The sequence below is a fragment of the Chiloscyllium punctatum genome, chromosome 2 (assembly GCF_047496795.1).
Source record: "Chiloscyllium punctatum isolate Juve2018m chromosome 2, sChiPun1.3, whole genome shotgun sequence".
In the NCBI taxonomy this organism is placed as follows: Eukaryota; Metazoa; Chordata; class Chondrichthyes; order Orectolobiformes; family Hemiscylliidae; genus Chiloscyllium; species Chiloscyllium punctatum.
The window spans coordinates 130395654-130684011 of NC_092740.1; the positions used below are offsets into that span (position 1 = coordinate 130395654).

The following is a 288358-nucleotide window of genomic DNA, read 5'->3' on the forward strand; positions in this document are numbered from 1 at the left end:
AAACTCCACAAGCATGACTGATGTTGGAAATATCAATAATGACACTGGTACATTCTGTTATACTGACTTTGTAATTAGGAAATTACATTCTTTATGCAATGCAGCAGCAAAGTTATCAGATTTGTTTTTTGGGCAAAAGTTAGTTGAATAAAAATGGCTGTGAAAATCAATAATTTTGTTTATATTTCAACAGCTATTTAATTTTCCAATGTTAAAGCAGTTTGAACATTGAGTATAGTTTCTTTAGCTTCCTACCTTCCTGAAAGCACCATTGGTGTCTTCCTGTAACTTGGTTAATTCAGTAGTTCCATATGGATACATGTGGTGGTTGGTGGATGGCTACTTGATCTGAAATTGCGATATAACTGAACATGGTCGTTTGATACTAAATTTCCCTGCATCAAAATTATGTAAGGGATCATTGTCTAATGCAGAGCTGTGGCTATATTTTCCTTTCTAACTCTTCAGGCCAAGTATAGCAGCCCTATCTCTATTGCAGGTGCATTTAAGCTAACTCAACATGGACTAAGAACTTTGTGAGCATAGCACAGCTCACTAAACCTGCAACAATAATTTTTAATCTTGGTTATTTTGGAGCTTTTGAAAAGAAGCTTTTGAAGTTTGTATTTTTAGTCACTTCTGTAATATTAAAATGTGTGTGATTAATGAATAGGACTATGTAAATAGCAGCTTCTATAATAGTGAGTCAGGTGGACACAAAACTGAGATGAGAGTCAATTGTTATGGCCTCAACAAAATGATAACTCATTATATATGTAGTTGATTGATATATAATAAACTACTTGTTTGAACGTCCAGTGACTTCATTATTACTGCAAAGTTAAACTAACCAACAAACAGTAAAATCAACAAAGGCACCTGTAAGGATAAGATAAAAAGATGCTCAGCTTTTGACCACTGCTGCTCTGAACCTGCATCATGATGAGGCTGTTTTTGACAATTTGCACCAGTCACTCCATGGGTATAGCATAGCGTACCATGAAATATTGCTTGTTGTCTTTCTGTCAGAAATTTCATGAAGTACTGTGTTGCACCATAATTTCTCTTGATACTTGTCAAAAACATAGACATCTGACGTAAAATGCTGTAGTACCTGAGCCATTTGTTTGATTCATGGTGTTATTTTGTCTAGCCACAGTTGGAATTCGCATTGCTGCACCCTGTATCTTTTCCGAAAAGATTGTGTCTAATGTACTTTTGACAGTTGAGTTATCTGGAGATGATGTTAACCTGGAAACTGAAAAACATCCATTCCTCTTTATAAAAGCTTCTTCAATAGTGTGGAATTGCATATCTTCAGGGGCTTCACATGTTGTGATGTTCACATTACCTGCGGTTGAAATAAGATTTTACTTTGCAAACACACAATTCTTAAGTTCCTGTTTGTCATACTTATTTCCTGTTCAAATAATTTACTTTGATAATTTTGTTTTTATTCACTCATTGGACATGGTCATCATTGCCCGTCCCTACAGCTTTAGATTCCCGTCAGTAATTTTTAAAAAAATCACTGCAGTAATCTTACTAACTATAAACTTTATAAAGAAACTTGCCATTTCCTAGCAACATTAATCATTCATGAATATCGTTACAATAAGAAATTTATGCAAACCTATCAGTTTGGGAGATGAACTCACCTAAGTGTACTTGTGACTCATTAAGCCACCTCTGGAAACCAAGAAAGCCACAACTACAGTTCCATTGATTTCCATATAGAGTTAAACATGATAAATTCAGAGGTTGCAGAACATCCCTGTCAACATGCGTGAGGCAGTTATTGTGTAGTTCCAGTATAGCCAACTTTTTAAAATTATTGAACGCTCCTGAAATTAAATTGCAGATGAGATTGTATCCAAGATACAGTTCTTTAAGCTGGGTTAAATTTGAAAGAATTTGAATATCATGAGGAGTTAAAGAAATCTTGTTGTTCATTAGCTTCAGTTTTGTTGTGTTTGCAGGCAGATCATGCGGAATCGATGACAAATTCTTTCCACTGTAATCACACTGCAGAAAAATAAGAAGTGATTCAGGTGATTGTTCACATTTAGCTGAAGGAAAGAAAGGGCAATATTGCAATAGAACCTCTCTCAACTGAATGTCTAGAAACACTTTGCACTTGTTTTTGAAGTGTCATCGTTGTTGTAAGATAGGAAATACAACAATTGATATATGCACAAAAACCACCAACAAACAGCAATAAAGACCAGAAAGTCTGTTTCTTGTAAGATTAATTAAGGGATAAATATTGGTCGGGACACCTGCTCTTCTTCAAAACTGTGTCAGTGGATCTCTCACGTCTGCCTGATGAGAGGCTTCATTTAGTGTTTTGCCCAAAATGATGACAGCTTGAACAGTGCAATACTCTGCCAGGGCAACACTGGATTTTGTGCTCAATCTTTGGAATGAAATTGCACCCAAAAAATACCAAATCTTATTGCTGATATCTAACTTCAAAACTGCTTTATTTTCATCAAATTTTAAGATGTTTTTAGAATAAGATGTATTCCTCAAATATAGTGAAATGAGCAATTTGTAGATATTCTGAAATAAAATTTGGCACCAAGTTGCATATTGTGATATTTGTATTAATTTCCAAAATCTTGACCGAAGTTCTAAGGACCTTTTTGAAGGTGTAGAGTTTAATATAGAGATGGAGAAATTCAAGGAGGGAATTTGAGAGCTTGGGGACTAAGTAGCTGAAGGCATAATTACAGTGTTGGAGTGATTAAAATCAGTAGTCATTAGGTACTCGAAATAACCTGTGAGGGTGCTTGAATATTTTGGGGAGCATAATTTCAATTCCAAGCCATTTTACTTCTTATGGGTCTATCCATGGTGGGCACATTGTTTATTGACAGCATAATGAAACAATATTTCAAATTTCAAACAATATTGCTAAGCGTTGATAGCAAGCTAAAAGCCTAAAAATTGTACTTTTGTGCTTTTTTGAATGTAATTCATTCAGTGAAACTTTGTTTAAAAAATGTACTCCTGATTTGCTTACTATGGTGATTGGAAAGAGGTTGGCCGTATGAACCTCATAGAATGAGTTCCTTGATTGGGGTTGTTGATCTGATGTAATTAAGGAGCCCTGTCTTGACAGATAAAAACAGAAGTGTTGGACGTCCTTTTCATTCTGAAAGTCTGCTCTGAGGGAGCTGGTCAGTGTCAATGACAATCCACATATAAATAAAGGCTGACTTGGTGATAAGGATACTGGCCTCTGTGGAGTTGGTTCAGTGGTGATGAGAGAAAAGCACGTTCCTGAATAAATTCACTCACAGCAGTTGTTTTTGAGTTGGGATAAACATTTCTGACAATTTGCTGTTATTTGGGAAGCTTGGCTTATTCAATCCTGCTGTCGAAGACTGGCCCAGTATGTGGAAAGTATGCATTATTCTTTTCCAAGCAATGTTATTGGAGTAGATGAAAAGCAATGAGTAATCTCCTGACTGCTTGTGGACCTGCAGCTTTTTTTTAGTTATTAGGAGCCTAACTATCCCTGAGACACCAGGTACTAAAACCTTTCAACATTTGATGTGTTTAGTTATTACAACTCCAAGCATCCTCTAATTCTGAGATGCTTTCGGTTTTACTCGGCAATTCAAGAACCAGGGAATCTGTATCGGGATTTTGACTAGAGTGAGATGACTGGCAGAGTCATGTAATTTTGGTTTAACCCTTAATGAGATGTTAATAGATCATTTTGCATGTGGGATTAATGGTGTAACCTTGCAAAAATGCATACTACCTAAAGCCCAACTGGACTCAAGCAGGCATTACAACTGGCTTTATCCTGGAAAATGCAGCAAATGGAGCATATGAGTTGCAGCGTGCGTATTCTGATGGAATTGGACATTCTCGCCAATCCGACTGAGCTTGGGAAACACCACTTGAGTGGAGGCAACTGTTTAGCCTCACTCAGGACATTGAGAGGGACTCAAGGTCATCCCACAGCAAAACCCCAGAACAAAATCAAGCATCAGCCAAGCAATTAAAAATTTATTCAAGATTTGGGCCAGCAACATTGTAGTTGCTGCAGGTATGCAGGCTTGAGACAGCAACAGAGTTCCCCCAGACCTGAATTAAAGAAAGAGAACTCATAGGCTGGTATCCAGGAGAATGCAGGAAAGTCCACTACATCTAGTTTGGAACAGTTAAATTACGTAACAACATCCAAATCAGAAACAATCAAAATAAACATCTGGTTGAATGGTCAACGACTTCTAATGGAGGCCAATACGAGCAAGGCGGTTTCAGTGATTGCAGATACAGTCTTCAACAAAATTTGCTCTGGACACCCACACTTAAGTTTTACCAAGACCTCGGCTAGACTGAGAACCTTTACAGATTGAGGGTACAACTTCTGAGAAGCTGCTGGTTCAGTTACCACTGATTGTAGTAAAAGGCACAGGCCAAGCTTGATGGGACAAAATTAATTGAGAAAATTCAACTTGATTGTGTTCAACATGTATCAATTAGTAAATGGCTGCCTGAGTGAAGTCCTTATTAAATACTCCAAGGTTTATTTTAGGAAGGTCTAGGTACTATCAAAGGAGCTAAGGTCCCCTTGCATGTTGATCAGGAAGCAATTTCACAATTCTACAAGGCCTGACCAGTGACATTTGCCTTACAACAAAAGTACAGACAGAAACCAGAAGGCTGGAAAGCGAAGAAATCGGCTATTGGTTTGCTCGCCAAGCTGGTAGATGGTCATGCAGATATTTTCACCGCCGTGCTAGGTAACCTCATCAGTGTGTTACCATTTCCAATTTTTCTCTGTAGTGGTTTGTGTATGGGGTCTATTTCTACATGCTTGTTGATGGCCTTCTGGGTTAAAAACCAGGCCTCTACAATTTTCTGTGCATGTCTCTGGTTAGCTTGTTCTAGAATGGTTGCGTTATCCCAGTCAAATTGGTGGCCTTCAAGCGTCTACATGTATTGAGTTGAGGGAGGTTATGCAGTGCGCTCTAATACTAAGTGCACATGATTACAAGTTGGAACACTCTCTGGGCCAAGTAGCAAATGCAGATGCATTGAACCATTTCCCGCTGGCGTTGGTGGTTCCATCACTGGAAGAGTCTGTAATGGTTTTACATTTTCTGGACACATTTTCAGTCACAGTTGACTATCAGACTTTGGACGCAGGAAGATCCAGTCCTGACAAAACTAAAATAGTTGGTGGTGATGGGAAAAACCAAAAGGCCTTCACAACCAGAATTAAAACATTTCGGACACTGAGAGACCAGATCACAATATGGGCTGTATATCATGGGAGCAACAGTGATTGTCCCAAGCAAAGGTCGCCACCCGATACTGGCTGAACTCCACCAGGATCTAGATTAGAGTGGTGCTGGAAAGGCCCAGCAGGTCAGGCAGAACCAAGGAGCAGAAAATTGATGTTTCGGGCAAAAGCCCTTCATCAGGAATAGAGGCAGGATGCCTGCAGAGTGGAGAGATAAATGAGAGGGGGGTGGGGGTGGGGAGAAAGTAGCAAAGAGTACAAAAGGTGAATGGGGGTGGGGATGGAGGTGATAGGTCAGAGAGGAGGATGGAGTGAATAGATGGAAAGGAAGATAGGCAGGTAGGACAGGGCATGAGGGCGGTGCTGAGCTGGAAGGTTGGAACTGGGGTGAGGTGGGGGAAAGGGAAATGAAAAAACTGGTGAAATCCACATTGATGCCATGAGGTTGAAGTGTTCCGAGGCAGAAGATGAAGCGTTCTTCCTCCAGGTGTCAGGTGGTGAGGGAGCGGCGGTGGAGGAGATCCAGGGCCTGCATGTTCTCGGCAGAGTGGGAGGGGGAGTTGAAATGTTGGGCCATAGGGCGGTGGGGTTGACTGGGGAGATGTTCCCTAAAGCCCTCTGCTAGGAGGCATCCAGTCTCCCCAATGTAGAGGAGACCGCATTGGGAGCAACGGATACAATAAATGATATTGGTGGATATGCAGGTGAACTTTGATGGATGTGGAAGGCACCTTTGGGGCCTTGGATGGAGGTGAGGAAGGAGGTGTGGATGTAGGTTTTGCAATTTCTGCGGTGGCAGAGGAGGGTGCCAGGAAGGGAAGATGGGTTGTTGGGTGGTGTGGACTTGACCACGTAGTCACTGAGAGAACTGTCTTTGCGGAAAGCGGAAATGGATGGGGAGGGAAATATATCCCTTATGGTGGGGTCCGTTTGGAGGTGGTGGAAATGTCGTCGGATGATGTTGTTTATGCGAAGGTTGGTAGGGTGGAAGGTGAGCCCCGGGGGGTTCTGTCCTTGTTACGGTTGGAGGGATGGGGTTTGAGGGCGGAGGAGTGGGATGTGGATGAGATGCGTTGGAGGGCATCTTTAACCACATGGGAAGAGAAATTGCGGTCCCTAAAGAAGGAGGCCATCTGGTGTGTTCTGTGGTGGAACCGGTCCTCCTGGGAGCAGATATGGTGGAGGCAGAGGAATTGGGAATATGGGATGGCATTTTTGCAGGAGGTAGGGTGGCCAGGATTGGGTGCAGACATAGCAGTGTTGTTCGGTTGTGCCCAGTGTGCCAACAAGGACAAGAATTACCGCCAACAGTTCCCCACATTCGTGGGAATGGCTTGGTAAACTCTTGACTTGGTTACACTTTGGCTACGCAGGTCCTTTCATGGGCTTAATGTTCTTAGTCATTGTGGATGCCCACTCAGTGTGGCTAGACATGAAGAGAGTTCATTCACTAAACACGGGGTGGGGGGGGGGGGAGGGGGGGGGAGGTGGGGTGATGATAGGAAAACCGGCACACCTCTTTTGTAGAACACAGAATTACCGCAAGTGTTGGTCACAGATAACAACATGGTTTCTAAGCAAGAGTTTTAAGTATTTCCTAAAATTGCATAGTATAGACAACTCCAAACTTTGAAGGCAGTTTTAAAGGAACAGCCTACATTTTCATTCTATTTCAGACTGTCCTGGTTTCTTTGATTATAGGATCAGCCCTCATGAGCTACAGAGATAGCTCCAGTAAATTGCTAATGAGAAGTCTCCGCACCAGGTTAAATCTGATCTACCCAGATCTGGAAGGTTGGGTGAAACGGCATCAGGAATGCCAATGCTGGACGGGAGTCCACTAAGTGAGGGAAACAGTTTACTTCAGGGGACAAAGTTTTGGTGTAGGAACCATGGGAATGAGCTGCATGGGTAAGAGGCGTGGTCGATGCAAGGTCAGGTACAGTTACGGAAAAGGTTTGGCAAAATGCAACAGTCTTGAACAAGAACGTGGACCATATGAAAGTTGCAATCTCAAAAACAATGTAGGAGTAAAATGTGCCTGGTTCCTTTCCAACTGTTCATGAACCTGTGGGTTCAAGTGTTGAAGATACCTCCAGGTGCATCAGGCAAGCTACTGTGCATTACATGCCACTCGTAGCAGAGGCTGGGTTGGAGGAACCTGACCCAGGGTTAACATGCCCCAGGAGGAGCTACAAAAAAAAAGAATTGGCCTGTGTCCTCAGATGCAAAGGGAAAGGAATATAGTGACAGTAACCAGATCAGCTACATGGACCTCAGAGAATATGGATTCCCTGATGGGGCCTGTTGATCTGGTCCAAGCAAGGAGCCCTTGCTGACAGATAAGAACAGGGCTGTTAGACATCCTGTTCACACTGAGAGCTGGCCCTGAGGGAACTGGATCAATGCCATGACTTGCCACATGTAAATAAAGATTGACTTGGTCACAGGATGCCAGCCTCTGTGGAGTTATTTCACTTACAATGTTTGGTTTGTAGATTGTTTTTTTTTCAGTGAATAGCTAGTGAGTGACTGATTAGTTCCTTTGATTAGCTCAAATGTTAATGGGAGGTAATCGAGCCCCTCAAATATAACCAAAAAAAAGTCAAATTTGTAGCAAGATTGATGTTCAAGTGAGAAATGTCAGTTTAAATGCGAAGAGCTATAAAGCCTATTGCAAAGAAATGTGAAAATGTTGCCATATTTATATGCCTATTCATGTGTACTTGTAAGGAAATAGCTAGTAGAGGAGGCATGAAAGGACCACAATGCCATTTGAAGCTGATTCACATTCATGGTCCTTGCAGTGTTCCATCCAAAGTTGCCCAGAATTCCAGTTAAACCCTGCACCTCACTTGATCATACTACAGGCAAATAAGAAAGAATACTGACTTACCTATCTAAAACAATGCAATATGGAGCTACATTGTGTCATCTCAGGCTGAGAACATACATACAAAATAGAGTAAAAGAAAGTTTTGCTCTAACTGTGATTTGTAAGTTGCATATTCATAGAACATTGAAAAATACAGTGCAGTACAGGCCCTTTGGCCCTCGATGTTGCGCCGATCCAAGCCCACCTAACCTACACTAGCCCACTATCCTCCATATGCCTATCCAATGCCCGTTTAAATGCCCATAAAGAGGGAGAGTCCACCACTGCTACTGGCAGGGCATTCCATGAACTCACGACTCGCTGAGTAAAGAATCTACCCCTAACATCTGTACTATACCTACCACCGCTTAATTTGTCATTAGTTGGAATATAGCAGGAGCCCAGTCAGGAGTTCACTAAAGAAAGCAGTAGATGTTATTTAATTAACTAAGTATGAAAACATTAATTACTTAAACCTTCAAGGAAATTATTGAATTTTGGCATTACTTGAGCTACACCTAAAATCAATACCTGCTACATGTTGTTTTTGCGCTGTTACCTTCTGGTGACCATAGAGATGATCAGAAAGATCCATCTGGTTTACTAGAGAATAGAATCTTTCATTTCTACCTTATTCAGCCTTCATGTAATTGATTATTAACTGCCCTCTGGGCAATTAGGAATAAGCAATAAATACTCAACCAGGTAGTGACACCAAAATTCCAGTATTTTTATGACTGGTGCAGTTCCATTTCTCATCAATGGTAACCCTCAGGATGTTAGTGAAGTAATCTCTGGTGGTGATGCCATTGAATATCAGGAGGATGTTGTTAAACTATCTGAGATAGTCATTGCCTTGCACTTGTATAACACATATGGCACTTGGCCAAGCTTGAATCTTGTCCCTGTACACCCAGATTGTTTCAGTATCTGAGGAATCACAAAAGGTGCTGAACATTTTGCAATCACCAGTGGACATCTCCACTCCTAGACTTATGATGGAGGGAAGATCATTGATGGTTAATATTGGGCACTAATGTTTGGAATTCCTGTAATGATATACTGGGACTGAGAGCTTAACTGAAATGTTCACTCTATTGATATATTTGACCTTGTTCATTCATGGAGTCATAGAGATGTACAGCACATAAACAGACCCTTTGGTCGAACTTGTCCATGCTGACCAGATAACCCAAACTAGTGCCACCTGCCAGCACCCGGCCCATATCCCTCCAAACCTTTCCTATTCATATACCCATCCAGAAGACTTTTAAATGTTGCAATTGTACCACCCTCCGCCACTTCCTCTGGTAGGTCATTCCATACACATACCACCCATTGCGTGAAAAAGTTGGCTCTTGGGTCTCTTTTATATCTTTCCTCTCTCACCCTAAAACTATGTCCTCAAGTTCTGGACTCCCCCACCTCAGGGAAGAGACTCTGTCTATTTATCATATCCATGCCCTCATGATTTTATAAGCCTCTACAAGGTCACCCTCAGCCTCCGACACTCCAGGGAAAACAGGCCCAGCCTATTCAACCTCTCCCTTATAGCTCAAATCCTCCAACCCTGGCAACATCCTCTAAATCTTTTCTGAACCTTTTCAAGTTTCACAACATCCTTCTGATAGGAAGGAGACCAGAATTGTACACAATATTCCTAACCAATGTCCTGTACAGCTGCACATGACCTCCCAACTCCTGTACTCAGTACTCTGGCCAATAAAGGAAAGCATACCAAACACTGCCTTCATTATCGTATCTACTTGCAACTCCACTTTCAAGGAGCTATGAACCTGTACTCCAAGGTCTCTTTGTTCAGCAACACTCTCTATGACTTTACCATTAAGTGTATAAGTCCTGCTAAGATTTGCTTTCCCAAAATGCAGCACCTCACATTTATCTAAATTTAACTCTATCTGATCAAGAGCCCAATGTAAACTGAGATAACCTTCTTTGCTGTCCAGTACACCTCCAATTTTAGTGTCATCTGCAAACTTACTAACTATACCTCCTGCTCACATCCAAAACATTTATATAAATGATGAAAAGTAGTGGACCCAGCACCAATCCTTGTGGCACTCTACTGGTCACAGGCATCCAGTCTGAAATACAACCCTCCTCCACCACCCTCTGTCTTCTACCTTTGTGCCAGTTCTATATCCATATGGCTAATTCTCCTTATATACATCTAACCTTGCTAACCAGTCTCCCATGGGGAACCTTGTCAAATGCTTTACTGAAGTCTATCTAGATCAAATCCACCACTCTGCCCTCATCAATCCTCTTTGTTTCTTCTTCAAAAAACTCAATCAAGTTTGTGAGACATGATGTCCCACGCATAAAGTCATGTTGACTATGCCTAATCAGTCCTTGTCTTTCCAAATACTATACATCCCGTCCCTCAGGATTCCCTCCGACAACTTGCCCACCACCGACGTCAAGCTCACTGTTGTATAGTTCCTTAGTCCCCTTAAACAGTGATACCACGCTACCCAACCTCCAGTCATTCGCCACCTCACCTGTAACTATCGATGATGCAAATATCTCAGTAAGAGGCCCAGCAATCACTTCCCTAGCTTCCCACAGAGTTCTAAGGTACACTTGATCAGGTCCTGGGGATTTATCTACTTTCATGCGTTTCAAGACATCCAGCACTTCCTCCTCTGTAATATGGACATTTTTCAAGATGTCACCATCTATTTCCCTGTATTCTATATCTGCCATGTCCTTTCCACAGTAAACACTGATGCAGAATACTCATTTAGTATCTGCCCCATCTGCTGCAGCTCCACACAAAGGCAGCCTTGCTGATCTTTGAGGGGCCCTATTCTCTCCCTAGTTGTTCTTTTGTCCTTAATGTATATGTAAAAACCCTTTGGATTCTCTTTAACTCTATTTGCCAAAGCTATCTCATGTCATCTTTTTGCCCTCCTAATTTTCCTATTAAGTATACTCCTACTGCCTTTATACTCTTCTGAGGATTCATTTGATCTATCTTGTCTGTACCTAACATATGTTTACTTCTTTTTCTTAACCAAACCTTCAGTTTATTTAGTCATCCAGTATTCCCTACAGCTACCAACCTTCCCTTTCACCCTTACAGGAATATGCCATCTCTGGACTCTCGTTATCTGTCCTCAAAGATGCCTTTTTAAATTGCTGACTGGATGATACTGTAGTCTGAGGAGAAAGCCGGCAACTCCATAATATTGTGTTGACCTCTTATAGTGCAAAAATAGCAAGGCAAATGTCCTGAGTAAATAAGGCACCCTTGGCTTTTTTATTTTTTCATCAGACTTGGGACATCGCTTGCTAATCCAGCATTTATTGTCCATCCCAGAGGGTAGTTAAGAGTCAACCACAGTAGTGTGAGGCTGGGGTGCCATAGGCTATGCTAGGTAAGGACAGCAGTTTCCTTCCTTAAAGGACATTAGTGAACCAGATGGGTTTATTTCTGACAATTGACAATGGTTTCATGGTCATCGTTAAACCCTTAATTCCAGATTTTTAAAAATTGAATTCAAATTCCACCATCTGCCCTGTGAGATTTGAACCCAAGCCCCCAGAACATTACCTAAATCTTTTAATTAACCGTCTACTGATAATACAACTATGCGATCACCTACCTACCTATCTATGGACAACGAAGTGGCTAACACACTGTGGCGTTAGCCTCAGGAACCTGCTGCACAAAAAAAATGCCAGTATTGAGCTGATATTACATGTTGTGCCAAAGTTGCTTCAAGGATGTGGCATTCTTTGTGAATGTCTGGTACAGCATTCCTGACATTAAAAAAAAAGACTTCCTGCTCTTGCTGATCCTTTCCCATCAAGTATAGTGCTAGTGAAACACTGAATTCAACCTTCTTCATGTGCAAAAAACACAGGAGTGAGAAGAAACTTAGCACCAGCTTACATTTAAATTAGAACTTCTGTTTTCTCACTGCAGCCATTCCACTGATACTGGTTTTGTTTGTACAAAGTAAATCCAAACAAACAGCATACTATTTCTGTACTACTGTGTTCTTTGCTTCTGAGTGATCAACAGCACAACGGTATAGATTGAGGGCACCGACACATGGTATTTATTCAGTAATTTGATTATTGTTGAGAAACAGGCAATAAACACTTTGTGATGCCTTTGTCTATCACTGTAGCCAGCACTGACTTAAATTAGACCAATAACGATGTGTAAATCGAAGTCCTACATCAATCCATTTTCAAACTACAGATTTTACAATCTGTTATATTTACTGTGATGCATGTTTAAATTGACACCAAGTCAAAATATAAAAATATAATGTTCAGATATTTTACTATAGATCTATTTACTGATGCTAACAGATTACAAAATTTTTGAGAATTAACGAACAGTTCTGAGTTGTAAATAGAAATTAGTCATGGCTATACATCAAGAGGGATTCTACTTAAAATTTCTATTTTTATATTGCCTGTGACTACCATATTGAAAACATAAAACATGGTGTTGGGGTTGGGGGATTGGAGTGTGGGAAGAAAAAAGTATCATATATGCATCACCCATATGCGTTGATATTTCGAATAAAATGGTACTGCAAGTATACAGATTCCTTTTAGGATATGTTGATATCATTCATTAAGCTGTTACCATACTTACTGTTGTGTCACTGAAATTACATGGAGATAAAGCTATAGCAGCTGTTGTTAAAATAAAATTTCCAGTCCAAAGTTCAAACCAATGTGTTGTCATGATCCCAGCTCCTCTGCAAAATAGATACTTTTTAGTTACTTCCAGTTAACCAAGAAGTCAGATTTTTTTTGTCATTATGCTTTGAAAATGAATAGTAAACAATATGTAATACTAAACAATGGTTTGTTAAACTAGAAACTGACTTTCAATAAGTGGAAGGCAAACTAGATTAAAAGGGTCTGGATTAGTGAAACATGAAGAAAAATCATTAAGGTAATGCTATCTTCAAGAAGAAATTACAATCTTTATGTCTCAATTTTAGAATACTATTGGGCTGCTTCTGTCCACTGATTCCCTATTCCAATGAAATGCTGTAGGGTGGCATGGTAGCACAGTGGTTAGCACTACTGCCTCACACCGCCAGAGACCTGGGTTCAATTCCCACCTCAGGCAACCATCTGTGTGGAGTTTGCACATTCTCCCAGTGTCTGCATGGGTTTCCTCCCACAGTCCAAACAAAATGTGCAGATTAGGTGAATTGGCTATGCTAAATTGCCCGTAGTGTTAAGTGAAGGGGGGAATGGGTCTGGGTGGGATGCTGTTTGGAGGGTCGGTATGGACTTGTTGGGCCGAAGGGCCTGTTTCCACACTAAATAATCTATAAGTTTGTGGGCGGCATGGTGGCACAGTGGTTAGCACTGCTGCCTCACAGCGCCAGAGACCCGGGTTCAATTCCCGCCTCAGGCTGACTGTGTGGAGTTTGCACGTTCTCCTCGTGTCTGCGTGGGTTTCCTCCGGGTGCTCCGGTTTCCTCCCACAGTCCAAAGATGTGCAGGTCAGGTGAATTGGCTATGCTAAATTGCCTGTAGTGTGAGGTAAGGGGTAAATGTAGGGTTATGGATGGGTTGTGCTTCGGCGGGGCGGTGTGGACTTGTTGGGCTGAAGGGCCTGTTTCCACACTGTAAGTAATCTAATCATATTGTAATCTGTCTGTAAACCTCCCCTGTGGGAATTTCGGTAGTAAAATGCCAATGTGCATGGCACCAGATGGTGGTCTTTATCAGAACTAAACCGTTAAATGTACAAACATCCATGTAGGATTGTCATACCACTAGATGGCATTATCATATCAATCTCACACAATTTATTCAAAATACTTTCTGGAACATCTTTTGTGCCGACAACAAGGGATTGTTATGTGATTGAATTTACCACATTTTAACTTTTCTTTTTGTCTTTTAATAAAGTCACATAATCTTTCCAGACTGTAGAGCTGCTCTCATTAGAGAGACAACTGGTATTGGTTTAACCTAAGGTTCTTCATGTTCATCAGGTAGAGGTTAAGAAGGACAGTCCTTCATGGTAACCTCAGCCAGTGCAGGAGTTGAATCCATGCTGTTGGTGTCACTGCATCCAAACTAGCCATACAGCTAACTGATCTAACTAGGAGTCCTTTTGGAAGGAGACATTGGACTTAGAGGGAATATAGTGTAGGTTTATGAGAATTATACCAGACCGAAGTCTTACGTTGCTGGGAGAATACAACTTAGGCCTGTTGTTCTGTAGAATTTAGAAGGCTGAGTCAGTGGTGATCAGATTGTAGTCTTCAAGAGACTGCATGGTGGTTAGCACTGCTGCCTCACAGCACCGGTGGCCCAAGTTCAATTCTAACTTCATACAACTGTCTGTATGGAATTTGCACATTCTCCCCATGTCTGCATGGGTTTCTGCTGGCAGCTCCGGTTTCTTTCCCCCATTCCAAAGATGTCCAGGTTAGCTGGACTGGCCATGGTAAGTGGAGGGTGTTGGGGATGGATGGAGTGGGTCTGGGTGGAATGCTGTTCAGAGGGTGAATATATACTGTATAGAGATTCTATGATACTGTATTAACAGGAAAAGACAATATATAAAGTTAAACTATTGTCACTGGTTGGGAATTCTAGAACTAGGGAGCATAGTCTGAGAATTAGGACCAGACCATTCAGGAGAGATGTTAGGAAGCACTTCCATACATAGAACATTACAGCGCAGTACAGGCCCTTCGGCCCTCGATGTTGCGCCGATCAAAGCACCCCTAACCTACACTAAGCCACTATCCTGCATATACCTATCCAATGCCCGCTTAAATACCCATAAAGAGGGAGAGTCCACTACTGCTACTGGCAGGGCATTCCATGAACTTACAACTCGCTGAGTGAAGAACCTACCCCTAACATCAGTCCTATATCTACCCCCCCTTAATTTAAAGCTATGCCCCCTTGTAATAGCTGACTCCATACGTGGAAAAAGGTTCTCACTGTCAACCCGATCTAACCCCCTAATCATCTTGTACACCTCTATCAAATCACCCCTAAACCTTCTTTTCTCCAATGAAAACAACCCCAAGTGCCTCAGCCTTTCCTCATAGGATTTTCCTACCATACCAGGCAACATCCTGGTAAACTTCCTCTGCACCCGTTCCAGTGCCTCCACATCCTTCCTATAGTATGGCGACCAAAACTGCACACAATATTCCAGATGCGGCCGCACCAGAGTCTTATACAACTGCAGCATGACCTCAGGACTCCGGAACTCAATTCCTCTACCAATAAAAGCCAGTACGCCATATGCCTTCTTCACTGCACTATTTACCTGGGTGGCAACTTTCAGAGATCTGTGTACATGGACACCAAGATCCCTCTGCTCTTCCACACTACCAAGTAGTCTACCATTAGCCCAGTAATCCATCTTTTTATTACTCTTACCAAAGTGAATCACTTCACACTTAGCTACATTGAACTCCATTTGCCACCTTTCTGCCCAGCTCTGCAGCTTCTCTATATCCCGCTGTAACCTGCCATATCCTTCCTCACTGTCTACAACTCCTCCGACTTTCGTATCATCCGCAAACTTGCTCACCCAACCTTCTAACCCTTCCTCCAGGTCATTTATAAAAATGACAAACAGCAATGGTCCCAAAACAGATCCTTGCGGAACACCGCTAGTGACGGCACTCCAAGATGAACCTTTGCCATCAACTACCACCCTCTGTCTTCTTCCAGAGAGCCAATTCCTAATCCAAACCTCCAACTCACCTTCAATGCCATATCTCTGTATTTTCTGCAGTAGCCTACCATGGGGGACCTTATCAAACGCCTTACTAAAATCCATATATACCACATCTACCGCTTTCCCCTCATCTACCTCCTTAGTCACCTTCTCAAAGAATTCAATAAGGTTTGTGAGGCACGACCTGCCCTTCACAAAACCATGCTGACTATCCTTGATCACATCACTCTTATCCAGATGTGCATAAATCCTATCCCTTACAATTCTCTCTAAGACTTTGCCCACAACAGAAGTGAGACTCACTGGCCTATAGTTACTATATACTATATACAAAAAGGGTAGTAAATGTTTGGAACTCTTCCATAAACAGCAGTAGATGCTGGATCAGTTGTTAATTTTAAATCTGAAGGAATCTTTTTTTGAAGCAGAAGTATTGAGGGATATAGGCCAAAGGCAAGTACATGGAGTTAGACCACATATCTGTCATTGAATATATTGGACAGGCTTGAGGGGCTGAATGACCCACTGCTGTTCCTATGTACTGTGCTCTCCCATTTTCACATTCCTCTCTCTCACTTTGGATCTAAACACGACAGTATCAAATACTTTTGAAATTAATAATCTTTTTTTAAAATGGAATGCCAAAGAGATAGGGGTTGTGCAGCTGCAAGGATTATCAAATGTTATAAATAGGTGCAGAAAATAATTACAGGCTAATGGGATCCTGACTTTTTATACCTAGAAGACTAGAAAGCAATAGAGTAGAAGTTATGCTTCACCTATCCAGACCTTGTTCAGAGTATGGTATGAAACACATTCTACACATTACATCTTAGAATATATTAACTTTGTGAGCAGCTCAGTATAATTTGCAGAATAGCACGTGGATTCTAAAGGCCAAACTATGAAGAGAGACTGCACAAACTAGAATTTTAGAAGTTTATTAGCATTAGTTTGAAAATGTTTTTAATATCTTAACAGAAGCAAGTGGGTGAGGTAGAGAGAAATTATTTCTGTTGGTTGGAGGGGTACAGTACCGGAGGACAAATTCAAAAATTTTAGAGCTGGACTTTTCTAGAGTGTATTCAGGAACTACCTGGTTGGCAGAGTTCTGAACTTATTTCTGAAAATGACAGTTGATACAAAATCAATTGTGCGTTTTAAATCTCAGATCAATAAATTATTGTTAACCAAATACGCTAAGAGAAACAGGATAAATGAGGACCTACTGTGTTAGGCCACAGATCATCCACAGGCCACTTTGAATTGGACAGGCTTGAGGATGAATAGTTTTCTCCTGTCCTCATACTAGACAGTGCTTACCTAACCTGTTTGTGCAAAGTGGTCAGCCAGTCTGTATTTGGTTTTACCAATGTAAAGCAGACCACATTGAGCAATGAATACAGGAGGCTAGATTGAAAGAAGTACAAATAAAACATAATTTTCCAGTCCCTTTCAGTTCTAAAGAAGAGTTATAATTGACTCAAAATGATACACGTTTCTCTCTCCATAGAAGCTGTCCAGCCTGTTGAGTTCCTCCAGCAATTTTTGTTTTTATTTCAGATTTCCAGAATCTTCGATATTTTGCTTTTCCCACAGGTTTACTTGCCTGGCAACAAATAAATGTCTCAATCTCGCTGACTGCAGCTGAGAAACAAACTTCAAAAATGGCTGTCAGGTACTGCTGTTCAATTCCCTCAGTACCTCCCTGTAAAGATCTTGAAATAAGTTTGCAGTATTTGAAGAATAAGTCAGTGGATTCATGTTCTGAAGAGGTTTTGGGTATCAAGACCTCTTGGTGCTCAAACAAACCTTGAAGAGGAGTCCTCGCATAATGGACAGGGAGATTTCAGGATCTGGGAGCACTGACAGGAAATATGATCTGGGGATTTTCAGCATGAAAATTATGTCCTGTAATTTACCCTTAGCTTGGGAGGGGGGGGGGTGTTAGGGTGATGAAAGTTATTTCAAGAGCGTCTGGAAATTTTGGGAAATGGGGAGATCAGGCTCAGTATCAGAGGAAGGGTGGGAAGCCTTGGGAGATTGTTCCTGGAGATCATTACAATCTTGCTTCTCCGTCTCTTTTCTCTACAGCATAAAAAACACAATTTTCCAACCCATTTCTGTTCTAAAGAAGTCATTTGGTCATGAAATGTTACGCCTGTTTCTCTCACCACAGATGCTGCATGACCTGCTGAGTTTCTCCACTTTTTGTTTTTGTACAAGTTGACCTATAGCCCCAGTCTATAGCCAGGAAGCAAAGCAGAGAAAGGAAGGGAGGGATTATTGATGATTGAGCATCAAGAAGAAAGATTGTCAGGTGGACAACAGGGAAAGCTTTTCTGTTGCTCTTCCTGACCATCTCGCAATGCTGGGAAATTACTTAACTGTTTTAACGCAACTGTCATTGCTTCCCCCTCAGTCCTAGTATAGCGGGCTGAGTTTGGATTTGTAATTTTTGTTTTTCTTTTTGCCTAACACACATCCACAAGTATTTTTCCTAAATTTGTCTTTTTTCCCCCCAATCCATTTGCAAGTGTTATCTGATGATGTGAACATAAACTCTCCCCCCACCACATTTATTCAGAAACTTACACCCAGCCCCCAATCGTCCTACAATACTTAATATCTAATCCCAAATCTTTTCTTCTCCATTGCTGTCGCATTCAAAGACAGTTTTCAGTGTACCCAACAAAGCTAAATGTCCCACTTGATCATTATGTTTGAAGAACTCTGATACACCGTGCCTCTGAATTTCATCCTTTCCAATATGTCCATCCCTTACTATTGCCATTCCAGTGGTTGCAAACTCAAGCACCACTTCACCGATATTCTTCTAGCCTACACCTCACAGATTCCCCTGACTTTAGGGTCAGATTATGGCATCAAGAGCAGGTTAAATCTTGGGAATTCTGTAGCAAATAACTCATCTCCCAATTCCTTAAAGCCTGACCACAATCTACAAGATATACATCTGGTTTGCGATCTCTGCTTGCCGAGGTGAATGAGTCCCCAACAATAATCTAAAATTTCAATATCATCCAGAACTGAGAAACTTGTTTAATATTCCATCCACCACCTTAAATACTTTGATCCACTGATGCACAGTGAAAGCAATATGTGCCATCCATAAAATGCATTGAAACAAGTCACCATGACTCCATTGACAACACCTTCCAGAAGCATAGACCACTTGCAAGTTCCTTTCAAAGCCATACACCATCTTGACTTTAAAGTATATATTGCTATTCTTTGACACTAGGACACTCCCTTCCAAATAATACTGTGTGTATCTCGTTAAAAATCTCACAACACCAGGTTGTAGTCCAACAGGTTTAATTGGAAGCACACTAGCTTTCGGAGCGACGCTCCTAAGTCACTTAGACTACAGTTCCTGCAGTTGTCTCATTATTGCCTTAAGTGCAATTAAGAATGGTAAATAAATATGGACTCAGCTGGTATTGCCACAGTTTACTGAAAAAACTCAAACATTCATGTGTTATGATCAAACACTACATTACAATTTTGGTGCTTTGATCAAATTTAATTGCCTGTATGCAAAGATCAGAAAATAAGTTGAGGATTTTTCCTTAAACTGGTATTACAATTTCAGTCTAATTTTAAATTTTCCTGCCCTTGTTTTGTATGTCTTTGTTAATTTATGTATTATAAAAAATAATTTGTCACATCTTTCACATTTCCTTACTTTCTTACCAACTTTCTTTGCCTGTGTTCTCCGTTTTCTTTTAAGGTGTAGATTCCTTGTTAGGATTATTTGCACAGACACTGGCCACCTTCTATTGTTGTCACAAGTAACTCTTGATTGTTGAAGGATATTCAGATTTTCAAGTTACAAAATAGTCTATTGTAACTGAACCCAATTCAGTCTTAACAGCATTCAGTACTTATGGCAGGAATAGCTGCTGAGTAGCAAGAGAGAATCATAGCTGATTTGCCTCAGTGGTATTTTTGGGTGAGATGGGTTATTTGATGACAGATTAGGAATTGAACTTAGTCCCTTCTTGATTTGCATAACTCACTTATTGAACCATTCAGGAAGATTCTCCACATTTTCAAAATTAAACACAGAAAAGTGGCAATTCTGTTTAATAAAATGTAGAAATCTTAATAGCAAAATGTGACTTCATACCACCAAAAATGATAATTTTAATAACTAGTAGGCAGAGGTTGCTTGTTCATTTACTGTGAGTTGTTTTGTGGTGACCTTTGTCCTGAAGAATGCATGTGATTTGAATTGCTAGTTAAACATACATTTCGGTTAATTATCTACCATGGCGTTATATTCAGTTGGTTAAATGTTGCATTTGAAAGTATCACAACACAGTATTTTGTCTTGTTAGAATTAAGTCTTATTTGATGCAAATATTGACGTTACTCAGTTTTTAATACAATTGTGTTTAAATGGTGCTCAGTTATTTTGTGTAATTTTTCATTTGTTAGTTTGATGGTAGCTATGTAGGAATCATGTGACCTATTTTAGGCCTTTTTAACTACCAAAGGGTGTACTCCAACACTCCAGGCTAACTTCAATTGGCTGACAGCTAACTGAGTAATTTCCATTGATTGATTCTAATAAATAAATGTAATCTGTTGCATTGGTGCTGAGCAAATATTTGCAGTGTGTGGTAAAAGGTAATTGCTTTCACTTTGTACATTTATTTTTCCATTTAATAGACTACAACCAATAATACTCATTGATATCTCAATGACTTTCGTTGTTAGCTCTTCGAATAGTCAACGTTACATTTCAATATTACAAAACCTGAGTAATAAAATTATTTCATATAGTATGTTTAACCATGAAGATCAATGTAAGCCCATGTTAGTGAAATGAAAGCCTCCTTTCTTCTAACCTTGACTTTGGATATTAGACAGGTATGTTAAGAGAGTTGGACCATGCCTCAGAATTTCTCAAAATTTGTTGTTAAATTATTAATGTTTAAGGATAGTCAGTTGGGTTTGGAGAGTTAATCTTATTTGTTAACGATGTTTTCTTCTGTGGATCATAGTAAGTTGTTGATATATTTTTGAGGGAATTTATGGCAGTTATCTGTGGGTGCAGCATCTGCACAACACACCCAGAGTGTCGATGAACCAGATTGAGGTGCTGTTTAAATTAACAGCTGGTTGAAGTTTGAATTAAAGTGCATGCATTGTTTGAATTAGGGAAACTTTAAACAATGGACACGTAAGATTTAGAGGTGAGAAAGAGCATTAGATGACCATGGATAGATAGGCACAGTGGAAAGATGTCTTCAAAGCAGCCATTTTGAAAGTCTTCAAGAAACTTTGTTAAATAGATTCTGTCTGAATGTTTAAAGTTCTTTCACAAACCTTTATTGTGCCTTCTGGAAAAGACTGACTTGTCTGGCTTCAAATTCCTGGACTTCAGTTGGGCCAGTGCACTGAGGAGTGGCAGATGGAGTTTAGATAAATGTGAGGTATTGTGTTTTGGTAAAATAAACAAGGACAGGACTCATACAATTAATGGTAGGACCCTGGGTAGTGTTGTAGAACAGAGACCCAGGAGTTGAGGTACATAATTCTTTGAAATTTGTGATGCAGGTAGACAGGGCGGTTAAGAAGGCGTTTAGCATGCTTGCCTTCATTGTTCAGATCTTTAAATAAAGTAATTGGGATATCATGTTGAAGTTGTACAGGACGTTGGTGAGGCCTCCTGTGGAGTACCCTGTTATAGGAAGGTTATTAAATTGGAGAGTGTTCAGAAAAGGTTTACTAGGATGTTGCCATGACTGAAGGGTTTTAGTTATAAGGAGAGGCTGGAGGGGCTGGGACTTCTTTCACTAGAGCATATGAGGTTGAGGGGTTACCTTTGTAGAGGTTTTTAAAATCATGAGGAGCTTATTTAAGGTGAATAGCAAGGGTGTTTTCCCTAGGGTGGGGAGTTAAAAACCAGGGGTAATTTTTAAGTTGAGCGGAGAAAGTTTTAAAAAGGACATGAGGGTCAACTTTTTACAGTGTGTGGTTTTTATGTGGAATGAATTGCCAGAGGAAGTGATAGATGCAGGTACAGTTACAACATTTAAAAGACATTTGGAGAGGTACATGAATAAGAAAAGGTTGGAGGGATATGGGCTTAATGTAGGAAGGTGTGTCAAATGTAGTTTGGAAACATTGCATGAACTAGATAAACCAAATGTTCTGTTTCCATGCTGTATGACTCTGACTTCTCTGATGATCCAGACCATGTTTTTGTACTGGACTGCTTTGGGTAAAAGAAAAGTGAGTTGATATTGCTGGACTAAGAAAAGTTGATTTTTTTTTTAATGCGCACTTCCAGGAAAGCATCTGGAACATTTTGGATCTCCATCATCTTTCAAGCTTGCTTTCAAATTTATGGACTCCTTTCAACATCAAGCAGCCTTATTATTCCTCCTTGGGAATGTGGATGTTATTGGCAAGGCCAGCATTTATTGCCCATTCCTACTGGCCCTTGAACTGAGTGGCTTGCCATGCCATTTCTGAGGATAGTTAAGAGTCAGCCACGTCACGGTGGGTTTAAAATTGTACACAGGCGGGGCAGGCAAAGACAATAACATTTCTTTCTTTAAAGAATATTTAGTGAACCACGTTTTTACAACAATGATAGTTTCTTGGTCACCGTTTCTGAGAGTAGCTTTCGACTCCAAGTTTCACTGATTGAATTGAAATTCTGCTAGCTGCCTTCATGGGATTTCTACTCCTATTTATAGATGATTAGCCTGTGCTTCGTGTGTTGCTAGTCAAGTGGCATCACTGCACTCTCATTGCCCCTAAGATTCAACAAGATTGTGCCATCGCACCAATCTGCTTCTCAATTTTCCTCTCTGCAGTATTGCACCTTACCTTTAGGAAATTACCCATGGGCATAGACTTCGACAGAGCAGATGGAAAATTGGTCAAACTGAATGACTTTCAATCTAAATCAACGCAGCCTTTTTTAGATGAAGGCCTTGTTGACTCCTTCTCCACAAATTTAGAAAGTGAGCCTTTCACATAACACCTGGAAAATGAGGGTCCTTTTCCAACCAACTCCAACAGCTTCTATTGATTAAGGTCAATAGTTAGATCCTGGAAAATTCAGAGCCATTTCTCAAACAAGGCATATAGTCAGCAAAATTTATTGTTGCCCCCCACTGTGCCAGCTCAGTCTTTGATTGAGTCATAAATCACATGACACCAGGTTATAGTCCAACAGCTTTATTTGAGCTGTCAAGCTTTCGGAGCACTACCCCTTCATCATGTTGAAGCACAACCTGGTGTCATGTGATTTCTGACTTTGTCCACCCCAATTCAACACTGCCACCACCTTTGAGTAAAAGAACATTTGAGAACCAAGATCTTAAGCTGATTGCTCAGAATCTGCCAGGTATTTGTGGGTCTCAAGTGGATCATTTAGTAAAAGGATAGAAGGACTACAGATTTCTCTTAGATTGTCATATGATTTTGGGTTAACTAAAAATAGCATTCATTGCATATTTGTAGATAGCCACAAATGAGCACACACAATAAATGCAGATGCTGGCCAAATTTGCTCCTGAAAGTCCCCAAAAGCCTAACAAAGTTAAATTCTAAGAGTGACAAATTAGAGAAAAAGCACCCCAATTTGTGAAATAATTGAATCTGAGGAACTTTCCTTCCAATTACTTGTTTCCATACTGTAATTGCTGATGAGTCTTATTAGTAGACCTACCAGCAAACATAGGAGAGGAACAGCCTGCAGTTCCTCAATAATGAGGAGATGGTAAAAGCAGAGCAGGTCAGGCAGCATCAGAAGAGCGGGAAAGTCAAAGTTTCAGGCAGGACTGTGCTTTTTCCAGCTCCACGTTTTATTGACTCTGACTTTCCAGCATCTGCAGTCCTCACTATCTCAATAGTGAGAGCCAATAAGTAGCCAAATGGTTGTGAGGAACTGGGGCTGGGTAAGGAGAAATTTCGGTCTCAATTCTGAACTGCAATGCTACTTTTGAGGCTTCATCAGTCTGAGTGGCTGAGGCAGAGAAGCAAGAGCTGTGAGAGTGGTAAGGGGGAGGCTGCAAGGGGAGATACCACTTTTAAACTTGAAATCGCTGAAATAATGAATTCCTTGCAAATGATTGTGGAACCTGTAGCTAAAGGCTGTACGTATTTATGTGTTCCTTCTAACTGCAAATAGTATAGGGGATGCTGTTGTCATGAGCACTCCCAATTCTTATGTTTAAATCTGAAATGCAGGAAATATGCTATAACTGGTTAAAAATTTCTAGCATTGTGCATAAGTAATGGAAGCACATAAGCTTTGACTTCACAAGCTTGTGGAAGATGTTTTTATGCATAGATGTGTGATCCTGTTGTTTTCTGTTAATTTAAGTACTGTTATGCCTAAGAAATTAATGCTTTCACTGTGCATGATAGCTTTAGGTTTAATGGAGATTTGATTATTATTGAATATGTTGATGAATTCTACCAATTGTTATGACTGTTTTCCCAATCATCTGCTTCTTTGTTAGACTTAGAATTTTTAAAAAATCTCATAAATACTAAATTTAGTGATGCTTTATAACCACAAATTATTCCACAATGATGCAATATTGCAATATGAAAATGTAAGTGTTTACCTCTCAAAATAACCCCAAACATATATACAAAAGGTTACACCTATTCACACCATGGAAAAGGATTTTTAAAGAAGCTTTCTCTCTGCAGAGATTCACTTTGAGAAAGAAAAGCTTATGGCCATTAGCTCTTGGCTCTTGAAAGCAAAAATATGAGTGAAATAACCACACAGACGGTGGTATCCCATCACCAAGTCACCCTTTATTTGCTTGTGCATAATACACTGGCTGTGGCCAGCCAGCTCAGAGTCAGTCCCTGAATTGAGATTATCTCCTGGTTATTCTTTTTATCTTTTCTTTTATCTCTTTTTTTCTTTTTTTTACTTTTTCCTTACCCCACACCACCGCCTAACTGCAGTAATGCTTATATTTTCCCCATGTCATGTGTGTGCAGGTGTTGGACACAGTGAAGAACAACAGGTGTACAAATCTTTATTCATTTTCCACCACCAGGAAGAATGGAAACATCCAGGTGGCCAGTGACAAGCAATGCCCTTCTTATCAAAGGGCAATCTCCTGGTTATTTTTTGTGTGTGTGTACAGGTATGAGACACAGTGAGAGACACAAGGTGTACAAATCTTTATTCAATTTCCACCACCAGGAAGAAAGGAAAACACCCGAGTGGCCAGTGACAAGCAGTGCCCTTCTTATCAAAGGGCGTTCTCCTGGTTATATATTTTTTCTTTCTTTTCTTTTTTTTAAAGCTGTGTGATAATTCCCTGTTTTTTTTTCCATTTTTAAAAAATTTAACCCTCACACTGCTGCCTAACTGCGGTAGTGCTTATTTTTTCCCCAGCACCCATGGTGTGTGTGTGCAGGTGTGAGACACAGTGAGAGACACAAGGTGCATGAATCTTTATTCAGTTTCCACCACCAGGAAGAAAGGAAAACGCCCGAGTGGTCAGTGATAAGCAGTGCCCTTCTTATCAAAGGGCAATCTCCTGGTTATATTTTTTTTGATTTAGGGAGAGTCCTTGACACGGGTCCAGCTCCCACAAGAGCCAGCTCTCAGAGTGAACAGAAGCTCTAACACTCCTGTTTTTTTTTTCTTTTTCTCCCCCACACTACCACCTAACTGCCGTAGTGCTTATTTGGTTCCTGTGTTTATTTCTTTTTACCCCCACACTACCGCCTAACTGCGGTAGTGCTTATTTTTTTCCCCAGCACCCATGGTGTGTGTGTGTGTGCAGGTGTGAGACACAGTGAAAGACACAAAGTGCACGAGTCTTTATTCAATTTCCACCACCAGGAAGCTAGGAAAACGCCCGAGTGGTCAGTGACAAGCAGTGCCCTTCTTATCAAAGGGCAATCTCCTGGTTATATATTTTTTTTCTTTTCTTTTTTCTTGTTGAATTTCCCATTTAGCCTTTTTACCCCCCACATTACCGCCTAACTGCGGTAGTGCTTATATCTCCTGGTTATATTCGTCAGCTAGGGCTTTCCTGATTGGCCCAGATTAACAACCCCAATCAAGGATCTCGTAGTCAACAAGATCAATCTGGTTCCAATCACTACAAAGAGTATATTGTAGAAAGTTAAGATGACTGGGATTCTAACATGCATGTACTTGTATCGCCAACATAGGCAGGTGCCTCTTTGGTCTTTACAAATACTGTTAGCTCAGAAACATAGCAGGCAATGCTACCTCTTAAGTGGACAATCAGATTTCACACTGAATTCACTACAAAGATGCTTCAGAAACAAGAGACACAAGCTGAGCAGCTCCTTTCTTTGAACAAGCTTATCATCTGAAAATCCCAAACTATTTCCAAACTTGCAAAACACATCACACAGTAAAATCATAAAACCTAATCATTGAAACAGTCAGATATTTTCAGACATATTTTCAAGCAACCAGGACCAAGAATTATCCTGAACTGCATGGTTTCTTAAAAAAAATGCTGTTGAAAAGAATTTCCACTATTCTTTCAGTAAAGTCTTTTTAAAAATCCAAATATCAACTTTTCTTCAAACTAAAATGTACAAAATTACTTATACAGCAAAGTAAATGTGGAGAGGATTTTTTTTATGGACAAGTCTAGACCTATGTCCTTCTTTTTGAAAAGCATAGGTTAGCCATTTAAAACAGAGATGAAGTGACATTTTCTTTCTTTAAGAAGGTCATTAGAACTGCCTGTTGAACAGGTGATGGAAGTAGAGTCCTTGAATATTTTTAAGGCAGAGATAGATAGATTGTTGTTAAGCAAGGGATAAAAGATTATTTGGTAGGCAGGAATGTGATTTGAGGTTATACTTGAATCAGCCATGATCTTACTGAGTGTCAGAGCAGGCTCGAAGGGTTGAATGAATGACTTGTTGGTATGTTCATATTTCATATAGGAACTATCTGCATCGGGAATATTTCTGCTTGTGTCAGAGTTCAAAACTCCTGTATGTTAACACAAATGATGAAGGTATCATAATTGCATGACTACATCTAACAAGTGAGTTAGTAAGAAATTAAAAAGGTCGTCCCCAAAAATCAATAAGTATCCCTCAAGAAAAGTCTTTGGGATGGGGGTTACTGGGTACGCAGTGGGGGGAGGAACATTATTTTCTTTCCTGTCAAAGCCACACTATCTTACTTCCACAATGTGAAGCAACTAGAAATATATTTTAAACGTTCACACAATCTACAAAAGTGTGCATTATCTGTTATCATTTTAGGGTTTGATTTTCTTTTGCAAGTCAGGATTCCATTTTATGATTTAAGCCACAATGGAATGTTGAACTTTTGGCGAATTCCTCTTGCTTGCAGGAAAGAAGACCTCATTCGTGTCAACGATGAAGAAATTGAACGAGAAAAACAAGCTGCAGATACAATCATCAAAAACATGACTGAAGACAAACAAGCCAAATATATGAAAATGAAATCAATTAATGAGCATTTATTACAGGTTGGTACTATTTCTGAAGCAAGTGATGACTTTGAATACAGAATCTGAGAAAATTTGAAACTTTTGACTAAGATGCGTGGAGATCACATCTCATCAGTGGGAGAGAACTGCCTTACATGATTGTGAATTTGATGCAAATGTCATTGAGCTTCCTGTACTATATTCACATTGTAATTGTACAGCCATTTTGTACCAACAAGGAAAATGAGAAGGAAGTGGGACTCTTGCAATAAAATACAGCATTAGTTAGGCTTTCATTTATTGCATTCTTAAAGGAGATCTAACTGTACGCACTCTGATACAAATTCGGTGAATGTCCAAACGCACATCGGCTCAAATGTTGACCTTTGTTTCTGACAGAATAATTGTTCTCTTTCTGAATAAAATGTGAAGATAATTCTGATACTTTACTTAAATGGAAACATAGCAGCCCTTGCATTTCGGCAAGTTTTGTACATACTTTCCTTTGATGCTGTTGCACTGCTGTTTCTTTCCTAACTTAATGCAGATCCTTTCTGACCTATTGCTTCTAACAATTTTATTTTATATTTTTCCTTTTAAGCACAGTGACAATTGCAACATAATATGCACTAGCATGATGACCCCAGAAACTCCACTTTTTGAATTGTATTATTATTTTTGGGCTACTTTGTGAAACGTTATTCTACCATCACCTGTTTCCTCAAACTTGATTGCTAATGGGTTTCTAAATGTTCTGGATCCTGAAGTCCCATTTTGCTATGTCACAGAACAGCAGTCACTTCCTTGTTTTATTTTCGAAGTGCCTTTTGTTCCTTTCACCAGAGAACTCTGTTATGCATTTAATTCAGCTACAACATGTACAAGAATTCTGGAAACCTGTAAAATCTGTGCAGTGAAATTCAAAAGAAAAGTATGAATGGAAATCACTATCAACAAATTATTTTAACTATTTTCTTATGAGTTTTAACCATTTTCATGAGAGCTTTCCCAGGCAGACTTTATTTAGTATTGTTTATCAGTTTACTTCATGTCAAATTTTGTTGACTACACTATTTTCTCAAATGTCGGTTCATAGTTAAAGAATACAGTGTATAAAAGTAACTGAAAGGCTTCATTATTTACATTCACTTGAATCCTGCTGGTAACAGTATTTTTTGTTGGTCAGACAATCATAAAACTGTTTCTTAGTTTCTGATTAGTACACTCCAAAGGGATATCTGGACAGCCTTTACAGGATGGAGTTTCAGTAATGTTTTCCTGTTTCGTTTGTAATAAACCTTTCCTGTTTAGCTAGGTTATGAAAGTGTTCCAAATTTTGGAGCTTTAATATGTAATATAGAATTCAGCATCTGTAAATTAAAGTTTCAACCAGAATAAAGAATACTATATTATATTCTGAAGTTAAAGACAAAATTGTAATAATACAATAAGCTTTAAGTAAATACCTATTTTGTGTGTTCAGAAGTGCACATTATATCTTAGGCCTTTGAACATGCACACAGTTTAAACATGCATTTGAATTGTAGGACCATTTTAAGCGTGATAACCTCTTTGAACCTTCTTCGCCTTTCCTTATTCTTATTGTTTTACTCACTGTTATATTTTCATGAAGATAGAATTCTATGCATCTTCACAGCTCCATTCACTTACTGTGATCACTTTATTGTTAAAGAATTATGTTGGTTCCAGACTGTTAAGGGATTTGAGCTTTTGGTTAAGTTACGACCCTTTTAAAGATGATTGTACCTGAAGTGGGGTATCTTTCCTCAACCCAATGAGCATAAAAGGAAAGTGTCAAGAGAAGTAGGAATGAATGCATTTAGAGAAATTAAAAAGTTATGTGGTGCGGTGTGGATTTTTCACATGCGCATTTAATAAAATTAGAGATGAACTTGAATTTGATATGGAAGATTAATGAAGTGGAACCTGTAAAACAGTAGGGGCCTGTTACATATGGCATCTGAAACAGTATCTTCATGTGTAAGAGAGAAAGGAAGAGACCATTGCTGATGGAGTCAATCTTAGAGAACTGGCGCAGACCATGTAAAGTCTGAAAAAGACCCACAGGGTAGTGCAAGACTGGATCACAGACCCAGCTGGAGATTTTACAACTGTGAGCCAGATCACCTAAATTTAGGTTGAGATTGCCTGAATTGAGATTATAGCAAGACTAAATAAAAGGTCCAGAATGCCCTTTCCATCCTTTCCAAGCCGATCTGGTGCTGTAGAAAATGATTCCACTGGACAGCACAAAGATACATTGAGCCAGAGAGAGGGCATTGAATTATAGGCTGGCATTGTACTGCCTTTCATTGTGGACAGTGCTCAGAATTTCTATTATGTCCTGGAGCACAGTAGACTATCTATAGTTGAAAGCAAAGATCCTTGCCAGATCACCTTAACAGTGAGTGTTCTAAAGTGTGAACTGAATGGGAGGCAAAGCACTTCACGTTCAAATGTTTGGCCCAGTATAACCATATGGTCATAATCCAGCCAGGTCGTAGGCTTGCTGATAATGGACTGTAATCTACAGTCCTTCCATCTCAGATCATGAAGGGGTAAAGCTGCAGTGACCCAGTCAATCCATCAGAGTTGTTTATGCTCCTGGAAGGACAACTCTCAGCCGAAGATCCACAGCTTTCTTCAAACCATTCGACAAATCCTGAATTATTACTGACAGAACTAGTGGGTTTAGGAAGTGTGAACAGAGCTGAAGAGGTTGATGTGGCCTACGCATCTGCAAACTGGGAGATAAACAAAAAATGTACTGTTTTTATTGAAATTGAGTGGAACCATGTAGCAATACACTGCTGAAGCCAGGAAGAACCTATTCAATGTAACCCTAAAGGCAGTTGGGGATTCCAGCAAAGAATACCTGAATTGGATATTGCACATTGTGAGATATATGGAGGCTTCTCACCCTTTTCTAGAAACAACAAAGGTGAATGGAAAACGGTTGAACATAGAACGGAAGTTCAGAGGTAGATGGTTGGAAAGACACTGGAAATTAGAAAACTGAGTGAAGTATTTTGCGCTCTGGCTTTGTAGTATGTGCATTTAAAATAGAAAGTGTTTGGAAATCTTTTTGTAGATGCTGTTAGTTTCATGCAAGTGTCCTACAATTTCAATACATGGAAAAGGACTGCAAATCACAATGCAGGATAATTTTATTCTGACACAAATGTTATCGTGTTCCTCAATGTTGTACAAAAGCTTTTAAATGTTTACCTAGTGTTTTGCTTAATGTTTGATGATGAAATTACTATTTAAGCTGCTCACTTAAAATCTTCCTTTCATCTTCTCAGGAGTTGGATGCTCGGCAGCAAGAGCTAGACATATTGAACACAAAAAAGGAAACACTGGTGACTGTAAGAGTTTTGAGTATTTTCATTTCCATTTGTACTTTATTTGACAATTCAATAACCAAACTCCTGAAAAAAAACCAATTTGCATTGTTGCTTTGAATATTTTAATTTTAAATTTGAGGTTAATTGGCTGCATGGAATTTGTTCTCATTTCCGTGAATAAGATGTGCCTGGGTAATTTTCCACGTTGGGTAGATGCCAATGCTACAGCAGTACTGGAACAGCTTGGCTAGAAGTATGTCAAGTTCTGGATTACAAGTCTTCAGTACATTTGCCAGAATGTTATCAAAGCCTATAATATTTGCAGTGTCCAATGCATTCAACTATTGATTGATATCATGAGAAGTGAACAAAATCGGTTAAAGACAATTTGAGATGTTATGAATCACCAGAGTAGGAGACTGAAATGAATCATCCAATAATGCTAAGAGTTATTGCACCTGCTTCAGTCTTATCTTTTCCAGTGATCAGCTGGCCTCCCCCACCATTGAGGATTGATATATTTGTGAAGTGTACTCTTTCAGTTAGTTGATTAATTGTTCACCACTGTTATGGACCAGACCAAACACCCTCAAAATGTGTCAAGGAAATAGCCTGGACAGTAAATGTTTATTTTATTTAAAGGCCACTGTAAAACACTGTGTTCCACATTAGATTTGATTGGCTTTAATCAAAACACATGCTATTCTACACACAGTTAAAATACAAACAAAAGAAGAAAATTGGCATAACTTTAACAATTGTAATATGTAATAAAATAATATATTACTTACCTACTAAACACCAATTATTCCAATCTAGTAGCAAGCCACAGACACACCCTTGGCAAAGACAAATTCAGCAAAATACATTTTCCTCACCTGCTATCTCCTTTCCAGTACAAGAAAAAGGAACACTGAAAGAAACAATCTTGCAGCAGAGGTCGAACTCGAGCTTTTTGCTACAACAGATGGAATTGTATCTAGCAGCTTCTACAGTCAATTTCAAACCACAATTGAAAGCAAAACTAAAACCCTGGGTCCTTTTAAGCCTGACTTTAAAAAAAAATTCAGGAGCTCAAAGTTGGTCCTGAAGCAGAACATTCCAGTATCAGTATAGCAACACCTCTCTGCAAGAGAAACAGCATAGAACAAATCACTCTTAAAGGCACAATACCATCACACCATTAATCACAACTTGTAGTGATTAGATTAGATTAGATTCCCTACAGTGTGGAAACAGGCCCAACCAGTCCACACCGACCCTCCGAAGAGTAACCCACCCTGACCCATTTCCCTTTGACTAATGCACCTAACACTATGGGCAATTTAGCATGGCTAATCCACCTGACGTGCACATTTTTGGACTGTGGGAGGAAACCAGAACACCCGGAGGAAACCCATGCTGACACTGGGAGAATGTGCAAACTCCACACAAACAGTTGCCCGAGGCAAGAATCGAACCTGGGACCCTGGTCTGTGAGGCAGCAGTGCTAACCACTGAGCCAAAATAAATTAATATCAATATAGTCAACTTCATTTTCTACATAATAGTTTTATAGAACATAGAACATTACAGCACAGTACAGGCCCTTCGGTCCTCTATTTAGAAGGAAAACGCTATTTTAATTGTTATCCTTAGCTTTGGTTCAGATTTGATCATTTGTCATTGCCATCAGATATGTTAATGATTATATTCGGGCCCAAGGTATATGACATTTACTTCTTCAAAATTCAGTGCCAACCAAGTGTTTGTCAATGGCCTCATCATACTGTACTAAGTCATCAGTTCCTTCTGACCAGCTTCCAGGAATGTCAATTGCCTGTAACATCTGTTGAGTAGCTCCTTGCTAAAGTTTAGACAAAGTTGCAATCATTTCAGAATCTGGGAATTACAATAACCACAACAACTAATTTATTTAGTGCTTTCAATATATTGAACCATCCCAATAATGTAATGACCCAGTGCATTTCACAGGAATATTATAAAGCAGGAGGATTTGAATCCAAGCCAAGCAATATATGAAGTCACTTAGTCAAAAGATTCATCCTGGTGTTAATTTTTAGGAAACAGCATAAAATTGAAAACCAAGCTGAAGAGAGAGAAGTGTCAGAAGAGAGATCTCCTGAGCTTGTGGCCTCAGCAATTGAATGTACAACTACCAATGTTGGTGCGCTTAAAATTTTGAATACTCAAGAGGCAAGGTATCTTGGAGGCTTGTGAGGCTAGAACACATTAGAGATGAGGAAGGATGATAGAGAAGGATGAGGCCATGGAAAAACTTAACTTCAAAACTGTTATTCTTGTTTTTATGTTGTTTAACCAGGAGACTGATAAATGTAGACAAGGGTGATGAGTGAACTTAGTGCACAAACATGAGCATCAGAGTTTGAATGAATGACCTCAGTGAAAAGAAAACTAATGCCAAATGTAATCTTTTGTGGCAATTTTAAAATTTAATTCATCAACATGCAATTCTGGTCTCCTTCCTCTTGGAAAAATGTTGATACTTGAAAGAGTTCAGAAAAGATTTGCAAGGATGTTGCCACAGTTGGAAGATTTGAGCTATAGGGAGAGTTTGAACAAGCTGGGGCTGGTTTTCCCTGGAGTGTCAGAGGCTAAGGGGTGACCTTATAGAGGTTTATTAAATCATGAGGAGCATGGATACGAAGTCTCTTCCTTGGAATGGGGGAGTCCAGAACTAGAGGGCATAGGTTTAGGGTGAGAGGGAAAAGATTTAAAAGGGACTTAAGGGGCAACTTTTTCACGCTGCGGGTGGTGTGTGTATGGAATGAGCTGTCATTGGAAGTGGTGGAGGCTAGTACAATTGCAACATTAAAAAGGTATCTGGATGGGTATATGAATAGGAAGAGTTTGGAGGGATATGAGCCGGGTGCTGGCAGTTGGGAATAGATTGGGTTGGGATATTTGGTTGGCATGGATAAGTTGGATCGAAGGGTCTGTTTCCGCACTGTACATCCCTATGACTCTTAAGTTTGATTATTTGCTCTTCAATGGTTCCACCCTGATCTGATCTGTTGTGAAGAGTTTGATGAACTGATCAAATATAAAGCAAACACCTATTAGGGTAGATCTGCCCAGACTTATCTGACTATTATGGCCTCAAATAGATGGTAAATTTCAGGGCTGAGTCAAATGTGTTTGACGTTTTAAAGTATCAGCTGCGGCATAACAAGTCGTCATTCAGGTTTAAATCTTTGTTACTAAATATGTTTTGCTGTTAAATTTAATGTACTTCAATCATTACATTGGAGTTTTGTGATTTTTAAAGTTTCTGATACATACAGATGTTCAGTTTTAAAACAAAACAAATATGATTATAGCACACTACCGAAATGTATCTATTTTATTTGTCCTTCAGGTATTTCAGTTACATAGCAATGAATAAACAATGTACAATTGCAATAATTTTATTATTGATGTTTAATAACACTTTATTTTATTTCCCATTTCCATTAATCAAAAGCCCCACTACCTGATATAGAAAAAGTAATTCTGATTCTTGATCATTCAGCAAGTTTAAATGTAAAGAGAAAATGTAGAATTCATCAAGTCAAATGGGCCTGGGAGAGAAAAGGGTAATTTTAAACTTGTAAATGATGTGGTACAGCATCTTTTAAACTGCAAAGTTACAATATATTTATAGCGCAGAAACAGTAAATTCAACCTAAAGGCCTATACTGGTGTTTATGCTTCTTATTCACCTCATCTCTACTAACATATCCTTCTCTTTATTTCTCCCTCATGTTTATCTAGTTTCCCCTGAAATGCATTTATGCTATCACCTGTGGTATTAGTTTTACATTCTAAACACATCGCATTAAGAAGCCTTTCCTGAATTCTTTTTTAGGTTTATTGTTATCTATTTCATTTATATATCCTATAGTGATGTAGCTTTCGTGGCTATACTTCCCTTATATGTACAACTCTTGATGTCAACTATGCTGTCCTGAAAGTGTAATATGAAGGTGGTCTGTTAGTGTTAGTTCAGAGCATTTGCACACTTTCTAGTGGTTTACATTAGTAAAGCTTAGTTAAGACAGTACCTGTTCACTTGCAAGATAGTGTGTAGCATTGACTCACTAACAGAGTAAAATGATCAGAAAGAATATCCTATCCCCATTGTAATGCATTGATATTAAATTTAATGTACTTCATTCATGATGTTGGAGTTTTGTGATTTTAAAAGTTCCTCACGCATTTGGATGGTCAGTTTTAAAGCCAAACAAGTATAACAGAGTAGAATGATCAGAAAGATTATCCTATCCCCTGTGTCATATTGATCGAGTACTGAAGGAGGCCATTCAGCCCACTCTGTTTTTACTGGGATGCAGTTTTCACCATAAAGTGAAATTGTTTCAAGTGATCTATCACTTCAAATTCAATCTGGCAACTTTAACTGCCTTATCAATCGATAGAGGCAAATTTAAACAGCTTATGAATATTAGCAGAGCCTAGATTAAAGGCTGTCATTCAGATCCACTGAATACTTACGACAGCATTCGAAATTTAAGCATCATAAAATGTTTCTGCCATGCAATATACAATAAAGGTGAATTAACACCATAATTTAGCAGGAAATTGCCATGTTTAATCTGCAAAGAGGATATATCACATTGTAAGTGTTTGTGGCACTGTAAGCTCAATTTTTAACAAATCAACTTTATTGTTATCAAGAAATGATCCAGGTCTCAAATATCATGGTGACCGAACATGACTTTAATTCTAATACCACATTTATTGCCATCGTTAGAAATAGTGGTTAGGAAGTATAATAGAATGAGTCATGTAAGATATTGTATAAGATTCATGTTGCATTTCACAGGAGATAGCTCACTCCCAGGTGAAGCAAGAAGCTGTGGTATTGTATGAGAAACTCCATGAGCTTGAATCTCATCGAAGTCAAATGATTGCAGAGGATAAGAGTATGGGATCACCACAGGAGGAGAGAGAGCGACTACTGAAGCAGGTGAGGAAATCTGACTTTGAACTGCCTCCTCAGTGAGCAAGCTAATTGTAATTCTTTTAAACTGCTACAAAGGAAAGCCATGAATCGAATAGAAGGTCCGCTAACATCTTCTCAGGGCACCTTGCAATGGGCAATCTTGTCGCAGGCATTCATGAATGAAAATAAAACTATTAGAAAATGCTTCTAAACTGCATTGAACCAAAAATGCTGATTGCATTCAATTTGGAAGTTTCCACAGAACTGGATAACAATTATTGTTTGATTCAGTATGCTTTCTAATTTTCTGCACCTTTTAGCTGATGTTATGAGCTATTGCTCCACAATGACATCTCTCACTCATTACTGACATCTGTGCATATATTGTATGCCTCAAGGGGGGGTTATCTCCAGTGAGTGAGATGAAGTTAGTGAGAGCTGTTAAATGACCATGATACTTGCAGTGTGAGGGTTGTAGTTTGTGAGTCTTCTTTTAGAGAGGTGTGTGCAGTGGCAGGGTCAGAGTGAGTGGTGATCCTGTGAATGGGGTTTCAGAGAAAGTGTAGTGGCACCTAACCTTGTAAAATGCAGCAGAAAATAACTTTCTTTCTGCACTGTTATGTGTCGCATTTCACCCAGAAGCCTACACTGACCTAGCTCACTACTTCAATCCAGGGTGGTTGAGTCTGGTGTCATGGTCACCATTGTTGGTCTGCAGGATACAGCATTGCCTGCCCTTCCATCATCACATTCACCAGCATCTCCAGGTCACTGTAAGTGACCTGAAATGCCAAATTGTCTTTATGGGCCTTTTACTTTGAGCTAGTGGTGCTGGACCAAGTATGAAGGGCAATTTCTGACTTTGCAATGTTTGAAATGGTGTACAACTGGTGTTTTAGTATGGGGCCAAGGTATTAACATCACAAAGCCCTAGCAGCAGCAGCAAGTAATATCGCCTGTCTAGCTGCATGATTACATAAGATGGGCACTAAAGAGGCTACTTATGTAAATTGAAGTGTTTATTTAAATCCATACAAAATCCTTGGGCTCACCCATAAATTTGATTTTTGATTCTTATTGTTAGTGTACTCAAGTACAAAAGTACAAGAGTACATTGAAAAGTATATAATTTCACCACACAATGCGCCATCTTAGGTACAGGAACCTAGGTACCGAATCTTAAGAACAAGGTAGAACGAAAGAACAAAGTTAAAAATTGCAGTAAGTATGGTACAGGGTAAAACATAGGAAATAAGGTTAAAAGTTACTCATTGCAGACTTTCTTAGTTTAAATACAAAAAAGAATTAAAGGTGAACATTCAAACATTACAGTTTTTAAGTGCTGAACCACGGTGGGGCCACACATAGAGGAATCACCTAGAGTTCGGAAGTCCATGCTGACGCCATGCCAGGCCTAAAGACCATATGTACTCCTGAAAGGCCTTGATGCCAGACCAGGAGGCCGCAATGCCAGGAGGCCACTTCGTTGGATCTGTGCTGAGTCTGAGGCTGGGAGTCTGTGGCAGGAGAAGAAAGAAGAGAGGAGGAGGAAAAGAAAGCAAAGAGAAGAAAGAAAACAGAAAAGGAAATGGATGAAGTAGATGAGCTCCACCTGAAGCGACCAACTCACTGCCACCTTACAAATTTAATGAGATAAAGAGTGGAAGACTGCATTGGAAAAATGACTTTAGTGGACAGGATGCCTATTAATTTCCTTACTGGTACAGCAGCCGAAGATTTTAGAGCATGTCATGAAAGGAACTGAATTTTAGTCTTAGCCTTGACTGTCATTTGAACCCTATTGTGCTCATTAATTTTTGTTGGCTTTGCTAGTAGGCAAAACACCTTGCAATCCCACAACATTGCATCTTTTAAGGGTGGGTAGGAAATATCCAAGTCAGTCACACCCTGTTAAAGCACATTTCCTTTTGGTCAATGATAGTTCAAACTGTCTAAACCATTGAGCTGAAAGAAGAAACATTATACTGCTCAAAGTAGTAAATATCGAATGGAAAGAGTTGAATTTAAGTAGCTCTTTTCACAGCTGTGGAATGTGTCAATGTGCTTTACAGCCAATTAAGTTATTTTAAAATGTATGATAATCGTAATATAGGAATTCCTGCCAATTACATACAGTGAAGTCCCACAAATAGCAGTGGGATAATAATTAAATAATTTGTGATAATAACGTGTACTAAGGGATAAATGTTGACCAGGACACCAAGTGGAATGAAGGAGAACAGGATAAAAAAGTATGCATCAAATATATAAACTTTTGTCTGACAATGTACAATTCAGGGATTCCCTAGTTATTGAGTGCGTGTGTTTGGGGTAGTGATTGATACCAGCATTTCTGAATATAAAACTGCTGTATTTTAGAGACTTTAAAGCTAAGTTCACTATATATGCTTATCAGAAAAATTCCATTTGTTCTCCTTTCACTATCCATTGTACTAGCTTTTGGAAGATTGAGTAACTGATATGTGCTCAGAGAGTACAATCTAAACCACATTAAGACCGTATAGTTATGACTAAGAAAATTAAGGAAACACAAGTCCTTCAAGAGTGCCAGCTGTTGCACTTCTACATTCTTTGAATGATTTGTCAAATGCTGTGTCAAATATTCATCATCTTTTCTCTTCCTAAGGCATAATTTTCCATCTGTAACTTCCCTGCTAAAGTATTTTATAAGCACCCTGTTCAGACGTGTTACAACACACATGTTGTAACATTATAGATAGGACCCTGAACCTGGAAATTCTAGCCCAGAGATAGGGACCCTCCCACTTTATAATAAGACCCCAGTTGTAAATACCAACAAGGATTGAACCTGCTTATTTTTCAAAATCAGATGTTTTGAACTGGTAACCTGTAGGCATAAATTCACACGTACGTGGACATTTTTAGTACAGAGTTAACGATCACTTGCAAGAGCATACCTTGATTTTGACTCTTCATGTTCTCTTAATTATTCTTATTGTAATATCTGGCAACACCATCTTTGTGTATTGTAATACTTCAATTATATGGTTAAAGTTCTGTAAGCATGCTTTTAATTATGTGTTTTAAATAAGAATGAATCAAAATGTCTTGTTATGAAGCTGTTTCAATTAGGAAGTTCCTACATTAATTAAACCATGCTTCTTTTAACAGGTTAAAGAAGATAACCAAGAAATAGCAAGCATTGAAAGACAGTAGGAAATCATCTTTACAAAAAACTTATTTGAAATAATAAATGATGAGTTTCTGTACTTAATTTGTGTTCATTTATTTCCATGCAGAAATATTTGACAGTTTTCTGAAAGTATCCTGCTTTTTAGAAAAAAAAGTATGAAATTATATGCGGAAAACTTAAAGGGGAAGAGGAAATTGATAGTGGTTAATCAATTATCACATTTTATTTCACTTTATGTAGTTTTTCAGGCATACAACACTTTATCTTCAGTAATACGTTGTCATTGATATGTAATGGAATCCCTTTTATCTAAAAATGACACCAAATATTTGTTTGTAGACTTACTGAGATGAAGGAGAAAATTAACCAGGTAACGGAAGAGATTCGACATCTTGACATGGATTTGGAAGAGCATCAAGGTCAGTTTCCATTGTTCAACACTGGTTATAGCACACTATAGATTTGCAGATTGCTATTTTCAGCAGTTTAGTGGGTTTTTGCTCATCTCTTTGAGAGTCACTTGGAAACATAATGCTAATGCAAGTATTTTTAAAATTTTTTAAAAAGAAAATTTTTTAAAAATTAGTTAATTCTTTCTCACATCTCTGTTACCCTATATTCAAGTAATTTGCTTTAATAATGAATGATATTAGTTTATTCCATAGCATTTTTTAAAAACAAACCTTTTGGCAATCAGTAGCAGCGAATTGTGTTGTCAAAATTGAGGGATGGTTGTCATATCAATATGAAGTTTGGCTCAAATTGACCTCCTATTTGAATATTATTTTCATATAATCAATTTTCCTGTTGTAAATTTTGTATAATTTCAGCATTTTTTTTTCTACAATGCACTGGTCCATCAGTAAAAATGCAATTTCAATTTTAAAAACTCTTTAATTAGGAGATTTGAATAAGCAGTAAGGCAGGAAATCTAAAGATGTACCAATCAACTTACCAATCAAATCTAAAGATGTACCTAATCAACCTGTTAATTATAATGAATTAGTTTGCCATTAAATGTATTATTTAATCTTGTTTGCCCTTTATCTATGTTAGGATCTTGCTTGTGAGTTTTGACGTAAAATCTTCTTGGATTGTTCTCTTTATGATGATTATCCTTAATTTCCTGCCTTCAAAGGTTTGTTAATGTTTCTCTTCTAAAAAAGGGCAGTTTTAAACTGAAGCAATTTTCACTCCGTTGCCAGCAGTATCTATAGTTCTTTAATGAAAATCCCATTCCCCCCCAAAAAAGTATAACTTCACTGCTTTGTAACTATCTTTTTAGTATTTGAATACATTCAGCATTTCTTTCACATTTATAATTGGGTATTTTCGGGACACTGGGTGTAGTCTTTGATGCCAAGGTTTAAGTAGTTCTGTTTGTTTTTCCTTTCAAAATCTTTTCTCGTTTTGCTGCTTAAACATGATCTTTTCTGATTGCCAGTGTCATTAGTATTAAAATCTTGTCACAGCCTACTTGGGTGAGATATTTCCTTTATAATAAAAAAATTAATGTCCATCTTTTAAAAGCAGATGGTCAGTTTTGTCCCAGGATTTCAGAATATAACCATAACTGAGATGTTTTCTTTGAAGAAAGATTTCATATTCACTATTCCGCTCTGTTGCCATGAATGTGTCATACAGTTTGGAATAAAATGACCATCTTCATGACACCACACTCAGTCATGGTAGTGCATATTGACTCAGTGTAATTCTCACTAGATAACTTGCTAATTCAGTATTTTCACAGGAGGCACAGCAACTCCCAAAACTTAAAACTGACAAAATGGTCAATATAATGTCCAGTTTAGAGAAGTTAGGCTTGTATTAGCTATAACAATATTGTTAAGATATCAAAAACTTTCACCTAGACTAGTGAGAAATTAGCACATTTCATAGGTGACTACTAGGGTACTGACAATCTCAAGGTGTCCATTTATGTGGTGTCAGGGCAAGGCTCAAGTTACAGAGACTTAAAAATGTTTTTCCCTCCATTTCTACAATTGGCCTTGACTGGTAACTTGGTTTTGTCTTCAGCAAAACATTTTCAGAACAATTTGAGCCTGTCCATTATTTTAGCATTGCGCATTTCTTGCTCAACAGCTATGTTAAGATTTTCGCATAGTGAACAACCAATTAGTATTTACTGTGTATTGACATTGAAAAACAACTAAATACTACATCTAGAATAGATAATCTGCCACATAAGACCATAAGACCATAAGACATAGGAGTGGAAGTAAGGCCATTCGGCCCATCGAGTCCACTCCGCCATTCAATCATGGCTGATGCGCATTTCAGCTCCACTTGCCAGCATTCTCCCCGTAGCCCTTAATTCCTCTAGACAACAAGAACCTATCAATCTCGGCCTTGAAGACATTTAGCGTCCCGGCTTCCACTGCACTCCGTGGCAATGAATTCCACAGGCCCACCACTCTCTGGCTGAAGAAATGTCTCCGCATTTCCGTTCTGAAATGACCCCCTCTAATTCTAAGGCTGTGTCCACGGGTCCTAGTCTCCTCGCCTAACAGAAACAATTTTCTAGCATCCACCTTTTCAAAGCCATGTATTATTTTGTACGTCTCTATTAGATCTCCCCTTAATCTTCTAAACTCCAACGAATACAATCCCAGTATCCTCAGCCGTTCCTCATATGCTAGACCTGTCATTCCAGGGATCATCCGTGTGAATCTCCGCTGGACACGTTCCAGTGCCAGTATGTCCTTCCTGAGGTGTGGGGACCAAAACTGGACACAGTACTCCAAATGGGGCCTAACCAGAGCTTTATAAAGTCTTAGTAGTACATCTCTGCTTTTATATTCCAACCCTCTTGAGATAAGAGACAACATTGCATTCGCTTTCTTAATCACAGACTCAACCTGCATGTTTACCTTTAGAGAATCCTCGACTAGCACTCCCAGATCCCTTTGTGCTTTGGCTTTATTAAGTTTCTCACCATTTAGAAAGTAGTCCATTCCTATATTCTTTTTGCCAAAGTGCAAGACCTCGCACTTGCTCACGTTAAATTCCATCAGCCATTTCCTGGACCACTCTCCCAACCTGTCTAGATCCTTCTGTAGCCTCCCCACTTCCTCAGTACTACCTGCCTGTCTACCTAACTTTGTATTATCGGCAAACTTCGCTAGAATGCCCCCGGTTCCCTCATCCAAATCATTAATATATAATGCGAACAGCTGTGGCCCCAGCACCGAACCCTGCGGGACACCGCTCGTCACCGGCTGCCATTCTGAAAAAGAACCTTTTATCCCAACTCTCTGCCTTCTGTTAGATAGCCAATCCTCAATCCATCCCAGCAGCTCACCTCGAACACCATGGGCCCTCACCTTGCTCAGCAGTCTCCCGTGTGGCACCTTATCAAAGGCCTTTTGAAAGTCCAGATAGACCACATCCACTGGGTTCCCCTGGTCTAACCTACTTGTTACCTCTTCAAAAAATTCCAACAGGTTTGTCAGGCATGACCTCCCTTTACTAAATCCATGTTGACTTGTTCTAATCAGACTCTGCTCTTCCAAGAATTTAGAAACCTCATCCTTAATGATGGATTCTAGAATTTTACCAACAACCGAGGTTAAGCTGATTGGCCTATAATTTTCCATCTTTTGCCTTGATCCTTTCTTGAACAAGGGGGTTACTACAGCCATCTTCCAATCGTCCGGGACCTTTCCTGACTCCAGTGACTCTTGAAAGATCTCAACCAATGCCTCTGCTATTTCCTCAGCAACCTCTCTCAGAACTCTAGGGTGTATCCCATCGGGGCCAGGAGATTTATCAATTTTAAGACTTTTTAACTTTTCTAGCACTATCTCTTTCGTAATGGCAACCATACTCAACTCAGCCCCGTGACACCCTTTAATTTTTGGGATATTACTCCTGTCTTCCACTGTGAAAACTGACGCAAAGTACTTGTTAAGTTCTCCTGCTATTTCCTTATCTCCCATCACTAGGCTCCCTGCATCAGTTTGAAGTGGCCCAATGTCTACTTTTGCCTGTCGTTTGTTTCTTATGTACTGAAAGAAACTTTTACTATTATTTCTAATATTACTGGCTAGCCTACCTTCATATTTGATCCTCTCATTTCTTATTACACTCTTTGTTATCCTCTGTTGGCTTTTGTATCCTTCCCAATCTTCTGATTTCCCACTGTTCTTAGCCACTTTATAGGATCTCTCTTTTTCTTTAATACATTTCCTGACTTCCTTTGTCAGCCAAGGTTGTCTAATCCCTCCCCGGTTAATCTTTCTTTTCTTGGGAATGAACCTCTGTACAGTGTCCTCAATTATACCTACAAACTCCTGCCATTTTTGCTCTAGTGTCTTCCCGGTTAGCCTCTGCTTCCAGTCTATTTTAGTCAGTTCCTCTCTCATGCCCTCATAATTACCTTTATTCAACTGTAACACCATTACATCAGATTTCGCCTTCTCCCTTTCAAACTCCAGACTGAACTCTACCATATTATGGTCGCTACTTCCTAAGGGTTCCCTTACTTTAAGATCTTTTATAGAGTCTGGTTCATTGCAAAGCACTAGGTCCAGAATAGCCTGCTCTCTTGTGGGCTCCATGACTAGCTGTTCCAAAAAGCCATCCTGTAAGCATTCCATGAATTCCCTTTCTTTAGATCCACTAGCAACATTATTTACCCAGTCCACCTGCATATTGAAGTCACCCATGATCAATGTAACCTTGCCTTTCTGACATGCCTTCTCTATTTCCCGGTACATGTTGCGTCCCTGGTCCTGACCACTGTTAGGAGGTCTGTACACAACTCCAATTATGGTTTTTTTGCCTTTGTGGTTCCTCAATTCCACCCACACAGACTCCACATCATCCGACGCTATGTCATTCAATACCATAGATTTAATTTTGTTCTTAACTAACAAGGCAACTCCACCCCCTCTGCCCACCTCTCTGTCTTTTCGATAAGTCGAAAAACCATGGAGGTTTAACTGCCAGTCCTGACCCCCCTGTAACCAAGTCTCTGTGATGCCTACTACATCATAATCATTCACTATTATCTGTGCCATTAATTCATCGGCTTTGTTATGAATGCTACGAGCATTCAGGTAAAGTGCCTTAATGCTAACTTCCTTATTAGAGATGTTGTAAGTCATATGTCCTAAGTTATCCTTGCTTTTTTCTGCATTCTCAGTCTGCCTCAATTTTAAATCCGCCTGGAAACATGCTATCCTGCTGCTTATCTTTCCATTTACCTCCATACTCCCTGTTGCTTTCACTTTCCCTTCCCCCCAACTCAGAAGTTTAAAGTCCTACTGACCACCCTATTTATCCTCTTCGACAGAACATTGGTACCTGATCGGTTCAGGTGGAGACCGTCCCAACGGTACAGATCCCCCCTGTTCCAAAACTGATGCCAGTGCCCCATGAAGTGGAATCCCTCTTTCCCACACCAATCCCTTAGCCACGTGTTTACTTGCCTAATTTTACTTGCCACATTGTGCTTGATCATAGCTTTCTGAAATTTGTGTTTAATAGTATACTTTAGATCAATGAATCTTAGGTTTTCTTTGAAGGACGCTTTTTCAAATGAGTTAATTAATCATGGGCCACAGTTCAGTCTAAATAATTATACTCATATTACAAAATAGTTGCATGGTAAAGACTATTTTAATAATGCCTTTAAAGAAATGGGAAGTAAACTCTATGTGATATTTACTTGGATATCTCTGGCACATGCCTGGGCTCCTTCTGTGATGTAAAAATTCTCTGATATTACTGAAATGTATAGTAATCTTTTTGCTGCTCTATTTTACGATGCATGTTTCCTTCCCAGACAAAGCATCCACTGTGCTCCCAATACGCTCACCTCTGACTACCCACATTGTTCTGCCGTTGGGTTAGACTTGCCCAATCCACATTATTTTGCAGACTCTGTTTAAGAGCTACTGGTCTACACTTTTCTCTAGTGCAACACAATGCACTGAAATTGAATAATTGCATGTAAATTTTCCTTTGCAGTTTCTTAGACAACGAACTCTAAGGCAGATGAGCCGTCTAGGAAGGAACACAGCCAGATGTTTCCCCCAAAGGAAGTAACAGAATCCTAAGGATTAACCTCTAATAGCTTGTGTTTATTCCTTGGCTTTTAACTATTAAGAATGCCTTTGTGAAAGACTGGGAACAGCTTACCTTACCTTTGAAAGGGAATGCTACAAAGCATAATCTAAATAAAAACACATTTAAGATTGGATTTCTTTTTCAGCAAATTGACCTTTTGAATAGGGGTGTCCTTGGGTTATATTTTCATAACTGAGTCTTGGAACTCTAGCCATTGCTGCCCCTCTAATGCCACATATAAAGTGAAGAGAAAAATTTGGAAATAATTGCTACTTAATATGCTAACAAAGTTATTGAGTTAGGGGTTTTATTATGACTGTTAATTATTGTTGCATTTTATGGGAATGGATTATGTCCCTTGAAGCATCATCTCTAGCAGCTGCAGGACATTATTCTGGAGGGAAGGTGATCAGCAAAGGTAATGATCCACATTGATGTCAATGACATAGCAAGGAAATAGTATGTGGTCCTGCAGTCAGAATTTAGGGAACGAGGTAAAAAAGTTAGAAACCACAACCTCAAAAGTAATGATCTCAAGATTGCTTCCAGTGCCACACTTAAGTGGGTACAAAATTAAGAGGATAAGACAGATGAATGGGTGTCTGGACAAATTATGAAGGAAGGAGAGCTTGGGACACTGGGACTGCCTTTGGGGGAGGTAGCACCTGAACAAATCAGATAGTTTCCACCTGAATAGATCTGGGAAAAGGTTCCTCAAATGGCATTTTGTAAATGCTGTTGGAGAGTCATAAAGATCTACAGCACAGAAGAAGGTCGTTCGCCCATTGAATCTGTGCAGGTCAAAAACAATTACCTAACTATTCTAACTGCATTTTCCACCACTTATCCTACTCCCTTCCTCACAGTTCGTTTAAAGCTCACGCCTGTCACCTTAAATCTGTGCCCTTGGTCATTGATCCCTCCCTCCAGCAAGGAGAAAAGTTTATTTCTGTGTCCTATCTATGTTTCTCATAATTTTATACAACTCGATCATGACCTCCCTCAGTTTTTTCTGCTTCAAGGAAAACAACCTAGTCTACTCGATCTTTCTTCATAACTTAACCTCTCCTGCCCAGGCAACATCCTGGTAATTTTCTCTGCATCCTCTTCCATGCAGTCACATCCCTTCTATAATATGGATTCCAGAACTGCATGCAATGCTCTGGCTGTGGTCTAACCAACATTTTATACTGTTCCAATATAACTTAGCTGCTCCGATGCCAGTACATCTTTCCTTAGTTAAGGAACTGTTCAGTGTTCCATCTATGGTCTGACTAGTGCCTTATATAGTTTTAGTAAAAGCTCCCTACTTTAAACTCCATTTCCTTTGAAATAAAGCCAAATTCTATCTGCCTTCCCTGTTACCTGCTGAATTTAAGATGCTAACTTTTTGTAATGCATGTATGGGGACTCCTAGATCCTTTTGTTCTGTAGTATCTTACCATTTAAATATTGTTCAAGTCCTCTCCTCTTCCTGCCAAAGTGCATAACCTTACATTGTCCCACATCATATTACATCTGCTCAATTTTTGCCCACTCACTTAACCTGACATTGTCTCTCTGTATCATCCTCACCAGTTGCCTTCCCACCTATTTTGGGATCATCTGTAAACTTAACAATAGTATATTCACTTCTGTCATCAAATAATTAATATACATTGCAAATAATTATGGCCATAGCACTGATTCCTGTGGCATTCCATTAGCAACAGGTCACAAACCTGAAGTGCTGTCCTTATATCAATTCTATCTTCTATTATTTAGCCAATCCTTTATCCATGCTGAAACAATATGTCGAACACCATGGGCCCACAATTATTAGGTAACTTAATGTGTGATACCTTATCAAATGCCTTCTGAAAATTCAAATATGTCATAGCCACAGGTTCCCCTTTGTCTATCCTGCCTCAAAGAATTCTTCTAAATCTATCAGGCTGATTTCCCCTTTGTAGAGCCATGATGACTCTGCTTGATCATGTTATGTATTTCTAAATATTATGTTATTATATCCGCTATGACTCATAGATGTCAACATTCTCCAAAAAACAGACATTAAGCTGACTGGCTATTGCCTTCTTTCTTTTATCCCTTAATTATTTAGTAATTTGGGAATGCTGTTAGTGCTTTCTGCTGTGAAGACTAATGCAAAGAATTTACTCAACTGCTCTGCCATTCCTGGTTACCCATTTTCATTTCCCCAGCTTTGTTCTCTGAGAGGACTATGCTCACGTTAACCCTTCTCTTCATCCTTATCTATTCTGAGAAACTCTTGCTGTCCATCTTGATTTCATTGGCAGTGACTGGTTTTTAATGCAGAGTGATGCCAGTGGAGTGGGTTCAATTTCTGCACTGGCTAATGTTACAATGAAGAACACTCCTTCTCAACCTTTTCTTTCACCAGAGGCTTGTTGACACTCAGGTTAAACTACCGTCAATTGTCTCTCTCTAATGAGGAAGCAACCCTATGGTCTGAGAAGACTGTGGCAATTTTACCTTTTCAACCCTTAGATTTTATCTTCCTCCCTTTACTATTTTATTGTCATCTTTTGTCGGTTTTTAAAATTTTCCAAGTCCTCTGGCTTACCACTAATTTTTGCCACATTGAAGTTTGCTGCTATCCTGAACTTTCCTGATTAACCATGGTTGGCTTATCCCCTTCCTAGAATCCTCCTCCTTCTTCTGGGACATTTCTTTGTTGTGAGCCATGAACAATTTTCTTAGACACTTGCCTTGACTTCTAAATGATGGTTGATTTAGTATCACGCAACTGACTTCCAAACCAAGTTAAAGCTCTTGGAATAAAAAAAAAACAACATTAACAAAATGAATATAAAATTGGCTAAGTGATGGGGAACAAATTAATGGTTAATGAATATTTTTTGAGTTAGAAGAATGTTTGTAATAGAGTTCCTGAGGGGATCAGTATTGTGACCCTTACTTTTTCAAATGTGTCAAAAATGTTAAATTTGGTGCAGCAAAGACAGTTTCAGAGTTCACAGATGATACAAGACATGGAAGCATTGTAAACTATAACCAGGCAGTGTACAACTGCAGAAGAATATTGACAACTTGATAGACATGAATAAAAAGTAGGTCCTTCAAGCCTGCTCTACTACTCAAAAAGAGATGTCTGTGTTCCAGATTCCACTTTTCAATCTACTTTTGATAACTTTTAGTTCCTTTACTAATAAGAATCTATCTACCACCACCTTAAAATTTTCTAATAATCCTACTTCTCAACCACATGTTGATGTAGAGTTAAAAGCTAAACACCCTGTGAGGAAAAAAATCTCCTTGTCTTTGTTCTGAAAGGGTCACCTTAATCTTAAAGTGCGATTTTTGAACTCACCCACAAGAATAAACTTTCTTTATATGTCAACCTTGTCAAGACCATTCAGACTGTTCAATCAAATTGCCCTTCGCTCTTCTACATTCCAGTGAAAACAAGTCCAGCGAGTCCAACCTTTCATCATAATTTCAGCCACACAGTTCAGGTGTTAATATAGCAAACCTCTTGATTCATTTCCACTGCATTTATATTCCTTCTTAATGAAAGAGACCTAAATTGCACACAACATTTGAGATCTGATCTTATCAATACCCTGTATATTTAAAGCCTATCCTCCTTCCTTTGATGTTCAGTTCCTCCCATAATAAACGGTATCATTCCTTTAGCCATCTGAATCATTTGCTGTATCTGCATGCTAGTTTTGTGATTTATACAGTGCAGCACCGAGGTCCATCTTTAGAATTCTGCAGTTGTTCTCCATTTAAGTCATCTTCTTTCTTTAATTAATCCTGCTGTAGTGAACAGCTTCACGTTTCCCCACATTATACTCCTCTGCCAGATTTTTGCCAACTCACTATGGTTTTGCATCATATATTATTTTTATACATGATTTTCCATGTATTTGTATCAACAAGGGTTTTGGTCGCCTTGTCTACATCATTGATATAACCTAAAGGCTCAGTACAGACATCTGTGGGGCCCCAGTTATCGTATCCAGCCAATCTGAAGAAGACCCATTTCTGCATCGTCACTGTTTTCTGCCAGCCAACCAATCTTCTGTCCATGTTAAAATGTTAGTTTCTACACCATGAGCTGTTACATTGTGCAATAACATTTTATGTGGAACCTTGTAACATGCCTTCTGGAAATCTCAGCACAATACAACAGACTCTCCTTTATCTACACTGCATATTATCCGTTTAAAGAGTTCCAACAAATCTGTTAAACAAAACACAAGCTGACACTTCAAAATTGCCTTGAGTTTTACCAAGTGCCCAGTTATACCTCCTCAGTGATGGATTCTAACACCTCCTCAACAGACATCAAGCTAACAGGCCTACAGCTTCCTGTTTTCTAAATGGCAAAGTTATATTTGCAACTATACTTTGCTCCTTCCAGTCTGACGGAACCTTTTCGAAAGCTAGCAACCTTTGGGAAAATTAACACTAACATGTCTGCTACCTCATTAGCCATCTCTTTTAAGACCCTAGGATTTGATTAGATTCCCTACAGTATAGAAACAGGCCCTTCGGCCCAATAAATCCACACCACCGACGCTCCACAGAGTAATCCACCCAGGTCCATTCCCCATATTTACCCTTGACTAATGCACCTAACACGGTGGGCAGTTTAGCATGGCCAATTCACCTAACCTGCACGTTTTTGGATTGTGGGAAGAAGCTGGAGCACCCGGAGGAAACCCACGAGACACAGGGAGAATGTGCAACCTCCACACAGATCTTCGCCCGAGGTAGGAATCGAACCCGGGTTCCTGGCGCTGTGAGGCAGCTGTGCTAACTACCGAGCCACCGTGCTACCCCAAAATGTTACGTTTCAACACCTGGCCACCATCCCTGTTCAATTCCAGTTTTAAATTCCACCAACTGGCATTGTAGGATTTGAACCCAGGTGCCTCCAAGCATTAGCCAAGATTTACAACTCCAGTGACATTCCCATTATACTATTGTGTCCATCAAAGGATGAAGTCCATCAGTACCAAGAGGACAGATAGTTGGCAAATTAAAGCCAATGCAAGAAATATGAGGTCATATGTTTTGTAGAAAGAATGTGGAGACACAGAATAAAATGAAGACTGCTACTTTAATTGCATGCAAGAACAGAGAAACTGAGGTTGACTGCATAGGCTGAATGGCCTCATCCTGCACTGTAATGATTCTGTAGTGTATATATGTGCATAAGACATTAAAGGTAGCCAGATATGTAAGCAGTACAGTTAATTAAGTAGTCCGTATCCTAAGATTTATTGAAAGTGCATAGAATGCACAATAAGGAGGTTATGTTAAAAATTTGTAAGACATTAGTTAGACCTCGATTGGTATATTATGTATAGTTCTCAGCATTATGCTTTCAGAATGTACTTTGGAGAGATTGCAGAAGAGGTTTATAAGAATGCTTCCGTGGATGATGATTAATTGGTGAAGTTAGAACTGCTTTCTTTGGAAGGAAGGTGAAGATGAGATTTGTTGGAAGGTTTCAAAACTATGAGGTCTGGATGGGCTAGATGGGGAGAAACTGTTCTCACAAAGGATGAAGAATAAGAGGGAGCAGTTTAAAATAATTTGCAAAAGATCAAATACAATGTGAGGAAAGGAATTTCACTCTGAATAGTTAGGATCTGGGTCAAGCTCTGCCTGGGAGATTGGTGGGTGTAGGTTCAGTGGAGACATTGAAGAGGTTGTTGGATAATTATTTGAGTGGAAATGATGTGCAGTTTTATAGAGGAAAAGCAGGAGAATGACTCTAAATCATAGTGTTCATTCAGAGAATTGATGCAGACATGATAGGCTGAATGGCTCCTTCTACACTATCACTGTTTTGTGATTCCATCCCACTTTGGTGTTATATGTCGTACATTTCACCTTAGTGAGAGCAGGTTTCTTGTGCAAAGTCTAGATCCCATTGAGAACTTGTGCAGCTTGCAGTTAACCTCACTCCAAGGTCATGGGCCTTGGCTACAGTCTGACAGGCAAAAGAATAGCTCAACCACTAGAGAAAAACTCAAACCTTAAAATCTAAAGCAGCCCTGTGTTGTTTAGTGAAGAGGGGCAAGCTATTGATTCATATAAATTCCATTAAGTTTTCACCAGTTTTACATGACTGATTTGTGGTAATTCCTTATGCTGAAGGAAGGAACCAGCATTATAATAGAACTAAGTTTCACTGCGATTTAAAAGTCCTGGCAAGGGATAGAAATAATCTTAGTAAATGCATGGTTATAAATCATTGCAGATGAAATGTGGTAAATGAAGAAAATATGTTTTAAATATGTAGCTGCTGCTAATTGTTCTAAGCAAACACTGCAGAATTATATGGGAGAGTTGCCAAAGGTTGACTTCCCACTGAGTGTTTTAAGATGTGTTGATCTTACCATTCTGGTCAAATCATTAAACTTGGTGTTTTTATCATAATTTTCTAATCTGTGTTTTTAAATAAATATACTTGCACTTTTAATGAGTTGTCAAAGGAGCACCATTCCTGTCCTTTTGCAAATGTGAAGTGCTTATTGTTTCACTTCTTCAATTTCCTTCTTCTCATGACTTACATTAATTGTTTTTTAGTTATTGCTATCAAGGGATGTGGAACCAACGCATGTTGAAAAAGCAGAATTTTACTTTTTCACAAAGATTAGCAAATTATTGATGTTAATAGCAGTGCATGGGACAGGGTGGTATATCTGAGCACAATAGCCAGAGCCCAATGCTCTAAACAGGCTCACAATGCTTGAATTGATGGTTAGGGTCAGATGCGTAGACCAGGAGAAGCACCAGTCTGCTTGATTTTTTTGTCTCTGCCCCTGGCAGAAATGGCGTTGTAGTGATTTAATAAGAATAGTAGGTTAAGTAGGGATGAGATGCAAAATAGCCGTCATCTATTTAAATGGCGCATAGGCTTAAGGAGCTGGGCTGACTGACCTTGGTTGCAGAACAAGGCAATGTGCCACAAGGCTCAGCTTGAATTTGATAAGCAGGCAGGAGTTAGATGAGCTATAAACAACTACAGGAAATGCAATATTTCAAACTCACTTGGAGAGAGAACCTAAAAAGTTTGCATTTGAAAGACATCTTTCACAACCTGAAGACTCCAAATCTAATTCACAGACATTTAATTACTTTGTTGAAGAATCCTCAATGCTGTAGAACTTGGTAGCCTATTGTATGCACAACAAGGAATCACAAATGACAAAAGGCTAAATAACTAAGTAAGCTTTATTACTTAAGTTGAGAGATGATTACAGAAAAAATGTGAAACAGGATGCCAGAGTGATTCCCTTCTACTTTGATTTTTAAAAATTCTTTCATGGGATGTCTGTGTTGCTGATGAGGCTCCTACTTATTTCCCATCTTTAATTGCCTTTGTGAAGATAATGCTAAGTTGCTGTTTTGGGTAATGGTAGTCCTTCAAGTGTGCAGGCACCAATAGTGCTATTAGAAAGAAAGTTCCAGGACTTTGACCCAGAGCTTGTGAAAGAATATGCTCCCAAGTCAGGGTGGTATGTGGTTTCGAGTGATCTTGCAGGTAGTGTTTTTCCTATCTGTCCTTGTCCTTGTCCTTCAAGGTGGTATAATTTATTGGTTTGGAAGTTGCTGTGAAAGGAGTCTGAGTGATTTACTGCACAATGCATTTTGGTTAATGGCATGCATGCTGCCATGATGAGTGATGAAGAGGGTGAATGTTGAATGTAGTGAGTAGAGTGACAGTCAATTGGGCTGCTTTGTCCTGGGTGGTGTTGTGCTTTATTTGTTCAGTTCTACAATTGCTGGAACTGTACCTATCTAGGCAAGTGGAGAGTATTTCATCACAGTCCTGACATCTGCATTGTAAATTATGAGTAGCCATCAGAGAGACAGAAGGTGACCACTAGCTGTGAAATTACTAGTCTCTGACCTGCTCTTGTAGACATGGTATTTAAATGAATAATCCAGTTCAGTTCCTGGTCAATAATAATCTCCAGGATATTGACAGGAGATTCAGTGCTGGAATGCCATTGAACATCAAAGGGAGGTAGTAGATTATTTCTAGGAGACTATCATTGCCTGGCACTTATATGATGCAATTTTTTTTGCCACTTATCAATCTTTACTTGGATGATGTCCAAGTCTTACAGCGTATGGGCGTGGCTGCTTCAGTACATGAGGAACCACAGATGTTACTGAACCTTGGCAAACATCTTCACTTGGAACCGTTGAATTTAAGAGCAGGGAGTAGGACATTCAGCCCTCCTGCGCCATTCAGTATGATCCTTGCTGATCATCCACATCAATGCCATGTTAGCACTTTCTCCTCATATCTTTTGATCCCTTTATTCCTAAGAACTATGTCTACATCTTTCTTGAATTTATGACCTCATGATGGAGGAAAGTGTCATTTATGAAGTAACTGAAGATGGTTGGGTTAAGAATTCAGAGATGTCTGCAGAGCTGATCTTGGACTATGTTGATTGATATTCAAAAACTACCAGCCACCTTCTTTTCTGCAGGATATGACTCCAGCTAACAGAGTTTTTCCCCTTATTTCCACTGACTCCAGTTTTGCTAATGTTCCTTGATTCCATAATTGGTTAAATGCTGTCTAGATGTCACTCTAACGTTAACGCAACAGTCAAGAAAGCACAATGACGCCTTTACTTCCTCAAGAGGCTAAGGAAAATCAGCATGTTTACAAAGACACATCAATTATCATAGATGCATCACATAAAGCATCCTATATAGATGCATCACAGCATAGAATGGCAACTGTTCTTCCTAAAACCGTAAGAAACTACAGTGAGTCATGAATATAATCTAGTCCATCACAAACTAGCCTTCCACCCATTGAGTCCATCTATACTTCCCGCTGCCTTGGGAAAGCAACCAACATAATCAAAAGCCCCTCCCATCCTAAGTTTGAATACACATACAAACCTCTTAAAGAACAGCTTTTTCCATGCATTAACGGACCTCTCAAATTTTGAGAAGATTTGTAGCTCAGGTTGAGGTTCTGGATGTAGGTTTGCTCCCTGAGCTGGAAGGTTCATTTCCAGACATTTTGTAACCATACTAGGTAACATCTTCAATGGGCCTCTGGGCAAAACACTGCTGATAATTCCTGCTTTCTATTTGTATGTCTGGGTTTCGTTGGGTCGGTGATGTCATTTCCTCTTTTTCTCAGGGGGTGGTAGATGGGGTCTAACTCGATGTGTTTGTTGATAGAGTTTCTGTTGGAATGCCATACTTCTAGGAATTCTCGTGCATTTCTCTTGTTTGCTTGTCCTAGGATGGATGTGCTGTCCCAGTCGAAGTCGTGTCCTTCCTTATCTGTATGTAAGGATACTAGTGAGAGAGGGTCATGTCATTTTGTGGCTAGTTGATGTTCATGTACCCTGGTGGCTAGTTTTCTGCCTATTTGTCCAATGTAGTGTTTGTTACAGTTCTTGTATTTTGTAAATGACATTAGTTTTACTTGTTGTCTGTACAGGGTCTTCTAGGAGAAAGTGAGAACTACAGATGCTGGAGATCAGAGCTAAAAGTGTGTTGCTGAAAAAGCGCAGTAGGTCAGGCAGCATCCAAGGAGCAGGAGAATCGACATTTCGGGCATGAGCCCTTCTTCAGGAATGAAGACATCTAGAGGGCTCATGCCCAAAACGTCGATTCTCCTGCTCCTTGGATGCTGCCTGACCTGCTGCGTTTTTCCAGCAACACATTTTCAGGTCTGTACAGGGTCTTTCAAGTTCATTAGCTGCTGTTTTAGTGTGTTGGTGAGTTTGTGGGCTATCATGATGCCAAGGGGTCTGAGTAGTCTGGCAGTCATTTCTGAGATGCCTTTGATGTAGGGGAGTGGGGCTAGGGTTTCTGGACGTGTTTTGTCTGCTTGTTTGTGGATGTTGGGATGTCACAGTCTAGATGTCACATCTAGATGTCACAGTAGATCAAACAGCCAATGGGGAACTTCAAACCAATATCTACAGGAAAATAACACATATGGAACAAATATTGAACTGCAGAAGCAATCATCCCAACATCCACAAACGAAGCTGCATCAGAACATTATTTCAACGAGCCAACACACACTGCAGCACAAAGGAACTACGAAGATCCGAGGAAAATCACTGATACAGTGTATTCAAAAAGAATGGGTACCCAATGAACACAGTCCACCAATTTCTGAGCAACAAACCCAAACAAGCAGACAAAACACGTCCAGAAACCCCTACATCAAAGACATCTTGGAAATGACTGCCTGACTACTCAGACTCCTTGGTATCATGGTAGCCCAGAAACCCACCAACACACTAAAACAGCAGCTAATGAACTTGAAAGACCCTATACAGACAAGTAAAACTAATGTCATTTACAAGAACTGTAACAAACATTACATTGGACAATCAGGCAGAAAACTAGCCATCAGGATACATGAACATCAACTAGCCCACAAAACGACATGACCCTCTCTCACCAGTATCCTTACATACAGTTAAGGAAGGACACGACTTTGACTGGGACAACACATCTATCCTAGGACAAGCCAAACAGAGACATGCACAAGAATTCCTAGAAGCTTGGCATTCCAACAGGAACTCTATCAACAAACACATTGAGTTACACCCTATCTACCACTCCCTGAGAAAAAGGACAGGAAATGACATCACCAACCCAAAGAAACCCAGACATATAAATAGAAAGCAGGAATTATCTGCAGTGCTTCGCCTGGAGGCCAACTGATGATGTACCTAATATGGTGACGAAATGTCTGCAAATGAGCCTTCCAACTCAGCGAGCAAACCTACATCCAGATCTCTCAAATGTTAATGTTGATCTCTCTCTGCACCTTCATTGTGGCTGTAATACTATATTCTGCACTCTGTTCTGCTACCCTGATGTACCTACATAAAACACCATGGATGCAGGTTTGCTCGCTGAGCTGGAAGGTTCATTTCCAGACGTTTCGTATTTGTATCCTTACATACAGGTAAGGAAGGGCACCACTTCGACTAGGACAACACATCCATCCTAGGACAAGCCAAACAAGAGAAATGCACGAGAATTCCCAGAAGCATGGCATTCCAATTGGAACTTTATCAACAAACACATTGAGTTAGACCCCATCTACCACCCTCTGAGAAAAAGAATAGGAAATGACATCACCAACCCAAAAAAACCCAAATATATAAATGGAAAGCAGGAATTATCAGCAGTGCTTCGCCCAGATGCCCACTGGTGATGAAACGTCTGGTAATGAACCTTCCAGCTCAGCAAGCAAACCTCCACCCAGAACCTCAACATGAACTATAAATTTTCTGAAATCTTAACAAAACACAATTTTTCACTGTATCTCGGTACCTGTGAAAATAATAAATCTAGCTCAAAATCAAACTCTCATTTCTGGAGTTCAATTGTTTTGTCCATGTTTGGATTAAGACTGTAACTAATTCAGAAGCTGAATGACCCTAGCAGAACCCAAACTGAGTGTCATTGAGCATGTTATTTCTTTATAGATATTGTTTGATAGCACTGTTGATAATCCCACCCCATTTAGACTGACAGGGAAGTAATTAGCTGAGTTGAATGTGACATGAAATGAACATTTTCACACAAAGATTGGTTCAGTCTGGGATGCACTGTCTGGCAGTGTAGCTGTGTCAGGTTCAATTGAAACATTCAAGAGGGAATTAGAGGATTATTTAAACAGTAACAATGTGTAAGAATTGAGGAAAAGGGAAGAGAATAATGCTAAGTCATGGTGCACATCTGGAGACCAGGTACAAACATGATGGGCTGAATAGCCTCCTGTACCATATCCCTTCTGTGATTTGTCTCATTTTTGTGAACAGGATGTACCTGGGCAATTTTCCACATGTACTGTTGATGCCAGCATTGCCAGGGATGGCATTCCAGGATTTTGACCTGCAATAGTGAAGACATGATTATAGTTCCAAATTAGGAAGGTGTGTAGCTTAAAGTGAAACTTGTACATGATGGAGTTCCAGCATATCTATTATCCTTGTCCTTTTAATTAGTGTAGGTTACTAGTTTGAAAGGTGTTATTAAGGGCACATTTGTAGTAGTGGTAGATGTAGATGTGGGTGTCAGTTCAAATGAGCCTTTCTGTCCTAGATGGTTGTGCCATTTGTCTCCCAAGAGGACAGTATTACATCACATTCCTGACTTATGCCTTGAGGTGGTGGACAGACATTAAGGAGCTGGGAGGTCAGTTGCCACAGGATCTTAAAGATTCCAAGAGGCACATGAGGTCATTGATTTGTGGGTGAGCTGCAAAATGCCCTCAGTACTGCTCTGGTGTTTCAGGCAAGATTGCATATTTAGGTTTTGGTATAATCCCATGATGTATGATTAGATGAGGGTGCTAACTTTTGTTGAAAAACAGTGTTGACCACTTATTTTTTTCTTTTGTATAGAGCGATACAAAATTCTTTTTGTCAAATCTTTTTACTTCAGAAATTAACTTATCTGTGATCCAGCTATGTAAATACTCAAGATTTCCAGTTCGCGGCTTTGTTTCTTTTCACTTTTTTCCATTTCTCTTTCTCCTATTTGTCCACTGGCTTAATTAATTGGAAACATCTCAGAAGGTAAGGATTAACTTTCTCCTCTGGCTTTACACTCCACTCAGTACTTGTGAGCCAACAAAGCTATCTTGAAAGTACATTCATTTGTAAATTTACAAGTAACATAAATCACTAAGCTGAATGTACCTTGGACTTATGAATAGCTTGAAGAACAACCAAAGTTTCAAAAAAGAATGCTGAGTGTTTATTTTCTATAAGTTCTATTCTGAGTTATTCCTCTTCAGACTTTTGTTCTATGTATAATCACAATTTAGGGGTCAGATAACATTTCTGCTTTTCTCATCCTTTACACTGTAGGAAGTCAATGTATCCTGACTCTTTGACACTTTCTCTCCTAGTTCATTTTTAAAATGCACCACCTATTAAAGTTTGGAGCTGAAAAAAATAAGGAAGGCCCATATTTGATCCTCAGTGTGTGCTTAGATAATTGATCTCAGTGCAGAACATATGAGAAAATTACAATTATTTCTTGTTTTTCTGGGCTAAGAAGGGAAAAAAATCATTATAAATTCTGAAATCTGATTGTGATCCAGCAATTTTCATTAGAAAGTGTGCATGTGTTGACCTCAAATGGAGGTAGGTTCAGTTTCAACTGAGAGACCACCCAGGTGGAAAAAAATCATTGGCACTCGTTGAGTCTTTTTCTTATGTAAAGTGGTCACTGGGTGAAGTAATAACAAATTAGCATTAAACCAAACCTGAGTATGTGGCAATGCATTGAAGAGAGAATTTATTTAACCCTTAGGTCCCCATATAAACTCTGTGTTTCCAAAATACTGCACTGACTGTTTGTACGTGTTCACAAACTAGTCGATTTTTTCTTAAATCAGTTAGCGTACTTCTGTTTCATAAGTAAGAAAGGCCATTAAACTCAGCATTATTTGTAATCTCCTCCAGTCCTATTAATCCCACTCCCGAAACTGTTTAATTCTCTGACCACTTTTGTATCTCTCCATCCTTACAATCCATCTTTGGTTATAATTTAACTCTTTTAAGCCCTAAATTGTTAACTTTTCTGCGTCTCCCATCTCTTTGTTCAAGCTAGTGTCTTTCTTTCTGGTTCAGTATCCATTAAGGTTTGATTGCATTTCTGTTATTGCACTTTCTGAGTTAAAGATTCTTTACAAATTTAACTGGTTATTTGTTTGCATGCAGATAGATAATTTCAAACAAAAATCAGTTAATCTACTCTAATTTGATATTGTACTTCTAACTTTTGTAATTTTTTTTGTTTCTGTATATTACTGCCTTAAATAAGTCTAAACAAGTAGTATAACAGCTCTACATTGTTTTGGTGCACTATTTTGTATCTTCACAAGTTGCTAGAGAATATGGTATGCATCCCATGTGTTTTCCAGAATGTGGGTAAAATAACTCAACAGAGGCCGGTATCCCATCATCAAGACACCCTTTCTTAACAAGTATGTGGACTCTGACCAGCGAGCTCAGAGCCAGTCGCAAGCGTGAGGAGACTCTTTGAGACTCCTGTTTATATCTGTCAGCCAGGACTCCCTGTTCGGCCAAGGTTAAACCCCAATCAGTGTACTCATACTCAACAAGATCCACCTGACCTACTTCATTCCAATCACTACAGTGGGTTATCATGATGAAATTCTAGTCATGAAAATTAAGCAGGTTATTGGGTATAAAGAGTTAGAGATTAGGTTTGCTCATCGATGCCAATACTCAGCTGTGAGTACAAAAGCAAGTACTGGCAAATAAAAAAACTGAGCCTTCATAATCTTGACCAAGGCGTTTTCTCACTTCAGGAATGATGATAGATAATGCAGCACCTTCTCCAAACGTGTGTGCATTTGCTTTAGTCAAAGTGACATTATATAACTAGAGATTCCAAATAACTTTAGGCCTGGTATTATACAAAGGAAGCGCACAGAGTACTTTGGTAGGTAGCCCTTTGCGCCTTCTCAGGGATTTGCTGTATTATTTTGGACACTATGCCATACTCATTTGAAAATGTTGAACTTGTTATTTGGCACGAGAGAAAAACCGATGCACAGAAGTGAGTTTCTTCTCTGGTTTCCTTTGAATACTTAATTGTAGAGGGTCCTACTTAAAAATTTTGTATTTTCAAAGTAATCCTGAGCAGAGGTGTAATTTTAAAGACCTGACATACGAACATTTCCTGTACCTATAAATGGATGCTTTACATTGTCCTGCATTGTGTTCCTACTTGCATCTGAATCTTCATGTGAATGGAATCTAGAATGGTGCTCATTCACAACTTGGAGACTGCCTTATTCTGCTTACAGCATTAAGAAAAAGCAATGTATTCAAACTTATGCAATTTCATCTGCCTCTAAGGATCTGTTTAGCCTAAATCTGAGTATTGCTGAAGAAAGACATACTTTGTCAAAACTTTTCATCATGGGAACATTTCACAAGATTGTGGCTTCAAGGGAAACAAACCAACATTTATGCTGTATAAGAGCAGAGTGCTGATGGCAAGTGGACTTGATTGGTAGATGCATAGCCATGAAGAATGCACCACTTAATGCCAGTTAACAGCCAGATTTTGTTTAAATTTTAAAGCAAACAAGTTGATCCTGTTTGGTCTGGCATTTCCCTGAGAAATGAACCAGAAAATGGCTGTCACTCATTTTGTTGAGTTGAAACAGTGCAGTGCATAATTCTGGGCATGTGATGCCTTTTCTATCGCCCAAGGAGTGGCCACTATAATTTGGTGTCCTGCCGCCAGCAGATGCTCACAGATTACAAAATCTCCTTTATAAACTTCCATAACCCATCCCTCAAAATCAACATTTATTGCTCATGTTTGTGGTCCTTGAGAAGGCAAGTGAACCACTTCGAGCAGGTCCATGCGCTGATGATGCATACTGGTTAAGTGGAGAATCCCATTATTTTAACCTCTCAACAGTAAGGGAACACTATATCTTACTGAAATTTGAATTATTGTAAAAGGCCAAAACCACAAATGGCTGAATGACACTAAGAAGTTTGTATATCATATTGAATCATGAAGAAACCTGTAATTGTGCTTTTTTTTTAGGTGAAAGGAATCAGAAGTATAAAGAGCTAAAGAAAAGAGAAGAAACAATGGATGGTGAGTTTATGCTTATCTGGACTAGTTTTCCTCAACTGTGCTTCATTATGACCACATGTAAATTGTCACTGTTAAGTTTCAAACATGCTGTATCAGACCTCTGAAAGTGCAACTGGTTTGAAAAAAGGTTATAACATATCATTCTGATTTTCTGATGTTCATATGCAATCAGTGAAATGTGCATTCTGATGCTCTGTTTTACGCCTTTATATACTTGCTAATTGATTATCTTATTCGGCTAGGTATTGAAGGCACTATTGTGATTATTCCCGTTTCCTCAACAATTGAACAAATTTTATCTGTGATAAGTATCTTAATTTTTGATCAACTGTATTGTAGCTATTCCACATTTATGGGGTCATGATTTAGAATAGAATAGCAGTTTATTTTCACATGTATTTTTACAAAAAGAAGTGAAACGTTTCATAAGTCGCTATACCATGGCACCTAAATTAATGACAGAAGCCATAAATAAGAAGAGAAAAGAAGCAAAAGTTCATCAGAGTTCAATGAACGACTTCTGAGTTCAGGGTATGCTGGACAGCCAGGCTGAAAGTGACACGCAGAGCTGGGTCAAGACTGCCACGCTGAGACAAGTCCTCCACCCCAAGACTAGAACTCCACGCTGCGCTTTTGGAAGACCAGAAAACCACCCCCCAAAGCAAGGATGAAACCTCCGCACCAGGACTAGACCTTCACAACAGGCTGCTGGAATACCCAGAAGCCACCGAAGAAGACCTGTATGACAGAATGAGACCTCCATACTGGGACAAGTACGCCACTTCAGGTCGGGACCATCCCTCCTGGACAAAACCACTACACCAGTTGACCATCCTGTCAGGCCTACACCTCTATTCCAGGCTGTTAGAAGCCACCTTGTCACTGGGCCTGGGCCAGAAGAAGATTCCTTCCACTGAAGTCTTTCCAATGGGTCTCAGCTCTCTCAATGGTTTCTCACACTCCCTCTCTCCCATGAGGGACTGACCCTGCTCTTGGTGTTTGCTTCAGCCTGCTGCTCCGTCCAGATGGCAGAAGGTAAAGCAGAGCATTTCCAGCACCTGAGAGTTCTTCAGTATGCAGGTGATGGAATGAATAGCCATAATTGTGAACTTGCATGAACGTCTTTTTCCACTCTCCAGCTAAAGCGACGTTAACATTAAAACAGTGCCCCACCTTTTCCAAAGCATTAATTTATATGAAAATCATAAGGCCCCCTTGAGCATCAGTGTGACCATTAGATTTATTTCCTGCGATTTTCTGCATAATGGAAATAATTTCTGTTAATGTAATTCAATAAAAGTACAACATTCTCTGCAGTGGTAGTACTGAATAGCTCGATGCCTTTGACTTACAGAAGTCAGAATGGGCGTTCCATGGATTTGGATTAGTGTTTGCTGGAAGTTCCTCACAAACTGATTCTTTTGTTCATAGGGTATGAGTGACATGAGCGTGGCTCCATCTGTTGATCATCCCAAGTTGGTCTGAGATACTGATAGAGAACTTTCTCCTTGAACCTCATGAAGGCTTACAGTTGCATTAGGTAGTGAGGTGGTTCAAAGAACAAGTCAAGCATACTTTGTCCATTTTAGTAAAGCCTTACATTTATGACCATTAGACATCCCACCATGCTTCACAGCCAGGGAAATATTTCTGATATATAGTTTCTATAGTCCTGTAGGAAATTTGACAGCCGATTTGCGCATAACAAACTCCCATGAACTGCAACATGACAATGACTGGGTAATCTGTTTTAATAATGTTTTTTGAGGAATAAATAATTAACAAATGGTGCTAGTTGCTCCCTCCTCCTTCAAACGTGCCAGGGGATTTTTACACTTACCTGAGAGGTCAGATAGTATTGGTTTAACAGCTTATCTAAAAGACAGCTTCTCTGACAGTACAGCACTCCCCCAATACCACAATACAATGCCAGCCCAAATTGTTCTGCTCAAATTCTAGCATGGGTCTTGAATTCTCAAGCTTCTTACTTCGAGCAAGAATGCTACCAATTGAGCCACAAAATGTTGCAAATTTTATATCATTATTATGATTTTTATAAACATTAATAAACTGCAATTTAATCAATTAACAAAATTCTTGGCTGCTGTATTTCAGAACACTGACATTTTTGATTTATGTGTTAAATGTGCAAAAATTTAATGTCAGTAGTAAAATCAAATCAGCTGAACATTTCCTTTCACAGACCGCACCCTGCTCTTAAAGTACAAGATATTTTGAGTAAATGAACTCACAAAAGATTAAAAAATTACTGCATCGGTCAGTCTTGTTTTTATTTTATTCCCCAAGCTGTGCTAGAAACCAGGGAAGTAGGATTTATGTTGCAGTGTTGTCAGACAATAGGGCCTTTAAAAATGCTCATGTTGTGAATTCTCAGGTCTCATTTACGCATCTGTAAGAAATGTTGAGTGACTTCAGAAGGAACTGTTAATTTGCAAACTTTTTTGACCATTTCTGTTGATCTTGTATCCTGCAAGAGCCATTTTATACAAAGAATGATTTTGACTTCTGAAAAGAGCTCAGATTTTACACAACCAAAAAACTAAGAGTGAGATGCAGCTGTAGACCAAAGGTTGGACGTTTTAAGTTTTTGTGACATAAGTTCTGCTTTCAATATTGAATGTATTACACATACTAGAACATAGAACAATACAGCACAGAACAGGCCCTTCAGCCCACAATGTTGTGCCAAACATTTGTCCTAGCTTAAGCACCTATCCATGTACCTATCCAATTGCCGCTTAAAGGTCACCAATGATTCTGACTCTGCCACTCCCACAGGCAGCGCATTCCATGCCCCCACCACTCTCTGGGTAAAGAACCTACCCCTGACATTCCCCCCCTATACCTTCCACCCTTCATCTTAAATTTATGTCCCCTTGTAACACTCTGTTGTACCCGGGGAAAAAGTCTCTGACAGTCTACTCTATCTATTTCCCTGATCATCTTATAAACCTCTATCAAGTCACCCCTCATTCTTCCAATGAGAAAAGGCCTAGCACACTCAACCTATCTTCGTACGACCTATTCTCCATTCCAGGCAACATCCTGGTAAATCTCCTCTGCACTCTCTCCAAAGCTTCCACATCTTTCCTAAAATGAGGCGACCAGAACTGCACACAGTACTCCAAATGTGGCCTTACCAAGGTCCTATACAGCTGCAACATCACCTCACGACTCTTGAATTCAATCCCTTTGCTAGTGAACGCTAATACACCATAGGCCTTCTTACAAGCTCTATCCACCTTTGAAAGCAACTTTCAAAGATCTATGAACATAGACCCCAAGATCCCTCTGCTCCTCCACCTTACTAAGAACCCTACCGTTAACCCTGTATTCCGCATTCTTATTTGTCCTTCCAAAATGGACAACCTCACACTTGACAGGGTTAAACTCCGTCTGCTACTCCTCAGCCCAGCTCTGCATCATATCTAAGTCCTTTTGCAGCCGACAACAGCCCTCCTCACTATCCACAACTCCACCAATCTTCGTATCGTCTGCAAATTTACTGACCCACCCTTCGACTTCCTCTTCCAAGTCATTAATAAAAATTACAAACAGCAGAGGACCCAGAACTGATCCCTGTAGAACTCCACTTGTAACTGGGCTCCAGGCTGAATATTTACCATCTACCACCACTCCCTGACTTCGACCGGTTAGCCAGTTCTCTATCCAACTGGAGGAGAAAGTGAGGACTGCAGATGCTGGAGATCTGAGCTGAAAATGTGTTGCTGGAAAAGCGCAGCAGGTCAGGCAGCATCCAAGGAACAGGAGAATCGACGTTTCGGGCATAAGCCCTTCTTCAGGAATTCCTGAAGAAGGGCTTATGCCCGAAACGTCAATTCTCCTGTTCCTTGGATGCTGCCTGACCTGCTGCGCTTTTCCAGCAACACATTTTCAACTCTATCCAACTGGCCAAACTTCCCACTATCCTATGCCTCCTGACTTTCTGCATAAGCCTACCATTGGGAACCTTATCAAATGCCTTACTAAAATCCACGTACGCTACATCCACTGCTCTCCCCTCATCCATGCTTGGTCACCTCCTCAAAGAATTCAATAAGACTTGTAAGGCAAGACCTACCCCTCACAAATCCATGCTGGCTGTCCCTAATCGAGCAGTGTCATTCCAGTTACTCATAAATCCTATTCCTCAGTACCCTTTCTATTACTTTGCCTACCACCGAAGTAAGACGAACTGGCCTATAATTCCCGGGGTTATCCCTATTCCCTTTTTTGAACAGGGGCACAACATTCACCACTCTCCAGTCCCCTGGCACCACCCCCATTGACAGTGAAGACGAAAAGTTCATTGCCAATGGTTCTGCAATTTCCTCTCTTGCTTCCCACATAATCCTAGGATATATCCCGTCAGTCCCGGGGGACTTGTCTATCCTCAATTTTTTCAAAATGCTCAACACATCTTTCTTCCTAACAAGTACCTCCTCTAGCTTACCAGTCCATTTCATACTTTCCTCTTCAACAATACGGTCCCTCTCACTTGTAAATACTGAAGAAAAGTACTCATTCAAGATCTCTCCTATCTCTTCCGACTCAATACACAGTCTCCCACTACTGTCCTTGATCGGACCTACCCTCGTTCTCTTCATTCTCATGTTTCTCACATACGCATAAAAGGCCTTGCGGTTATCCTTGACCCTACCCGCCAAAGATTTTTCATGCCCTCTCTTAGCTCTCCTAATCCCTTTCTTCAGCTCCCTCCTGTCTATCCTGTATCCCTCCAATGCTCTGTCTGAACCTTGTTTCCTCAACCTTATGTAAGCCTCCTCCTTCCTCCTTACAAGACATTTCAACACATTCCACCCTGACCTTAAATTTACTTGGACCATCTCTGACACCTCGCTCCCCTTCCTGGACCTCTCCATCTCCATTAGTGACGACCGACTTGACACTGACATTTTTTACAAACCCACCGACTCCCACAGCTACCTGGATTACACCTCTTCCCACCCTATCTCAGATTAGATTAGATTAGATTAGATTAGATTACTTACAGTGTGGAAACAGGCCCTTCGGCCCAACAAGTCCACACCGCCCTGCCGAAGCGTAACCCACCCATACCCCTACATCTACATCTACCCCTTACCTAACACTACGGGCAATTTTAGCATGGCCAATTCACCTGACCTGCACATCTTTGGACTGTGGGAGGAAACCGGAGCACCCGGAGGAAACCCACGCAGACACGGAGAGAACGTGCAAACTCCACACAGTCAGTCGCCTGAGGCGGGAAATGAACCCGGGTCTCTGGCGCTGTGAGGCAGCAGTGCTAACCACTGTGCCACCGTGCCGCCTATCTCTTGCAAAAGTGCCATCCCGTATTCCCAATTTCTCCGCCTCCGCCGTATCTGCTCCCAGGAGGACCAGTTCCACCATAGAACACACCAGATAGCCTCCTTCTTTAGAGACCGCAATTTCCCTTCCCACGTGGTTAAAGATGCCCTCCACCGCATCTCGTCCACATCCCGCACCTCCGCCCTCAGACCCCACCCCTCCAACCGTAACAAGGAGAGAACGCCCCGGTGCTCACCTTCCACCCTACAAACCTTCGCATAAACCAAATCATCCGCCGACATTTCCGCCACCTCCAAAAAGACCCCACCACCAGGGATATATTTCCCTCCCCACTCCTTTCCGCCTTCCGCAAAGACCGTTCCCTCCGTGACTCCCTGGTCAGGTCCACACCCCCCTACGACCCACCCTCCCATTCTGGCACTTTCCCCTGCCACCGCAGGAACTGTAAAACCTGTGCCCACACCTCCTCCCTCACCTCTATCCAAGGCCCTAAAGGAGCCTTCCACATCCATCAAAGTTTTACCTGCATATCCACCAATATCATTTATTGTATCCGTTGCTCCCGATGTGGTCTCCTCTACATTGGGGAGACTGGGCGCCTCCTAGCAGAGCGCTTTAGGGAACATCTCCGAGATACCCGCACCAATCAACCAAACCGCCCTGTGGCCCAACATTTCAACTCCCCCTCCCATTCTGCCGAGGACATGGAGGTCCTGGGCCTCCTTCACTGCCGCTCCCTCACCACCAGACGCCTGGAGGAAGAACGCCTCATCTTCCGCCTCGGAACACTTCAACCCCAGGGCATCAATGTGGACTTCAACAGCTTCCTCATTTCCCCTTCCCCCACCTCATCGTAGTTTCAAACTTCCAGCTCAGCACTGTCTCCTTGACTTGTCCGGACTTGTCCGACCTGCCTATCTTCTTTTCCACCTATCCACTCCACCCTCTCCTCCTTGATCTATCACCTTCATCTCCTCCCCCACTCACCCATTGTACTCTATGCTACTCTCTCCCCACCCCACCCTCCTCTAGCTTATCTCTCCACGCTTCAGGCTCACTGCCTTTATTCCTGATGAAGGGCTTTTGCCCGAAACGTCGATTTTATTGCTCCTTGGATGCTGCCTGAACTGCAGTGCTCTTCCAGCACCACTAATCCAGTATTCAACCTCCCTCGTCAACCAAGGTTCCCTCACACGACCATCTCTTTCCTGCCTGACAGGTACATACATATCAAGGTCACGTCGTATCTGTTCCTTGAAAAAGTTCCACATTTCAACGACATCCTTCCCTGACAGCCTGTGCTCTCAATTTATGCTCCTCAGATCCTGTCTTGCAGCATCGTATTTACCCTTCCCCCAATTGTAAAACCTGCCCTGTTGCACATACCTATCTCTCTCCATAACCAAGGTGAAAGTCACAGAATTGTGGTCACCATCACCAAAATGCTCACCCATTAACAAGCCCATCACTTGTCCCGGTTCGTTACAAGTACCAAATCCAATATGGCCTCCCCTCTGGTCGGACAATCTACATACTGAGTTAGAAAAGCTTCCAGGACACACTGCACAAACATCGCCCCGTCCAATCTACTTGATCTAAAGAGCTTCCAATCAATATTTGGGAAGTTGAAATCGCCCATGACTACTACCCTGTGGCTTCTGCAGCTTTCCAAAATCTGTTTCCCAATCTGTTTCTCTACATCTCTGCTGCTACTAGAACACTTGCTCAACTGATTTAGCACATTATTCCACGAATCACAAAATCCAATAAAGGTACGATTCTTTAAGAGCTGCAATTTGCTTTAAAAAAGGATTCTTTTTATAGTGACAGAAAATTTGTTTCCTCATGCCATTGTGAAGACTTCAAAAGATAGCATTGTTCCTATAGAATCATGGAATAGTTACAATTGTTGGAATTTGACATTTGTGTACATTTTGTACTGTCTTTGAATTTAGATTAAAATGAAAGGAGCAATATGAATATTCCAAACTCTGTCTGAATAAGAAACCGAAAGATGGATGCTGGAAATCAAACAACAAAACAGAAATGGCTAGAAAATCCCAGCAGGTCTGGCACCATTACAGTTCTGAAGAATGGTCACTGAACCCAAACCATTAACTCTGATTTCTTTCAATAGATGCTCCCAGACCTGCTGAGTTTTTCCAACAATTTCTGTGTCTGTTTCTGTCTGAATAAATCTGGCCACATCAAGAGACCTGCTGAGCAAGATGTGGTCCTACCCTGAAAATGTAGGGCAGTTGTACAATCTGTAAATGAACTTGTCATCTCCAGGCTTTTGAGCAGAAAACAGAGAAAGAGAGAGAAAAAGTCCAGAATATTATTGTCGGAACTCTTCAGGATAGTGTCCTAAGCCCAACCAAAAATGTGAGCGTATCCACTTCTGTAGCAAAAACAGGGAGGCAGATTATAATCTGAAGGGTGATAGATTTGGAAAGCGGGAGGTACAACAAGACCTAGTTATCTTTGTACCTAGACCACAAAAGTAAGCATGCAGGTGCAGCAAGCACTGAAGAAGGCAAATGAAGAAGGTTGGCCTTTACAGTGAGAAATTTGAGACTAGGAGAGGAGATATCTTGCTGCCATTGTACAGGGCCTTGGTGAGCTGATACTTGGAGTAGTGTATGCAGTTTTGACCTCCTTATTTGAAGAAGAAGGATGTTCTGGTTATGGGTGGAAAGCAACAGAGATTTACTAGACTGATTTTTGGGATAGCAGGACTGACATATAAAGAGAGATTGCATTGGTTAGTACTATATTCTATAAATTGACAAGACTGAAGGGCAATCTCTCAGAAACCAATAAAATTTTAACAAGTCTAGACAGTGTAAACACAAGAAGGTTCCCAATTATCATAGAGTCCAGACCCAGAGTAACAGTTTAAGGATTTGGAGTAGGCTATTTAGGGCTGAATTAAGGAGAACTTTCTTCACCCAGAGAATGCTAAGCCTGCAGAATTCTCAACCACAGAAGACACTTGAGGCCAAAGCATTGAATATTTTCAAGAATAATTAGATATTGTTTTTGGACCTAAAAGGATTAAAAGGTTTGGGAAGAAAGTGTGAACAGGGAACTGAGTTGGATGATCAGCCATATGTAACCATCTTCAGTTGTTTCATGGATAACTTTCCATCTGTTGTCAGGTCAGGAGTGAAGATGTTGATAATTGTACAATTTTCTGTACCATTCGCAATTCCTCTGACTCAATCCACGTCCACATGCAGCAAGACTTGGACAATGTTCAGGCTTGAGCTGATAAGTGACAAATAACATATGTAACACATAGGTAACAGGCTATGACCATCTGCAATAATAAAAGCTTAACTATTTCCCATGAACAATCAGTAGCATTGCAGTCACCGAATTTCTCACGATCAACATCCTGGGAGTTGTCATTCACCAGACAGTGAACCTAACCAACCATATAAATACTGTAGCTATAATAATAAGTCAGATGCTGGGAATTCTGCAAGCAAGACTTATTGCTAACTTCCCAAAACTTGACAACCACCTACAGGCAGAAGTCAAGTCATAAGCACCTGCCTGGATGAATGCAGCACTAATAATACTCAAGGAGCTTGACAGATCCAGGATAGAGTAGCTGCTTGATTGGCACCCCACCCACCATCATTTTCAGCATTCATTCATTCACCAATGTGCAATGGTGGTAGTGTGTACTACGTACAAAATGCAACAATTCACAAAGTCTCCTTCAATAGCACTTTTCAAACCTTTACTTCTGCCATCTAGGAGGTCAAGGGCAGCAGACACATGGACCACCACCACCTCAAAGTTCTATTTCAAGCTGCACCCCATCCTGATTTTTAATTATATCACCATTGCTATGCTGTTGCTATTTCAAACATTGGAATTCCCTGACAGCACAGGTATATTTATGCCTCATGGACTGCATCAATTCAAGAATTGCCTTCTCGAGGGCAATTGGAAATTAGCAAAATATTCCAAGCTTTCCAATGGCACCCACATTTCATGAAAGAAACAAAAAAAGAGGGCAGTCAATTGTGTAAGTTAGCAGAGTGTGATCAATATAAATGTAGAACATGAGTTGCCGACAAAATAATCTTTATGTAATGTTTTTAGTCATTTGTGACAGACAGCATCTTAAACATGAATACTTGTTGCACCATGCTGTTCATTCATTTACTAAAAGTTCACATTTCATTTTAAATGTTATCTGACTGTATGGGGATAAAAACACAACACAGAAGGTCATTCACCCTAATAAGTCTGAATTTGCTCTTCTTTGCTAAAGTGCCAGAGGTCTGACTGCAGCTGGTTCCCCCAAATAATTGGTGATTAATTGGAGCTAAACGTTATCCGCCATTGAAAGTATAGGTGCCACAGTTGGCCACATAATGCAATTACTGTTCCCTCATACCTAGCCAAAATTGACAAATAACTGTGCAAGGTAAAGAAAACTGTATTCTCCCAGATCTATATAAATTTCTTGTCAAGTTCATAAATTTTTTCCATTTTAAATTGGCAACTCTGGAAATCAAATCAAACCCTCAGCATCATTATTTAGTAATAGCATTTGCTACTCAGTCAAAAATTCCCAATTCAGAGATTTCAGCATGTAATCTCGATGGACACTTTGACACTAGGGCTGTTGCATGGTTGGCAGTGACATTAAATTTGAAGCCCTTATCCTTTCTTGAAAGTGGTGTAAAAGATCTCATAGCACATTTTGCAGTAAAGAGAAAATGTTTCCTGATTGACATTTATCCCTCAAGCAACATGAATAAAACATATTAATCTGATTCCTGTTTATGAATTTTGCTTTGTCTAGCTTGTCAAGCAATTGTCTAGCTTGTAGAAATATTTCATTTGCAGTTAAGCACTTTGGTGGTTTGCCTCTTCATTGGGTTTTATATGCTGTATCAAAGCCTAACTTTGGTGCAGCAAGACCCCTTCAGAAAATCAGATTTAGAAGACTTTTTTGAGCACACGATTAATTTACCAATTAATGTGACCTTTGGCAATTTTGGCAGGATGCGAGCATTTGAAGTTATATCTTCCTTAAAATAAGGGTATACTGTGATCAAAATAGTAAATGTATAGAAAATGATTATTTTGGCATTATTTGTTTTTCAAGCATTCCTAGATACCTATGAAGAAATCAAAAACCAAGAGTTGGAGCGAAAGGCTCAACTTGAAGCTAGTATTGTAGCACTTCTTGAACACACAAGCCGGGTAAGTGTATCTAGAAAAAGTGGGCCTAACCCTCTTACCTCCCACATTTTTTTTAACTAAACTCTGGAAACAGATTGATAACAATTTGCAATATGGTCGACTGTATCCCTGCTGCTTTCCTGAGGCAAATTGAATTCAGCCATAAGTAGACAGCAGGCACATTGGGGAACCTTTCTCCACAGTGATTTTCACCACATGCATTTTTGGAACACTGAGTCTCTCTGTTGAGAGATCTTTGTGGAGTGTCCACATTCTCTTGCCACACCAGTAATTGATGAGTGTCTATTGGAAGCTATGACTGTGCAAATACAACCTGTTCATGAAATTAGAAAATTTAAACTGATCGCTCTTCTCAGCAAACAGTTCCTAGTTACTTGTTTGTGTCTCTTCCTGCAATATGTTTCTGGGTCCTGCACTGCCATGATTTAGCAACAAATGACAGGAGTCTGTATGTAAATGACCTGGGAGTCGGAAATTAGTCAGGAAAAAAACAATATTACCTCAAGCAAAGAGATCAAAGTTCATCCCTACTACAAATACACCCGGTGAAGTAAAACTGTAAAAAGACTAAATAATAGACTCCAGTGTTTATTAAGTGTTAAGTATATTTGTATAAAAGTGAATTATAATGCTCTATCGTCATTCATAGCAATTCAATGTGATAAAACAGCATGAAATAGTATGTGAAAACTGAAAGAATTACCGAATCTGTAAATCAGAAACCAAAACAGCAGTTGCTTTAAAAGCTCAGCATGTCTGGCAGCGTCTGTGAAGAGGAATCAGAATTAATGTTTGAGTCCAGTTCTGAGGAAGAGTCATCTGACCTGAAATATTAACTCTGATTTTTCTTCACAGATGCTGCCAGATATGCTGAGCTTTTCCAGCAACTTATGCTTTTGTTTATGATATACTTTATACTGCATTGTGTCCTTAGTGTTTAAATTTACTGGTATCGTACAAGTTTTTTAAAATCTCTAATGAGTGTCTCTGGCTGACCAGCATTTACTACCTGTCCCTAGTTGCTTTGGGAAGATGAGCTGCTTCTTCCACCATTGCAGTTCCTGTACTGCAGACAGACTCTCAATGGTGTTAGGGAGGGAGTTCCAGGATTTTGACCCAGAGACACTGAAGGAAATATTTCCAAGTCAGGATTGTGAGTGGCTTAGAGGGAAAATTGCAGGTGGTGGTATTTCCATGTTTATGCTGCCATTATCTTTCTAGAGGGAAGTAGGATTGGAAGGTGCTGTCTAAGGATATTTGGTGAATATCTGCCGTATTTCTTGTGGATAGTACATGCTGCTGCTACAGAGCATCAATGGTGGAGGAAGTGGATGCTTATGGATGTGGTGACAAACAAGTGGGCTGCTTTGTCCTGGATTTTAAAAAATTCATTCACTGGATGTGGGTGTGTCTAGCTATGCCAGCAATTATTGTCCATTCCTAATTATCCAGTTAAGAACCACATGCAGGCCAGATCAGGTAAGAATGGCAGTTTCCTTTTCTCAAAGGCATTAGTGAACCAGATAGGTTTTTCCGACACTCAACAATGGTTTCATGGTCATCATTAGACTCTTAATTCCAGATTCTTGATTGAATTCAAATTCCATCATCTGCTATGGTGGGATTTGAACCCAGGTCTCCAGAATGTTAACTCAGTTTCTGGATTAATAGTCTAGTGATAATACCACTCGGCCATTGCCTCCCCCATATCAAGCGTCTTGAGTGTTGTTGGAGCTGCAATAATCCAAGCAAATAGGATGTTTTCCATCACGTTCCTGACTTAATGATCAGACTTCAGATTGTCAAGAGATGAGTTACTTACTGCAGTATTCCTAGCCTCTGACCTGCTGTTGTAGCCAGATCAGTGTTTATCTGGCGAGTCCAGTTGATTTTCTGCTCAGGGTGTTAGTGGGGTATTGAGTGATGGCAACACCATTGAATGTCAAGGGCTGGTGGTTAGAATATCTCTTATCGGTGATGGTCTTTGTCTGGCATTTATGTGGCACAAATGTTACCTACCATTTGTTAGCCCAAGACTGGAATTGTCCAGGTCTTGTTACATTTGAATGTAGACTGCCATACCTATCTGAGCAGGAAGAAATGGTGCTGACCCCATTGTATAATCATGAGTGAGCATCCTCACCTCTTACAATGGAGTAGAGGTCATTGATGAAGCAAATCAAGATGGTTGCGCCTAGTACATTATGCTGAGGACCTCCTGCAGAAATGTCCAGGGGCTGAGGTGACTGACTTCCCAACAACCATAACCGTCTAGCAATGTTTCAGGTGTGACTCCAGCCTCCAGAGAGTTTGCTCCTTAATTCCAACAGATTCCAGTTTTGTTTAGGATCCGTTACGCCACAGTGTCAAGCCTGGCGTTGCTGTCAAGGGCTGTCATGCTCACTACACTTTTGGAATTCAGCTTTTTTGTCTGTGTTTGAACCAAAGCTGAAATGTGGTCAGGGGTTTAGTGGCCCCAGCAGACCCCAAACTGGGCAACACTGAGCAGGTTATTACTAGCGGGTGCTGCTTGAAAGCACTATTGATGACTCCTGCTATCACCCAGGATTCAAGATGGTGTCAACATAGGGTGACTCTTTACGAGCTCTCTACAGCCAATCTTATTCTCATATTTCTTATAATCATTCTGCACTTTTAAACGTCCTTCTTTGCAGCTGTAAAATTGTATTCCTCACTCTGTTTGATCGCCCTATGATCTTTGTATGTTATGATCTGCCTGTACTGCAGATCATACATTTTTTGCTATACCTAGGTACATGTGACAATACCAAATCAAATCATTTTCCTGATGATCGCGGATGGACTGGTGAGATCGTAATTGGCAAACTTAATGTATCATAAGCAAAATTCTGCGCAGCCTTTCTGTTGATGGCTTTCTGTGTAGTATATGAAAGAAACACTGTGTATTGTTGGGAAATGCAGGATTTTTATGGCTGGAATATTAATTTTAGGAAGTTGAGCATTCCAACTTTCTGCATATTGACTAGAGGACATTCTTGTAACAATGGGGAAATTATTAAAACAAATACTCTTTACTTGTGAACCATAAATTATTTTATAACTTTTGAAACAATAGAAACAGAATAATTGCACAGTATTTGTAATCTCCAGTGCTTTGTAATATACTCAAACAAAACACAATGGGTCAATGAAATGCCAGTTGAGTTATACAGTCCTTGGTTTCAAAATCCCACCTGAATATTATTTGTTTATATGCATAAATATTGGTTTTTTTTGTTGTTTCTCTAGCCACTTGATCTTACTGGGGCACTTTTTTTTGCATCAAGCAACTCATTGTACTTTATAACAGTTCATTGGGTGGTGTGTGCAAAATGTGTGGCCCAGATTTTCCGATGGTCAAAGAGTCGTTATTCCAGCATATATGGGAATGTTTTGACAAAATAACTGAATGCTGTAAATCAAACAAAAGCAGCAATTACTGGAAAAGCTTAGTAGGGTTTGGCAGTATCTGTGGAGAGAAATTGGAGTTAAAGTTTTGAGTGAAAATTTTGCATGGTTACTCTGTGGAATCCCATCATCATAGACTCCAAAAGAATTGCGTAGGAAGTTGAAGATTGCATTGGGCAATTCATGGAGGAACCTTTAGAAAGTCTCCATTTAAATGAGGTAATTTAAATGAAATTAAGTAAACAGCCACTCAGAAAATGCACAGTGTAACTCCTGAGAAGCCAAGCAGGGATTGGTACAGGCTCCGTTGTTGTTTGTCATTTATATAAATGATTTAGATGAGAATTTCGGAGGAATGGTTAGTAAGTTTGTGGATGACAACAAGCTTGGTGGTATAGTTGACAGTGAAAAAGGTTATATAAGATTACAGAGTGATCTTAATCGATTGGGCCAATGAGCTGTGGAGTGCCAGGTGGAGTTTAATTTGAATAAATATGCAGTATTGTATTTTGATAAAGTGAAGAAGGGCAGGACTTATACAGTTAATGGTAGGGCCCAGGGTAGTGTACTCGAACAGAGACCTAGGGGTTCAGGTACATAGCTCTTTGAAAGTTGTGTCACGTAGACAGGGCAGTTAAAAAGCTGTTTAGCATGCTTGCCTTCAAAACTCAGACCATTGAGTATAGGAATTGGGATGTCATTTTAAGGTTGCACAGAAAGTTGCTGAGGCCACTTTTGGAATACTGTGTGCTGTTATGGTCGCCTTGCTATAGCAAGGATATTATTAAATTGGCGAGGGTTCAGAACAGATTTACCAGGATTTTGCCGGGACTGAAAGATTTGAGTTATAAGGAGAGGCTAGTTAGGCTGGAATGTTTTTCACTGGAGCATATGATGAGGAGTAACCTTTATAGGGGTTAATAAAATTATGAGGGGCAAAAATAAGGTGTGTAGCAAAAGTCTTTTCCCTTTGGTGAGGGAGTTCAGAAGTAGGGGGCACATTTTTAAGGTGAGTGGAAAATGACTGAAAAGGGACTTGAAGGGCAACTTGTTCGCACACAGGTTGGTTTGTATGTGGAATGAACTTCCAGAGGAAGTGGTCAGTGTTGGTACAGTTACAACATTTAAAAGACTTTCGGATAGGTACATTAAAAGGAAAGGCTTAGGGGATATGGGCCAAATGCAGGCAATTGGGACTAGTTTAGTTTGGGAAACTTGGTTGGCATGAATGAAGGGCCTGTTTCTGTGCTGTATGACTCTATAATACTGACCCCAAAATTAGCTCACATACCCCTAAGTACACCTCTTCCAATACCTTACACTCATACATACACACACCTTCGTCCTACTCCTGATCAATTTCCTTCTCCAGTCCACTCCACGTCACTCAAACCACTCTTCAGACGCACCCACTCTGGACTTCACACGCAAACCCACATCCACACCTTTGGATCTGACACCTCCCCCCCCGCCCCCCCCCCACTTTGGACTTCGTCAACCTTGCCCTCCTCTGCTGCACAACCCCATTCACTGCCACTGGACTAAACCCTCCTTCATTCCTCAAGAGTGGACTCCCCAGCATTCTGAACCCAACCTGTTTCAGCCCCCATTGCTGATCCCTAAAATCCACACCCCCTCAACTGCATGCCTTCTCTAGCACTCTCCCTAGACTTGACATTAGCAGTTCCTGCCAGACTGCGTTTCCTCCACCCAACCCAAACTACCCTGAAAACTGCATCAGTTAGCTGGCTCCTTACCATCCTTTTACCTTGGCAGCCTATGTATCTGATGCTCTTTGCCCTGCTCACTTGGCATACAATCCAACTGAAGTCTTACTTATCTGGCACCCAGACCTCACGCATCCCTTATGTGCTCACTGTTTGATAGCTGCTGTCTACATGGCTGTCTGTGGTTCAGGGCCTTAAAATTCCACAATATTGTTGTTGATTGCTATGAAAAGAGGGTGTGTTTTGACTTCACTTGGAAGTTCTGCAAGGGTTCTGTCAGAAAGCAATAAAAACAAAATACAGTGGATGTATGCTGGAATTATGAAACAAGCACACAGAGTGCTGGAGAAAAGAAGAATCATATGGACTCAAAACGTTTACTTTGTTTTTCTCTCTCCGCCGATGCTGCCAGACTTGCTTAGTCTCTTCACCATTCTCTGTGTTTGTCAGAAAGGAAGCATGGTTCTGCCTTTCTGAAGGAACCCTGATTGGAATTCCTTGTTCAACACATGAACATAGAACATTGAACATTACAGCGCATTACAGGCCCTTCGGCCCTCAATGTTGCACCGCCTTGTCATACTAATCTGAAGCCCATCCCACCTACACTATTCCATGTACATCCATATGCCTGTTCAATGACGACTTAAATGCACTTAAAGTTGGCGAATCTACCACCGTTGCAGGCAAAGCATTCCATACCCTTACTACTCTCTGAGTAAAGAAACTACCTCTGACACCTGTCTTATACCTATCTCCCCTCACTTTAAAGTTGTGTCCCCTAGTGTTTGCCGTTTCCATACTTGGAAGAAGCTTCTCCCTGTCCATCCTATCTAACCTTCTGATTATCTTTTATGTCTCTATTAAGTCACCTCTCAAACTTCTTCTCTCTAACGAGAACAGCCTCAAGGCTCTCAGCCTTTCCTCGTAAGACATTCTTTCCATACCAGACCTGAAAAATGTGTTGCTGGAAAAGCGCAGCAGGTCAGCAACATCCAAGGAGCAGGAGAATCAACGTTTCGGGCATAAGCCCTTCTTCAGGAATGAGGAGGGTGTGCCAAGCAGGCTAAGATAAAAGGTAGGGAGGAGGGACTTTGAGGAGGGGTGTTGGAAATGCGATAGGTGGAAGGAGGTTAACGTGAGGGTGATAGGCCGGAGAGGGGGTGGGGGCGGAGAAGTTGGGAAGAAGATTGCAGGTCAAGAAGGCGGTGCTGAGTCTGAGGGTTGGGACTGAGATAAGGGGGGGTGGGGGGGGGGAGGTGGGGGGGAGCGGAATGAGGAAGCTCGAGAAGTCTGCATTCATCCCTTGTGGTTGGAGGGCTCCTAGGCAGAAGATGAGGCGCTCTTCTTCCAGGCGTCGTGTTGCCATGGTCTGGCGATGGAGGAGGCCAAGGACCTGCATGTCCTTGGTGGAGTAGGAGGGGGAGTTAAAGTGTTCAGCCACAGGGCGGTTGGGTTGGTTGGTGCGGGTCTCCCAGAGGTGCTCTCTGAAACGTTCCACAATTAGGTGGCCTGTCTCCCCAATGCAGAGGAGGCCACATCGGGTGCAGTGGATGCAATAAATGATGTGTGTGGAGGTGCAGGTGAATTTGTGACGGATATGGAAGGATCCCTTGGGGCCTTGGAGGGAAGTGAAGGGGGAGGTGTGGGCGCAAGTTTTGCATTTCTTGCGGTTGCAGGGGAAGGTGCCGGGAGTGGAGGTTGGGTTGGTGGGGGGTGTGGACCTGACGAGGGAGTCGCGGAGGGAGTGGTCTTTCCGGAACGCTGACAGGGGAGGGGAGGGAAATATATCCTTGGTGGTGGGGTCTGTTTGGAGGTGGTGGAAATGACGAAGGATGATACGATGTATCTGGAGGTTGGTGGGGTGATAGGTGAGGACCAGTGGGGTTCTGTCCTGGTGGCGATTGGAGGGGCGGGGTTCAAGGGCGGAGGAGCGGGAAGTGTAGGAGATGTGGTGGAGAGCATCGTCAACCACGTCTGAGGGGAAACTACAGTCTTTGAAGAAGGACGCCATCTGGGTTGTTCGGTTTTGGAATTGATCCTCCTGGGAACAGATGTGGCGGAGGCAAAGGAATTGGGAATATGGGATTGCGTTTATACAGGGGCAGGGTGGGAAGAGGTGTAATCTAGATAGCTGTGGGAGTCGGTCGGTTTATAGTAAATGTCCGTGTTGAGTCGGTCACCTGAGATAGAAATGGAGAGGTCTAGGAAGGGGAGGAAGGAGTCTGAGATGGTCCAGATAAATTTGAGGTCGGGGTGGAAGGTGTTAGTAAAATGGATGAACTGTTCAACCTCCTCGTGGGAGCACGAGGTAGCGCCGATACAGTCATCGATATAGCAAAGGAAAAGATGGGGGGTGGTGCCAGTGTAGCTGCGGAAGATGGACTGTTCCACATATCCAACGAAGAGGCAGGCATAGCTGGAGCCCATGTGGGTGCCCATGGCTACTCCTTTGGTTTGGAGGAAGTGGGAGGATTGGAAAGAGAAGTTGTTCAGAGTGAGGACCAGTTCAGTCAGTTGAAGGAGGGTGTCATTGGAAGGGTACTGATTGGGTCGGCGGGAAAGGAAGAAGCAGAGGGCTTTGAGGCCTTTGTGATGGGGGACGGAGGTGTACAGGGACTGGATGTCCATGGTGAAGATAAAGCTTTGGGGGCCGGGGAAGTGAAAATCATGGAGGAGGTGGAGGGCGTGGGTGGTGTCCCGAATGTAGGTGGGGAGTTCTTGGACTAAGGGGGACAGGACCATGTCGAGGTATGCAGAGATGAGTTCGGTGGGGCAGGAGCAGGCTGAGACAATGGGTCGGCCGGAGCAGTCAGGTTTGTGGATTTTGGGCAGGAGGTAGAAACGGGTGGTGCGGGGTTGTGGGACGATGAGGTTGGAGGCAGTGGATGGGAGATCCCCTGATGTGATGAGGTTATGGATGGTCTGGGAGGTGATGATTTGTTGGTGGGAGGTGGGGTCATGGTCAAGGGGGCAGTAGGAGGAGGTATCCGCGAGCTGGTGTTTAGCCTCAGCAATGTAAAGATCGGTGCACCAAACTACCACCGCGCCTCCAATGTTTGCCGGTTTGATAGTGAGGTTGGGGTTGGAGCGGAGGGAGTGGAGGGCTGTACGTTGCGAGGGCGAGATGTTGGAGTGGGTAAGAGGGGTCGACAGGTTGAGGTGGTTAATGTCACGGCGGTGGAAACTTGCGCCCACACCTCCCCCCTCACTTCCCACCAAAGCCCCAAGGGATCCTTCCATATCCGTCACAAATTCACTTGCACCTCCACACACATCACTTACTGCATCTGCTGCACCCGATATGGCCTCCTCTACATTGGGGAGACAGGCCGCCTACTTGAGGAACGTTTCAGAGAGCACCTTTGGGAGACCCGCACCAACCAACCCAACCGCCCTGTGGCTGAACACTTTAACTCCCCCTCCCATTCCACCAAGGACATGCAGGTCCTTGGCCTCCTCCATCACCAGACCATGGCAACACGACGCCTGGAGGAAGAGTGCCTCATCTTCCACGTAGGAACCCTCCAACCACAAGGGATGAATGCAGATTTCTCCAGCTTCCTCATTTCCCCTCCCCCCACCTTTTTTCCATCCCAACCCTTGGACTCAGCACCGCCTTCTTGACCTGCAATCTTCTTCCCGACCTCTCCGCCCCCACCCCCTCTCCGGCCTATCACCCTCACCTTAACCTCCTTCCACCAATCGCATTTCCAACACCCCTCCCCTAAGTCCCTCCTCCTTACCTTTTATCTTAGCCTGCTTGGCACACCCTCCTCATTCCTGAAGAAGGGCTTATACCCAAAACGTCGATTCTCCTGCTCCTTGGATGCTGCCTGACCTGCTGCACTTTTCCTGCAACACATTTTTCAGCTCTGATCTCTAGTATCTGCAGTCCTCACTTTCTCCTAGTTGATTCCTTCCATACCAGGCAACATCCTAGTAAATCTCCTCTGCAGCCTTTCCAAAGCTTCCACATCCTTCTTATAATGCGGTGACCAGAACTGTACACAATACTCCAAGTGTGGCCGCACCAGAGCTTTGTACAGCTGCAGCATAACCTCCTGGTTCCGGAACTCAATCCCTCTATTAATAAAGGCCAAAACACTGTATGGCTTCTTAACAACCCTGTCAGTCTGGGTCGCAACTTTCAGGGATCTGTGCACATGGACACCGAGATCTTTCTGCTCATCTGCACTCCCAAGAATCTTACCATTAGACCAGTACTTTGTATTCCGATTACTCCGTCCAAAGTGTATCACCTCACACCTGTCGACATTAAACTCCATTTGCCACCTCTCAGCCCAGCTCTGCATCCTATCTATGAAGCTGTCTCACTTCATTAAAAAAAAAGGAACTGTGTGACAATCTGCATGAGATCCTGCTCAATGTGTTTTAGAAATGTTTAATTTATTACTTTTGATCTTGCAATGCAGAATATGAATCGAATGAGGCAGATCTCCTCGATAACAGCTCATGAACTGAAATCCATGCAGGAGGATCTGAGTTTCAAGGAAACCGAAATGCAGAAATCCCAGACAACTGCCAAGGGCTTGACTGATGGTATAAAATATTGAAATATATCTCCGCATATCTATGATTTCTGATATTTGAAGTAAGATTCATCTCAATGAATGTTTGACCATGCAATTTTTCTGTCAGATTATTGCCCACAGCATCAAAATAGTCAAGTAAAAAATAAATGAATATTATTCTCTGTGACTGCAAGCACAGACTGCACAAAAAGAGTGTATGGGAAAGCATTTGTGGGCGGATTGAAAGAAAACCTGAAGAGATTTTTTTTAATATAAAAAGTGCAAGAGAATAACTAGGACAGCCTGCTCGGGACTATAGTGGTAATCTGTGATTGGAGCCGGAAAATATGAGCATGCATCTTAATGAATACTTTGCATCAATCTTCATAATGGAAAAATACATTAAGGTAAAGCCAAGCACCTGGGTCATGTACTGTGAAGCCTTAGAAGAAGGGGGCGACATAGTGGCTCAGTGGTTAGCACTGCCACCTCACAGCGACAGGGACCCGGGTTCGATTCCAGCCTCTGGCAACTGTCTGTGTGGAGTTTGCACATTCTCCCCGTGTCTGCGTGGGTTTCCTCTGGGTTCTCCAGTTTCATCCCACAATCCAAAGAGGTTAGGTGAATTGGCTGTGCTAAATTGCCCATAATGTTCAGGGATGCGTAGGTTAGGTGCATTAGTCAGGCGTAAATATAGGGTGGGGGAAATTGGTCGGGGTCGGTTAATCTTCAGAGGGGCGAAATGGACTTGTTGGGCTGAAGGACCTGTTTCCACATTGTAGAAATTCTCCTTGAGATGTATCCCAAGCTGTTGGGAAAGGCAAGGGAGGAGATATCAGGAGCCCTGGTAGTAATTTTCATTTCTCTCTGGACAGCGGTGAGATGTCAGGGAACTAAAGGACTGCTAACATTGTCCCATTATTAAAAAAGAGAAGAAGACCTAGAACAGGAAATTACAAATTAATAAATCTAATCTTGGTGATGGTAAAGTTAAAAGAAAAAATTTTGGAGACAGCATATATGTGTGCTTGGAGAGTAATGGATTAATCTGGTATAATCAGCATGGATTAGTGAAGATAATGTTGTATTTGACAAACTTCAGCAAATGTTTTGAGGAGGCAACCCAGCATGTTGTTCAGGGAGTAAGGGTATCAAAGGTTATGGGGAGAAGTCAGGAGAATGTGGCTGAGAAACTATCGGCCATAATGGCAGAACAGACTCAATGGGCCTAATTTTACTCATATCTTATAAGTAATGCAAGGCTTTTGATATGGTCCCTCATGGCAGACTGATTTTAAATAAAAAGCCCATGGGATCCAAGGCAAAATGACATGTTAGATTTAAAATTAGCTGAGAAGCAGAAAGCAGAAGGTGATGATAGAGGGATGTTTCTATGGCTAGAAGTGTATTTCCAATGGGTTCCACAGGCTCAATTCTGGTGTGCTTGCTGTTTGTGGTGTGCATTAATGATATGGTCTCAAATGTAGGGTGAATTACATAGAACATAGAAAAATACAGCGCAGTACAGGCCCTTTGGCCCTCGATGTTGCGCCGATCCAAACCCACCTAACCTACACTAACCCACTATCCTCCATATGGTAATACTGGATTAGTGGTGCTGGAAGAGCACAGCAGTTCAGGCAGCATCCAACGAGCAGCGAAATCGACGTTTCGGGCAAAAGCCCTTCATCAGGAATAAAGGCAGTGAGCCTGAAGCGTGGAGAGACAAGCTAGAGGAGGGTGGGGGTGGGGAGAGAGTATCATATAGTACACTGGGTGAGTGGGGGAGGAGATGAAGGTGATAGGTCAAGGAGAGGGTGGAGTGGATAGGTGGAAAAGAAGATAGGCAGGTCGGACAAGTCCAGACAAGTCAAGGAGACAGTTACTGAGCTGGAAGTTTGAAACTAGGATGAGGTGGGGGAAGGGGAAATGAGGAAGCTGTTGAAGTCCACATTGATGCCCTGGGGTTGAAGTGTTCCGAGGCGGAAGATGAGGCATTCTTCCTCCAGGCGTCTGGTGGTGAGGGAGCGGCGGTGAAGGAGGCCCAGGACCACCATGTCCTCGGCAGAGTGGGAGGGGGAGTTGAAATGTTGGGCCACAGGGCGGTTTGGTTGATTGGTGCGGGTGTCTCGGAGATGTTCCCTAAAGCGCTCTGCTAGGAGGCGCCCAGTCTCCCCAATGTAGAGGAGACCACATCGGGAGCAACGGATACAATAAACGATATTGGTGGATGTGCAGGTGAAACTTTGATGGATGTGGAAGGCTCCTTTAGGGCCTTGGATAGAGGTGAGGGAGGAGGTGTGGGCACAGGTTTTACAGTTCCTGTGGTGGCAGGGGAAAGTGCCAGAATGGGAGGGTGGGTCGAAGGGGGCTGTGGACCTGACCAGGGAGTCACAGAGGGAACGGTCTTTGCGGAAGGGGGAAAAGGGGTGGGGAGGGAAATATATCCCTGGTGGTGGGGTCTTTTTGGAGGTGGCGGAAATGTCGGCGGATGATTTGGTTTATGCGAAGGTTTGTAGGGTGGAAGGTGAGCACCGGGGCGTTCTGTCCTTGTTACGGTTGGAGGGGTGGGGTCTGAGGGCGGAGGTGCGGGATGTGGACGAGATGCGGTGGAGGGCATCTTTAACCACGTGGGAAGGGAAATTGCGGTCTCTAAAGAAGGGGGCCATCTGGTGTATGCTATGGTGGAACTGGTCCTCCTGGGAGCAGATACGGTGAAGGCGGGGAAATTGGGAATACGGGATGGCATTTTTGCAAGAGATAGGGTGGGAAGAGGTGTAATCCAGGTAGCTATGGGAGTCGGTGGGTTTGTAAAAAATGTCAGTGTCAAGTCGGTCGTCACTAATGGAGATGGAGAGGTCCAGGAAGGGGAGCGAGGTGTCAGAGATAGTCCAGGTAAATTTAAGGTCAGGGTGGAATGTGTTGGTGAAGTTGATGAATTGCTCAACCTCCTCGCGGGAGCACAAGGTGGCGCCAATGCAGTCATCAATGTAGCGGAGGAAGAGGTGGGGAGTGGTGCCAGTGTAATTACGGAAGATCAACTTTTCTACATAGCCAACAAAGAGACAGGCATAGCTGGGGCCCATACATGTGCCCATGGCTACGCCTTTGGTCTGGAGGAAGTGGGAGGATTCAAAGGAGAAATTGTTAAGGGTGAGGACCAGTTCGGCCAAACGAATGAGAGTGTCAGTGGAAGGGTACTGTTGGGGACGTCTGGAGAGGAAAAAACGGAGGGCTTGGAGGCCCTGGTAATGGCGAATGGAGGTGTAGAGGGATTGGAATTCCATGGTGAAGATAAGGCGTTGGGGGCCGGGGAAACAGAAGTCTTGGAGGAGGTGGAGGGCGTGGGTGGTGTCTCGAACGTATGTGGGGAGTTCCTGGACTAGGGGGGATAGGACAGTGTCAAGGTAGGTAGAGATGAGTTCAGTGGGGCAGGAGCATGCTGAGACAATGGGTCGGCCAGGGTGGTCAGGCTTTTATGCCTATCCAATGCCCATTTAAATGCCCATAAAGAGGGAGAGTCCACCACTGCTACTGGCAGGGCATTCCATGAACTCACGACTCGCTGAGTAAAAAATCTACCCCTAACATCTGTCCTATACCTACCACCCCTTAATTTAAAGCTATAGGACAACTAAGGTATATTACAGGATTATTAAAGGATTACAGCTGTAATTATTGGTGTTTTTAAACAGAACATTAGTTGGACAAATCAAATGAAATCAGTAACCATACCATAGAGGAGAAATTCCTGGAGTATGTATGGGATGGTTTTCTGAACTAAGATATGGAGGAGCCAGTGTTGGACTGGGGTGGACAAAGATAAAAATCACACAACACCAGGTTATCAGGTAGCAGCACTCCAAAAGCTAGTGCTTCCAAATAAACCTGTTGAACAATGATAACCTGGTGTTGTGATTTTTCACTTTCTGAATTAATACATTGAGGAATCAACCAGAGAATGATCCATCCTTGGCTGAGTATTGCATAATGAGAAAGAAATCTAGCTGTGCATGGTCCCTTGGGAAAGAGTGACCCATAATATGATAAGAGGGAGAGTGACATCATTGATTCTGACACTAGAGCCCTGAATCTAAATAAAAGAAACTACAATGGCATGAGATGTGAGCTGACTGTGATAAAATGGGAAATGTTACTAAAGGTAAATAGGCAAAGGCAAACATTTAAAGAGTGCATGGCCGAACTTCAACCATCATGCATTCTTGTCTGGCACAAAAATAAAATGGGGAAGGTGGCCCGACCATGGCTAACAGGGGAAATCAGGAATAGTATGCGGTACAATGAGGGGACATCCAAATTAGCCCCAAAAAATAAGCAGAACTGTAGATTGGGAGAAATTTACATTTCAACAAAGGAGGATAAAGAGATTGATTAAAAGGGGAAAGTCGAGTAGCGGAAGTAATCTTCGAAGTAACATTCAAACTGATTATGAAAACTTTTATAGGTATTTGATGAGAAAATGATTGATGAAGACAAATGCAGTTCTCATCCTGTCAGAAGCAGTGGAAGTTACAAAGGGAAGCATAGACTTGGCAGACCAATTGAATACATATTTTGGTTCTGTTCTCATAAAGGAAGACAAAAATAACATTCCAACAATGTTAGGGAACCTAGACTCTCGTAATTTGAAGGAACTGAAGAATATGAGTATTAGCAGAAAAATGGAATTGGTGAAATTGATGGGATTAAAGGCTGATAAATCCCAAGGACCTTATATTCTACCTCCTAGAGCGTTTATGGAAGTAACCCGGAAAGAGTGGATGCATTGGTGGTCATATTTCAAAATTTTATAGACTATGCAACAGTTCCCATGAATTGAATGGTGTCTAATGTCAGTCCACTATTTAACAGATCCGGTGGAGAGAAAACAAGAAATTATAGACCGGTTAGCCTGGCATTAGAAGTGGAGAAAATGCTAAAATTCATTATAAAAGATTTAAAAGCAGAACACTTGAAAAAAGTGACAGGCTGGACACAGTCATTGTGGCCTTACGAAAGGGTGCTTGACATGTTTGGCAAATCTCCTGGAATGTTCTGAAAATGCAAATTGTAGAGCTAATAAGAGGGGGCTAGTGGATGTGGTTTACTTGGAGTTTTAGAAGGTTTTGATTAACATCCCACATAAGAAGTTAAGCATGTTAAAGCACATGGGATAGGAAGTAGTGTGCCATCATTGTTAGAGAACAGGCCAGCAAAGTAGAAATATTTTTCTCTTAACAGGCAGTAAGTAACAAGTAGAGTACTGCAGGGATCAGTACTTGGACCCCAGCTAATCACACTATGTATTCAATACTTCAATAAGGGAACTAAATGTTATATCTCCTAGTTTGCAAACAAAGCTAGGTGATAGTGGAAAGCAAAGATGCTTCAGTGTAATTCAGACAAATTGAATGAGTGGGCAAATACACGGCAGATGAATTATAATGTGGATAAATGTGTGGTTATTCATTTTGGTAGCAGAAACACAAAGAAATATTACTATCTGGCAAAAGGCTAGGAAAGGGGGAAGTGCCATTGCACCGAGACCAGGGTGTTCTTGTACTGAAATCAAGTATGCAGATGCCACAGACAGTGAAGAAGTCAAATGGTGCATCAGCCTTCATGGTGAGAGATTCAAATACAGGAGCAGGGATATCTTGCTGTGATTGTACAGAGCCTTGATGAGACCACACCTGGAGTATTGTGTGCAGCTTTGTTCTCCTTCCTGAGGAAAGATCTCCAGCTATGGAGGGAATGCACTGACGAAAGGATTTAATGTTCTGATAAATCAGAAGGTTTACTTGAACTAGTGCATCTTTGCCAATAACTGTTTCTGATGTTTTAGAGACACAGGTTCAAGATTATACATTGCACTGTCCAAATTCAGTTTAAAAAAAAGTGTGATTGAAGGTTAACATGAATCTCAAATTGTTGTAGTAACCCAATTGGTTCACAATGTTCTTTTGGAAAGAAAGAATGCTATTCTTCTATAACCTGGTCTATTTGTGACTCTGACCCAAAACCAAAATTGTTAATTCTTAACTGCCGTCTAAAGTAGCCTAGTAAACCACATAGTTGTAAAAAGTAAGTAAATGCCAATCTAGCAAGCAATGTTAGCATCTGACAATGGTTTTGTTACAATCCTTGTATTTGAATCTCTCTACCATCTTCTACCTTCCTATTTCTGTAACCTTCTCTCGCACTGCCATCTCTCCACACCCTCACTTCCTTTGACTTTGACCTTTTCAGCAGCCATCCTTCGCTGAAATTCTTTCTCTATATTACTTCCCTCGGTTCTTTAATGACACCAATTTCACTTTGACCAAGCTTCAATTCCTCCCAGTATTTCCTCCTATGGTCTCATGTTGTTTTTTCCCCTTGCTCTCTATGAAGCATTTTGAGACTGACTTTTATTTTCAGGATGGTGTACAAATGCAAGTTATTGCTTTTCAAATAGCTTGCATTCAGTAACTCAGGATCAAATTGTTTTACTGTTGCAAAATATGATAAGATCAGAATATTGATAAGACCATCAGCTGAACAAATGGTGCAGAAAATTCCAGTGCCTGTGTTAAACAACTTTTTCTTGATGGGTGTAGTTTCTTATAAGCATTTAGTGACTCCACTGACACTTGTATTGTTGTTCAGGATTTCCTTCTTGAGCCTGGCCTTAATAATCTGTTAAAATTACTGTAGGTCAGACCTAACTTTCATATACAGACTATTTTGCAAATGTAACAACAAGTTTGTCTTCATTACTTGGATTGTATTTGTACAATACTTTGATGTAGAACAATGTTAGCAAATTAAAAAAGAAAGTCGTTTCTTGTTGGGAAAGCTAAAAAGTACTGTTAGGGGTTTTCTGATGTGAGTTTTGTATGGTCTAGTATCTGACATTTAACTAAGATTATTGAAGCATGTTTTAAAATGCTTTATCTTCTTTTTAACAAAATGTTATATATTTTTGTATTAAAAGAAAAAACCTGAAGTGGATAAAAGCTAGATGGAAAGTTTTCCACAAGATAGTCAAGTTAATACATTACTCTAAAGAGTACAGGCTGATGGGTTTGACCCCTAATGTCCTCTCAGAAAGGACTGAACTATGTCCTCTTCCCACCTCTTCTTTTAACCATATTTTGTCGACCAAAGTCTGCTTAATGAAATTTGTTACCAAGTAAAGAGAAACATGGTAAGTTTTTCTTACTTTTGCTTCCTGTTTGTCCAGACATGAGGGATGTGTTTTGTTTTTGACATTTAGGATACTGGATAAGGAATACTGAACTTGCTGAGTCTTTGATTCTCCTAATTAACATTTATGGAATAATTATGAAGACTGTCCAATATTTTATTCCTCAGTACTAACTTAAAGTATCAGTAAGTCATTTCATGCATCTTTGAGAGCCTTGAAGTAATACTTTTGAAAGAACAGATAGAAAAATTGAGAAGTTTCAGAATATACTGCAATGTAGAAGGCTTGCATTGGAAACAAAAATATAAATTGCTGGAAATCCTTCTGGAAGGGCCTCTCGACTCGAAACATTAATCTGATTTTTTCTCCACAGATGCTGCCAGACCTGCTGAGCTTTTTCCAGCAATTTCTATTTTTGTTTCTGATTTACAACAATCGTAGTTCTTTCAGTTTTTATTTAATTCCATTGGAACTATTTGTTCTTATTGATTCATGAAGGCAAATATGGCCATATTCATCGTCTAAGCTAATTGGGAGGGTTCAGAAGGGTTTTTGAGAGTCTGTTAAGGCTAATCTGCACCTGAAAGGTTTTGCTTCAAATAAACAATATGGCAGACAAATTAGGTTTGGTCAGTTAGCGACCTTGGGAATTCCTCTTCATGCATTTTCTCTGCTTCTGATAAGTAGTCACTTTTGAATTACACGACACATTGCTCCTTATTTGGTTGCACAAGGTGCAGTGATACTGGGATCTCTGAGTGCGAAGTCAATATTAAAGGCTTAATTTGGGAGTTTCAGAGTATGCTTGCAGTCCTTTATTTAACTGCTGTGAAAACATAACCCAAACTCAAATTCTTCATAAAAAGATTCACTTTGACAAGATGAGTGCCAGGTATTCTAGATACATGCCCACTCCATTTTTTTGTGACTGTCTCAAAATGATGTGGATGCTGAGTATGCCAGGTCAGGAGAGCACTTCAAGTGTTGTATTTTTTCCTGCCACCTGATCTTCAGAAGCTTCTGAAGGCAGCTCAAGGGAAAGTGATTGATTTTATTGACATGCTGCTGCTACACACTCCAAATCTTACATGTGTAGAGCAGAGTGGGCAGGACTATTTCTGTATAGACTTTCAGCATGTGAGGCAAACTAACTGTTATCAGTTCCTAATCTGACATTTGAAATCTACCAAAAGCTAACATATGAGGAACATTTGAGGATTCTATACTCAATGGAGTTTAGAATGATTGGGGAAGGGGGGATCTAATTGAAACATACAGAATACTGAATGGCCTGGATGGAGTAGATGTTGGGAAGATGTTTCCATTGGTAGGAGAGACTAGGACCTGAGGGCATAGCCTTAGACTAAAGAGAAGATCTTTAAGAGCAGAGATAAGGAGAGACATCTTCAGCCAAAGAGTGGTGAATCTATGGAATTCATTGCCACAGAAGGCTGGGGAGGCCAGGTCATTGAATATATTTAAGACTGCGATAGATAGGTTCTTAAGTGTCAAGGGGATCAAGGGTTAGGGGGAGAAAGCAGGAGAATGGGGTTGAGAAATTTATCAGCCATGATGGAATGGTAGAGCAGACTCGATGGGCTGAATGGCCTAATTTCTGCTCATATGTCTTGTGGTCTTACACTTACTTTGGCAATCCTTGCACATATCTTGTCATCAACAGCTTTAGTTAGTGTGCTGCTGAAATGAGCTACCTTATCTAATGCTGATTCTAGTCATGGACTGAAACACCAGACACTCTTGGGCCTTCTTGGGAGTGACTGGTATTCTTTATGCTGATTGTACGTTCAAAATGATCATATGCACTGGAGAAGAAGTCTGTACTACATTGCAGTTCAGCTGTGAACTGGCAATCAGTACACCATCATCGGCAAATTCTGAAATATTTCAGAAAATTCTGAAAATATCCTTGGCAATCTTAGGCTTTGCCTGGAGCCATCTTAAATTGAGCAGCTTCTGGTCCGTGCAATATCTACTTTTGATGGCAAGATCTCCATTGTGAAAGCCTTTGGAGAGCAAAGTAGATGAAAGCGTGCTGCGGATAGTTGACACTATCATGCAGTCATGCTTAACACCATCAGTGTCTAGGAATGGGTCAGAAAATTTCCCATCATCCAAAATGCAGGTGAACATGCATCATAGACCTGTGGAACCATTGCAATGAATTTCTCCAACTAAGTTTCTTCACTTTCCAAAAGATAAACGTATTACCAAGCAATTGATTTTAATTCACTCGACACTAATGCTGAAATTTTTTAACTTGACTATATTTGTATTTTAGAAATTTAACTTTGTCCTAATTTTAACATGATAGAAAAATGCAGTTTTCTATCAGCAGAACCTTACCCAATGTTTACACGTGATGAAAGGGAGTAGCGTTCCAGTGGTTAAACAGTTGTACATTATCTGAGATCTTCAGAATCAAATAGTAAATTCAAGGTTTAACCCAGTCACTTCTCAAAGCAGGACACATTATTGTCAGACATCCTTCAAGCAAAAGGTTTATAATAATACAGAAGTAATGGAATAAAGCTGACCACCAGAGAAAGGCACCATAATCAACTTGCATATTATTTCAAAATTGCAGTTTCTATAGTCTGAATCCTTTTTACAAATATTAAATGAAACTTTAAATCATCCTTTGCAGTACAGATGTGGTTTACCCTGTAAGTTGGCTGGACAGCTAGTTTGCAATGTAGAGTGATGCTAATGCCAAGGGTTCAGTTCTCCCACTGGCTGACATTAGAATGAAGGAGTCTCCTTCTCAACCTCTCCTCTCACCTATCGCATGGTGATGCTCAGGTTAAACCCTCATTGGTCATCTCTCTCTCTTTAAGAGAACAGCCCCATGGTCTGGTTACACTGTGGTGATTTAACTTTTAACTTTACTGTGTACATCAGAAATACTGAAGAGGAAGGTTAAAAGAAATGCCAGGTTTGTAACTCTTTCTGTTGTGGCTTGCCAATCAGGCAAGAAACTGAAAGTATTCCTGTGGATTGGTCAAACATTTTAAATTGAAAAACAATTCAGAAAAACGAAATATTTCATACTGTGAGACTAAGCAATAATTACTCTGTAGCTTACGCAGATGGCTGTTACTTTCAGCTTAAGCAATGTTCAGTGAGCATTCTTGCCTAATGAAGGAATATGTCACATTATCCTCCACATTGACCTCGTAAAATACATTATGCTGTATGTTATCTCATGTATTTTTGTTGGCTGCTGTAATTTTGTATATGTTTCTGATTTGTCTAGATGTACAAGAGAAAGTTTGTCTACAGATTGATTTAAATTACCTTTTCTCCATCCATCCAGAGAGCCAACGGCTGCAACAGGACCTTCAGAAGGTTGAACAACTGGAAAGCAAGATTGGTGCAGAATTAAGTTCTTTAAAGGAAAAGATTCAGCACATTACAGATGCTCTGGAAACCTATAATGACTTGGAGGGACTAAAGGCTGCTGGCGAGGAGAAAAAGAAGGTAATAGAAATTGCCCACAATGGATTGATTGGATGTACTTTCACATTGGAGTGGGAAGTCTTGTATGAATGTTCTTTTAAATAAATGAATTAAGATCAGGAAATAAGCCATTCGGCCCCTTGAGCCTGCTTCAGAATTTGATAAAATCATGTCTGATTTGATTGTGCCCCCCCCCCCCCCAACTCCACTTTATTCCCTACCCCATATCTTTTGTTTCCCTTGTTGATTCAGAATGTATCTAACTCAGCTTAAAAAATGTTCAATGACCATGCCTCAGTTGTCTGGCGAAGAAAATTCCACAACCTTAATGACATCAATGAGAGAAATAAAATCTCTTCATCTCTGTTTAGATGGAAGACCCTTTGTTTTTAACCATAAAGTGGTTCTTGTCTCTCCTATAAGGGGCAATATCCCCTCAGTATCCATACTGTCGAGACTCCATTTGTATATTTCACTAAGAATATATGTTTAGATTATTATAATTTTGAAATTCTGTGAGCCAAGGTTCCTTGAATGAACTATACAATATGGGTGTTAATGTTATATATCTCTTAGGCTCACTTTCCCATTTCATGAAATTCCAACTGAGGTTAGAACCATGAAAAATTATCATTTTATACCAAATAAGTGAAATAGTCTTCAATAATTCTTTGGTGCCTTTTGTGTGTTCAGTTGCTGCATTCACATTTCTAATATTTTTTTTTCTGAATCAATGTCACTATTAGTGCAAGGAGAGATTTTATTTTTAATTCATTCATGGGATATGGCAAAGCCAACATTTATTGACCTCGTGAAGGTAGTAGTGAGCTATCACCTTGAATCATTGCAGTCCTTGGGCTATAGGTACACAATTAGTCTGTTAGAGAGGGATTTTGACCCAATGACAATGAAGAGAGGCAATATAATTCCAAGTCAGGACAGTATGTGGCTTGGAGGTGAATATATATGTGATGGTGTACCCATATTTTTGCTGCCCTTGACCTGCTAGGTAGTAGAGGCCTTGGATTTGTAAGGTACTGTCAGAGTAGCCTGGATAAGTTGCTGTAAGTGCTTATTGTAGATTGGACAAACCACTGCCTCTGGTACCTGTATGGAATGAGCTGCCAGCGGAAGTGGTAGAGGCTGGTACAAATACAAAATTTAAAAGCCATCTGGATGGGTATATGAATTGTAAGTGTTTAGAGGGATATGAGCAATATCTTCATGGCTGGTCTATGGTAACCCTGGGATATTGATAATGGAGAGTTCAATGATGGTAATGTTATTGAATATCAAGAGGCAATGGTTAGTTTCTGTTTTGGCAAATGGGACTAATTAGCTTAGATTATCTGGTCAGCGTGACGAGTTGAACCAAAGGGTCTGTTTCCATATGAAACATCTTTGTGACTCTATGACTCTATGATGGTGGGTGAAGGAAGTGAAGATTGAGGTTCTTGCTGGTGGGTCAATCATGAGGGTGACTTTTCCCTTGATACTATTGAGCTTGTTGATTCTTGTTGGAATTGTCCCTTTCAGGCATGTGGAGAATATTCCATCATACTCCTGACTTGTATGGGGAGACAATTACTCTCCTCATAATCCTTAGCCTCTGACTTGTTCTTTGTGGCCGCAATATCTTCATGGCTGGTCTATGGTAACCCTGGGATATTGATAATGGGAGAGTTCAATGATGGTAATGTCATTGAATATCAAGGGGCAATGGTTAGTTTCTGTTTTGTCATTGCCTGCACCTGTGTCTCATTCTTGTCCTTTTATCAGATTTATTTCTACACTTCTGCACTATCTTATCTCCAATTTCTGTAATTCATTATGAAATATGCATAAGCATAGCTTTATTGAAAAATAAATAATCAACTGCTCACCTCCTGTTCTGCCATGAGCCACTCATGCAGTCCTTTTGCAAAAGCTAGCACTTATAGTTTGGATAAGTCAACTTTTCATTCACTTACTATCTCTGACATTCTGATGTACATCTGCTGACAATCTGAAAGATAAAACATAGCATTTAAGCTGACTTATCTGTGTCAGATATATTACTAAACTTAGTAAAGAGCTTTGTTCCATCACCTTATTCTGTTGAATGATCAACATCTAATTGATCCCCCATCCTGTCTGTCACACTACCTTTCTCTGGAAAAGATTTCTATTCCTGATCTCAAATGGTATATCACTTTTAAATTCTGGTCTAATGCATGTTTTTTGGTATAATTTTCTTTGTGGCCATTTTGATAGGATCCTTTTTCCTTATATGATGCAGTTCTGCTCTCAAATCTTTTATTGATTTGGCAGGAATGATGAACATACCATTTTTGTTCCACCTGTTACACAGAAACTTCAGGAGGAGAAAGTGACACTGACACAACGCAGAAACATCTTTAAGAAGATAATGCAGCAAGTCTCAAAGGAGTATGATACACTCAAGATTCAGCTACAGGAAAATGAGACCCATGCACAGGTTAGACTACTTCTTACTTCTTGAGTATGAAACGCTACGCTTTATGAATAGATTGTAAATAACTTCTTTTAACTGTTAGGGGTTGCAATTTGACTTGCAAATCTCCTTTTTCATCTTTAAATTTAGCTTAAAGTTAGCTCTTTTGATAAAACAATAACAAACATTGTTTTGCCTGACAGATCGTTTTCACTGCATTGTGGTTTTCAAACTTTTTTGCAATGTTGTCGGCTGCAAATATTGATACAATCCCTGGAACTCCCTGCAAATATTTCTTTCCAATACACAGTGTCAGCAATTCAAAGGGAAGTAACCATCTTGCATTGTAGAAAGTATGTATTCAGTTATACAGCAACTGAAATAATATGCTATTAAGTCAATTAAACACAGAACAGTGCAGAAATCTGCTGACTGGCAGAAATATGATGATCAAGCAGACTCCTCAGGGTTAGGAAGCCAAGGTTGAAAACCTCTGTATTACATTGATCAGTTTATCCAAATAGCTGTCATCTGGGGTTTGAAACAGAGAAGAATTCCATGCACAACTTTAAGCTCATTTTACTGTTTTTCAAGGAATAATGTTATATCCAAATTAAGTTGATATCACTTATCTTAAAGGGATAATGGACACCATTCCTGTTAGGTGTGCAAGCAGATAGTCATACAGCACCCTGGAATGTGCTACAAATTGCACTAAATAAGCTGTGCAGAATTGACATTCCCTGGCTAAAGTGTGCACAATCTCTCAGTAACTCTAATGTTTTGCACTGTGCATAGAACAAAAAAATTAGAGGGTATATTTTTGATATCGGTAACTAGTTGGCATAATGTGCCTGATGTCAGGATTTGATGACAGCATGCCAAGCACCTGTAATAAACAAATTCATCAATACTTGACTAAAGTCTAATTTGCCCATTTGATGCAAACTGTTCACTTTGCCTGACTTAAATTGCGCAGGAACAATCCATTTCAAAAAAAGTCTGTGGGCATGTTTTGAAGAATTACTTCACTTTGCTTAACTATTAATTACCACAGAGGGATGGGACAAGATAAAAGCTAGCCATGCTAGGCACTCCTTTTCTTTTGGTCAGCAAAACATTATCCCTCATTCAACCTTGACCAGCCTTGGTGTGTTTGGTTCCAGTCTTTAAATGAAAGCAGATGCTAGCTATGAAAGCGCGTTTATCTTAACTATAGAGCCTTTTAAGTACCTATGGATTTTAACTCTTTAGATTGTCAGACCCCAGCAGAAATAATGAAGAGTGAATTTTAAGAGCATTCTTTCAGCATTTATTATTTCTTACACATTACTGTGGTATAACCTTTCAATGTGGTGGCATTGTTACTGCATCAGGCATACTTTCTCTTTGCTGGTTCTTGTCTGTAGATAAGCCTTCAGCAAAGGTGCATTTTAGTGATAACATTCTTGCTGAAGTGGAGAGAGAGAGAAAGCAGGTTTCTTCAGACATCCCCCCAGACTTAATCTGGGTTAGACTACACAGGCCCTGGGCTGACTGCAAATAGGCACCAAATGCTCGAGTTGGCTGCCTCAGCTGAAAGTCAATTCCTTCCTTCCAAATCCAGGGCAGCTGTTGTCAAGCTTAGTTGAATGATCATGCTGTGCAGTGTATTATAGCTGAAGTTGACAATTTACTGCTGTTGCGCTAACTATGAGCCAAATATTTAAATTGCTGAAGAACAGCACAGAGCCACAAATATCATAACTTTCATACTTACGCAGGAATTTTAGTAAGAAAATTCAACAGCAGAACAAACTCGAATGTCTAATTTTAACTTAAAGTTTTGCAATTCTGCAGCTGACAATACAACAGAAACCTCTCTGCAACCATCATAAATGGATGTTCATTGACAAATTGTACTGCAGCAAACCATAGGTTATTTGTCATAGAATCAAATCCATTAATTTTAGGAGTGGTAATATTTATAGTAGTATTTTAAATGAAATCCCATATTTTACTGTAGAAGTTGAAGTTTAATGCCAAGTGCAATCAAGCTTTCTTGCCCAATTCTGAGGTACTCATATGTTGCAAATGGATGATTGTGTTTTGTACAGTTAAGTCAAGTGTCTACCTGATAGATTAGGCTGGATTTTCTGAGGCGTGGCAATGTGACAATCTCATGCAGATTGCCACATTTCCCCTTTTTTATGAATAGGAAGAGTTCCACATATCTGATTAGAGATCGCAGTCAGGGCTCCTTCAGAAATGTGGAGCCATACTTCCATTCTGACAGTTGTCTCGTAATTCAGAGGAAGGCAAATGACTTCTTACAGCAGTCAGCTGTTGCATTCTGAAATTTAAAGGTCCAGAATCTACGACACTGACAGCTGCTGTCAAACAGTAAATAAGTATGAAATTAGTAGGGCATGTACCAAGTCAGTAAGATGCCAGGCTGCCAGGGGTAAGCTGACAAATGGATAGGAGGTAGTTTACTAGGTAGCACGGGGAGGATGGGAAAAGTCAAGTTGGGCAAGGCATTGTAATTTATATGGGGATGGAGGGAAGAGGAGAAGAGAAAGGGAAGATAAGGTTGGGTCCATCAATGAAATAAGCGGACAAATCTGTCCTGTGGTTGGGTAGTTGAAGCAGACCCGAACTTGGGAAGGGAAGGATATGGATCTGTGGGGAGGAAGGGGGATTGGGTCCAGTCACAATGGAACTATGCCATCAGTGAAATTGTTATTCAGAGGTTAGATTAATAATTTAATAGTCTAACTTTTCCCAAGTAACTGTTTACTTAATTTAATCAGAACTCTGTACATGTAGTTTGCTCGCTGAGCTGGAAGGTTCATTTTCAGACATTTTATCACCATACTAGGTAACATCTTCAGTGAACCTCCGAATGAAGCACTGGTGGTGTAGCCAGCTTTCTATTTATATGTTTGGGTTTCCTTGGGTTGGTGGTGTCATTTCCGGTGGTGACATAATTTCCTATGGTGATGTCATTTCCTGTTCATTTTCTCAGTGGGTGGTAAATGGGATCGAGTCAGTGTGTTTGTTGATAGAGTTCCAGTTGGAATGCCATGCTTCTAGGAATTCTCATGCATGTCTGTGTTTGGCTTGTCCTAGGATGTATGTGTTGTCCCAGTCGAAGTGGTGTCCTTCTTCATCCGTATGTGACAAATGCAAAAAATGAGAAACTAGACCTGTAGAGAAAATCTAGACAAATTTACACAAAATAACAGCACTGACAACATAGAAGCATGGATAAAAAACTTATCTGACACTCTCTTATCAGACACTGAAAAAGCCGTCTTAGTTAGAGGATTAAATTACAACTTCCAGGATGCGGACGAGAAAGATTTCTTAACAGCATTAGAAACAACACTGAAAGACAACCAACTCACAGAAGAAACCCAGCAAACCATCAGACAGGCAGTCGCACCAACATTAAGTAGGAAATTGGAACAAAACATACTCAATGCACAAGAAAAGAATGCACTAAAAAGACTAAAAAAACATTGTTATCCTACCTGCAGACAAAGGATGCTTGACAAAGAACAAAGAAAATTTACAGCCCAGGAACAGGCCCTTCAGCCCTCCAAGCCTGAGCTGATCCAAATGTACTGTCCAAACCTGTCGGTCAATTCCTAAGCATTTGTATCCCTCTGCTCCCCACCTATTCATGCGTCTATCTAGATGCATCTTAAATTAATCTACCGTGCCTGCCTTTACCACCTCTGCTGGCAACATGTTCCAAACGCCCACCACCCTCTGCGTGAAGTACTTACCGCGTGTATCCCCCTTAAACTTTCCACCTCTCACTTTGAAAGCATGACCTCTTGTTATTGAATCCTTCACCCTGGAAAAAAGCTTGTCTCTATCCACCCTGTCTATACCCTTCATGATTTTGTAAACCTCAATCAGGTCCCCCTCAATCTCCTTTTTTCTAGTGAAAATAAACTTAATCTACTCAACCTCTCTTCATAGCTAGCACCTTCCATACCAGGCAACATCCTCATCAACCTTCTCTGCAACCTCTCCAAAGCGTCCACATCCTTTTGGTAATGTGGTGCCCAGAACTATATATAGTACTCTAAATGCAGCCAAACTAATGTCTTGTATATGACTTGCCAGCTCTTATACTCAATACCCCGTCCAATGAAGGCAAGCATACTATATGCCTTCTTGACCACTCTATCCACCTGTGCAGCAACCTTCAGGGTACAATGGACCTGCACTCCCAGATCTCTCTGCCCATCAACTTTCCCCAAGGCTCTTCCATTCATTGTATAATTCGCTGTAGAATTAGACCCACCTAAATGCATCACCTCACATTTGTCTGGATTGAAAGCCATCTGCCACTTTTCCGCCCAACTCTCCAGTCTACCTCTATCCTTCTGTATTCTCTGACAGTCCCTTATGCTTTCTGCTACTCCACCAATCTTTGTGTCACCTTGACAGTCACCTTAAATCAAAGAGACGACATTGACAAAGGGAATGCACTATCTGTAGATACCAATACTTACCAAAAGGTGGCGATAGACCCGACCCCACACCTAGAGAACCGAATCACAGCCCTACTCAAACAAACTTGAGAAATCTGGAGAAATAAATAAGATCAACTTCCAAAAAATGAAACCAGATGGATCTACAGATTCCCCAAAATTCACAAATCAGGAGACCCCCTCAGACCCATGGTCTCACTACCTGGAACACCAACTTACAGATTGGCCAAGGAGCTACACTAGAGACTAAAACACTCAGTAGAAGACGCACTCCACTCCACCGAAGAATTCCTGAAGACCATCAAAGACAACAAGGTAGAAGAGGATGAAATAAAGGTCTCCTTTGACGTAACAGCCCTGTTCATATCCATCAACATCAACCTGGCCAAGGAAACATTGACTGCATTATTAGAAGAACCAAAGAGACATACACCAAACACCAACAGCTTCATCAGCAAGGGCAATATCGTCAAGCTAGTGGACCTATGCCTTACCACCCACTTCACCTTCAACAACAAAACCTACAGACAAACCAATGGAACACCCATGGGATCTCTGATATCAGGGTTCCTAGCAGAGACAATAATGCCAAAACTCGAACAAACAGCTCTGCCAACCATCCAACCCAAACTTTGGGTCTGCTACGTGGATGTCACCTTTGTCATCACCAAATGAAACAAATTAGAGGAAGCCTTCAAAACCACCAATAATACCATTACTGGCATAAAATCCACTAACAAGGAGGAAAAGAACAACAAACTGCCATTCCTAGATGTCGCAGTAGAGCGAACAGCTAAAGGGGAATTTCTAACCAGCGTCTATACGAAAACAACACATGAACCAAATATTGAACTACAAAAGCAATCATCCCAACATCTACAAAGGAAGCTGCATTAGAACATTATATCAACAAGCCACTACACACTGCTGCACAGAGGAACTACGCAGAGCAGAGGAAAATCACCTATACAGGGTATTCAAAAAGAATGGGTACCCAACAAACACAATCCACCAATTTCTGAGCAACAAACTCAAACAAGCAGACAAAGCACGTCCAGAAACCCTCGCCACTCTCCCCTACATTAAAGACATCTCAGAAATGACTGCCAGACTACTCAGACTCCTTGGCATCATGGTAGTCCACAAACCCACCAACACACTAAAACAGCAGCTAATGGACTTGAACGACCCTATACAGACAACAAGCAAAACTAATGTCTTTTACAAAATACTTTGCAAGAACTGTGACAAACGGGCAGAAAACTAGCCACCAGGGTATTTGAATATCAACTAGCCACAAAACAACATGACCCACTCTCACTAGTATCCTTACATACAGATGACGAAGGACACCACTTCAACTGGGACAACACATCCATATTAGGACAAGCCAAACAGAGACACGCATGAGAATTCCTAGAAGCGAGGCATTCCAACCGGATGTCTTATCAACAAACACATTGACTTGGATCCCATTTACCACCCACTGAGAAAAAGAACAGGAAATGACATCACCATAGGAAATTATGTCACCATAGGAAATGACATCGCCAACCCAAGGAAACCCAAACATATAAATAGAAAGTGGGCTACAGCACCAGTGCTTCATTCGGAGGCTCACCTAGTATGGTGACAAAACATCTGAAAACGAACCTTCCAGCTCAGCGAGCAAACCTACATCCAGAAACTCAACCTGAGCTACAGTCTTCTCAAAACTCGCTAGGACTCTCTGCATTCTACAGTTTAATTTAAGACTTTCAGTGTAGGTTGAGGAATTGTCGAATGGAATTATCAATTTCCCAAGCAATTCTTTTGGAGTCTGCTACAGTGGGGATTCGCAATGCCCACCTATTCCAGAAAAGTGATCATCTGGCCATTGTAATACCTGGGCCTTTCTGCTGCTATTCAGTCAAACAAAAAGCAGATTGAACTAGCAGATCTGCTCTATAATGCATCATCAGTCTTCTCCATATATCTACAGTCAGCATATTGACTGAGACCTGGAAAAAGCTATTGAAACTGAACTTGACTTTAATTGGCAGTTTCATTCTTGTGGTGAAATCTGGTGACTGGGCTCCTAAGTAAATGGATCAACTCTCCAAATATCAACTTCTGAAGTCCAAATCTTGTTGTGGCAATTTGCTCTCAGTCGACTCTACAAATCTATACTTGTACCTGCTGGTAGAACTAATGGCATTATAATGGAAATAGGCAGTCTATCCCAGATTCTCTTCCAGGTATTCCACCTTTGTACTTTGTCATGCTATTGTTTGGAATCCTGGCATTGTACCTTTTAGAAGATATTGAATTCATGTCAATGTGGGCGGCACAGTGGTACAGTGGTTAGCACTGCTGCCTCACAGTGCCAGAGATCCGGGTTCAATTCCCGCCTCAGGCGACTGACTGTGTGGAGTTTGCACGTTCTCCCCGTGTATGCATGGGTTTCCTCCGGGTGCTCCGGTTTCCTCCCACAGTACAAAGATGTGCAGGTCAGGTAAATTGGCCATGCTAAATTGCCCGTAGTGATAGGTAAGGGGTAAATGTAGGGGTATGGGTGGGTCAGTGTGGACTTGTTGGGCCGAAGGGCCTGTGTCCACGCTGTAATGAGTGGGAGAGTTGGGATTAAATTCTTTACTTTTTCATGTATTTCTTCCCATTGCCAATAACCTGGCTAGTTTTTATTCTGTGTGAGAATGAGCAATACCAGTATGGAACTGTTTAAGAGATTTTAAGCAGTGGGTACTTCTTGCTGTAAAATGGGACCTTTGCAAACACTTTTCTGGCCTCTATGAATCCAAGTTCTGCTTCTAGCCCACTATGTGAAACTTTGGATTTACCTTCTAGGAAACAAACATCATCATGATAACCACTTGAGCTTCCTGTTGATGTTTTGAATTATGAAGCATAGCCATTGTTAATACTGTTGTCCCATAATCTTCACACTACAGCTTATAGTTATTATAGATAATTGGCACTAACAGGAAACTAGGCTGTGGAAGTAACAACACTTTGTGTGTATGTATGTATGTGTCAATGATAATGAGTCAGCCAATTCAGACAACACAAATGTTTTCCATTTGTGGAGAGAAAAGACTGACTCAACATTTAGCAGGTTTCTTTGCAACAAATTCTAATGTGGTATTAATATCAGTTAATGAGATCAGGTTTTTTTTGCTTTCTTTCATGTGATCTTTTTCACAATTTTATATTGATTAGAAGAGGAAAGTTATGCTTCTCCAGTTGTGTCAAAAATGAACTGTAGATGAAATCTATACCTCACTAACTTCACAAACAAGCTGTTGTGTAACTGTTTTCATTTTTTGAAAGTAAGAGGTTGGTTGATTCCTGGAATTTCAAGCACAGAACAAAACGAAATAACTTGTTTTCCCTCTCTCAGCTATTCTTCTGTTCCCGTCATTACTTATCAGTCATCACACATATTGGAATTCTGACCCTTCCAGCATTGTAATTTATACATGTTCTGCCCTTAAGTACAGATTTTAAAACAACAGAGTAAGCTGAATTAGTTTTATTTGCAAAAAAAGTTAGGTAATTGTTATCAAATCAGAAATTTTAATGCTTATATCTGAAATAATAACAGAATAAGCATCTGAACTTGCAGACTTTTATAGTTTAAAATGTTCCATAGACTGGATACCAATTTAAAAATCTGTGTTCCAGACTATGGGGTGTGAACTTTGTGCAGCCACAAATCAATGTAAAGCTTTATTAAATCTTTTTTTAACTAAAACCTGTAAATTTGTTAATGTCTAGTCTTCAAAGATAATCCAAATAAAATTTGTCACATTGATCTATTTACACAAAAAGATGAGCATTCCAGGGAATAGCATTATCAACGATTTTGTAAATTTATTCATTTTGCTATACAGAAAAAACTTCCTGGTCAAAGAGAGAGGTTGTAAGAAGTACCTTTAAAAGAAGAGAATGAGACTCAGAGGTTAAGGAGAGGAACTCCTGCTTAAGCCAGCAGGGCATGCAACAACTAAAAGTGGAACATTGAACATTGGAAATGCTGAATGGGCCAAGAGTGTTGGTGCACAGAAATGTAGGAACGTGTAGGGCTAAAGAGCAGTATAAACATTGGAAAAGACAATGAATTAGATTGGAAACAAGAATGAGAATTGTAAAATTAAGGTGTGATTTAACCAAAGGTTAGTGAGCACAGAGTTAAATAGGCCATTCATGTGTCAAGCATTTACCAATAAGGCTGAGGGAATGCTTCCAGGAAGTCTGTAAATCTCCCTGAAGAAAATGCTATATCTTCACTCATGGGAAGCTTTGGTCCAACTTAACTGAAGAAGAAACATCTCTGAAAATGCCAACGATTTGAAAGTCTGTAACAAGTCCATATGGTGGACAAGAGCAAATAGCAGAAGAAGTGTGCACAAATGCAATCATCTCACCAACCCATCTTGTCAAACAAAAACTACCCTACCTGTGCCGGGGTTTGCAAATCCAGTATTGGACTATTTAGTCAGTATTTAGGATCCACAACACCAGAGTGGAAGAAAGTCACCTTTAATTCTGGGAGACAGTCAAAGCGAAAAGAGAACAGACACTGCAGGGATGAGAAATCTATGTCACTTGGCAGAATTATGACGTTTGAAAAACCACATGTGTTGCCCTCTTTATTTTCGTTCTGCCCTCCATCTAGCCTGAAAGGACTGTCATTCAGCTCCTATCTTTTGAATCCATAGCCACTGTATTTGCATCTCTGCGATAGAGAGTAGCAGAACCTGCATCCATGGTGCCTGCTGCTCCCACACAGAGCCTGCAAGAGAGTTTCATTCTAACTCACCAGTCTGGTGCTGCCCCTACTATGGAGCAGTCAATGTCACTGAACTGGGTCATGAGCAATGGCAGAGGTTGGGGAAAATAGCAGAACTGAATCTTGTCACGCTCAGGGTTTTGGAGTTTGGAGCATTGGAGCACAGGTCTTGACTGGTTAAATCAACACCAGTGTTCAGTCTCAATAGCCTGGTTTTATAAATTTGTACCTTTATGTTTTATCAAAATTTCTATCGCATTCTATATGTTTCTCAATCCAACAAATAAAAGTTTCAAAAGTAAACTGTTCTCACTAGAGACAACAGTGATCACAAAACATTTTATCCCTATAAACACAGGCCCAACTGAGGAGTTTGTCATTCATAACGAAATCGGTTCTGATGCAAACGGATTTAATTTTTCTATGGGCTCTTTTACAAGTCATTTTATTAGGAACCCTTTTGAACTGTGAAGTCTCTCAGTGAAGGATAGAATCAAAAAGCAAAAGAAAATGACAGAAGATAAGATGTATGGGAATGGAGGTTTGCAAATTATGCCAAGTGGATTTCCCCATTTTGTACTTGATAGGATTTCCCTGGAGTATCCAGAAATTACAGGTGTATCTCTGTTGCAAGCAAGGAGAAGAATTGTAGAGGTTTTTGTGAGAATTGTATTCTTCATTTACTTTGTTTATTAGTTTTGAAAGTATTGGAGATGCGGTTGGCCAAAGCCTGTTTGACTGACAGTCCAGGATCATCTAATCCAGTTAGGAAGAATCTATTTATTTACCAATTGGACTTAAGGAGGTGGCACACCCATGTAGTACCACCATGAGTCTTGTAAGGCTGTTGAAAAGATCATGCTGTTAAAGGAATGTTAGGAAGCTTACTGAGAAGACGGGCTTGCTCGAGTCAGAGTTTCACTGGCAAAGCCAAATTTTTGTTACCTTTCCTAATTGCCCTTGAAGGTGATGAATTAATATAAGCCACATTGGAAATAGTTTGCATATCATTTCAATAAATCTTGGTTCACTTCTCATTCTTATGTAATCTATCAAAATAATGTTCTGTTGTTAGTATGAAATAAATGCTGAAATGCAGAGGTTGCCTTAGTGATTTCATGTAAATGGTTTGGTCTTGATGGTAATGCAAAAAAAAACTTCTACTGGTTTAGAACATAGGGTATTGTTAAGTTATTCATGTTTGCCTTCAGAACAAAAACAACCATAATATTTATTAAAAGGTGTGAAACTTTTGATGTTGAAATTCATAGACATGAGTGTGCTCATGGAAGAAGTGCTGTGAGTTAGCATGCAAGTGCTGCAAACAAATGGCTTTAGTGCAGGCCTTTATTGCAAATGGATTAGAGTACAGGAATAAAGGAGCCTTATTACAGGGCTTTGGTCTGGTGTACTTCTGTAATTGTGGTCTCAACATTTAAAAAAAGGTGTATTTACATTGAAGTTGGTACAACAAATATTGACAGTGTTGGTCCTTGTGATGAGGGAGTTGTTCTACCATGGAAGGCTGAACAAAATGAATCTATGTTTTAAAGCATTTGAGAGAATAAGAAGTAACCCATATTGAAATAATGCAAGATTCTGAAGTTGCTTGATGGAGTAGATGCAGAGAGATTGTTACTGCTGGTCAGGCATCTAAAATGAAAGAGCACAGTCTCAGGATGAGAGGATGCTGATAATACTGTGATGTGGAGAAATTGCTTTATTCAAAGAATGTCAAATCTTTGGAATTCACTATCTCAAAGGATTATGGATGCTCCATGATTGAATACTTCTGACATTGGGGTAAGCAAATTTTTGATGTGTCAAGGAATCAAAGGATATGTGAGGTCTGCAGGAAAGTGGAGTTAACCCAAGGTCACATTTAATCATGGTGCAGGCTCGACAGGCCAGATGGTCTACTATTTGTTGTATTCTTGTGAAGTCTGTAATGATTGTAGTGAAAATGGACCATCAATGTTCAAATTTCATCATTTGACTTTAAAATGTAACTTTTCATTGACTAAAGGTTGTTTTACGAAGGACACTATTGATGTAAAATGATGGCTGTGATCACCTGAGAAGCCCAAGAAATTGACATAAAATGTACCAAGTTTACAGTGTCAGAATTGCCATTTTAATCAAAGTACACTGAAACTCAACTATCAAGAAAGTCTCCTGCTTTACTCACTTTTGCAGAATAAATTCGCATTAGAAGATGAAAAGTCACTTGCGGAGTGTTCAGTTTGAAAAAGATATCGAATTAGATTTGAAACGTAGAAAATAACTTTATTTCAGTAGCTTGTTTGAGCAATGGACTGAAAAAAGAAATGATAGTGTAAGCACTTCTTTCTCTGTCACTGTCGGAAACCAACTTAGGTGAAACATTAAATGGAAAAGCCAACATTCACTGACAAATGAAAGTTATTTGCAAATCTCGCCACTTCTAAGGATACTGGATATTAGCTCGAACATTAGGACTTGAGTTTTACTCTCAAAACTCAATGATTCCTTTTAAAAAAGAATTTAAACTGCACCTTTCTATCTGTTTAAACACCACGCTCCCCACCGTCCTTTTTAAGCCTAATATCTATCTTGTGTATATATGTTAGATGTTGCATTTACTTATTAAGTTGAGAAAAATAGGTAATAAAATTCCATTCTCTTCCACTCAAGAAAACCATAGAATTTGCTGCCCTTCATATTTGATGTAATTAATTGAGCTAAATTGAATGCAATAGCTACTTTCCAACCAGCTAAAAGGTGTTTAACAAAGTGGGGAGCCATCATACTTCCTCACCTGGTCACGACAAGTCTAATAATTCCATCTATTTGAAGTAGCCTAAAAGCATTTGCATTTCCCAACAGATCGTAAGTACTGTAATGACATGATCCGTGTCACAATTTTCAGACCTTTTTGTCCTTGGCTGCTCTCATCCCTGGTACTGGGTTTGACTTCTATTTTGCTACCAGCTGGGTCTTTTTTATATGCTACTGTCTTATTATTATTGTTATTCTTCAGGTAAGTTTTTTTTATTGTGTCATAAAGGTTAAATTGCTTCATTTTCTAACATTTTATTGTGTTTTTTTAATCAAAAAGAATTTATTTAATTGATTGTGTTAGGCCTGCTTTCTTTTTGATCTGCAAAATGCTTTACTTTATTACACTAGCTTATATATTTAGTGGGGTTTACAAATACTATATTATGATGTATCATTGCACTCATGATATCAGTTTCTAATTTAATAAGTTCTGTATATTTACTGAGTTTTGTGGTTAATGAAGTCTGGATAGTCATACGCCATAGAAAATTAACAGAAGTGCCATTGCTTTGTTTCCAAATTGTTATTTAAGAAGATGAAAGGCTTTTTTGTGTTGGTCCTTGATTGAAGGATATGATACTTTAAGAAATTTTACATGACAGAAGCAACTACATTCACTATACCAAGTTGGTAGTTTGATTAGTGAATTTAAGTAAAAATGTATATGGATGTAAATAACAATACATTTCAATTGAGATTTTTTTAAAAAGGACATGAAGTTGCCGTTTGCAAATTAGAAAGATTTTCTCCTTTCCTATTGGACATTGAGAAATGTATCTTTATATAGTCATGTGTGAGGATGAGGAAATTTACTGGGCACAAGATATTGCAAGACCATAAGGCCAATTTATGAGAAATATACCATTTCACTGCATCTCCAAGGAAATGGAGACAGCAATATAACCTGGTGTCTGGGAAGACCTGTGGAATTCCAACTAAAATATGTTAAAAATTTATTTCTGAAATTAAACTTAAATACTAGAACTACAACTTACCTCTAAATATTTTCTTTTCAGCTAATGAATCTGGAGCGTAAATGGCAGCATCATGAACAGAACAACTTTGTTATGAAAGAATGTATCCTTCAACAGTTAAGTTTGCAGTTTAAAAAGTGCTTAAATTAAAGTTCTTTGCATATGGAAGGTTTTGTTTGAGTTTGAGGAAAAAATGTTATCCAGGACATCAGTAAGAACTGTCTTGTTACTTTTCAAATAATACGAAGGGATCTGGCACATTTATCTATTGCGAGAGGTAGAGCCTTCGCTTAACTGATTGAAAGTGCAACACCTGCAGTACTGCCTCAGAACTGTTCTAGTGTTGGCCTGGAATGTATAAATCTGCAGCCTTCTGATTTGAAGGCAAAGGTTGCATACACTAAATCATAACTGACCTTTTTTCTTACAAAGTTAAACCTGCTCTCTGTTCCTAATTCTCTTTTATTACCATTCAGCCTTACTTCAACCATCCTGGTGCATTTGCTGCTACTATATTGAGAAATTGTTAAAAATATTTATCACTCTACGTGAAGAGCCCAAGCTGTTTTTAAGGCTGATTGTCAGAGCTAAAAGGCTGATCTACAGCAGCCACCTGGTCAGGTTTTATATTTCATATTCAACAGAAAAAAAGTTTATTAAGCAAATATATCACCCAAAGCTTCCTTAAATTCCAGTGTTGACATGTAATTTGGAGCTCAACTTTAGTTGTCACTATAATTTGTGTAACTATTTCCTGTTAGTGTTTTAGTCAAAAATTTACACAATTGTCTCCTAATATGACCAAACATTTGGGAAGGTATTCATTACACTCTGCTCCATATCATCCTTTGGAGACTTCCAAAAAGCATACAAAAATATCTCGAGTATATTGGCTAAATAAGATATTATAAACCACCATCTTTTAGTAAGAGATGATCTTATTCAAACATGTAAGATCCTGAGGGGAATTGACTGTTTCCCTTGTGGGTGAAACTAAAATAAGGCAGATTAAAATAATATCTCCCATTTATTCCTGATATGAGAATTATTTTCTCAACAGTTCATTGGTCTATTTTCTTTTCTTCAGAATAGAGGGAGCAGGATCATCAAATATTTTAAAGCTGTTGGATTTTGATTGATAGCAATCAAAAGGTATAGAGGATAGACAGGAAAGCAAAATGGAGGTCACAATCAGATCAACCGTGATCTTATTGAATTGGCAGTGCAGATTCAAGGGGCCAAATGACCTGCTTGTACTCCTAAACTGTATGGTTTGGAAGTTATGTGGCATCCCAATAACAGCAGAAACAAAGCTATAAATAACCAGAAATCACTTAAACACCAGCCAATGAGCAATAAGTACAATAAAATTAACAATAAACTTATTTCAAGGAATGTCAAACTTTTTAGGACCTATTTTGTTTTTACACAGATTCCTACATCCCTGAAAATTTATGAAATAAGCATGCATTTTTAAAAATCGCAAAGTTCATTTTTTTTGTTGCACATTACTGTTTGTTTTTCTATAAATAAAGCCATTGTTTGCTTGTAGCATGCAATGGTATCAATGGATTTGTTGCATTCATGCTGCTTGATATTACACTTAGTTTTACTGCTTGTCCTTTTCAATTGCAGTTTGTGTATTAATCAGTATTCTCCAGCTTCTTCTTGATGGTCTATTTTTATTGCCGTCAATAAATCTGCATTTAACTGTTTGATGATCTATCATTGTATTCATCAATCCTGTGATTGTTTCCTTTGTTAAGCATTTACCATTCCAATGTTTTTGGGTAAGCCTATTTAAGTCTCTTTTTCTTGTTTACTGAACATTTTTTTTTTCCTTGGCCTATTTGAAAGCATCAGTCAAAAACGTTTACTACTTCATTTGATGTTACTAATACTGATCAGAAAGTGAGGACTATTGCACCATAGGAGGCACATTTTGATTCAAAAGTTGGTCATGTGATTGAGGATGAAAGCTATAGACTACAGGAATGTATTAAAATGATGTATTCAGATGTGCAGGAAATTGCAAATGGATATCAGTATGGAGAAGTGCCAAGGTAATGATTTCAGGAAAGGTAAATAATGCAAGGGAATACATAAGTGTAGAGAAACAAAGAAATCTGGGAGTGTACACCCAGAATTACCTAAACATGGTGGGCTAGGTAGATAAGGTGGTTAAAATTATATTTAGTATAATTTTCTTTATTAGCCAAGGTTGGGGTGGGTTATGCGAGAACTGCGCGAAAACATTTGTTACACTGCAACAAACTTCTGGGGAAAGAAAAGGTACAGATGAAATGTCTCAGAATATTACTAATACTGGAGAATTATATTTACAAGAGGAGATATACTGACATTGTTTTCTTTGGAAGAGAAGGATCTAAGGGGAAATTTAATTGAGAGGTATAAAATTATGAGGGACTTAAGAGTTGATTGGAAAGAACTATCCCCTTGACCACAGAACATGGTAGAAGGCTAGAGATGATTTGAAGGTAAAGGTTTTCACTCACCAGCTAATGGGATATTTGGATCTCACTAACTATAAGTGTAGAAAATGCAGAAACCCTCATCATATTTAAAAAATACTTTGGTAATTACTTCAAATGCCGTAAGCTATAGGATTGAGGACTGAGATCTGTAAAATGGGACTACACTAGATAACTTTCAGCTGATACTGGCATGCCAAATTCCTGCATTCGGGGACATGAATTAAAATGATTCTCTAACATTTTTAGATTACATCACTGAATACGTTAACTGTAGGTGTCTCATAATTCTAACTCACTTCTGTAAACTGTAAGTTACAATTATGTTATTTCCTTAACTCTATTTAACAGTCATTGCTACAAAGGGTATAGAGAGTGACTACCAGCCAGTGGTGAAGAATGTGGCTAAACAACTTGCAGAGTTCAACAAAATGCTTCAAGAGGCTCTTCAAAACAGCAGAAATTGACCTAAACTTCTTCCTGACTAATCTGGAAGGACATTAAAGAATTTTTTTTTTCAATTGAGAAATTTTCAGAAGAGGAAAAGCTGATACTTTATAGTTGTATAATCATTTCTTAAAGCACAGTTGTATTTTTTTCCATTTTATTTTGCCCAGTATTTGATCTTTTATTGAAAGTATTTATTGCACGTAGGTTCTCAGCACCAACAATAAAACATTGTTCTAGTATATTTTGTTTTATATAGGTTTTGAACCTGAACTCCATGAGCTTCTAGATCCTGGGGAAATAGAATGCAAGATTGTAAGGTGTATGATCAAGCTTAAAAACAAGAAACAAGACCAACACTTTCCGTATTAATCAAATAATTAGACAGGCTCATGTTTTTGAAATACTTGGAAACAAAATAGTTAAGCTAGCAGTACAATAAGAGGAAGCCATTAGCTGAATTCCGTCTCGTGGTTACTTTGAGCCAATGATATAAGTGCTTCATAAAAACTATTTACTGCCTTGGAAGGTAGTTGATGATATGGTTAAGACTGCTTCTGTGTTGCACTTTGCATGCACCTGTCTTTGTATTAAGGAATTTGAGAAGGGACTTGTTGGACAACAGAAACTACTCTTTTTCATGTAATAGAGGATTTTGTCTCATCAGTTCTTTAATTTCCAATTAAATGTATCAAACAGCATTTGAGTTGCATATGTATTCAACATCTCTGAATTTGTTGATGACTGCAATTTACTTTTGTGAATTTTTTTATTGTGCACTGACAATTTAAACCTATTCTTGTGCTATTTAAGAAGTCCAGTGAAAATAATTGGAACAATTATGGATTTATTTTGTGAAGTGCTTTTTTTAAAAAACACATTTCATCACTTTATCTTTTCCAAAAAATAATAATGCTGTCAGCCATCAACCAGAGGTTTCAAGGGTGATAGTGGTGAAGTAAAGATGAATATCAGCAATGTGCATATGGAAACTGACTACCTATCAATGGATTGTCAGTAAGGGGTAGCATGAAGAGGAGGGAGTCTATGACAGCATTTTGGGTGCTTCAGAGCTAATGATGCAGAGAAAATCAGCCATCACTGGAGGTTCTTTGATTTTGATCATGTGGATAGGGATAGAACACGAGCAGGTCCACTAATCGAACAAAGGAGAAGTTGTGATGCAGAATGGTGTGGTCAACTGTATCAAAGACAACAAATAGGTCAAGCAAGATGGGAGATAATGCACTATATGAAAGATATATACTAGTAATCTTAAACATTACTGAGCTCTTCAGGAAATCAGGATCACAGCAAGAAAAGTGGGGTGTAAATTCACATTTTCTTCAATGATATGAAATGAAGAAGCCAATATCATAATTTATTTTCTACTGACATCAAAATGTCAATATTCATGTATCATTAATCAGAAGAAAAACAATTCATCAAACACTCATGGTTAGGACTGTTAAAAGGATGATGAGATGCCTCTGGTCCTTTGTACACCAGAGCTAATTACTTGCTTAGTACAGACCATGTAGATGATGGGTGGCATTCAGCAATGTAATATTTGCAGAACTGTTGTTCAGGTTACTTTTGTACGATAGTATTTCTTGAAGATAAGTTATAAAACCATACATAGAAGCAGATGTAGGCCCATTGAATCTGCTCTACCACATATTCATGGCTGATTTGATAACCTTCAATTCTGTTAGCCTGCCATTTCCCCAAAACTCTTGATACCGTTACTGATTTAAAATCTATCTCAGCCTTGAATATACTTAATGACCTGGTCTTGGCAATCCTCCTTCGTAAAAGATTCTACAGATTGACCACCCTCAAGAAGAAAATGTGTGACCCCTTACTCTGATATTGTGACTTTAGATCTAGACTATCCCACAAATGGAAGCAGTTTTCTGCATCTACTCTGTCAAGCCCCTTAATAAGGTTTCCTCTCAATCTTCAAAAGCCCAATCTGCTCAGCCTGTCCTCTCCAAAATCCTTCTATACCTGGAATCAATCTAATGAACCTTTTTGAACCTCCCTTCAATCGCCGAATATTTTTCCTTCATAAAAGGACCTGAATCATTCACAGTATTCGTGTAGTCTGATGCCAATGTCTTGTTTAGCAAGACCTTTTTTATACTCCACTGCCTTTTAAATAGATCAAAAGTCCATATGGTAGTAAAGACAGGAAGACATTATTATTTCCTTGCATACACAGGAAGGCAGGTTATTACCTGAGTGGCTATAAATTGAGGGAAGGACCCATACATTGAGACCTGGATGTCCTCGTCCCCCACTTGCTGAAGTTATGCATGCACATGCAGCTGTTGGCAAATGACATGTTCACCTTCACAGTGAGAGGGTTCATGTGTAGAAGCAGGGATGTGTCGCTGCAATTATGTAGAGCCTTGGTGAGACTATACCTGGAAAATTGTATGCAGTTTTGGCTTTCTTATCTGAGGAATGATTAGCTTGCTCTAGAGGGAGTGCAGCATAGGTTTGCCAGACCGATTCCTGAAATGATGGGGACCGAGTTTGAGGAGAGGTTGAATCAATTAGGATTATATTGACTGGAGTTCATATGAATGTGGAGGTATCTCACTGAAACCTATAAAATTCTAAAATAGGACTAGACAAGGTAGATGCAGGAAGTGTGGTTCCCCAAAGGATGAGGGCAAAGAGGTGGGGAGCCCAGAACCAGGAGACACACTCCAAGGATAGGGGTAAACCATTTACAACTAACATGTGTAATTCACTCCCAAAGAAAGCAGTCAACTGTAAAACATTTTATGATTTCAAGGAGTTGGATAAAGCACATGGACTATGGGATTAAAATGTATGAGAAAAGCAGGAACTGGAAATTGAATTGGATAATCTGTCATGATTGTAATGAGTGACAGATTAGGCTTGAAGGATTAAATACCCTACTGTTTATTCCCTATTACCTACTGAACTTGGATGCTAGCTTTTTGTGATTTATGCACAGGGATCCCCAAGTCCCTCTGTAAAGCAACATTCTGCAGTCTTTGTCAATTTACATAATATTCAGGACTTCTGTCCTTTCTGCCAAAGTACATAACCTCACAGTTTCCCATCCGTGAATCCAGCTACTACATTTTGCTCATTCACTTAACCTCACTATGTCCCTTTGTAGACTATTTGTGTTATCCTCACTACTTGTCTTCCCACTTATTTTTGTCATCCATAAATTTGGCAACAGGACATTCACTTGGTCTTCCGGTGTGGCGCTCCGCTAGCTACAGGTTATCATTTGAAAATGACATCCTTATCACAAATATTGGTCTTCTATTAGTTAGCCAATCCTGTATCCATGTTAATATATTATCTACAACACCATGAACTGTCATCTTATTAAATAGTATTTATCAAATGCCTTTGGAAGTCCAAATATATTACATCAACTAGTTCTCCCTTATCTATTGTTCTTGTCTTACCTCCTGAAAGAAGTTGAATAAATTTGTCAGGTATGTATCATCAAGCCATTCTAACTCTGCTTGATTTTATTATGTATTTCTAAATGCTTTGTTGTTACATCCTGTATACTATATTCTGGTATTTTTGAATGGGAGACATTAAGCTAATGGGCCTATAGTTACCTTTTTTTTATCTCCCTCCTTTCTTGAATATGGATATTACATTGGCAGTTTCCTATTCTAAGATTTCTTGGAACATTGTTATCAGACATCCACTATCTCTGCAGTTGACATTAGCTGAATTCTAGCTAAACAAATGCTACACTCAGTATGATTATTTGTGCTCTGAAGCCTTCAGATGGCAGCACCATTCAACTAATGGCTTAGCAGGAAGAGATAAAAGAAGCTTCTCAAAAATTGCTTCCTCTTTTAATAAATGTAACTAGTGATATCTAGTCAAAAATGCTTGATTACTCTTTGGTTTTGAATGAAAATAATTCCAACTTCCTCTTTTTTTTTATTCATGCATAGAATGTGGCCATCACTGCCTAGACCAGCATTTATTGCCCATTCTTAATTGCACTTGAGAAGCTGGTGTGAGCTTCCTTCTTGAACTGCTGCAGTCCATTTTGTTTAAGAAGACCCACACGACTTTACAAAGAGAGTTCCAGGAACTCGACCTAGCGACACTAAACAAACAGCAATTAAATTCCAAGTCAGGATGGTGAATGGCTTGGATGGGTATGCAGGTTGTTGTGTTCCCGTGTATCTGCTGCACTTCTAGATGGTAGTGGTCATCAGTTTAGAAGATGTTATCCAAGGATCCTTAGTGAAAATCTGCAATGAATTTTGTAGATGGCTCCTACAGAGCCTTGGTAGTGGAGGGATTAAATGTTTGTTGATATGGTGCCAATCAAATGGGATGTTTTGGTCTGGATGGTGTCAAGTTTCCTGAGTGTTGTTGGAACTGCACTCAACCAGACAAGTGGAAATATTCCATCACACTTATGACATGTGCTTTTCACATCAGGCTTTGAGGAATCAGGAGGTGAGTCACTTGCTGCAGGATTCCTAGCCTTGCACTTGTAGCCATTGTATTTATCTGGCTCGTCCAGTTCAGCTTCTGATTTTGTTTATTATTGTCACATGTATTGAGATACGGTGAAAAGTATTGTTACATCCTATCCAGGCAAATCATACCCTACACAAATAAACCAGGGTAATAGAACAGAATGCAGAATATAGTGTTATTACTATAGATAAAGTGCAGAGAAAGAACAACTCAAATATATTAGATGTCCATTCAAAAGATTGAAAGCAGTATTTTTGAATCTGTTGGCACACATTTTCAAACTTTGCATCTTCTGCCCAATGGAAAAGGGTTTAAAAGTGTATTGCTGAGGTGGGAGGGATCTTTGATTATGTTGTCTGCTTTTCTCAGGCAGTGGGAAGTATAGACAGATTCGATTGATGGACGGCTGGTTTGCATGATGGAATGGGCTGAATTCAAAACATTCTGTAATTTCCACCCCTGGTGGTTCAGTGGTTAGCACTGCTGCCTCCCAGCACCAGAGAACTGGGTTCAATTCCATTGTGCAACTGTGTGGAGTTTGTACATTCTCCTCATGTCTGCATGTTTCCTCTGAGTGGTCTGGTTTTCTCCACAATCTAAAGATTTGCAGATTAGGTAAGTTACCCATGCTAAATTGCCTCTCGTGTTCAGGGATGTGTAAGTTAGATATATTAGTCAGGGGTAAAAGTTGAGTAACAGGGTGGGATACTCCTCGGAGGGTTGGTGTGGACTTGTTGGGCTGAAGGGCCTGTTAGCAAGTTTTGAGAAGATTTGTAGCTCAGGTTGAGGTTCTGGATATAGGTTTGCTCACTGAATTGGAAGGTTTGTTTCATCACCATACCAGGTTACATCTTCAGTGAGCCTCCGGACAAAGCACTGCTTATGATTCCTGCTTTCTGTTAATATGTTTGGGTTTCTTTGGGTTGGTGATGTCATTTCCAGGATACATGAACATCAACTAGCCACAAAACAACATGACCCTCTCTCATTAGTATCCTTACATACAAATAAGGAAGCACACCATTTTGACTGGGACAACACATCCATCCTAGGACAAGCCAAACAGAGAGACACACAAGAATTCCTAGAGGCATGGCATTCCAACCAGAACTCTTATCAACAAACACATTGACTTGGACCCCATTTACCACCTCTGAGAAAAAGAGGAAATGACATCACCACAGGAAATGACATAAGAAACCCAAACATATAAATAGAAAGCATGAATCATTAGCAGGGCTTCATTCAGAGCCTCACTGAAGATGTTACCTAGTATGATGTGAAACATCTGAAAATGAACCTTTCAACTCAGTGAGCAAACCTACATGAAGGGCCTGTTTCCACAATGTAGGGAATTCTATAATTGCAAATATAGTAAGGGGCTGTGTATGCAGCCTTGTGGAGCACCAGTGTTGAGGATTATCATGGAGAAGATATTGTAGCCAATCCTTACAGAGTGCTATCTGTGGGTCAGGAGGTCGAGGATCCAGCTGCAAAGGAGAAAGCAGAATCCTAGGTGTCTAGTTTGAAGATGAGTTTGGTCAGAATTATAGTGTTGAAGGTGGAGCTAAAATCAATAATTAGGAGTCTGACTTAGGTGTCCTTGTTATCCAGGTGTTCCAGGGATGAGTATAGGGCTAGGGAGATGGCATCTGCTCTGAACCTGTTGTGATGGTAGACAAATTGTAGTGAATTAGGGCAATCTCGGAGGCTGGTGTTGATGTGTGTCATTACTGACCTCTCGAAGCCCTTCGTAATGATGGATTACCAGATGGTAGTCATTAAGGCATGCTACATGATTTTTTTTGGCACCAGGTTGATGGTAATCATCTTGAAGCATGTGGAAACTCACATCAGAGTAAGGAGAGCTTAAAGATGTCAGCAAATACTTCCACCAACTGGCCTATGTAGAATCTGAGTGCACAGCCAGTTGAGAAACACTCAGATTAACTTCTTTGGTATGCTCTCCTGTACACCCTTACTAATGAAGTCTGATGGTAATGGCAAACTCATTTACATTGGCTGCTGAGTTCTCTAATATGGAAAAGTCCACTGATTCCAAGCAGGTATTTCAGAGGTCATCCATTACCTCAGATCAGCACTGTATGACTTTCTGTACCAGATCCTCATGCTTCAATTTCTGCTTGTAAGCTGGGAGAAGGAATGCAGTCTTATGGTCTGATTTGCCAAAGTTCAGGCAGGGAATGGAGCAGTAAGCATCTTTGATGGTTGTGTAGCAATGGTCCAGGGTGTTTGGGCCTCTAGTATGACAGCAAATGTGTTGATGGTATCTTGGTAGCACACTCTTTTAGGTTGACCTGGTTGATGTCATCAACTATGATAAATAAGGCCTTGGGCTATTCCATCTCAAGGCTACCTGTGATGGGGTATATCTTATCAAGTGCACTCTTCACTTTTACATAGGGTGGGATGCAAACTGCTGTCAGGAAAGGTCATACCTGTGGCAGAGAGTAGGGACAGTCCCTTACCGTTAGATATTCTAGGAGTAGCAGTGACTCACCAGGGTCATCATGTCTCAGCACCAAGAGGTGTTAGGAGGCAGACACCTCCACACTTTACCTTGCCCGAGGATGCCTGGTAGTCTGCCCAGTTAATTGAGAAACCCTCAGCTTGTAAAGTACAGTCAGGTGAACCTTGTCTGTATAAAACAGTGCACACAGCAGGTTGTCAATTTTCTTTGATAGGTGAATCTATCTTTAGGTCTGCCCAGCTGATTTTCGGTGATTTTTACATTTTCCATTAATATGCTGAGTAAAGGGGCCTTGAAACCATGTTGTTTGAGTCTCACCCGAAGACCTGTGCATCTCCCATGTTTCCAGGGTAAGCGGCTGCTTCTAGTCAGGCCCAGGAGTTCAGTGTGAGTAGTCTGCTGTTCAATGGTAATCCCCAAAATGTTGGTAGAGGAATCAATGATGGTAACGCTACTGAATATCAAGGTTGATAGTTAGCTTATCTCTTGTTGGAGATGGTCATTGCCTAGCACTTGTTCAGCTCAAATGTTAGTTTTCACTTAGCCCCAAACTGGACATTGACCAGGTTTGCCCGAAACATCAATTTTCCTGCTCCTTGGATGCTGCCTGACCTGCTGTGCTTTTCCAGCACCACTCTAATCTTGACACTGACCAGGTCTTGCTTAATTTGGTATAAACAACTTGCCTACAAGAACACTTTTTTTATTTCTCAATTTAAATGGTCATTTATGTGATAATAGTTGGAAGAGGCAACTAGAAATTACTCCCAAACGTTTGCAAAGAAAATCTGTTCTTTTTTACAGTGCAGATAAGGATGCCAGCTGGTATAGTTATCAGCAAGTTTACATTTCGACTTGCATCAGCAACTTGCAATGGGCTGCGTCTGAACTAAAAATGATTACATGATTCGAAATGTCTTTCTTTACTTGAGAAAAGCGAAGAACAATTGAATAGATCCGTTTGTTGAACAAGATTGACCAGAATCAAATACAACGTGGTCAAGATTCTTACTGGTGTTTTTTGCCTTACTTAAATTCTTTTGCTTCTCCCATCCATGTATCCCATTCACGCTTGAGTACAAAAAGGGTGGTGGTTTGGAAGTTGCAAGGGCAGCACGATGACCGAACATGCAACATACTTTCATTTTAAAAGTTTTGGTCAAGCTCTTGTCCGGCCAAAGTAAAGCATCCGTGAAAGTTTTTTGTTGTTTGAAAACCGAACAGTATTTTCAAGTTAAAACTACATTCAATCGTTTTTGTGAATGGGCGATGTTTCGAGTATTTCTCATTTTTTTCACTCTTGAAGGAGAAGCCACTGTTTTAATGAAACCTGGATGATCCTTTGGTTTTGTTTTAAATAATACACCTCCTGTCTAAAGTTTCGTAGAGCAGTATTTACAAATTTTATCGATAGTCTTCCTGGTCGCTGTTGATAGTTCTCCTGTCAGAGTATATGTATGTGTGTGTGAGCTGCAACTCCTGCCTCTTGCACTCCGATTCCCACAGGAAACAGGAAAAAGGAACAGCCATCGACTCCCTGGCATTGAGTAACCCCGAATCCGCCTTATTTGAACTGGATTTGGGAATAATCAGCGAGACTTTTGATCCCCTCGATCGCAATATTTAAATTGTTCGTTAACAGCTGTCAACGAGGACTCCGCCACACGGAGAGCAAGTGATCTAAATCGTTCAGTTTTAGGAGTAACGGAAGAAGAAAAGACAGCGATGTGAAGGTGATTGGGAGCTCCGGGAATCCAGTCATGGATTTATTAGCAATATTGATAATTCAGCTTTACTATTTGTCAAATTCAGGTAAGACCGGTTTACATTTTTTTAGGATTGAGCCGATGAAAACACATCCAAAATCCTACTTCTTAAAGATGAAGGTGAATTTGCTAAAGATATATTCCGTTGAGAGTGATTCAAGAAGTGCGTTTCAATTGTTAAAGAACATGCAGTGAATATTTCACAAACACTTGAAAAGAGGCGGAGGGCCCGTTAATGTAAAAGAGATTCTGTTGAAAAAAGTATGTATGTTCGAAGGAAATTCCTTTCAGTCTTTTTTAAAGGTTAATTTAACTCCAGGACGTTCTGTTCGTGTATAAATTGGGAAGCGAGTCATATTGGTTACAAATTTGGAGTAAACGCTTTGATAGTACGCCTTTCTCTGCAATTTAAAAGGTGCCTAATTTTGTAAGGTGAAACTTTACACCGACTTTTAGCTCGACATGCAATATTGACAAAAGAATATGTTTTACAGTAACGTTTTAATGGAATTGCAATCAATCTCCTCGTTTTAGCAAATCTCAACAGGCGAATCGTGGCACTATTATCACGGTTTAGTGTTGCTTTTGTTTATTAAATATACATTTGACTGGGTCGCTTACTAACTATCTAGTGTTCATTATCAGGACCAATATTTCAAAAAAATCGATTATCTGACATTATTGTTTCATTTTTTAAAAATCGGTTCTTAATTACAACATACAATACAGTTTTAGACAATGCGTGCAGTTTCCCAATGCGGTCATTAGTTAGCTGTAGTTTATGCTCCCTAAATAGTCAGATCACTTGCAACTTACATTGTTTCCTTGTTCGATAAACCTGCTATCGACGTAAGACAATTCAACTTGTGTGCTTTTTTTTAAACGATTGAGTACAACTACAACTTTTTAAAGTACGTTATTGGCTAAAAAGTGCTTTGGGATATTCTAAGGATGTGGATGATGCCTTAAAAAGAAAATTCCTTCTTCTCTCACACAAACATTTCTGCTTAAATATTTTGCATATTGGGCTTTAAGGTCTTTTGAAAGGTCTTTCGCAACAGGTTAAGTTTAAAATCATATTTAATGTTTGCGGGTGATGCTTATAAAACCATATTTTTACTGCCATCAATAAAGTGCCCTGAAATTGTGTACTCCTTGATCCAGGGCACTTTCTAATACTGACAAGGCACTTGTAATAATGTTAGGTAATTCTAGCTGAGCATTTTAATGTTGAAGAACCATCAAGTGATAAATGGTTTGGAGATGAAAGTGTTCCATTGATCTTGCTAATCTTGTCCTTTGTGATGGTCGAGGTCATAGACTGGGAGGTGCTGTCAAAGGTAGCTATAATATTGATGATACAGAATGGATGTTAGAGTGGATGTTGAGTGTTGGTGTTGCACCAATTGGTTTCTGACAATCATAATTAACATCCTTTATGGCATATTCCAACCATTGGTGACTTTGATATACATCAAGGAATAATCTTAGTATTGCTTATTCTTTGTCATAGTTGGCCAAATGTTTCTTCAAAGTTGAAAGCAACTCCTATCTGACACTGGACTTTTATATCTTTGTGTAGATCATGGTTGTAGCAAAATTTACAGCAATTCACTCGTCAGTTTATATTCTAAAATTGATTTTAATTTATTTATTGTCACATGTATTTTGTTACAAAATACAGTGAAAAGTATTGTATACTGTCACCTCTCTCTGTTGCCATCTCAAAGCACAGAAAAATAAACTAAAACATAGAATATAATGGCTGAAGAATAAAGAAATAAAGAAAAAATGTTCAACTTTACAATCCTCCTTGTTAAGTGCTTCGCAATGGGTCAGGGGCCTGGTGGCCAGGCATGAATCCCTTCTCTGCATTGCCACCACTGGAAGGAAAGTCACCACTCTTCAGTGCCATCTCGTCTCCACCAACACCCTTCCCACTCTGAGTCCTCACCGGATCTCACCAATACAGACACCACCAATGCTGCACTGGCACAAGCTCTAATCTGACACTGCCAATGAGTCTGCTTCGGTCCCACCTTGCCAATGCAGCCATTGCTGATGCCGAAAGTATCATACTGGTCCCAAACTCACCTCCACAATCATGAGTCCGTGCTAGGCCTACTTGCTGCCACTGATGCTGTTGCTACAACCAAGCTCTTCAAAAAGAGGTAAACAAAATAAAAGAGAAAAGCAAACAAGAAAAGAGAGAGAAATAGTGGACAGAAAGGACAAACCTTGGGCTCATAAGCCCTACTCCACGGCTATCTTACTGGAATTGATACATGTGAATCCATGATGTGAGTGTTCATGCCTCCTTTCCTCACCTTGAAGATGATGAAAGGGACAGCAATTAATGGCATTACATTCGATCTGCTTTTTTGTGGACAGGACACTCCTGAGCAATCTTCAACATGAAAGGATAGACATCACTGTTGTAACTTCACTGAAATACTTTGATAAAGATAGTGCAGCTAGTTTTGCCTTGCAAGGCTTACTCCACATGGTTATCATGTTATTGACACCCACAGGCTTTGCTGATGTGAATTGGCTGACTACCAGCATCACTGAAAGTAGGTATTTCAGGAGATGGTGGATTGTGACCATCCATTGGCTGAAGATAATTGTAAATATTTTGACCTTGCCCCAGAATTCTCAGGTCCACTTTGCTGAGAATAGGATGTTCATTACTTCTACTTCTCCTGGTTATTCACCAGTATTCTCAGTAAAACGTGGTGAGAACTTAGATCTTACGCATTGACTGTGGGACTGCAGAGACATGTCTATAACTTATTGTATTTTGCAGTTAGTGTTTAGTTCCCATTTCTGTCATTTATCTTTCGTCCTCTTCACTTCCTTGGCACCAAATCTATTCTTCTCTGTAGCAACTATCTGTTGGCTAACCAGACTGTTTGCATACTTGATTTATATCAGACTCCAAGAATGAGTTTCCTGCATATCCTTCACTGAAATCGCCCATATCCACCTCTCTGTCATTTGCCTCTGACATTTCCTCAGCTTATTTTCTGCTGAAACCTTCATCTATTTCTTTGTTACTTGTAGATGTGATTATTCTAATGCACTATAGGTAGTCCTTCCATATCCTATGGACATTAAATGCTATGCTGTCCATGCCTTAACTTTAACCAATATCTGGTCACCCATCGTCCATTTGCTTGCTGATCTACATAAGGTTCTATTCAAGCAGAACCTCAATCTTAAAATTTCTGATTCTTTTTTCCAAATTCTTCCAATGGTCTCTTCTCTCCCTCTCTGTGTAATTGTCTTCAGTGCTAGAATTGAATCCTCACCTTCTGCCCTTCCATCACCCTCCCCCACACCCTGCACCAATCTCTGCATGCTAAAAATTCTGGTCTCTTCAGCATTCCAGTTTTAATTGCTTCAACATTACCAGAGATGTCACAAGATGCTTAAGCTGTTAGTTCTATCATTTCCTCCACTAAGGTCTCTGCCCCTTTTCCTTCCTTTAAGACATCACAAACTACTATGTCTTTGACCACTATACTGATCACTTGACCAAATATTTTATGGAACTCAGTGTTAAATTTTGTTTCAGAACACTACTGTAAAATACTTTGGAACATTTTATTGTGGTAAAGGCATTATATAATGTGAGTTATACTACATAGATCAGTGTAGTTTCATGAAGCTGCTATGTCTTTCTAAGGCATGTTCTTTTGCACTCCCTCCTCAACCAGGGTAGGTCTCTCAGCTTGATGGCAGATGAAGAACATTGGAATTGAAGTATCTCAGACACTGTCTGTTCTACCTCTCTTAGATCTTAGACTGCTTTGTATCTTGACTCCATCCCCCTACATGGATTTCTGTATCCCTTAACATTAAGACCTTAAGACATAGGAAGAGAAGCAGACAATTCAGCCCAAAGAGTCTGCTTTGCCATTCAGTGAGTTGATCTAATAATGCTCAACTCTATTTTCTGCCTTTTGCCTATAACCCTTGTTTACTTCACAGATTAAAAATGTATCTATCTCAGCCTTCTATATACTTCATGACCCCATCCTCTATAGTCCTTTATAATAAAGAATGCCACAGAATCACTACCCTCTGAGGAACGAAGTTCCACCTCATCTCTCTCTCTCTCTCTCTCTCTCTTAAATGTGTGATGCTTTATTCTAGGATGATGTTCTTTAGTCCTAAGCTCTCCCATAAGCAGAAACAACGTTTCCACATTCACCCTTTCAAGGCTTCTAAGAATCCTGCATGTTTCAATATGCTCAGCTTTCATTCCTCTAAGCTCTAATGATTAAAGGCTATACCACTAACCAACCCCTCCATCCTTCACGTCAACCTAGTGAAATGTCTCTGGACTACCTCCAATGCCTGTATATCTTTTGTAAAAAAGGACCCAAGACTGTTCAAGGTATTCCAGCTGTGGCCTAACTAGCATTTTGGATGTTTATAGCAAAACCTCCATATTTTTATACTCCATTCCCTTTAAAATAAAGACCAATATTTCATCTGCCTTCCCTATTACCCACTGAATTTGGGTGCTAGCTTTTTGTGACTTATGCATGAGGACTTAGCATATCCCTCTGTGCTGTCGCATTCTACAGTGTCTCTCCATTGAAAATATTCAATGCTGAATTCTTCTAGCCAACATGTATGATCTTACATTTTCCCATGTGATATTCCACTTTTGCCACTTGCTTATCTATATCCCATTGCAGATTCTTTGTTATCCTTTCATAACAAAATCTAACAATCTCAGTTTTGAAATTTTCAATTGACCAACTGCCTCAATAGCTTTTTGACAGAGGGAGTTCCATATTTCCACTAGCTTTTGTGTTATTAAAGTGTTTCCTGACATCACCGTTGAATGCCCTGGTTCTTAATTGAATGTTCTGTCACTTGTTCTGAACTGTTCTTCACACCACCCCTCTTCCACAAACAGAGGAAATAGTTTATCCTTAGATACTCTATCAAATTCTTTAAAAATCTTAAACACTACAATTAGAACACCCTTAATTGTCCATACTGACGGGAACATCTAGTTTGAAATGTGATTTAGTATTGTAAGTAAGATCGAAGTTATCAAATGAATAAAGTAATACATATCCTTTATCAAACTCTTCCTGTATGTTTGAAGAGCTAAGCTGTTAAACACTACAATACCTCTTCAGTGGTTGATCAGGAATTAAGTTCTTTAATGATGTAAAAATTCTGTCAAATTTCCAACGGACTAGCATTTATTAACAGGATATAGAGATATAAAGTTTCAGGCTTGGAAAGAAGTCCTTCAGCCCATTTTGTACATGCTGGCCACCAAGCACCTATCCACACAACTGCCATTTTCCAGAACTTTATTGGTAGGCTTCAATGCTACGATGCTTCAAGTGATCAATTGAATGGTAATTTGTTAGTTTCAATGTAATTGTGTTTAAAATTTTATATCTTCACAAATACATTGTGTCATTTCTTTTCTGTATTTATAATGGAAAACTGCCCAATTAAATTTATCATGCTAAATTAATATACCTTTGCACTAGTGGAGTTGTTATAACCTTTTGTTAATGATTTGGACATTATTTCTTCTAATTTCTGCAGAATCAGAAAATTACAGTAATTTATATCTCAAATAAGATAGGAATCATTTTGCAACTTTTCTATGAAAGAATAAGACCACCTCAAAAAAATTCATACTCCACTGAAATCGCTGCATTAGTTACTCAAAATAGTTATTTACAACTCTGAATAATTTAATCTTTTTAAACTTTTTTTTGTATTTCATTAGTTGTGAAGCACTTTGAGATGCTTGGTCAAAGAGGTCAGTTTTAAGGGCTATCAAAGGACAAGACAGCGATTATGTAATGGAAAGGTTTAGGGAGGATATTCCAGAACTTAGTATGGATGGCTTTGAAAATGAGATGAGAATTGTATTAGAATTGTAACTCTATGCCTTGAGCCATGATCAGGCCTGCCTCCCAGTTTAACTTGCCTAAATTTCAACTAAAGGGAACAGGTCCAAGGGCATATAATTTTGGTCCATTGAATCTAATCTAACTCTAATGAAAGGAAGGAATCTTATCATGTACGTTATCCTTTCCTGATATGGTCTAATCTATTCCAGAAGTAACACCTGCCACCTGCCTCTAAATGGCTTCTGTTTTCTTCAACAAAGGATCCCCTCACATTGTGGTCAGTAGGGCCCTCAGCTGTGTCTGGCCCATTTCCTTCATTTCTGCCCTCATCCCTTCTCCTCCTTCCACAACAGTGATAGATGGTGGTCACTTTCAACCACCAGTCTCTGAGTTCAAAGATTCATCCTCTGCTGTTTCTGCCGCCTCCAGGCAGATGCCACCACCAAGCACATAACCCCCTCTCCTCCACTGTCAGCATTCCACAGGGACTGTTTCTTTGTTGCCCTCCATGCCCACTCTTCATCACTCGTAATATTTTCTTACTGTTCCATTGCGACTTCTCATGTAATTGCAGAAGATGTACCACTTCCCCATTTACCTCCTCCCTCCTTCGTGCCCAAGGCCTCAAACACACCTTCCAAGTAAATCAATGTTTTACTTTACTTCTTTCCATGTAGTTTACTGTACTCACTGCTCACAATGTAGTCTACACGGGGGAGACTAAACTCAGGCTCGTTGGCTGCTTTATGGAGCACCCCTGCTCTGCTGATAGGAATGACCCCAACCTTCCAGATCCTTGTCAACTCAATAAACTGCCTTGCTCCATGCAAACTTTCCTTCCTGGGTCTGCCCCAGAGTTCCAGAGAAACACAAGCTAGAGGAACAGCTAAGTTTCCACTTACAGCTTCTAGAAACGCACTGAATTCCACAACTGCAAAGCATGACATGTGTCCTTGATTTTTCTTACGTTCTTCACTACCTGCCCTTGCTTCATTCACACAGACACACACACACGTATACATTCTGTCCTTTCTTTTTCTCTCTCTCACTTGAATGCATGCACACACACACACACACACAGAGTCATGTCATGTTTATGTCTTGATCACTTTGCTTTCAGCAGATTGGACCCAATTTCTCCTTTTCACACCTTCATTTACACCAATTTTACATCTCTTTTGCTCCTTAATCCCATTAACGATCCCTCCTTCCAATCTGTTGCACTTGCTCCCCTTCCCTTTCCCCCTCTGTCTACAAAACAAGAAAGCACAATTTTTCAACTCCTTTCAGTTTTGAGAAATGGCCATATTGGATTCGAAACAGCGACTCTGTTTCTGTCTTCACAGATGCTGCTAGACCTGCTGAGTTTCTCAAGCACTTTCTGTTTTTATTTAAGATTTCTCAAAATTGCAACGCTAAATAGAAGAAGAGTAGAGGGATAGGACATCTTTCAATGAGTGTCTAGAGGTGTGATGAGCTAGATGGCCTCATTCTTCGTAGCTTTTTGCAATGAGATTATATGAACAATTTGGAAGATGAATTGGAATGAGTATAGAGCGCTCAGGAGGAACAGGTGAGTTAAACCAATGAAAATCTTGATCGAAAGTTATCCTGATCTCTTATCCCGGTGTCTATTTTAGACTCATTGATAGAGACTGATTGCAATGATTATCAAAACACCAACATTTTTGTATCATATGAAGACCAGAATGATTAAGGGTGAATTAAATGGACCTTGGTGTTTTTATTCTAATAATTCTAAATTCTCATGTAGAAGCATGCATGGTGGAAGAGGAGGCTTTATTGAAGCTTTTGGCAGTAGAGAAGAACTACTTTTCTAAAAGATATTCAGGGCTCTTGACATACTTTTGATGTTTAATTTTAATTAATTTTGTGAAGAATTTAAAGCTACAAAAATAGCTAACGGTAATTTCCTTTGAGAAGTGCAATTTCTTGTGCCCAATGAACTTAAGGAAAACCTTTATAAACAAAAAAAACTTTTTTTTAGCATTTTCCAGTAATAATATTTCAATAAAGTTTTTAAAATTTGAAAATGCTTTTCTATTTAAAATTAACCTTGTACGTGATGGGATAGCCTAGCTTTCAGTGTCTTCTTTCCAAGATCGGAGAACAGTTAAATAAAACTGACTTGTTCCAAGGAAACTGCTGCATATAATCTTTCTTGTACAGGTTGTTCAGGAAGTGTTTGAATGTTAAGGGAAGAAGAAAAAAAGAATCTTCTTCCTATAGCTCTTGTACAACATCTGCACACCCTGAAGAACCTTATAAGCCAAAAAGTATTTTTGAAATTTTTGAAGCACATAGTGATAATTTTCACAACAATCTGCCATAAACAGAAATGCTATTATGGCTGAGTAATCTACTTTAGCAGTTTCCATTTATAGATGAGTATTAGCAAGGGTTCTATGGAGGATTCCCTGGCTCTTCATTTCAAATATTGCTTTGGAATTTTTTTACGTCCACGTAAAAGGACAGTCAGCACCTTGTTTAAGAAACCATCTGAAAACTGGCACTGCCAACAGTGCAGCATTCCCTTAATGCTGAAGTAAAGTGCCAGTCCTGATATTTGTGCTTATGTCTTTTGGACATGGTTTGAAATTAGAACATTTTAACTGAATTGAATGTGCTGCCTACTGAGCTATGGCTGACACGTGAAGTGACTAACATGGGAATATGTAAAGTTGACAGGTAGGGAAAGAACAGACTCCTTCATTAAATCTGGCCCTCATCTCAAGGTCTAACATAATGTACCCCAATTCCGAAATTCACCGTCTCAATTATCTAATCTTCTTGGAAAGATTTTAAAAATTAAAGAAAGTAAGGATCAAAAGGGAGAAACTGCTCTATGAAATGCCTCTCCAATCCTCTTTAGTGATTACAATCAATCCAGGCATTTGCATATACAATGAATTTACTGTTGAAGCTTTAACAATTTTCATTTTGGCGCAACAGCTTCACTGGTGACAATTTATTTTTTATATTCCATTCTACATATTTGTGTTATTTTTGTTTTGTTTTCCTTCAAGTATTATTTCTAACAATTTCACTCTATCTTGTGAACATTTTTCTCATTGTGGTCTGTGCTTTACTCTGTCCAACATTTTCTGTCATTATTTCTATAAACGTAAACTCCTTGCGAGCTTTTCTGTGTTTTTATGTCATTCTGATGTTTCTTTGTAAAACACTTCCCAGTGGTCCTTTCCCTTTACTGATATAATTAATAGAGCTGATCTTTCAAGGACACTTTCTTAGATCCCTCAGCTCCCATCTCAAATCATTCCTGCTCAAGTTCTCTGCTACATACCCACTGCTCTTCTCAACTTATGTGATTTGAAGAACACTTTGTTCCAGCATAGCAGGGCAGTAATGTGAAAGCAGCAATACGTTGTATTGCTAATCAGGGTTTATTAAGAATGAGTGGGGTCCGGGAGCACTGGTGCAGGTCAAAAGATCGGCACAATCAAACACAAGTCTAAAGATTGAGAGCAAATATCTAACCAGAATCAGTTTCTAGAGAGACTCTCAGAATGACTGTGGACTCAATTAAATCTACTTCTGGATTTAGGAACCAATTTAGCCTTTTATTTAGGAACCAATTTTGCTTTGTATATGTTCTTTCAGTGCAGTAGTAATTTTCAAGCTTAAAATAATATGTTTTGTTTTCTGAAATGCAAAGTGTGTCAAACTGATGTCAGTGTGCGTTGTCAAGGAAATCAAGAGAATTTTTCACTTGATAAAACATAACTACAGTTATAGCTTAGTTAAAGTTCAGACCTTTTGCTTGTCTATTTTAAATCTGAACAATGAAGGACTTCAGCCATGAGAAATTAAATAAGCCAATAATGGCTACAGCCAACAGGAAGGTCTATGTTTATAATGGGTGATGTTTTGTAGTACATTACATAAATCTACTACTCCATTATTTAAAATTTTAGGTACCAGAATTCACTGCAGCATATATTCCATAGAAAGGTTTCTATCCATTCCTTTATGTTTAAAACTTTCAAAAGTAATACGATTTGTATTGTATATTCCATTGACTATTTCCTGCTACCAGTTGAGACCTATAAGGCTCCTGTGTAAGAATGACCATGGGACTTGACATCACACAAATGCAATTTCCTTATTCTTGTAGCCTAAATATATCCATGTGGGAAAAAAAAACAAATGCCTCATATTGTTCCAAGGTTTGAAATAAGTCACTTTTAGTTTATTGTGTAACTAGCTTTTAAAATCATCCAGATAACATCTACGTATGTTTCCTTCTATAGTTCCAAAGAAAGCCTGATGCATTACAGGTAAAATTAAACATCTGGATCTACTTTTCAATACACCTTCTGATCTCAAATGTATTGTCCAAATAAATAAAACTGACATAAACCATAAAAGCATTAATCCACTTTATGTTTGGCTGTTCAGTATTTATGTTATAATTCAGGGTCCCTTCAACCTCCCTATGCACTACAGCTTCACTAAATCACCATAAAATTTCTTTCCTTACACATTTGAATTATGTCTTGAACCACCATTATGTCATTTGTGAGCGATAGAAGTTGCACATCTGATTTTAACAAAAAGTACTTTTTCTACCTTTTTTCACAAAGGCTGTGCACTTTAAAGGATGAATACAGGTTTCAGGTTAAGATTTACAAGACGTTAAAAGCAGCACCTCAAAAATGTATTCAAAGATTTTCCAGTAAGGTGTATAGGTTTTTATAAGCAGTAATTGCTTCCAGTTAAACATTTAGATGAAGCTCAGCTCTCATTTGGTTTCAGTATTTTCTGGATAAATTTAGTCACTCTGTTGTGATTTTTAAGATATGAAGTTATTCTTAGAAATTTAAATTTTTGTTCTAAAGTGACAGAAATTCTTCTATTTGATAAACATTTACAGAGATTCGTTCATCAATTTTGCCAATAGTAACACTTGTCAATATTGCTTGAGAATCGCAGCATGGAGGAAGTAAAAACCAATGTAAAAGAAATGATGATCTGTGTAAAGAATGGGGACTTGCAGCATGTTCAGCACTTCCTCCATCTCCATTCTTTAAGCCTTTTTTTAACCTGCTGTAGTCTTGGAATTAAAAATTGAAGGTTTCAGGCCATCATTGACTTGAATCATCTCAGATTAAGAACAGTATGGTGGAATTTTCTTTCGGAGCTGAAATTAGTGAAACACATTCATATTGCAACATGAAGCCCAACCCGAAATCTACAATCTTCATGAATCAGCGCAGTCACTGATATATCATGAAGAACAATGCGATTGCAGGCTCTTTTACCCTTTCATTGCATGAAATCAAATGGATGCTGTTGGAGAATGTGATATAAATTTTGGACGTGATTGATTTTTCACAGAGATAAAGGGATAAGAACTTTGCTTTTGGTATTATCATTGGTCGCCTGTTAAACACCATGTTCAATATTCATCAACAGAACTGTATGTCAGGGGTGCTTAAAACAAATGGCAGATCCAATACCACTAATACCATTTGCAAGGAGAATTTCTAACCCAAAATGTTTCATTGTTGTCATTATTAAAGTGATTTATTTATTCTTGGCAATTTCATCTAAGGTTGATCCTTAAATAAGGAAAGAGAGTATGCTAATCCCGTTTTAGTCAGAATATTATCCTTTTGGGCTAAGGACAAAATGCCAATTATATGAGTCATAAGTTTTGCTGTTGCCGCATCAGCAAAATGACCAAGTAAGGCCACCTTTGGGTCTACATCTGTCAGAGTAATTTAATGTATAGCACAATACATTGCTTTGAAAGGTTTAACAGATGGTCAAAGCCTAAGTCCTATGCATTACCACACCTGGGACAATTTGGGCAATGGTCACATGACATTTTACAACTAGTCTGTATTCATAGTTTTTCAGTAACAAATCTTTGAAAGCTGATCACAGACAGGGATTTCATGACCTTGAACCAGGTTCATATTCCCCATTCATTTGTAAATTGATCTTCCAAGATAAATTTTTCAGGTGTGCCTTAAAATTCTCTCACTGCTACCTTCCTGGAAATATAAACATTATTTATATGGTGATAACAAAACCTCTTAGTATCTGCTGCATAACTGACATAAACAAGATGTACACAGTTGAGACTAAGGTATTATATCATTCTTTAGAATAAATCTTAACAGCTTCTAGCAAGTTTCAGTTAAATGATTTATCAGCAGTTCACTGAATAAAATATGCACTTCACAAATATTTATATGAAAGACAAGAAGAATTGCTGACCTTGAAGCACCCCTTCCAATAGTGGCATAATACACTGATGAATACTGTCTTTAAAACTAACTGAAAGCAGACAAGGCCATTTCAGCAACACACTTCTGATAAACTGCCCTGGGTAACAAGGTGAAGAAATCTGGATTTACTCAAATGGTTGTCAGTGAGAAGAGCCTCATGCATTTTCCCAAACGAAGAACACAAATGTCCACATGTTTCATTAACATTGCATCTTGGAACATCTTTAAAGACTATTTTAGAAAAGAAATACTTTCAGGGATTTCTTCTGGGTAGTTTCCAGCTGACTGGCTCCATCTGCATATTGCATGTTGCCACTTAATAAAGTTAAACGTTTTAATGTGAGGGAACACACAACATTCTTCTGAGTTATTACGATCTGTGAATAAAATAAAGGACTGATTAACATTACAAAACTTGCTCTAAAATGTCCACTCAGCTCCCAATGGCCTAGAACATCTCAGCAAAATCAATTCAAACTTATCATTGAAATTTCTAAAATTTCTTTCACAGAACAAACTGAAATATAATTAACTTTCTGAGTATTATTTACGCCTTTAGCTTGGCACTGAATTTGTTTAATAATAATTTTGGTGAGATTTGAATTGTTGCTTCACATTGATATCATTGTGCATGAGAAACCTGTAAATAACTTTGGTTAGACCATACTTATCCTAAGAACAGTTCTTGTCAGTATATAATACAAAGGATATGGAAGCTATATGAATATAAATGGATATGGAGATAGTGGAAGAAATAAATTACTAACATGATATCTGAACTGAGAAGTTGTTGCCATCAAAAAAAAATGCAGGCTTTGTCTTTTTCTCCACAGAGAAGAGAAGCCTGAGGAATATCATGATAGAGTTTTTTAAAATTATGAAAGTGTTTAATATAAGTGAAACTAAGGTGAAGGACAACAAACAAAAACAAAAACAAAAATTACTTGAAAAATTCAGCAGGTCTGGAAGCATCTGTGGAGAGAAAGCAGAATTAACATTTTAGGCTCCAGTGACCCTACTTCTGAAGACCTGGTGAGTTTTACCATGGCTAATTTTCCCATGGGCAATCCACCTTGTCTAGATATCGCTGGTCTTTGTGGACAGTTTAGCATGGTCAAGCCTTCACTAAAACAAAGAAGCCAAAGAACTCTGGATGCTGGAAATCAGAAACAAAAACAGAAGTTGCTGGAAAAACTCAGGAGATCTTCAAAAGAAGGGTCACTGGAGCCTAAATCTTAATTCTGCTCTCTTTCCACAGATGCTTCCAGACCTGCTGAGTTTTTCCAGCAATTTTTGTTTTTGTTTCTGATTTCCAGTATCCAGAGTGAAGGACAACAAAGAAAGTCACTCATTGACCATGCTAAACTGTTCATAGTGTCCAGAGATATCCAGACAAGGTGGATTAGATATGGGAAAATACAAGGTTACAGGGATAGGGTGGGGGGAATCACTCTTTGAAGGGGCGGTGTGAACTTGATGGGCTGAATAGCCTACTTCCACACTGTAGGAATTCTATGACTCTATGAACTCCGTTAGGTAATTCAGGAGAAACTTCTTTATCAAAGTGTAATGAGGATATCAAACATTATCACATGTAGTTTTTGAGACAAATACCTTAGACAGATTTAAAAGCCAGATAAATAAATGCAAGGGTAAATGTACATTATAAATAGCAGTGTAGACATTTGGGGGTGAAAGATTCTTTGTAATATATGATCCCGCATTGTTATAACGGTAATGTCAGCATTTTTCAGTGCCTGATGTAAGGTTAGTGACAAAGTCAATCTCGTTATAGTATCTCCACGTTATGATCATTGTTGTTACAAATGGACTTTGTGATACTGTGACTGAAACCCACTGTAAATCTATGACAACTGTAAAAGAGCACTGTATTCTTTTGGACTGTGGCTTATAAATAATGTGAAAAGAAACCCAAGGAACCAAGGAAACTGTGAAAGATGATGTCAAATTAAAAAAAAAATTACTAGAACTCATTGTAACTTGTATTTACACTGTTGCCTTATTTAAACAGTAGGGGTGAATGCTATGGAGACTGTACTTTGGTTTTTCAATTGACCAGCTGTTATGAGCTCATGTTCTCAGGATAGTAATAACCATTTTACTGGTTACAACCTCTATGTAGACCCAAAGGCATGAACATCAGGCCAAGAAGAGAAAACACCTCAACCTCTCTTTCCCTCTTCTGTGTGGGGAAGGGTGAGAACATCACACAGTAGCTGTTCCATCGTTTCCTTGGAAATTGTTCTGTCCACAAATCGCCTGTTGAATTGAAAAAGATGAAAGGAACATTTTCAGAGGTGAAAAGAACACGAGATGAAAAGGGCAGATTCTTGAATGTGAAAAAATACAGCATTGGTGTCCAAACCACCTCATCTCCTCAGCAAAGAACTGAAATGGTGCAAAATAAAACAACTCGTCAACTCCTACAGTCCAGATTGATGCCATCAAACTATTTCTCCCTGTTTTTCTTCCCTCTTCTTTCTACTCTTAATACTCTTCTTGTCTGTCTGAGTATGAGACTTTATAAAGAGTGGAGAGTTTTATTTGGAGTTATACATTAGCAATTTGGATTTCTTTCTTATTGTTGGTTACAATAAATAGTTATTCCCTTTTTAATGAGAAATCTGGTATAATATTCTTTTGACATGAATTAGACAGATAGAATTGGATAGGGAAAGTGAGAACTGCAGATGCTGGAGATCTGAGTTGAGACTATGGTGCTGCATCCGAGGAGTAGGAGAATCGACTTTTCAGGCATAAGCCCTTTGCTGAGAGATAGATGGGAGGGGGCTGGGCCTGGGAGAAAGATAGCTGAGAATGTATAGATGAAGGTGGGGAAGAGGGTGGAGCAGGGAGATGGGAAGGATGATGGACAGGTCAGAGGGCAGTACTGAGTTGGAAGGTTGAGACTGGGATAAGTTGGGGTGGGAGGGGAAATGGGGAAACTGATGAAGTCCACATTAACCCCATGTGGTTGCAGTGTCCCAAGGCGGAAGATGAGGCATTCTTCCTCCAGGCATCAGGTGGTAGGGTTTGGTGATGGAGGAGGCCCTGGGCCTGCATCACCTTGTTGGAGTGGGAGGGGGAGTTTAAGTGTTCAGCCACAGGGCGGTGGGGTTGTTTGGTGCAGGTGTCCCAGAGATATTCTCTGAACTGATCTGCAAGTTGGTGTCCTGTCTCTCCAATGTAGAGGAGAGGTGAATTGAATAATTTGGTTTAATCAAATTTTCACATTTGCGACAACTCTGCGAATAGTGGGGCTTGATTTCTAACATGTTATCCCTATGAGTCATGAGACATAAAAATTCAGTCACAAATTTGAACTTCTAAGGTTATAAAATTTTCTTGTTTGTTTCACAAAATGTTTTTCTATTTTGAGTGGATGTTTTACTCATAGTCTAAGTGTTAGTGTTAATAGCATTAATTATTAAGTTTCTTGCAAAGACCATCAAGTCAAAGTATTAACTGTTTTCTCTCTCCACAGATGCTGCCTAACCTGTTGAGTATTTCCAGCAATTTCTGATTTATGTTATTGAAGGTTTGTTGTTGGCCCTGACAAATGTTTGTATTTGATATTGCCTATATCTATCATTACATAGTTATCAACTTTTAATCTAAATCAGCTCCAATAAGATCTTTACAAGTTGTGAAAAACTGACTGCTTTTAAGCAAATACAAGGCATTAAAATGAGAAAATGTGTTAAATCTTTTCAGCATTCTTTAAGAGTATATATTGTTATCAAACTCAATTCCTAGTCACATGGGCTGTGAAATGTACAAGCCAAACAGGAAAAAAGTAAACAGATTCTGGTCATAAAAGAAAAAGCTGAAAAATAGGAGCTATTTATTGGATGTCATATTTCCTATATGATGCCAGTCAATGCACTTCAAATGCACCACATTGGTTGCAAAGCACTTTGAAAGATCCAACAGCCATGGAAAACACTATAGGAATGCATCTCTCTGTAGAGATGAGGTATAATTGTAGGATCAAACAATTGATGGGATGCTTTAAAGAGAATCATATTGCACACTGTGTAAACTTGACCCATTGTTTTTATTTCATCTTTGTGAAAACATCCATTTAGTCCCATGCAATTACCTTTTCTTATATCAATTTAAACTTTGTTTTTTGATTTATTTAATCACTCACTTTTTAGCGATCGTTGTCTTTTCTGCTTGTAGCAGCGTACTGGACAGATTCTCTGTCCTGAAGAAATGTTTACATGTTAAAATTGTATTGCCAACCTCTCAATCATTATTTTGGTCATTAACTTACATATTTCCTCTCTCATTATCCTCCTGTTTATAATTAGAATTTGTTTGAGGAAGAATTAAAAAGGAATTTGAAGCTGCTCCCAAGTTAAAGACAACGTTCTGCCATGTTGTTTTAAATCCTACTTCTGTTATTGAAAATGCTGGAAATATTTAACACGTCAGGCACCATTTGTGGTGAGAGAAACAGAGTTAATGTTTCAGGTTGTTGACCTTTCTTCAAAACTGGAAGATCTACAAGGTGAAAGTGAGGATTGCAGATGCTGGAGATCAGAGCTGAAAATATGTTACTGGAAAAGCGCAGCAGGTCAGGCAGCATCCAAGGAGCAGGAGGATCGACGTTTCGGGCATGAGCCCTTCTTCATTCCTCATTCCCGAAACATTGATTCTGCTGCTCCTTGGATGCTGCCTGACCTGCTGCGCTTTTCCAGATCTACAAGGTGTCCTGTAAATATTTAAATGCATTCAGTCATCAATCTGAAATATTAACTTTATTTCTCTCTCTGTAAATGTCTTTTGTTGAATTCATTCAAGAGGTGGAGGCTTTGCTGATTGGTCCAGCATTTATTACCCTTGAGAGGGTGATGGTGAACTGCTTTCTTGAATTGCTGTATTCCATGTGGTGCAGGAATACTGTTAGGGAGGGGTTTCCAAGAAATTGAACAACTCCAGTGAAGGAATAATAATATATTTGCACAACTCAATGCTGAGAAGGAATTTGCAGATGTATCAGGTATCAAATGCACTTGTCCTTTTAGATGATAGTGGTGGTTGGTTTGGAACATGCAGTCCAAAGGTGAATTTCTGCAGTACATGAGCAGTTAATACACACTGCTACAACATTTCATTAATGCTTGAGGTAGTGGTGGATGTGGTGCCAATCAAGCAGGCATACCTTGTTGTAGATGGTGTCACGTTTTGAGTGTTATTGGAGCTGTACTCATCCAGGCAAGTAAAGAGCATTGTAATATATTCTGACTTCAGCCTTGTAAACGGTGGGCAGATATTGGGAATACAAGAGATGAGTTACTCATTGCAGGTTTCCTAACCTCTGACCTACTCTTGTAACCACCATATTTATGTGACTAATCTGTTTCAGTTACTGGTCAATTGTAATCCACAGATACTGATGGTAGGGAATTCCGAGTTGGTAATGTTTTTGAATTTCAAGGGGCAATGTTTATATTCTGTCTTGTTGGAGATAGTCATTGACTGGAACTTCTGTGGCACAACTATTACTTGTTGTTTATCAACCCAAGCATGAATGGGCGGCACGGTGGCTCAGTGGTTAGCACTGCTACCTCACAGCACCAGGGACCTGGGTTCGATTCCAGCCTTGGGCAACAGTCTGTGTGGAGTTTGCACATTCTCCCCATGTCTGCATGGGTTTCCTCCGGGTGCTCCGGTTTCCTCCCATGGTCTAAAAAGATGTGCAGGTCAGGTGAATTGATGATGCTAAATTACCCATTGTGTTAGGTGCATTAGTCAGGGGTAAATATGGGGAATGGGTCTGGGTGGGTTGCTCTTCGGAGGGTTGGTGTGGACTTGTTGGGCCGAAGGGCCTGTTTCCATACTGTAGGGAATCTAATCTAATCACTGGACCTGAATATTGTCCTACTCATATTGCATTTGAACATGAACTTTTTCAATATTCAAGGAGTTGTGTATAGTGTTGGACAATGTGCAATCATCAGTGAACATCTGCCTTCTGACCTTATGATACAGGGAAGCAGAGGAACAGGTTTGGGCTTTGGAAATCCTGCAGAGATATCCTGGAGTGAAGATGATTTCCAGCACTTCTGAGTATTTCAATCAGTCCTTGCTTCTGAGCTCCTGTAAAAATCATTTCAACAAGTTTCACTTTAATGATTTATCATCTTGAATAAAATGTTCACTTTACAACTTCTATGAAAGACAAGAAGAGTTGCTGAGCTTAAGGACTTTCTTCTTGTAGTGGTAAAACAGACAGAAGAATACTGTCCCTTGAATTAACTGAACAGAGGCAAGGTCATTTCTGCAACACTCCTGATAAACTGGGTAAAACATATTTTGCTTTTTTGTTAATATAAGGCGAGGCCTAAAAGAGCTTTGTCTTGTCAAGTATTCTCCAGATCGGTTATAACAAGCTGAGGTGAGATGAATCAGCCTCCCTCTTTTCAACTTCCTCAATTAGCTTCAGTGAATGATCTTTTTAGTATACACCTGTACATCGCTTCAATAAAAATGTGTTTAATTAGATCACTGGAAACAAATAAGAAACCAGTAACGATGGACCATCCATAACCTCATCACCTCAGGGGATCTCCCATTCACCGCCTCCAACCTCATAGTCCCACAACCAGGCACCACCAGTTTCTACCTCCTGCCCAAAATCCACAAACCTGAATGCCCTGGCTGACCCATTGTCTCAGCCTGCTCCTGCCCCACCGAACTCATCTCTGCATACCTCGACACGGTCCTGTCCCCCTTAGTCCAAGAACTCCCCACCTACGTTCGGAACACCACCCATGCCCTCCACCTCCTCCATGATTTTCGCTTACCCGGTCCCCAACGCCTTATCTTCACCATGGACATCCAGTCCCTGTACACCTCCATCCCCCATCACGAAGGACTCCAAGCTCTCCGCTTCTTCCTTTCCCACTTTACCAACTAGTACCCTTCCACTGATACCCTCCTTCGACTGACTAAACTAGTCTTCACCCTGAACAACGTCTCTTTCCAATCCTCCCACTTCCTCCAGACCAAAGGAGTAGCCATGGACACCCGCATGGGCCCCAGCTATGCCTGCCTCTTCGTAGGATATGTGGAACAGTCCATATTCCGCAGCTACACTGGCACCACCCCCCACCTTTTCCTCCGCGACATCGATGAGTATATCGGCGCTGCCTCATGCTCCCACGAGGAGGTTGAACAGTTCATCCACTTTACCAACACCTTCCACCCCGACCTCAAATTCATCTGGACCGTCTCAGACTCCTCCCTCCCCTTCCTAGACCTTTTCATTTCTATCTCTGGCGACCGAATCGACACGGACATTTACTATAAACTGACTGACTCCCACAGCTACCTAGACTACACCCCCTCCCACCCTGCCCCCTGTAAAAACGCCATCCCATATTCCCAATTCCTTCGTCTCCACCGCATCTGCTCCCAGGAGGACCAGTTCCAAAACCGTACAACCCAGATGGCCTCCTTCTTCAAGGACCGCAATTTTCCCCCAGACGAGGTCGACGATGCCCTCCACCGCATCTCCTCCACTTCCCGCTCCTCTGCCCTTGACCCCCGCCCCTCCAACCGCTACCAGGACAGAACTCCACTGGTCCTCACCTACCACCCCACCAACCTCCATGTCCAGCGTATCATCTGCCATCATTTCCGCCACCTCCAAATGGACCCCAGCACCAGGGATATATTTCCCTTCCCTCCCCTATCAGCGTTCCGAAAAGACCACTCCCTCCGTGACTCCCTCGTAAGGTCCACACCCCCCCACCAACCCAACCTCCACTCCCGGCACCTTCCCCTGCAACCGCAAGAAATGCAAAACTTGCGCCCACACCTCCCCCCTTACTTCCCTCCAAGGCCCCAAGGGATACTTCCATATCCGCCACAAATTCACCTGCACCTCCACACACATCATCTATTGCATCCGCTGCACCCGATGTGGCCTCCTCTATATTGGGGAGACAGGCCGCCTACTTGCAGAATGCTTCAGAGAACACCTCTGGGACACCCGGACCAACCAACCCAACCAACCCATAGCTCAAAACTTCAACTCCCCCTCCCACTCCACCAAGGACATGCAGGTCCTTGGACTCCTCCATCGCCAGACCATAGCAACACAACAGTTGAAGGAAGAGCGCCTCATCTTCCGCCTAGGAACTCTCCAACCATGAGGGATGAACTCAGATTTCTCCAGTTTCCTCATTTCCCCTCCCCCCACCTTGTCTCAGTCAAATCCGTCGGACTCAGCACCGCCTTCCTAACATGCAATCTTCTTCTTGACCTCTCCGCCCCCACCCCACTCCGGCCTATCACCCTCACCTTGACCTCTTTCCACCTATCGCATTTCCAACGCCCCTCCCCCAAGTACCTCCTCCCTACCTTTTATCTTAGCCTGCTGGACACACTTTCCTCATTCCTGAAGAAGGGCTTATGCCCGAAACGTCGATTCTCCTGTTCCTTGGATGCTGCCTGACCTGCTGCGCTTTTCCAGCAACACATTTTCAGCTATAAATTATTTCAGGCAGCTTGGCTCAACTTTTAGTCACGTGCAGTCATTTTTAAATTCATGAAAATAATTGGTATTAAAATCTGGTAATGGACATTGAAAATTAGTAGTCGAGAGTATGGTGCTGGAAAAGCACAGCAGGTCAGGCAGCATCTAAGGAGCAGTAGAATTGATGTTTCGGGCATAAGCCCTTCATTGGGAATGAGGCCAGTGGACCGGGGGCTGAGAAATAAATTGGAGGGGGTGGGCTGGGGGAAAGGTAGCTGGGAATGCAATAGGCAGATGAAAGCAGGGGAGAAGGTGATAGGACAGAGAGGAGGATGGAGCAGATAGATGTGAAAGGTGATTGACAGGTCAGGAGGGTGGTGCTGAGTTGGAGGTTTGGGACTGTGATAAGGTGGGGGAGGGGGGGAATGAGGAAACTGGTGAAATCCACATTAATCCCGTGTGGTTGCAAGGTCCCAGGGCGGAAGATGAGTCTTACTTCTTCCAGGCATCGGGTGGTTACGGTTTGGCGATGGAGGAGGCCAAGGGCCTGCATGTTCTTGATGGAGTGAGAGGGCACATATATCCCAACAATTAAGGAAAGTCAAGGGGCAGAGTTGAGTGTGGTAGACATTACAAAAGAGAAAGTGCTAGAAAAGCTAAAAGGTCTAAAAATTGATAAATCTCCTGGCCCGGATGGGCTACATCCTGGAGTTCTGAGGGAGGTGACTGAAGAAATAGTGGCGGCATTGGTTGTAATCTTTCAAAATTCACTGAAGTCAGGGAAAGTCATAGATGATTGGAAAATCACTGTTGTAACCTCCTTGTTCAAGAAAGGATCAAGATAAAAGATGGAAGATTATAGGCCGATTAGCCTAAACTCAGTTGTAGGTAAAATTCTAGAATCCATCTTTAAGGTTGAGATTTCTAAATTCTTAGAAGTGCAGGGTCGGATTAGAACAAGTCAGTATAGATTTAGCAAGGGGAGGTCGTGCCTGACAAACCTGTTAAAATTCATTGAAGAGGTAACAAGTATGTTAGACTAGGGAAACCCAGTGGATGTTATTTACTTAGGTTTCCAAAAGGCCTTTGATAAGGTGCCTCACAGGAGGCTGCTGAGTAAGGTGAGGGCCCATGGTGTTCGAGGTGAGTTACTGGCATAGATTGAGAATTGGCTGTCTGACAGAAGGCAGAAAGTTGGGATAAAAGGTTTTTTTTTGGAATGGCAGCTCATGGCAAGTGGTGTCCCGCAGAGTTCAGTGTTAGGGCTGCAGCTGTACACTTTATATATTAATGATCTGGATGAGGGGACTGGGGGCATTCTGGTGGCGTTTGCCTATAATTCAAAGTTAGGCAGACTGGCAGGTAGTTCTGAGAGGTGGGGAGGCTGCAGAAAGATTTAGACAGTTTAGGGGAGTGGTCCAAGAAATAGCTGATGAAATTCAACGTTAGCAAATGCGAGGTCTTGCACTTTGGAAAAAAGAGTACAGGCATGGACTATTTTATAAACGGTGAGAAAATTCCTAAAGCCAAAGTACAAAGGGATCTGGGAGTGCTAGTCCAGGATTGTCTAAAGATTGACTTGCAGGTTGAGTTTGTGGTTAAGGAAGCAAATGTAATGTTGTCATTTATCTCAAGAAGGTTGGAATGTAAAAGCAGCAATGTGCTACTGAGACTTTATAAAGCTCTAGTAAGGCCCTATTTAGAATACTCTGTCCAATTCTGGGTCCCATACCTCAGGAAGGACATACTGACAATGGAGCGTGTCCAGCGGATATTCACACGGATGATCCCTGGAATGGTAGGCCTAACATACGATGAACGGCTGAGGATCCTGGGATTTAATTCATTAGGGTTTAGAAGGTTGAGGGGAGATCTAATAGAAACTTACAAGATAACGCATGGCTTAGAAAGGGTGAATGCTGGGAATGTGTTTCCATTCGGCGGGAATACTAGGATCCATGGGCACAGCCTTAGAATTAGAGGGGGTCAATGTAGAACGGAAATGAGGAGACATTTCTTCATCCAGAGAGTGGTGGGCCTGTGGAATTCATTGCCACGGAGCGCAGTGGAGGCCGGGACGTTAAATGTTTTCAAGGCAGAGACTGATAAATTCTTGATCTCGAAAGGAATTAAGGACTACGGGGAGAGTGAGGGTAAGTGGCGTTGAAATGCCCATCAACCATGATTGAATGGTGGAGTAGACTCGATGGGCCAAATGGCCTTATTTCCACTCCTATCTCTTATGGTCTTATGGAAGTTGAAGTGTTTAGCAACAGGGTGGTGCAGTTGGTTGGTGCAGGTGTCCCAGAGATATTCTCTGAAACGATCTGCAAGTTGGTGTCTTGTCTCCCCGATGTAGAAGAGACCATATCGGGTGCAACAAATACAGTAGATGACATTTACAGGTACAGGTAAATTTCTGTCAGATATGGAAGGATCCTTTGGGGCCTTTGACAGAGATGAGAGGGGAGGTGTGGGTGCAGGTTTTGTACTTCCTGCGGTGGCAGGGTAAGGGCTGGTGGGGGGCATGTGGATCTGACTAAGGAGTCGCAGAGGGAATGGCCTCTCCAAAACACAGATAAGTGTGGGGAGGGAAATATGTCCCTTATGGTGGGGTCTGTTTGTAGGTGGCAGAAGTGACAGAGGATTGTACAATATCTGGAAGTTGGTGAGGTGGAAGGTAAGGATCAGGGGGGTTCTGTCCATGTTGCATTGGGAGGGGTGGGGTCCAAGGGTGGAGTTGCAGAAAGTGGAAGTGATGCTCTGGAGGGCATCGTGACTACATGGGAGGGGAAATTGCGGTCTTTGAAGAAGGAGGCCATCTGGGCTGTTCTATGGTGGAATTGGTCATCTTGGGAACAGACGTGGTGGAATTGGGAATAAAGAATGGCATTTCTACAGGAGGCAGCATGGGAGGAGGTGTAATCCAGATAGCTGTTGGAGTCTGTGGGTTTGTAATAGATGTCAGTGGTTAGTCATTCGCCAGAGATGGCGATGGAGAGGTCCAGGAAGGGGAGGGAGGTGTCCGAGATTGTTCAGGTGAATTTGAGGTTGGGGTGAAAGGTGTTAGCGACGTTGATGAACTGTTCAACCTCCTCATGGGAGCACAAGGTGACGCCGATACAGTCATCGATGTAGCAGAGGAAAAGGTGGGGGATGGTGCTGGTGCAGCTGCGAAAGATAGACTACTCCACGGAACCGACAAAGAGGTAGCAAGTGCCCATGGCTACCCCTTTGCTTTGGAGGAAGTGGGACGATTGGAAGGAGAGGTTGTTAAGGGTGAAGACCAGTTCAGCCAGGTGGATGAGGGTGTCGGTGGAAGGGTACTGGTTAGGATGACACGAGAGGAAGAGACGGAGGACTTGGAGGCCTTTGTCATGGTGGATAGATGTGTGCAGGGACTGGATATACATGTTGAAGGTAAGTGGTAGGGGGACGGGGAATTGAAAGCCTTGGAAGAGGTGAAGGGTGTGGGTGGTGTCCCAAATATAGATGGGGAATTCCTGGACTAAGGGGGACAAGATGGTGTCAAGGTATGCAGAGATAAATCCAGTTGGACAGGGAAAGGTTGAGACAATGGGTCGACAGGGGAAGTCAGGTTTGTCAATCTTCAGTAGGATGTAGAATCAGGCAGTGCGGGGTTCTCGGATGATGAGATTGAAGGCTGTGGGTAGGAGATCCCCAGAGGTGATGAGGTTGTGGATTGTCTGGGAGATGATGGTTTGGTGATGGGAGATGAGGTCCTGGTCAATGGAACAGTAGGAGGAGGTGTCTATGAGTTGGTGCCTGAATTCAGCGGTGTAGAGGTCAGTCCCCTTGTCTGCTGGTTTAATGGTAATGTTGGGGTTGGAATGAAGGGAGTAGAGGGCTGTGCATTACAAGGTGGGGAGGTTGGAGTGGTGAGAGGGGTGAACAGGTTGAGGCGGTCTATGTCAGAGCACTAGTTTGAAATGAAGAAGTCATGGGTGGATAACAGGTCAGCACGGGGTGTCCAGGTGGATGGGGCACATTGGAGGTGTGAGAGGGGATCCTCGGTGGGTGGGCGGGAGTCTTGATTGGAAAAGTGGGCTCGGAGATGGATATTTTACATGAATGTGGCAAATGACATTACGTTATGAAAGCCTTACTTTGAATACTCATTTTAAAAATTTATGTGCAAAAAATAGTACTCAAATTATCACTAATTTAATGTTGAGTAAATTGTCTATCACCAAAATTGCATAATTAGAACATCACCAAGAAATTTCTGTACAGTTTAGTGGGTTAGCTGTTGCAGTGATTAGTACTTTCCCCTCTTGAGTAAGCAGGTTGTGAGTTCAACTTTGAATCCAGTAGGTTGGGCTCACAATCTAACAATGACTCTCCCAGAGCAGAACTGGTGGAATGCCACATTGCTAGAGGTGCTGTTAATCAGAAGAGCGCCCTGTCTGCCCCCTGTTGTGAACCTCAGGAATACCTCGGCACTATAAAGGGTAAGGAACTTCTCCAATCCGATCTGGTCAGTATTTCCCTTAAACTAATATTATTGAAGTAGATTATCTGGTCATTGTTCCTTTGTTCTGAGAGTTTGCAGTGCAAAGGTTAGCTGCCTCATTCTCTACGTGAGAATGTTAACTACACAATAGTAAGTATTTCATTAACTTTGAGGCAGCCTGCCTAAGTCTGCCTTGCTTCTATCTTCCTGTTCAATTGCATCTAATCGATATGTTTGTATTTGACCCCAGGTTTAATCGAGGCATTGCTGGACTTGACATTAATAAACTCAAGACCTCTAATCTCCAAGTCAGAAACCTCATTGGTGTGTGTAAGTGAAGGCAAATCTGATCCAGATGAGGTTTCCATAACTCGGAATATTGATCCCTTTCTTGATCAGTGGGGAAGCCCTGCAGCACAGAACAAGACTAAAAGCTACCCTTCAAAGGTTGTATGGAGCAATGAGAAAAATGATAGCGTTGGAATATTCTTTTGTGAGGGGAGACTTAAAAAAGAAGCCACACGAATTACAACAGTTAAGATGTCACAACAAGGTAAAACACTCTCAGATTCTGGAGGCAACCATCGATTCAGATACTGGGATTGGTTTTGGCTAAATGTGCAATCAGAGGATTTCAATCAATCTATTGGTATTAATCTGTACCTTAAGACAAGTTATTTCCTTCCTTCCATCCTTCCTTCCTTCCTTATTTTTTCTTTCCTTCTGTCCTTCCTTTCTTCCATCTTTCCTTCATTCCTTTCTTCCTTTCTTCCTTCCTTTCTTTCTTCCTTCCTTCCTTCCTTCCTTCCTTCCATCCTTTTTTCTATCTGTCCTTCTATCCTTTGTTCCTTACTTTCTTCCTTTGTTTTTTTCCTTCCTTCCTTCTGTATGAAATGCCTGGTGCTGACAGTCTTCATTTGGTATCTGTACAGTTTTGGGTAATTGAAGCCGGTGGAAATCTCTCTTTACTGGTGTTTTGCTTTCAGGGATCACAAGGCAACAATCAAGCTGGCCAAGAAACTCAAAACACTGGTGAAGTGCTCAAGGATCTCTCAGCATTCCCTCAGGCATATGTCCCTGACAATAACCAATAAGTTCCAATTCACTTGGACCTGTAAATCAGCAGAGTTAAATGCAGTGTTGTAACGTCTAGTCCAAGCACAATCTCAGTTTATACACACCATTCAACAAACACAGCTAGAAACATCAATGAGGGATTTCAAGTCATTTTTATTCAACTCTTTCAGGCACAGAGCAGTCCCCTTCTGTGGCATTGTTCTCAGTGCAGGGAGGACTAAGGGGAGATTTATAAAGGTGTTCAAAATGATGAAAGATTTTGATAGTGTAAACAAGGAAAACATTTTCCACTAGTTAAAAAAAAAGTCATTAACTAATATGATCACATTTAAGGTCATTGGCAAACAATCCAGAAGGAAGATGAGGTTCTTCTTTATACAGCAGGTTATTGGGATCTGAAATGCACTGCTTGAGGGGGTGATGGAATCAACTTCAACTTTAAAAAAGGAACTGAAATCAAACTTTAAACAAGTACTTTTCAGGACTATTGGAAAGGAATGTGGCTATTGGATGGCTCTTTCAAAGCACTGGCACAGGTATAATGGGCTGAAAATCCTCTTCTTGTGTATGGGTTCTATGATTCGCTGGTAATAATATGCAGCATTACAAATTAAGTATAAAAGAAACCAAGTTCTTCAACAGACTAGCTGATAAAGAACCAACTCTGTCCTAATGCATGCAGTGAACAACTTCCCTCAGCAGTGAATGAGCTTCTGCAGTGCTGGGCCCAAATTGTCAATTTGTCATACCACTTCTGACTCAGGGTTGACTTCAGGGGATTGATCAGTGAAAGCACTGCTGACAGCCAACTCTCCTTAGAGTGATCCCGAAAGAAATTGATTTGTTTCAAGCCATGAATCATTGTCTGTATGTCACCCTGTGCAAGGATAAAAGGATGACCTGACCTAGTGAAATTTGTTATATTTTGCAGCACATTTCCTCCCAGAGGTTTTCTCCCTTACTGCAAATAAAGGTGAAAATGTAACCATTCGATTCAAGCGACAGCTTCAGACAGATGCTGATGTTATGATCTATAAAGATGGTAATAAAACTATTGCCTTTGGAATCCATCAAAAAAAACTAACCAAATTAACTTTGTAAACTATTTGTGGGAACTTAACCAACTTATTGTGGAATATAAAGAAACAGTATGATTCTCAATCACTTATTGAGTCATAGAACCATACAGCATGGAAACAGAGTCTTCAATCCAGGTTTCCCATGCCAACTATACCTTCCAGTCTGACCGAGGCCCATTTGTCAGCATTTGGTCCATATCCCCGTAAACCCTTCCTTACTATTCATATACCCATCCAAATGCCTTTTAAATGTTGTATTTGTACTCCCTTTCACCACTTCCTCTGACAGCTCGTTCCATACACACACCATCCTCTGCATGAAAACGTTACCCCTCAGGTCCATTTTAAATATTTCCCCTCTCACATTAAACCTATGCCCTCCAGTTTTGTACTCCCCCCACCCCAGGGAAAAGACCTTGTCTATGTACCCTATCCATGTCCCTCATGATTTTATAAACCTCCATAAGGTCACTCTTCAGTCTCCGACGCTCCGGGGAAAAGAGCCCCAGCCTATTCAGCCTCTCCCTACAGCTCAAACCCTCCAGTCCTGGCAATGTCCTTGTAAATCTTTTCTGTATCCTCTCAAGTTTAACCACTTCCTTCCTATAGAAGGACAATGAGAATTATGAACAATATTCCAAAAGCAGCCTCATGAATGTCCTGTACAGCCACAATATAACATCCCAATTCCTATACTCAGTGTTATTACAGTTGAAGGCAGATGTGCCAAGTGCTTCTATCTGCAACTCCACTTTCAAGCCACTATGCAGTAGCACTGCTAGGTCTCTGTTCGGCAATGCTCCTTAATTCTTTAAACAATTATCTATAAATAAAAAACATTGCATTTTGCACTTCTCCAAATCTGGACTCTTGAACTCCACAATTGTCAACTACATCTTCAGCTGAACGGACCCTTAACTTTGGAATACCTGGACCAGGTTCTGAGAGGTTGTAATCTCTGGATTATTTTTGATGGAAGTCAGTGAGTCAGTATTGGGACCACAACTATTCATGTTATATATTAATGATTTGCATGAAGTAATTGATAGCATTGTCATGAACTAAATTTACAGATGACACAAAGATAGATGGAAGGACATGTAATGTGGAGGAGGCAGTGAGGCTGCATAGTGAACAAGCAAGGAGAGCGGGCAAAGAAGTGGAACATGGAATACAATGTTAGAAAGTGTGAGTTAACGTACTTTGGTAGGAAGAATAGAGGCATGAACTTTTTTTTAATGGGACAAGGCTTCAGAAATCTAAAGCACAAAGAGTTCTAGTTCAGGATTCTCTTAAGATGGAAGTTAGGAAGGCAAATGCAATGTTAGCATTCATTTTGAGAGGGTTGAAATACAAGAGCAGAGATGTACTGCTGAGGCTTTCCAAGACTCTAGTCAGACCACATTTGGAATATTGTGAGCTGTTTTGGGCTCTGTATATAAGGAAGGATATGCTAATATTGCAGGGGATCCAGAGGAGGTTTACAAGAATGATCCCAGGGATGAAGGGCTTGTCAAATGAGGAATGACTGAGCACTCTGGGTCAGTACTCAATGGAGTTTAGAAGGATGAATAGGGATCTGATTGAAAATTACGGAATGCTGAAAGGATGAGGAAATGAGGAGAACATGTTTCAAGTTGTAAAAGAGATTAGGTCCCAGGAGCGCAGCCTCCAAGTGAAGGGACAAACCTTTTAGAAACGAGATGAGGAGGAATTTCTTCACCCAAAGAGTGGTGAATCTGCGGAAATCATTGCCGCAGGATGCTGTGGAAGCCAAAAAATTGAGTGTATTTAAGACAGAGATAGATAAGGTTGATTAGAAAGATAATCAGGGTTACAGGGAGAAGGCAGGAGAATGGGGTTGAGAAATATATCAGCCATGATCAAATGGTGGAGCATACTTGATATGCTAAATGGACTAATTCTGGTCCTGTATTTTATGATACCATGTGCTGGTGAGTATAGGACTAGACAGATAGAGCAGCAGAATGTGTGCTGTAGATTTGGTGCTAGTGTGAAGACTTTAGATTTCTGGATCACTGGGTATTTCTGGGGATGTTGGGATCTGACCAAATTCAACCAGTTGCATCCAAAGTGCAGTGAGACCTCCATCTTTTGGGAAAATTTGCTAGTGTCATTGTTGGGAGTTTAAATAGTTGACAGGGGAATGGGATGGAGTGAACGTATAATAGTTAATGATGCACAGATAAATGTAGACAGGTCAGTCTGGCAGACAAAGTGTATATACTCAAGTTAACACACAGTGGAGCTCGTAAAGGTTTGGATGCATTCATTTTAATGCAAGGGTCATGCAAGTAAGGCAGATAAGCTGAGGGTGTTGATTAACACATAGGGTTATGAAATAATTTCCAGCACAGGCACATGTTTGAGGGAGGGACAGGACTGGTGGCTCAATATTCCAAGGTATTGAATCTTCGGGTGAGATGTGGAGCGGTGTAAAAGAGGAGATGATACTGTAATATTAATCATGGAGTCAATTGCTGCAATAAGGCAAGATGATATCTTTGAAGGGTCCTGAAGTATGGAAAAAAATGGAGCAATTACATTGTTGTAAGTGTACTATAGATCATAAAATAGTCAGGGAACGATAAAAGGGCAAATATGTAGGCAAATTTTGCAGAAGTGTAAAAGTAATAGGTTAATAATAATAGGCACCTCTACTTCTCAAATATTAACTGGGATATACAAAGTGAAAAAGCTTAGAGGGGGGTTAAGTTCTAAAACTGTCTGCAGGATACTTTTTTTTTAAAACTAGCATGTACAAGAACTGAGGCAGTGCTCAACTTAATCTTAAAAAATAAGGCCAGGTGAGTGGTAGATGTGTCAGTGAGACAGTGTTTTAGCGATAGTCACTATAACCCTATAAGATTTAAAGTAGTCAGGCAAAAGGACAAAGATAGACCAGAAATAAAGGTTTTGAATTGGGGGAAGGCTGATTCTAATATGATAAATCAGTATCTAGAGCAGCTGCTAATATGAAAATTTACATCAGAGTCATGGGAGTCTTTCAAAAAGGAAACTGTAAAATGCAAATTCAATGTAGTCCTGCAAAGGTGAAGAGAGGGGCCAAAAAATATAGAGAACCCTGGATATTGAGGAATGTACCGAATTGGATAAGGGGGAGAAAAAGGGAAGCTTATGGTAGATTTAAAGGGACTGTGATGGCTGAGTGGTATTATTGCTAGATTATTAATCTAGAAATTTAGCTAATGTTCTGGTGACCTGAGTTTTAATCTCACTATGGTAGACGGTGAAATTTGAATTCACTTAAAAGTTCTCTGGAATTAGGAATCCACTGATTGACTGTGAAACCGTTGCTGATTGTCAGAAATACTCATCTGGCTCACTAATGTCCCCTGAAATGCCCTAGCAAGCCCCATTCAGTTCAAGGACAGCTAAGAACAGGTAATAATTGCTGGCCAGCCAGTGACACCCACATTCCATGAGTGAATAAAATTTTAAAAGCTGAATATTTAGAACACCAGAAGCTACAGAGGAGTATAGAAAGTATAGGAAATTGCTTAAAAAGTTAGGAAAGTGAAGAGGATGCATGAGAAAACATTGACAGTAAAATAAAGAAAAATCCCATTTTTATTTGACATTTATATTGGAAGCAGGAGGATAATGAGAGGAAGAATTAGATGGCACGGTGGCACAGAGGTTAGCACTGCTGCCTCACAGCGCCAGAGACCCGGGTTCAATTCCCACCTCGGGCAACTGTCTGTGTGGAGTTTGCATATTCTCCCCGTTTCTGCGTTTCACTGGGTGCTCCGGTTTCCTCCCACAGTCCAAAAGATGCTAAATTGCCTGTAGTGTTAGGTGAAGGGGTAAATGTAGGGGAATGGGTCTGGGTGGATTGCTCTTTGGAGGGTCATTGTGGACTTGTTGGGCCGAAGGGCCTGTTTCCACACTGTAAGTAATCTAAACTCTAAATAAGGTTCATTAGGGATTTAAGAGGTGTAAAATATCTTTGAAATTTTAAATGAGTATTTTGCATCTGTATTTATGATAGAGATGAACAGTATAGATATACAAGTCAGGGAGGAGGACTAATTCTGAACATTCTATAATTGAGAGGTTAGGGGTATTAATTTTTTTTTAGCAGGATTACATAGTGGATAAGTCCCCAGACTCAGATGAGATGAGAATGCTGTTGGAGGAAGGGGAAGATATTGCAGAGGCCTAGGCATTAATTTTCAATCCTCTCTAGCCACTGGAAATGTATCAGAGGACTGGAGGACAGCTAAAGTGACACCACTGTTCATGTGGGGTTTTAGAGATAAACCACGGAACTATTGGCCAGTGGTAGAAAGCTATGGGAAAATAAAATCAGAGGAACAAATTTAATCTTCACTTGGAGAGATGAGGATTAATTGAGAATAGCCAGCATGGCTTTATCAGGTGGACATCATGTTTGACAGGTTTGATTGAATTTCTTGAGGAGGTGACTCTGTGTGCACATGAGGGTAGTACAGTGGATGTAGTCTTCATGACTTTTGGCAAGGCTTTTGACAAGTTCTCCAGTGGGAGACAGATCAAAAAGGTCAAAACATGTGGGATCCAGGACAATCTGGCAAATCAGACCTAAAATTGGTTTAGTGGCAGGAGGCAGAGGATGGTGGTCAAAGGTTGTTTTGTGACTGGAACATCCATTGGCATACAGTATCTAGACATGAATGTAAGGGGTTTGATCAGTAGTTTGTAATGAGACTAAAAGAACGAGAAGGTCTTAAATTACAGGGCAATATAGATGGGCTGATCAGATGGACAGAGCAGTGACACTTGGAATTAATCCTGAAATGTGTGAAGTGATATATTTGCATCGACTAACCAGGCAAGGGGATACACAATAAAGGGTAGAAGCTACAAATGCAGAGGATCTGAGAGAGTATGGTTTGCATGTCACACATGCTTGACAGGATAGGTGGATAAGGTGGTTTTTGGGGATGTGGGATATTTGCCTTTATTAGTTGAGGCGTTGAATACAAGAGCTGGCAGGTTATAATGGAGCTGTATAAGACATTAGTTAAGCCAAAAACAGAGAACTGTGTGGAGCTCCACTGCACTGTAGGATGGATGTGATTGCAATAGAGGGGATGCAAAGGAGATTTATCTGGATGTTGCCAGAGCTGGAGCATTTCAGCTTTGAGGAGGGACTAGATAGACAAGGGTTGTTTTCCTTAGAGGAGAGAAGGCTGGAGGTGGACCTGGTTGAGGTGTGCAAAGTTCTGAGGGGTGTAGACAGAAATAAATTTTGCCTTTTAGAAGTGAGATTAATATGTGGGGGGGGGGGGGGGGAGGAGGAGGGTCATAGATTTGAGATAAGGGGGGAAAAGATTTAGATGGGGTTTAAAGAAAATTTTTTCACCCACAGCAGGGTGAGTATCTGGAACGTACTGCCTGAAAGGTGGAGGAAGAAACTATCACAATATTTATGAAGTCCTTGGATGATAACTTGAAGTGGCAAAGTGTACAAGGTTATGGGGCAAGTGCTGAAAAATCTAATTAATCTAGATAAGGGCCTGATGATTCATTCAGACATTATCAACCAAAAGGCCTGTTTCCATGCTGTAAATCTCTAAGACTCTATGACACCTTTAAGACACTCCTCATAATCTATTTCATTCTGACTAATCCTTTTTTCAGAGTCAAGAGTGTGGTGCTGGAAAAGCACAGCAGGTCAGGCAGCATCCGAGAAGCAGGAGAATCGAAGCAGGAAGGGCTTATGACTGAAACGTTGATTCTCCTGCTCCTTGGATGCTGCCTGACCTGCTGTGCTTTTCCAGCACCCCACTCTCGACTCTGATCTCCAGAATCTGTAGTGCTAACTTTCTCCTGATCCTTTGCTCATCTGTCCTAATGTAACTTTATACAGCTCAATATCAAAAGTTGTTTGACTATAAAGTTGTGAATTTTAACCATGTTAAAAGTGCTAGTGAATATAAGTTGTTGTTATGCTTTTGTGCGTACGACCATGCATTATTCTATTCATATCTTACTCAATAGTTTCTGAAAAGATGGTAACAGTGTCAATTTTCCATTTCCAGTTCTTGTAAAGGTGACTATCATCTAGCACTATATGAACCAGTTTCTTCAGATATAATCGTGATATTTTCTTAAATCTATGGAGATTAAATTCTAATTTAAAACTTACTTTATGGAAAGGCCTTTGTAATGTCAGTGAAGTCTGGTTTCAAAATCTGTGATATAAATAATTAATTGATTGGTTAAATATCTTACATGGGGACTTTTCAAAGGTTAAGAGCTTGATACAAGCTTACAAACAGCAGCTATGCATTTTAAAACATATTACTGTACCTAGATACAAAGTTATAAATACAATTTGCAAGAGGTTTAATGTGACTTTTGACATATTTTCTTTGAAAATATTACCCCTCAGTCCCTCTCTCCCCATTCTACATTTCCAGTTCATCCAAGTTCCCTTTTTCCCAGTCTGTATCTGTTTCTCTTTGTCTGTCTGTCTGTCTCTCTCCCTCCCTTTCTCACACGCAGGCACACATATACTCTCCCTTTTTTCTGTACATGAATTTCTTTCATCTCTCTCTTTCTTGCCTGTCTTATGCCTTTCTTGTGCCCTTTCTGTTATGCCCACCACTTTTTCATCTCTCTTTTTGTCTCTTATTTTCTGTTATGCCCTCTTTCAGAATCATAGACTCGTAGGTGCAGGAAGAGGCCATTCAGCCCTTCATTTCTGCTCTCTCATCATTATAACATGAATGTCAGTCTCCTGCTTTTTCTCTGTAAACTTGCATATTGTTTCTAATTGAATAATCTTTCAATGGTACAATTGAACCTGTCTCCACTCCACTTGGAGGTATACATTCCAGATCCTAACTACTGACTGTGTATAACAAAAATCTGCTCATTTCACATTTACATCTTTTACAAAACACTTTAAAACTGTGCCCTTTGGTTCTTGATCCTTTTACAAGCAGGAATCATTTTCTCTTCATCTATTCTGTTCAGACTCATTATGATTTTGGTAATTTACATTCAGTTGCCTCTTAGCCTTTCCTTTCAAGGAAACCAATTCTTACCACTCCAGTCTTTTCTCATAACTGAAGATTTTAGCTGTTCTTTATGTCTGTCTCTATTTCATCTCCTCTCACTCATTATTTCTCTATGTTGTGCTACTAATTCTTTCTATCCCCGGCTGCGTAATTATTACTGGCTGTGTCTTTTCTTAAGATTTGGGTGCATTCCGGTTTTCTGATTGAGACAGAGGGTTTTCTCATCAGACTTTGGACAAGCACATTGTTTACAATCCTTCCAAATCCCTTCTAAATCTTGGTGGCACATTAGAATATGTGCAAAAATAAGAGACTGGAATGTTTGTTCCCAACATAAAACTGGCTACTGTAATTAAACTGCACTTGCACACCTGCACCTGTTCTGTGGGAGTCAGTCCCAGTTTCCAGCATGCCCTGAAGGAAAACACTCCAAACAATCTTGTTAGCCAGGCCCTTGGTGTTCAACTGTCTTTCTCAGGAAGCTTTCATTGGTTTGTAAGAAGCACAGAGCATCTGATTCACTTCAAACATGTGTCTATCTGATTTACTTCAAGTTTAAACTTGTTTTTTTTACTGCAGAGAACAGGCAGCTTCTGCTAGGAAAAACAACTGAACACCCATCTGTGTCTTTTTCTCTGTGTGTACCTGTGTCTCTAGAACTTGCTTCCAGTCACAACCTGGTCAGTTAGTAGAGACCCAATTAGTTTCACTTGTGAAAAAGTTCCTTGGAACTTGTCATCTGCACATTGTAGGAATCCACTAAAAAGAGTTCATAATAGATATCAAATTCCTAGCTGTGAAATCATGCAGTTATCCTGATAAATCCCTGTTTTCAAAAACAGTTATTTCGCTTTGCAGTCCATAGTTTTTAACAACACACAGAATAAAAAGGACACAGTTCTTACAATTCCAATTCCAAAGGTACAAGAGATATTGCTAAACTAATGCATTAGATTTTGCAATGAGTTTGAAATTGCAGTTTAATTGGGAGCACTCTTGCTGTGGGTTCAATACCCATTGAGAGACATGAGCAAAAAATCAAGGCTAACACTTGCATTGCATTACTGGCAGTTTGCAGCAGCATTGAAGAAGCCATCTTCTGAGTGAGATGTGAGAAAAATGCCCTGCTTTCCTGCTCAGTTAGATGGAAATAGTTCTATGACACTATTTAAATCGGACCGGAGGAGTCCTTCAGGAGTTTGCCCGAGCCAACATTCATCATTTAACTACCATTTATTCAACAGATTATCTGATCATTATCACATTACTGTTTGTGTGAGATTATTGTGCACAAATTGCCGACTGCATATCATACCTTACAACAATGGCTGATCTATCTCTCCCTCTCTCCGTGGATCAGTCCTCTGTCTGCATGATAGCAGCATTCTATGCACATCTCTAGTTCCCTATTCCTGTGTCTAGAAATATTCTTTTTGCTGTAAATTACTTTGTGACATCCTTAGGACATATAAATATAAGCTTTTATATAAAATGCCAGAGGATTGCACTGCCATTTGTAAACACAAAGTTTATTCTGCTGTTTATAATTTTTCTTTTTATTGTTCCAGATATGTTTTTCTCGTCCGTGCCACGAGATGATGTCACTCATACAGTTGAATGCGCTTTGAGATCAGTCACTGTGAAAGATGCAGGCGTGTACTCTGCATTTTTGATAGGAGGAAATGTTTTAACTGCAGCATTCACCCAGCTGATAGTAAGAAGTAAGATTTGCAGATAATGACTGATAACTTTACTAATTTTAGGCTTCTGCTTGTTTAGTTTTATATTAATTCCAGAGCTAAAAACAGGTGAATTACACGAATAGGCTTTTATTTCCTCAAGTACAGAAGCCTGGGGGGAATCTCACTGAGGTGTTTAAGGAGATTAAAGTAGTTGATAACATAGATAGAGAGAAACCATTTCCTTTGCTGATGAAAGTCCAGAACAAGAGAGCAGAACCTTGAAACTATTTAGACTTCTCAGTCCTTATACAAAAGGCAACCTAGAACTCTCTCCCTCAAAGTAATCTGTTCAGGGCAGGAGTACTCACAGTCATACAGCATGGAAACAGACCCTTCGATGCAACTCATCTATGCCAACCAAGTTTCCCAAACTAAATTAGTCCCATCTGCTTGCATTTAGCCCATATCCTCTAAACTTTTCTGATTTAAGTACCTGAGCAAATATGTTTTAAATGTCATAACTGTACCTGCATGTATGACTTTGCCTAGCAGTTCATTTCATATATGTGCCACCCACTGTGTGAAAAAGATGTCCCTCAGGACCCTTTTAAATTTTCTCCCTCTCATTTAAACCTATGCGCTCTAGTTTTGAATTTCCTTATCTCAGGGAAAATACCTTTGCTATTCACCTCATCTTTGTCGCTCATGATTTTATGAACCTCTATAAGGTCACCCCTCAACCTTCTATTCTCCAAGGAAAATAGTCTCAGCCTTATCCAGCCTCTCCCTATAATTGAAACCCTCCAGTCATGGTAACATCCTGTAAATCTTTTCTGACCTTTTCTATTTTAATAATATCAATTCTATAACAAGGCTACCAGAATTGTACACAATACAAAGTGGCCTCACCAATATCCTGTACAGCCACAACAAAACGTCCCAACTCCTATATTCAATACTCTAGCCAATGAAGTCAAGCTTTCCGAATGCTTTCTTCACCGCCCTGTCTATCTGTGATACTATTTTTAAGGAACTATGTATCTGAACCCCTAACTGTTTGACAACACTCCCCAGGATCCTACCATAAACTGTTTAAATCCTGCCCTGATTCGTTTTGCCAAAATGCAATACCTCATATTTACCTAATTTAAACTCCATCTGCCACTCCTCAGCCCATTAGCCCAACTAACCAAGATCCTGTTGTACTCTTAGATAACCTTCTTCACTGTCCACTACTTCACCAATTTAGGTGTCATCCACAAACTTACTAATCATGCTTCCTATATTCTCATCTAGATCATTTATATAAATGACAAACAGTAGTGGACCCAGCACCGATCCCTGCAGCAAAGAACTTGTCACAGGCGTCCAGTGTGAAAACAACCCTCTACCATCACCCCACTGGCTCCTACCGTCAAACCACTTTTGTATCCGATTGGCTACCTCTCCCTGGATTCCATTTTGATCTAATTTTACTAACCATGTCTACCCTGTAGAAACTTGTTGAAGGCCTGGCTAAATTCCATGTAAACAATGTCTACTGCTCTGCCCTCATCTATCTTTTTGGTCACGTATTCTAAAACTCAGTCAAGTTTGGGAGACATGATTTCTTGCACACAAAGCCATGTTGAATGTCCTCAATCAATCCTTGCAAATCCAAATGCATGTAAATTCTGTCTCTCAGAATCACTTGCAACAACTTACTCATCATTAATGTCAGACTCACCAGTCTATAGTTCCCTAGCTTTTCCTTGCAATCTTTTTTTTAAATAAAGGCAAAACATTAGCCACACTCTAATCTTCAGGTATCTCACCTATGTCTGTAGATGATGATGTAGTTTCTTCCTCAGCTTCTCACAATGTCCTGGATATACTTGATCAGGTTTATTCCTGCGCAGACAGCAACTGAGTCACTGAAGTTAAAGGTCTTTTCCAGCCAGTGCAAAGTGTTTACCAGTGGGCCCTCCATTATAACACTGGCTGTCTCCCTGAAGGCTTGTTTTATATTTTTGCAGGGGTTGGCACAGTGCTTTTAATTCACCAATATATCACCTGTGTTGGGGTGCCCTGAGAGGTATACAAACATAAAGATTGGCATAGTGGCTCATGGGGTTATCACTGCTACCTCACAGCGTCAGGCAGAGCAGTGATATTTTCTCTAATCAAAAATGCCATTCCCCTCCTCTCTTGCCTCCCTTTATATCCTTCCTATAGTATCTATGCCCTGGAACGTTAACCTTCCAGTCCTGTCCCTCCCTCAGCCATGTTTCTGTCATAGCTATGATATTCCATGCCCATGTTCCCATCCATGACCTGAGTGCATCTGCCTTACCAAATAAATGCAGTTTAGTTCTTTAGTTTTATCTCGCTCTCTGCCATGTCCTTACCTGTCTTGTCTATTTAACTTGCTCCCTTTAAGTTCTGAGCCATTTTTTTTCACACTACTGCTTCCCACCCTCACTCCATAATAGTTTAAATCCTCTCAAGTAACAGTAGCAAATCTCCCTGCCAGGATATTGAGCAGTCCAGTTTAGGTGCAACCCATCTCTCCCATACAGGTCAATTCTGCCCGAGGAGAGATCACAATGATCCAAAAAGGTGAATCCCTGCCCCCTGCACCATCTCCTCAGCCACTTATTGACCCACCCTTTCCTCCTATTCTTAATCTCACTGGCACACGGCTCACTGTAATTGATAGATTTTTGTCTCCTAAGGTTTAGGGAATCAAGACAGGTAAATGGTATTGGGACATAGATCAGTCAAGATTCAGAATCTAATTAAGTGCTGTAACAAGTTTGAGGGGCTGAATGATTGTCTTCTGGGCCTTTGGAATATGACATGATTTATTCCTTTTCTTGCACTTATATAGATCAGTCACAACAAAAAACTCACCTCTGACCTAATTCTAATATTTTTGTATTTTTGTCTAAACTGGCTATGAATCATGAACCTGCACATACATGGTTAGAGTTTTATTTTGAACATAGGACTGATGTGTGGTTTTGACTGGGCTGATTTATGATTACTGTATTAGTGGCAGAAATGTCAGAACTCAGAGCAGGGTTTCCCTCAATTTTCTCCCTGTCTAATTTCAAAACTGACAAAAAGCAGTGAGTGCATTTAGTTTGAAAAAAGTCAAGAACTGTGTGATGAAATGGTCAGATAATTGAGAGAAAATCCAGGTCACAGACTTAGGCTTTCCTGAATAGAAGCAGCAATGTATCATTAGTAAGATTAATGGAAATAAATGTTGTGCAGAAGTGTGCAATTAGCCACCGCTTCCCTACCATCCAGCTTCTGACTGATGTACAGTGTGAGTACTGACTCCAAAAGGCACTCTCATTCCATTACACCTATGATACCATTTTCAGATCTCACACTGGTGTCCCAATGGCTATTTACAAGACATCTCTTTCCCTGCTGTTTTGTGATAACTTGGTGCTCTGTTTAACACCTTGATGTTAGCACCGAGGTGGCATGGTGGCTTAATGGTTAGCACTGCTGCCTCACAGCATTAGGGACCTGGGTTTCATTCCAGCCTCGGGCAACTGTTTGTGTGGAGTTTGCACATTCACCCTGTATCTGCATGGGTTTCCTCCGGGTGCTCTGGTTTCCTCTACAGTCCAAAGATGTACAGGTTAGGTGAATTGGCCATGCTAAATTGCCCATAGCGTTCAGGAATGTGTAGGTTAGGTGCATTAGTCAGGGGTAAATATAAGGGAATAGATCTGGGTGGGTTACTCTTCAGAGGGTCGGTGTGGACTTGTTGGGCCCAAGGGCCTGTTTCCACACTGTAGTGATTTTATGGTTTCCATGGTTAGCAGGTGAGATGTTCATTTACTATAGGCTAGATTTTACCAGTCTTCTGGGTAACAGTGGGAAGCAGGAAACATGGCTGTGAAATGGTGAAGGAGGGGTTGAATGGAATACAATGCCATTTTGCTAGCGGTGGTGAAGATGCAGGGCATCTATTCGTGCCCAGAGAGTAATTGAGTCACCAAAGTTTCCAGTTAAAGGTCGTTTCCTGCCACAGCAAAGTGTTTACCAGTGGGAGGTGGGCCCTCCATTACAACAGGAGACAGCCTGGGGTATTCTGGCTGCCTCCCTGATGGCTTGATTTTTTTTGTTGCAGGGGTTGGCACAGTGCTTTTAACTCACCAATATATTGCCTGTGTTGTGGTGCCCTGGAAATTGTACAAATATATAGAATGGTATTGTGGCTCAGTAGTTAGCACTGCTGCCTCACAGCATCAGGAACCTGTGGTTGATACCTGCCTCAGGTGACTGTCTGTGTGGAGTTTGCACATTCTCCCTGTGTCTGTGTGGGTTTCCTCCAGCTGCTCAGCTTCCTCCCACATTCCTAAGATGTGCGGGATAGGTAATGTTACAGGGATAGGGTAGGGGGTGGGTCTGGGTGGGCCACTCTTCAGATGGTCAATGTGGACTCGATGCCTGAATGGTCAGATTCTACACTGTAGGGATTCTATGATTCTTAGATAAGGTTGGTTATGTTGCACTGACAAAGTTCAACCTGATGTTTGTACTCAGATCTTTATTACTGTTCACTTGGGAACCCATTGGAGATATGATTTAACCCTGCAACATTAGTGACTCTCAATCCTGTTCATTGATCATTTCCTCAGCTCCAGTTTTCCCAATAAAACCTTGCTGTGTCACCCTGAGAGTCACTGGTTATGGAGAATAGACAGAAAATTGTAGTTCAGACCTCAATCAGATGAGCCATGATTTATTAAATGTTCGAGAAGGTTCAATGGGCTAAGTGGCCTACTCTTGTTTATAGTTCTTAGGATATTTCTCAGTAAATGTAGTTTGCCCAGTTTGATGAATGTGGCATCAATTAAGTCCTGGACATATATCCACCACTCAGGAGCGGTGACTCAGACACAGCGAATGCATTTTCAAATGAATAAAAATCAGAAATGTTTGTTTAAATTATTCCACAAATAACAGCAGTAAGACTCTGTTGAAATCAACTTCTGATCTATGTTATTTAATATCCAATCCTTTTGCCTTTACATTATAACTGTCAAAACTATTGATTATGTGAATAAATCATTTTAGGACATGGTTTGTAAGGTATTGATTTGCCTCTCCTATCTGTCTAACTTCCTCCAGCCTGATAAACTTCAAGAAGTCTACACTACTCCAAGTCTGACCTCTTCAGCTTACCCAATGGAAACAAAGTAAGAGCAGGAGTGGGCAATTCAGCCCTTAGAGCCTGCTCTGCCCTTCAATACAATCATGGCTGATCATTTAACTCAGTACTTTGTCCTTACTTTCTTCCCAAATCCTTTGATCCTTTTAACCCGAAGAAATATATCTGCCTCCTTGAAAAGGTTTACTGTTTTGGCCTCAGCCACTTTCTGTGGCAGAGAATTCCATATGTTCACTACTCTCTCTGGGTAAAGAAAGTCTTCCTCATCTCAGTTCTAAATGGCCTACTTTGTATCCCTAAACTGTGTTCCATGGTTCTGGACTTCCTGGTTATTGGGAACATCCTTTATACGTTTACCTTGTCTGATCCTGTTGAATTTTATAGATGTCTCTGAGATCCATCACAACGCCCCCACCAATCGTCTAAACTCTAGTGCATGTAATCAAAACCAATCAGTCTCTCAATCATCTTTGCTGCACTCTGTCCATAACCAGGACATCCTGTCTCAGATAAGGGGACCAAAGCTGCACACAGTGCTCTAGGATTGGTCTCAACAGGGACCTCTTCAACTGCAGCAAGACATCCCTGCTCCTGTACTCAAATTTCTCACTCTGAAGGCCAGCATACTATTTGCCTTATTCACTACCTGCTACCCTTACATACTTACTTCCAGAGACAGGTGTACAAGAGCACCCAGGTCTCATTGCACCTCTCCCAACTGGTCACCGTTCAGATTTCTGTTTTTCATAACAAAATGCTTGACCTCACATTTATCCACATTATACTTTCATCTGCCATGCATTTGCCCACTTAACTTGACCAAATCACACTAAACATCTATTCATCCTCCTTATAGCTTACCCTCACGATTGTTATTACCACACCATTGGTGATAATGTTTTCAGCTGCCTTGGCACCGCACTCCAGAATTTTCTCTCTCAACTTGTTTCTTTAAGGCACACTTTAAAACCTGCCTCTGTAATGAAGTTTTTGGTCAGCTAGAACCACAGAATCCCTACAATGTGGAAGCAGGTCATTTGGCCCATCGAGTCTACACTGACCTGCCAAAGAACGTCCCACCCAGATTCACCTCCCTACCTTATCCCAATAACCTTGCATTTCCCATGGCTAACCTAGTCTTGCCTACACATCCTTTGACACTGTGAGCAATTTAGCATGGCCAATCCACCTGAGCTGCACATCTTTGGACTGTGGGAGGAAACCAAATCACCTGGAGGAAATCCACACAGATATGGGGAGAATGTACAAACTCCACACAGACAGCCCGAGGCTGGAATCGAACCTGGATCCCTGGTGCTGTGAGAGAGCAGTGCTAACCACTAAGCCACCAAGTCCACTCCCACCTGTGTTAAGATCTTAATTTATTTGATAATTAAGTACCTTGAGACATTAAACGGCTAAATAAATACAAATCTTTGTGGAGCAAACATTCTTTAAATCAATCTTTTGTTGTGTTTAGTTGAAATATTGAACAGCTTTAATATATTATTGCTGAAATATTGGTGTTACAGAATGTGAAGCTCACATGTGGGGAGCTGACTGCTTTAAGCACTGTCCAGTCTGCCTAAATGGAGGGATTTGCAATGATGAGACAGGAGAATGTATCTGTCCACCAGGCTTCATGGGGGAGCGATGCAAAACAGGTATGAATTTCATAAGTTGAATAAAGCACCTAATTCCTATATATCTGGCAGTGATCTTAAACCAGGGATTTAATAAATGGTTTCCGGTTGCAACAATTAAAGTAATAAACTGTTTGAGCTATAACCTGTTTATAGCTTGAGCAACTGGAGCTCAGATTTTATAATGTGGGGGTTGAATGACAATCATTAGAGAAGGGGAAAGTAACCTCTATTCCACAAAACAATCACCTTCGGATAGGATCTTCTGATTTGGTCATTGGTTAGGGAGAGGATGGTGTGACTGCAAGTGAGGCAGGTAAAGGGACCCAGAGGGCAAGAGTACAACAGCTTCATCCTTTGCAATTGGCCGTCAGGTTGAGGTTTTTGTTTTTTGTTTTTATTTGGATGAGAGTAAGGGCTGCAGGCTGGATGGGCCAACTGATCCTGGCACTGTGTTATAGAAAGTCATGCAGGTCAGAGGAACAAAGACAAAGGTAGTGCTAGAAGATACAACACAGTGAGAGGGATTGACTCTGCAGCAAGGAGCAAGGATGCAGTCATCTACATCAGTTGCCCAAGACTAGGGTTTGGGATCTTGGTACAGGGTACAGGGTGGAGACAAATTTACAGTGGAAGGGAGAAGATCCAATCATCATGATCAATATAGGGACAAATGATATAGGCAGAACAAGGCAAAAGGTTCTGCATAGTCAGCATGAGGAGCTTGATGCCAAATTAAGAAGTAGAAACCCAAGGGTCATAATCTCTGGTTTATTACTAAGCAGAGTTAAAATTAGTGTAAAGCAAAAAGGTTACAGCAATTAATGCTTGTCTTAAAGACTGATATGATAAAGTGTGTTTCAGTTCAGAGGACACTGGCCCCAGTGCTAAGGAAAGTGGTAGAAGTACACTAGGACAGTCTACACCTGAACCATACTGCAATGAATGTTCTAGTGAGTGGAAAACTAGGGAAATAGAGAAGTTTTTAATCTAACTAGTGGGGGCAAGGGAAAAAGTTTAGGAAGATGTAGCAAATCAGAAGCAAGACATTACAGAAAGTAGTGATTGAGAAATGATAAATGGACTGTGACAGGTTAGGATAAAGAATACACATCAATGAGCAGGTTAATAGGTAAGTTAGAAGTTATAAAACTGATAAAATGACAAAGCCAAAGACTGTGTATCTGAATGCAAGTAGCATGCAAAAAAAGATAAACTGATAGCACAAACAGAAATAAATAAGTACAATCTGATAGCCATTTCAGAGACAGGATGACCTAGATTGAGACCTGGATTTTGAAGGGTACATGACATTTCAGGAGAGGAAATCAAGAAAAGAGAAATGCTTGATCTGTTCCTGAATAATGCTATTCGCACAATAGAAACTATAATCAGAGTTCAAGAAATCCAGATGGGGAAATGTTTTGAAATGGTAAATGATAAGAAGCCACTTATGCAAATAGTGTGCAATCCCCTCATGGTAACCACACAGGATGGAGTATGAAAAGAAGAAACAATGTGAACTTGTCAGAAAGGTATGGAAATAATTATTGGAGATTTTAATCTTTGTGGTGATTGGAAAATAAAATGAACAATGATAGCCTAAGTAAAGAGCATATAGAATATATTAAGAATAGTTTCATAGGACAATACATTCTGGAGCACCTAAGGAGCAACGGCCACAATATTGAAATTTACATTCAGTTTGAGGAGGAGAAATATGAGTCTAAGATTGGTATGTTAAATGAAAATAAGTGTAGTTATCAGGGCATGAACACAAAGCAAGCTAAAAGAATCTGGAAAATTAGATTAAAGGATAGTGTAAAGACTGCATCATTTTATTTTCTGCATTTTTGATTGTGGACTACATTGGGGAAAAAAAACAGTTTTGAAACCAAGGACTGTGGAAGGAATTGCTGCACATTTAAACAAAAAGCAAGTCAATGAAATCCTTTGCATATGGCATTTACACTGGTACTTAGTTCAAGCAGCGGAGGATTATGTTTGTAGACAGCTGAAATTAGATGGGATGTTGATGGGGGAGTTGTGCAGTGATAAGTATCTGATTGGTCACTAATGCACAAACCAGTCTTGGATGTCAAAGGTTATCAATCTGATAATAACTCTCTGATTGGCTCCTGGCAGCTCAACAATTTGTGGTGTGTATGAAACTGGGAACAGTCTTTGGATTGTTGGGAAGGCAAGTTGTGTCGATGTCTCTCTCTTTGTGAGGAAACCCAGTTATTTTCTCCCACTAGTAACTGTAAGCTGTTACCTTTAACCAGTAACTAAGAAACTTTGCAGTTTGTACACCAATTGCCCTGTGCCTTCTGTATAGATGGGAAAGAATATGGAAAATGGAAATTGATGAACAGAAAGTCTTGGCAAGCAAGAGTTAGACCAATGGGTCTGTTTCCATGCTGCATGACCCTATGACCCTACGACTCTATGAAAAAGGAACATCTCAGTTAATCCTGTGGACTAATGTTGTTTTACTCAGTATTTTTCCCTCTACCCAGAAATCATTTTTTTGTTTGCCTATAACTGTTCATATATGTGTAGGTGTTTTTAAAAAGGATTCAATTTTAAACTAGGAAAGCCATTTGTTGGTAGTTCATAGCTGTTTACTTGTGATTAGAATTTACTTATCTGTAATAAATAATAATTCTTGTTAAGCAGAAGAACTGGTCTTCTGTTAGCTTGATTCCAACAGATGTGTAAATTGACGACTTTGTATGTTGTGATTAAATCATTAACATGTGTGACAACCCCAGGGTTTTGGGGCTGGGGAATCAGTGTACTTTCCAAAAGGGTCATAACAATAAGTAAATAGAGATGCTGTTGGAGACATTTAAAGGAATGTTACAGAACAGATACATTCCAACAAGAAAGAAAAATAACCTTCAGAGGTTAACTAAAATAACGTAAAGAAAATTTCAAGTGTAAAGAAAAAGCATATTATTAAATGAAAAATGATGTCAAATCAGAAGCTTGATAGAATATATAAAACAGTAGTGAATGAATAAAAAGTTAATCAGGAGGGAAAAAGTAGAATATGGAAGACAGCTAGCTAGAAATATGAAAACAGATAGTAAGCATTTTTAAAAGGCTAAAAGGTTAGAAAAGAAAGTAAAAGAGATAAAAAGTGAATGTTGCTTCAATGGACTGTGAGACTAGAGAATTAATGATTAAAAATCTATTGATTTTCAATCAGTTAGGGAATAAAAGGTTATGGGTAGAAGGCAGGAAAGTGGAATTGAGGGTTATCAGATCAGCCATGATCTCACTGAATGATGGAGCACACTTGATAAGCATAGAACATAGAAAAATACAGCGCAGTACAGACCCTTCGGCCCTCGATGTTGCACCGACCGAAGCCTACCTAACCTACACTAGCCCAATAACCTCCATATGCTTGTCCAATGCCCGCTTAAATGACAATAAAGAGGGAGAGTCCACCACTGCTACTGGCAGGGCATTCCATGAACTCACAACCCGCTGAGTAAAAAATCTACCCCTATACCTACCACCCCTTAATTTAAAGCTGTGTCCCCTAGTAACAGCTGACTCCATACGCGGAAAAAGGTTCTCACTGTCAACCCTATCTAAACCCCTAATCATCTTGTAGTATGGAAACAGACCAATCAGACCAATGCCTCTATAACGACCAAGTTTCCCAAACCAAGCTAGTCCCATTTGCCTGTGTTTGGCCCATATCCTTGTAAAGCTTTCCTCTGCATATACCTGTCTGTATTATCTATAATACAGACATTATAGATAAATGTTGTATCTATACCTGCATCTATCATTTCTGGCAGTTCATTCCACACACAAACCACCCTGTGTGTGAAAATGTTGCCCCTCTGGTCCCTTTTAATTCTTTTTCCTTTCCCCTTAAACCTATGCCCTCTAGTTTAGAATTCCCCAACCCTGGGGTGAAGACCTTTGCTATTCACCTTATCCATGCCCCTCTTGATTTTATAAACCTTTATAAGGTCACCCCTCAACTTCCTATGCTACAGTGAAAAAGGCCTGAGCTTCTCCAGCCTTCCCTCATAACTCACACCCTATAGTGCCAGTAACATCCTTAGAAATCTTTCCTGCACCCTCTCCAATGTAATAATACCCTTCCTGTGGCAGGGCAATCAGATCTGTACACAATATTCCAAAAGCAGCCTCACCAATGTTCTGTATAACTGTAACATGACGCCCAAACTCCTGTACTGAAAAATCTGAGCAATGAAGACAAGTGTGCCAAATACCTTCTTTACTACTCTGTCTACTTGTGACACAATGTTCTATGAAGTATGCCCCTGAATCACCAGGTCTCTCTAATTTCTACAACACACCTCAGGGCCCTACCATTAACTTAACTAAAAGAGACTGCAAACGAATTGAATAGTTATTTTGTTTTACCCTTCACTATACAAGGTAAAAGTAAAGTTCCAGAAATAGCTGTAAATTAGAAAGTGGAAAGGGGGGAAAATCTCAAGAAAATTGCAATCACCAGGGAAGTAGTACTGTACAACTAGTTAGATTTGTCAGCTAACAAATCCCATGTCCTGATTAACCTCATCATAGAATGGTAAAAGTGAATTAGTTGATGCATTGGTATTAATTTTCTAAATTCGCTAAATGCAGTGAATTAGATAGAAAAATAGTAAATGCAACTCTTTTATGGAAGAATTTACAAATCAGAAAAATACAAGCCAGTTAGCTTAATATCTGTCACGATATTAGAAACTAGAGGGGGACACTTAAAAATAAAACTGAAAGTAATAAGTGATATCAATGTAGTTTTGTGAAAAGAAAATTATGCTCAATCAACTTATAGCAGTCCTTTAGGGAAGTGGCATGTTCTGTGGAAAAACGTGAACCAGTGGAAGTACTGTACTTAGATTTCCAGAAAACATTTGATTTAGTGCCAGACCAAAGGTTATTGCAAAAACTAAAACATGTGTTTTGGTGTTAAAATATTTACATGGAGACAAGATTGACTGGCTATCAGAATACAGAGATTGTGCATAAGTGGGTCATTTTCTATTTAGCAAGATGTAGCAAGTGGTGTGCCACAGGGATTACTGTAGGATTTGCTACTTTTACAACTTACATAAATGACTTGGATGAAGGGACCAATGATCTGGTTGCTAAATATGCTGATGACACAAAACAATTGGAAAATGAGTTGTGAGGAGGACATTTGAAAGCAACATAGTTATATAGAGAGTGCGAGGGCAAAGACAGTGGCTCAGTGGTTAGCACTGCTGTCTCAGGGTCCCAGGTTCGATTCCAGTCTCAGGCAACAGTCTGTGTGGAGTTTGTATATTCTCCTCGTGTCTGCGTGGGTTTCCTCTGGGTGTCCTGGTTTCCTCCCACAATCCAAACATGTGCAGGTTAGGTGAATTGGCCATGCTAAATTATCCTATAGTGTTCAGGGATGTGTAGTTTAGGTGCATTAGTCAGGGGTAAATGTAAGGGAATGGGTGTGGGTTGGTTACTTTTTGGAGGATCGGTGTGGACTTGTTGGGCTGAATGGCCTATTTTCACACAATAGAGATTCTATTGAAAGACGTGATAAATAGAGAATGATGTGGGAAGATATGAAATTGCCTGTTTTGGCAGGAAGAACAAACAGAAGCATATTATCTATACAGTGAGAGTTTGCAGAGCTCTGAGGTGCAGAGGAATCTGGTGTCATCATTCATGGTTTATAAAAGGTTAGTAAGCAGGCACAGCAAAAAATTAAGCCAATTGAATGATGTTATATATTGCAAGGGGAACTGAATACTAAAGTAAGGAGGTCATGCTTCAGACATACAGGGCATTAGTGAGATTACTTCTGGAGTTTGGTACACAGTATTGGTCTGCTTATTTTATACAGCATGGAAATGTGTTGGAAGCAGTACAGAGAACGTTTATTAATATCAGGAATGGGGGGGTTATTTTATGAGGAGAAGTTAAATAGGCTAGGGTTGTATCCAATGGAATTAACAAGAATAAGAGATAATTTGATTGAAACATAATAGATCCTGTGAAATATATGTGAAAAGAATGTTTCCTCTTGTGAGAAAACGTAGAACTAGTAACCCTTGTTTAAAAATAAGGGGTCACCTATTTAAGACTGAAATAAAGAGAATATGTTTTTCTTAGTGTTGACAATTTTAGAACTCTCTTCCTCAAAAGGTGGTGAAAGCAGTGTCTTTGAATATTTTTAAGGCCAAGATATACAGATTCTGAAGAGCCTGAAGGATCATCAGGCCAACTGAGAATATGGGTTAGCGATTACAATCGGATCAGCTATAATTTGATTGAATCGTGATGTAGGCTTGAGGGGTCGAGTGACCTACTCCTGATCTTAATTCATATGTTCTAGTGTGCCTATCTGAAAGTGTTTTTGGGTATCCTGTGTCCTTAAAAGTCCAATAGAAATGAATATCTTTGTTTTAGCAAATCAAAAAGTTTACTGTATATATTGTTAAATCAAACTGATAAGTAGATTGATAACAAACCTGTCCTGAAAAACAGATATGAATATTTAATTATCACTTAAGCTTCCCTTTTAAAAGAGGTAAAAACAGAATTCTGTAACTTCATTCTAAAATTGCATGAGAAATTTTAGATTTGGAAACTGTTGTCTTTAGTACCCTTGATCAATTTCCAGAATCTTATAGTCTGGCAAAAGTTGAATTAGTTCAGTCAGTTCTGCCTCCTTTGTTCAATTCCATACTAGTTCTTGTGAAAATCGGGAACACAGAGAGTATAAAACTTGAGGCTACTCACACCATCAGTACTTAGCCTGGACATTGCCTATATTGAGCCAATGTCATGACAAATTTATGTCACCACAGATAGCAGTTATAAAGACACCGCTTGAACTATTTTAATTGTGCTGACTGTCTCTTGTTGGTTGGTGAGTTCTGTGCTTATCCAGTGATAGACTCTACTGAGTTCACTCAAAGTTGTAGTTTTAGCCTAACTGAAGTGATGATCTTTGTAATACGATTTTGAGTGTAACCATAAACAGTTACAATAGGCAGTTGTTAAATGGTGACCATCTGTTTATCAAAAGTATGTTTACAGTATATACATTTGATACTACTATCACCGCATATAACAAGCAAATCATAATGACCTAATGCACCTACTAATTGTGGTCGGGGACTATTATCAGTGCTTGAATTAAAGGTGCAGAATCCTGACTTCCCATCTGTAGCTGGAAATCTATGTTCAGCTTCACTCAAAAATAGCCATCCTTTTGTGGATCTCACTGCGCAAGCTGTCACCATCAACTCAGACACAGGACTGTAGGATTTGGCTTTCCAATTCTGACCCATCATTTTTCCCTCCAGATTGTAACTTTTCTTACCAGTCATTTTTGCATCTGTTGCAAACTCATAGTGTTAAACTCCCTTCTGGCTTTGGATGCCTTTCTGCAATGTGGGTCGTGACTAATCAGCAGATAATCCTGATCCTTGCTGCTTCTTGCTGTTCCCAAGGTTGATTCAGGCATTGAGCTGAAGAATGAACTTTATGCAGAATATTCTGATGAATTTTAAAAGTTAACATTAGGAGTTAGTTGTAGAGGGAAACGTTAGTAAGAACAGATAGGGTTATAACAACTGTATTTGGTATTTTGGTTGTTTGAGGGTTTTATTGAATCAAGTCAATTTCTGCAATCATTGAAGTCGCTCATTCCTTGGCAATGTAAAAAGTCTAATCACTCTGACTAGCCTATGTTATCTGCTGCCCATATGTTGGAGGCATAGTTCTGTATCATTATTTCATCCCCTTTCATTGCCTAGACCACCCTACATGTCCGTTATATGAAACAAAAAGAAATTAGTCCTGGGATCACACCTGTGGCCTCATTTTCAGCCCACATCCACATCTTGTCATACAAATTCAATAATCGTTTTGCTAAAAGATGTGAGGGGTACATTTTTTTACATAGAAAATTATGGAACAACAATTATTTCAACATGGGGAGTTTTTGAGGCAGTGATCACTGCAACTTTGAAAAAGAATTGGATGCAGAGCTGAAACAGAGGAAGAAACAGGATGAAAGGATAGAACAGGGCAGAGACATTAGGCTTGCATTGTTCCAGCAAAGAGCTGACAAAGACAAGGGGGCTGGAATGCTCTTCACTAGAACATAAATCTGTTGTTCATTGAGCAATTCGCATTGACTTCACACTGATTTGTACCTCATTAAAATTCTTTGACTTCTAGCATGTGGGCAAAATACATACGGGAGAAACTGCACACCATGTACTGGAGGAACTTGTCATTTCTCCATGTTCTGCTTACCTGCCCCTTATGGCTGCTCTTGTGCTACTGGATGGAAAGGACTTCAGTGTGATCAAGGTACAGTTGTTGTAAAAAGGCAGTAAACCTTCACCGCTACTCCTTCACCACCCGACGCCTGGAGGAAGAACACCTCATCTTCCGCCTCGGAACACTTCAACCCCAGGGCATCAATGTGGACTTCACCAGTTTCCTCATTTCTCCTTCCCCCACCTCATCCCAGTTCCAAACTTCCCGCTCAGCACCGTCCCCATGACTTGTCTTACCAGCTCATCTTCTTTCCCACCTATCCACTCTACCCTCCTCTCTGACCTATCACCTTCATCCCACTCCCATCCACCCATTCTACTCTTTGCTACCTTCCCCCACCCTCCTCCCCAACCTATCACCTCCATCCCCACCCCCAGTCACACTATTGTACTCTATGCTACTTTCTCCCCAGCCCCACCCTCCTCTCATTTATCTCTCCACCCTTCAGGCACTCAGCCTGTATTCCTGATGAAGGGCTTTTGCCCAAAACGTTGATTTTCCTGCTCCTCGGATGCTGCCTGAACTGCTGCGCTTTTCCAGCACCACTGTACTCCAGAATCTGGTTTCCAGCATCTGCAGTCATTATTTTTACCTAGTAAACCATGACACTCAACTCTAAATATCAAATGCTATACTTTATTCCAAAAATCCTGAAAGTGCTCACATACTCTTTGATTCTGTACAGCCTATGACAAAGAAATCTCTTCGTTAGTGACACAAAATTTACTTCATAAAATAATTTAGTATGTCCATTAGTTTCCAAAAGCTTATAAATTTTTAAAAAATATAAACCTCAAAATTAGTTTGGGGAGATCAACTAATTTAATGTGAGAGTGAAAGTTGACATGTCAACACTCATTGTGCATCAGTAAAACTCTTATCTTCTAACCAATAACAGAAAAAAAGACGTTATTATATCTATTGCCTCTTATATCATAATTGCTGTTCATATTCACACTTGCTGCCTCTGTCTTGGGAAAAATTCATAATTGGAAAAGCACAACTGTCACTATGTCTGCATTTCATTATTTGAATGAAACAGATATTTTGGCCATTTGGTCATTATGCTGTGATGTGATTGAAAGTTCTCCAAACTGTTATGGAATTAAAATATTCAATCATACTCCAGACTTTTGAGAGGGTCCTTCAAAAGTTCACTTTGTTGACCATGATTTATTATGAAAAATTGTTTTTACTGAGCTTTTGTTTTTGCTTTTAGCCTGTGATCCTGGTTTTTATGGGGCTGACTGTCGGCTCAAGTGTGATTGTGTTAATGATGGAGAATGTGATCGCTTTGAAGGATGCCTGTGTCCTGTTGGATGGCAAGGCCTACACTGTGAGAAGGAAGGTAAAGCAAAATTACAAAATAACAAAAATGTCAACGAGTGCAACTTAACATGGAGGTAATGTCACAAAGGGCTACATGCAAATTTAGAAAATGGAATGTGACATAGATAGACAGGTTTAAGGAACGAGGAGAGGCTGAATAGCCTCCTCAAGTTATGATGTAACCCAAATTGAGGTTTTTATATATGAGAAAATAATTATTGGCAGGATTGTCATTCCACTACTGAATCACAGCCTGCTTTGAAAGATTGAATGAGAACACATTGGGTTATGTATAATGCCTCTCTGGGATTGAAACATTGGTCAGTGTTTACATTTCCAACAGAGTTTGTACTCATAATGCCAAAATAGCCCTCGTGTTTGTGCAGACGCAGCCAATGCTATGACAAAACAGGCCACAGGAAGTGTCTACACATGACATCGCCAGATCCCGTGCACAGTGATGTCAGCATCCATGCGTGCACCTCTGATATGGGCATTGGGGAGGCTGGGGTCAAGGTTATGGGAGTCATAAAGTGAAGGGCTGGGGCTCACAAAGTGAAGCTTTCCCTTCTCAGGAGCGGTGGGAGACTGTGCCGGGAGTGGAGGAAGGCCAACATTAGGAGCCAGTCTTTGTTTTATTCAGTGATGAAGATGATGGCATGGAATGAAATGCATACTGTATATATTTCTAAAAATTCAAATTTCAAGAACCTTTTCATCCATATAATTCCTGCAGCACCATGTTTGAAACTGGCTAATGCTTTCTATCGTTTATCAACGATGTTGGCTTCCTCCTTGCGCATGCATGCTCTATACAACTCAAGGACATTACTGGCTAGACCAGCATTTGTTGTTTATTCCTAACTACCCTGGAGAATGCACAAGTGACCTGCTTTCTTGAATAGCTGCAGTCCTTCATGTTGCGGTTGTACAGGACATTGGTTAGGCTACTATTGGAATATTGTGAGCAATTCTGATCTCCCACCTATCAGAAGGATATTGTGAAACTTGAAAGGGTTCAGAAAAGATTTACAAGGGTATTATCAGGGTTGGAGGGTTTGAGCTAAAGGCAGAGACTGAAAAGGCTGGAGTTGTTTTCCCTGGAGTGTCGAAGGCTGAGGTTTATAGAGGTTTATAAAATCATGGGGGGCATGGATAGGGTAAATAGACAAGGTCTTTTCCTAGGGTGAGGGAGTCCAGAACTTGAGAATATAGGCTTAGAGATGAGAGGGGAAAGATATAAAAGAGACCTTAGGGACAACTTTCTCACGCAGAGGGTGGTCCATGTATGGAATGAACTGCCAGAGGAAGTGGTGGAGGGTTTAGAGGGGTATAGGCCAAGTTCTGACAAATGGGACTAGATTAATTTAGGATATCTGGTCAGCATGACGAGTTGGACCAAATGGTCTGTTCCGTGCCTCTCTGATTCTTATGTTGGAACACCTGCGGAGGTGTTAGGAAGGGATTTCCAAGATTTTAATCCAGCAACAGTGAAGATTCACATCTAAGGTAAGGCTGCTTGTGCAGCACCAGAGGATTAATCTTGTCTTAAAGAAAAAGCAGCTGGATCAATTCAACAGGCCACACAGCATCAAATAATACTGAAACAGGTTTCACATCAATTATCTTTAATCAGGACAGAAGTAAGTTAGAAATCTAACTGTGTTTTAAGCAAATACAGAAACCGAGAAAGAATGGTGGAGGAAGAACAAAAGGGAATATCATGATAGAGTGGAACACAGGAGGGATTAATTGAAAAGAGGACAGCATCCAAATATGGTTCAGTTCACGTTCCCTTTTACTTTACATCTGTTACTGGCCCTGAAATTGCTGGTGTAAGAATGTGCCTCATGATGGCTTCCAGTGCTAATCCCTCCTGAACTTTAAAAGCTGCAGTTACTTTGGCATACAGGGGCCATCACTGTCCATCCTGTGTTCAGAATCTACACTGCTAGATTACCCTTGAAGAGGAGCCCAACCCCTGCACCCTGACTCCAGCACTCATTACAGAATTTTTTATCGAAAAAATAGTCCTGCAATTTGTGAAATCCTATTTTACCTTGCAGGTTTTGGAGAAGTCCCTTTTCAGTTGGTCAGTCCTAGTAGCAGCATTGAGGCAAATGCTGGAGTGACCTTAGAACTCAACTGTACTGCAACAGGATATCCACTGCTAGTGCACGGTGACATTCAGCTCCTTACACCCCATGGAAATAAAGTAAATGTAAGTACCTGAGCAGAGGACCAGGTTTCTACAGCTCTCTCAATACCACTTTGCTTGATGCCCTTGCTTAATGGGTTGGTGCTTACCTCTTATAGGTCCCTACATATTGGGTTTCTGATATCTGTAAGGAGGATTGAGGTCTTGTCAATTCACAATATTACTGTTTATCTCCAGAGATCTGGTGAGAATCCAGAATCAACTGAATGGAATTTCTTTCATAAACGAGACAGAATCCTCATTTTACGTAGAATTTACATCACTGAAACATTCAGCCCAACGATGTCCACACAAGCTTTTTCCCACCATAATGCACTGAATTACCATATGATTCTCTTCTTCCTCTTGTGTTCTCAAGTTTCTTCTAAAGTACGCTGGTGTCACTTTGTTTTCTGATGTTATGATAATCAATGACTCCTGAAATGCAATTACTCTTAGCTTAATTCCATGGGCAACAGTTTCACTTGATATCAAGGTAGCATTTGACAAAGGAGACATCAATGCGACCTAGAAAAATTGAAGGCAGTAAAAATCTCTTTCAACTAATTATCATCATGCCTAACACAAAGCTGGGTGGTGGTAATTGGAGACCAATCATCTCTGTACTAAGACATCATTGCAAGAGATTTTTTTTAAACAATTCATTAGTGGGATGTGGGTGTTGCTGGCTAGGCCAGTATTCATCTTGCATCACAATTGCCTCAAAGACAGTTCAGAGATACCCACATTGTTGTGGATCTAGAGTCACAGGTAGAGCAGCCTAGTTAAAGGACAGCAGATTTTCTTCCCTAAAGGACATTAGTGAACCAAGTGGATTTTTAACAATGATTGACATGGTTGTCTTTGGGCCAGCTTTTTATTCTAGATATTTTACTGAATGTGAATTTCTTCATCTGCCATGGTGGGATTCAAATCCCTTTCCCTAAAAAAATGATCTGGGGTTTAAGATTACTTGTCCAATGACATGACCACTGTGCCACCACCTCTTTCTTAACTGCTTCATCGATAACCTGCCTTCCATAGTAAGGCCAGACATAACAGGCCATTTACTGATGATGTAAGGTAGGTTGTGTTGTAGAACAGAGGGACCCAGGGGTTCAGACGCAAAATTCTTTGAAGTTTGTGTCATATATAGATAGGGTGGTTAAAAAGGTGTTTCGCATGCTTGCCTTACTTGCTCAGACCTTTGAGTATTTGAGTTGGAAAGTCATGTTGAGGGTGTACAGCACATTGGTGAGGCCTCTTCTGGAACAAGCATTCTGTTCTGGTCGCTCAGTTATACAAAGGATATTATTAAGCTGGAGAGGGTTCAGAAGGGATTTACCAGGATGTTGACTGGTATGGAAGATTTGAGTTATAAAAAAAGGCTGGGTAGGCTGGGGCATTTTTCTACTGGAGTGTAGGAGGTTGAGAGGTGCCTTTATAGAAGTTTATAAAATCATGAAGGGTATAGATAGGGTTAATGGTAAGTGTCTTTTCCCTAGGATAGGTAGTTTCAAGACCAGGGGGCACATTTTTTTAAGGTGAGAGGGGAGAGATTTTAAAAAGACATGAGGGCCAATTTTTTATCATAGATGGTGGTTCACGTGTGGAATAAACTTTCTGAGGAAGTGATGGGTGTGGGCACAATTACAATATTTAAAAGACAATTGGATAAGTACATGAATAGGAAAGGTTTGGAGGGATATGGGCCAGGAGCAGGCAGGTGGAACTAGCTTAGTTTGGGGTTATGAAATACTTAACAAAGTAATAAACTACTCATTAACTGTTCCAATTTTGTAACATCCCATTAGCACACCCTTGGCAAAGGCAATTTCAGTAACATAGATTGTCTCACATGCAGTTCTAGCAGCAAGAGGAGTATTCCAGGAGTAACAGAGAGAGAAATAAAAGCTTTCACATCCAGCTTCAAGACATAGCTACTCAAAGCTAACTAAAAATCCTGGTTCTGTGGGAGCTTGACCCCACCCATTCAGGCTGCTTCTATTATTCCAAATTTAAAGAAAAAAAATTAAGGCCTCACAAGCTGTTCAATTTATTGGCTTTGAGCAGACTGCTCACCACCTCTGTCTCAACCTTTCTTCATTAAAAAAGGACAAAATACACCTACTAAAGCCATAGTATTGTCACACCACTGAATCATGACTAATTTTGTGAGGTGGTGAGATGGAGAGATGATGGCATAATGGTAGTCGACTGAACTAGTAATTTGTGGCCCATGTGGATTCAGATTATACCAATGTATACACCAACATGTTCAGTTAATAAATCTGAAATTTAAAGCTAGTCCTGGTATTGCTAACTATGTACAGCTGTCTGTTGCAAAAACCAAGCTAGTTCACTAATTTTCTTTAGAAAAGGAAATCTGCCATCCTTACCTGGCTACATATGACTCCAGAGTTGAAAAATGTGGTGCTGGAAAAACATAGCAGGCCAGGCAACATCCGAGGAGCAGGAGAATCGAGGTTTCGGGAATAAGCCTTTCTTCAGAAATGAGGCTGGTGTGACAAGCGGGCTGAGATAAAAGGTAGGGGGGAGGGAATTTGGGGGAGGGGCGCTGGGAATACGATAGATGGAAGGAGGTGAGGGTGATAGGCCGGCGAGGAGGTGGGGGCGGAGTGGTTGGGAAAAAGATTGCAGGTCAAGAGGGCGGTGCTGAATCCGTGGGTTGGGACTGAGATAAGGTGGGGGGAGGGGAAATGAGGAAGCTGGAGAAATCTACATTCATCCCGTGTGGTTGGAGGGTTCCTAGGCGGAAGATGAGGTGCTCTTCCTCCAGGCGTCGTGAGGCCAGGGTCTGGTGATGGAGGAGGCCAAGGACCTGCATGTCATTGGCGGAGTGGGAGGGGGAGTTCAAGTGTTCAGCCACGGGGCAGTTGGGTTGGTTGATGTGGGTATCCCAGAGGTGGTCTCTGAATAATTCCGCAAGTAGGCAGCCTGTCTCCTCAATGTAGAGGCCACACAACGCCTGGAGGAAGAGCACCTCATCTTTCGCCTAGGAATCTTCCAACCACACGGGATGAATGTAGATTTCTCCAGCTTCCACATTTCCCCTCCCCCCCACCTTATCTCAGTCCCAACCTCTGGATTCAGCACCGCCCTCTTGACCTGCAATCTTCTTCCCGACCTCTCTGCCCCCACCCCCTCTCTGGCCTATCACCCTCACCCTCACCTCCTTCCATCTATCGTATTTCCAGCGCCCCTCCCCCAAATTCCTTCCCCCCCACTACCTTTTATCTCAGCCCGCTTGGCACGCCAGCCTCATTCCTGAAGAAGGGCTTATGCCCGAAACGTCGATTCTCCTGCTCCTTGGATGCTGCCTGGCCTGCTGTGTTTTTCCAGCATCACATTTTTCAACTCTGGTACTCCAGCATCTTCAGTCCTCACTTTCTCCTATATATGACTCCAGGCTCATAGCAACATGGTTGATTCTTAAGTGTCTTTTGAAATACCCAGCCAGCTACTCAGTTCAAGACCAACTGGGGACAGGCAGCAAATGCTGGCCTTGCCAGTGGCACCCATACCATGTGCAGGAATAAAGAAGAAAAAGGTTAAGGGTTACAGATGAAACAGAACCACTGAGGGTAGAATGGTTGTAACAAACATATAATGAGAGTGATTCCGGATACTTGTGGTTATGGATACTTTAAACTTTATTGACAGTTTTGTTTGCTCTGTGTTCATTCGGCAGATCTAAAATAAATGCTTATGCTGTCCATGGTATATAGTATGCCCATACTCTGTGGCCACAGTTGCTTGCAGACACTAAAACCTTCTTTTGCATGTATCTCTAGCCATTTGCTCAAACTCAAATATTCTGCTTGTTTCAAAAATGGAATGAAACTAAATCCCACCTCTTAGGTTTCTAGAACACTACAAGAGAGACAGAGAGATCACTTTGAATTAATTACCATGCCTGCATTCTGACAGAATTAGCTTTCAAAAGAAATGTGAAGAACAAACAGTATTATCAAAAACTAATACATTTAAGTTTTAACTCAATCCTTATTGAGCAAAACAACCAAGCACAATATTTTGAAAAAGCACCTGTAAGACAATGTATTGTGAAGGAATCCACACGAAATGTGTTCAAAGTGCAAATAGTGTTCAGCTCATTTAATTATGTGACTGTTATTCCTAAAATCCAGTTTGTTTGATTTACATTGCTCATTTTGGCCATATTTCAGCTGATTACAGGGCCTGATATTTTTCCTGGTCGATGTAATAAAAGGATGCAAATTGTTTCAAGTGTTTCAGTTCATTATAACTGACTGCACTTGCATAAAAGTTTGAAAGATATAAATGTGCAACCTGTGCAGTTTTCTGTTGGTTTAGCTGAAATTTAGGGACTAAATGCAACATTATTAAAGGTAAGAACACAAAACTATTGTGAAATAATATAGAGAATACATTTTTACATTTTACTAAATAATCAGTTTTTTGTTTAAACTTGATTGTGAGGAAATTCTCCTTGATATAATCACTGAATGAGATAACATGGAAGGAGATCATTTGCCCATCATGACTCTGCTGACTCTTTGATAAAGCTGTCCAATTAATCTCACTCCCCTATTATCCATAGTCTTGTAAGTATATTCTGTTCAAGTACTTATCTACTTATCTTGTTAACTTGCTGTATAGACTGACCTTGTAGACAGCACATTCCAGATCACAACAATTTATTGCATAAAACATCTCCCTTTACCTCCTCCTCTGGTCCTGTTGCACGATAAATAATTTAACTCTGCTCAGCACAGTTTGATCCATTTCCTGTATGCTGATAATTAATTAAACTCCAGATGTTGAACTTTGCAGCAAACCAGTTCAGGCCCTGTTAAAGTGTTTTGCAGAAAGTAGCCTTTTGAATACTTCCCTTCTGATGTATACTCAAGAAAGATTGATGTGTTTACCATCATGCCTTACTCTGACTATGCGTTTCTGTTTCAGCCTACAACCACAAAAACAATCATGCATCCAGTCAAACAGACCATAACGTTCTTCAAAGTGTTGAAAATATCACCAAAAGATTCAGGAAAGTGGATGTGCCGTGTCAAGACACCAGCTAGAGTTGCTGTGAGACCATTTAAAGTGTCCGTCAAAGGTAGGTTATTGTTACATAGACTTACACAGCACAGGAAAAGGTCATTTGGTCCAACTGGCCTATGCTGGTTTCTATAACCTTACAAGCCTCCTCCAACCTTCTCCTCTTCTCAGCCTAATAGTGTAATTTTTTATGTCTTTGCCCCTCATCTTCTATTAAACTTCCCTTTCATTTGTTTATACTATTTTCTACAACCACTCCCTCTATGGCTGTCATTCCATGTTCTCACCATTCTTCTAGTTAAGACATTTCAGAACGCCAAAAAGATTTATTAGTGACTATCTTGTATTCATGCACCCCATTTTCATGGGTTTCACCCAAAATTGGAATCATGTTCTCAATGTCTACCTTATCAAATTTTTTAATCATTCTAAAGAGTTCTATCAGGTCATTCCTCCACCTACTCATTAGGGGAGAAGACCCCCAACCTGTTAAAACTTTCCTGATGGTTATAACATCCCAATTCTGGTATTTTTCCTGTTGATCTCTTTTGCACATTCTTCAGTCCCTCTTTTTTCTTCTTATTACATGAAGATCAGAAGTGTGCACAGTAATCCCTGTATTTTATAGTAATCACTAGATATTGGTACAGTGTATACAATTTTATTGCTGAAATCCTTTAGTCATACAGTATTGTATGACCCTGCCCTTACAAAGAGTTAACTTCAAGAACAGCAAAATGTAAAACACGACCTGGTAACCTGCCACTGCTGCCGCCTTCCACTCATTCAAACTTTGTTTTGGAATTAACAAAATTCATATTAAACCCCATAAAGTAATACATGTGGCACTAAAGTTGTGCTGCAATGTACCTAAACAAATGGTCTTGTCACAATGTGTCTTTAAGTGACAAATCCCACAATCTGATACCTACCTCATCTAGTGCATTACATCGTAACTCCTGATCATCACTTTTATTTTTATTTTCCTTTGTCTGCATCTAGTAGCTCCCATATCCAAAGTCTGCATGCGTATTCTGAATCATGTTCCCAGGAATAATGTTGTATATTTTCATCAACTATAAATTAACAGCCTTTTATAACATCCTCCCTTCCGTTGTTGTTCTAACATGCCCATATCGCAGTGGAGCTAAGTCAAAGTAAAATGTTTAGTGTTCTTCACAAAACAGTTTGTTTCTATAACAAAATGTCGATTGTTAAATGTGACATGGCAACTGGACACAACTTTCTCAACAATACTGAGTGCACTAATAGTTACATTAACAATCAATTCAATACAATCAGCCAGCTTTATAACACAGAGCATTTGTACTCTCTAGAAGCGACATAATAGACGCTAATTAATAGACAAGCAAAAGAAATATGTTATAGCCTTGCGCATTTTTAAAAAGATACCCAAGAGATTGTGAAACCTATAGTTCCTGGAAATAGTTCATGACAAAGTCTCAGCCAATCAAAGTGAACTTGCTCACAATTCAGGACTATTTTTACCTGCAGAATAAATTGTCGAGTGGTCATTTGAAACTTGACATTTTTGAGGTAGTCCTGATGAGTGCAAGACAAAGTCTTCAATGACATGTGTCTCATGAGCAATATTCAAAATGTTTTATTGTGTACTGCCTTGCTTCCTCTTGGTGAGCCTCTAAGACAGGCTTCTTCAACACATTTCCATGAGTATGCCTTAACGTATTGCTAAATGTCCATTTCCGACAGTCCCTCCTTCACCACAGACCCCACCAACTAAAACCAATAGTGGCACTCGATTTATTATTGTCAAGGCCAATGTTGAGCCACATATTGGAGATGGACCAATCATCCTAACAAGACTGCTTTACAAACCGGCTGGAGCTTTAGAGTCATGGTCATCAATTGAAGGTAAGAAATGATTTCTTCATGGTCCCTCTTTATTTAGAGGCATTATCTGTAATTTTGTTGCTTTAAGTTGGCACATTGTCAAATGAAATGGATGAACAGTTGGGGCATATTAATAATAAGGACTCAGTGAAGAATATAAAAATCTCATTGATTTTGTTCATATCCAGAATGTTTTTAATCATCACTCAGTTTCATATATTCAAAAATTGCCACACCATGAGGTGTTGGTTGAGTCTACTGTGTGTAAGAGCGGATATCACATTAAAATGTGCAGATTTGATCAGGTTTGGTGGAAAGCAGGCATTGGGAGTGGATTAGATTCTGGGCTATGACATTGGCTACAAGCCAGGGTCCAGGGGACTGGCTCTGGCAGCAGACTTGGATCTAATTTGCTGACAATGGCAGCAAGTATCCTGTTAGGAACGGACTTTCTAAATGTCGGCATTCCTGAGATGCTTGGAGACCCTGCAGCTTTCAGCATTCCAAATCAAGTTCAATAATTTTAGGAACTGAGCACCCTCTTCCACATGCTTTCCCCACCCCATACAACATATTCTGACATCACATGGGCTGCTTTCACCACAGCCAACACATATTCACCCACTGATGGTCCTCATTTGCAGATTTTCTTTCATAGTGAGTTAGGGAGATCCATTCCTTTGTCTGCCCAACTGCTTTGCTCTCTTCCCTGGGCTCCATCTCCATCCATGGTTTACCCCTTCCCCACCTCCATCCAGCCTATGTGCAGCATATATCCCAACCTCTTCGTAGCTACAATTAGTTCTGAAGAATGGCCACTGGACTCGAAACATCAACTCTGTTTTCTCTCCACAGAGTTTGCCAGACCTGTTGAATTTCTCTAGTTATTTCTATTTTTGAATTAGTAATGAATTTAAGTTCCAATTTTCTGGCAAAGCTATTAGAATTGAATTTGGAGAGAAGGGAACTAGTTATAAAAATTAACAACACAGTTGGATTGACAAGGAATTTTAATTCATAAAATTCTTGGAACTGGTAATTTTCCCATGGATGATCACAAGTTAGTATTATAGAAGTCAAGCAGGCTTTTAAGATGATAAATTTTCAGGGTCAGATAAAGTGGATGAGTTGAGGCTGTTGAGTGAGACAAGGGAGGAAATAATAGGGGCATTGGCAATAATTTTCAATTCCTCTCTAGCCACAGGAGAGATGCCAGAGTATTGGAAGACAGCTAGTGTGGTGCTGTTATTCAAGAGGGGGGGAGAGATAAACTAGTAAATTGCAGGTCTATCAGTTTAACTTGAGTGGAAGCAATTCTGAGGGACAGGATTAATCTGCACTTGGAGAGGCAGGGACTAATCAAGAATAGTCAGAATGGTTTTGTTAAGGGGAGGTCTTGTCTGACCAACTTGATTTGAATTCTTTTTAAGAATAATCAAGTATGTAGATGTGGGCAATGCATTCAATGTAGTCTACTTGGACTTGATTAGATTAGATTACTTACAGTGTGGAAACAGCCCTCCGGCCCAACAAGTCCACACCGACCGTCCAAAGAGCAACCCACCCAGACCCATTCCCCTACATTTACCTGTTCACCTAACACTACGGGCAATTTAGCATGGCCAATTCACCTAACCTGCACATTTTTTGGACTGTGGGAGGAAACCGGAGCACCCAGAGGAAACCCACGCAGACACAGGGAGAATGTGCAAACTCCACACAGACAGTTGCTTGAGGCGGGAATTGAACCCAGGTCTCTGGCGCTGTGAGGCAGCAGTGCCACCTTGCCGCCCTCAAAAGCCAAAGTTTCAGCAAGACTTTTGATAAGGTTCTGCATGGGAGACTGATAGCGAAGGCATGAGCCCATAGAATCCAAGGAAATTTGGCAATTTGAATGCATAACTGGCTTTATGGCAGGAAGCAAACAGTGATGGTTGAGAAGTGTTTTTGTGACTGGAAGCCTGTGTGCAGTTGGATCCCACAGGGATCAGTGTTGAGGCTTTTGCTGCGTGTGGTATATATAAATGATTTAGACTTGATTGTGGCAATGTTGATCAGTAAGTACGTAGATGATACAAAAATTGGTGGGGTGATAAATAGGAGGATAGCTAAGCTTACAAACAGATATAGACAGGCTGGTCAGTGGCAGATGGAATTCAGTCCAGATAAACATGAGGTGATGCACTTGAGAAGGATAAACAAAGCAAGCAAATATGTGATGAACAGTTGGACGCTGAGAATCACCAAGGTTGAGAGGGATTTGGTATGCATAACCGCCAGTCCCTTAAGGTAATGGGATTGGTAGATATAGTTGCTAAGGCAACTTAGGGATACTTGCCTTTATTAGCACGAGGCATAAGAGTTTAAAGAGCAGGAAGGTTTTGCTGGAATTGTGTAAAATGTTGATTAGCCACAGGAGGGATGCAAATGTACTGGAGAGGGTACAGAAGAGATATGTCAGAATGCTGCCTGGGCTGGAGAATTTTAGTTATGAAGAGAGATTGGATAGTCTAGAGTTATTTTCCTTGCAGCAGAGGAGACTAAGTGGGACTTGATTAAAATGTATAAAATTATGAAGGGCGGGGACATAGAATAGTTAGGTGGTTGTTTTTGGCTGGTGCAGACTTGATGGACTGAAGGACCTATTTCTGTGCTGCAGACCTCGAGACCTGTAAATGAGTTCTGTATCCTGGGTTCCCTTGTTGAATGGAGGGAGGTCTGAGATCAGGAGGGGTTCCCAGATTAGAATTTTGTGTTGGGGACGGTTCTGTATTGGGTTGTGATTTGCTTCGCTAAATAACCCCCTTCCTCTCTTGTGGCGAAGAGGAACATTTGCATCAATAGATCTTATCTGATGCTTAGGAAGCAATTAGTTGAAATGGTGAGAGAAAGAAAGACTGGAAATATAATATTACCTTTCACAACCTCACAATATTTCATAATGTTTGACAGTCAATAGCATATTCTTAAAGAGTGGTTACTTTTGTGATATATGAAATGAAACAGCCAATTTTCATACAACAAATGCCACAGACTGCAATGACCAGCTACTTACATGATTGCTAGGTGTTGAATATTACAAGGATTCTGGGTAGGACTCCCTGCTTGATAGTGCTAAATAGTACCCCATGGGATCTCTCACATCTACCTGAGCAGGGAATTGTTCTGTTGGATATGGAAGAGGATTCTGCAGATCAATAGAATAATTAATTTTTATTTTAATCATTTTCAAGTTGCTGAATAGTGAATTGTTAGGTTCTTTTTCTCCTAAATCATTCATGGACATGAGCATCGGTCAGCATTTTTTGTGAATCCCCAGTTTCCCTGGAGAAGGTGGTGGTGATCTGCCTTCTTGAACTGCTGCAGTTCCTGGGATGTAAGTGCTCCTATAGTGCTGATAGGAAGGGAGTTCCAGAATTTTGTCATGGCAATAGTAAAGGATAAGTGATATAATTCCAAGTCAGGATGGTTTGGCTTGGAGGTAAATCTGCAGGTGGTGGTGCTCTCTTGTGTCAGCTGCCTTTGCCCTTCAAGATGAAGCACTAAAGGATTATCAAAAAATTTGGAAGGCTTTTAAAAATTTTGTTACTAATCTTATTGCTTACTGACGGAATTTTCTCAAAGAGGTTTCCTTGAGGTTATGCACATGGGATATCTTGAAACTTTTCCACAGCAATGTGACTGGAATTAAATATTTCAACCTATTAACTGTTAGAATGATTTCTCTGCATCTACATAACAGTGATGCTGTTCTTGGAACATGTGGCATGTAATAAATTCTGTGGAAGGGAGAACTACTTACCTCAGTTTTATTCGAGGAAATATAACAAATTTATAAACATCTTGAAGTGATTTATGTCATCCAGTGTTCACAAGCAACTGATGAGTATTAGACATTGTCACTTTACAGTACAGACAGCATCTGTATCAGAAGAAAACAAGATTCAAAAAGCAGTCATAAAGATAATTATTTGCAGAACTACTTCACCATAGGCACAGAAGAATAAAACAAAGAAATGCTATGGTGATGAGACTCTGCCAGTTAGTCCTCTTCTGCAATATCTGTGAGATAGCAGTTGCAAGCTATAAATTTCAGTTGCTACATTTCTAAACCTGATTCAAAACAACCTCTCACATGTTCAGTTTTGGGCACCCTCCTTAGGAAGAAGGCTTAAGACTTTGAGCAGTCCAGTTTTGTCAGAATGGTTCCCAATATGCAGGAATTTAGCAATGATGGGATACTGAATAAATTTGTTATACATCTCAGAAGAGAGTGATTTAAATCTATAAGCAGATTGAAAGGTGTATAATAAAGAAGGGAATGAATAGGGTATATACAGAATGTTTCATGTTGTTACTTTTACAAGGCGATACAACATTCAGATGAAGTCAACTGAGATCCTTATTACAAAGAATGTATAATTTATAATTGCAGAAAGATTAATGTTGCAAGATAAATACAGCCAGTGAAAAAGATGCATGTTTATTTGTTAAATAACTGATATTAAGACAGATTGGGATTTAAAAGTACAGCATCTTTGGAGGTAGTGGTGCTCCCCATGTATTTGCTTTCCATGTCCTTCAAACTGATGGAAGTCTCAACATAGGGAGACATTGCTGAACTGATTTGAAGATGCTGGTGTTGGACTGGGGTGTACAAAGTTAAAAATCACACAACACCAGGTTATAGTCCAACAGGATTAATTGGAGGCACTAGCTTTCGGAGCGCTGCTCCTTCATCAGGTGGTTGTGATGAAGGAGCAGCGCTCTGAAAGCTAGTGCTTCCAATTAAACCTGTTGGGCTATAACCTGGTGTTGTGTGATTTTTAACATTGCTGAACTGGTACCACAAAAGAAAAACATACCTTTTATTTCAGCATTACTGGTTCATTGAATCTCGAAGACTAGTCAAAATAATCTGCATATTATTTTTTGCCTTCAGTGACAGATCCATCAGAATTGGTGAAGCTGGACAATCTACAACCAATGTGCCAGTACAATGTGTGTATACAACTGAGCAGGCCCGGAGAAGGAGGAGAAGGACATCCTGGTCCTGTGGCAAGTTTCTGGACTGATTGCCCAAGTAATGGAATGCACACATTTTATTACTGAATACTTCTATATGTGTGCTTCATAATAATTCTATTCATTATGTTAGGACTTCTATACAAATGGGAAAGATTTTTGCAAGGCCAACTCTTAAATGAGATATCCTTTAGGTTGCCAAATCTTCAGGAATCTCCAGGAACTAAAGATGAATCTCTAGGATGCTATTGTGATCAAAAGGAGTTACTTATTTGAACTTAATTTTAATTCATTCATGGAATGTATGCTTCATTGCTCACTAATTTTTCTGAAGAACTTGGTGTTAAGCTGCTTTCTTGAACGATTTGAGGTGTAGGCACAACCTCAGTGCTGTTAGGGAGGGTGGTCTATGACTTTATCCAGCAACAATGAAGGAACAAAAGTAAAGTTCGAAAGCATGAGTGGCATGGAGGGGAACTTGGAAGCATTGTGTTCCTATGTACTTACTGTCCTTCCAGGTAGTAGAGGTCATGGGTTTGGAAGGAGCTTTGGTGTGTTAGTGCAGTGCAAACGGGGATGGTATGCACTGCTGTTGGTTTTCATTGCTAATGAATTTTGTGACGGATGGTGCTGACAGCAGGCTGCTTTGTCCTCAATGGTGCTAAGCTTTTGGGTGCTCTGTTTAGTTAGGCAAATGCAGAGTACTCCATAACACTCCTAACTTGTGCCTTATCAATAGAGAATTGGGTTTGTGGACAGGTGAGTAGCTTAATCCAGAATTCCTAGCCTGTTCTTGTAAATAACATATTTATATGGTTGTTCCAACTCAGTTTGGTCAACAGTTACCTCCAGGTAGTAAATACTAAATGATTCAGCAATTGTAATTCCCTTGAGTATGAATTGGTGATGGTTAGATTCTGTCTTGTTGAAGATGGCCATTGCCCAACATTTATGTGACGCAACAGCTACTTGCCACTTGTCAGCCCAAACATAGATATGGTCCAGGTCTTGCTGCAGAATTTTATTCAAAGATCAGCAAGTATCCCTACTTCTGACCTAATGATGGAAGAAGGTCATTGATGATATTGCTGGAGCTATTTGGGGCAAAGACTATATTCTGACTAATTCACGGATGCCCAGTCTGGGTTGCTAGATTTGTTCAAAGTATATCCCATTTAGCACGGTGATACTGCAATACCTGTAGTTCTCAACCAGCTTGGTCAGTAGTAATGATACCAAGCCATCCTTGATGATGGACATTGAAGTCCCTCACCCAGAGTACATTCTGTGCCGTTGCCACTTTCAATGCTTCCTCCAAGAGGTGTTCAACATGGAAGAGCAGTGATCCAACAATTTGTACCAGAGATGAGTAATTCATCATAAACAACAGTGCCATGAGGCTTGGCAGGGTCTGGAATCAGTGTGGGAATTCTCATTGAATGTATGCCACTCTGCTTCCAACTTTGCCAGACATACACAATGAGGGTGATGTCTGGGCCAGTCATACTCATGGTCATACCTTACAGACAATGTCAGGCTGTTGCTTGATGAGTCTGTGAAACAGTTATCCTAATTTTGGCATCAGCCTCCAATTGTTGGTAAGGGGAGTTAGTACCGTCAACATGACTGAGTTTGCCATTGTTGTTCATGGTGCCGAGGTGGTCTCTCGGATTTCATTCCTTTTCTGAGACTTTTTAGCGATTGATAAAATACAAATGATTTGCTAGAAGGATGATACTTTTCCTTCCCAGTAGGATATTAGTGAATCAGATGTGTTTTTACGACAATCTAATTTTTTTACCATGGCTACCGTTAGATTTTATATTCCAGATTTTATTGAATTCATACTTGATCTGCCATGGTGGGATTCAAACCTGTTTGAAATATTTTTGCAAGCCTGGATTATCAGTCCAGTGACAGTAGGAACCCCGGAAGAGGATGTAGTGTTTAAACAGTGATTGTTAGTGTCTCTGACTGACTGCTAAATGGAAGTGGAAATCATACCTGCACCCACATAAGCACTTTTTCCTCTAATGCTATGTGGGGTTAACATCTGTCCATGCAGACGAGCTCCACAATGTACACAAATCCCCCAAAGAGCAACTGATTTCTTGTTTAACGATATGTTCAGACTTGATGTTAATTTTAAAACCTATCTCAGGCAATTTCCTGCCAAACCATCAGTTGCAGTTAACAACAGAAATGCCAGTACAAGCATTTTATTTGAACTCCAGTTTAGTAAAATGCCATAGGCACAAAGCTGCGTGGTTCCTTCATTGTAAATTTTGTTTGGATTTTTTTGCTATAGTGTCAACTTCTCTAAACAAACATTTTTGCGTGATACTTAAAAATTGCCAATTTGACCTATCATTGCTGCATGAATAGTTCAGTTGATATTCTGTGCCAGATATTGTCAGCAAAATGTTGCTGCATCACTGAACATGAATTAGAATGATTGATGCAGTGTTTGAAATTTGTTAACGCAATGAATTAGAAAGATATCATTGATTTTAATCAAGGGAGCAGAGGGGATTTTCCAGTGACTCCCAGTTATAGAGTGTGGAACAATAATTCTGGGTTCACACTCTGTGGGTCCTTGTGATAGTGCAAGTGCATAAATACTCAGTAAGATTAGAACTGAATTTGCCTGTGATGTTCTTCAGTGTAGAAGAACCTGTTATTGTCTAGACAGAATCAAAATAAGGCACTTGGATAGATTTTGGAGAGCTACCAGCACCATGTTATCCTAGGTTGACTTAATACCCACAGGAAGGAAAGGCAGGAAGGAATTAGAAAGGCGGCTGGGGGAGGGAAACTCTGAACACAATGGGATTAAAACTCCACATGCCATTAAATACTTAACCATGACCTTTGACACTGACTTGGCCAGTTCTCAGTTCAAAGGAAGGTCACACCATTTAAAAACAATGGTGAAGTACTCACATCACTCAGATCCATTTCAGGTTCTCTCCTACATAGGGTTGCCAATCCTATAGGGTTTGTCTTGGAGTTTTCAGCAATTGCTGATAAATCTCATGGACTCTATTGTGAACAATGTTTCCCAAATGTTTCCTTTCCCTACATTCAGGAGTCCTAGTTCAGAATTCTCTTAAGGTTAATGTGCAGATTAATTTGGCAATTAGGAAAGCAAATTCAGTGTTAGCATTCATTTTGAGAGGCTAGAATACAAGAACAGGGATATACTGCTGTGGCTGTATAAGGCTCTGATCAGATAGCATTTGGAATATTGTGGGCAGCTTTGGGTCCTGTATCTGAGGAAGGATATGCTGTCCTTGGAGGGGGTCCAAAGGTGGTTTATAAGAATGATCCCAGAGATGAAGGGCTTGTCATATGAGGACCATTGAGGACTCTGGGTCTGTACTTGCTGTAATCCAGAAGGATGAGGAAGGAACCTCATTGAAACTTACAGAATACTGAGAGGCCTGCATTGAATGGACATGGAGAGGATGTTTCCACTAGTAGGAGAGATTAAGACTTGAGGGCACAGCCTCAGCGTGATGGCACAGCCCTTTAGAATTGAGATGAGGAGGAATTTCTTCAGCCAGAGTGTGGTGAATCTGTGGAACTCATTGCCATAGAAAGCTGCAGAGACTAAGCCATTGAGCGTATTTAAGACAGAAATAGATAGGTTCTTGAGTAGAAAGAGGATCAAAATGAAGGGGAGAAACCAGCTCTTTGTTATTTTTTCAATCCAGAAGTGCTCCAACACACATGAGCACATTTTAGTTCCTCATCACAATGGGTTTTTTCATCTATTAACTGCCAACAATAAATTAGTTTTGTTTCACTTGAATAATTTATGTGCAGAGCCTGATTCAGGAAATATAAATCAAAAGTGAGGGAGAAGTGCAGAGAGAGCTAAATTGAAGTAGAATTGGAAAGCATCCATCTTTTTTCATTTAACCTACGTTTCCTAATCAACCCGTTCAGCGATATTATTATACGCCTCTGGAGTAGGTGGGATTTGAACCTGGGCCTCCTGATCCAGGGCTAGGGACTCAATCTCTGCACCACAAGACAGCCCTTGCACTCAGCTCTTAACTACAAAGTTCGATGAGCATCACCAGTTCTGAATCAATTTAAAAGGGACCTACATTTCTACATAAAAACCCGACTGAGGAAGGGTCACTGGACCTGAAATGTTAACTTTGATTTCTCTTCACAGATGCTGCCAGACCTGCTGAGCCTTTCAAGCAACTTCTGTTTCATTTCTATGTTCCTAATGCTGACAAAGGGGGTTGTGCAATCTCACCAAATTGCATTTAGAGACTTCCTATGAGGTTCAACCCTAAAGTAACTCACGGAAATATTCTCAAAAAGAAAATTGATACTGAGCAACATCATAAAGCATTGTAACACTTGACCAAATGCCTCTTCAAAGAGCTAGGTATTCACTCACATGTTAAAGGAAGAGAAAGCGTAATATAAAGAGTTAGGAAGGTGATTCCAAAGCCTGCATTTCAGCCATCTAAAGGTATAGTTGTCAGTGGTGGAAGAGTTGAAGGGTCAGAATTGTAAGAAACCAGAGATCTCGGAGTTGTGGGACTGTCATTGGGAGGCCACAGGAGGACTTGAACCAGAGGATGAGAATGTAAAAATCAATGCATTCTTGGACCAGGAATCACTGTAACTCAACAAATACAAGGCAATGGGTAAATGGGACTTGGTGCAAGTCAAGACTGATTAGTATGGTTAAATCGAATGGAATACTGGGAGAACTAGCCATTTGGATACAGAACTGGCTTGATGGTAGAGGACAGAGGGTGGCGATGGAGAGTGCCTTTTCAGACTGGAGGCCTGAGACCAGCAGTGTGGCACAAGATTTGGTGCTGGGTCCACTACTTTTCATCATTTATATAAATGATTTGGATGTGAATATAGGACGTATGGTCAGTAAGTTTGCAGATGACACCAAAATTTGAGGTATGTTAGACAGCAAAGAAGGTTACCTCAGAGTAAAAATGGGATCTTGATCAGATGGGCCAGTGGGCCAAGGAGTAGCAGTTGGAATTTAAATTAGATTAATGTGAGGTGCTGCATTTTGGAAAGGCAAATCAGGGCAGGGCTTACACACTTAATGGTAAGGTCCTGGGGAGTGTTGCTGAACGAAGAGACCTTGGATTACAGGTTCATAGTTCCTTGAAAATGGAGTTCCGGATAGACAGGATAGTAAAGAAGGTGTTTGGTATGCTTGCCTTTATTGCTCAGTGCATTGAGTACAGGAGTTGGAAGGTCATGTTGCGACTGTACTGGTCATTGGTTAGGCCACTTTTGAAATGGTGCATTCAATTCTACTCTCCCTGCTATAGGAAGGATATTGTGAGACTTGAAAGGGTCCAGAAAAGGTTTACAGGGATGTTGCCAGGGTTGGAGGGTTTGAGTTATAGGGAGAGGCGAAATAAGGTGAGGCTATTTTCCCTGGAACATCAGAGGCTTAGGGGTGACCTTATAGAGGTTTATAAAATCATGAGAGGCATGGATAGGATGAATAGACAAGGTCTTTTCCCTGGGGTGGGGGTATCCAAAATGAGATGGCTTAGGTTTAAAATGAGAGTAGAAAGATTTAAAAGGGACCTCAGGGGCAACGTTTTCACACAGAGGGTGGTATGTGTATGGAATGAGCTGCCAGAAGATGTGGTGGAGGCCGGTACAATTACAACATTTGATGTGTACATGAATAGGAAGTCTTTAGAAGAATATGGGCCAAATGCTGACAAATGGGACTAGATTTATTTAGAATATCTGGTCAGTATGGAAGGGTTAGGCCTAAGGTTCAGTTTCCATGCTGTATAGCTCAGAGGCAGCCGAATTTTGAAGATACAAACTGCTGTTATAAACAAGTGTCAATGTCAAGAAATTAGGACTTCACATGTTCACACATCTATCTATCCATTTTTTGAAACTGACCATTTCACCGGTAGAGACAAGTGTTTGTACTGCTTTTAAAGCAAAGTTTCCATCCTGCTTTTTGCAACACTCACATAGTGTTTCAAACCTCCCTGAATAAGAGAACTGGAAGTTTTAGTTTTAATCATTTCAATTTCATTTTTGCTTAATGCACAGTAAATGGTTATTAAACAATAAAGTATCTATTCTTGGTTGTGTCGGTATTACAGCTCTTCCTGCTCCAACGGGTTTTAAAATTATACCCAAAAGCCAAACATCCCTTTGGCTGAAGTGGCAGCCAGTTGCCGGGAACCTGGAGGATATCACCTACCATGTGGAGTGCCATGCTGCCAATGACAGTAAAGAAAAGCCCACTACCATGGATGTTCCCGGAAATCAGTCCAGCCTGGAAATCGAAGGCCTGCAGCCTAAGCAGCAGTACCAATGCCGAGTGCGAGCACAGACAAATTCAGTGGGTGAATGGTGTGATATGGTAACTTCATGGACACATAGCAACAGTAAGTTATTTCCTTCCCTTTGGCTGCTTCTGAAATTTGTTTTCAGTGATACCGTCCAGAGAAAAGAAGGCTGAGGAGTGATCCGATTACATTCCTTTAAATTATCAAAGGGATTGATCAGACATAGATAAAATGTCTGAACAATCCACAACAATGGATTGTCGCTATGAGCCATTTACATTAAATCTAATAGGGAGTTCAGTAGACACTTCTCTTTTCAGAGTAGTAAGAATGTAAACCTCACTATCACAGGAACTTGTTGAAGTGAATAAAAACAATGTGTTTTAGGGAGAGCTGGATAAGTACATAACAGGAGAAAATAATAACAAGGAGATGTTAACTGGGTGAGATGAATTTGAGTGGGAGAAGGCTTGTGTAGAGAACATTTACTAAGATGGACCAGTTGGGCTGAATGGCCTTTTTCTGCATTAAGTTTATCTAATTTTGCAATGCCTAAACTCTTGTTCCAAAAATAAGACATTTTAATTAATTTATTTATTACATTTATTAATGTCTATAAACTATACACAAGTATTCAAAGACCTTTTCCTGTACACAAGGAGTTCTACAGTGATTGATGTAATCACAGGCTTGTAAACAAGGTTGTTTCAGGCTGTTTTGGATACAATTGCCAGCATAAATTGACTTTACTGTAAACAGCTACAGATTCATGCATCTTAACAGAGAGCATGACTTTATTTACTTTAACTGTGGATATAGAAAATAAATAAGATCTGAATTTTTGCCCAGATTTTGCAGTAGTAATGATAGTGAACCAATCAACTATCGTAATTCCTCTAAAAATGACAGCAATTTGGAGAGTCTCAACGTAAGTGGTTCAATGCTGAAAGCAAGAATTCTGTCAGTGGTTCTAAGTTTCTCCATAGAGTGCAGAATTGAAAACTCTGCAGTCTTCAATAAATTAGATAGCACTGAGCTGATGAGAAATTCCCTTTTTTATGTTGTAAGATTATTGCTAAAACCCTTGTTAATCACAGAAGTGTTTCAGCACAGGAAGCCATTCAGCTGACGTGCCTGCACTGGCTTATTAAATGAGCATCATTGTCTATTTTTGTCCTGCCACGCCTCCCACATTGTACCCTTGTACATTATTTTTATCCAAATAACAATCCAATGCCCTCTTGAATGCAACAATTCAATCATATTTGATTCCATACCATAACCACTTGCTGAGTGAAAACTTTTTAGCACACCTCATCCATTCTTCTTTTGCAGATCAGGCCTTTGTGTGGAGCCGCAGAAAATGGGGAGATACTAAATGAGTATTTTGCATCTGTATTTACTGTGGAAAAGGATATAGAAGATTTAGACTGTAGGGAAATAGATGGTGACATCTTGCAAAATGTACATATTACAGAGGAGAAAGTGCTGGATGTCTTGAAATGCATACAAAGTGGATAAATCCCCAGGACCAGATCAGGTGTACCCTAAAACTTTGTGGGAAGCTAGAGAAGTGATTGCTGGGCCTCTTACTGAGATATTTGTATCATCGATAGTCACAGTTGAGGTGCCGGACAACTGGAGGTTGGCTAATGTGGTGCCACTGTTTAAGAAGGGTGGTAAGGACAAGCCAGGGAACTGTAGACCAGTGAGCCTGAAGTCAGTGGTGGGCACATTGTTGGAGGAATCCTGAGGGACAGGATGTACATGTATTTGGAAAGGCAAGGACTGATTAGGGATAGTCAGCATGGTTTTGTGCGAGGGAAATCATGTCTCACAAACTTGATTGAGTGTTTTGAAGAAGTAACAAAGAGGATTGATGAGGGCAGAGCGGTAGATGTGATCTATATGGACTTCAGTAAGGCATTCGACAAGATTCCCCACAGGAGACGGGTTAGCAAGGTTAGATCTCACGGAATACGGAGAGAACTAGCCATTTGGATACAGAACTGGCTCAAAGGTAGAAGACAGAGGGTGGTGATAGAGGGTTGTTTTTCAGATTGGAGGCCTGTGACCAGTGGAATGCCACAAGGATCGGTGCTGGGTCTTCTACGTTTTGTCACTTACATGAATGATTTGGATACGAGCATAAAAGGTACAGTCAGTAAGTTTGCAGATGACACCAAAATTGGAGGTGTAGTGGACAGAGAAGAAGGTTACCTCAGATTACAATGGGATCTTGACCAGATGGGCCAATGGGCTGAGAAGTGACAGATGGAGTTTAATTCAGATAACTGTGAGGTGCTGCATTTTGGAAAAGCAAATCTTAGCAGGACTTATATACTTAATGGTAAGGTCCTAGGGAGTGTTGCTGAACAAAGAGACCTTGGAGTGCAGGTTCATAGCTCCTTGAAAGTGGAGTCACAGGTAGATAGGATAGTGAAGAAGGTATTTGGTATGCTTTCCTTTATTGGTCAGAGTATTGAGTACAGGAGTTGGAAGGTCATGTTGCAGCTGTACAGGACATTGGTTAGGCCACTGTTGGAATATTGCGTGCAATTCTGATCTCCTTCCTATCAGAAAGATGTTGTGAAACTTGAAAGGGTTCAGAAAAGATTTACAAGGATGTTGCCACGGTTGGAGGTTTTGAGCTATAGGGAGAGGCTGAACAGGTTGGGGCTGTTTCTCCTGGAGCGTCGGAGGCTGAGGGGTGACCTTACAGAGGTTTACAAAATTATGAGGGACATGGATTGAGTAAATAGGCAAAGTCTTTTCCCTGGGGTGGGGGAGTCCAGAACTAGAGGGCATAGGTTTAGGGTGAGACGGGAAAGATTTAAAAGAGACCTACAGGGCATCTTTTTCAAACAGAAGGTGGTACGTGTATGGAATGAGCTGCCAGAGGAAGTAGTGGAGGCTGGTACAATTGCAACATTTAAGAGGCATTTGGTTGGGTATATGAATAGGAAGAGCTTGGAGGGATAGGGGCTGGGTGCTGGCAGTTGGGACTAGGTTGCATTGGGATAGCTGGTCGGCATGGACAGGTTGGACCGAAGGGTCTGTTTCCATGCTGTACATCTCTATTACTCTATGATTCTATGAGATCACTTTAAATCTATGCCCTCATGTTTCTTTTGAGTCAGAACACTTTCTCCCTATCTACTCTATTCAGCCCACTTGGTTTTAAAACCCTCTCTTTGATCTCCTTTTAGCTTCTTCATTCCAAAGTGAACATCTGACCTCATAACTGAAGTTTCTCATCCCTGGGACCATTCTTGTAAACTACTTCTGCACTGTCTCCACTATGTTCACATCCTTCCTATAATGTGACACCTAGAGCTATACGCAATACTCCAGCTCAAATCTAGCACGTGTCTTACATAAATTCAACATCACCTCCTTGCTCTTGTGCTCTGTACCCCTAGTGATAAAGTGAGGATGCTGTATGTATAATTTGCACTATGTATATGAGTTGTAACTGGTGTACAAGTCATTTTATGATTGTGTAATGTCATTTTTGTGTATCCCATGATAAAAATTCCAAAATATTAATATTTTCCATAAAATATAAGATGTATCTGCTTCTAATCTGTATCTTACATTTTGTTTTTATTCTCTGTAAACTTTTAAAGACTAGAAAGATAACCAGTGTGTTTTACTTCCTGGGTTGCTGGTTGTCAGACTACTCCTGTGTTATTGGCTGCTTCCTTTGCTTTCCTTTTGATTGTATTACTGCTGTTTGAAGACTGGAGTTCCCTTGACTTTGTGCCAGATAAATCCATGCCACCACTTCTCCATCTCCTGATGCTGTCTGGCTTGCTGTGTTGTCCCAGCCTCTTGCTTGTCTACCTTGCATCTGCAGTATTTTTGTCTCTAACCTGGCTCTACCAGCATGCTCCACCATTCACTACAGTTATGGCTGATTTGATTTTAACCTCCATTCTACATTCCTCTACATCCTGAATAATCTTTCACCCCCTTGGTAATCAAGAATCTATTTATTTCTGCCTTAAAATTATTTAAAGGTTGTGGACTGCTTTGGTCAACCCTGATGTAATTAAGAATGCAAGAGGGCATGTCTGGATGTCCCAGGCCTACTAAAAATGAGGTACAATCTGGTGAAGATATAAAACAGGACTTTTTGTGTACGAAACAGCAGAAGCAGAACTAAGCAATTCCACAGCCATCGGTTCAGATCTATCCACTACATTCCTATTCCATCCAGTTGTGAATGGTGGTGGACAACTAAAAAATTCATTGGAGGAGATGGCTCACAAATATCCTTATCCTCAAATGGTGGGTCAGCCCAACACATCAATGCAAATAATATGTCTGAAGCATTTACAAAAAATTCATTAGATTCAGGGAAGGTTCAATTGTAAAATTGTCCATTTTAGCAGAAAAAATAAAAATTAAGCATATTATTTAAATGGTGAGAGGTTGTAGAGCTCAAGACTTGGGTCTGTTCTCATTGGAAAGAAGAAGGCTAAGAGGGGAGATGATAGAGACATACAAGATGATCAGAGGGATTAGGTAGGGTAGACAGTGAAAGTCTTTTTCCTAGGATGATGACGTCAGCTTGTACAAGGGGGCATAATTACAAATTGAGGGGTGATAGATTTAAGACAGATGTCAGAGGTAGGTTCTTTACGCAGAGAGTGTAAGGGTGTGGAATGCCCTACCTGCTAATGTAGTCAACTCAGCCACATTAGGGAGATTTAAACAATCCTTAGATAAGCACATGGATGATTTTGGGATAGTGTAGGGGGATGAGCTGAGAATAGTTCACAGGTCGGCACAACATTGAGGGTCAAAGGGCCTGTTCTGCGCTGTATTGCTCTATGTTCTATGTTCTACCCAAGAAATCTGAATTTTCCAATGAATGAATTGCTGAAGTTTGTATGCAGGTACAACAAGTAATTCAGAAAGCAACTAAAATGTTAAAGTTTTGTCGCAAGGGGAATTGAATTCAAGAATAGGAATGTCATACTTCAATTATACAGGGCATTAGTGAGACCACAATAGGAAAACTGTGCAGTCACCGTACTAAATGTAAGATGTATGTATTGGAAGCAATTCAAGGAACGTTTACTAGACTAATACCTAGAATGAGTGGATTACCTTATGACGAAAGGCTGGACAGACTAGGCCTATATTCTCTGATGTTTAGAAGAGTCAGAGGTGATGTAATTGAAATATACAAGACCCTGAGGGGACCTGACCAGGTGGATGTTGAAAGGATGTTTCCTTTTGTGAGATAATATAGAACTAAGGATAATAGTTTAAAAATAAGGGGCCATCCAGTTAAAACATAGATAAGGAAAGACACTTTTCTCTCAGAGGGTTGTGTATTTTGGAATTCCTGTACTCAAAAGGCAGTGGATGAAGAGTCTTTAAAAATTTTAAGGTGGATAGCTTCTTGATTACCAAAGTGTTGAAAGATTATCAGTGATATGCAGGAATGTAGAATTCAAGTTAAAATCAGATCAGCCATGATCTTATTGAATGGCAGAGCAGGCTCAAAGGGTTGAATGGCCTACTCCTGTTCCTTGTTCATTATTCATAAGACCATATGATATAGAAGCAGGAATAGAGTACTCAGCCCCTCTAGTCTGCTCCACTATTTGATTGCAGCTGACATTTTTCTCAAATGCATTCTCCTGCCTTTTCTCCATAACCCTTTATCCCTTTACTATTCAGAACCTATCTATTTCTGTCTTAAATACTCTCAATGATTTAGCCTCCATAGTCTTCTGCGGCAATGAGTTCCACAGATTCACCATTCTCTGGCTGAAGCAATTTCTCATTATCTTAGTTCTAAAGGGTCACATATTCACTTAGAAATTGTGCCATTGCTCCTAGTCTCTTCCACCAGCCAAAACATCATCTCCAGATCCACTGTATCCAGGCCTCTCAGTATTCTTGAGTTTCAGTGAGATCCCCCTCACTCTTCTAAACTCCATCAAACACTGACCATGGATCTTCAACCATTCCTCATACGACAAGCTCTTCATTCCCAGGATCATTCTTTTAAATCTTCTCTGGACCCCCTCCAGTGCCAGCACATCCTTCCTTGGATACTGGGCCCAAAACTGCTACAATATTCCAAATGTGATCTAATCAGAGCCTTTTGCAGCCTCAGCAGTGCAACTCTGCTCTTATGTTCTAGCCCAGTTGAAATGAATGTCAAGCATTGCATTTGCCATCCTAACTGCCAACTGAATCAGCATGTTAACCTTAAGAGGAACCTGAACTAAGGACTTCTAGATCCCCTTGTGCTTTAGATTTCCAAAGTCTTTCCACTTTTAGAAGATAGTATGTATTTCTAATCCTCCTACCATAACTTCACATTTTTGAACATTGTATTCCGTCTGCCACTTCTTTGCCAATTCTCCTCAGCTGTCCAAGTCCTTCTGCAGCCTCACCACTTCCTCAACACTACCTGTCCCTCCACCTACCTTTATGGCATCAGTAAACTGAGCATTAATGCCCTCAATTTTCTTCCAGATTGTTAATGTATAACATGAATATTTGTGGTCCCAGCACTAACTCCTGCAGAGCTCCACTAGTCACCAGCTGCCATCATGAAAATGATCCCATTATCCCCTTCTGCCAGTCAGCCAATTCTCTATCATGCCAGTACCTTGTCCCTAACACTCTTATCATTCTTAGCAGCATCATCCGTTGCATCTTGTCAAAGGCCTTCTGGAAATTCAGAGATCACGCCCACTGGCTGTCCTTTGTCTAACTTGCTTGTTACATCCTCAATGAATTCTGACAGATCTTTCAGGCAAGACCTCCCCTTGATGCAATAGTGCTGACTCAGCCCTAACATTTTTTTTCAAATCTGGAAATAAATTGCGGAACTTTGGCCAATCCCGAAATGAGTGAAATGCACAAAGGTGATGGGAGATTTGAGTGAGCTTGTATAAGAATCTATAGCAATAAGGGGGTGGATAGCTCTGCCTAATATTTCCAGTGAAATCCCCTGGAACACTTCTCAAAGCATTTCTGCATTTGTTTAGACATTGTTAGAAGCAATTTGGGTGCAAATCCAACATCAGTAATAGCGAATGACAAGAATGGGAAATGCATTGACTGATTGGAAAACAGAGAACAGAATTGCTATGTTATTGAGAAATAGAAAAGGCGATCAGACTAACTTGATTACTGTTTGAAAGACTTCGTGCAGGCCTCGTGGGATGAATGACCTTTTTCTATGCTGTAATATTCTATGAGTCATAGAGTTGTACAGCACAGAAGCAGACTCTTCGCCGCCAATCAGACATTCCAATCTGACCTAGTCCCATTTGCCAATTTCTGGCCCATACCCCTGTAAACCCTTCCCATTCATATGCCCCTCCAGAATCCTTTTAAATGTTGTAATTGTACCAGCTTCCATCACCTCCTCTAGCAGCTCATGCTACACATGCACCACCCTCTGCGTGAAAAATTACCCCTGTCAAGTCTTTTTTAAAATCTTTATCTTCTCACCTTAAATCTGTGTCCTCTAGTTTGGACTCTCCCACCCTTGGGGAAAACCTCTTAGCTATTCACCCTGTCCATGCGCCTCATGATATTATAAACCTGTATAAGATCACCCCTCAGCCTTGATGAGCATACATGCAGCATAACTGATTTAAGGGTGTTTCAACTTCTCTCTTAAGGGGCAGCATGGTGGCTCAGTGGTTAGCACTACTGCCTCCCAGCACCAGGGACTTGGGTTCGATTCCCGCTTCGGGTGACTGTCTGTGTGGAGTTTGCATGTTCTCCCCGTATCTGTGTGGGTTTCCTCCGGGTGCTCCGGTTTCCTCCCACAGTCCAAAGATGTGCAGGTTAGGTGAATTGGTCATGCTAAATTGCCCACAGAGTTAGGTACATAGGTCAGGGGTAAATATGGGGAATGGGTCTGGGTGGGTTACTCTTCGGAGGGTCGGTGTGGACTAGTTGAGCCGAAGGGCCTGTTTCCACACTGTAGGGAATCTAACTTTAACCAGACACCACCTGTTAACTTATTGCTCTACCCCAATGCTGCTTCCCCCAGTAATATTTGCATTCCTTTATTATTCTCTAATACTGTCTCCTGGTGGCCACACACCTGTACAGTTAATTTGAATTCTCCCTGGCATTACTAGCAAAATGACCCAAAGTCCGAAGTACTCAAACTGATGCTGAACCAATGTTTCCTAAAGGATTGAACATAATTCCCTACTTGTGTGATCTATTCCTCTAGTAAGGAGGCCATGCTTTTCCAAGTTGTCCAGCCACCTTCAAACACTTGCGTACACCCATGTCTCCAGGTTACTGCATCTCACTGAAAATTGTAGTTTATCCAACTCTGCAGAGTTCTGTTGTCAGCGTGGTCACCTCCATAAATTGTTTGAGAGTTGAGGGCTATGCAGTTAACCATGTGATCTTATTGATTTTGACAGAACAGCCTCCTGCTCCTGCTAAAGTCAAGATTTTTAATATCTCCGACTCCTCGGCTTTTATTTCATGGTTAATTGAGGATGGCAACTCGATATCATCAATTGTAATACGCTACAAAATCTATGGGGCAGAGGATTACACTCAGGAGACAGAAATCAATGTGAGAGAAAACATTGTTGCACAGTTCCAGCTGCGAGGGCTGGAGCCAAATTCGCCGTACCTGGTGGAAATCTATGCAAAGAATAACATTGGAGAGAGCTACCCTAACCCGACCTTGGAGCTACATACACTGCCAGAATCTGCAGGTACGTGTTTCGTAGAAAATGAGCAACTTGTGAATATACACTTTATAGATGAACTCATAATGACTCGATAAGAAATTCCAAAGCCTTTGCTTGTTATTTGGGCATAGACATTAAACCTTTTCAGCTCCACTTAGTTAACAGCTGAGTTAATATGGCCTGAAATGGCAGCTATTACTACGTGGACCATATGCACCACTGTGAACCAGAGTATTCATGCTCCACTCCAGATGTTGAACACTAAAACCAAGGCTGACATTCCAGTGCAGCAATGTGGGTGTGCTGCACTGTTGAAGATGTGTCTTTTGGATCAGTTTTAAGAGGCATTCAGGGGAGTAAATAAACATCCCACAGTACTATTTCAAAGAACAGCAGGCATATGGCCCTAGTGTCCTCATGAATACTCATCCCTTGATCAACACCACAAGCAGTGATAATCTGATCATGATCGTATTGCCCTTTGCAGGAGCTTGCTGTTTATAAGTTGCCTGTTACTACACTTCAACAATGGTCATGCTTCAAAAAAAATTAATCTGATAGTAAAATCTTTTTGGAATGTCTGGAGGCCATACGAGTCACTATAGAAATGCACCTAGCTGACAGCACTAGAGCGTTTTGAGAAGATTTGTAGCTCAGGTTAAGATTCTGGATGTAGGTTTGCTCACTGAGCTGTAAGGTTCATTTTCAGATGTTTCATCACAATACTAGGTAACATCTTCAGTGAGCATCCAGATGAAGCACTGGTGGTATGGCTCGCTTTTTCTTTATGTGTTTAGGTTTCCTTGGAGTGGTGATGTCATTTCCTGTGGTGACATCACATCCTGTTCTTTTAGCGATCCAAATCAACGTGTTTATTGATAGAGTTCCGGCTGGAATGCCATTCATCTAGGAATTCTTGTGTGTGTATGTGTTTGGCTTGTCCTAGGATGGATGTGTTGTTCCAGTCGAAGTGGTGTCCTTCCTCATCTGTATGTAAGGATACTAGTGAGAGTGGTTTGTGTCTTTTTGTGGCTAGTTGATGTTCATGTATCCTGGCAGCCAGTTTTCTGCCTGTTTGTCCAATGTAGTGTTTATTACAATTCGTGCAAGGTATTTTGTAAATGACATTAGTTTTGTTGTTGTCTGTACAGGGTCTTTCAAGTTCATTAGCTGCTGTTTTAGTGTGTTGGTGGGCTTCTGGGCTACCATGATGCCAAGGAGTCTGAGTAGTCTGGCAGTCATTTCTGAGAGGGTAGGGAGGAGGGACTTGGGGGAGGGGCATTGGAAATGCGATAGGTGGGAGGAGGTTAAGATGAGGGTGATAAGGTGAGGGTGATAGGCCGGAGTGGGGGTGGGGGCAGAGAGGTCAGGAAGTAGATTGCAGGTTAGGAAGGTGGTGCTGAGTTCGAGGGTTGGGACTGAGACAAGGTGGGGGAGGGGAAATGAGGAAACTGGAGAAATCTGAGTTTATCCCTTGTGGTTGGAGGGTTCTTAGGCGGAACATGAGGCGCTCTTCCTCCAGCCGTCGTGTTGCTATGGTCTGGCGATGGAGGAGTCCAAGGACCTGCATGTCCTTGGTGGAGTGGGAGGGGGAGTTGAAGTGTTGAGCCACGGGGTGGTTAGGTTGGTTGGTCCAGGTGTCCCAGAGATGTTCTCTGAAACGTTCCACAAGTAGACGGCCTGTCTCCCCAATATAGAGGAGGCCACATCGGGTGCAACGGATATAGTAAATGATGTGTGTGGAGGTGCAGGTGAATTTGTGGTGGATATGGAAGGATTCCTTGGGGCCTTGGAGGGAAGTGTGTTGTGGATTTGCACCCCAAGATCCCTCTGTATACCAGTGTTTCTAAGGGTCCTGCCATTTACTGAATACTTTCCTCTTGCATTTGACCTCCCAATGGTTGCGTTTGAAACTCCATTTACCATTTTCCTGCCAAACTTTCCAACTGGTCTGTATTCTGCTGTATCCTTTGATAATCTTCCTCACTCCACAACTCCACCAATTTCTATAGTGACTGCAAATCTACAAAGCATCCACCTATATTTTCATTTTTTTTGCAAGCAACAGAGATCTGAGCACTGATCCTTGTGGAGCACCACTGGTCACAGACGTCCAGCCAGAAAGATACACCTCCACTACTTTGTCTTCTATGCCCAAGCCAATTTTGTATCCAATTTGCTAAATCGCCATGGATGCCACATGACTTAAAGTTGTGGATCATTCCACCATGAGGGATCTTGTCAGATGCTTTAGTAAAGTTCATGTAGGCAATATCCATGGTCCTACCCTCAATCATCTTTGTTACTTCCTCAAAATACTCAGTTACATTTGTGAGACAGGACCTCCTCACATAAAGCCATACTGACAAGAACTAAGACATACATTCTTCTCCAATTGCAAATAACTCCTGAGTTTAAGAATCTTCTCCATTAATTTCCCTCCCACTGATATAAGGCTCACTGCCCTATAATTTCCTGAATTATCCTTGGGCCTGTCCTGAACAAAGGAACTACATTGGCTATTGTCCAGTCTGCTGGGATCTTAACTGTCATTAAAAAGGATATGAAGATCTCTGTTCAGGCACCAGCAAACTCTTCCTTTGCCTTCTTCAGAGAAATATTGCATCAGGCCCTGGGGGATTAATTACTGTAATAGTTTTCAAGACACCTAATACCTCCTCCTTCTTACTATTGACATACCCCAGAATATCAACATACATCTCTGTAGTCTTACCATCATCCACTGGTATCATTCTCCTTGATGAATACCAACGTGAAGCATTTATTAGGGACCTCACCCACTTCCTCTGGCTCCACACATAAATTCCTATCTTTATATGAGAGTGGACCAACCCTATTCCCTTGCTATGCTCTTGTTCCTAACATATGAATAAAATGCTTTGGAATTATCCTTAATCCTGCTTGTAAAGAAAATTTCATGGCCCCTTCTAGTCTTACTAATTTCTTGATTAAGTTTTTTTCTGCTACGTTTATACTCCGCAAAGGTCTTGTTTGATTTCAGTTTCCTAAACCTTACATAGGCTTCTTTTTTCTTTTTGATTAACCTTTCAATTCTCTTGTCACCCAAGGTTCTCAAATCTTGTCATCCTTAATTTGCATCCTCGCAAGAACATGCCAGTTCTGAGCTCTAAAAGACTCCCACATGTCACATGTGGATTTATCCTCAAACAGCGGCCCCAGTCTTGTTTCTCCAATTCCTGCCTAATATTATTATTAGCTTTCCTCTAATTTAGCACTTTCACCCGAGGACAAGTCTTATCCTCATCCATAACTGTCTTGAAACTTGCGGAATTATAACCACTTTTCCCGAAATGCCTTCTTCATGCACCTAACAATTTCTGCCCCATCTAACCACTTGGAACGATGGGAGTCCCAGTCAATATTGAGGAAGTTAAAATCACCCACTCCAAACCTGCTGTTTTTACATCTGTTATGACACGGGGTAACCCCCCAACTTAATTTAAACCAGCAACACAGAAAAAGTTTATTCCATGCAGTAATCTGTGAAAGGTCGAGAGGCCAAGAACTATTTAAAGTAAAAATTAACAACTTTATTTATTAAAGTATAACAGAGAATAATTAACTAACAAATATTTACAACTACTTCCTCTAACGTATTTCTTACTTTCCCTTCTGTAATACTAGTCCGATAAAACCCCGATTACGATTTACCAAAATTCAAATTTCAAAACCAGGCAGCTGTTGAATCTTCTCTTTATATCTTCTCCTGGAGATTTTCTTCTTAGGGATTCTCTTTCACAGGTCACTGATTGATAAAGGTAACTTTAAGAGAGCTGTTTTTAAGGCAGTCTGCAGATGCTGGTGGCTTGGCAGTTCTCCTCCCAACTGTTCAGTTTTTCTGAGCCTTAGACCCCCAAAACATCGAATTGTGTCATTGGCTTGTAGTATTGTCAATATACTCAATTCAAACATGATTGGAGTTTTCTATGTTTTCAGATATGATTTAAACTGATTGGCCAAATTAAAATTTGTTTCTGTCTCCAGGCAACCAGCTACCCTAGCTGCTGGGTCACATGTTACATTGTATCATATTCAGAACACTTGGTGCTGTCAGGTAGTTCTGCTAGCTTTTAATTTTCTTAAAGGTACAGTACACCTCTACACCTTCATAACACATCATTCCATGATCTGCCTACATATCTGTTCCTGTATTGCCCACCGACTTTTGGGAGCCCGATTATATAACCACATCATAGTGATTGCATTTTCCTTATTCCTAAAGTCTACCCATGTGGCCTTGCTGGATAAGCCGTCCAAGATGTCCATTTTTCATATAGCTTTCTTAGTACAATCAACTCCCTAACTCCCTAACCCCTTTTACACCCTTCTCTAAACATCTAAACTCTGCCAGTCCTGGCCTAGACTTAAGATATCCCATCTCACCGTGTTCATTAATCTGGCCTCTGCCTGTTTTTCCTATTAGACTCGGTCCTGTTAATTAATCCAAAGCAAACACACTGTGCGCGCATGCGTGTACGTGTACACAAACACACACACACACACACACAGACAGTCTTTTTCAGGGAAAGGGGAAGAAAATGATTTTCCATTGCAGTTATTCACTTCAAGAGGAAAGTGTCTATGGCCAATAATAGTTATTCTTGAAACGGAAAATGTCAAGCTGCCGTATGTTTATGTTAACCAGTAAAATGTAGCCATTACAGAAATATCTTTACAACAAGATGAAAGCTGGAAAGTAAATATTTAGGGGACTGTGAATTTTTTGGAAGAATATGTAGCAGGAAAGGGCAGTGGGGTAGCATCGCTGGTACAGGATGGAGTAAAATAGCAAGAAATTATCTTGAATCAGAAGATGCAGAGTCTATATGTTTGGAGGTAAGAAATAAAAAGGGAGATGGCACAGCATTGGAGCAGTTTTTAGAGCCCCTGACAGTAACCGTAGGTTGGATCAAAGTGTAAATCAGAAGATAATGAAGGCATGTAATGAAGGCAGTGCATTAATCATGGGTGACTTCAATTTTGTTGGAGATTGGGATAATCAATTTAGGAAAGGAAGCTACAAAGGAAGAGTTCACAGAGTGTATTTGGGACATTTTCCTAAAACATTTGTGCATCCAACCAGGAATCAGGTTATTTTGCATCAGGTGATGCGCAATGAGGCCGGTTTAATAAATGATGTGAGAGTAAAACATCCACTTGGAAACAGTCACCACAACATGATAATGTTTAGCATTCAGTTTCAGACAAACTTGAGTCAAAGCAACCATGCTAAGCTTAAACAAAGGTAATTGCAAAAGGCAGGCTGGATTGGATTGGGAAAAGCAGTTCAGCACCAAACGTGGTTGAGGAATAATGGAAGATGTTTAAAAGATAGTTCCTGTCTCTCAGCAAAAGACATATTCCAGTAAGGAAGAAGTATTCTAGGAAGGGAGTGAGTGGTTAGATAGGAAAGTTAAGGAAAGCATAAGATTGAAACAAAAAAAAACAATGTGGCAAATTATTTGTGGTAAGGCAGAGGATTGAGAAAGTTTTAAAAACCAATAAAAGATACCAAAAAAAGGGAGAAAACTTTGAGGGTAAACCTGCAAGTATTATCAAGATAGACAATAAGAGCTTCTTTAAATATATCAAAAAGAAGAGAGTAGCTAGTTAACATAGGCCCCTTAGAGAGTGATACTGGTAAAACAATAACAGGGAACTAGGAAATGGCAGAGGACTTGAATAAATACTTTTCATCAGTTTTCACAAAAGAAGACATTCCAAAAGGACTATATATTCAAGAGACAAATGTAAATAAATACATTAACTATAATTAAAGAAAGCTAATGGAGCCAAAGATTATAAGTCCCCTGGACCTGATGGCATGCTTCTTAGGACATTAAAAGGAAGTAGTTATAAGTGATGTAGTAGACATACTGGTTGGAAACCATAGATTCTGGAAGTATCAGAGGATTGAAAAATTGCCAATGTCTCACCTTTCTGATGAAGGGCTTATTCCCGAAACGTCGATTCTCCTGCTCCTCAGATGCTGCCTGAGCTGTTGTGCTTTTCCAGCACCACACTCTCGACTCTGGTCTCCAGCATCTGCAGTCCTCACTTTCTCCGAACGTCACACCTTTGTTTAGAAGAAAGGGAGTTAGACAAAATATAGATAACTGTAGGCCAGTCAGCTTAATGTCGATTTTGGGAAAATATTAAAGTCTTTTATAAAAAGGAGGTATTAGTAAAGAAACATAGACCTGTACAGTAAACATCTCATATCTCTAGAGACTTATAACCAGCATGACCTTCACAATTCCTGCAAATCCATTGGCAGGATGGACATATCAATGTGAATGTCTTATCTCAGGCTAATGCTCCCAGTATCAAGGCACTGGTCATGCGTTGACCAGCTGCAATGGGTGAGCCACATTGTCCACATGCCTGACACAAAACTCCCTAAGCAAATGCTCTCCTCCAAGCTCTACAGTGGTAAGTAATCACTCGGAGGATAGATAAAATGATAGAAAGACACTGTGAAAGCCTCCCTAAACAAATGCAACATCTCCTACCAATGTGGGAATCATTTGCCTTAGAAAATGTAAACTAGAGAAGAAGCATTCGTAAAGGCACCAACTACTTTGAGTATTACCGAATGCAGCATGTGGAGGCCATGTGCAAGCAGTGTAATGAGCACATAGAATCCAGGCCTTCCCATCCACCTGCCTCATCAAACATCATTGCCCCACCAGTGGCAGAGACTGCAACTCCAGGATTGGACCAATCAGCTGCTGAGAACCCTGCCTCCTTCCCAACCCCTGAGGGATTTGGGAGTCCTTGTGCATGGATCACAAAAAGCCATCATCCAGGTTCAGTGAATAATAGGGGAAGGCACCTGGAATGTTGGCCTTTACTTCAAATACAGTAAGGTATAAAAGTAGAAAGGTTTTGCTAAGACTGTGCAAGGCATTAGTCAAACCACAGATCGAATACTGTGAATAATTCTGGGGCCCTTATCCAAAGAAAGACATACTGACATTGTAGGCAGTTCAGTGAAGGTTCACTAAGTTAATATCAGGTATGGAAGAACTATCTTATGAGAGGGATGTCAAGTAGGTTGGGCCTACACTCATTGGAATTTAGAAGAATGAGAGGCTACCTTATTGAAACATACAAAGATTCTGGGAAGACATGACAGGGTAAATGCAGAAAGGTCATTTTCCCCTTGTGGGAGAATCAAGGACTAGTGGGCATAATCTCAAAATAAGGGATAGCACATTTAACACAGAGGAGGAATTACTTCTTTCAGAGAGTATTGACTCTGTAGAATTGTTTCCTGCAGAGGGCTGTTGAATGATCACATCTGAGATAGAGTTTTAATCAGATGGGGAATCAAGATTATGGGGAAAAGGCAGCAAAGTAGGGGTAAGGTTATCAGATCAGCCGTAATCTCATTCAGTGGCAGAGCAGACTGGATGGGCTGATGGCTACTTCTGCTCCTATGTCTTATGTTCCAAAATTTGTTCATCTGGTATTCTTGTACATGTGATTAAACCAATAATTATGCATGGTTATATCTGGGTCTTGACAGACACCGCTTGCTCAGGAAATATAACACATATAATTTTTTTTTTCAGTCACTCTTCAGAGGAACACTCTTGCAGCTTTAGAAACAGGAAACACAAATTAAACAGATTGTTTTGTAGCAAGCTTTCCTGAACTGTAAATATAAACTCCAAGCCTGAAAAACTGTGCAAGCAGAACAGCCATAAAATGCATTTGTAAAATAGTCAGATGTTTTCCCTGAAATACATTCAACTAACGGTTCTGGAACCATGTGATTTCTAAGAAATGCATTATTTCTTTCACAGAAGTTACAATGACTTTTCATTGACTATTTTGAAAAAAAAAGTAGGCATCTCCACAATCCTTCAAATTCAAGTGGCAAAATTATTAAATATGAAACATCTTCACAAATGAAATGTGATATTTGTCCATATCTTAACTGATACTTTAGCTTTATATGTATAAAATATTAACTTATCAGTTGCTTTGATTGAACTGATATCAGCTACTTTCTTTAGAAAATAAAATACATTTTTGATTAGGTTCAAATTAGCATGACCCTGCTGGCTGACAGATTTTAAGGAACTTTACCACTATCAATATTACCAAAAGTTGCATCTAAAACATATAACAAGTCAAAACATCTTTTTCCAAAGCAACTCTTGGTTCATAACTATTTCATGTTGACCATTAAATTGTGGAACATCTATAAATGGATTGACAGCAGATGTGACAGTTGCCATCAGTGCACTTAATACATTTGTGATATAATGTAATAAGTATTACTCCTAATGCTCATAGAGAGCTAAGTAATTGTGAATAGGTGATGCCTACTTTTCCATCCACTTAGATCACAGTGTTATTCTAACTTCCATTTTGTGGATCCTAAAGGGTAAACTAAGTTTAAAATGCTTGGACATCAAATTAAGCAATTAGTTGGTCCATTGTGGTTGAGAGAATATTCACCCTGACAAATCAGTATGGGGACAACCTGATACTAATATCCTAGTTTGAGATTGCTATTTATACATAGGAAATGACACTATATATACTAATCTACAGCTGGAACTTCATCCTGCAGCTTATGAGGTTATCATGCCTATTTATCCTTATACCAGATTTCAGGGCTGTGGAGATTTACAGAAATAATACCAAAGAAAGAACAAGTTATATTGGCAGAGTAGAGAAGCTGGGATTATTGTCTTCAGATCAAGAATGGTTAAGGGAAGATTTAATAAAGGCATTCAACGTCATGAAGAAATTTGATAGAGTGAATAATAAAGAAATGTTTCCAGTGGCAGGAGGGTTGATGACCAGAGGACACATATTTTAGGTAATTGGCAAAAGGTTCAAAAGGAGAAAGAAGGAAAGATCGTTCTTTTCCACAGCTGTTTCATATGATCTGGAATGGCTGTGGAAGCAAATTCTGTAAAATTTTTAAAAAGGAAATTGAATAAATACTTGGAAACATTTGCAGCACTGTGGGGAAAAAGAATAGGGTGGGTGAGACTAATTCCATAGCTTTTTTAAAGAGCCAGCACAAACACAATGGGCTGAATAGTCTCTTGGCATGCAAGTCTCTATGATCATCTGCATAAATGTAAAATCCCCCAAGGTGTATCTGAACATTGATGCTGTCCTTTTCCAGCTGTGTACTACAGGCGCCAACAAGAGGGGAGGCTGCTACTCTACGCCATTCTGGGATCAGCAGGAATGACCTGCCTAACTATCTTATTGGCCTTTTGCATTGTGCTTCACTTCAAGAGAAACAATTTCCAAAGGAAAATGGTGCAAGCTTTCCAAAACAGCTCGGTAGGATCATATGACTTAACATTGCTGGGTTAGCATTATAATTGCTCCAGTAATGCAGAGATTATGCCGTAGATTTTTTTCAATAATAAAATGTTGCAGTTTATACAAAGTTCAAGCTGGAATAATAACTCTTGGTATTCAGAATTAGTTTCAAATATTAATTTATGTTTACTGGATGTGATCAGCCAATTCTGCTAAAATTAAATGTTTTTGTTATTCAGTCATTCAGGATAAGAACAAGTGAAGGCCATTCAGCCACTAAAGCTTGTTTCAACATTCAATTAGATTATGGCTGATTATTTATCTGCCTTGGTTTCATAAACCCTTAATACCCTTAGTCCGAGCTCAAATGACTTTTTAAAATCAATGTCTCTTCTTGAAAATTTCTTGAGGCCTATTTTTTTAATTTTGAAAATTACTTTTTGGTTTTCTGGGACTCTTTTATTATTCATACAAATCAGTTATTAGATGATACAATCATGTATTAACATTACTTTCTGTATTTATGTTGACATTTGCAGCGTTTGGACTAACACTGAAATAGAATTAGAAAAACTCAACAATACCCACAACAATTACCAGCTCTCCATTAAACCTAAAACTGGGACACACCACGGAATGTGGTGTTTAGACTGAATATTTAAACTGGCACAAGTCAACGGATGTATGTTAACAACAAAAGTGCTTTTTCAAAATGACAGGCGCACATTTTCTACACACCAAAAGTCATTATCCTGAACACATGCCCAGACTAATGAGGTCATAGCTAATGCATTTCTCTTACATGTTCATAACCAAGCAGTTGCTATCCTATTTACTAGATTTCAGATCTCGATATTAGATTTCTGCTTTGTCTTTTACAAGTACAGTCGGTGCTGAACATATACAGTTTAAGCTAGAAATTCCACATTAGTTAATTTACAAGGAATTTATTACTTCATGATTTCAGTTTTGTTGAATTCTGGTGATGCTTTGATGACAACTTTAACACTGTTCTCTCTCCTTAGCAGAAAGTACCTTTGCCCCGATACCTCTGTTGTAGTCACCTTCTCAGTTCCCATTCCACTTGCAACCTTCCTCTCCCTCCCAAAGCCTCCTTTTCAGCCACCTTGTACCCCCAACAATCTTTCAGCCACCTCCTCTACCCATTCTGCCCTCTAACTTCCTGACAGATCCTTCCCAGACCTGGCAGATGAAAGTTCTGGATCTGGTAAAAGGCTCTCCAAGCCTCAGCAAAAGGCCACCAACCATTCCTGCACCCCTAACAGGTGATCGCCACATCAGAAGGCTATGACTTTTAACTCCTGCACTTCCTCTACTGATTGCTTACTCTTCCAATCACAGGCTGCTTTTCTCTCTCGCATTTGCTGTAGGAAACATTGGAGAGCACTTGTTTGTGATTTGAGGAGCAATTCTTCACTAATTTTGTCAATTCCATTTATCGAACCAATCTTCTCCAGTTGGACTCTTCCCAATTGAATTTTCTTGGGAACTTTGCACACTTTCAAGAGCATATTCCCACCTTACCCCTCTCCAAATATTTTGAACACTGCCCTTACCTAATAAAAATCTATGTATCTTGATGCATAAATTTTTAATTGATCCTCAGCCTCAACAGCTTCTCGGAGAAATGAGAAGATTTACACTGTTTTGTGTGAAGAAGCATTCCTGAGATCACACTCCCATTGCTTGCAAAATTAGATGGCATCAGATGACAAGAGTAGATAGCGAGTTCCCCCTGCTCTCACACCAGGAAATTCACTATTACACCTCCCCTTCATTCCTCAAAAGGATCTTCCTGCAGCTCATTGCACTTCACATTACTATCAAGGGTCTCCCTCCCCACAGTGGTGATGGATAATGGTTAATGGCCCTCAGTTTGAACTAATTGAGTCAGATCTCTGTAGGCCCATGACCAAGAGCATTACATTCCCTCATTATTTCTGCTGATGCTGCAGTCAATCCACACCACAACACTGTACAGCATTGTGCTTCATTTTGCTCCAGTACAGACAGCATGAACTTAATACAAGCAACTGGGCTGACGCCCTTCTGGATCTTAATTCCAAGACCATATCCTGTATGACTTTACATAACTTTAATCATACTAAGTGTTTTTTGCCTTGCAGATTAACTATTAACCTGCCTTTTCTTTCCTTTGAAGAGAGAGGAACCTATTATTCAGTTTAATTCAGGGACTCTCACTCTGACCAGGAAACCAAAGCCTCAGTTGCGAATGCCAATCGTTTACCCTGTCCTCCACTGGGATGATATAAAATTTGAAGATATTATTGGTGAAGGAAATTTTGGACAAGTCTTAAAGGCTCGAATCAAGAAGGATGGACACAAAATGAATGCTGCCATTAAAAGAATGAAAGGTAAAAGCCATTCATTAAATAGGAAGATTGAAACAAAAAGGGGGCAAATCCAACCTGGCCATTAACCATTGTATTGGTTTACTCTCAATCAGTAAAGTGATGGAAGGTGTCATGAACAGCGCTATCAAGCAGCACCTGCTCAGTAATAACTTGCTCAATAAAACCCAGTTTGGGTTCCACCATGGCCACTCAGCTCCTGATCTCATTACAGCCTAGGTTCAGACACGGATAAAAGAACTGAATTCAGCCCCTGGAGACAGTTCCACAATTTCCATTTGCTCCCCAGATTCTTCTGACTTGGAAATATATCACTGTTCCTTCAATATTGCTGGGTTTAAAATCCTAGAACTCCCTCCCTCATTGCCCATTGGCTGTACATACACTGAATGGATTGCAGCAGTTCAAGAAGGGAGCTCACCTCCACTTTCTCAAAGGCAACTAGGGAAAGGCAATAAATACTGGCCAACCAGCATCACCCACATCGCATCTGTGAATAAATATATGTGTATCCCTGTTTTTTTTTAAATGGAGAGATTAATCTTCAATTGAAGTCTTGGATAATCCTGGACAACTGACATATCTGTTTTCAATTCATATCTCTGAAAGAAATCAGTCCAAATCAATCCACTCTTTGAGTTGACATTTGCTACCTTTTCAGGATCAAGGAGCAGGTTAACTAACCTTGAATTGCCATTCATTTTTCAAAACAGAATTTAATTAAACTCAACACAAACTGACATCAGATTTGTGTGCAAGGTTAATCAAAAAGTTTCAAAAAGTCAGTACATCTTTAATTTTTTTCATTCATCTTTGTGTGTAAATATTTTGACTCCTCCCCATCACTAATGTTTGCCAACCTACAACCTTCTGAAATTGCTGCATTTCTCCACCAGTTCTCGCACATCTCCAATATTCTTTGCAGCACTGTTGGCAACCATGTTGTCAACTAACTGGGCCCATTGTTCTGGAATTCCCTCCCTAAACCTCTCCATCTCTGAGTTGCTTGTTAAACCCTGCTGTTTGATCAAGCCATTGGTCACCTGGCCTAATAATCTCTCTGTCTACCTTGGTGTCACTTTTATTTGATAATTTCCCTTGTGAAACATCTCGGGACATTTTATTACATTTAAGCTGCCATTTATTGTTGGTGCACAAAACAGTGTGGAAATGGTATAAAATTTAAATATTTGTTCATTCTTAGCACTTACAACTGGAGGTTAAAAAGTAACTGATGTTATTAGCACTAATTTTGCCATAGCCTTAACTGTGATTCTTACATTTATAGAATATGCATCCAAAGATGATCACCGAGACTTTGCTGGAGAATTGGAAGTTCTCTGCAGACTTGGACATCACCCAAATATAATTAACCTGCTGGGAGCTTGCGAACACAGAGGTACAGGTTCATCATAATCTTCTCTCTCATTCTGTGATATTGATCATAAATAGGATGGAAATACACCACAGACTCAAAGTCACCACTATTCAATCTGTCTAACACTGTTTCAGACTATTTCTTTGGAGGAATATTAATTTTACAGAACGTTTCTTATTATTAGTAAGGTTATATATCCCTAAATGCCAGGCTGTGTTATTTACGAACATACTGCACCTCTAACATACTCCAACATTCAATAAGATTGTGGGTGATATAGTTGTTTGTTCTTCTCCACATTTCTGGCTAATCCTGATAATCATTTACTCCTTGTTAGAGAAAAAGATATATTTACCTTTACTTTAAAAGTATGCAATAACTAAGTGTCTCGCACTTTCTGAAGAAGAGAGTTCCAAAGACACTCCATGCTCTCAGGAAAAGAAATGTTAAATGTACTTGAAATGGGAGACCCCTTTGTTTTTAAACTATGCCCCCTAATTTCTTCCAGAAGCTAAAACATTCTTTCAGCATCCAATCTGTCAAATTCCAACAGGATTTTATTATTCAAGAAGATTGTAGAACATGCTTTCAAAAATTTGGATTAAACCAACAACTATCTGAGTAGACATTTCATTTAACATCTTGGGATGAAGTCCATCTTCGATAATAGTGTTTTTTGTACCTTTTCTTGATGATTGTAATTGTTTTAAGTTTCTCCCTAATAGAGTCATAGAGAGTCATAGAGTCATAGAGATGTACAGCATGGAAACAGACCCTTCGGTCCAACCCGTCCATGCTGACCAGATATCCCAACCCAATCTAGTCCCACCTGCCATCACCCGGCCCATATCCCTCCAAACCCTTCCTATTCCTAAAACCATCCAATTACACTTTGCTCCAATTCATCCATGCCGACCAGATATCCTAAATTAATCTAGTCCCATTTGCCAACACTTGATCCATATCTCCCTAAACGCTTTCTATTCAGCTACCTATCCAGATGCCTTTTAAATGTTGTAATATACCAACCTCCACCACTTCCTCTGGCAGCTTATTCTATACATACACCACCCTCTGCATGAAAATGTTGCCCCTTGGGTCCCTCCTAAATCTTTTCCCACTCACCCTGAACCTATGCCCTATAGTTCTGGACTCCCCCAATCCAGGGAAAAGACCTTGACTATTTGCCCTATCCATGTCCCTCATGATTTTATGATCACTTTACTTGAATCTTAGACTGTGAACAAAGATGCAAAATGTTTGTACAATTCACCTGCCATTTCATTATTTTCCATTGTTAAATCCCCAGACTTGCTCTTTAGAGGATCTACAGAGGAACCTCGATTATCCGAACAAGATGGGCGGGCACTATTTCGTTCAGATAATTGATTATTTGGTTAGTTGATTCAATGCCTCTCCTCTGGGGCTTGGAGTTTTCTGAAGTTTCCTTTGTCCTCGCTCTGCTTGCCTTGCTCCCTCTCTCTATCTCAGGGTTTGTTTCTGAGCAGACATACCCTTGTGTATAAGAAACCTACAGTACTGCTGAAGCCTCCCACCCCCTCTTCCCACCCCTAACCCCCCCCCCTCCCAAAACCACCATCCGTTCAATGGGATTGATGCAGCGAGCACTTACTAAGTCCACTCCCCATTTAGGAGACGAGGCAGCAGTACATCGCGCGAATGCCCCCCGCACGCCCTTCCGCCCCCACCCTCAACCCACCCCTTGTCCGTGCCCCTGTCTGCCCGTCCACCCCTCCAACCCGTCCAATACCGCCATCCCGTCGGCCCCCGACCACGCTTCCAAACACCCCAACCCCACACCCTGTCCGCCCCTCCCACCGTTCACCCCCCAACACCATCCAACACTGCCACCCCGTTGGCCCCCACACCACCCCGCACACCCCCATCTGTGTCCTGTCCCCCAGTTTGCCCTCCTCCAAACCACGGCCCTCGTCCGCCTCCACACTCCCAACCCCATCCAACAATGTCCCCCGTCTGCCCTGCCCCCACCTGCTGGCCACGCTACTCACCCCCCGTGAGGCCCCGTCCACCCCTGCCAGGCCCCCCAATCCCATCCAACCGCAACCCCATCCGCCACAACCCCTGACCCCGTCTGCACCTCCAACTCCCACCCACACCCTCCCAAACTCTGCCCCCCTCTGGGGCAGATGGACTGGACACCAAGACTACGATTGCTGCTGCCTTTGGGGGGTGTCTCAAAATAGCGCGCACACACACACAACGTTTTACTGCAATTTTTTAACAGGTTCCACCTTTGCCCTGTACAGGACAATGCTGGAGAGATTATGTGTGGAAGGAGGGTTCAGGGTACATCCCTGTGTAGAACTCCAGGGAAAGTGTGGGGAGAGAGAGGGAGGGTGGTCAGTCATTTGGAGACGGTGCCTGGGCTCCCATCGATGTCTCCTATTTCACCGAATGTGCAAACAAGCTGCACAAAGAGAAAGCTTGACAGAAATCAAAGCAGCTGATGAATTCAGCTTTCGACTTCTTATGAAAGACCTCCATGTAGCACCTCAGAGTATGACCAATGGACTCCAGCTGCATTTACCCATCATCCGTAGACATTTGGGTCCAGCATTTGCCAACCACTCTTTACCATCATATTGTCTCTCTGGTACACTTGCATCTTGCTCGCACAACACAGACTTGCATTGCAGGGTACATTGGCATAAAACAGTGAAAAGCTGCAGCAGGGGCACCTTGCTTATACAACAGATATCTCTGCTCAAGGGTTGGAGCAAGCTGCATCTCAGAGATGCTCACTTAGCACCAACCTGCATGCTTACAGCATCCAAGACTTGCCTTGCCTGTTAGTGTGTTGATGTTTCAGCCAGAGCCAAGGGCTATCAGTTCTGCCACATTGATGGAGAGACAGCACAAGTATTTTCAGAGATGGGAGCAAGGATGGTAATGTTGAGGGGAGGGGCAGATCCAGGAATAAGATGGCTAAGTGGGGCAGCATTGAAGGACCTGGTCGGCTCTGGGAAGGGTCTGTTGAAGGCAGTAACCATCACCTTGGCCTCCACAAAGGGAGCAAAAAGGGACAGAGTGGGCCTCATTAAGGTGTCATTTCAGGGCTCAGGGACATGGAGTCAAAGTTCATTGGGGGAGATGGATAGAAATAGGCTGTCAGGATAATGTGAGGCAAAAGGAGACATAAAGGCTTAGGAGGACGGTACCTGATGACAAGGCATTTCCTCATTCTAATGTCATTCACTGTGAGTTGCATTCACTGCCTTCACTTGCTGTTCTTTAGATATGAAGTGCTACTAGGAAATGGCTATGACAGAATCCAAGGTGGGTGCAGTTAGTGTCAGTTTGATGGGCAAAAACACAGAATCCATGTTTGCTGGATGCTAAAATGTTGAACAAACAACTATATTAGACAAAATAAGGCCGATGAACTTAGGACATGGTTGGAAACATGGGACTGAGATATCGTAACTAGTACAGAAACATAGCTCAGGCAGGGACAAGACTAGCAGTTTAATATTCTGGGTTATAGATGTTGTAAGGAGGATAGAAAGGGCCAAGATAGAGGAGGAGTGGTGTTTTTGTTTAAGGATAACACTTTAGTTGGACTGAGGGAGGATGTTCCAGTGAAGTCATATGAGTGAAATTGAGAAATAAGAAAGGGATGATGACCTTCTTGGAATTGAGCTATAGCCCCCCAGTAGTCAGCGAGAAATTAAGAATCAAATATGTAAGGAGATCTCAGATAACTGTAAGAATAAGAGAGTTGTAATAGTAGTGGATTTCAACTTTCTAAAAATAGACCGGGACTGCCATAGTGTTAGGGGCTTGGATGGAAAGGGATTTGTTACGTGAGTAGAAGAAATTTTCTTATTCAATATATGGATGCACTTACTAGAAAAAGAGCAAAGCTTAATCTTCTCTTGGGAAATAAGGCAGTACAAGTGATTGAGATGTCAATAGGGGAACAGTTTGGAGCAAATGATCATAATTCTATTTGTTCAAAATAATTAGACCTTTTAGGCCTGATCTAAAAGTTAAAGTCCTAAACTGTAGTAAGGCCAATTTTGATGGTATTAGACAGGAACTTTTAAAAGTCAATTGAGGGAGGATATTCGCAGGTACAGGGATGGTTGGGAAGTGGAAGGCTTTTAAAAATGATGTAATGAGAGTCCAGAGACAGTGTGTTTGTGCAAAGGAATAGGCTGCTATGTGTAGAGAATTTGAATGAGTAAAGAAATTGAGACTCTGCTCAAGAAAAAGAGGGAGGCACAGGTTAGGTATAAACCATTGGGATCAAGTGAATTCCCAGAGGGGTATAGGGGCAATAGATGCATACCTAAATGGGAGAGTACTGAGATACAGGTGACTAGACAAGATGGGATTGAGGTGCATAAGGAGGAGGTGTTAGCAATTCTGCAAAGTGTAAAAATATTTAAGTCCCCTGGGCCAGATGGGATTTATCCTTGTATTCTCTGGGAAGCCAGGGAAGAGATTGCCGAGCCTTTGGCTTTGATCTTTCTGTCGTCATTGTCTACAAGAACAGTGCCAGAAGACTGGAAAATATTAAATGTTGTTCTCTTGTTCAAGAAGGGGGATAGAGACAACCCTGGAAATTATAGACCTGTGAGTCTTACTTCGGTTGTGAGTAAAGTGTTGAAGAGGGTTGTAAGAGGTAGGATTTCTAATCATCTAGAGAGGGATAAGTTGACTAGGGATAGCCTATACGGTTTAGTGAAGGGTAGGTCATGCTTCACAAACTTTATTGAGTTCTTTGAGAAGGTGACCGAATTGGTGGATGAGGGTAAAGCAGTTGATAAGCTGTATATGGATTTCAGGAAGACATTTGATAAGGTCTCCCATGGGAGGCTATTGCACAACATACAAATGCATGGAAATGAGGGTGATTTAGCGGTTTGAATCAGAAATTGGCTAGCTGAAAGAAGATAGAGGGTGGTAGTTAATGGGAAATATTTATCCTGACGTTCAGTTACTAGTGGGGTACTGCAAAGATCTGTTTTGGGTCTGCTGTTGTTTGTCATTTTTATAAATGAACTGGATGAGGGCATAGAAGGATGGGTTAGTAAATTTGCGGATGATACTAAGGTCAGTAGAGTTGTAGATAGTGTCGAAGAATGTTGTAGGTTACAGAGAGACATAGATAAGCTGCAGAGCTGGGGTGAGAGGTGGTAAATGGAGTTTAATGTGGAAAAGCATGAGGTGATTCACTTTGGAAGGAGTAACAGGAATGCAGTTCACTGAGCTAATGGTAAGATTCTTGGTAGTGTAGATGAGCAGAGAGATCTCAGTGTCCATATACATAAATCCTTGAAAATTGCCACCCAGGTTGATGGGGTTGTTAAGAAGGCATATGATGTGTTAGCTTTTATTGGTAGAGGGATTGACTTTCAAAACCTTGAGATCATGCTGCAGCTGCACAAAACTCTGGTGCGGCCACATTTGGAATATTGCGTACTGTTTTGGTCACCGCATTTTCAGAAGGATGTAGAAGCTTTGGAAAGGGCTCAGAGGAGAGTTACTAGGATGTTGCCTGGTATGGAGGGAAGGTCTTATGAGGAAAGGCTGAAGGACCTGAGGCTGTTTTTGTTAGAGAGAAGAAGGCTGAGAGGTGACTTAATTGAGACATATAAGATAATCAGAGGGTTAGAAGGGTTGGACAGTGACAGCCTATTTCCTTGGAGGGCAATGGCTAGAATGAGGGGACATAGCTTTAAATTGAGGGGTGATGGATATGGGACACATGTCAGAGGTAGTTTCTTTACTCAGTAGTAGGGTGTGAAATGCCCTGCCTGTAACAGTAGTAGACTCACCAACTTTAAGGGCATTTAAATGGTCATTGGATAGACATATGGAATAGTATAGGTTAGATGGGCTATTCAGCCCTCAGGTTGGCGCAACATTGAGGGCTGAAGGGCCTGTACTGGCTGTAATGTTCTATGTTCTATGAGGGAAATCAGGAGGGTAAAAAGAGGACATGAAATAGCTTTGGCAAATAGGGTTAAGAAGAATACAAAGGGATTCTACAAGTAAGGGCAATTCTACGGTAAGGGCAAAAGAATAATTAGAGAGAGAATAGGATGAAGAGCTAATGCTCAAAACGTCCATTCTCCTGCCCCTCAGATGCTGCCTGACTGGCTGTGCTTTAACCGCACCACACTTTTTGAGTCTGATCTCCAGCATCTGCAGTCCTCACTTTCTCCTAGAAAATATGCCCCTTAAAGATTAAGAAGGCCATCTACGTGTGGAACCACTGGAGATGGGTGAGATACTAAAGGGATATTTTGTGTCAGTTTTTACTGTGGAGAAAGACATAGAAGCTAGGGAAATTGGGGAAATAAATAGTAATCCCTTGTAAAATGTCCATATTACAAAAGAGGACATGCTTAAGGTCTTAAAATGCATGAAGGTGGATAAATCCCTTGGACCTGATCAGGTGTATTCCAGAACCTTTTGGGAAGCTAGGGAAGAGATTACTGGATCTGTTTCTGAGATATTTGTATTATCAATAGCCACAGGTGTGATACTAGAAGACTGGAGGGTGGCTGATGTGGTGCCATTATTTAAAAGTGGTAAGGAAATGCCAGGGAACTGTAGACTGTTGAGCCTGATGTCAATGGTAGGTTAGTTGTTGGAAGATATTCTGAGAGATAGAATTTACATGCACTTGGAAAGGCAAGGACAGATTAAGGATAGTCAATATGGCTTTGTGCGTGGGGAATTGTCTCTCTCTAACTTGATTGCGATTTTTAAGAGGTGATAACAAAGGTTGATGAAGGCAAAGAGGTGGACATTGCTTATATAGACTTCAGCAAGGAGTTCAACAAGATTCCACAAGTTAGACTAGGTTAGCAAGGTCAGATCACAAGGAATCCATGTGGAGCTAGCCAATTGGATGCAAAATTGGCTTGTAGGCAGGAGACAGATGGTAATAGTGAGATGTTTGTCAGACTGGAGGCTTATGACCGGTGTTGAGTTCAATGCTTTTTATCACTTATATGAATGATTTGGATGTGAACATAGGAAGTATGGTTAGTTAGTTTGCAATTGACACCAAAATTGGTAGTGTAGTAGATAATGAAGAAGTTTATCTCAGAGTACCACGTGACCTTGATTAAATGGGCCAATGGGCCGAAGAGTGGCAGATGGAATTTAATTTAGATATATGTGAGGTGCTGCATTTTAGGAAAGCAAACCAGGGCAAGACTTGTTTTGTTAATGGTAGGGCCCTGGGAATGTTGCTGAACAAGGAAACCCAGAGGTGCAGGTGTATAGTTTCTTGAAAGTGGAGTCACAATTAGGCAGGCTAGTGAAGAAGTGAATTGGCACGCTTGCCTTCATTGATCACCGCATTGAGTATATGAGTTGGGACATTTGTGGAATACTGCATTCAGTTCTGGTGTCCCTGCTACAAGAAAGGTGTTACTAAACTTGAAAGGGTTTAGAAAAATTTATAAGGATGTTGCTGGGTTTGAGCTATAGGGAGAGGCTGAATAGGCTTGAGCATTTTCCCCTGGAGCACTGGAGGCTAAGGGGTGACCTTATTGAGATTTATAAAACCATAGGGGCATGGATCAAGTGAATAGCCACGCTCTTTTTCCCAGTGTAGCAGACGGCATAGGTTTAAGGTGAGGTGGAAAGATTTAAAAGAGACTGGGGGGCAACTTCTTCACAAAGATGTGGAACAAGCTGCCAAAGGAGGTGGTGGAGACAGGTACAATTACAATATTAAAAAGGCATTTGGTTGGGTCCATGAATAGGAATGATTTAGAGGGATATGGGGCAAATGCTGGCACATGGGACTAGATCAGTTTTGGATAACTGGTCAGCGTGGACAAGTTGGACTGAAGGGTCTGTTTCCGTGCTGTATAACTCTTATGAACCTATATGAAGGAGACATTTGCAAACCCCAGCAACATTTAATTTGTCATAATTTCTTTGCCCATTTGCCGTGCAGGTAGAGTGCAGGTGCTTATGGATCACATGCTGGACAAAGGTGATATGCATCATTTGCATAATCCATCATAGGTTATTGCAAATTAAACATTACTACTAACTTCACCAGCACTAAGATGCCAATGACATGAAAAGAGGCTAGCATTGGCCAAAGGTGAATCATTGTTTGTGGGGGACTAAATCATCTGTCATGTAGTTTCATACAGTTTGTACTGTATGAAATGAGAGTTTGAATGTTTGATGTGGGTCTGGGATAGGAAAGTGTTTTCAGTGTGGCAAGGACTCAAATTTGATATAATGAGCCTGCATGGCACCTTCAGCAGCTTGGTGCATGTGCAATGGCTGAAGCTGAATGACCGATGGAGACATGGCCTGTATTATTAGGGTACAGTGTTTCTCATTAAATGGAGTAGTATGTGCAGCTCTCATCTACAGGGTATATCACAGCTAACTCTTCTGAGACCCAGGAATGTCTTCCACTCCTTATGTTCCCAACATAGTTCATTTTCATCATGAGGGCTGTATGGTTAGGTCTGCACAGTGCCTTAGTGGTTAGCACTGCAGCCTCACAGCACAGGGACTTGGGTTCAATTCTAGCTTTGGGCGACTGTCTATGTGGAGTTTGCAAGTTCTCCCATGTCTGCGTGAGTTACCTCCCACAATTCAAAGATGTGCAGGTTAGGTGAATTGGCCATGATAAATTGCCCATAGTATTCAGGGATGTGTAGGCTAGGTGCATAGTCGGGCAAATACAGAATAATAGGCTAGGGGAATGGGTTTGGGTGGGTTACTCTTCGGAGGGTCAGTGTGAACTTGTTGGGCCAAAGGGCCTGTTTCCACACTGTAGGGGTTCTGTGATTTCTATCAGTGTTCTGCCCAGCCAATTCTGGGATGTTGGTTGTTGTGGCTGACTTCCTAATAAGTGAAGGCAGATAAACGAAGAGCAGGGCCAATGGCAAGACCTGAAGCAGCAGCAGGCTCTTGTGAACAACTCCAGCTTGGGGCTGCTGTGGTAGGGCCCCTCCGGATGCATAGGGTCTAAAGGAACTTTAGCGTTTTTCATTCAATTCCTGTAGATGAACATGATGCGGCGTTAATGCAGGGTCTGCATATCTTGGAATACCGTGATGGAATTATGCCAAAAGCTGATGTTAAACCTGAGACCTGCAGAAGTGGGAGGCTGTGACAGCTGTGAAGATGCTAGCTGTTTTGAACCACTTTGTAACTGGCTTCTTTCAATTTGTGATAGATGACCTGTGTGCAGCACTCCCTCGAAGCTGCACTCTGAGGGCCCATGCATAGTGATTGGTGTACTGATGTCACCTACAGCATTGACTTCCATTTCTGGAAGTCACTGCCACACACAGACTTTGGAGGTCCGCACAGAAGTAAAAAATTATTTGTATAACACTGCCAATGTGGGATCTCTCAGTCATGCACTCAAAAATGTAGCAGGTCAGTGACCAATGTCATTTATGCCATGGTCACAAGTTCATTTCATTTCTCGAAGGCAAAGTCAATACTAAAACCTGACATTTGGATTCAAAAGCACATTCTCCAGGTGAAGAGTGCCATCAATTGCATACACATGGCACTGAGATGATCCTATCACAACGTTGTGGAATTTTTCAACAGATTGGGGTTTCATTGAGTAATGTTCAAGTAATCTGCAATCTCCATTACAACTTCCTGGTGGTATGTGTTTACTGCTGTGGCAGCTGCCATGATTTGTACATTAGTGTTCCAAGCTATACCTGGTATGTTTGAGGATCCTTATAAAGCTGGTTACCTGGGGGGGCAAGAGCTACCCGCTGAGTCCATGGCTAATGATACTAATGAGCAGCCCCCGAACTGGTGCAGAGTGCAGATACAGTGCTGCCCATGCTTCAATCAGGGCCATGTGGAGCAGGTAATGGGGCTGAAGATGGGCTTCCACTGCTTGGACTGGTTTGGGAGTGGGGAGCCTCCACTACAGTCCAGCCAAAGTATGCTGCATCATCCTGGCATGTTGTACTCTGCAAAATTGGAGCAGACAACCAGGCAATAAGTTGGATGCTGAGGAACTGAGGAAAAAGGAGCAGTCTTCCAAGGAGGAAGATAAGGACATTGTGAAGAGAAAGATGTCCTTGGCCATGAGAGAGCTCAGCTGCATTAGGCACTAAAAGCAAGACAGGACCTGATTGATATCCAGTTCCAGAGGATGAGAGTTGGTTGCAACAAGTCTTCAGCCCAACAAGTCCACACCGACCCTCTGAAGACTGTCCCACCCAGACCCATTCTCCTACTACTCTGCATTTACCTCTGACTAATGCTCCTAACCTACATATCTCTGAACACTATGGGCAATTTAGCATGGCCAATTCACCTAATCTGCACATCTTTGGATTGTGGGAGGAAACCGGAGCACCCAGAGGAAACCCACGCAGACATGGGAAGAATGTGCAAACTTAACACAGACAGTCACCCAAGGCAGGAATTGAACTCTGGTCTCTGGAGCTGTGAGGCAGCAGTTCTACCCACTGAGCCACCATGCTGCTCCTTATAGACAATTGTAGGCAGTAAAATAGTCCTTGGTTATTACGCTAGCAGTGGTGTGGGGATGAACTTCAGCTTCTATTGCTTTTTTGATCATTTTTGGTGTCTGTAAATAAAAGTTTCTCTTTATGTGATGTATGTGATGTTCACCTCCTGGTCAATGATGAGTTGTGAGCCTTCAGTGGGCATTAAGGACAGAATAAAGTGATGTGAAGGCAGTGTTCATTTGGTAAATAGGTGATGTCATGTAAAGTGCATGATGTGTTAGTTAAACAGTGACAAGGGTGAGAGAATGGAGTTGTATGTATGATGGACTGTCAGCTATGTGTCACGGGAAGCATGGCTTTATGGTTGCTGTACCATTTTGTTACCAGTGAGTGTAACGCCACAATTGCCAATGTGTATCCAGATGCATAGCAATCTTTCAAAGATGGCATGGGTGCAAAGGATGGCTGTCTTTTGACTGGTATCCACTGAGTTAAGAATTGTTCTGGGAAAGTGGTAAACAATATTAGGCACCGATTAGGATGTATCTGCTTCTAAGTGCCTTACATATGGTACAATCACCGACGTAAACTAATTAATACTCTCAACATTACAAGGGTCTCTTACATAAAAGCAAAGTACTGCAAATTCTGGAGAAACACAGCAGGTCTCACAACAACTTTGGAGAAAGCAAGAGTTAATATTGACTCCAATATGATTCTTTGTTCCAAAGGTGAATCATAGTAGACTCAGAATGTTAACTTTGTACCTTTCTCTTCATAGAATAGAATCCCTACAGTGTGGAAACAGGCCATTTGGCCCAACAAGTCCGCACCAACTCTCTAATGAGTAACCCACCCAAACCCATTCCCCAATCCTATGTTTACCCCCTGACTAATGCACCTAATCTACATATCCCTGAACACTATGGGCAATTTGGCAAGGCCAATTTACCTGGCCTGCACATCTTTGGATTGTGGGAGGAAACCCTAGCAGACACTGACAGAATGTGCAAACTCCACACAGACAGTCACCCAAGGAGGGAATCAAACCCAGGTCCCTGGCTCTGTGAGGCAGCAGTACTAACCGCTGAGACATCGGACTGTCCAACCTGCTGCAATTTTGGCTTTTATGCAAGTCTGTCTTGCATTCTCCTCAAAACTTGACCCATTTTTGAGTTAGTGAATAAATATTCAAACACATAAAATGTAAAATTTATTGCACTACGTCAGTGCTTCTGAGACATTTTTCCCCACCGTGACCCAATCTCAAGGCTTGAAAATTGGTACAAACCTTCAGTGAGAATGAGAGAATGGGATGGGGGGCTATGAGAGCAAAGATCTGTTAAAGTGGGCTTACTACTTGTAACAATGATGCCTCAGAGCTCCTGACCCCAGAAACTTGGCTCCTCATTCCAGTGGGGGTCTTGATCACTAGCTTTTGGAGCGCTGCTTTTTCGTCAGGTAGTTAGTGGAGCAGGGTCATAAGACACAAAATTTATACTAAAAGATCAAAGTGTTATACACTGATGCGATGCATTGAACAAACCTAAATTGCTGTTACATCTTTAATCACTTCAAATGGGGTTGCAGGTTTCAATTCATTAATATGTAAATCCCAGAACTTCTTTGCAGATACATTCTATTTTGTTCAAAAAGCACACAATCTTTAGGCAGTCAGTCTATGTGACATTTTATCAATTCCTACTTTGGAAATAGAACCAGTCTGACTCAAGGTCAGGATACAGACAGTTTCTAACCTCACACCTTTAATGCATTGTCTTAGTTGATATATCACCTTTTTTAAAAAATAAATTTGTTGTCTTGGGACTGTGGCTTGAAAGAAGTTCTGGGATTTACATACTAATGAATTGAAATTGTAACCCCATTCTAAGTGATTAAAGACTTAACAGCAATCTAGGTTTGTTCAGTACATTGCATCAATTGTATGACACTTTGATCTTTTACTATAAATTCTGTGTTCTATAATCCTGACAAAGGAGCAGCACTCCAAAAGCTTGTACTTCCAAGTAAACCTGTTGTACTATAACCTGCTGTTGTGTGATTTTTAACTTTATTAGTGACATTTAATTATATTATTCTTAATAATTGTTCTTGGGGTTACATATATGGTACAAGGCCCCAGAGAATTCATCATATCACAGGTTTCAAATTTGAGGGGTTCTATTGGACAAGTGTTGTTGAATTCTAACAGCATTTCTTTTTATATATTTTCAATTTTTTTATATTTTCCACTCTGGCTAAGTGAGAATCTGCATGTTTTCAAGTGTTATCTCATCCAATTAACTAAATTTCAGTTTTACAAGAAAGTCTCTCTTAATTTTGAATTACTCTCTAATTTTACAGAACTGTGAAGGAAACAGCTGGAACATTCCAGTAAACAGAGACAGTTTATTGCCTTCCTGCATCCCTTGATCAGCAATGACTGACCCTATTATCCTGTGACTCTGTAATAGGTTAGCAACTAAAGGTACTCTGACTGGAAATCCATTTTATGAGAACAGTCAGTCTCTCAGAAATTTACTGGGGTAATTAACAGACAAAAAGCTTAGGTTTAGAGTTGACTACATTAAAAACCTGTTTCAATGATTTTCTGTAAAGGTTGAAAACTACAAAATATCATTAATTTTTGTTTTAGCATGAATTCACACAAAGTATTGCTTAGTATTCATTATTATTCATTAGTAGCTTCATGTTTAATATTCAAGAGACTTTTATGTTTAAGGGTCTGTCAAGTGTAAGATTTTAAAATTTTATCATGATCAGTTCCCACAAGAGCAGCAAAGGGACACACTCATTCTTTCCTTGCTGACCCATACAATTTTACAAATTATTATTCTACAAAAAGCTGTGTAATCTATCTTTACAGAGCTCTGCAGGGGAACCTTATAAATAAAGGAAAACTGGGACTGGAATACAATATTACAAGCCAGCAAGGGAGTGCATGGACAGGAATCTCATAAATGTATTAACTCTTGGTAGGCATTGCTTGTCCTCCAAAGAAACATTGCTTTCAGGATATCTTCACGGAAACCCATACTCTTAGACCTAAAAGACAACAGAAGGTTAATGCAAGATTTAGTAGAGATATTCAAAATCATTAAGGGTTTTATTACAGATACTAAAAAGAGCGAAACCATATCCAATGGTAGGAGGGTCCATAATCAGATGACACAGATTGAAGGCATTTAACAAAAGAAGCAGCGAAAGATGAGAATTATTATTTTAAAAAAAGATGTAGTGAGTTGCGACTTGGAATGTGTTGACTGAAAGGGTGATGTAATTGGATTCAGTTGTAACTTTCAAAAGTGAACTGAATAAATACTTGAAAAGAAAATTTGTAGGGCTATAGGGAAAGAACATCTGAGTGGGAATAATCAGATAAATCTTTTAAAGAGGTGCAGTGGCCTCCTGTGCTGCAATATTTTCTGAACTTCTCAACATCCGCAATTGGGACAATCTATGAGTCACTGTTTCTAATTGTGAGGAATTTATGCAGTGTGAATCACAGACTGGACTGATTTTTACAAAGCAGATTATAAATTAAAATAGTAGACAAAATCTGTTTCTAACTGTATATTTGTTTGGGAGGATTACTTTTTCTTTTTTCTTTCATGGGATGTGGATGTTGCTGCAAGACCAACATTTCTTGTCATCACTGTTACATTGGCCATAGTCAAGAGCAGCTAAGAACTAATCACATTGCTGTAAGTCTGGAGTCACATACATGTAGGCCAGATGATGTAAGGATGACAAATTCTCTTCCCTAAAGGAAGCTGGTGAACCAATGGGCCTAACAACAATCACTGATGCTTTCATGAACACCATTACAGAGAACTAGCTTTGTTAATATCAGAATGTATTAGTTGCATTTTATTTCATCTGTTCCTGTGAGAAGATTCAACCCACGTTCCCGGAGCAGTAGCATCAACATGAAGGTTGCTGAGGAAAGGTCACCAGACTCAATGTTAACTCTGATTTCTCTTCACGGATGCTGCCATTCCTGATGAGCTTTACCCACAACTTCTGTTTTTGTAATGATTTTAATTACAATTTTCATCCTTTACTTCAAAACACAGAAATGGAACAATCTTTGGTTAAGATCTCCTCATATCCGAGTATTGGAAACAGTTCTGAGATTGGGAAAGTAGAGCAGAGGATACTGATTATTTATATACAAAAAGGTTTCAATATTAATTATCTCATTCTTTCAAATCCTTTCATGACCTGGTGTCTACCTATCTCTGTACTCCCTTCCAGTGCCTACACCACTCTGGGATATCTAATCTAATCTTGAATTTCCTTGATTGTATTTGCTCTTTAAGCCCTAAAATCTGGAATTCCTTCCCTAAACCTCTCCATCTCACCACTCCTCTCTTCACTTTTAAGATGCTCCTTTAAACTTACATCCTTGACCAAACACTCAGTTACCTGTTGTAACGTCACCTTTGTGAATTGGGATCAAACTTTGTTTGATAAGATGTATGTGAAGCAGATTGGGGCATATAATGTTAATGATATTAGATCAATTCAAGCTTTTTTTTAATCTATGCACTTTCTCTTTTTCTCAGACAGTGCTGCTGATCACATCATCTTTCTGTAAAAAATCTGTACTCTGACTCTTCTGTGTGATCTTTATGCTCTTGCAGGATACTTGTACGTAGCAATTGAATTTGCACCACATGGAAATTTGTTGGATTTTTTGCGAAACAGCAGAGTGCTTGACACAGACCCGGCTTACGCTATTGCACATAGCACTGCTTCCACTCTGTCCTCACAGCAGTTGCTGCAGTTTGCAGCTGATGTGGCAAAGGGCATGGATTATCTCAGCCAGAAACAGGTTTGCTTTTTGTTGTGATGTTATCTCTGTCATCATCATTCTTATTTTCTCATTTGCATGTCACTTTTTTTTTCAGAAAAAAGGTGAGCTCACTATTTGTAAGTGTTATGTTCTGTTTTGGTTCAGTGTGGTTAAGGTGAGGGAAGCTGATATTTTGCAATGGGCTAATACATTTGAGTCCTCTGGGACATGAGTAGCAATCCAGTCCAGACTGATGGGATTTGGCCCCTCTAATATTACTTGTAAGAATACCATCAAGAAGAACTGAATGTCTACATTAGCAGAGATCTACAGAACATAATTTTCATTTTCCTAGTTCAACTGCTGAAGGTGAACAGATTAGTTCCTTGGAGCTCCATTTACTGTTTCTAACCAATCATAGTACTCAACCACTAAGATTCCCCAATGTGTGACAGACCAAAAGTTAAATTTGGATCTTCAATACCAGATTAACTGAATTCTTTTACTTCATAAGTTCTCTGCATGCACTGTTCAAAAATATCATTTGGAAATTAATAAGAAAATGTGTGAAAGTCAAACAGGCAAATTAGCTTCCCCAAAATTTATTCAGCTCTTGATTTTTTTTCTGTCATCTCCTAATTAATTTCCATCAGGCCTGTACTGAAGCAAGTATCATTTCAGAGGCTCTGACTTTGCTCGCTCAACCCATCTCCAGCTTTGTTGTGGCTGATGCTTGTTTAATACACCCATGCAATATCCATGTATTGATAGTGTTCTCTTTTGTTTAGTTTATTCACAGAGATTTGGCAGCTAGAAATATTCTTGTGGGTGACAACTATGTGGCAAAAATTGCAGATTTTGGATTGTCAAGGGGGAAGGAGGTTTATGTAAAGAAGACAATGGTAAGTGCAAGATATTACATGTTATGAAATCACACGTGCAGATCTCTAAGAACAGTAAGGTTCATGGTGCCTGCAGCTATCCCGGTCCAGAGCTTCGGAATCCCCTCCATAAACCTCTCCACAACTTTGATAATTTCTTCTAGATTTCTTTTTTTAACATTTACTTACTCACAGATATAGGCAACCCTGGAAAGGCTAATACATTTTCCCCAATCCAAATATGCCTTCATGAACAAGCTACCTTCTTGAACCACTACAGTACCTCCTTTGCAGAGGTATTTTTTATCAAAGTGATAACTTGCCAGGTCATTTCAGAGGGCATTTACTGTGAGTATGCTATCACGTTTTTTTAAAAACTGCCATTCCCAGGATGTCAGAATCCTTGGCTACGCCAGTTTTGTTGCCCATTCCCATAATTGCCTTTGAAAAAATGGTGGTAAGTTCTCTTCTTTGCAGTCCCTGTGGTGAAGCCACACCCACAATGACATTAGGGAGAGGAGATTCAACATTTTGACCTCATGAAGGAATCACAATATAGTTTCAAGTCGAAATGGTTTGTAGGACAGAAGGGAGCTTGTCAGATTTGGTGTTACTAAATTCCAGTTCCTTGTCCTTCTGGGTGGCAGAAACCACAGAATTGAAAAAGACTGAAGATATTTTTGGGGGAGCATATCAAATGACATTTTGAATGTAGAGGGCAATTTTCAGAAACTTTGTTCCCTCTATTCAATCAGAAATATCAAAGTTTCAATTTTCTGTTGATCTTTGGAATAGCGGATGCATGACAAATTGTACTAACCATTTACTGTGCCCACCTTTTTATTAAATAACTTTCAACCAACAATGCAGGATCCCACATCAGGAGGAATCCTCAGAAATGAATGCCTTATCCAGTAGATCACCTATGAACAGAATCATTCTGAGCAGCCAGTGTACCAAAAGCCCATGGCACCCCAACAGAAGTTTAATTGGAAAAATGAAGTGCTCTGCATTAAAATCAATCAGATAGAAAACCATGAGTTGTACACTTGGTGCAAGGGCATGAAATATATTATTTTTACTTTATATTTATTCACTGCTGTTTATTCCATTCTAATAGGGAAGGCTGCCAGTCCGGTGGATGGCCATTGAATCCTTAAATTACAGTGTCTATACCACAAACAGTGATGTGTAAGTTCCTTTTTCACAGTGAATGTGCTGGGATCCCAGCTAAATATTAATGTGATCATATGCATGTTGCCTTTTTCAAAGTGGATGCAACAAAATCCATGAAATTAATTTCTAGGATGAAAGGCCTGTCCTACAATGATTAAGTTAAATTGTCCTAGGCTCTGAAATTGAGAGGTATTGACAGGATAAATGCTGCAAAGGTCTTGGCCACAGATAGAACATAGATCATAGGGCCATAATTTTAGAACATGAAGTTGTCCATTTAGACTGAGCCATAAAGAAATGTCTTCACCTAAAGAATTGTGAAGCTTTAGAGCTTAAGCTAATGCTCAGGTCAGAGATTTGGACTCAGAATTGAAGAATATGGGAATAATATGGGAAGGGGGTGGAGATGGAGTAGAAGTTCAGACATGATCATATTAATAGAAGAAGCAGGTTCAAGGAGCTAAGTAAGTGACAACTGATTATGATGTCCTTATTTCATATGCATACTCCCTAAACTCTTGTGGCAGTATTATTGGCTTTATGTCTGAGCCATGAGATCTGAGTTCAGCTCCAGAAGTGTGAAATAACATCTCTGAACAGATTAATTAGAAAATATCTGCATAACCCCTAAAAGGGGAGGGGCGGTGCTCCTGTGGTGCAGTGGTAATGTCCCTATCTTTAGAGCCAGGAAGCCCAGGTTAAAGTCTTCTCCTGGAGTGTATAATAACATCTCAGAGTAGATGGAATAAAATAAGTGCATAGTCCCTAATCTGGTACTAAGTTTACAATTGCACAGCGAAGGACAAATACCAAAGGGGTACTAGGAAGGAACTGAACCAATCGGTATATTGTTGTTTTGAAGCAGGGCTCTCCTGAGCTTCGGATTTAATAAGATTACCGAAACAGAGTTTATCAGGAGTTTTATTCTGCAGCTGACTGCATTTTACGTACTGTGGCAGTGTGCTCAGTGCTGACATTGCTTGACAAAAATGGATAAAAAATAATTTCCATCATTGTATCCCTCATCCTGTTTAGCACCTTTAAAAAAAGCTTTTAAAAGGATGATCAGAACATTTCCCAGACTCTTGACTGCAAGGAATGGTAGACCTCACCTTCTTGCAACTCACTTAAAACTGGGATTGATTCCCTCTTGAGTAGCTAAAATGAATTGTGACTTGCGATAAGTAAAGTGGTGGATTTGTTTAGCACTGATATTGCTTTGTAAAGAAACATTTTTCATTTTACATGATTCATACAACAGATACTGGAATCTATGGTTCCCCCACATTTGACTGTTCAAGTTATAATATTGCAGATCACCTTGATCAGGTGACCAAGCTGTGCCAGATCCAACCAGTTCTAGAGAGGCAATCTGATCCACTAAATTACTGCCAAAAAGGTGCTGATATGAAATTTGATGTGTTCAGAAGCAAATTTATCTGTGTGTATTTGTGTCTTAATTATACAGCCTCTGTTTATACAGTTAAATAGGTTATTTTCATGTTTGCAAGTTTAACCTGTTGCAAAATTTCTCACTGTGTTCTGTAGATGGTCATATGGAGTTCTTTTGTGGGAGATTGTCAGTTTAGGTAAGTAACATCATTAAACATTATTCATATTGTTCTATAATAGTCAAAATAGCCAATCTGTAATATTCCAGACTCCCATTGGGACAGGTTTTCCTGGCCATTAATCTTGCAGAACGTGCAATGATGTGAGCACTTTACAGGCAGAACTTGTGTGACTGACGCGCTGTGAAGATAGATGTATAACTAGTGGTGGATTCCTTATTATTGATGTTACAGTAAATAACTGAAAGTTTTAAAACTATGTTCACACTTTGCAGATAGTTCTGGGAAAGGCATTGAGGTAGTAAAATATTCCTACTTTAATCTCTGCAACTAGGTGGCACCCCCTATTGTGGAATGACCTGTGCTGAACTTTATGAGAAATTGCCGCTTGGATACCGGATGGAGAAACCACTCAACTGTGTTGATGAAGTGTAAGTTTCTGACAAGCTTTCTTAATGGGGTCACTGGGAGCTGCCTTTCCTCCATTAATGCTGAAACCTTGTGTGTTGCATAGAAGGCAGCACATAGACTCCCAACAGTGTGGACGCAGGCCATTTGGTCCATCAGGTCCACACCAACCCTCTGAAGAGGATCCCATGCTCACCCACACTCCCCCACCCTATCCATGTAAACCTGCATTCCCCATGGCCAATCCACCCAACCAATACATCCCTGGACACTTTAGGCGATTTAGCATGGCTAATCCACCTAATCTGCATATCTTTGAACTGTGGGAGGAAACAAGAAGACCTGGAGGAAACCCAAGCAGACACAGGGAATTCTCAAACACCACACAGACAGTTGCCCAAGGCTTAAGTTGAATCCAGGTCCCTGGCGCTGTGATGCAGTAGTCCTAACCACTGAGCCACTCTGCCACTTGTTCAGTTCTATTCCATACCTGGAAATGTTGTCCAAATACAATGTTGTTATTCATATCAAGAGAATATAAAAGCAGGGATATACTTCTGAGGCTTTTTAAGGCTTTGGCAGACCACATTTAGAGTAGTGTGAGCAATTTTGGGCTCCATACCTCAGGAAGGATATATTGGCCTTGGGGCAGGTCCAGAGGAGCTTCACGAGAATGATCCCAAGAATGAAAGGCTTAACATAGGAGGAACATTTGAGGACTCTGGGACTATACCTGATGGAGTTTAGAAGGATGAGGGGGGTTCTAATTGAAACTTACAGCATACTGAATGGTCTTGACAGAGTGCACTTGGGAAGATGTTTCCATTGGCAGGAGAGACGAGGCCTGAGGACACAGCCTTAGAGTAAAGGGAAGACCTTTTAGAACAGAGATGAGGAGAAACTTCTTTAGCCAGAGAGTGATGAATCTGTGGAATTCATTGCCACAGAGAACTGTGGAGGCCAGGTCATTGAGTAAATGTAAGAGAGAGATAAATAAGTTCTTGATTGCCAAGGGGATCAAAGATTACCAGGAGAAAGTGGGAAAATGGGGTTGAAAAACCTATCAGCCATGATCGAATGGCAGAGCGGACTCGAAGGGGCCAAATTAACTAATTTCTGTTCTTATGGTCCAATACTAAAATGTGGATGAGTTAATGTTCTTTGTTAGTAAATTTGTTTTGTTATTTTAGTTTGACCATTGTGTAGTTTTTCATTGAGGGGAGAACTTCTGCAGGTTCCTCTGATCTCGAGCTGTACCTTGTGGAAGGTCAAAATGGATGACCTTGCAAAGCAGCAGAAGCAGCCATTTCACTGTTTCTCTGTGAGGTTCACTGATCATCTGCTGAAGATGAGTCTAGGTGATCATGTTCTGAATTCTCAAGGAAAGCTATTGACAAGGACATTCTTCAGACAACTCTCCCACTTGTTGTAATGTTAAAGTGGCTTTCCTATTTAGACAAATCATTTTCTTTTAAACTTCCTTCTTTCCCATCAAATCGCTGTTCCTCTGTTGTGCCTGTCATAGACAAGTCAATCCAAACCCCTCAGATCATCAGATATCCACTTTGGAAATAGAACCAGTCTGTCTAAAGATTGGGATACAGACAAACTCTAACCTCACACCTTTAATGCATTGTCTGAGCTGTGATGTCACCTTTTGTTATAAAACCTCAGGTTATCTTGGGAAGGTGGCTTAAAAGAAGTTGCAGGATTTACATATTAGTGAACTGAAACCTGCAACCCATTCTAAAAGATGAAAGTCTTAACAACAATCCAGGTTTGTTCAATATACCATTTCAGTTGCTTGACACGTAACCTTTTGATATAATTTCTGTGTCTTATGGTCTTATACTCCACAACCACCTTATGGAGGAGCAGTGCTCCGAAAGCTAGTGCTTTCAAATAAACCTGTTGGACTATAATCTGGTGTTGTGTGATTTTTAACTTTGTCCATCACAGGTTCCTACACATCATTGCTCAGTGATGCCCAATTTGGATTCCACCAGGTCCACTCAGCTCTTGACCTCATTATAGCCTTAGTTCAAATATGGACAAAAGAGCTGAGTTCCAGAGGTGAAGCATGAGTGACTGCCCTTAACGTCAAGGCCATATTTGACATTAAGTGGCATTGAGGAACCCTAACAAAAACCTTGGAATCTATAGAAATCAGGGGGTGAACTCTCCACCAGTTGGTGAAATACAGAGGAAGATGGTTGTGGTAATTGGAGGTCAGCCACCTCAGGTCCAGGACATCTCTGCAGGAGTTCGTCAGGGTTGTGTCTTCAGCCCAAACAGCTTCAGCATCTTTATCAGTTACCTTCCCTCCATCATAAGGTCAGGAGTGGGAATGTTCACCATTCGTGACTCCTCAGATACTGGATCAAGCCATTTTCAAACACAACAAGATCTGGACAATATCCAGGCTTGGGCTGACAAGTGCCAAGTAACATTCACTCCACACAAATGCTAGGCAATGATCATCTCCAGCAAGAGAAAATCAGCCCACTGGCCCTTGACATTCAATGATGTTATCATCACTGAATCCCCCACTGTCAACATTCCACAGATTAGCACTGACCAGAAACTCAGCCGAACACACCATATTAATACAGTAGCTACAATTGGGCTCACCATATTAATACAGTAGCTACAAGAGCAAGTCAGAGGCCAGGAGTAACCCACCTCCTGATTCCCCAAAGTCTGTCCACTATCTGCAAGGAATAAACCAGGATTGTGATGGAATATTCCTCCTTTACCTGGATCAATGCATTTTCAACACATCCAAGATGATGGACACCATCTAGGACAAAGCCACTTCATTGGCACAACATCCACATGCACACATGCCCTTCATTACTATCCTTAGTAGCAGGAGTGTGTGCTATCTACAACATGCTCTATAGATATTCACCAAAGACTCTTAGACAGCACATTCCAAACCTGCACCCACTTTCATCAAGAAGGAGAAGGGCAGCAGATACATGGGAAATCCACCATCTGCAAGTTCCCCTCCAAGCCACTCAACATCTTGACTTGGAAATATATCACCATTTCTTCACTTTCGCTGGGTCAAAATCCTGGAATTCCTTCCCCAAGATCATTCTGGGTCTGCTCCAACACATGGATTGCATTGATTCAAGGTAGCAGCTCACTACCACCTTCAAGGGTAACGAGGGATGGGCAATAAATGATGGCCATGTCCCTTGAAATAATAAAAATACAGAGCTGGCCTGACTACATAGAATTATTGGAGAAAGTGAGGACTGCAGATGCTGGAGATCAAAGTCAGAGTGTGGTGCTGGAAAAGCACAGCTGATCAAGCAGCATCTGAGGAGCAGGAGAATCGACTTTTTGGGCATAAGTTCTTCATCAGGAATGAGCTAATTCCTGATGAAGGGCTTATGTTAGAAATGTCGATTCTCCTGCTCCTCGGATGCTGCCTGACTGGCTGTGCTTTTCCAGTACCACACGCTTTGACTACATCGAATAATATAAAATTTTCTAGCATAGAAACGAAACTCACCTTCTCACAACCTCCTTTTTTTCTGTTTTCCCTTGTGTTTATCCAGCTTTTTTTTAAACACATTTAGACTGTTGATTCCAACTTGTCCCTGCGGTGGTAATTAGGTCCCACTTTCTAGCGAAAGAGATTTCTTTGGTGGATACAGAAATGATGCAGCTTTAAAGTTGCTCCAACTTTACATTCAGTCCAACAGCAGATATAGTGTTTGCAATAAGGGGCATATTGTTATAAACAGTGTTATTCAAATCTTTCAGATATGAGTTAATGCTCCAATGCTGGCGTGAGAAGCCTTACGAGAGGCCAACATTTGCTCAAATACTGGTGTCCCTCAATAGGATGCTGGAGGAAAGGAAGGTAAGCCTGAACAGATTAACAGAGAGGAACTGTACTTAAATGGAACTGTGCTTTGGGCAACTGAAGTACATTGTTCTACTCTTATATCTAACTGTATCAAACAATAGAACTGCTCAGCATTGGGAGAGACCATTCAGCCCATTGAGTTTCTACTAACTATTTGAAGGACCTAGCCCAATGGTTTGATCCCTATACAGTTTCCCCATAAATGTGTATTGATGAATTTGCTTCCACCACACTTTCAAGCAGTGCATTCCAGATCATAATGATGTACTATGTACAAAAATTAACTTTAATTTATCCCCATGGTTTTTTTTGCTAACAATCTTGAATCTGTGTCCTCGAGTTAGAACACTCTGCTAGTGGAAATAATTTATCCATGTTTACATTATTTTTAAAACCCAAAATTTTCCTCAATTTTCTCTGCTCTGAAAAAAGGAGAGAAATCCTGACACCTATTCACACTGAGGAGAGAGTGAGGACTGCAGATGCTGGAGATCAGAGCTGAAAATGTGTTGCTGGAAATTCAGGAATTCCTGAAGAAGGGCTTATGCCCGAAACATCGATTCTCCTGTTCCTTGGATGCTGCCTGACCTGCTGCGCTTTTCCAGCAACACATTTTCAGACCTATTCATACTGAACCTGGTTTCTGGAATGACAGCTCAGGCTTGCTCCTTTAATGTAATGATGCGTTCTTCTGATGTGAAACTGATCAGATAAGATCCATGACATTTGTTTATTGTTTGTGTATTCATTTAGACCTACGTGAACACAACGTTGTTTGAGAAATTCACGTATGCAGGTATTGACTGCTCTGCTGAAGAGGCTGGGTGAAACACTCCATGTGGAAACAACAGTTATGAAAAAAATGAGCCAAATTGTGTTTTGTAAACTTTTGTAAAATACAGAATTGCCAACACAAATAATGCACTATAGAATATTTTTGATTCCAAAATAAAGAAGTGATTGGTTAAGAATTACCAATAAAAGTTGACTAAGATAATGTGTTGCTATTTGGACCAGTTTTCAAAATCTGTTACAAACTTCGAATTGTTGCTTTATATATTGCACTTTGCATTTTTGTGTGTACAAAGTAGGTGAATTGACCAGGGATCTGTTTGGGACATTCAGATTGGTGAAGATAACCATTCACCTAAAAAGTGCTTCAGCTTTAACTCCACATACTTTCCTAAATTCCCAGTAAAGTCAGAACCGCTAGTATTGAAACAAAATTGCCTCAAATTTTATTACAGGCATTGAAAATATACTATAGAACAATGGGAGCAAATACCAATTCTGCAAGTGAAATTCCTCTGTTACTTTAGTGAAGGTGTTAATTCAAGCATTTTATTTTAGTAAGTGGAATTTAAAATGAATATGCTAAGTGTTTATACTTTATTATCCCACATTGTAATCTCATGGCTGCAGGGTGAAAAAAGAACCAATAAGATGACATAGATAGATACATGGAGGTCAATTATAAGACAGACCTACATTTATACAGCACCTTTCACAAGCTCAGAAGATACCAAAATACATTACAGCCAGTGTAATTAATCACTGTTGTAATGTAGGAAATGGTGCAACCAATTTGCACATCATGAACAGAAATGTTATAAGTGATCAAATACTGGTAATCACATTGTAGATGATAGTCAAGAGATAAATATGGGCTGTCCAGGGCACTAAGGAGAACTCTTCTACTTTATGAAAAGGGGAGTGGAATCTTATGGTCCATCCAAGAGGGAGAGAAGGCCTAGGTTTAACATCGCATTCTAAATGATTAGGTTTTGTATATTGTCCAGTTTTGGGAAAAAAAACCCGCAACTGTCTGGAGGTTAATTGATCAGAGTGAACATCATGAACCTTTGTTTAATGGTGACAATGGTGCTAGATAGGGCTTAAGACTGTTGAGTTGTTTCAAACCTGGAAGATGGATCTGTATAGTATTTAAATTTGTCATTTGATAAATATCTCCATATCTGCCAATTATCACTTTGTGTATTGTTCGTTGAGCCTCCATGCTAACCTTGAATAAGAAAGCATAGTTGTAGTTGGGCTATAGTTGAGCAGTTTAAACTATAAGAGTTGAGATTTCTTTGGGTAGCTAATCCAAACTCCTTAAGTAATTAGAGTTTGCTACAATCATTTCTGCAATTATTATCATGGTCAGAGTTAATATTTAAAAAGGGATCAGTTGTATAACAGAAATAATTCTTGTCAGGATATTAATTTCTTTAGTTAATTGAATGTCTTGTTATTTTCGGAACCAATGACTTCAACATTTTTTATATAAAATTAATCTAATCCTGATATCCTTGTGCTTTTATATTTTTGGATTTCAAAGAATGTGTAAAAAAAGTTGCATTAAATTGTTTTTCTCTCTGAAACTGACCTATTTGATTGCAGCTACAATAGTTTACTTTTGGTAGCGTTGCCATATATACTCAGAAGGTAATATTTTTAATCTGCTTTCTTGATTATTGTATCAATATTTGAGTCTGGTTACATGCATGCATGCATAATATTTATACCTATTTGTAAGCATTTTCGCCAAGTTACAAGCTGTATGGATATTTTAGCTCAAAGTTAAATTAGAAAGGATGGCAGTGAGATATATTTTTATGTACAACTTGCTAATCATGGCTCCAACTATCTTGGTGCTATATTGGATTTGATCAATCAAGAACTTACTTTTCTTAAAATTCTGTTTGGAAAGATAATAAATTTATACTCGGTTTCACTAAGTTACCATATTTCATCACTGTGCATCAATTTAATTTGTTTGAACAAATAAAACATACTTGAAGCACCTGGAGAAGACAAAACAGGCAGAAGAAAGTTTCAGTGCTATGCTGAGAATACTAATTGCTTTATGGACCCTTACCTCTCAATGACAGAGATCCTAGGCTAAATTGTTTTAAAAATATATTTAAACATGATTGCCAAGATATACAAACTATGATGAAAAAGTTGAAAACAGGACCTTATTACAGCATTTGTAGAAAAAAACTACTTTCTTCAATTACAGCACTTGGAAACAGATGAACTTGAAATGTTTTAAGACATACAAAGGTGGTAATTCCAGCACAAAGGCGCATTATTTGAAATGCTGTGCCAAACGTAGTACTAATTCACAGCCAAAACAAATTAATAACGCACATTTTTCTAAACTTTCCATGTAACATGTTTCCTTGCAATATGTGGAGAACATTAGCATTTTGCTCAAATGGGCTAGACAAATTTAAAGTTGCACAGCAATATTTTATTAATGGTACACTCAAACTAAAACAGGATTGAACTATTCAGTTTGTACAATCTTGATGTGAGTGTATTAGCCATAGTATAAATGGCTTTTGCAATCAGTTTATGGAAAGGGAAATTAAAAAAAGCCAAGATTTTTGTTTTTGATGGAATACCATGATCATCATTCATTACCTGTGTTTCAGTGAGAATAGGTCTGGACCCTTCACCTCACAATTAAATTGCTTTCCATTATTCACCATTTAAGATTCTCTTAAGAGTAGTCATTTATAAACAGAGTTAAAAATCACACAACACCGGGTTATAGTCCAACAGGTTTATTTGGAAGTACTAGCTTTCAGAGCACTGCTCCTTCTTCAGGGATACAGACAGACTCTGATCTCACACTTTTAATGTATTGTCTGAGCTGTGATGCCACCTTTTGTTATAAAATTATGTTATCTAAAGAAGATCACTTAAATGAAGTTCTGGGATTTATATATTAGAGAACTGAAACCTGCAACCCATTCTAAAAGATGAAAGATTTAACAATCCAGATTTGTAAAATTTATAATTTCTGTTGCATGACATTGTAACCTTTTGCTATAAATTCTGTGTCTTATGATCTTACACTCCACAACCAGCTGCTGAAGCAACAGTACTCCAAAAGCTAGTGCTTCCAAATAAAGCTATTGGACTATAGCATGCTGTTGTGTGATTTTTAATTTTGTCCACGCCAGTCCAACACCAGCCCCTCCACATCATTTATAAACAGGTGCTGGATGGTTGCTGGCATTATCAAAACGAAACGACATAGAATCTCTTTAAAAGAAAAGCAAGATTTTTAAAAATGGAGATTGGCCAGGGGTGGGAGGGCAGTCGTTAAAATGATTTCCCTTTATTCTATGCCAGATTCACAGTGGGTACGTATAGGGTTCCCATCTCACTTTCCAAACAAGCATTAGAAGATGTAAGAAAGAAATTTGCCTGACTTGTCTGTTTCACTTTTTGGGGAATTATGTGCACCAACAGTTCAGCATGTTGGGGATAGTAATGATAGGTTTTGCATCCTATAATGATATGGAGGCATGTTATGCCTACGTGTAGACAACCAGAAAAATGTGACACTTGTCTTTAAAGTGAAGCAGACTATAATTTTTTTCTTCAACCAAAACAGGGATTACTTATTACAATTCGGCATGGTCACACTATGAAGCAAAGGGAAGTGCACTCAAAGCTTTGAGAATATGAGCTAAACACTGCCGTAGGCTGCTTTCCAAGCAGACAAAGATTTTCTACACTTTAAGTTATGCAGTTTAACCATGCTTCTTGCTTGTTCAGAGGCCAGAGATGGCATTAGTTTTACTGATGATTTATATTACACACGGAGGTTTCATTTTCGTGTATAACGGAGATCCCAGTGGGAAGTTACAGGAAATATACTTGCAAATATATGCAAAAATCTGTGCTGGTAAAGTATGGGTCATGATCAGAGATGCTAACTAATGTCAATCTCCAATAGTAGAAACAATATATGAAAGAAAAACATAACCAGCAGTTTAGAAACTGTGCAGTGGTCACAATTTCACTATTAATTGTAATTCTGGCTTAAAGTGAACTGACATATACTTTTTTGGGAGTGCTGGGATGAGGGGAATGGGTGCAAACAAAGAATTTTTATTAACCACGGAACCATGCAAAGTAATGTTTCTGTTGGAATGAAATTTTCTAAAAATATGTAATAAAATTTCTGCATGTTTGATTAATTTAATGATTAGATCCACCCCAACAACTGACAAGCTTCATGATTAGCCATTCAAGGTCAAAGTTCTCTCATCTTCCTCATCTTGTTGTTGAGTTATTTTGCCCTTTTTTGCTAAATTGAATTCACCTCACTCTCGCTTGGACTCTGGTTCCCTTGTTAATATTAGTTTCTCCAAAGAAGTTGTTGCCTGCACCGCCAGCCCCCACATCACACACCCTCAAGCATCCAGTATTTGTGTGTGATGGTGAAAAGATGAACTAATCCTGTTCTCACCCACAGAAGAGCATAGTTCTAGCAAAAATCACAAAAGAGAGACCAATAATAAGAATCCTGGATGGTGTTTGCTTTTTCCTGTTCAAATGGCACTCTGCCATTTGTCAACTTCTGCTGTGACTACCATTGAACTAAGAAGGCCTGAGTCAAGTTTCCTTACGGTCTCTGCTCTTCCTCCCATTGTTGGACAGTTAAGCCTTTTTCCTGTTTGTGTTCTAACTCCACAACGCGGCGTCCTTTCTGCTCCTGACAGTGTGTTCTTTGTGCAAGGTTCTACTGTTTGTGAAACTCTGCTCTCATGTTTTGAGAAATTGAAGTGAATGCCTGCTTCTCAAGGACTAAGTTAAAAATCATGGCAACAACCACTTGTACCTAACACCTTAACACTCAACAACATTAACAGCTGCAACTGAGGAAATTGTCTTAGGGGGCTTAACAAGTGCAATATGATCAAATTCGGACCCCAAGTCATGCAGAGATCAGGTCGAATGTTTGATCGCTGTGGTAGGTTTTAAGAAACATATAAAAAGGACTAAAGATAGTTAGAGCATCAGAGAGTTTAGGGCAGTGTTGTCACAGTAGAAGTTGAAAAATGACAGAGTGCCACTTGAACGGGAAAAAGCAAACACCATCCAGGATTCTTATTATTGGTCTGTCTTTTATGATCTTTGCTCTCTTCTGTGGGTGAGAACAGGATTAGCTCACCTTTTAACCATCACACACAAATACTGGATGCTTGAGGGCGTTGTCAAAGAGCCTTGGCTATTGAAGTAATGAACACCAATGCTGGAGCCAAAAATACTGAAGGGAGCAGAACTGGATAGCACTTAATACTCCTTATCTGACCAATGCAGACAAAAAAAAATTTGGAAGGCAATAAAAATGATACAGTTCCAGAGACAATGTTTGCTCATTCTCAAAAACTGACCATAACTGACTCAATCGAAAAAAGAAAAGCATATATTTTTATATTTGACAGACTGGGATATCAAATAGTATTTGAATATTGCCCAGATTGGTAACCATCACAAGTCTCTGACTCCTTACCACAATTAAGACAGTGTTTCCTGGAAAGCTTTCTTCAGGATTTCGAGCGACTGAACTCTATCCTGCCTTGGCTCTGCCTTGTAAACTGATGATTCCTATACCTTGCTTTCAGGGTAATATCAGTGCAGCAACAACTGGATGAGCAACAATTGGGTCCTTCCATCAGCTTTATGATCATTTAACTGAACAAAAACGGCAATCATTTTTGTGGGTATTAATTCTCTTAAAAAAGGTTACACTATGATTTTGCTTTTCTTTGAAAAAGCTATTTCTATCACAAGAAAAAGAAAATCATCTGCAAGCCAAAAGTGCCCTTGTACTGATCTTAATCATACATGTTGGTCATAAAAAAATGAAAACTTACTCTTGCTAATTTTCAAACATAACAAAGGCAAATGTATGTTGTAACAAGGATAACAAAGCCTTATTAGCAGATTGAACTACACACACATGGTTCAAATTACACCGTGTTACAAAATGTCAAGCTCCAGAAATGACTATCTGGCCATTGGAAAATCCCTTCAGGACTCCTTGTCAATATTCTCCCTTCCCAACCCTCCCGCAGGTACTAACTCCTTCCTGGAACATCCCATGAATGATCCTTTGATAGTGACTGTCAGTAGTTTATTTGACTACAGTTGTTTTACAGTGAACCTTATCCCATTGTCAGCCAAGGGGTTATCAATGCTCTTGTTTGTAGTAAGGGATCTCCTCCCTCCCATCCACCCACCTCCCCCCACCACCTTCCCCCCCCCCCCCACCAACCCCACCACCTCCCCCCACCCCCCCCCCCCACCCCACCCCCACGCCGCACACACCCAGGCCCTCATTAACTACACAGGAATCTCAAATTCTCAGAGCACAGCCCACAGTTTTTCCAGCACGTCTGTGTGGTGGGCAAGATACCTCACTGCGATCAAATGTGCTGAAAGTCTACACTCTAATCTCCAAACACACATGCTTCCTGTTTGTTCAATCAATAGCTTTGAACCTGGGGCCCACAGACAATGTGGGCGAGTAGAGTGTGGCTCACTCACACACACACACACTGCAGAGTTAGCTGCCTGTCCCAGTTAGGAGCAAAACCCACAGGGAGGAACACTGAGGACAGCAGCCATAAGTAACTACCAATAAGTCAGGTTTTCTTAAAAACATTATTAAAACTTTACTTACATGCTACAATTTCAAACAATCTATAGTTTTGCAATTTTGAGGATGTAAGAATGGCCATAATGAATAACCCATTTGAAAAAGGTTCTGCTTTTGAGAACCACTGTTATACATCGCGATGAAGCAGTCTCATGGAACAAACAATGATTCATGATTTAGGGGCGGCATTGGTCTAATTGTATCATTATTCGACTGTTAATCCACAGACCTTGGTAATGTTCTGGGGACCCGGGTTTGAATCCTGCAAAGGCAGATGGTGGAAATTTGAATTCAATAAAATGAATGAAGAGCCTAATGATGACCAAGAATCCATTGCTGGTTCACTGATCTCCTTTAGGGAAGGAAACTGACATCTTTACCTGGTTTGGTCTACATGTAACTCCAAACTCACAGCAATATGGTTTACTCTTAGCTGACCTCTGGGCATCTAGACATGTAGAATAAATGTTGGCCTGACTAGTGATGCCCTCATATCTCATGAATAGATTTTTTTAATTGAAAGGCATTGGGGGTGAGTTTTAGCAAATGGCCTATTGGTTCAGCTGAATACAGAATGGAACTTCAGACTCTTCCACTTGGTGAATCGAGTTGCTTATTTCCAATGCCACTTGACCATTTGGTACAGGCTACTGGCCTTAGCTTCCACATGGGATATCAGGAAAGTGCGCACAGGTACTCGATGCACAAAGTAAACTGATATTTTAATTAACAGAAGAAGTACTGAATAACAAAAGCAAAGAAGTTAGATTAAACCATTGAAGTGACTGGTGAGATATAAGCTAAGTATGTTGGCCAGATTTCCAAGAAATAGTCATTTCTAAATAATGACAGTACTCCATATCTCTGGCATGAGATTCCAGTCAGCCTGCAGGGGTGCACTTTCATTCTGACAAGTCCTGTGTACACTGTATTCAGGAGGGGGATGGAGAGAAGGCAAAGTGCCCCCTCCTCAACACCAGTCAGTTGCTGTTTTCTCTGATCTATAGGGCTTGCATTACAGACATCCACTTTGACAGTTCCTGTGAAAACGTAACTGTTATAATCAAGAGCGAGATTAGGGTGTCCCCTAAGTATGGTGCCAGTTGGTCGGTATAGGATTCCAGGTAAAAGATGATTTGTTTGGGGTAGGTGGGCATGAGTGATAGCCTCCACATCCAGTGGGGTAAGGTAAAAGAGTATCAGGTCCCAGAGTGAGGGGGATGGCAACAAGCGATGGTGGAGGGGTTATCAGATCCTAGGGGAAAGGGATGTTGGTGCTGCTTCCAGCTGTGGGAGAAGGGCTGTTACTTCTGATGATGACAGAGGTGGGAGGGGACAAGAGGTGTCATGTCTTGGGACAAGGGGTTGCAGCTGAGGGCTGAGAAATCAATTGGGGGTCTGAGTTTGAAATTACAAGTTACTCAGGAGTTAAATTAGGGATTTAATAGTCTGACTTTTTTTTGGAGCAAATGTTTACTTAATCTCAACAGAACTCTCTAAATTCTCTGATTTAAAATGGATACTTTGGGAGTATGTAGTCCTGAGGAATCTTCAATTTCCCAGGCAATTCCTTGGAGTCTGCTCCTGACGGGATTGTGTAGGGTCACGTTACGCAACTCACATCTATGCCACAGGAACGACGATCTGCCCGTCAATAATACGGCTTCTGTCCATTTTCTGAGCATAAACACTTAAGGTCAAATAAAAATAATAAAAGTTTAATTTTTAAACCAAAATTATAATCATGCAGACAGTGATAAAAATGAAAGAAAAACTCAGCGCGGCCACTCAATGCACTGCAACTCAGAACTAATCTAATGGCAGAATAGTGATTAAAAATTCGAGATAGATTTAATCAGCCATACAATAAGGCCACAGCATTTCCAAGACTGAATTGGAAAAAAAAGATCTTTCATCCAAACTTATTTTGTTCCAACAACCATCAAGCTATTTTCTGGACCTCAATATAACCTAATAAGGCCATGAAAATTAAAATTGCTACCAGCAACAAAACCCTCCACAGACTGAACACATTAGGTCCATCCAACAGTGGAGTCCGATATTCTGCATTATCCTTTATCCAGAAAAGTGCTGGAATTATGGTCAAAGTCCAAAATTTCTGAATCATGAAATGGTGTCAAAGAAAACACTGGCGTGCAGCATAGCTACTTGTAAATAGAGTGGGACCATAAAATGTGACCATTCTCTCACCAATGGAATTATTGTCCAATAGACAATACTCCTCAATCATTCCATATTCCCAGAGGTACAGGATGCACCCGGGGGGAGATGAAAGATACTCATGACGTGCAGCTTGGTAATGACCTAAAGCTCTGTACAGGATATTTGTGCCTGACACTTCACTGATGTCACCTCAGGTCCAGTAGAAATCATCAGCATCTGCCCAAAAGCAGGGCTGTATTAAGAACAACCTGCAAAATACTGCAAATACAGTGCAAATAGTGCCAAGTCAGAAAAATATCAGAAACAGAAAGGCCACGTAAGCGGTCTAAGGTACAACATGAGCAATGTAGCCCTTCTCTGAAACTGTGCAACAGTCTCCAAAGATCATTATGGCTTTGACCGGAGGAGGAAACAAATCCCCGATACATTTCAGATGGTTCTAAAATCTGTCGCTGTCGGTTTTCTGATCAGGATTGGAAATCCCTTTGCCTGATTGGATTAAAAACGCTTACCCATCCATGCTTGCCATTTCAGGACGGGGCCTTCTGATATGAATCTGTCCAGAAACACACAAATGCAGCAGAAAAACAAACCAACGCAGAAACTAAGCTCCACTTTGCTACAGTCATTGCACTTTGTTCTGAGATTTAAAACATTCAGCAGCAGGTTCAGGTCCACAGTGTAAAGTGTACTTTTATTTTTCTTTGGACTGTGGACTTGAAATTGAAAAATAATAATATTTTAATCCGAGGGATTGGAAAGGAAGATATTGCAGTTATAGATTCATAGAGATGTACAGCATGGAAACAGGCCCTTCAGACCAACTTCGTCCATGCCGATTAGATATCCGAACCCAATCTAGTCCCATTTGCCAGCACCTGGCCCATATCCCTCTAAACCCTTCCTATTCATATACCCATCCAGATGCCTTTTAAATGTTGTAATTGTATGAGCCTCCATCACTTCCGCTGGCAGCTCATTCCATACACGCACCAATATCTGTGTGAAAATGTTGCCCCTTAGGTCCCTTTTAATTTTTTTCCCCTCTCACCCTACACCTATGCCCTCTAGTTCTAGACTCCCCCACCTCACGGAAAAGACTTTGTCTATTTATCCTATTCATACCTCCATAAGATCACCCCTTATTCTCCAACACTCCAGGGAAAACAGCCCCAGCCCATACAACCTCTCCCTGTAGCTCAAAGCCTCCAATCCTGGTAAGATCCTTGTAAATCTTTTCAGCACCCTTTCAAGTTTCACAATATCCTTCCGATAGGAGTGAGACCAGAATTGCACACAAAAATTCCAAAAGTGGCCTAACCAATGTCCTGTCCAGCCACAACATGAACTCCCAATTCCTACACTCAACGCACTGTCCAATAAAGGAAAGCATACCAAACGCCTTATTCACTATTCGATTGACCTGCGACTCCCCTTTCAAGAAACTATGAATCTGCACTTCAAGGTCTCTTTGTTCAGCAACACTCCCCAGGACCTTACCATTAAGTGTATAAGTCTTGCCCTGATTTGTTTTTCCAAACTGCACCTCCTCGCATTTATCTAAATTAAACTCCATCTGCCACTCCTCAGCCCATTGGCCCATTTGATCATGATCCTGTTTTACTCTGAGGTTACTTTTTTCGCAGTCCACCATATCTCCAATTTTGGTGTCATTTGCAAACATACTAATTATACCTCTTATGTTCACATCCAAATCATTTGTATAAATGATGAAAAGCAGTGGACCCAGTACCAATCCTCCAGGCTAAAAAACAACCCTTCACCACCATCCTCTGTCCTCTCCCTTCGAGCCTGTTCTGTATCCAAATGATCATTTCTCGCTGTATTCCATGTGATCTAACCCTGCTAATCAGTCTACCATGAGGAACCTTGTCGAAAGACTTACGGAAGTCCATATAGATTACATCCACAGCTCTGCCCTCATCAATCCTTTTTGTTACTTCTTCAAAAAACTCAATCAAGTTTGTGAGATATTACTTCCTATCCACAAAGCCATGTTGACTGTCCCTAATCAGTCCTTGCCTTTCCAAATACACGTACATCCTGTCCCTCAGGACCGCCTCCAACGACTTGCCCACCATCAATGTCAGGCTCACCAGTCTATAGTTCCCTGGCTTTTCCTTACCACCTTTCTTATATAGTGGCATCACATTAACCAACCTCCAGTCTTCCAGCTCTGTTATATGGATATTTTTCAAGATGTCACCATCTATTTCCCTTTTTTAAGTGTTACTGGAACTCTGTTAAATCTACAATGATGTCATATTTAATCAATTGAGGAGGTTGGTTGACATCTGATTTTAAAAAACTGAAAGAACAGTGGATGATGGAAATCAGAAACAAAAGCAAGGACCCAAAATGTCAACTCTGATTTCTCTCCAAAGATGCTGCCACACCTGCGGAGATTTTCCAGCAATTTCCGTTTTTGTTTGTGGTTGACACTGGTCTTGATGGCTGTGTACACAGAGGATAGTTTTGACAAGTGATAGACTTTTGATTGTTTGTCAACCAGGACTAGGAGGGCAAAAAGGGTATATGAGATAGCTTTGACAACAAGGAGTAGTGCGAATCCACAGGGATTTTATAAAAACATGAAGGACAAAAGGGTAACAAGGAAGAGAATAGGCCCCTCCAAAGATCAGCAAGGCAGCTAATTTGTGGAACCACAGGAGTTGGGGGAGATACTAAATGAGTTTTTTGCAGCAGTCTTTACTGTGGAGAAGAAGATGGAAGACATAGAATGTAGTGAAATAGATAGTGACATCTTGAAAAATGTCTATATCACAGAGCAGGAGGTGCTGGATATCTTAAAATGCATAAAAGTGGATAAATTCCTAAGGCCTGATCAAATGTACCACAGAACTCTGTGGGAAGCTAGGGAAGTGATTGCTAGGCCCCTTGCTGAGATATTTGGATCATTAATAGTCAGAGGTGAGGTGCTGGAAGACTGGAGGTTGGCTAATGTGGTGCCATTATTTAAGAATGGTGGTAAGGAAAAGCCAGAGACCTATAGACCCGTGAGCCTGACATCAGTGGTGGGTAAGTTGTGTAAGGTGGGGCAAAAATTCCCATCAGCTATCCTGGACTAAAACCTCCTAAACTTGGGACATTGATTTATGGAATTCACATTTAATCTAAGAGTCATTGAGTCAGACTAGGCAATATGCAAGCCTAGAAGCAGCTGTCTGGAACAGGGCTTTAGCTTGTAAGGCTAAAGGAGGGTGGTGGTGGAGGGTTGTTTTTCAGACTGAAGGCCTATGATTAGTGGGGTGCCACAAGGTTCTGTGCTGGGTCCACTGCTTTTCATCATTTATGTAAGTGATTCGGATGTGAACATATGAGCTTTAGTTAGTAATTTTGGAGATGACACCTAAATTGGAGGTGTAGTGGATAGCAAAGAAGGTTACCTCAGAATACAACAGATCTTGATCAGATGGGCCAATGGGCTGAGCATTGGCATATGGAGTTTACTTTAGATAAATGTGAGCTACTGCATTTTGGAAAGGCAAATCAGGGCAAAGCTTATACACTTAATCATAAGGTCCTGGGATGGGTTGCTGAACAAAGAGACCTCAGAGTGCAGGTTCATAGTTCCTTGAAAGTGGAGTCACAGGTGGATAAGATAGTGAAGTCATTTGGTATGCTTTCCTTTATTGATCAGAGCATTGAGTGTAGGAGTTCAGAGGTCATGTTATGATGGTACAGAATATTGAAGTGAATTTATTGTCATGTGTACTGAGGCACAGTGAAAAGCTTCGTCTTGTGAGTAATACAGGCAGATCACAGAGACAAGCAATATAGATAAGTAAATAATGGGTAAACAGCGGTATAAACAAAAACAAAGCACAGGTACAGTCGAATGTTAAGAGTTTGTGAGTCCATTCAGTATTCCAATAGCAGAAACTGTTTCGAAACCAGCTGGTGCATGTGTTCAGGCTTCTGTACCTTCTCTCCGATGGTAGAGGTTGTAGAAAAACATTAGCAGGGTGGGGTGGATCTTTGAGAATGCTGGCGGCCTTTCCTTGACAGCGGGCCTGGTAGATGGTTCCTATAGATGGAAGGTTGGATTTTGTGATTGTCCGGGCTGTGTTCACCACTCTCTGTAACCATCTCTAATCTTGAATGGTATAGTTGCCATACCAGGTAGTGATATATCCAGACAGATATTGGTTAGGCCACTTTTGAAATATTGTTTGCAATTCTGCTCTTCCTCCTAAAGGAAGAATGTTGTGAAATGTGAAAGGGTTCAGAAAAGATTGACAAGGATGTTGCCAGAGTTGGAGGGTTTGAGCTATAGGGCTGGGGCTGTTTTCCTTGGAGGGTCGGAGGCTGAGGGGTGACCTTATAGAGGTTTATAAAGTAATGAGGGGCCTGGATAGGGCAAATAGACAAGATCTTTTCTCTGGGGCGGGGAGTCCAGAACTAGAGGGCATAGGTTGAGGTGAATGGGGAAAGATTTAAAAGGGACCGATGGGGGAAGTTTTTCACGCAAAGGGTGATGCGTGTATGGAATGAGCTGCCAGAGGAAGGGTTGTACAATTACAACATTAAGAAGGCACCTGGATAGTTTAGAGGGACATAGGCCAAGAGCTGGCAAATGGGACTAGACTGATTTAGGACGTCTGGTCGATATGGATGAGTTGGACCGAAGGGTCTGTTTCTATGCTGTACTTCTCTATGACTAGCAGAGTGTGAGTTCAGGGGTACTCCGCATAATAACAACTTTGTGATTGGTTTCTCAGTGTTTGGCTGCCACTCTGTTTCAACAATTCAGTCTGTGAAGGAGCAAATATCTCTCTTCCCCCTCTGTGAGTGGAGAAGTAAAAGAACATTCCAAGCTGCTTGGAATGCTCTCTCACTCTGCAAAGTCCCTTCTTGACATGAAATAAAAGAGAAAAAAAATCTTCAGAAACACTGAAATCACAAATCCTTAATCAGTGAATGAAAGGTTGGGAGCGTGCCCACAATTTCATGTCCTCCTGAAAATCTGAAATAAATTGAAGTAAACCAGCTTATTGCTGTCAGCAATCCAGATTGATCCCAGAATTGTGCTTCACTGATTTTCTTTGTTCCTTCCCTGCCAGTTTGTGTCATGTCACAACTTTTTTGAGTACGTATGGGAACTTTTTAAAAGGGGTAGAGTTTAAGCTAGAGAGGAAGTTGTACATCAGTCATACATCTCTCTTTTCTGCTATCAGTTTTTAATGTAATGCATTTATGAAAGAAAGCTGTTTCAATGTTGAGATACAGAAACCTGATGTGTCTTTTTTAACCGGAGTTTGTCATGAGCATAAATTGAGGACTTTGAATAATTTGATTTAAAAAATTATGCTTGTGATAACTGGAGGAATAGTGGGATTTGATTTCCAGGGCATCAGTCATGACAATGATGTAATAACAAGGAAGCTAGTATATAATGACAGCATTTGGAAAGTGGTAACAGAATCAGTCGTGGTCAGCATGGATTCACTAAAGGGAAATTATGCTTGACAAAACTTCTAGAATATTTTGAGGATGTGACCAGGAGAGTGAACAAGGGTGGATCAGTATATGTTGCATATCTGGACTTTTAAAAGGCTTTTGGCAAGTTACACACAAAAGATTAGTGAGGAAAGTTAAAACTCATGGTGTTGAAAGTGATGTATTGATGTGGCTAGAGAACTGGTTAGCAAACAGGAAAGCAGGCGAGTTGGAATAAATGAGTCCTTTTCAGAGAAGCAGGCAGTGATAAGTGGGATATCACAGAGTTCAGTGCTGGAACCACAGCTGTTCACATTATGCATTAATGATTTGGATGGAGGAATTGAATGCAATATCTCCAGATTTGCAAACAACACTAAAGATAGGTGGCAGTGTGTGCTGTGATCCGAAGGGGCTGCACAGTGACTTGGACAGGCTAGCTGAGTGGGCAAATACTTGGCAAATGCAATATGTGAATAAAGGTTAAGTTATCCACTTTGGTTGCAAAAACAGGTAGACAGATTATTAGCTGAATGTTGGCAGTTTAGGAAAAGGTGATGTGCAATGAGACCTCGGTGTCTTGGTGGAACGGTCGCTGAATGTTGGCAGCAGGTGGTGAGGAAAGCTAATAGCATGCTCCCCTTCATAATGACAGGTTTTGAGGATAGGAGTAGGGCTGTCTTGCTGCAATTATACACGACCTTGATGAGTATTGTTTTGGTTTTGGTCTCCTAGTCTGAGGAAGAACATTCTTGCTACTGAGGAAGTCCAACGAAGGTTTACCACACTAATTCTCCGGATGGCAGGACTGACATATGAAGAAAGATTGAATCGACTGGCTTGTACACGCTGGAATTTAGGAAAATGAGGGGGGGCATCTCAAAGAAACAAAATCCAAATGGGATTGGACAGGTGAAATGTGGGAAGAATGTTCATAATATTGGGGAAGTACAGCACTAGGGGTCACAGTCTAAGAATAAGGGGAAAGCCATTCAGGACTGAGATGAAGAAGAATTTCTTCACTCAGAGTTGTAAACCTGTGGGAATTCTCTACGACAGGATCTGTTGGGGCCAGATCATTAGATTTATTCAAGGGAGTTAGACATCATCCTTGCAGAGAAAGAGATCAAAGGATATGGGGAGAAGGCAGGAATGGGATACTGAAAAAGCATGATCAGTTATGACCATTTTAATGGTGTTGGAGGCTCAATTTTTTTAAATTGGAGAAAGCAAAGATGGAAGGAATGACAGTTTTTAAAAAGAGTGTTCTTCATAATGAAAATCATTAGCATAAATATAGCATAAATTTTGCCTCTCAAAATATACAAACTTCGCAAACATACAAAAAAGGAGCAGAACTAGACCATTCAGCCCAAAGCCCTCGACTATTCAATAAGGTCATGGCTGATCTGTTTGTGTTTCAGACTCCATCATTCCATCCATCCCTGATAGCCTCTAATTTCCTTGCGTAACAAGAGTCTTTAAAGGTATTTAACAACCAATTCCCTTCCGTTCATTGCCTTCCGAAGAGAAGAGTTCTAAAGACTCACAACTCAGAAAAAAATCCTCATTTCAGTCCTAAAATGGGCCTAATTTTAAAACTGCCTCTTTTCTGGACTCACTCTCAACAGTCCAAGTTATAGGGTCACAGATATGTACAGCACAAAAACAGATCCTTCAGTTCAACCCGTCCATGCCAATCAGATATCCCAACCCAATCTAGTCTCACCTGCCAGCACCTGGCCCATGTCCCTCCAAACCCTTCCTATTCATATACCCATCCAGATGCCTTTTAAACGTTACAATTGTACCAGCCTCCACCACTTCCTCTGGCAGTTCATTCCATACACGTACCACCATCTACATGAAAACGTTGCCCCTTAGGTCTTTTTAATATCTTTTCCCTCTCACCCTAAACCTATGCCCTCTAGTTCAGGCCTCCCCCACCTAGGGAAAGATTTTGTCTATTTATCTTATTCATGCCCCTCATGATTTTATAAATCTCTATAAGGTTACCCCTCAGTCTCTGACGCTCCAGGGAAAACAGCCCCAGCCTATTCAACCCCTCCCAATATCTCAAATCCTCCAACACTGGCAACATTCTTGTAAATCTTGTCTGATTCCTTTCAAGTCTCACAACATCCTTCCGATAGGAAGGAGACCAGAACTGCACGCAATATTCCAAAAGTGGCCGAACCAACATCCTGTACAGCAGCAACATGACCTCCCAACTCCTGTACTCAATACTCTGACCAATAAAGGAAAACAGACCAAACACCTTCTTCACTATCCTATCTATCTGTGACTCCACTTTCAAGGAACTATGAACTGCACTCCAAGTTCTTTTTTGTTCAGCAACACTCCCTAGGACCTTACCATTAAGTGTATAAGTCCTAAGATTCACTTTCCCAAAATGCAGCACCTCATATTTATCGACATTAAACTTCATCTGCCATTTCTCAGCCCATTGGCCCATCTGATCAAGATCCCATTGTAATCTGAGGTAACCCTCTTCGCTGTCCACTACACCTCCAATTTTGGTGTCATCTGCAAACTTACTAACTGTACCTCTTATGCTCGCATCCAAATCATTTATGTAAATGACAAAAAGTAGAGGACCCAGCACCGATCCTTGTGGCACTCAGGTCCTAGCTCCCAGCCCTGCCGTGTTTTCACCATCCCTTCAGATCTACCCCTCTCTGAGGATGAAAGATCAGTCCTCAGCAGAGGCCTCACTTTCATTCCCCTACACTCTCGGATTAACGAGTTCAACATGCGGCATGACATCGAACAATTCTTCAGCCGCCTTCACCTCCGTGCCTACTTCTCCAACCAGGACTCCCGCCCACCCTCTAACGACCCCTTTCTCCCGCCTCCAACACACCCCATCCACCTGGACACCCTGTGCTGGCCTCTTACCCGCCCTCTATCTCTTCATAGCCAACTGTCGCCGCGACATTAACCGCCTCAACTTCTCCACCCCTCTCACCCACTCCAACCTCTCACCCTCAGAACGTGCAGCCCTCCACTCCCTCCACTCCAACCCCAACCTCACCATCAAACCAGCAGGCAAAAGGAAGCGCAGTAGTAGTTTGGCGCACCGACCTTTACATCGCTGAGGCTAAATGCCAGCTCGCAGACACCTCCTCCTACTGCCCCCTTGACCATGACCCCACCTCCCACCACCAAACCATCATCTCCCAGACCATCCTGAACCTCATCACCTCAGGGGATCTCCCATCCACTGCCTCCAACCTCATAGTCCCACAACCCCGCACCGCCCGTTTTTACCTCCTGCCCAAAATCGACAAACCTGAATGCCCCGGCCGACCCATTGTCTCAGCCTGCTCCTGCCCCACCGAACTCATCTCTGCATACCTCGACACAGTCCTGTCCCCCTTAGTCCAAGAACTGCCCACCTACGTTCGGGACACCACCCACGCCCTCCACCTCCTCCATGATTTTCGCTTCCCCAGTGCCCAACGCCTTATCTTCACCATGGACATCCAGTCCCTGTACACCTCCATCCCCCATCACGAAGGACTTAAAGCCCTCTGCTTCTTCCTTTCCCGCCGTACCAACCAGTACCCTTCCACCAACACCCTCCTTTGACTGACTGAACTGGTCCTCACCCTGAACAACTTCTCTTTCCAATCCTCCCACTTCCTCCAAACCAAAGGAGTAGCCATGGGCACCCGCATCTCTCCCACTTCCCGCTCCTCCGCCCTTGAGCCCCGCCCCTCCAACCACCACCAGGACAGAACCCCACTGGTCCCCACCTACCACCCCACCAACCTCCATGTCCAACGTATCATCCGCCGTCATTTCCACCACCTCCAAACGGACCCCAGCACCAGGGACATATTTCCCTCCCCTCCCCTATCAGCGTTTCGAAAAGACTACTCCCTCCGTTACTCCCTAGTCAGGTCCACACCCCCCACCAACCCAACCTCCACTCCCGGCACCTTCCCCTGCAACCGCAAGAAATGCAAAACTTGTGCCCACACCTCCCCCCTTACCTCCCTCCAAGGCCCCAAGGGACACTTCCATATCCGCCACAAATTCACCTGCACCTCCACACACATCATCTATTGCATCCGCTGCATCCGATGTGGCCTCCTCTATATTGGGGAGACAGGCCGCCTACTTGCGGAACGTTTCAGAGAACACCTCTGGGACACCCGGACCAACCAACCCAACCACCCCGTAGCCCAACACTTCAACTCCCCCTCCCGCTCCACCAAGGACATGCAGGTCCTTGGACTCCTCCATCGCCAGACCATAGCAACACGACGGTTGGAGGAAGAGCGCCTCATCTTCCGCCTGGGAACCCTCCAACCACAAGGATGAACTCCGATTTCTCCAGTTTCCTCATTTCCCCTCCCCCCACCTTGTCTCAGTCAAATCCCTCGAACTCAGCACTGCCTTCCTAACCTGCAATCTTCTTCCTGACCTCTCCGCCCCCACCCCACTCCGGCCTATCACCCTCACCTTGACCTCCCTCCGCCTATCGCATTCCCAACACCCCTCCCCCAAGTCCCTCCTTCCTATCTTTTATCTTAGCCTGCTGGACACACTTTCATCATTCCTGAAGAAGGGCTGATGCCCAAAACGTCGATTCTCCTGCTCCTTGGATGCTGCCTGACCTGCTGCACTTTTCCAGCAACACATTTTCAGCTCAGCACTCCACTGGTCACAGGCCTCCAATCTGAAAAACAGCCCTGCACCCCCACCCTCTGTCTTCTACCTTTGAGCCAGTTCTGAATCCAAATACCTAGCTCTCCCTATATTCCATGAGATCTAACCTTGCTAACCAGTCGCCCATGGGGAACCTTGTCGAATGCCTTACTAAATTCCATATAGATCACGTCCACCACTCTACCCTCATCAATCCCCTTTGTTACTTCTTCAAAAAACTCAGATCAAATTTGTGAGACTTGATTTCCCTCACACAAAGCCATGTTGACTATCCCTAATCAGTCCTTGCCTTTCTAAATACATGTAAATCCTGTCCCTTAGGATGCCCTCCAACAACTTGCCCACCACCATCAGGCTCACTGGTTTATAGGTGCCTGGCTTTTCCTTACCACCTTTCTTAAACAGTAGCACGTTAGCCAACCTCCATTTTTCCTGCACCTCACCTGTGACTATCGATGATACAAATATCTCAGCAAGGGGCCCAGCAATCACTTCCCTAGCTTCCCACAGAGTCCTAGGGTACACCTGATCTTCCATGTCCTTTTCCACAGTATAGACAAGTTTTGTATGTCTCCCATTTCCTGCAGCTCCACACAAAGGCCAATTACTGATCATTGAGGGGCCCTATTATTTCCCTACTTGCCCTTTTGTCTTTAATCTATTTGTAAAAACCCTTTGGATTCCCCTTAATTCTATTTACCAAAGCTATCTCAAGTCCCCTTTTTGCCTACCTGATTTCCCTCTTAAGTATTCTCTTATTGCCTTTATATTTTTCTAAGGGTAAATTTGATCTATTCTGTCTATATCTGACATATGCTTCCTTCTTTTTCTTAACCAATTTCTCTATTTCTTTAGTCATCCAGCATTCCCTGTACCTACCAGACTTTACTTTCACCCTAACAGGAATATACTTTTTCTAGACACTCGTTATCTCATTTCTGAAGGCTTCCCATTTTCCAGCCGTCCCTTTACCTGCAAACATCTGCCCCCAATCAGCTTTTGAAAGGTCTTGCCTAATACCATCAAAATTGGCCTTTCTCCAATTTAGAACTCCAACTGTTAGATCTGGTCTATCCTTTTCCATCACGATTTTAAAACTAATTATGGTCACTGACCCCCATAAAATGCTCTCCCACTGACACCTCAGTCACCTACCCTGCCTTATTTCCCAAAAGTAGGTCCAGTTTTGCACCTTGTAAGTACATCCACATATTTTTCTTGTACACACTTAACAAATTCTTCTTCAGCTAAACCCTTAACACTATGGCACTCCCAGTCTATGTTTGGAAAGTTAAAATCCCCTACCATAACCAACCTATCATTCTTACAGTTAACTGAGATCTCCTTAAAAATTTGTTTCTCAATATCCCTCTGTCTATTGGGAGTTTATAATACAAACCCAATAAGGTGATCATTCCCTTTCTTATTTCTCAGTTCAACCCAAATAAAACTTCCCTGGATGTATTTCCGGGAATATCCTCCCTCAATACAGCTTAATGTTATCCCTTATTAAAAAAGTCACTCACCACTCTCCCCTTCCCTTTCTATCCTTCCTATATCACTTGTATCTTGGAACATTACGTTGCCAGTCCTGTCCATCCCTGAGCCATGTTTCTGTAATTGCTATGATATCCCAGCCCCAGGTTCCTAACCATGCCCTGAGTTCATCAGTTTAATTTATCAGTCCTACCTTGTTCTCTGCTTTTTTCCCTGCCTGCCCTAATGGTTTGAGTCACTTCTTTTGTCAACTGTACCAGTCTCAGATTGATCTATTTTCTCACTATCTCCCTGGTTACCACCCTCTCCCCCCACATTAATAGTTTCAATCCTCCTGGCTAACTCAATACTTATGACTGATATTTTTAAGCTTAATTAAGAGATAGATCTCATTAAAACATATAATCAAGGAAGAACCCACTCTATTCACTACTGCAGACTTACTGTAAGACCTCACTTAAAAATATTCACTTATCTGTTTCTGTGCTATAACCTCTCTCAAACAAGTACCTCCAAGATCAGTTGTGAATTGTTCAAGACATTTTAAGGTCTTACACAGTGGAATTAAGTCACCAATCACTCTTTCAAAATCAGTTGCAACAAACTCAGCCTGATAAATCCTCATTCATTCCAATTAGCAATCAAATAAACTTGCTCTGAGTGACCTATAATGCATTTACATCCTTCCTTAAATAGGGAGACCAAAATGTAAAGAATAACATTCCTTTAGCCTCCAGATTATGTGCCAACTACATTTATTAATTAATTTCAAACAGAATTTTCAAAAACACTCATTATACCTTTGTTAGGGAATGACAAAGGACAGGTGTTTCTATTTATTTTATTTTAAAAGAAAATGTTTTAGAGTCATAGATGTATAGCATGGAAACACACCCTTCAATCCAACCCATCCATGCCGACCAGATATCCGAACTCAATCTAGTCCCACCTGCCAGCACCTGGTCCATATCCCTCCAAACCCTTCCTATTCATACACCCATTTTAACAAGTGATGTAATTGCTAAGAATGAACAAATGACAATTTTTCAGATAGGTTTTAAGAAAGGATTAAGGTTTATTTTCCAACACCCAAAATGTATATGTAAATACTCCAAGGCAAACCAAATCACAAACCTGGCCCTTCCAATAGCTAAATGCCCTGGCTCCTGATGGAGTTTAGGCAGGATTCTGCTCTGTAGCTAGTCTGTGTCGGTTTCTCCTTTTTTTTGCTCCAAGAAATGTATTATATTAAATGTCCCCCATCAGCAACCTGGTCCCTGTTATGTGACTATAGTATCTTTTTTTCACTGTCTTCTCAAATGGTCGCTGATGATGGTGTGCTGACAGACAGTGGTCTCCAAGTTTAACACATTCCCATTTGCTTAAATTGAGAGATTGCTTCTATACACCCATTCTTGTGGAATTCCGCTCTGAATTTGAAATATCTGCACATCCACTATAAATTTGTTTCTGCACGTATTTGGATAATGGCATTCATCAATCCACTTTATTGCACTTTAATTCCTTTTTAATGAAATATCCCTTAAGTTAATTTGGTATTTTAACATCTTGTTAAGACCTAGAGGCTTTCTTCTTGAGCCTTCAAATTATGTTGAGAAAAAAAAGGAAAAAAGTTCACCTTACCTCTGAATTCCATTTTGTTTTAAAAGTAGAGTCAATTTCCATAAATCCACAAGTTTATATTCTACGACAGCGTTACCTTTCAGAGTGCATACAGTCCACTTGAAACACTTTGAAACGCATTATGCAGATTTACTTCAAAACATTGTTGTCAGAAAAGATATATGCCGCATCAATCTATTCTGAAATAATTCACCAATGATTCAGAATAATAAGACACATAAAGGACTAATGTAGGGCATTAAATCACCTGTCAATCTAATCTCCTTTAAGAACAAAATAGCTTGCTGATCCTTGGCTAATCTTTTCCTTCTAACAAATTTTTTCCTTTCAATCCATCTGTTTTGCTCCAACAGCTAAATCCCCAACATGTTTAAGGCTTGGAATGACCACTTACCATCTGCATTAGAAGCCAAACTGAAAATTTGATTTAACTTAATCTTACCTCAATCACCTCTACACATCCTAGAAAATAAACTATTGTGCATGAATAAATTCTATAATTGAGTATTGCTGATACAAGAAACATGCTATTGAAGCTTTTCATCTTGTATTCATCCGGACAGAGCTGTTAGAAAAAAACATGTTCTTTACGGCAATGCCTGAGCCAGAGTGTGCTTACACATTAACTGTTCCCATGACTTGTCCGGACTTGTCCTACCTGCCTATCTTCTTTTCCACCTATCCACTCCACCCTCTCCTCCTTGACCTATCATCTTCATCCCCTCCCCCACTCACCCATTGTACTCTATGCTACTTTCTCCCCACCCCCACCCTCCTCTAGCTTATCTCTCCACGCTTCAGGCTCACTGCCTTTATTCCTGATGAAGGGCTTTTGCCCGAAACATCGATTTCAAAGCTACTTGGATGCTGCCTGAACTGCTGTGCTCTTCCAGCACCACTAATCCAGAATCTGGTTTCCAGCATCTGCAGTCATTGTTTTTAATCGACTTAATATGAACCCTGTTTGACTTGCAATAAAATATTGCTCCTTTCAATTTTGATATTTTTGCATCTTGCCCTGATGCTTCTAAAAAAAGTTTTTGATTTATTCATACATGGGATGCGGGCACCACTAGCTGGCCAGTATTTATTGCCCATCCCTAGTTGCCCATGAGAAGATGGTGGGTGAGCTGCCTTCTTGAACCGCTGCAGTCCACATTGTTGTGGTTGACCCACAATGCCATTAGGGAGAAAATTTAACCACGTCCTTTTTTTAAAGCAACGCTCAAAATCTGCACTACCAAATGATTGATTCTATAATTTTTAATTTCACTGAAATGTTTTTACTTTCGCTGCACAGGTACCAAACTTACAATAATCAATGAGTCATGGGAACATCAGCATGATTTCTATCCTCCACAAGAAAGAACTGGTGAAACCATTTCATTAATATTCATTCAGAAATTATTGCTCCGAAAAGTTAACATCAACATGTAAAATTACCTGAAATACTGGGACTGAGATTAACCTGCTGAAACTTAAAAGTTGGTGGGTAGGCCTGTTGCTCCTTTCACCTCGACAGTTAGCTTATAGAGTTACTCAGAAAGACCTCATTAACCAGCCAAACACCTCACCTGTTTCACCTGATAGGCCTCATGAAGTGCTTCAGACAGTGCCTGACATTTTAAGAGAGAACTAGCTGGAGGTAGTGTTATGGACCAGACCAGACTCCCTCAAAGTATTCAAAGAAGGTAAGTTTATCTTAAATTAAAGGCAAATGCCAAGTGTCCATTCCAAAGCAATGCAACTTATCAAACTACCTGATGTTAAGCAAAACACAATTTATTTCAACACCATAGTTAAAATACAACCAAAGGTGAATTTAGGATAACTTAACTCAATTGGAAATCTTAACAGAATAATAGATGATGTAACTATTATTAATGAACTGTTCCAATGTATAAACAACCCATAAACATCCTAAAAGGTAAAATTCAGACACAGATGCTCACATGCAGTTCCCAAAATCAGGGAGGAAAACCAAAACATTAAGAGTAAATCAGAAGGAGTAGCAGCCAGGCACCATTCACAAAAGCTTTCAACTCTTCTGAGACCTCAATAGCTTCTGCTTAAAGCTAACACTAAAACCTAGAAAGCCTGGCCTATGAGAACTTGGCCAAACCCAGACTGCTTCATTGTTCCAAATTTTAAAAAAAACAAGCTCTCACATGCTGTTTACTTCCTTAGAGACAGCTTAGTGCTTCTGCCTTCAACCTCTCTTCAAATAAACCAGGACAAAATAACCTCTTGAAAGCCACAGCATTATCATATAGGTGATGCATGTTGGAGACAGAGGTACGAGGCAGGTGCTGTAGGCAGAATGCAACAGAGTCTAAGAGGATGTGTATATCATTACACTGTAAAGAAATAATTTTAAGGAAAACATTTTGGTCTTCAGCACCAATGTGGAGATGATAACTCATTTGAACCCCAACACAAGACAAAACAGAAAGCCTGTTATCATAATCGTCATAATAACTTCATATTCTTTTGAATCCTCTAAAAGTATTGCAAGGAACTCTTGGATTATCTTCACTGTGACAATGTTTGGATTGCCTGAAGTCATGAAAGTCTAGTGTATGGTGTTGTAATCTCTCCGGAAACTACAGCTAGAAATTGAAGAAAACATTTAAAATAAAGGCTTACATTTATACATCAACTTTCAGGACTCCCCAAAGCTCTTCACAGCTAATGCTGTACATTTTGACAATATTATCATGTTGGAAACATAGCAGCCCATGTGCAAACCACAACCCCCAAAACGTTAGAATAACCAGATACTGTTTTTGATGATGTTGGATGAAAGATACATATTGACCAGAGAGAAATCCCGCCACCATCCCCACACTTCTTCAATTAGTGTACTAGACAATTTTCTGTACAGTTGAGAAGGCAAATTGGACCCTCTGTAAAACATCTCATCCAAACAATTTGCCTTCTTCTATGCAGCTCTCATTCAGTACTAGGTCATCAGCCTAAATTATTTCTCAGTGACTGAATAGGGTCCAGGATTCACAATCTTCTTACTCAAATGAGTGTGCTGCCCACTGAGTCATTCTACTTTGTAACTTCCCAAAATAGCAAATAAGAGGCACGGCTTCTGAGACCATTACACTAACAGCTTGTTTAGTATATTCAAAAGGAAATCGTATCTCCCATGTTATCTTTTTGTTCAGTCATGAAATGTGGATATCACAAATATTTATTACTCATTCTACCCCCTGTAGCTCTAATGTCATGTTTGCAGCATATTAAGAATTTCAAATCTCATCTAGTGGAGTTAAGTGAAGTATTGGTCCAGCTTTTGTGACAACAGTGTTATTCTAAAAAGACTAGACAGGACAAATGCAGGAAGGATGTTCTGGTTAGTGTAGAGACCAGAACTAGGAGTCATAATCTAAAGATAAGGAATTGGATATAGCACGTGCAACCAAAGAGATCAAAAGATTAGAGAAAGAGCAGGATCAGTTATGATCAATGAATGGCAGAAAAGGTCTGAAGATCTAAACAGCTTACTTCTGCCCTTATTCGGTGTTTCATTACAAAAACATGCAAGGCTGTGGGCAACTGTATACATAAATGAACTTGCAGGAATCAGCTGGAACTTTGTTAAAAGTCAAACAGCACCAGATTTGTACACAGTCATGAAATCTGGTCCCTCGGAAATAAAAGGATTAAGTTATTATATACAAGGTGATGAGAAGTGTGAAGAGCAGTAACCATTCAAACTACTGTAGTCTGATCCTTCTGCTTCAAAAGTTGTTCAGTGGAGGGGGGAGAACAGCTACAAAACCAGCCAAAATGCTTCTGGTAAATATTTTAGAAAATCAATCCAAAACTGCTGTAATAAATTTTAATGAACCATCTCTAATGCAAGCATTTAATATCTTGGCAAAAAGTGAAGACATGAATCTATGATATCTTACAGGACACTTCAACTTTCAGTAATCTAGCCAGTAAATTTTAATTAACAGATTTCTGTTCTTTACAGAAAGAAAATTTGTTTTAAACTACAGACAACAATTATTACAGTGCATTTTACAAGTAGATTCCATCCTTTCCAGTCAAATGTTATTTAAAAAGGAGGAAGATCAATAATGAATAAGTTGGTATCATAATAAATCAACAATCTGACAAATCTGCAAAAAGTGTCCAGAGACAACCACACTTTCAGGTTTATATAAGTGCATAGGACAAGGAGTAGGAAAGGTAGAAAAACTGATATTCTAGATGAATGTATCTGTATGCAATGAGATGATTATTACAATCAAAGTATTTTTCATTTTTTAATTTTTCTTCAGTCTTACTAGACTTGGTATCATGAACATATTCAGACATTTTCCAGAGAATGCTAGAGTTTGACAAAGAAAGAGACCTATGGTCTCTTTTTAGGGAAACAGTACTTTGGTATCTACCAACAGAAGTTTATTAGCTTGAAGAGTTACTCAAAATACCTCAGCACAGACCCTCATGACCTATAGAGAAATGGAAATCACAAAGCAGTCATATTTACCAAAAAGTCTTCAGAAAATACATGAACAATTTTCAAATGCTCACTCATTTAAATAAACATTCAATAATGGCTTCACTATTACAGCAATTATATTGCTGGGATTGTTAGCATACAGTACACACCAATTATTGGTCAGTGCACAAGTAATTCAAACTCATCCTTGGAAATCAAGTACATCTCAAACATGAGAGATTTATTGGCCTCCTTTTAGCACAAAGTTTTAAATACAAACAAATTTCCAGGAGCCCAGCTTATATTGTATTCTGGACCACTCCCCAATTACCATCTCACACCACAGATAAACCTGACATTGAATACATAGTATCTTCTTCAATTAGATGAGGCAATGAATGGGCTTAGTACGTCATCCACTTTGACATCACAACTTGGAAGGCTGAAGTATTCTTCTTATGGTTTTTCCAATCAAGTCTCACCACTTCCTGCTCTTCACATCCTCCTTCACTCTCCACATCATGAGTTCCATGCATGCAGAAGCTTTATCAGAGCCCTTCACTGGTAGTAGGGAGGAAAGGAAACCAAGTTTATTCTCCAAATTCCCCCCATCAATTCTTTTTTTTAAAGTTACAATACCAACTGTAGCTATCTCCTGTTAATGCAAGTAGTACTGCATAGGAGTGGACCACTCTATCCACCATACCTGTGCTGGCACTTTGAAAGAGCTATTGGATTTGTTTCACTTCCCAACATTTTCCCATAACCCTGCAAATTTTACTTTAAAAGTATCATCTATTTCTTTCTTTAGAAAGTTATTGCAAAATTTGTTTCAATCATCTCCTTAAGTGGCCCATATCTCCCACATGAAGGTTGAAATTTTGAAAGTCTCTGGATACTAAGTATATTTATTACAGATAACAAAAAAGGAATCAATGCATATAAGAATAGTAGATCAGTTATGATCTTATTCAAATGGTAGAGGACATGCTAAAGGCTCAAGATGCCAGCTTTTGTTTAGCATTATTTGTTCCCATGCCTCCATTGTCAATCACAATAAATCTACTCGTCTGGCTGCCAACCTCTGGCCAATAGCAACAATGTACATTCCACAAAACTCTTCATGATTTCCTCAAAAAAACCTTTAACCTGGAATGCCATTCCAGATTTTCCATGTAATGGAGGACACTCCATTCCAGCCAAAGGCTCATTATTTGAAGGAGTTTTGACGACAGAATTAAGAGAGCCATGTTCAACCCTGAGCCAATAGGCAGGCACTTTAGTTGGAGGAAACACTAATGAGATTCACTCCTTTCTTTAACACTTACAAATTTTTATTCTGCTACCACTGCCCTTCTTGAAGGGATTTCTTGGTCCAATCCATTCAGGTGTTTAAATTGTACCAATACCACAGGGAACAAAAAAATATAATGCTAAATTTACTAACAGCTTTAAGATGGGTCAGAAAGTTAATTATCAGGAGGACTTAAGTCAACAAAAGGGATTCAGCTAGATTAAGTAATTGAACATTTGGCAGATAAGTGTGAAGTTCTACCCATTGAAATATTTAGGTAAGCTTAAAACATGAAAAATGACTTGACATGGTGATTGCCTAGAGGATCCTTTCCTGCAGAGACTCCAGAGGTAAGGACAGTTCAAAAATTAGAGAGGTATGTTCTATTTAGGGTAGAACAGAATTCGTCTCAACAAGATGAGGTGTGCAGGTGTTGGCATAATGTGGACAAAGTTTTAAAAATCACATCACCAGATTATAGGTAGCTACTTGATGAAGGAGCAGCACTTCAAAAACTAATACTTCCAAATAAACCTGTTGGACTATAACCTGGTGTTGTGTGATTTTTAACTTTGCCAACTGGATGTTAGACTCGGGAGTTTTCTTCCCCAGAGAAGAGTAGAGATTTGGGGCAAGATTGGATATTGTCAAGGCTGTTACATTTTTGATCAACAAGGAAGGTGAAGATTATGGAGAGACAGAAAGGGCAGTGAATTCGAGACCACAATCAGAAGAGGAGATCTTCCCAAATGATGGAGTAGGCTTAAGTCTCAAATGGCCCGTTCTGGCTCCTAATTCTTGTGTTCATGACCTGCTGAATGCAATTAATTCAAGAAAGTTAACCACTTGCCTGTGTGAAAAAGATTTTATTTAAGAGCATTTTAGAAAATCATTTGATAAACTCTGCTACACAAGTCATTCATGGGTGACCATCAGAAAAAGTAAATGGCGCTGGAATTATTGAATTTCCCTGTGGTCATCACCCCCCCCTCCCTCGCAGACAAGAATATTACACTTTGGATCGGATGGCGCAGTGGAAGGAGATAGAGAATGGCCTCAACGGAATACATCGGCCAGGTTCATGTCACCACTGTTGGCCGTGCTACACAAAAGAGGGAGGAAAACAAGCAGAGCTACGGTGATAAGGGATTAAATAGTAAGGGGTACTGAGGTGTTTATAGCCACAGATGTGAATCCAGGATGGGATGTTGCCTTCCTGGTGCCAGGTTCAGGGATATCAAGGAGCAGCTGCAGGACATTCTGGAGCAACCAAATGGTCATGGCACACATAGGTACCAACAACATAGATAAACAAAGGGGCGAGGGCCCAAAGGCAGAACAGGAGGTTATGAGAAGTTAAAAGGCAGGATCTGAATGGAACAACTTCAGGACTATTCCCAATGCCACATGCTAGTAAAAGTAGGAAGAGAAGATAGATCAGATAAGTGTGTGGCTGGAGAAAGAGTGTACAATGGAGGGGTTTCAATTCTAGAGGCATTGGGACCGGTTCTCGGGATGATGAGATGTGTACAAGCCTGCAAGTTGCATCTGGGCAGAACTGGGACAAATATCCAGGTGGGGACTTTTGCTCGTTCCATTGGTATGGATTTAAATTGGCTTCCATCCCCCAGCCATACTAGAGTGTAGGATTAGATGGATCAGACTCAGATCAGGCATCAGTAGATAGAACATTAGTTAGATGATATAGTCAGTGATTCAGAAAGACGATAGAAGTGAACATTAAAAAGCATCCAAAGGAAATTGTTGGTGTTGAGCTGTTTTATACTTCAAATGCAAGGAATATTGCAAACAAAGCAGATGAACTAAGATATCACAGCACAGTGCAATCACTACAACACAAACCTGGCTAAAGGAGAGGCAAAATTGGCAGTTTAGGATAAGGATAGAGTGGGTGGCAAAAATGGAGAGGTGGCAGTGGTATTGGTTAAAAGGTAAATTACACTTGCAAGAAGGGATGATATATGCTAAATAGGTTAACAAATGAGGCTTTACAGGTTGCATTTAGGAATAAAAGAAAGAAAGAGGCAGTCACACTACTAGAAGTATACCACAGACATCCAAATAGTGAGGGGGAGATAGAAGGACATACCTGTAGACAAAGTTCTACCTGTAGGAATAAGACGCAATAATAGCAGGAGATTTCAACTATCCCAATATCAACGGGGTTTCAAAACATTAGAACAGGCATTGAGAGTGGAAGAAAAAAACCGATGCACTGTGTCCAGGAATTTTATTTTTAAAACAATACATGACAAGCCCAATGACAGGCGGTGCTATTCTGGATTCAGTTTTGGGAAAAGATGGGCAAGTTGCAGCTGTACAGGACATTGATTTGGTCACTTTTGGAATATTGCATGCAATTCTGGACTCATTCCTTTCGGAAGGATGTTGTGAAACTTGAAAGGCTTCAGAAAAGATTGACAAGGATGTTGCCAGGGTTGGAGGATTTGAGATGTAGGCGGAGGTTGAATAGGCTAGGGCTGTTTTCCCTGCGTGAAAAAGTTGCCCCTTAGGTCTCTTTTATGTCTTTCCCCTCTCACCCTAAACCTATGCCCTCTAGTTCTGGACTCCCTCACCCCAGGGAAAAGACCTTATCTATTTATCCTATCCATGCCCCTCATGATTTAGGAATCCCTGTTGTTTGCTTCATACATGCACAACTTTGAATAGAATATGGGGAGGTACAATTGAAGGAGTGAGGGAGTAATAAAACTTAAGAGCAGCACAGTGGCTAGCACTGCTGCCTCAGTGCCAGAGACCAAGGTTCGATTCCAGCCTTGGGCAACTTTGTGGAGTTTGCACACATTCTCCCAGTGTCTATGTGGGTTTCCTCTGGGTGCTCCTGTTTTCTCCCACAATCCAAAGCAGCATGGGTGAGGTGAATTGGCCAAAATTGCCCATAGTGTTCAGAGATGGTGTAGGTCAGGTGCATTGGTCAGGGGTAAAATGTAGGGGAATGGGTGGGTTACTCTTCGGAGGTTCAGTGTGGACTTGTTGGGCTGAAGGGCCTGTTTCCACACTGTATGGAAACTAATCTAAAACCAAACTCAGCCAGTTATTCTGATTTCTGCACTTTAATTTAGTTTTCGATGTGATGCAGGTGTTGCTGGAAAAGTCAGCACTTATTGGCCAACACCAATTACCCTTCGAACAGAGTAGAGGACAGGACTAATTAATGGGAAGAATACTGTAGGAGTAACTGGTGGGATGCTTCAGCAAAATCTTTAGTCAATCTACAAAGACTTCAGTAAAAAAAAGTGTAACATATCCAGGTTTTCTCAAAACGCAAGCTAATTTGAGAAAGTAAACCATGAATTGAAATGGGCTACAGAAGGCAAAGAAGTGAGCAAGAATGCAGATAAGTTATTCACTTTCAGCAGGTAAATTAGAAAGTTATTTTTTTAAACAACCAGAGAGAGACTGGGATATGTAAGCATTCTGAGACACCTGGCTGGCCTCTCAAATCAAAGCTTAACCAAGCATGACAAGCAATTATGAAAGCAATTGGCAGTTTAGTCTTTATTACCTTTTGCCTCAATCCCTTTGTAAAGACATTTTGCTATAAATCAGACTTTTGACCAACTTATACAAGTGTGGTCTTGCCAAAAATGTGGTCAAGATAAGGAGATGAACAAGTTTAAAATGATTTACTCTAGTTTCCATTTATGTTCTACAATTACTTACCATTATCTGGGATGGTATGGCTGAGGTATTCTGCCATTAAATTCCTGAGGGCCCGTTTGTGAGGTAACCCTAAGGAATGTGGAAACACGACGGATACATCAATGACCATGCTGTGAATAAGCTGTAACGAAAAAGTATTTTGAGAAAGGATAAAGTTTCTCCTTCCAGATGAAGAAAAATGAAGTTGTTTTAAACTTTAAATCCCAGTAACATGCAATTTAGTCACGTAACATGGGTATTATGTTCACTTAGAGACACTAACACTTCTGCGATTCAGGGTTTCAAAATAATCTGTAAACTGACAAACCAATGGCCATTAATTTATTGCCTGTAACATTGGACACATTATGAATGAAAACAACAACCTTTAGAATTCTCATAGCAGGGAACTGGGTTGCATTTGAAAAAATGCAGAGAATCTCCATTTTTGTCAGAGCTAATGCGACACAAATTTCAATCTGTAAACATTCCAAATGTTGCCAATTTTATCATCACAAAGATATCCTCATCACTCCTTCCCTCAAACAATGCAAAGAACCCCTTGCACCCTCATCATCTAATCAATCAGCCTTTGCATCTACTTTCTCACTACAAAGTATCAGTACAATAGAAGTGATCATTTAACCCAAGTTAAATATTGACAATATCCATTCATCTTTTGTGCTTATTAATTTATTCACTCAGGATGGCATATTTCTGAAGGCCAGCACTTGCCACTCATTCCTGATTATTTTTTGAATGGCATGATTCTCCGAAGCTATTTCAGAGGCAGTGGACAGTCAACCATGTTACTATGGTTGTGGGATCTCAGGTAGGTCAAAGATAGCAGTGTTCCTTCTCAAAAAAAGTGATCCAAAATGGCTTTGAAGATTGGTATTAGTTACCATTACTAAATCTAACATTTCGTTCCAGATCCTGTTAATTCATTAAATTCACCTTGCTGGGATTTGAATAAATGTCCCCAAAGCTTTATCCTAGATCTCTAGAATACAAGGCTAGTGACACAGTCGCAACACCACCAGCTCTTGTCCTATCCTCCTCCAGATATTTAATTTGTAACTAAACTAAGTGCCCCTTATACAGAAGCATTGTTTGTGTACAAGCTGCTTAATGCTACTGTTCTTAATAATTTGCATATTCCTTCAAAATTTTATTGCTCCTGCCTATTGCCCATGAGATATCTTTTATAGTATTCGAAAAGCTGTTTTCTCTTAAAGATAGAAGGATTCTGGGTAATCTAAGATGGAGGGCAGGAAAAATTTCTGGCTAGAAAAGCCTGCTCCTTGGAGGTATTTTAGGTGTTGGAGGTGATTTCCTTGAATTCCAGGAGCAACAACTGCTGTTTTATATGCTGTTGCAATTGTTTTGGAACTTTGAAAAAAAAAGTCAAAACAACAGCACTTTTAAAAGGGAGAAAGATAGACAAAGGCAGCAAGCACATGTTCTGTAAGGGCAAAAGAGAAAGAAACCCACACTGCTACCTGACACAGCAGTGAATCTGTGCAGTTACTGCTTTTGCTGTTTGAACTCATGTATTGCTGGACAACAGAGTGTGTCTAGGAAAACAGCAAAACTCACAACTGATCTTGGAGGAATCTGTTTGGGAGAGGTCACAGTACAGAAACAGATAAGTAAATAGTTTTAAGTATAGCCTTGTTGTAAATCTACAATTGTGAGTAGAGGGAGTTATTTCGTGATTATGTTTAATTGGGATCGGTCTCTTGATTTTTAAAAGAAATATAAGCCATAAGTATTAAGTTAGCCTGGAGTAATGTTTTGTAGAGCAATAAGACAATGCTATTTTCAGGGTCTGTAGATTGGAAGGAGCAAAATGACTTTTAGTAGAGTGCTATACTCTTGTCAGATAGATGTTTCAGGAGAGTTTAAGAGTTACTGAGGATTATATCTGCAATATACGTCATTGGTTGCTTATCCTGTTAGATTGAATGGATCAGCTGGAGCAACAGTTAGAGGCAATGAGGAATTTACAACGGCTAGGGGGTGTGACGGATAGCAGTTATAGGAAGGGAGAAAAGCCGCAAACAATCAGGTAGATGGTTTAACTCCAAGGAAGGTAGGTGGGTAGTGCAGGAGTCTCCTGTGGCTATTGCCATTTTGGATAATGGAGGGGTTGATGGGCTTTCAGGGGAATGTAGCATGAACAGCCAAGTTTGTGGTATCAAGACTGGCTGTAGAGTAATGAGGGGTATGTTGGGTTCAAAGCGATAGATTGTAATAGGGGACTCTAAAATCAGGGACACAGACTTTTCTATGGCCAGCAGCGAAAAATCAGAATGGTGCGTTGCCTCCCTGGTGCCAGGATCAAGGATGTCTCGGAGGGTGCAGCATGTTCTGAAAGGGGAGAGGGGCCAGCAGGTCATTGATCAGTGGTACTAACAACATAGGAAGGGAAAAGGGTGAGATTCTGAAGGGAGATTACAGAGTTAGGCAGGAATTTAAAAAGGAGATAGAGGGTAGTAATGTCTGGTTTACTTCTGGTGCTGCGAGCTAATGAGGATAGGAATAGGAGGATAGAGCAGATGAATGAATGGCTGAAGAGCCGGTATATGGGAGAAGGATTCAAGTTTTTGAATCATTGGAATCTCTTCTGGAGTAAAATGGACCTATACAAGAAGGATGGATTGCACCTGAATTGGAAGGTGACTAATATGCTGGCAGGGAGATTTGCTGGAGCTGCTCGGGAGGATTTAAACTGTTAAGGTGGGGAAGGGGGGTCCCAGGGAGATAATGAGAAAAGATAAATCTGAGCTTGTCACAGTTGAGAAAAGTCGTCAAACAATCAGGGCAGGCAGGGACGGACAAAACAGAGAACAAGGTAGGACTAATAAATTAAGCTGCATTTATTTCAATGCAAGAGGCCTAATAGGGAAGACAGATGAACTCAGGGCATGGTTAGGAACCTAGGACTGGGATATCATAGCAATTACAGAAATATGGTTCAGAGATGGACAGGACTGGCAGCTTAATGTTCCAGGACAACAAATGCTACAGGGAGGATAGAAAGGGAGGCAAGAGAGCAGGGGGAAATAACACTTGTTGAGAAGGGATAGCATTGCAGCTGCACTGAGGAAGGATATACATCCAGGGAAGTTATTGGGTGGAACTGAGAAATAAGAAAGGGATGATCACCTTATTGGGATTGTATTATGGACACCCTAATAGACGGTGGGAAATTGAGAAACAAATTTGTAAGGAGATCCCAGTTATCTCTAAGAATAATACGGTGGTTATGGTAGGGGATTTTAACTTTCAAAACATAGCTCTCAGAGTTAAGGGTTTAGATAGAGGAATTTGTTTAGTGTGTACAATAAACATTTGAGTCAGTATGTGACTAGAGAAGGTGCAAAATTTGATCTACTCTTGGGAAATAAGACAGGGCAGGTGACTGAGGTGTCAGTGGGGGAACACTTTGGGGCCAGCAACCATAATTCTATTAGTTTTAAAATATTGATGGAAAAGGATAGACCAGATCTAAAAGTTGAAGTTCTAAATTGGAGGAAGGCGAAATTTGACAGAATTAGGAAAGAACTTTTAAAGGCTGATGGGGGACAGATGTTCACAAGGAAAGAGACGGTGGAAAACGGGAAGGCTTTAGGAATGAGATAACGAGAGTCCAGAGACAAGTATATTCCTGTTAGGGGAAAGTAAAGGCTGGGAGGTATAGGGAATGCTGAATGACTAGAGAAATGGAGGATTTGGTTACAAAAAGAAGGAAGCATATGTAAGGAATAGACAGGATAGATTGAGTGAATCCTTCCAAGAGTATAAAGGCAGTAGAAGTATACTTAAGAGGGAAATCAGAAGGGCAAAAAGGGGACATGAGATAACTTTGGCAAATAGAATTAAGGAGAATCCAAAGGGTTTTTACAAATACATTAAGGAGAAAAGGGTTAACTAGGGAGAGAATAAGCCCCCTCAAAGATCAGCAAGGCGACCTTAGTGTGGAGCTGCAGGAGATTGGAGGGGTGGGGGGGGTAGGAAGATACCAAATGAGTGTTCTGCATCAGTATTTACTGTGGAAAAAGGACATGAAAGATATAAAATGTTGGGAAATAGATTGTGACATCTTGAAAAATGTCCATATTACACAGGAGGAAATGCTGGATGTCTTGAAATGCATTAAGGTGGATAAATCCCCAGGACCTGATCAGGTGTACCTAGAAATATGTTGGAAGCTAGGGAAGTGATTGCTGGCCCCTTGCTGAGAAGCTACAGAAGACTGGAGGTTGGCTAACATAACGAGAATCCAGAGAAAGTATATTCCTGTTAGGATGAAAGAAAGGCTCGTACGTATAGGGAATACTAGATGACTGAAGAAAATGAGGGTTTGGTTAAAAGAAGGAAGATCGAGTGAATCCTTAGAAGAGTATAAAGGCAGTAGGGAGTATACGTAAGAGGGAAATCAGGAGGGTAAAAAGGGGACATGAGATAGCTTTGGCAAATAGAATTAAGGAGAATCCAAAGGGTTTTTATAAATACGTTAAGGACAAAAGGGTAACTAGGGAGAGAACAGAGCCCCTCAAGGATCACAGCAGGCCAGGCAGCATCCAAGGAGCAGGAGAATCGACGTTTCGGGCATAAGCCCTTCTTCAGGAAGGAGGCTGGTGTGCCAAGCGGGCGGAGATAAAAAGTAGGAGGGGGGGGGGGCTGCTGGGAATACGATAGGTGGAAGGAGGTGAGGGTGAGGGTGATAGGCCGGAGAGGGGGTGGGGGCGGAGAGGTCGGGAAGAAGACTGCAGGTCAAGAGGGCGGTGCTGAATCCGGGGGTTGGGACTGAGATAAAAAAAGGTGGGGGGAGGGGAAAATGAGGAAGTTGGAGAAATCTACATTCATCCCGTGTGGTTGGAGGGTTCCTAGGCGGAAGAGGAGGCGCTCTTCCTCCAGGTGTCATGTGGTCAGGGTCTGGCGATGGAGGCGGCCAAGGACCTGCATGTCCTCGGCGAGGTGAGAGGGGAAGTTCAAGTGTTCAGCCACGGGGCGGTTGGGTTGCTTGGTGCGGGTGTCCCAGAGGTGTTCCCTGAAACATTCCACAAGTAGGCGGCCTGTCTCCCCAATGTAGAGAAGACCACACCGGGTGCAGCGGATACAGGAAATGGTGTGTGTGTGTGGAGGTGCAGGTGAATTTGCGATAGATATGGAAGGATCCATCGGGGCCTTGGAGGGTGGGGAAAGGGGTGAGGTGTGGGCGCAAGTTTTGCACTTCTTGCAGTTGCAGGGGAAGGTGCCAGGAGTGGAGGTTGGGCTGGTGGGGGGGTGGACCTGACGAGGGAGTCGCGGAGGGAGTGGTCTCTCCTGAATGCTGATAGGGGTGGAGACAGAAATATATCCCTGGTGGTGGGTCTGTCTGGAGGTGGCAGAAATGACAGAGGATGATGTTGGTGGGGTGGAAGGTGAGGACCAGTGGGGTTCTGTCCTGGCGGTGATTGGAAGAGCAGGGTTCAAGGGCAGAGGTGCGGGAAGTGGAGGAGATGCAGTGGAGAGCATCATCGACCATGTCGGAGGGGAAATTGCGGTCTTTGAAGGAGGCCATTTGGGTAGTTCGGTAGTGGAATTGGTCCTCCTGGGAGCAGATGCAGCGGAGGCGAAGGAATTGGGAATATGGGATGGCATTTTTATAGGGGGCAGGGTGGGAGGAGGTGTAATCTAGGTAGCTGTAGGAGTTGGTCAGTTTGTAGTAAATGTCTGTGTTGAGTCGGTCGCCAGAGATAGAAATGGAGAGGTCTAGGAAGGGGAGGGAGGAGTCTGAGAAGGTCCAGGTAAATTTGAGGTCGGGGTGGAAGGTGTTAGTAAAGTGGATGAACTGTTCAACCTCCTCGTGGGAGAACAAGGTAGCACCAATACAATCATTGATGTAGCGGAGGAAAAGGTGGGGGCTGGTGCCAGTGTAGCTGTGGAAGATGGACTGTTCCACATATCCAACAAAGAGGCAGGCATAGCTGGGGCCCATGCGGGTGCCATGGCTACTCCTTTCGTTTGGAGGAAGTGGGAGGATTGGAGGAAGTTGTTAAGAGTGAGGACCAGTTCAGTCAGTTGAAGGAGGGTATCAGTGGAAGGGTACTGGTTGGGTCGGTGGGAGAGGAAGCAGAGGGCTTGGAGGCCTTCGTGATGGGGGATGGAAGTGTATAGGGACTGGATGTCCATGGTGAAGATAAGGCGTTGGGGGCTGGGGAAACAAAAATCATGGAGGAGGTGGAGGGTGTTGGTGGTGTCCCGAACGTAGGTGGGGAGTTCTTGGACAAAGGGGGACAGGACAGTGTTGAGGTATGCAGAGATGAGTTCTGTGGGGCAGGAGCAGGAGCAGGAGCAGACAAGCGAGGCACAGTGGTAGTTTGGCGCACCGATCTTTACACTGCTGAAGCTAGATGCCAACTCACCGGACCTCGCTGGTGGGCAAGTTGTTGGAGGGACTCCTGAGAGACAGGATGTACATGTATTTGGAAAGGCAAAGACTGATTAGAGATAGTCAACATGGCTTTGTGCATGGGAAATCACGTCTCACAAACTTGATTGAGTTTTTTGAGGAAGTAACAAAGAGGATTGAGGAGGGCAGAGCAGTAGATGTGATCTATAGGGACTTCAGTAAGGCATTCAACAAGGTTCCCCATGGGAAACTGATTAGCAAGGTTAGATCTCATGAAATACAGAGAGAACTAACCATTTGGATACAGAATTGGCTCAAAGGTAGAAGACAGAGGGTGGTGGAGGAGAGTAGATTTTCAGACTGAAGGCCTATGACCAGTGGAGTACGACAAGGATCGGTGCTGGGTCCTCTACGTTTTGTCATTTACATAAATGATTTGGATGAGAGCATAAGAGGTACAGTTAGTAAGTTTGCAGATAATACCAAAATTGAAGATGTATTAGACAGCAAAGAGGGTTACCTCAGATTACAACAGGATCTTGACCAGATGGGCCAATGGGCAGAGAAGTGGCAGATGGAGTTTAATTCAGATAAATGCGAGGTGATGCATTTTGGGAAAGTGAATATTTGCAGGATGTATACACTTAATGGTAAGGTCCTAGGGAGTGTTACTGAACAAAGAGACCTTGGAATGCAGGTTCATAGCTCCTTGAAAGTGGAGTCACAGGAGATAGGATAGTGAAGGTTGCATTTGGTATGCTTTCTTTTATTGTTCAGAGTATTGAGTACAGGAGTTGGGAGGTCATGTTGCAGCTGTGCAGGACATTGATTAGGCCACTGTTGGATTATTGTGTGCAATTCTGGTCTTCTTCCTATTGGAAAGATGTTGTGAAACTTGAAAGGTTCAGATAAGATTTACAAGAATGTTGCCAGGGTCAGAAGATTTGAGCTATAGGGAGAGGCGGAACAGGCTGGCTGTTTTCCCTGGAGCATTGGAGGCTGAGGGGTGACCTTACACAGAGATTTACAAAATTATGAGGGGCATGGATAGGGTGAATAGACAAAGTCTTTTCCCTGGGGTCAGGGAGTCCAGAACTAGAGGGCATAGGTTTAGGGTGAGAGGGGAAAGATATGAAAGAGACCTAGGGGGCAACTTTTTCACAAGGAGGGTGGTACGTGTATGGAATGAGCTGCCAGAGGAAGTAGTGGAGGCTGGTATAATTGCAACATTGAAGAGGCATTTAGATGGGTATTTGAATAGGAGGGGTTTGGAGGGATATGTGCCAGGTGCTGGCAGGTGGGATTAGATTGGGTTGGGATATCTGGTCAGCATGGATGGGTTGGACTGAGGGTCTGTTTCCATGCTGTACATCTTTAAGACTCTAAAAACAGTAAAGAGCATCAATTCTTGTTCAGTTAACTTTGCAATGGCTCAGCTTTAATTCTGTACCAATGGCCCAACTCAGAGGCTGGTGCAAGAGCTGGATAATTGTGACATTGACATACAGGGTATTTTGCCTAGAGGTTTTGTCCTACTAAGCTGAGCTTTCTATATGTATGCTGATGAATTTCAGTTCTCCCTTATCTTTCTTGAACCTTCCGCAGTCAAATGTGATCAGGCTCGTTCAACATTCAAAATATTGGGAAGAGTGAAGCCACAATTTTTACCCACGAGCAACTAATGGGCTACCAACTCCAAGTTGTCTGCCTGTCAACTGTCCAAGACTGAACCAGATCGCTCATTGACTTCTGATCCAGAAACTTGTTTCTTACCATGTATTTGTGCCAACCAAGATGGTTTATTTTCAATGCCATATCTTCCAACTCTTTCCATTAACTTATCTGCCATAAACAGTCTGCATCTATGCCTTTATTACTTTTGACTTTCCTTCATTCACCTTCCTAAACTTGAACTCATTCAAACCTCTGCAACCCTCAACATTCATATCAAGTCCTCTTCTCACCACTCTGTACTTACAGACTGACATCATTCCTCATTTGAAAAATTGACATTCCCAGTTCTTAACAGTCCTCATACCACCTTCGCCACCACCTCTTCCTCCTCCCCACCTCTCAAAAACAACTTTGTTTGGAACTTACAACCCTTGCTTTGTCAAGGCACATCCCTTTATTTTAATCATATCACTACTGGCAACTAAACCTTCAGCTACCTGCTCTGGAATTCCCTGTTTGACCCTTCTTTCTGCAAATCACTTAAGACCTATCTCCAGTTAGTATCCAAAGCATTGTTCAAATATTTCTAAATATGGTCCAGAGTTAAAGTTTTTGGATTACATTAAATCTGTTTTATAAATGCAGGTAGTTGTACTACATTGGCATATTTATTACATATGCAGTACAACTATAAAAATAGCATTTCTACATTTGGCCGAGGTGTGTAGTTTCTGATAAAAATGTGTAAATATAATTGCAATCATGTTCTCATTGAATTAATCTATTGGATACTTTGATGTATTGAAAAAAAAATTCAATGATAGGGTCTGGGTTAAAATAAGCTGTTTATATGGGAGAATATTTGGTCACTGGCAGCAAGTCTTACAACCATGTCAACACCTATTGCTCAAATCCCACTCACTCTTGAATGTAAGATATAGATAACATATCAACAAATAAGTGGGCACATGAGTATCATAAATACACTGATGCTACAAAACAAGTCAAACAAACTATACTTACAACAAATTCAAGTGTCAGCTAAGTAGGGTAATATTGTCAGCAACTTAACCATGGTTCTCCTTTTAAAAAAGGAACTAAAAGCTAACACCAAGCTTTCAGTGCAATTCAAATGTCATCTAATTTCAAATAATAGCTCTGATTTTAGCTGCTATCTTTTTGTGACCCAACCGCTTCTTTTCATTAAACATTCAATGTTGAAACTTTCTTCTGCCAGGGCAAAGATGATTTTCTTTTGTTAATCAAAAAAAGCAAGTCATCAGGCTGAGTTAACAAGCACTCAGTTTAAGCTAAACACAAAGGTCTCACTCGAAAACTGCTCATCCTCTGATCCTTGCACCTATAGGAGGCTTTTGTTGAACAATAACTCATTGCATTATCTCTGGAGATTCCCTAATAAATCCACCTACTCAAGTGTTTGATAAATCCTGTGATCCCTTTAGATTTCAAATTGAAGTAGATTAAATCTGTCAAAGCATCACTAGATTTTTAAATGCTTACAATTTATTACATATGCAGTACAACTATAAAAATAGCATTTCTACATTTGGCCGAGGTGTGTAGTTTCTGATAAAAATGTGTAAATATAATTGCAATCATGTTCTCATTGAATTAATCTATTGGATACTTTGATGTATTGAAAAAAAAATTCAATGATAGGGTCTGGGTTAAAATAAGCTGTTTATATGGGAGAATATTTGGTCACTGGCAGCAAGTCTTACAACCATGTCAACAGAAATCAAACCCCTTAGAAATTCAGGGAGGATGCCAGCTAAGAACTTTCAATGTCTCAACTCAATGGTATCCAACATGACAGAGTCTATACAGGAAACCTTTACCTGCAAAAGCAAACTAGAAACAAGTTAAATTAAAAACAGAGCTAATATTGCATTGGATAACAAAAAACCTCAGTAAGTTCACCATAAAAGGAGAGAAGAGGCACTAGAATCTCTCCATGGGCACTATATTTTAAAACAGAATTAAGGAGAAACTTCAGGTGGTGAATCTATGGAATTCATTGCCACAGAAGGGTGTGGAGGCCAATCATTGAGTATACTTAAGTCTGAGATGGATAGCTTCTTGAGCGTCAAGAGGATCAAGGGTTAGGGGGAGAAAGCTGGAGAATGGAGTTGGGAAACTTAGTAGCCATGACTGAATGACTGAGCAGATTCTATGGGCTGAATAGCCTAATTTCTGCTCCTATGTCTTATATTTCTGATGGACAGAGACTGATCAAGCTGTACTCAAAGAACAAGGAATTCAAAATAAAATTAGCACCACCCCACCCCAAACCCTTGCATATGTTACACGAAGTGCTTGGGCAGCATGGACAAGAAACAGTGGTTAGCAGCACTTGCAGGAATGTTTGGTCATCAGAAATTGAGTACAGGTTGCAAATTTACAAGATCCAAGAAAGTGTGGAAAGAATGTCTTTATACTTCAGAATTTCAGCATGATAGTTATACTTCTAACAAAAGCATTCTCAAAGACAGTTGAGCAGCATAGCACTGAATAAAGACTGTTCTCAAACCTATGTAATTAACCTGAGTACATTGAAGCAAGTTTACCCATGTAATAGGTGAACATTGTTCTAAAACTATTCTGTTTAAGCTTTGTGCAGATCAGATGAACAAGGCTCAGTTCTATTTCATCCATTATAGGTTTAGGTCTCTGGAGAAGGGTTCAAATGTACTGCGAGCACAAAATTTCACCATCAATTCAAGGCTGGACAGTTTTCATAATTCTTACTAAGAACTTTCCATTATTTACAGTTTACCTCTATCACCAAAATCAGATCTGCACGAAATATGACCATTATACTCATTTAAAAAAATGAAAAAAATTCCTCGTTCAGTATAACAGGAATGAGGATAGAGTTAAAGTCCCAGATCTTTTTACAGAAAGTGATCATTTTAGCCCACAAGAACCAAAAAGGTAGCATGATAATGAGCAAGTTGGACTTTTTAAATCCATAGTTTCAAAAAACCTTGAAAATCCTCTCAGGATACCCAGGTCTTGTTGCACCTTCCCTTTTCCCAGTCTATTGCTGTTCAGATAATCATCCACCTGTTTTTACTACCAGTGTGGATAACCTGTCAATTATCCACATTATGTTCATCTGCCATGCATTTACCCAATCATTGAACTTGTCCAAAATTACCAAGCATCTTTGTTGCAGCCTCAGTTTACCCTCCCATCAAGTTTTCCAGATGACCGAAAATTGGAGATATGACATTTAGTTCCTTCATCTAAATCACTTGCACTTGCTAATCTCTTATGAAAAGGTCCTTATTGAAAGTCTTCTGAAAGTCCAAGTTATCATGTACTGGGTCCCCCTTATCAACGTTAGAGTCACATCCTCAAAAGATTCCAGGAGATTTGTCAAGCATAATTTCCCTTTAGTAAATCCAGGCTGACTTAGTCCAATCCGGAGACTAAATTCTCACTATTAAAGCTTTCATGATTGATCTTATTTTCGCTAGTGATTTTGGTTAAAACCAATCTATAATTCATCATCTTTTACCCTGCTTCCCTTTTTTTCTATAAAGGGAAAATCACACGAGCTACCCTCCAATACATAGCAATTGTTCCAGACTCTAGAATCTGGAAAGATGACAACATGTTATTATTTCTAGGACCATTTTCTCAAGTACTCTGGGATGTGGATTTTCAGGTCCTTAGGATTTCTCGGCCTTTAATCCAATCAATTTCCCCAACACCATTTTCCTATTAATACTGACTTCTTTCAGATCCTCTCTAAGTGGATCCATTGTTTTCCAACATTTTCTGTACATCTGTGCCTGCCTTTGGGAAAGCAGAACCAAAATGTACTTAAACCGTCAGGCAATTTTTTTCACCATTTCAGACAGCAAGGGACCCAACATTTGTTTTCATTAATATTTTTCTTCACATACCAATAGAAGCTTTTACAAGTCAGTGTTCCCCGCAAACTCACTCTCGCACTCTATTCTCTCCCTCCCCTCCCCCCCGCCTTCCCTCTTAATTCTTTCATTCTCCTTTATTGAAATCTGAACTTCAGTCCTCAGGTCTGCCACTTCTATTTGGTCAAGATGTCAGCCCCTTCCCTTGGAGATCATACTGTATCCAATTTCCCTTAATAGTGACAGTTGGGCCACTTTTCCTGGTTTTATTTTTGTGGAGAGAAAGTGAGGATTGCAGATACTGGAGGTCAGAGTCAAAAAATATGGAACTAAAAGCATAGCTGGTCAGGCAGCATTCAAGGAGTAGGAGAGTCGATGTTTCGAACATAAACTCTTCATCAGGATTGTGAAGAGGTTATGCTCGAAACGTCGACTCCCCTGCTCCTGAGATGCTGCCTGACTGGCTGTGCTTTTCCAGCGCCACACATTGAGACACTGGTTTTATTTTTGCTCCAGTCAGGAATGAACGAAAGGCCTATACCACAAGCACTGATTTGCAAGTGACGACAAATGGTGAAGAATAAGCAATTACCTATTTGTTTAAATCTATTTAATCAGGGCACAGAAATGGTTTCTATTTCAATAACAGATACAGTACATGCAAGTAATACTGGATTTGGTGTCAGAATTTTGTAATTACTAAACCAGAAATAGCAGTCTAAAATTCATGGAACACAACTCTGAATACGAAAATGGTTAAGTTATTTAGAAATTACAAGATGCACATCCTGTATAGGAAATGGAAAGCTTTAAATAGGCGAAATAATTAAAAGATAGATTAAAATTTTGATGCCATATATTGTTTCATTTAATTGGTTGAGGTATTTTAGGTGTAGAGGTGTTTAGGTGTTGGCTTCAGTCCATTTTGGATTGTCAGAAGTTAACGTGGAAAATGACTCAAATTATAGAGCTCAGCCTCATTACCAAGGGGCTCTTTCCCCCACTAAAATAAGTGCAAGTTTTTTCCAACCAGAAAAAAAAATTTCCAGAATCTATACTAGGTCCAAGACAATATACCATATCAGACAAGCCATACAAACACTACATATCTTTTCTCATTGGGATTGGGATCAGGAGGATGCAGGACAAAAACAGAGGCATTTTGTTCTTAAAAGATAGTCACACATGGGAACTGCTGACTGGCCACAATTTGTTGCCTGTTCCTAGTTACCCTTGACAGAGTGGTGAGCTGCCTTCTTGAATTATTGCTGTCCACAATGCCCAGAGGGAATTCCAGCATTTTAATTAAGACACAAAGAATGGTGATATATTTGCAGGTCAGGATGGTCAGTGGCTTGGAGGGGGTCTTTGTAGGCGATGGCATACCCATAAGAGGTAGGAGCAAAATTAGGCCATTTTGCCCACTGAGCAGCTTTGCCATTCAATCATGGCTATATCTCAAGCTCCCCATAACACTTGATCCCCTTACCAATCAAGAACACCCATCTCAATGACTTAGCCTCCACAGCCTATGAAATGAATTCCACAGATTAACCACCCCTGGATAAAGAAATTCCTGAAGTCTGTTCTAAAGGGTCATCCCTTAACGGACGCTTTGTCCTCAGGTTCTAGTCTCTTCTACTAGAGGAAGTATCTTCCCCACTTGCATTCTATCCAGACCTGAGGGTTCTCTAAGTTTCAATGCCATAATTCTAAACTTCAGTACAGAGCACGTCTTCACTCCTTATATGGTGAGCCCTTCAACCCTGGGATTATTGTAAAGCACGTCTGCACTTCCCTCCAACACCAGCATATCCTACCTTATATATGGGGCCCAAAACTCCAAATATAGTCTGACCTGAGCCTTGTACTGAGAGTCCATTTATTGGATAGTGTAATCGAACCCTCTTTAAAAGGAATGCTAACATTGTACTCTCCTTCCTAACCACCAACTGAACCTGCACATTAACCTGGGAGTCCTAGTTCCGGATTCCCTAAGTCCTTTTGTGCTTCAGATTTCCAATGCATTTCCCTAATTAGAAGCTTGTCCATACCTCTATTCTTACCTAATTTCCCTGCATCATATTCCATTTGCCATTACTTTGCCAACTCTCCTCTATTGTCCAAGTCCTTTTGTAGCTCCTCTCCACCCCCAGTTTCAACACTTTTGTTCTTCTACCTTTGTCATGTTTGCTGATGACAATGTTCCCAGCTCCTTTGTCCAGATTATTAAATGTCTAGCACAAGTAGTTGTGGTCTTAAAACAGACCTTCAGAACTCTACTAGTCATCTCCACAAGCTGCCATCTTGAAAAAGACCCATTTTTCCCTGCATTCTGGCTGACAGACAAAAAGCAAACAATCTTCTGTCCATGCCAGTACGTTTCCCCAACATGGGCTTTTAACTCATTAAGCAGGCTCCTATACAGCATCTTGTCAAAGATCTTCTGAAAATCCAAGTAGATTACATCCACTGGCTCTCCTTTACCCAGCTTGCATGTTACTCAAATGAATTCTAACAGATTTGTCAGGCACAACCTTCCCTTGACAACGCTGTGCTGATTCCATCCTATTTTACTATGCACTTCCAAGTATTTGACAATTTTGTACTAAATAACGGATTCAAAAATCTTACAATGCCAGACTAACTGGCCTATAGTTTCCTGTCTTCTGCTTCCCTCCCTTCATAAAGAGGGGTATTACATTAGCCATTTTCCAGTCCTCTGGTATTTATTCTCCTTGTAGATGGAAGTGGCGGCAGGTTTGAAGGACCTTTGTAAGAATCTTTGGTGAATTTATGCTGCTTCTACAAGATACATTACAGAGTGTCCTATAGAGCAGTAGTGATGGACTGAGCAAGCACTTTAGATGTGGTGCAAATCAAGCAGGCTGCTTTGTCCTCAATAGTGTCAAGCTTGTGTGTTGTCAAAGATGCATCCATCCAGGCAAGTGCAGAGCATTCCATCATACTCCTTACTTGTGCCTTGTAGATGGTAGGCAGGATTTGGAGAGTTAGGTGAGTTACTCAGCACAGTATTCGTAGCCTGATTCGCTTTTGCAACCACTTTGTGTGGAGTCCAGTTGAGTTTCTGGTCAATGGTAACCTTGACCGGTTACGGTGGCACGGTGGCACAGTGGTTAGCACTGCTGCCTCTCAGCGCCAGAGACCCGGGTTCAATTCCCGCCTCAGGCGACTGACTGTGTGGAGTTTGCACATTCTCCCAGTGTCTGCGTGGGTTTCCTCCGGGTGCTCCGCTTTCCTCCCACAGTCTAAAAATGCGCAGGTTAGGTGAATTGGCCACGCTAAATTGCCCATAGTGTTAGATGTAGGGGTAAATGTAGGGGAAGGGGTATGGGCGGGTGCGCTTCGGCGGGTCGGTGTGGACTTGTTGGGCCAAAGGGCCTGTTTCCACACTAAGTAATCTAATCAAGGATGTTAATATGGGGAATTCAGTGATGATAACACCACTGAAGATCAAGGGTGGTGGTAAGATTACCATTTATTGAAGATGGCCATTGCCTGACACATGTGCCACTTGTCATCCCAACCCTAGATACTGTTCAGATCTTGCTGTATTTGAACAAATGAACTGTTTCGGTATCATAGTATTCACAAGTGGTACAAATAACATTGGTTGCACAACATCCCCACTTTTGTCTTTATGGCAGAGGGATATTCATTGATGAAGCAGCTAAAGATAGTTAGGCTGATGAACACCTGCAATTACATCCTACAGCTGAGATGACAGACCAAAAACCACCCTCCTATGAGCTAAGTATGACTCCAACCTGTAGAGTTTGCCCCAATACCCAGTGATTCCAAATCTATAAGAGCTCCTTGATGCCACGCTCATTCAATGTGGCCTTGATGTCAAGGGCTGTCACTCTCACCTCACCTCTGGAATTCAACTCTTTTCTCCATGCTTGAACCAAGACTGTAAAGAGGTCAGGAGTTGAGTAGCCCTGGCAAAATCCAAACTGGGTATCAGTGAGGTTATTGCTCAGATGCTGCTGCTGCTGATATCTTAAGGTCACTTCATTGATGATATAGAGTGAACTGATGGGGAGCTAATTGGTCATGTTGTGTTGGTCCTGTACAAGACACATCTGGGTAGATTTCTACATTGTCAGGTACATGCCAGTGTTCTGGAGTGCAAGTATTTGGTATTATTACTGGAATATTGTCAGGACCCATTGCCTTAGCAAGATCTGTAACTCCAAGCATTTCTGATCACATGGAGTGAATTGAATTGGCTGAAGATTGGTATTGGTGATGCTGGGGATCACTGGAGGTGGCATGATACATCATCTACCTGGGATCTTCTGACTAAAAAGATTGCACCAAGTGCTTCATCTTATCTTTTGCACTGATAGTTGGCCTCTTCAATCATTCACAATAGGGTTATTTGTGGAGTCTCCACCTCCAGTGAGTTGTTCAACTGTCCATAACCATTCCTGACTGGATGCAGCAGGATGACAGAGCTTAGATCTGATCTATTGGTAGTGGTATCTCTCAATTCCATTTATCACTGTAGTACTGTTGTTTGGTAGCTTCACTAGGTTGACACCCCATCTTCAGGTATGCCTGGTGCTGCTCCTGGCATACCCTCCTGCACTCTCCACTGAATCAGGATTAATCTCAAGGCTTAATGGTAATGACAGTGGGGTATATGCTGGGCCATGAGATTACAGATTGTGCTCAAGTACAATTCTGCTACTAGTAGTCCACAGCATGTCATGGATGCCCAGTCCTAAATTACTCAATTTGTTCAAAGTCTGTCCCATTAAGCACAGTGATGGTACCACAGAACATGTAGGGTATTCTTGATAACTCTTCAGAGCTTAAGTGAAGTGTGGAGGGGACAGCATTTATGTTTAGTTTGGAAGAGGTGGGGGTAATTGGTGCAGGATGCTGATAGTTCAGATTAAGTGATCAGAGTGTGACAATGGCACAATGGCATGTTTCGTGCCAGACTTGAAAGGATAGCAACTAGAATGAAAGGGGGGGGAAGGGGAGGACATGATAAGCTTAAAAAGAAAAATGAAATGGGAATTTGTTGACAATGTAAAAGGTATTGAACCTCACATTAGTTCCAGAAGAATGTAAAGTGCCTAGTCTGAAAAGATGTTGTTCCTCCAGCATGCAGAGGGCAGACAAGTGCACATGCGAGCAGGGCACTGCATTAAAATGACCAGCTACTAAAAAGGTCAGGGTCCTGTTTGCATACACACCAGAGCCATTCTGCAAAGTGGTCACCCAGTCAGTATTTGGTTTCTCCAATGTAGAGGCGGCCACATTGGGAGCAGTATATACAAATGATTGGAGGAGGTACAAGTGAAATGCTGCTTTACATGGAGAGCCAGGTTAGACCCTTGGATGGTGAACATGTGAAAATGGAACTTTGTCTCCACAAGAACTGTGCAACGTTCACTGTTACCAATAAAGGTCACGAACAGATGCATCTGCAGCTGGCAGATTGGCAAGGATGATGTTGATGGTTTTTCCCTGGTTAGTTCCCTGACCACCTTCCACATCTTGGAAAGTTAAAAATAAGTTGTCAAGGCTCAGCAGTTCTGACAGCAGTTGTGGAGAGAAATCAGTTAACTTTTCAGGTTGAGCAACCCTTCCTTAGAGCTGGTAGTAGTGAGAAAAAAGTTGGACCTTACCCTACCCCACATACCAGGTCTTGTTCATCACTTGGTCTGCTATTACACACAACCCATTGTTAACCACTAATTATCCCCATTAATAGCTATTTATCCTCCCAAGCTGATAGTTATCCTCTCCTTTGTCTGTCCAATTGTTCTTCTCTCTTTGGGGGTCTATCCCCAACTATTGTTTATTCTTACCCTGCTCCCCCCACCTTATCTTCTGCATAAAAACCAATTTTTTCTGAGCTGCCATTAGTTCTGGAGAGCATTTGCTGAGCCTGAAATGTTAGCTCTGCTTTCTCTCCACAGATACTGCCAGACTTGCTGAGCATTTCCAACAGTTTGTTGTTTCTGATTTCCAGCATCCAGAGTTCTTTTAGTTTAAAATAAATTGTAAATATTGGACACAAGATTAAAAAATCTTCAAAAAGCAAATTCTTCAATTTCACTGCAGTGGAAAAAATCTTACCTTCAATGCAAGCAAGTCTTTGTCCAAACTATGGCCAATCAAAATGGTGTCAGCACTGAACATGGTCAGTAATGCCGAATGAACATCAGAACGAGTTGTTTTTGCATTCATCACGTCCTCTCGAGTCACACCAGAAAACCTAGTTTCAAAATTTAAAACTGATCAGAAGTAATTATAAACAGCCAATTGTTAACCAAAATGAATATGTTTCTTTTGGTAGGGTGGGGGAGCAAATTGCAAGATCAGATGAGCTTTTAATTACATAAATTTTAATGAAGTTATTTACAAAGGATTTATTTCATTAAAATATGGCTGTTCCTTCAGCACTGTGAAGTGTTACTAATTAATGCAAAAAGTCAACCAAATTTGAGTATAAATACATAAAACTTACTGGAGAGAGACAGGTTACCAGAGATTTCTGTTCCAAACAATTGAACAATGTCATTTGTAGACTTCCACGCTAAGAGATACCAGATACATAGGCTGTATGCCCTGGTGATTGACTGATCAAAACAGCTGTCTTTGCTTCTTCCTATCAGGCTGAGTACAAACTGTACTAAATCAGCCTACACTTACAAACTCAAATCCTAAAACACCCATTAGGGATATTTCCTTCATCAAGCAGCACTCACAACCTACTTTGTGTGCCAATAGCTACATTAATCACCAATTTAAAGATGATCAGTTGAGCTCACAATATGGCCTAATTAAGCTTGCTAGGAATAACATACATTCCTTTATGAGGACTTCTTCTGTTCTGTCTAAATAAAGAAATTCATTCAAGCCTGCAATTACTTTTGCATTATCCAGGAACTGGGAACTACTTATTCCAAGGCAACACCTTGGCCAGAGTCAATGGCTAGCTAATTAGCATCCTTTTCTCCTTTGGTATAAAAGTTGTAATGATGGTTTGAAATTTAGCTTCTTTGTATTTAGCCTGATGAACAAAATATGAGAAATCTTTGGCAACATGTTTCTCCCAGCAGCAATATTAAAGTTTATGCTAC

The 288358-nt window shown here is 40.5% G+C and overlaps 3 protein-coding genes and 1 long non-coding RNA gene across 5 annotated transcripts in view; 2 read left to right on the forward strand and 2 right to left on the reverse strand.

Moving 5' to 3' along the window:
- LOC140489443 (leucine-rich repeat-containing protein 19-like) overlaps positions 1–19816 on the reverse strand; it is a 23851-nt gene extending 4035 nt beyond the window's left edge. The window contains exons 1-4 of the mRNA XM_072589013.1: positions 19576–19816; positions 12781–12886; positions 1659–2025; positions 1115–1351 (exon numbers count right to left, since the gene is read on the reverse strand). Coding sequence (XP_072445114.1) covers positions 1115–1351; positions 1659–2025; positions 12781–12873 — 697 coding nt within the window. The 5' untranslated portion in view covers positions 12874–12886; positions 19576–19816. The remainder of the gene's footprint in view (positions 1–1114; positions 1352–1658; positions 2026–12780; positions 12887–19575) is intronic.
- Positions 1–110697, forward strand: part of ift74 (intraflagellar transport 74) — a 129188-nt gene extending 18491 nt beyond the window's left edge. Inside the window, exons 8-19 of one of the 2 annotated variants that reach the window (XM_072588990.1) lie at positions 27236–27374; positions 30662–30724; positions 35547–35690; positions 38820–38860; positions 39181–39260; positions 60556–60609; positions 71078–71175; positions 80768–80894; positions 91390–91553; positions 93883–94008; positions 107100–107160; positions 109901–110697. In XM_072588990.1, the coding sequence (XP_072445091.1) occupies positions 27236–27374; positions 30662–30724; positions 35547–35690; positions 38820–38860; positions 39181–39260; positions 60556–60609; positions 71078–71175; positions 80768–80894; positions 91390–91553; positions 93883–94008; positions 107100–107160; positions 109901–110016 (1213 nt within the window). In that variant the 3' untranslated portion in view covers positions 110017–110697. Of the gene's footprint in view, positions 1–27235; positions 27375–30661; positions 30725–35546; positions 35691–38819; positions 38861–39180; positions 39261–44835; positions 45068–60555; positions 60610–71077; positions 71176–80767; positions 80895–91389; positions 91554–93882; positions 94009–107099; positions 107161–109900 lie in introns of those variants that run through there. The other variant, XM_072589000.1, reaches the window with a different exon arrangement.
- Positions 110698–117956: 7259 nt separating this feature from the next.
- tek (TEK tyrosine kinase, endothelial) lies at positions 117957–239579 on the forward strand. Its single transcript, XM_072589014.1, has 23 exons — positions 117957–118811; positions 144180–144482; positions 145938–146048; positions 154706–154858; positions 161528–161659; positions 169868–170002; positions 171192–171320; positions 173368–173522; positions 178467–178620; positions 180294–180455; positions 185377–185517; positions 191597–191884; positions 200215–200517; positions 209690–209853; positions 212018–212231; positions 213517–213627; positions 228764–228954; positions 229704–229817; positions 230917–230987; positions 232521–232561; positions 232878–232974; positions 236729–236828; positions 237588–239579. Exons 1-23 carry the CDS (start codon positions 118760–118762, stop codon positions 237660–237662), a joined length of 3396 nt encoding a protein of 1131 aa, XP_072445115.1. The 5' UTR covers positions 117957–118759; the 3' UTR covers positions 237663–239579.
- Positions 132997–152308, reverse strand: LOC140489482 (uncharacterized). The gene is made up of 3 exons (XR_011963172.1): positions 152261–152308; positions 136953–137072; positions 132997–133223 (listed from the first exon to the last, which is right to left on the reverse strand). It is a non-coding gene; the product is annotated as an uncharacterized lncRNA (long non-coding RNA).
- Positions 239580–288358: the final 48779 nt, after the last annotated feature.

Bases quoted from the DNA above. Each gene is read 5' to 3' on its own strand.
- tek (XM_072589014.1), top strand. From the start codon at position 118,760: ATGGATTTATTAGCAATATTGATAATTCAGCTTTACTATTTGTCAAAT. The intron at 185,518-191,596 runs GTAATGGAATGC...TCGGTATTACAG, and splicing joins TTTCTGGACTGATTGCCCAA to CTCTTCCTGCTCCAACGGGT. The intron at 209,854-212,017 runs GTAGGATCATAT...TTTCCTTTGAAG, and splicing joins AAGCTTTCCAAAACAGCTCG to AGAGAGGAACCTATTATTCA.